The sequence below is a fragment of the Opisthocomus hoazin genome, chromosome 12 (genome assembly GCF_030867145.1).
Source record: "Opisthocomus hoazin isolate bOpiHoa1 chromosome 12, bOpiHoa1.hap1, whole genome shotgun sequence".
Lineage (NCBI taxonomy): Eukaryota > Metazoa > Chordata > Aves > Opisthocomiformes > Opisthocomidae > Opisthocomus > Opisthocomus hoazin.
Window position 1 is genome coordinate 4,669,311 of NC_134425.1, and position 250,103 is coordinate 4,919,413.

Sequence of the window (250,103 nt, forward strand, 5' to 3'; positions counted from 1 at the left end):
TGCCGCCACCCCGCGCCTCGCCCCTATTTATGGCGCCGCCAGCCCGGCCCTCCCCGCCGTGACGCGCTGCGAGCGCGGCGGGGGCAGCGCCGGCCGCCCACGGCCCCGCTCCTCGGCTCGGCTCGGCTGGGCGAGGGCGGGGGGGCGCGGCGCGGAGAGCCCCGCCGGGGGCGGACGCGGGGCGGTGCGGTGGGACTCGCCTGGCGGGGCCTGCCCCTGCCTCCGGCGCGGCCCCGGCGCTGCGCTCGGCCGGCGCTCCCCGAGTGGAAGGGGCAGGCAGGCCCCGTTGCCCCGGTGCGGGGTAGCGCGGGTAGATTTCCCGGCTCGCTGGGCTCTGTGTGGCTCAGGGCTCCGGGGGCAGTGCGGCTGGCTGCGGCGGTGTTGGGAGGAAACATTTGCGAGTCGCCAGTGTTTGCCATCTTTGCGTTACTGCGGGCTCGCTTTGCTTAGCGTTCAGGAGTTGGGGTGAGGGGATGGAAACCAGCCCTGAGGAGAAGGACTTGGGGGTACTGGTGGGTGAAAGGCTGGACACAACCCAGCAGTGTGCGCTGGCAGCCCTGAAGGCCAACTGTGCCCTGGGCTGCATCCCCAGCAGGGTGGGCACAGGGCGAGGGAGGGGATTCTGCCCCTCTGCCCCGCTCTGCTGAGATCCCCCGGGAGTCCTGCGTCCAGCTCTGGAGCCCTCAGCACAGGACAGAGCTGGAGCTGTGGGAGCGGGGCCAGAGGAGGCCCCAGCAATGATCCGAGGGCTGGAACCCCTCTGCTGTGAGGAGAGGCTGGGAGAGCTGGGGCTGCTCAGCCTGGGGAAGAGAAGGCTGCGGGGAGACCTTAGAGCAGCTGCCAGTGCCTGGAAGGGCCTGTAGGAAAGATGGCAGAAATATTTTCAGCAGGGCTGAAGGGAGAGTAGATTTAGACTGGACATAGGGAAGCAATTTTTTATGGTAAGTGTGGTGAAACCCTGGCCCAGGTTGCCCAGGGAGGTGGTCGATGCTCCATCCCTGGGAACATTCCAGGCCTGGTTGAACAGGGCGCAGAGCAACCCTGTCTGGTCAAAGCTGTCCCTGCTCACTGCACGGGGGTTGGACCAGATGGCCTCAAAAAGTCCCTTCCAACCCCAAGCCAATCTGCAATTCTGTGATTCGTTGAGAAAAGCACCTGTGCTAGGTGTTGCGCTGACATGGTAAGCTTGCCAACCTGTCCACATGCAGTGTTAACAGTTTCAGAGGCTGACATAAAACATAAAGGTCAAATCCTTCTCTCGATTTCACCTGAGCCACGAAGTGAGACAGTGAAAGTCTTATCTCGTGAGCAGCACAGTCATTACTGTGTGATCAGGTGAAGAAACCACTTACCAGATAACTATACTTGTCTTCTGAATGGCTCACCCAAGCATCGTGTATACAGTTTATTGGTTTACCTAGCAACCGAAACACGTTAGACATTTTACAGCCAAAATAACTCTGGCTCCTGCTCCCAAAAGATTACAGCCTGATGAGTGCGGGAAAATCCCTGTGACTGTGTAGGGACAGTCGCCATCAAGTTCGTGAAAGTTTAAGGGCTTAGAGATCAGCTGTAGAAACAAGGCTAAAGAAGGCAAGAGGTAGGAACATGTTAAACTTCTCAGGCTACTTAGCTGCGACAAAGATAATCATGAAAAACACTAAAGGAACTGATGTTTGGATATTTTCTCCCATGAAATTAGGTAAGTGAATATTCGGTGATTTTTGGGAGCTAATTATAATTCTCCAGTCCACGCTCTTGGGGTGGTTTTGACCCCTTTGCCCTGATAACTGCGGTTTGAAGTGTTAACGTGGCAGTTAAAGATCACCAAGTGCTTGCAGCGAGTTCTCTCTGCCTGTCTCACAAAATAGCAACCAAAATAGCCTTGTCAGTTTAAATAGTTGGAGTTTGGTGGTGAAACGAAGTGAATGCTTCGGTTAACTGAACTGAATTGTAAGCCTCTGGTTAGCATTTTAAATTATGTTTAAAAAAATCATGGTTAGCGTTTGAAGTACACCGTGGTTACGTAACTTGGATGAAGTGGAATCTGCCAAACCGTCTTGATTAATCTGTATTTATATGCAGTTAATTATGTAAATACTCTTCCAGAAATGGTTTGTCTTCAGTTAACTTTTTAAAAATTTGAATATTTCTGCTTAAAATTCTCGCCTGAAAATATTCTGAGTGGGTTTCTGAGTTTTTTGGACCAGTGTTTCTTGCATGCCTTTACTGTGTGTCAGGGTCAAACTTGAGAAGCTGACATATATAAAGTGGGGGTATTTTTAATTCTTTTCTGTGTGTATGAAGGGAAATCTGAGAAGCATCAGAATCAAAGATAACAGTGCCACTTTTGTGCCACATGTAGCCCTACTGACTGGAGCCAAACTAAAACCAGGAGTTTCACTGATGGGACCTAAAGAAGCCATACTTTATTCCAGGCCTTTGGCTGATGAGAATTATGAATATTTTAATAATGTAAATGCAAGATATACCCCTTCCTAGCCAGAAAAGAACAGGAAAGGCATATGTGACAGTACTGAATAAAAACTTTGGGAGAAGAGTCTTTCAGCAGGAAAAGTGAACATAAAATAATACCTAATAGAAATCATACAAAAAAATTCAGGACTTTATGGCAAATACTTGTTCTGTGCCAGCACCCAGGAACAACTACTGAATTAATGGTTATAGAATACCACCACGGTTACAGGATACTCCTGGGGATCTGGCACTGGGTTCTGTGAGTTGTCTTTTAACGGAAAGTGAGATGGCCTCAGATTAGGTCCCCAGGGCTCCGCTTGTTCCTGGAAGGGTGAGTAGGAGTTGCAGAGAGGAGCACCGTGCCAAGGCAGATGGGCCTGTTCCCCTCCGCCGCAGGATTTGTGCCTGGAACCAGGGAGAGGGGGAGAGCACAGGGGTCATGTAGCGGGTTTATCTCCTTTGATCTTAATAGGTCCAGCTATTTTGTGAAGTTGGAAGGAATTAGCAGATAGTTCGGGTTAATCACTTGAGACACATAACCTGCTTCTTCACATAGTGTGTAATTCTATTTGCTGTTAATTATTGCTGTATATTCACGTATACATGACCGTGGCACCTGCTAATGTCAGTGGGGTGCGTAGGAGACCACAGGCTTGAAATGGTGGGCTTCTCGTTTCTTTGAAGGCATTTAAGACTGCCTCCTTTCTCACCTGCCTTCCATTTCCACTTCTAGGTGACTGTGCTTCTAGCAGATGTATTAACTGTGATTTGTTCTATTTAAAAGAGATTTTCATGTCTTGCTTCTCTAGTCATATTTTCTATTGTTCTAGCTTCTACTGGTCCAGGGTTTGTTTTAATGAAGTGAGTGCTTCAGACACATACTGTAGACTGGATATTTTTAGTAAGCCTACTATACTATTCTTTACATGTTGAAATGGAAACTGGAAATTTTATAATTTTGTTGGCTTTTACGTAGAGCCAGACCTAGAGTCTGTCATTGTTGAAGGCAGAAGTCCACTCCAGCCCGCACGGCAGACTGTGAGTGCACCGAGGCAGGGTTATCGCGTAGCAGTGGTACCATCTGCGGTTCTTGCCTCCCGGCTGGCTCCTGCGCCGTTCGGGTGCCTGTCCCCTGCACCGGCTGTGGCGTGTAACCAGGGGCTGCTGCCTGTCCCCGATCCTCGCTGCGTGAGGAGGTACAGCTTCACAAAAGCAATGAGCTGATTCTGCTGGGGCCTGGAGCACTGGGTCATTTTTGGTCTCAGGGACCCCAGTCAACTACATCCTGATTATCAGATTATTCTGGGATCTTGGCGGGGCCACTGTAACCTCCCATTAGTGAATCAGTCCCAAAACTTCACTTTTGCTTGGCTGCCCAGCACCTGTGGAGTGTGTGTCCTTTGGGTCTCGTGGAAGAATTTGATCTGAGACTTTGAAGGAAAGGAACACTGATACCCTATATTCTGAGGAACTGAGGACAAAGGTCTCTTAAAAGGGATTTTTTTTTTTTAGTTTCATTTCGTCTTCGTATGATTGTCATTTTCTTTATTTCATATGCTTTTCACTTAAAGGTGCCTTTCTTTGTATTTTGATGTTGTAGTATGTCCAGTTTATTGTTTCCTGTTGTCTCATTCTTTTCTCTCTCTCTCTCTCTCTTTTTTCCTTTTCAGTTTTCCTTTAGCTTTTGGTAAGTGTCACTGTTTGCTTCTAGTGCACTCTCTCAGCCTGTGTACTTTTCGTCATATGGAAAATGCAAAGCATGCAGTCCGATCCTGTTTTTCCAGTTATTTATTCCTGGGGTAATAAAGCTTGTGCCTGGAGTTTCTTTATGCTATATTAGGTGCAGAGTGCATTTCACAGTCTAAATGACAAGCACAGACTTTGCAGGGGGTGCAGCGATAGCTAAGTGCGTATAACCTAGCACCTAACCTGCTCGCCTTTGAATTTTCAGATAAAAAAGCAGGATTTCGGGGGCTGAATTAACTATACGTGTTTCTACCTCATCAGTGTTATAATGCTGTGTTATAAATAGCATTTTTTTTTTACATCAAATTAATATTATTACTGAATTCCAGTTTTTTGTTTTGCTGCTGTCTTACCTTGGAATTGTTTCATGTTTGATTAGGAACAATAGAAATATTTGGAACAGCCCAAAGACTGTATTAGCAGCCGTGAGATCTGGGAGAAAGTATTATTCTCAGCGTGGCCCTGTACTGCAAGTCGTGGGTTTTTCCTCTCCTTACTTTTCAACTCAGCTGCACTGCCTCAGGTCTAATTAATCAGCCATTATGTGGGTGAGGTTATTTCCATACAAACTGCAGAGGTATCCACAAAGGTCTGTTCTTGCCAAGTTACATGAAGCATTACTCCTGCAGAAGCACGAGTCTGGCTACCTCCCAAATACCTGCACTAAAACAGAAATAGCAGCATTTATTATTATTTTAATTACAGAACTGGCAGGCTCAGGCCAGTGGGAGAAGAGACAGAGGCAGCAGTAGGAAATGTGTTGGGTTTTTTTAACGGAAGCGAGAGAGATACAGTGAAATGAAAAAAAAAAAACCCTCACATTTTTTCCTTATCCTACTAAAAGTAGGTCTCAAGGTCTCGTTTTATCCTAAAAGTAGGATAATATTGTGCCATGTGGTGTCACATCTTCCTGACCATCACCCTTAAAATCACAGACTAGTGTGTGCTGAACAGGCACGGGCTAACTGGTTCAGTTTGTGGGTTGCACGCAAATATGTATTAGACGTTTTCTTGGGTAGCATAGAGTATATTGCATTAACTTTCAGTTAATATGTAGGCTACAGTTTGAACAGTACGAGTAACTATAGCGATGGTGGAGCTTGCAGCCTTAGCACCAACTCCTTTGTCGGAACGCCTGATAAATGTATCCACGCTGAACCTGCATTTGGACATTGCCAAGGGAGAGTGGCACATCCCTTTGGCCAAGGAGCCGTGCTTTTTCTCATGGGTACTCTTGCGTTTAATGACAGGTAGTATTTTTGGTTGCCATGAATTGGGGCTGCAACAATAACGTGAGAAATATGAGCTTTGGAGTCGATAGAAATCAGCATAGCTGAGAAAGCTAACATAGAGTGCCAAGGGGGAAATGCAAGCAGAAACCTAACTAAAGCATTATCATATCTACAAGATTAATCACAAGTTGGTTCCTCTCACAGCTACTCTGCTTCCTCTCAGCTCCAGACCAGAAATTCTGAAGGTCACTGATAGGCACTGCAAAAGGATGTAGTCCTGTTTGTGTTTTTCAGGTAGAGAATTATAGAATTGGGAAGTTTTAAGTCCATTGCTTGTAATATAAAGCAAAGGCCTCTGTCTTTCTGAAACTCTTGCAAAAGAGTGCAAAAAATATCTTGAGATAAGAATAACTGGAAATGTAGTTCATCTTCCTGCTGCTCTGAATTTCTCACTGCGTTGAGTAAGCTCAAAAACTTCCACTACTAGATAACCTCATGAGCAACTGAACCAGGTGAATCATTGCTCCGAAAAAAAGAAGTTGCACAAGTGGCATATCTAATTTCATTTTTGCCTGTGCGGTTATTCGCTTCTTTTTCACAGAGTGCACCACACTATTAGTAAGCTATCCTGTTAGAATATATTTGAGAAAAGCATTCTGTCTCAGTCTAACTTCAAATTTGGACTGATTTCTAGTTTTTCAGACTCGAGCTGACTGCTTACCGACATGGTAAACGCTTGTGCTATACCCTGCTGCGAGAGCCAGAGGTTGGATACTGCCGTAGTTTCCTCAGTCACTGCGGAATGGGCTCGCTGGCACATGCTGTATGTGATCAGCTGTTTGCTCCTATTGCATTTCAAGTTTGGAGTAAAATCAGAACATGACCTAAGGTATTTCCATAATTATTTTATTTTATCACCCCTAATTCCTCTTTTTCGGTATTAAACCTGTCGTGACCAATGTGCATGACGTACATCATCCGACCACGAGTGGAATGCTAAATATCCCGTTACAATTCTTGTGGGATGTGTACTCCTTAGTGTGGATTTCAGAGGCCCTTGACAAGAAATGTCTAGAAGTCTGATGTCATGAAAAGGTTTCTGAATTTACTGATTGCAACAGACAGTTGGTTTAAGCAGTGGGCAAAGTAAGCGGCTGTCTGTCTTACTAAGAAGTACGTAGTGGTAAGGAAGCAAATTGCAGATGTAAGATTTATTGTTTACCAGCAATAGTTCTTGGCAGGAGGAATGAATCTATTTACAATAACAAATTAAAGGAGCTGTTCTGGGTCAGACTCAACTTCGAGCCAGTTTCCAGCAGCTATCAGTAGCAGATATCTACAGAAGAATGGACAATAAAAACATGATAAACACAATTAAAACTCCCCTCCCTAGAACCGCCAGGCTAAAAGTATTCCTTTTGTTCAGGCACCCCTGATGTGGTTTTTCTGCATATTTTTCTGGTTGCTGTTTAACCCATTTAGATTTTCGATACCCTGCAACGCACCCATTTACTGTATGGTGAAGCAGAGAATAAGATTTCCCTCATGTCTTCTTCATACATGTAATGATTTTATAACTTTCTGCAGTAATTATCTCTCTTGGCTGAGGAACCTAGAGTATTCAGCCACTCCTTGTATAAACCCATTCCCTACTTGCCCTTCTCTGTATCTTTTCTAATATATCTTTTTAGAAGTTGGGGGACAAGAAACACACAGATTAGAAACACAGATTATTCAAACTGTGTGTGCCCCTGGACTTCCACAGTGGACAGCGATGCTTTCTGCTTTCTTTGTTAATCCGGGGAATTCCTAGCACCTGTTTACGCTGTCAGCTGAGCATTGAGTAACATTTTTGTGGACCTACCATAACTCTCTTTTGAGGAGCTAAGGATTTAATAGGCAGGAAACTGGATAGAAAACAGCCTAAAACTGCCCATGCTAACCTCAGGAGCCCATTTCTTCCGTACACCTTCAGGACAATGTCTTCCAAAGCTGCCTGTTAGCAGGCATCTTCCACATGGTACTGCAGAAAAAAGCACAGAAACTTGCAGAAGGAAAGTACAGTTTTAAGGGAAATCTCTGTAGCAAGAGATTACAGTGAGGGTGCCGGGCGTATGGCAGATTGCGCCAGTGACGAAGCGTTGCTTACATTTCAGCGCATTACAGAGATACCAAAGCAAGAGCTGGGGATGTGGGGTCTGAAAATCTGCAGAAAGTCATCATATTGCAGATGTTTCCATGAATATGATAGGTGCACAAGGAAAAGCCTCCTTGCAGTGAAAACCTGTAAGTAGGAGCAGACCCGTTGTCCTCCGAGGAAACGACCAACACGCTTCCAGCGTGCCGAGTCGTATTGATCCGTCACTGAGGGAAGGACCTAAGGCAGAAACACAATGTGTAGTGTTTGTGGCCATATAAAGTGAAACTTTAACTGTGCTGCCCTCTTCTGTGTACTAGATAAGAAAAAAGTACAAGGATTTATCAATCTATCTGTTTTTACGCAGCATGCTTTAGTTTTGTGTCCAAACGTGCGTTTATAATGCTTCGAATCGCTGCACCTTATATCAGGCTCCTGGTGGGGACAGGTGGTGGCGGGAATTAAAACATAGCTTTAGGTGATAAAGTCTCACCTTGCTTTCCTCTGGGGGAAAACTCCATTTCCCTTTCATTTCAATCACTGAAAGCTTGATGCAGGGACAAAAAACTCACAGTCACAGGAGAGACTTAAGAATTCAAATTAGAAAGGCTTTACACTTCTGTGTAATCCCGTGCAGAATGTGTGGTGTCTTTTCCTGTGGTGAGTGATGTCATGGAATTGTTCGTGTAAAATGTGTAGGAATATGGATGTGAGAGATGTTATCATCTGTTCCAGGAGAAACTCAGAATTGCTGCAGTTGGAATGTGCTGAGTTTGGCAGATTCCACGTTTGCATCACAGCAGTGCTAGGCATCTGTGCTTCTTTCAAATGTCTCATTTCCTGCTTCGCTAAGAAGAAATTCTGATGAAGATCTCCAGAATTCTTATTGTAGAATATACTACAGTCAATGAAAATTTCTTATTTTCACTTTAAATTGTCAAAGTTCTTCCTGATTTTATTCTTGAGAATGAATGTAATAATAATTGTGATGATCCTAATATGCTTCATTACATACTGTTTTAAAATGATCAGGATCTAGGCTCATGATAAAATGTGGAGACCAAGCACAAGCATAGGCTGAGGTAATAGAATGGTACGAAGTGTGTGCCTTGTATAAAGAGGGTTATAGACAGTTGACTTGAAAAATACTGTTTTATGAGAGCAAATCCAGATCTTAGTTTCAAAGCCAGCCCTAACTAGAAACAAGCTGAATCAAAACTCCTGTGCTAAGTCTCTCAGTCCTAAAAGTACAACTGTGAAATCTTGACACATATCAAGGACATGTGACACCCAAACCAGTTACAGTGAAGCAGGCAAGAAATGACTTTATTTCCCTGTTTGTCTTATTCCTCCCGCAAGAAACTTCCCCACACTAAGTGAATACCAGCGCACTGGAATCTGCGGTGAGGCAGCGGTGTGCTGAGCTGCTGATCATGCTGGGGAAGAGCCAGGGAGTTATTGCTCAGCTCTCAGTCTCTCCGTGTCTCATGCTTGAGGGCAGAGTTCCCCGTCAGAGGTTTCTTTGACAGGCACATTACAGTGTGAATCTTTGGGCCTTAGGCATTTAAAGGGGACTTTCTTCATTTTCCAAATCATCAAGGCTACTTGCGTTCAAAGAAGGACTCAGTGATCATCCCGTTCTCTGGTGGTAACGAAATTCAGCAAATCAGTTGCCTTTCATGACATTTTTCCCTCTTTATAGTTTTGGAAATGAGATCAGAATCAGGCCTTCACAGTTTTTTCCCTTCTCTACGCTTACGTACAGCAGTAAGTAACAGGAACCAGGCAAACACTTCCTTGGCATCAGACTCTCACGTCAAAAGCATCAAGTCTGTGATTGCACTGCCTGCTCACGCACCCAGAGCTGGGGGGGTGGGGGGGGAGCGGTCTTTATTCAACAATTAATGTCAAAAGGAATATGACGAATACAGTAAATTGTTTTTCTGCATTGGTCTCCTCTTTTCACACTCACCCCTTTCTTTCATAATCTTTACCAAAGAAAAGGTTGTATATTTGCATTACTCCTCTGCTCCAGCACATCAGCACCACCAGAATCGTTCAGATGAATCTACAGCCTTCTAAGGTAACAGCAGCATGTAGCTAGGCAACAAAAAAGAATATAGTATTTTTCAGGAAGGAGGACTTTTCTAGATGATCTCATAGAGATGGAGTGCTTTGTTTGCCTTATAAGAAGAAAACGGTTCATTGGAGAAAGGAGTCTGTCATCCTGTCGCCATCGTCACATCGATGTATAGGCTTCCCCTGATTAGGTGGAAAGAAAGCAATGTGCATTGTATACTGTTCTTATTTATTTCTCTGTATCTATTACATATTTGTAAGGGGTTTTTACAAAGACTAAAACCCACAAACGATTTTATGGCAGATTTCATTAACCATCATCCTAATTAAAATTGAATGCTTTGATAATTACCGGGTCAGCTGAAATAGATTGTATCTCAGTTCAGCTGAAACCGTGTCGTCTTTAAAAAAGAGATTTTATGAGATGTACAGCCCGTCACTATATATAGGGACAGAGCTGTTGTGGATGGTGAGCATTGATTTTACACCTGTGAAGGGGTTTGGTTAAGTGGGAGCCGAAAACCTGATGTGGACCAGCAGGTACAGCATAGGCATCGCTGACTTGGGGCCCCGGCCAAGCAGACGATGCCGGAGGTGCCAGGCCAGCTCCTGGGCTTTGGGGGGCCCTTCCCAGCCTTGAGAGGCAGCAGGAGCTCCGCGGTGCTGGGTGAAGACACCGTCCCTGGTTTCTCCTCCGGGTTTGTGCTGGCCAGGTCTGGGGACAGCTGCTGCCCCATGTGAAATCCTAGTATCAGCTGCTGGGGTGCCACCACCAGCCCTGAGCCGCATGGGGATTCGCCATCTCCGCTCAATTTCAGCTACCCCCTGTTTCCCATTTCTCCTGTACTCCCTTTTCTACATCTCGCTAATTTGACTGGTTGGTCTGCACATGCAAGAACGTACTTAACTTGCAGAGCTTTCCGATTTTGTTCCCCAGCCCGGGTGCGTCGGGCAGCCTGCGTGGCTGGGGCAGACGTGCGCGGTGCTGGCAGAGACCTGCGGGCAGCGGGCAGAACATTTGCCCTGGAGCAGGGCGGGCCCTCACGTTGTCCACGTTGGTAAGAGCACGTGCTCTCTGCGTTGCGGTTTCTGTGGCAAGTGTTTCTGTGGCAAGTGTTTCTGTGGCAAGTGTTTCTGCTCGTACAGACCTGAATGCAGCTAATCAGAGACCTTACGTCACAGTCTTGGCAGCTTTCATGTGTGTGTTTGCTCTCTGTGGCATGTTCTGTTATTTGTGTACTCCGGAGCCTGTTCTGTGGGATGGCTTCCATTCTCCCCAGCTGGACCAAGGCACGATTCATACCACGTTGTCTTTTCCATCTTGTCATTCTTCATGGCGAAGCAGGGATTGCCCGGTAGGCATGCAAGCCAAAAAAAGACACAATTTATTTGTAGTCAGTTAAAGACTCAAGCAACTTTTAAGGGGATGGAGACGGGATCGCAGTGAAATGTCAGAGGAGGTACACCATCTTCGTAACGTTCATAGCAAAGTTCTTGCAGTGTTAAGGACTAGTAGAATATGTTGCGAGTGCTAAACCAGTATGATACATTAACTGGTGTGTATACAATTTGCATCTAAGCTATAGTGTTTATTTATTCAGCCATGAAATGCAAAAACCTGTTAATTATACGACTTGGTAACTGCGTAGGTACATCCCCTGTGGAGTGAAGTGCTTAGACTGTGGATGAGCTGACACACAAATGGCAGATGCATTTGAAGTAAGGCAGTTATGTTTGAAGTTGAAGCTGATACAATGTTTACTTTTTGTTTGAAAAATTAAATTAACTCTCAGTTGTTTTACTAGGAATGGCCCAAGATTCTTCTTACCAACAAGAAGAAATGTGACAAGACTTCATCACTTCTAGTCTAAAAATATAATCCAGAGTATAACCTCAACCAAGGCTCAGAGTTTGCAGGATCAGACCCAGAATGGTGAGTTTCAAGGGGAAGGGGGAGAGATTGTTTAAATAACAACTCCTGTTTCAAGCTCCTAGTCAATTTTGTCATTAGTAAGAATCATTAATAAAGTGGAATTTGACAGGCTCTTTACATTATTGACCTACCTTTCAAAAAACAATGTCTAAAATGCATTGTTGTGAAAATAAGTCCGTACCAATTTGAAGAGAAACAATTTATGTGACTCATTGCTAATCATTATTTTCTGTCTACCTCCAAAGTAATTGTGTTTTTAGAAAAGTTGGCTGCATTGTTAATGAAACTGTTTTCTGATTTTCATTAATAAACCTAGGTTTTGTCTACTAAAACTGCTAGGAAAATATTTTGGAATTTATTGGTGTTTATTGTTTTTCTCTGCAAGAATTTCAGACTACATGCTTGATTTATTTGTCAGTTTGCAGGGGAAATAAAAAGCATTGCTGCTTAGATCCCTTCAGAATCCTTAGACAGAGCATGTGCCAGCTCTTCCATTAGCAAAAGTATAGAGAAATGAAGCTGCCAGGCATCCTGGGGTTAAGCAAGCTCCTGACCATCTACTGAGGTTGTTTTGGTCCAAGCCATGTGTGACGCATCTGATGGGAACGCATATGAAACAAATTTGGGTAGATTAGGGAAAACAGTGCTATGATAAACCATCATCTCAAAGTAACAGCAAAATAATGGGGAGGATCGCATCCAGAAGGGAGAGTTTGGCAGTGATGACTTGCCAGTCGCTCAGGTCTTCTGCCTGGCCCAGCCTGGACATGGCTGTTCCCCACGCTCTTTGGCCACTGCACTTACGCTCTGGCAAAGTGTGCATCTCCCTTTGTCAACGTGAAGCACTAGTTTCACGTAGATGCTCGTCTTCCTGATCCTCCTCTCTGCTCCTGCTGCTTGTGACTAACCTGCAGTTGGACATCGAGGGCTTTGTTGCCTGCAGCACACGGATGGGATGGGCTGCGTAACAGGCCAGCAAGAGAGGGCAGAGGGGGGCCGCGCCATGGCCGTGCCTTGGCGAGGGGACAAGGAAACCAGAGGGGTGGAGGATATCATGTCTAGCATAAGGCAATGGGAGCTCACTTATTTTCCCCACAATCTGGAGGACAAAGCCTCCAGCACTGTAGAAGCTCCCTGTTCTCTGTGTTGCCACTGACCGAGGCTAGTGGCAGCACAGTGAAGTGTTGTACGCCCCGCCATTTCCTTCGCTTTCTCTTCCTGTGCCTTCCCAAAGCTCCCAGGCAGCAGCTGGTGCCCATTCCCACACTATGTTTGTTCCACGGACTTGCTGGAAATTAACTTCTGCTCTGTTCTTTCCCTCCAGCCCTGCGCTGGGACCTGAGCTAGCGGCAAGAACCAGAGACTGTTCTAACCTCAGTGCTGAAGAGGACAGCCTTGGCATCTGAAGCTTCCCTGTGTTACAAGAAGATGCTGAAAAGCAACAAAACTGATGAGAAAATTGGCAAGTTACTCAGCGACCCTGAAGAGTGTGTGGAGTGAAGCTGGGAGAGCAGGGTTTCCAACCCTCCAACCAAGCAGGGTGTTTTATCACTGCAGACCGGGCTGCTCCTCTGATCCAGAAACGGAAGCTAAGGAGCGGAGATAACCTGCCGCAGGACGCAAAAGCTCTTAACAGGTAGAACATGAGAGAAGAAATGTGTGTGAGAAGGATGCAGAACGTAATAGAATGTCTTCTGCAACTACTGAAGTGTGCTGAACAAAACGAGGGCTCTCTGCTGTTTGTATGTTTTGTAAAAATGTTGTGTATTTTTAGCATTTTGTGGAATGAAAGCAGTTTTATGTGCTTTCTATTAAATGTGGCTGGCAAATGGCTGTGACATAGCAGCAGACTAAACACATAGGTAATAGCCTCAGCGTCCCCTGATTTTATTTGCTTTGCTGACACTTACCTTTCCCCAGTAACATCTGAAAGATTTTGCTATAAACTCTTCTTTTGTCTAGGGAAAAAAAGTTGACTCTGCCACTTGTTCAGTCTGTGATTACGCCAAACAGTGCATTTCCTAAAGGAAGGGAAAGTGCTGTAGTTGTCTGCTTGATAGGCTAAAGGGAAATGCTTTTAACAGTTATGAAAAGAAAAAAACATTGTAAAACATGTAGTTTATAAATCAAAGCTCCGGAGGGAGATCTTTATCAACACTATTTGATGTAAACACATCGGTCTTAAGCAAGGCCAGAAGACTGAAGTAACTTTAACTAACAGTTCCCAGTGCGTAGTACACATCGTTCCACCAACGGAGCGCAAGGAGTACTGCCGTTGGAGCGTGAAGCTCCTCCACGGACCGTTCAGTTGCATCGTTGGCTGCAAAGCTGCCGAGCTGCTTCCCTGCCGCTCGTGAAGTCGTGGGATGAGGAGCCCTCGGGAGCTACAGAGCAGCGGTGGCCATGAGGGAGCAGCTCGAAGGCAGCCGTTGCCTCCGGGAGTGGGGCGGTGGGTGCAGGCCCAGGTACCCACAGTGTGGTGGGCGCCGAGACGCAGGCGTCGCGTTGGTCTGTGGGCCCAGACACCCGGCACGCCACGCAGCCAGCTGCCCTCGGGAGCTCCTGCTGCGGTGTTTGCAGACGGGAAGTAGCAAATGCCACCCAGCCGCCCCTGGAAGGCTCTGCCCGCAGCCTAGGAATGCAAACAGATGTCTGCGGCTGGCATTTTTCCTGGACTTGAATGAGGCCGTTTATATGCAACGCAGCTGCTCAAAAGGGTCATAGTTTCTGATGGAATGTGTCCTACTACAAAGCATTCCAGAGGCTAAATTTAGGGGTAGCTTTTTGGAAAAATGTAAGTCTGAAAAGAAGTATTTGTAACAAATTATTGTGTTGTTCTCCTACTTTATCTCCATACAGCAGGAGCCAGCAAATGATCCCTAAAACCAGGGAACGGCAGATCTTTGCTAGCGCTGGCGGTTCGTTACCATTCAGCAAGCATCCAAGCTGAGGGAGCCCGGACAGGAGGACCTGCGATCTTCAGCGAAGTGACTGTGGTTTGTTCTTGCTGTTGTTTCTATTGTCTCATAAACACAACATCCACATCGCTTAAAGAAACGTGCCAGATCCAAAGTAACAGAATTCCCCATCCCTAAGCAGCAGAAGTCAGACCTTTTCTTTGAAATCCCACCCTCAAGTCGCTTTACTGAAAAGTCATCCCCCAGATTTAAACCATCTAACGACGTGCTGTTGCGTCTCTGAGAAGTGGTGCGAAGCGCACCCCAGGGTTACGGTGTACACTGTGCTTCATGAGGCATGTGCCAACACCCCAATAAATTAGTTAACACTGTTATTATGTAGTGGTGAAAACCAAGCAGGGCATAGTTTACTGACTTCTATCTGGCGCGCAGGTTGCAGCAGTCTGTTGGCAGCTTACTCATCCTTCTGTCTTCCCCCTGGCACATACTCGCACACCTTTCTTCCCCACAACCTGGGAGTGCAAAATTAAATTTTTATTAAAAAAAAAAAACAAACAGAAAACAAAATCAAGCCAACCAAGCGTGCTGCCTGTGAGCTGCCCGCATGCATTGCCACAGCCAAAGTTTCATTTGCGGTGCAAACGCTGGCCCTGTCAGAAGCAGTCAGTTCAGTGACTCAGCAAGAGAAGCAGAGGGGAAAGGCAGCGTTAACAGCTGGGTCATTCTGCTCCTTTCCCAGTGCCGGTACTGCAAAAATGGTGCCTTTATTTACAGTTTCATTCGTACATCCAAGCAAGTGCTGATCACTCGAAGGCTGCTGCAGAGTTGGATTTCCGTCAAAGCCCTGTGCAAACCGGGTGCGTCATTTCGGAAATGAGAAGATTTGGATTTGTTTCTGTTCTAGTTCACTATGTGACTTTAGATGTCGCACTTGGATCACCACTGCCTCAGTTTCCTCAGCTGCTCAACAGACGAGACTGGACTACTAGGGCTGTGGCTTACATAGTGTTTGCAAGCTTCACTGTCTTCAAAAAAAGCATCTGAGACCCTCCAAGAGAAAACACGACTGAAACATAAAGCTCTACCATGACACAGGTGAGCACAACCTGCTTTTTTAGAAGCACGTTAGCTTCTCTCTAGGTAGCTGATGGCAGTGAAGGTAACGTTGCATGTGTGCAGCCACCAAAATACCTGGCAGGATTTAACAGGCTGTTATTTTTCCGTGTGGTCCACTGTTAGAAACATCTTTACCAAAGTTCAAATTCTGGAATTCCCTCTTGATGAATTTTTCTGTTGTCAGTTTCTGCCAAATACAATCATTTAGTAAATGCCACATTTCCCAGACCGGAAACATAGGCTAGATGCTGTTATTAAACCTCAATATCTTTAAAGCAAAGCTTGTCATTTAGCTGTCAAACTGCCAGGAAAGTCGTTCAGCAGAGGGTAGCTGGACTGTTCGTACTGAAAACTATGAATGACTCCCTCCTATATTGTGGCAGGTGCACGAAAAACCCCACAACCTACCTCAAAGATACTGTATTTCCTACCACAAGTAATGAATAATTAAAAATAAATCGCATTTTAAATAGCTCTAAAGAGCCCTCCATCTTTGGCTAGTCCAAGTTAATGTAACAAAAACGAGGCAGATGATTTCAAAGTGTTTACACTTATTGCAAAAATGTGTTACAACTTTGCACACGTGAACTACCACAGTTTTTGATGTCTGAAGCTAAAATTGTATTAGCAGTCCAAAACAGACATAGGAATGTAAAGATTTTAAGTGCCAGTTAGCTTAGTGTACTTGTAAAGTCCAAAATCCACCAAAAATGCAGTTTACAACTGATTTTGGTTAGTGAGAAACCAGCTAAAAACAGGTTGAAACAAATATTTTTAGAGAAAAATCCTACCTATGCAATGACCAATAAAATTTAAGTCAATTTTCATTATATTTTTGTAGCTGCCTATAAGCTAATTTCCCAGATACTATTCTTTGCAGGAGTAATGAAACATTTCTTTAGGAAAATCCAGGTGATTTTATTTCGCTCATAGATACATGTAGAGTGTAACACTAGCATCACCCCTTCTATACAAAACCCGTTTAACATAGCAGAATACCAACGATTTCCTCCTCAGGCAATTATGATCGAGCGGACAGACACTGATTCACCACTTCCAGTAAGTGAGAGTTTTCCAAAGCAGCTGCTACACGTTCTTTATCAGCAAGCTGTTTATTAACTGTGCAGGAAAAAACACCACAAGAAACCGGTCAAAAAATTGGTATACGATGTCTTTTTTAAAGTATTTGACGTTGAGACACATAATCACACTCTCACCACGGTACTCGGGTAGACTAGTAATTCTGCAGATGCTAAGTGCTCTGCAGAGTTGCAGCCTGAAGTCAAAGCTAGCACGTTACCACACGTTAAACCAGCGAGCTGTTTCCAATGTGGCAGGGAGCTACGCCTGCGGAGGTGTAACACAGGAAGAAATTCCCCCCCAGCCTCCCCCCATTTTCCGAGTCCTCCACAGCCCAGGCAAATCAATGACTAGCTCATGGGCTGCCTGAGGGTCTGGAGTACAGTACAGAACACATCGAACTGTCACTGTTACACGCTCCTGTTCTGTACCATCCCCCAAAGGCTGATGCGTGTAAAGTCCCAGATGCTGAACAGCTGCTCTGCAGGTGTGGGAGTCTCTCTCCTCTCTCAGATTTCAAAAAAAATTAAAGACTAAAAAACCTTACCTGCATGCTCAGAGGCATGTGTTCCCGGTGTTATATGAACATCCAGCTTGAAAAGCATCACAAAAGGAAACGGGACAAGTCAACACAACACTGGAAGCTCAAGGTCGAAGTATTTCATGATATGACAATAACAAAAAGAGGGGGAAAAAGGACACTCTTGCCAATAGCAGTTACTGTACACAGCAGAATAAAATACAGTCTAAAATGAGAGAACACTCCATTCCATCTGCTTACACTTCCTCCAGACAGGGGTGAGACCCCAGGCTCTCCTCCTCCTCCTCCCGGGCAGGCAGGCAGCTCCCCATCATCGCCCTGCCTGCCTTGAGCCCTGCTCCGGTGTCGATGCCTGAACCCACTGCCCGCCGGAGCGCTTCCCCACCCGTAACACGAGAAAAGCTCTCGTTATGCTTCACTGTAAGTTAGCTTATTGTGTTACCTTTTTTTAAAATTTATTTCAAACACAACCCCCTTCTTTTGTTTTCCAGCATGGTTTGAGTACTCACCTTAAACCTCTCAGGCAGCGATCTGATCAGTTTTACTTTTATGGAGAGGCCGATGAGGGTCGCCATGCTGCAGTGCGGGATGGTGGGCGTGAACTCCACCGCCACCGTGCTCTCCGCGTCGTTCACCTGTCGGAAGGCACAGACACACCTCCGGCACCGAACCGCGAGCCTCGCCCCGAACCGCCGGCACCCGCCTTCGGTCCCTGACACCGGTAAATGCTGCGGTCACCCTCACACCCTCACCATCGCCCGCCCTTGCTCCCCTCACACCCTCACCATCACCGGCGCTTGCTCCCCTCACACCCTCATCTTCCCCCACACTTGCTCCCCTCACACTCTCCCCTCACCTTCACCCGCACTTGCTCCACCACGTTCAGCTCCTCTAGCGTGAGCGGGTGCTCGGGGTCGTTAATGGAGCGAATGAGATGTGCGGGGTTAAGGAAAGCGGCGCGGAGCCGCCCCGCTCGGCCCCCACCCCCCGGCCCGGCCCTCCCCTCCCTTGCCGCCAGGATATCGAAGATCTCCCGGTCGTCGATGGAGTCGGGCAGCTCGTCGTCCTCCTCCCGCGCCGTCACCGGCCGCTCCCCCGAGCGGCGGTAGATGAGGGGGTTGGCGTTCTCCAGCGGCGCCCCGCCGCCCGGGCCCACCATGGCGCCCGCGCCCGCCCTCACCGCCGCCGGGCCGGAAGGAGCCCGGACGCCGTTCGCCGCCGCACCGGGAGCGGAGGAGGAGGCGGTGCCGGGGCGGGCCGGCCGGCTCTTCCCCATGCAGCAGTGCTCCCGTGTGGCGAGCGGCGCGGCGGGCAGGTCCCCTCAGCGGCTCCCGGGCCCCCGCGGCTCCCGGGCCGGTGCAGCTCCCCTCAGCGGCTCCCGGGCCGGGGCAGCTCCCCTCAGCGGCTCCCGGGGCTTCGCGGCGCCGAGGGCGGGCTGGGAGAGCCTAGGAGCGAAGCAGTGGCTGCGGCGAGGGGTCCGTGAGGGGCCGTTGGAGCCGACCCAGCGTGGGAAAAGGTGATAAATTAGATTGTGTGCTAAATACAGAATCTTCTTTATTAACATTATTTCATCTTTTAATTAGTTTGAAGAGTCAAACTGTATAAAAAGCCCTGCAAACTTCAAGAAGCTGGAGCCGGCAGAGTGTACCGATGCCCTGTTCTGGCTTCATACCCCCTTTTTAGCGGGGTTAAAGCGCGTGCTCCTCTGTAAACACCCTGCGTGTCGCCTGTTGCGGCTGCTTTGCCAAGCGTTTGGTTTCTGTTTGCAGAAGACGGTGCGTGCAGGGCTGGGCTTTCTGCGTGCCTGCCCTGCCAAGCCGTGCTCCCGGGTGGAGGGGGCTGTCAGAAAGGAAAGAGGGTTTGGAAGGAGCTGAGACTCGCTGCGTCAGAGGATGTCGAGAGGACGTACGCAGCAAAGAAATTGGCCAAATGCGGCGATTGGAATCACCAAATGTGGCGAAGAAATCAGTCGGACTTTCTCTCTTCTCAAGGCAAGTTTCCTTTATTGGGAAGCCAAGCGAGCGAGCAAGCTAACGAACGAGCAAGCGAGTGACCTTGCAAAACAGTCAAGAAAGTAATTTATATCCACAGATAGGAGTCTGAGCTATGAGGCCAAACAGGACGATTCCCTCCTTTCTCACGCTCCCTAATCAGAGAGAGTTTGATTTCTCACACAGTCATCCCTCGTGACTGCCTTCAGTCACAGACAACTGCCCAGGTGCTCCAGGCGCTTTTCCAGCCTGACCCTTTCATCTGCTCGTGCACAGCGTAACTATGTCCTGTGTGGCCTCCTCAGATCTCTGTGTTCCCGTGCTTATTCTTCATCAATTTTGCATACGATGTGTACAGCTCCTTCAGACGTACAGTGTGGTTCTGTTGTCCAGCGCTGCCTTGCAGAAGTGGTGGTTACCTTGGCAGTGGTGTTGGACCGCAGCAAGACGAGCCAGCTGGGGTTTGCCACTGGCAGGACCTGTTCTCACCGTTGCTGGACATTGCTGATACGTGTACGCAGCTGCTGGTTTAAATAAGGCAAGGAAGCTGCCTGTGAGCAAAGTTTCTATTTATCTCTGCTTTCGTCTTTGTTTTGAACTATATTCTGTTAATATATAGAATCACAGTGGCATGAAATTTCACTTCTTAACCTACTGCTTTGTTATCTTAAGTTGGTCTTTCAGTGAGTGTGTGTTGTTCCGGATAATAAATTTTGTTGGTAAGCATCATTTTTCTGGCTGTTTAGGAAATACAAAGGTGGCGGACTGAGCTGACTTGCCATAGTGGCGAAGTTATTGGCTGACTTTAAAAGTGGTGTTTGGGGATTTCTTAAATTGGATAAAGAGAATTCCGTTTGGCAGCAGCAGAAGTCCATAGTCACTGGATTTCACTGGTGGAAAGTGTTCAACTTAAGTAGCGTCATGGAATCCTGCTTTTTGCAGCCCCTTGCTCCTGCCTCACATACATGTGCATGTATAGATGGATGGATGTGTGAACAAACACAAACAGGCCCACGCACCTATTCCCATATGTTGAGATCTGTCTCCTCGTCTTGGTCTGTCTTCCTAGTCCACAAGAAAAATCGGCAACAATCCCAGGGCTATTCATGCTGGACTGGAACAAAAATAAGCGAAACAGAAAGGATTTTCCAGAAAGATTTGAAGGAAATATAAAAAATAAGAGACAAGCTATGGCCTGCAATGCCTCCAGGTGAAACTGGTGAGAAATGGGCACACCTCTCCAAAGCTATCCCAGCCCAGAGACTCAGGAACGGTGTAAGAAACAGCAGGTATCTCCTGCACTGAAAATCTTCTTTTACCTGTCTCCTTGGCAAACGTTTTTGTTAAAGAAGAACTGACTGACTCTGACAAACCTCTGTGTCCCAAGCGGGATGAACCTACATGATGTACGGTCTGTGGGGGAGAAGTTGGCTTCGCAGCTGAGTGCTGGTGATGCCGCTCATCCAGGAGATGTGGAATGAATCAAAGGTGGCAAGGCACAGACCCGCTCGGTGGAGAGTCTCCTGCCAGTTGAAAACCGGGAGGTGGTGGAGCAGGCTGGGCTTGTATGCCCAACAGCTGTGAAGAAGCCTTGGGGCTGATCTGCGTAGGGCCAGCCGTCCACGCTGAGATGTGGTACACTTCTGCAAACTATAGAACTTTGTAGGAGTTTTTCAGCCAGGAGGCAAAAGTTGTCCGTTGGATCACCAGGCTGTTGCCACTGCAGGATGCTACGTTGTGGAGAAGGAGAGGCCGTGGCCCTTTCCCACATTTTTTGAGGAACACCCATAAGGTGTTGGTATGTAAACTTTGCTTTCTGACCTCCGCTGAGGCTGCTCCCAGAGAAGGAGCTACAGTCTGAGCCTCAGCTTTAACCCCCCCTTTAGCAGTGAAAGTGCAGGAGGCCTAATTTTATTCAAGAAGGGTTAAAGAACTGGTTTGGAGGCTGGAGGCCAGTCCACGCTGGAAAGCTCATTGATTATGGTACAGGTCTGCTAGCTCTCCTTAAAACTTCTGCAAGAATTAACTTGATTTATGTATTTATTGTTACTGCCTAGTTATTTAATCTGCAGTCCCATTTTTTGGTGAGGTTTTTGTTGTTGTTATTGGGATTTTTTTACAAGAGTTTAAGCGCTGACAGCTCTGTAACCTCTTCAGAGCATCGCTGTTTTCTCTGCTTGCAAGATTAAGAGCAGATTAACTATGATTCGACTTTTTGTTGTTGTTCACAGATGGTGGTGGGTTATTTTCAAGTCATCCAATCTCAGGATCAGGTAATGATGAGGAGTGTTACGCTAAGGGGTGGTATTTACACTTACACTCACTGTCAAGGACAGTTCTGACAGTGCTTAATGCAGTGCATGTTGAGAGGGGAATTTAGCTGCACTCCCTACTCAGAGTGCCCTCAGCAGGGACCTTTGTACCATTCTCTTCCTCGTAAAACCAGAACATAAGCTCTAGAGTCCAAGCGGGCATGAAAAATGGCTCCTCAAAGCCAGATTGCTGTGCTTTGTGCCTTGTTTTGTAGTCTAGCATTCATCACTTGCGGAGCAGAAGGTGAGATGCAAAATCTCTTTTTATTGCTGTTGGGGAAGCAGCTGCACTGACGGGTTGCAGGGCAGTGATTTTCAAAGGCAGTACATCTCTTATACCTGTGTTGGCAATCTGTAAAAGTATCCTCATAAGCCTGATGCAAAAATCACTGGTTTTGTGAGATGAAACCGTTTCTGAGATGATTTTATGAAAACAAAATTTCTGTCTCGCTTAAAAGGTAGAAAGCAAAAACATTTCTGAATTACCTAAACAAAATATTTTTAAGATCTTGTTGGATGATAAATTTAGAAAATGTTAATGATTTTGATAGTTGCTGTTTGCTCTGAAATTTGTTTTTAAGCTGTATGCTCTTGCGCAGTGACTAAACTACGAGTCACCTAGCTCCAGTTGTCGCTGGCAGAGCCAGCTGTGGGAGTGCTTGGCAAGGAGTGTCTGTCATTGCACAAAAGCGAAATGAAAGCTAAACAAAATTGAAAGGAACAAGCTGAAATCTTCTAAATTAAACAGTCAGTTAAAAAATGCTTCATTGAAAAGTCTGTCTGGTAATTATGAAGATGCAATTGAATTTATTTTTTTTTTTACCTTATGTGTTACTTAGGACAGAATGGTACTCAGCCAGAAGTGGCTATTGCACTGGGACGGCTCAGAGGGAGACAAGCAAACGTGAAGGGGACAGACAGACTTGTAAATGTTTTCCTTGGGATTCCTTTCGCAAAACCACCTGTTGGGTCTTTGAGGTTTTCCCCACCTGAGCCACCAGAACCATGGAATGATCTGAGAGATGCAACGTCTTACCCACCAGTGTGAGAGCTGTTCAGTTCGGTTGTGTGTAGGACCTGCTCATGGTTGTCGTGTTTATTAGGGTACAGAGGTCTGACTGTTGGTAAGGAGCTGCTATTGACTGGTAGTGAATACACTGCCAGTACTGAAATATTTGATAAGAACTGTAGGACTAGGAACCACAAACAATTCCTGGGAAATTCCTGTCTTTGGAAATTGTGTTTTTTCATAATACTGAAATAATTCAGCTTTTTAAGTACAAGGGTAGTGATGTGCTTCTAGAGTTGGCACCTCTGCCTGTGTGTAAGTCACACGAAGTTTGAGCACCCTGTGGGAATTCAGTCTGTGGGACAAAAGAAAGTGTGTTTTCTCTGTTGTTGTTACATGGTTGCTATTGCAGTTTTATTACTAATAGTCACACTTCCTTTCTTTTGTGAAGATGTCCTCAAAATCTGTCCCTGTTGAAAACAGCTGAGAGAAGCTTTAAAGAACGCCACCCTCCGTTCCGAACTTCTGAGGACTGTTTGTATCTAAATGTTTACAGCCCTGCTGGTTCAGCCAAGAAGGACAAGTTACCTGTACGTACACCCGTGGTACAAACCTGTGCTGTACACAGTCTGCACCTAATGAAAGCTCCTAAGTCACTTAATTGCTCTTGAAAATGGGATGCTGCATTAGCAAAAATAATACTGTTATGTAAAATTCAAAGTCCGCCAACCTAAAATTCAGCTCCCATTGAGCTTCGGTGGTTTGGAGTTCCTAATTCTCTGATGTTGTCTTCCCTTTTCAAATGAAATCTACCAAGCAATGTGTAAAAGCGTCTCCCCCTTTTTCCTCAAAGGTAATGGTGTGGATCCACGGAGGCAGTTATATATTTGGTGCTGCTTCTAGGTATGACGGTTCTGCGCTGTCAGCCTACGAGAATGTCGTGGTAGTAATAATTCAGTACAGACTTGGACTCCTTGGATTCTTCAAGTAAGAGGACCTATTTCACTTTCTACAAAATACTTCCTATTGTGTTTAAAACAAGGATAGTTTTGTTTTCTAAATCAGCTGAACTCCTGTGCCAGCTTCCCACTGTTATGGTGGTTTAAATGTACAGAGGTCACTGACGTCAGGACTTAAGAACATGAAGAAATGTCCGTAAATTCCATTTGCAGTGTCATTTGATTGTAGCTGGCTATCAAATCATAGTTTGGCTTATTTGTTTCTGGGTAGGATGTTTCCTTGCCTTTACTTCCATCTATTGGTGTGTAAAGCAGAAAATCGTGTAGTGTAAAGGCCAGGAATCCATGGGTATGGGTATGGGTATGGGTGAACAAATGGTAGAGGCAGGTAGAGGTGGGTGCGGCTTGGGTGTGGCTGTGAAAGGGCTTTAGGACAGTAGGCTATGCAGATCTTTCCTTGGCCAAATATGACACTTTGCACATAATGTAAGACAGTGAGGTTTATTTTATTCTCATATTAGAAGAACTATTAATCTTCCTGAGAAGTTGGCTTATACTGCTTTTCTTTCAGTACTGGTGATGAACATGCTCGTGGGAACTGGGCTTTTTTGGATCAAGTAGCAGCTCTGCGGTGGATCCAAGAACATATCGAACACTTTGGTGGAGATCCAGGATCTGTCACACTCTTCGGTGTATCTGCAGGATCCTGCTCTGTTTTTGCACATGTAGGCATGCAGCAGATACACTAAAAAGTAAAGTCTCAAAAAAAATTCTTCAGAAACTCAATTAGTGTAACATTTCATGCTTAATCTGATTTTTGAAAGTAAGATTAATGGCACTTCTCCCGTGGGCACATAAAAATGTGTAATTCCCCGCTGAATCCAGCAGCCTAGCCAGCATAAAGTTATGAGGTAAGGACCATAATGTAGAATCAATACTTTCTGTTCTTCCCTTCTTGGCAGGTTTTATCTCCTTTGTCTAAAGGTCTCTTTCATAAAGCGATATCAGAGAGTGGAATTCTAATCCCTCGTGATAAAGATCTACTTTTTTCAACAGATCTTAAGGTAGGCTCTTTTTTTTTTTTGTTTTCCATTTTGAAGCCTTTATAACCTTAAATAGGGTATTTCTTCTATCTTATAATTTGGTTAAAAGGGAAAAGGCGAAAAAGCTGATTGCATAGTATGCAACAAAGTTGAGCAAATTTATTCTCATGCATACCTATAAATATATAGATTAGCACTAAATAAATTTTCATTCAAATAGTTTATTTATTTTTAGTCATTTTTTGTTGTTCGAAATAGATTGTGCAGTTATGTGATTATAATATCTGTGAGTAGGTATTTTCAGTTACACACATCAGGCTAGGCATATATCTATTTTCATGCACATTGTAACTTATACAGTAACTATGAAATTTATTATGGAAAGTCTAATTAGAATCCAGAAGAGGCATTCAGTTTTTATTCTGCTGTGGTCTTTTATGGAGGACCTTTATTTGAAGTAAATTAATTAAATGCAAAACCCAAAAAATTTTCAAATAAAATTCCTCTCTGTAAGTACCTTTTCATTTTTCCTCCTGAAATGGCAGGCAGTAATAGTGTAAATCTCTCATAAGCTGATTTTCTGAATTTTCTTTCCTTACTTGATTTATGTTACAACCTCACATTATCGCTGCAGCAAGGTTTGTTGTAGAACGGTGAATGGAAATATAGCAAGAAAGAGAAGTATGCCAGAATGATTTCACTTTGTGATCGAACTGTAGTATTTCTAGTAAAATAAAATACTGGAAGACCTACCAAGCTCACCTAAATCGGCCCTTAAATAACACTATCAACAGTACTGTGTGTAACAATTTTCTGTTTATAAATTCTCCAAAGACCACCTTACAGCTAACAGTTCTTGTCTTTGTTAATAATTTTCAGAAAGTTGCAAGTATATTTAAGTGTGAGACAAGCAGTTCACTCTCACTGATTGACTGCTTAAGGAACCAGGAAGCAAAGGATATAGTCTTTAACAGTACGGTAGGTGAAACTTTACTTACTAATGGATTTTTTTAATGGCACACTTGCAAAACTTTAGCTCAGCCTCTCACCAGAGTTCACTGTTGGCCTGTTCCAAAGTTGTTTTTTCTTAACTTTTGTCAAAATACTCCCTAAATATTGGAATAATGCCACATAATTTCTCTTTAGAATTTTCAGTGAAGTGTCACAGCACCTGTAAAGTTGTGAGTGAGATTCGAGCATACGGACATATGTGTAACGTCAATTAGAAGCAGCACAGGATCAGGAAGCAGCTGCATTACTCCGTACCATGACCCAGCCAGGCTAGCGTTTTATACTCTTGGGCAAAGCTGTAAATTAGTATTATGGTGGCTGTAGACGCTCAGATTTCTTAAAGCCCTTTTTTGCACTTGAAACATTAAATGTGGAATTTCGTTATGTGATTTGAAGGAAAAAAGGAAAATACTATTAACAAGTAATTTGATTTTTTTTTTTTTCTCCGCTTTCAGGACATCCCATTGGTACCCTTAGTTTTGGATGGAGTATTTCTTCATAAGTCACCTGAAGAGATACTGGCTGGAAATGAATTTAATGCAGTCCCGTTTATGATAGGAGTCACCAACAATGAGTTTGGCTGGACTATCAGATCTGTAATTTAACAACTGTTCTTCGGGGGTTTTCTTGAGTGTTTGTGTTAACTGATGCAGGCAGTTCTGAGAAGGTGTTTGCTGGTAGGACAGCTTTTAAGTACGGCCAAAAGTCTTTGCATTGCTGGAGATTATATACAAGGTAAACTTTGCTTGCATTATGATTCTCCAGTGACCCTGGACCAGTTGGTCACAAAACAGTGAGACAGGCTTCATCCTGCAAGTTAAACTACATGGACGTCCTTGGAACATCAATTTTATACATTATTGTCTTATCCTAAAATTTTAATCCCTCATCCAGGCAGAGAGAGGAAAAAGAACGCAACAGTCAAGGGCTTATTACTGAAACAAAAATAAAACCAGTCCTTTCCCTCACACCGCACAGATGTTCCACACACGGTATTCAGGACTGATACATAGAAGGTTTAAAAATGTGACACCAATCACCTGAAACAGCCTGTGCTGTTGTCGCTGTGAGCTCTGACTGCTGGGTGTGCCATTGCCCCAGTGTTCCTTGTAGCCATGCAGAAGGATCCGTCCTGTGAAGATCTCAGCTGGTGACAGAGCACAGAGATAATGCAGGTGTCCAACCCATCCCCAGTGCATAAATTCTTTCTTATATGAATTCCATGGGTAATTCCAAAAAATGAGCAGTTGCTGCAGGAGGTGGATTTGTGTCCTCTCTTCCTTGTCCTCTTTTCTTCATTTCCTAAGTATTCAGGTTCATCTCTGTAGTACAAAGCATTTGTTCGGAATCTGCGTAGTAACTGTGCGTCTCTGGGAGTGTGCTGGTACCGAGTCAAAGAACAAAAATGTAAAGTGAAATCTGTTCTAATTCATTTTCCAGACGAAAGAGTCATTTTATGTAATGCTTGAAAAGAGGAGGAGCATCGCCTTCTCTTTTCTTCCGTGGGCTCAGCCAACGGGACTAGAGACAGAGAGGCTGCCAGTGACTTTCAAGACCTCCCTGACCAGAGGGAAAATAAGCCTTTGAGACAGAAGAAGCTTTTTGCTTCAATTCTGCCCCAATGCTTTCTAGTCCTATAAGTTTCTTAACCATGTCTGTTGATTTAAGGATAAACTACTTAGTATGAGTGGTTTGTGTCAAAACCCTCACCGAGGAAGCACGTACTGCAGTAAACACAAGCTTTTCAAGACAGCTGCTGCATTGTACTACATTTTTGTGTATTATATGATGCTTCAAAAATAAACACCAGTAGTAAGGACAAATTGGAATAATGTAGTTTCAATCTTAAAAATACTGGAGAAATTAAATGGCGCTAATAACATTCTTTTTCTTTTGTGCAGACATCAACAATACCAGGTTTGAGGGAAATAGGAGATAAGAAATCAATCATTTCAACTTTAAAGTTTTTACTACCAATGGCGGTAAGTACTGTTGCACTAATTTAATTTAAGAAGTGAAGTTTCTTTTCAATGCATAGAACAGGTTTCTGAAGTGTAGTGTTATCTTAATTTTCTACTTGAGCCATAGCGTTGCTGAGCCTCAAGATCACGTTATGCTTTGGGGAGAATCCCAGCAAAGCTGACAGGACTTCCATGTGTGGAGTTACATGGAAATAGGATTGAGTCAGGTCTGGGATTTGGGGAAATACCTTTTTGCTTCTAGAAGCCAAAGTTTTTATTTTATGTAGTTGTATGTAGGATTACTGTAATAGTGTCCCTAATCTTGTGATATCTGGTGGCTAATCTCCTGGTTGAAGCGTTTCAGGGCAAGATTTTTCAATATGTTTACATTAAATTAAATGTAACTTTCAAAGTAGTTTCTTTGCACTCCCAGTTTTGAAGTGTATCTTTCAAGCAGCAAATTCTAACACTGGAAAGGTAAGCTGTGTTTGGAGATCCCATTGGTCTTGCCCTGTAGACTAACAGTCCATAAATCTTTCAAGGACTCGGAGAATCCCGTCTCTTTTCTCCTGAAGAAAACAGAAGCTGAAGGTGTTATCAGGAGAAGCTGCTGGATCTTCATTGATTCCCGTAGAATTTTAGCCCGTATAAATCTGTTGCAAATTTGACCTGAGATGGTTTATTTTTTGGTGTTGGGGGTTTTTTTCCACCATAAAAATTCTGAATAGGTTTTATTTGCCACCATGGTTTCCCATCAACATGGGGGCTACCCTGGACCCTTGTGCCTTTGTGGACCTCTGCAGTTTAAAAGATGACATTTTTAGCAGCTAATTGAGTGTGATAATTTTTCTGTTTACTTTTGTTTGTTTTTTTGTTTCCCCTTTTTCTGTGAGGATGTACCATCAGAATTTCTGCCTGCGATAGTGGATGAATATCTAGGGAACACAGATGATCCTGCTGAGCTACGGGACCGATTTCTGGACTTGCTGGGGGATGTAGGAATTGTCATGCCATCCATTAGAGCATTGAATTATCACCGGGGTGAGCTAATGAACACCAGACCCGTAGGACATTCACACCTCTTACTGCGCGCTGGATCAAATGACACAAATCCTGGCGTGTGCAGGCAGCCCTTCTTGAGATTCCTGCTGGGAACTCAGCGGGGGTGCAGAGTGACATAGCTCTGCAGGGTTGTGTGAAGCCAGCGTACGTACTCCCTTATCTTCTGTACGAGTGGCTTGCGCTTGTGCTCATAGTGACAACATATTGAGAGCAGAGCATGATAATACACGTAAATTTTTGCGAAGTCAAGTCTACGGGCTTAAAAATGAAAACATGCTAAAGCAGCCTAGAATTTGTCCTTTGGCCCACTGCTACTTGGCAAGTCAGCAGCTCTTTAGTCCAGTGATTGGCTGGTGTGTAACTGTAGACAGGCCATGCCAAAATACCCAGAACTAGAAAATAATTTTATGTTATTTTGTTTTCTGTAAGTTTTCCTGGGGTGGATCTCACTTTTTTGTGTAAGTGCTGTGAGTTCTTAATTTTAAATTAAAATTAAAAATACGTATTTGAATGTAACATTACATTAAAAATGTGCACAGTATAAAGCTTTGGGCATCCTTAAAGTAATGTTTTAATCAGCTGATGTCAGGCCTAATTTATGCATCTCTTCTTCAACTCTCTAAACGTTACATCTTCTAGAGTCTGGAGCTCCTGCCTACTTCTTTGAGTATCAGCATCGGCCCACTTCTCAGCGGGACAGTAAACCAGAGTATGTGAAAGCTGATCACGGAGATGAAGTCGGCTTTGTCTTTGGAGGACCGTATCTGGCCGGTGATATTCAGCTGTGTGGTGAGGAACAGAACATTCAGTGTTCACTTACAAATTATGCTCGTAACATTGGCATTGTTCTATTCGGTGGTGCTACTTCCATTTTAATCAGACTAAAGTACATATATGAAGTGAGACAAAAGTATAACCCTTTCTCCTGTTAGAATTTGTTTAACACGAATTTACTGTCTTCTCCATACTTTGCCGTGTACAGTTTGCCGTTTCGGAAGCACGGTAAGTTACAGATATTGTCAACAATTTGGCAAATAGGACGTCTGCTAGAAAACATCCCTGTCGTTCTGTCAGCGCTGTTCATGAATTTGCCAAATAGCTTTGGCTGAAGAATGAATTGAAGGAAAGGTCAAATTACACTTGCAGGGGATTAGCAGAGTGCTTGGGAAGCAGGAGATCTGGGCCCTCTTCTTTTTGTGAGGGATTTAAGCGAGTGTCTCCTCCTTTCCAGGAAACCCCCCCAGGCTGTCAGGCTCCGCAAAACAGGGGACTCTCTCTTTTGCAGGCAGCGTTCCAGCTAAGTTGCTTAGAGCAGGGCTTGGAACTCCAGTGTTTCATTTTGTGCGTGCAGATCTAATGGTTCCGTTAAAGACTGTTTTCCCCCATGACTCAATTAATATTTAAACATTTTATTCAAAACTGAACCGGTCCATTGAGGAAGGATTAAAGGTGTGCTCCCAAAATTGCTTTTGCCGTGTCAGTTCGGGCATTCTGGTAGGATTCTGGAAGTTTTTGTTCCTTCAGGCAGAATCCCACAGTCCAAATGAATGTGACAATCACTGAACGGGCAAGATGCCACCTCCTCAGGCATATTATCAACCCAGGAATTTGCTTCAGTTGCATATGCTTAAAACAGTAATACTCAGTATGGAGTATTTTCTTTCCCGTGAAACAAATTAGGAGCAGTTCTTAATTTGACAAACACACACAGAAATTCTACTTATTTTAAGTGAATTCACTGGTTTTTCTGCTTTTGTTTGTCACTTGCACAGTAGTTCATAGTCTGTTTCAAAGCCTACATAAATGAAAGTATTTCCTTTTACTCCATTGAACTTTGGAGCAGTCCAGCTATGTTGTAAAACTCGTTAATCTGTTACTAGAGCCTTTTGATTTTGCTTGTATATTTTTTTTTACTTACATTATCCTACACTAGAAAACACTCTACAGTTCTTTTTCCATTTGCCTGAATTTACTGAGAGCATTAAAATAGCAAATATTTTTCTTGAGGTATTGAGATACATTTATCATTAATTACGCACTGTAACTAAAATTATTTTCACCTAGCTGATACAGTGGGCATACTTGCAGCTATATTTAAATGAATATTCCTGAAGTGTTGACACATGGAATGGCATCATCTTGTATCAGAATAAAGAAATCTCTGCTTAGTTGTGCTCTGAATAATAGGGAGAGTTTCAGTCCCACAACGCTGGAATGACATCTGTGACACTAAACCGTGTGGCCTATGCTTTGAGTTGACTCAGGGGTTCTTTGTTCTGCTCCTGCTTTCCTGAAAAGCTACAGGCAAATCACCTTATTTCCTTGTACCCCAATTCCCCACTTTGTAGAATAAGGACAATTGCGCTTATCTCATTCATAAAGAATGCTGAAATCTTCTCCTGATGGTTGCTGGATTACAGAATCACAGAATCACAGAATAGTAGGGGTTGGAAGGGACCTCTGTGGGTCATCTAGTCCAACCCCCCTGCCCAAGCAGGGTCACCTACAGCAGGCTGCATAGGACCTTGTCCAGGCGGATCTTGAATATCTCTAGAGAAGGAGACTCCACAACCTCCCTGGGCAGCCTGTTCCAGTGCTCCGTCACCCTCAGAGGGAAGAAGTTCTTCCTCATGTTCAGACGGAACTTCCTGTGCCTCAGTTTGTGCCCATTGCCCCTTGTCCTGTCACTGGGCACCACTGAAAAGAGCTTGGCCCCATCCTCCTGACACCCACCCTTCAGATATTTATAAGCATTTATTAGGTCCCCTCGCAGCCTTCTCTTCTTCAGGCTGAACAAGCCCAGTTCCCTCAACCTCTCCTTGTAGGGGAGATGCTCCAGTCCCCTCACCATCCTTGTAGCCCTCTGCTGGACTCTCTCCAGTAGCTCTTCATCTTTCTTGAACTGGGGAGCCCAGAACTGGACACAGTACTCCAGATGAGGCCTCACCAGGGCAGTGTAGAGGGGAAGGAGAACCTCCCTCGTCCTGCTGGCCACACTTTTCTTGATGCACCCCAGGATCGCATTGGCCTTCTTGGCAGCCAGGGCACACTGCTGGCTCATGGTTAACCTGTCGTCCACCAGGACACCCAGGTCCCTCTCCGCACAGCTGCTCTCCAGCAGGTCCACCCCAAGCCTGTACTGGTGCATGAGGTTGTTCCTCCCCAGGTGCAGGACCCTGCACTTGCCCTTGTTGAACCTCATCAGGTTCCTCTCTGCCCAGTTTTCCAGCCTATCCAGGTCACGCTGAATGGCAGCACAGCCTTCTGGTGTATCTGCCACACCTCCCAGTTTGGTGTCGTCAGCAAACTTGCTGAGGGTACTTTCTAAATTACTCGCATGTGGCAGGTACGGAGCCTCTGTTGTAATCAGTAAGTTGTTACAACATACTCGCAGGCTGAGATGCTGCTTCTGTAGTAGCAGTGTTCTGATTTCTGCCACACTTAATAACTGTTTTGTCCTTTGTCTCTCAGGTGAGGTTACAGAGGAAGAAAAGCAGCTCAGCAGAACTCTGATGAAGTACTGGGCTAACTTTGCTCGCAATGGGTAAGAATCGTGAGATTCCTGACGCGCGTTACTGGTTTGTACTGCCTCTGTGGTGAGGGAGCCGGTTTGTTGGCTCAGGCCTAACGGCTGTGGCTGAATTCTCCCCAGCTGAAGAGGGCGCTCACTCTTTCTTTCTTGTTGTTTACAGAGACCCTAATGGGGAAGGTTTGGTTGACTGGCCGTCCTATAACCTAAATGAAGAATACTTACAGATAAATCTAAAACAAGAGAAAGCCAGAAAGTTGAAAGAAAAGAAGGTAGAATTCTGGAGAAAAGTGATGTTAGAAAAGACAAATAACAGAAAAATGGAAAACAAGAAAGTTAATTCAGAGTTATAACTCACAGTCTAAACATGCACATAAAAGGCAAATTAATAGGGTAGTAAAAGAAATTCCTTAAAATAATTTTGAGGGTAAAAACATGTTTCCCTTCTTTTCACCTTTTCTTCACAGTTGTCATACTTGCAGTTATTCACTGTAATAAGTCCAGCTGATGGATTTCCCCTTTGTGATCCTTTACTTCTCGCTGGATTTGTGTCTACAACAGAAGCCTCACTTATTAAATATAGGTTACCAGATTTCCCCACTGCTCAGGTTTTGCTGTTGCTTCCCCATGATCAAAGACAGAATGTAGTGGCAACCTTGTTTTAATTAAGTGAAATCAATAAAGACTTGATCCGCAAGTATAACTGTCTTTTGATGTTGAGTGGATCGGTGATGGTACAGGAGTTTCATTCTTATTTAGATACAGAAATGTCCGGGGGGGGGGGGCGGGGGGGGGAAGGAAACTAAAAAATGTTGTGCCTTTTAAGTCAGTTTTACAATGGAGGTAGTAGATTTCTGACTGTGTGACAAAGGATCAGCAACAGTAGTGCTGGAATGAAGACTTCTATGAAGTGTTAGAAAAGGGAGAAACAGTCTCCCCTACCCACACTTTTTTTCCTTTACATTTGTCAATAACTCCCTTAGAAGGATCAGCATTGGTAACATTAGTTTCATGCTTTCTGTCCATTCCATGGTGCTTTATGCTGGACTCCAGGCAGTTCTCTGTGACACCAGCCAGTTCCACATTCCCTGCTCCTGTGGGGCCTTCGTTACTAGCGCTGGACGGGGATTCCTTTATGGGAATTATTCCAGTGCCCTTGCTGGCTGATACGCACTTGGACTGTCAAGAACAAGTCTTGAATGCTTCCTTTCAGTGTTGTCAAGAACTGCTTTCTCTGGTATGTCTTGTTTGTTCCCTGGATCAGGCTCCTAGGCTGCTCCAGCTCCCCCAACCACATTCCTGGCCATGCTGCTCTCTCCCCGCAGCATTACACAGCTCTGTAGGTCCTCAGGGCATCTCTTCCCCTCTGTATCTCTGGAAGAATTTAAGATTGTTCATAGCTGATAATGTCCTACAGCAACTACCTGGCCATCCCTTCTTTCTGGATGGCTTTATTGGAAGAAATAGGGTGGGATTTCCTAAGTCTTTCTGCCCAAATTCTGTAGCCAGTCAGAACTCGGGAGGCAGGGTTAGGCTGTTAGCACACCCGCTGTTCCGGTCAGTGGGAATTCTTGCTAAGCAGCTGTTTCAGCTAACATGTTTAGTGAGGGGAATATAATTTCAAAATAGCATTGACAGATTTTCATGGCACGTGCAATACCCCTGAGATCCTGTGCCCCTCCCTTTGAGAGGAGCAGGCAGCACTGCATGTCTGTGCACAGAACGCATGCTGATGTTGTAAGTGCATGCAGAGAACTGACTTCTCAGGCACGGGCACAGTGCTGAAAATGAATCACGGGGGAAAATGTCAAAAGCTTTTAGTCCTATCTACCTAAGGGTGAGTGCTCTGATACTCTGTCCCATCCCAGAGACCTCCTGATGTGAGATTGCCACATGCTGAAGAGACAGTGTGTTAAAGCTGTCCAAGCACTGGCTTCATAGACTCCTGCGCTCTAAGCTTCATATTCTCAGCTTCATTGAATGCTCCCCAGGGGCTGAGAAAAAAACCAAACTGACCCAGTTTTAAATGCAGGCTTCTAAGCACTTCTAACATACATACCGGAGGCAAAATGTAATTGTGAGCTCCTGTGCAATTATAGGCCTATAAATGTGACATTTGTCTCTATTTTTCAGCTACTGAAATCAAGAAAGGTAGCAGTGCAGTACGGCATAAAGAGGCAAATGTCATCATCAGGCAGGACTGGTTTTTGATTGCTCCCTGACTTATGCGTTATTCACTGAGCGAGGGCAAGCTGCAAAATGTTCTCTCTTAAAAGTAAATACCAAACAGGATTCAAGACTTCCACTTGCCAGGTAGGTACCACTGTCTCCAGATTCCGCAAGTTTAGTCGATGTCACTAGCTTAAGAGTTTCCACATTTGCAGAGCATACAGGTCATGCTTGTAGAGCCATGCAAAGTATCTACAGGCAAGGCTGCAGGGATCTGAAATCCTGTTTGGTTATTACCTCATTGTAAGTAAGATTGGCAGAATTTGCAGAAACCGGTAATATCTGCAGAATGGCTGCTGCCTTTGGCCGTCTCTGGGACTGTGTACGGGATATGGGCTGAGACATTTTGCAGAATGGGTACTTGAAAGAGAAGTCGTGAGTAGAACAAAGAAAGACTGAAGAGTAAGGCTTGGAAAATAGCATGGAAAACGAAGGGGAAAAATAAAGGGAGAGCAAGGGGGAAAGGACAGAGTTTAGCAAAATCAGCAAAGATCAGGAGATAGAAAATAAATTGTTTATGGAGATAAATAAAGTTTGTTTCAGCGAAAGGCAAGAGCAGCGAGCGGAGCACAACGCATTTGGCCTTGGAGCAGAGGAGGACTCCTGTGGTTCGCAGGTCAGAAGTGAGCTGACGCATGCATGTCCGTCAGGATGGAAGCCGAGCCACGAGCCGGGATTCCTGTGGTTCCACCTCGCATGGAAACAGTTTTCCCAAGCCGAAAACCAAAGCAGCCCAGGGTAAGTGGAGGGGGTGAGAGAATTTGCAACAGTATTCAAGCAGGCAAACTGGAGTGCGGAGTTTACTCCTACAAAGTACTTCTGCCCTTGGCTTCCCAGCAACCTTTGTCACACGGATACAGGTGGAAGATAACTTTTGCTCAACGCCATCGCTTGTACCCAGGCACCTGTTCCCATTCGCTGCCTCTGGCAGTGCGTACAGCTCACACTGCCATAGGGACTGTACATCCACAGCAGTGCAGACTGATCCCAGACCAGTTTTATTGACGTTTAATGTCACAAACTTCACTCGTGCGAAACAAGAAAAAGGTCATAAGAGCCATAAAAATTCTGCAGTGAGGTTATTGTCCACATTATTTTCTTAGAAGCACAAATTTACGGTGTTCTCCCATTTGCCAACGCGCACTGTGCACTTAGCGAGCGTGGGGAGGCAGCTCCCATGCACGCCAGCACTGCCGTTGTTCACGGTGCTGCTGCGGCACAGGGCAGGAGTCCCCTGACTAACGGGGCAAGTGCTCAGGCTACGCTGTGGGTGCTGGACGTGTCCAGGTGAAGCTCTCTGGCAAGCGTTCGCTCCCTGAGCCGCCCACTGTAAGGGGGACCAGGATTTACCTACAAGGGCTGTAGATCACACCCATGCAGGTGCCCTTGGGCAGGGTTGGAGTAAAGTACGCAAGCTGAGCCATAGCACACGGGACTGTTAGGCACATAATGTATGTGCTGAATTCCTTTGATGATCATGGATCTTTAGGTCCCGCTTAGCTGAAAACGATGGTGCAAGCAGTAAATTAATCTATACGAATACTGTCTCTGGCAGCTGAGAATTCTCATGATATAAAATTGAGAAACAGCCTTCCCGGGGTAAGACCTGCTGAGCCTCACAAATAAAAAAGAAAAGAAAACCAAACAAAAACAAAGGCAGAGTCCGAAGCTTACACAACACTAACAGAACTCCTTAGTCATGTGGGCAGAAAATCTCTTTCATTTCTATTCAGCTCTCTGCCCTCTTTTTTCACATCGTGCGCCAAGGATAGCTGTGAGTACACACAGCAGTCCATAAACCCTCCCGATCTGTCAGAGGCATTAGATGTGTTGTTACCACCCAAATCCTTTAGTGCTGTTCCTGTATTACAAAAGCTGAGAAAGCGTCTCTTTCGCATTGCAAAACTCATGTGTCGTGTTAGACACCAAACACACACCCCCTGAACACGCAGCGCTGAGGGGCAGGTGGAGAAGCCACCCTCCAGGAAAAGCGAAGATTTTACTAGCACTGTTTTTGTCAAAAAATATCCTTTCATGAGAATAAAAATCCCTCAACTTTCACTTCAGCAAAAGCACATTTTTCAGTATATTGTTTTGGATTTTGCTCTTTGTGGCTATGTTGTTTCTTCCTTACATCGAGATGTAGTAAAGTGAAAGTGTAGTTCGCTCCCTGGTCTCTTCGCCGCATAGTGCAAGAAAATCCTGTGAAACTGGGAACTGTGAAAGACGGTGGTGTTACAGCAGCAGGACACATCTCCTGGTGCAAAGGAAGGCTGCTTTCAAAGCACTTTACAGCACACAGCCGATGCCTGAGGTGCTGTGAACCAGATTCACATGGCGTGACAGGCAGCCCGTACGGAGCCCGCGGACCCACCGTGCGAGGCGGGAGGGCTCCCGGTCCCTGCACGCAGCCGAGCTGCGGGCGAGCAGTGGCTTGCGCAGGGCCGTTGCTCTGGCAGCCGGCCGCTCGGCCAGCTCCCGGCTTCAGCATCGCTCTCCCCAATCAGGCTCTGCCTTGCGCAAGAGCTGCGCTCAACAGCCTTTATATAACGCAGCACACCGAGCAGGGTAATCTGTGACTCGCCTGCGGAACGGCGACCTGCAGAATGACGTGGCTGCTGTCTTTGATTCTCACCGTCGGGGCTGCGGAGCTTGTCGCTACTGGTAAGTGTTGGAAGGGTTTTTCTCTGTTGCTTTCCGTAAGGAGACCGAGCGCGTGCAGCTTGCTCACCCGGGGGAACCCCATCTTTACCGTCAGACCTGGGCACCCAGCCTCGCTGCGTAGAAATTACCTCTGAAGAGCAATTAGTTCTTCATTTCTTTTTGCGATCTGTTTTCAGTCATTTGTCTTACTTGCCTTTCTTCCAAATAGCGAAATCAAATTCCTGTCCCAGAAGTTTGGGGGCTGCTGGGGCAGAGCACACCGCTGCACCACATTTGTGATTCGGTGCTGAGAACTTTCACACCAATCTTAAAATGGATCTTACCTAAATGCTGACAGTCTTTGTGTACGCCAGGCTGTTTTCAGGTGTGTGAGAAGCTTTTTCGTACTATAGTACGTACTATCAAGGATCCGGAACGTATTTTGTATGCTCACAGATCCTTTTTGTGAAAAGGAAATGACTTTTCTGAATGAGAGCAATCTGTTGGACTTTGAACTAACAGCTTGGGTCGAAAAGGATTAAGATCTATACGCTGTTACTAATGTGTGTGGAAAGGAAGACAATACGTATGATACACCTTGGGGAGACCGCACGCACAAACCAATCAGAACGAAGGCTGAAATAATGCCAGCTGTACTGAGAAGAGTTTGTTGAGGCCTTACTTATGAAAATGAATTGTTAAAGCGAACAAAAGGTGTATCTTTAAATAGCTAAAGCTCTTAGAATCCTGGCAACTCCTTACAGATAGACCAGTTGTGTAATTTTGTGCTCCCATCCCCCAGGACAACAAGCAGAGCAACCAGAAGTGGGGACCAAGTACGGGAGAGTCCGAGGGTACCAATTCCGAGTGGACGCAGCTGAGAGGAGTGTAAATGTCTTTTTGGGACTCCCGTTCGCGAAGCCTCCGGTTGGACCGCTGAGGTTTTCCGAACCCCAGCCACCCGAGCCGTGGGACGGTGTCAGAGATGCCACTTCCTACCCACCAATGTAAGACAGCGACAAAACCACCCAGCTTTTTAATAATTTTATACTATATGCAATTCCAGGATAGTGATGTACAGGGCAACCAAAAGCCACAATGGTAAATCCCTCGGTGCCATCTCGTTACCGCCTGCAACTGTTGCAATGAATGCGTTTCTAAAGACACCTTTAAAGGTGCGCTTTTTATTAAAAGCTGCTGTCTAATGGGGGTCGGTGATGAACTAATACGGACCAGCACTTTGCCAGTAATGTTCTGTTTCGGGAGCATTTGGCCATTACTTAGCAATGTTTATAAACTGTGTAGCTTTGGAGCAGGAACAGAAAGAAGCTGAGGAAATGCTGGAATAAAGTACTAGAAGGCAAAAACACTGAGTGAGCCACATGCTGAGTAGGACACATAAGAAACGCAGACTAATTCTGGCCTGTGTTGTAAATGACTTACTCCATGTGCACTACTGCCCTTGTTTAGTGAATACAATATAAATACATACAATATATTTTACAATACAGAAAGCTATTGAAGATGTAAAACAACTCATTTGCATTTTCATTGGAGTCATTTATAGCCATATATATTTGCAGGTACATTTCTGTATACGTTATACATTTTGAAACATGCAAAATTATGTTGTTACGCGTGTTATGCGTGGCTCCTGTTTACGGATCTCCTCAATGTCAGGTCAAAGGGAGAAAATATATTAAAAGAGAAAGAAATTGTTTTCTGTTTTCTGTTGCCAGCAATCTGGAAAAGTACTAGAGATTGGTTCTGGTTTGCACTTTACCGTGGAAGTATAAAAAAAGGTACATTTGATAGCTTTGCGGTTTTAGTTATTTCTGTTGCTTGTCATTTTTTCTTTTGTTCAGGTGTCTACAGGATAAAGCACAAGGACAGGGTTTTTCGGACGCTATTACTAATAGAAAAGAAAAAGTTCTTCTTGAAATGTCTGAAGATTGCTTATACCTAAACGTGTATGCACCCAGTTCTACAGAAAAACAGGAGAAGCTGCCTGTAAGTAAAACCATTATAACACCTCTAGCAAAATTGGTTTGCAGCAAACCTGCACCCTGCACTGTATGCAGACTCACGGGTGCTGTTTTGTAACGATGATTGTTACACGCTTTGCCCCAGTAAATATTTGCTGAGGTTTGAAAGAGACACAAAATCTTATTCTACAAATAAAATGTTATTGACATTTTAGCTAGGTAATGTTTGATTTCCTCTATGCAATCTGTGAAAAGTCACGGGGCACTGGTGTAATGTAAGTAGTGCATCACATCAATGCCGTGTGGTAAGACTGCAGGCCTCGTATTTGCAAGGCTTCTACCATTCGTGAAACGTAGTCTGAAAGAGTCAGGAATGAAACAGCACAAAATATTAGATTTTGGTTTACACTTATTTTTTATCACTGGGAGCTCTTATGCGTGCTGGACTGTTTCTGGTTTTGTCTTTCCAGGTCTTTGTGTGGATCCATGGAGGTGGGTTAGTTTTTGGAGCAGGATCATCGTACGACGGTTCAGCGTTAGCAGCCTTTGACAACGTGGTGGTTGTAACAATTCAGTACCGGCTAGGTATTGCTGGATATTTTAGGTGAGATATTTTATCTCAGCTTTTGCTAAGTCATTCCCAGAATTATGTGTGCAAAGCCTTTGCGAAGAGACGGGCAGAATACTTGCTTATGCAAAGAAACTATACCTGTTGTAATTGCACATGCACCAGTTGGGAACAATTTACGAGCCCCAGGTCTGTTTCTGAGTCTGTGCTTGTTTGATTGCTGCTCAAATCTCAACGCTTCCTGAGCCGTTTATTTTTCCGTTGTGTTGAGAAGCTCTGTGCAGAGAATGGCATCTGGTTTCTTATACTAGACATTGTGTTTTTGTCTGCCTTTTTTCTTGCATTGAGCATTTAACCAAATCCATTCTTTCTCTGCAGCACTGGTGACGAGCATGCCCGAGGTAACTGGGGGTATCTGGATCAAGTGGCAGCTCTTCAGTGGGTTCAGGACAATATCATACATTTTGGAGGAGATCCAGGATCTGTCACTATCGCTGGAGAATCCGCAGGAGGAATCAGCGTTTCTGCTCTTGTAAGTTCACAGTAATACCGATCTTAATTACTTTGGGGAAAAACCTACCATCCCACATTCATTTTCAGTACCTGCATGCGAAGTCAGTGAGAGAAAAGGGGTAGTTTATAGTAAATGACACATCACCTTGCCCTATAATACAATGGGATATCAATACAGCTTCTGATTGATGAATATGTTCTTTTCATACCCAAATCTTGTAGTTCAGACCCAATGTTATTCCTCATCTACTGAACTGAGTTCTGGGGGCTTTTTTTGCAGCACCAAAACCCCCAAAATTTATCCTTGTGAGAAAAGTCCTTTACGAGGATGTCTTGCCCTTCTCCTGTTGGCTTCGACAGCCACTCGAGCAAAGTGGCCCAGGCGAATAGTCAGGATAGCTGAACCAGACATGCGTTTTGTGACCTGTGATGAGGTAAAAGCTTTAAATCAACACGGAGCACGTTGGCTAAGAGGTCCAGATCGTGCAATGAAATCAGGGTTCAGCAATACATGTGATAAAAATCGCTGTTTCCTAAGCTCCTGCCCTCCAGCCAGCAGCTCTTTACTCCCCTTCTGCAGCACAGCCCGATCTTGGCCGCGGTTGCATGCGGTCCCTGTCTGGCTTCCAGCGTGGTTGCATGCAGCCTTGGAAGCCAGGTGCTCCAGCAGGGGAAAGGCAGGCACGAACTCCTCCTCCCTGTCCCCGACAGCACTGCCAAAGCCCTCTGCACAGCTGAACCGGGATCAGAGGCTGCAGAATAACAGCCTGGTGATGTCTGCTTTCAAAATGTTTTAAATGGTGATTTCTGATACTGAAATTCAAAGTCAGTGGTCAGAACACGATGCTTGTCGTGCTTGTAATGCTTGTCCTCATCTTTTTACAGGTCTTATCTCCCCTGGCGAAGGGCTTGTTCCATAAGGCCATTTCAGAGAGTGGTACTGCATCCAGGATTTTGTTCACTGACCAGCCTGAGGAGGAAGCACAAGTGGGTATCTGGTGGTATTTTTATTTTTCCAGATAGTTTTGCATATCTCAAATTCTTTATTCCAAAATGCAAAACCAGATTTTTTTCCTTGTGAAACGACAACCACAGCCATCAAAGACAGTATTTCTGTGTGCAAATAATACATGTTTAGTGATGCTTTGCTTTTCAAACACCCAAATATCCATGTATCTCTGAGTGAAAGCAAAAGACTAAGGAAGCGAAGAGAGAAGGCAGGGAAGAATTGTGAAATGTAAAGGAACACTATAACATGTACTACTGTCTTCAAGAAAAGTTGAGCTATAATTTTTGGCTGGAAAATGGCACCAGATTCTGAATACTCTTCTCTTCCCCTCCTGTTTGTTGCCTGTTGTGTGAAGATAAACAAGACTGTATTCAATTTGTTTATATTTAAAAAGAAGAGATGACTTCAACCCCCCCCCTTATTTTTTTCAACTGCAAGACACAACTTCCAGGCACCTAGATTTGACAATCTGGGATATAAAAGAGGCAAGATTATAATGAGCTCTGTCTCTCCAATGACAGCTGTTAGTTCCCCCAAAGAGACATTGCCAAGAAAGATGTCACGCGCTCTGCGTTGCTGCTTACGTGGCTGTCTTCTGACTGTGCACCACTCCAACTCCTTCGCCTCAACCTGCCTTCCCAGGCTGGCATGTTCTTTACCAGAATGACTCTCTTGCTCTATTTCTGTATCCAAATACCTGGCAGGCGTAGGTTTTGTCCTTCCGCGCGGGTTGCAGTGCAAAGGGTTACGAGGGCTTCCCATTCTCTGCCTCTGCGGTGGAACACGTCTGGCTGCAGTGATCCTTGTGCAGAAGCGCAGACCCCCCCTCCGCTGGGCTCGGGCTCGGTGGCCACAGGGTAGGAAAACATGAGTGCCTGTTTGTTTTTATTGGTTGCAGAGAATTGCTGCTGCCGCTGGCTGTGAAAAATCCAGTTCGGCTGCAATAGTCAAATGCTTAAGAGAAAAAACAGGAGAAGAGATGGTACAGATACTACAAAAAATGGTAGGTGAAATTATACTTCTTGCATTTAAATGACATGCCAAATGTTATCCTAACAGACTATGCTATTTCTGTGTTGTAATATTAGGAGAACTTGAAGGGAATGTAACATCTGACCCTCGTGACCTTTCAGGATTTGACAACACTGCAGCTATGTTATACCTCACCTGAAAAATGTGCACAGGTTACTCCCCTTTCATTCCACACGGCCTTTGAGCTGCTTGTGTTTTGCTGTCATGCTCTGACAGGGGAAGAAAAAGAATGTATGAAATGTCACAGTTTCTCCCGGAGAACCTGAAAATTAATTAATATAATGTACTACATCCTACTTAAAATTTCTCAGCGCAGTGCTGGCTTCCATGTTCCTTGCAGTTTCAACACAGAAGTTTGGTTTTCCACCACGGCTCCACAAATCCATAATAGGATTGAATTAACTAAGAATAGATGTAAAGTGGACGTCATCACCTATGTTTCTGAAGCGTTAAAAATGTAATGCTAATCTTCACAGAATCTTCTGCCTAGTGCAGAAAATCTGTCAGGCAAAACTTAGAAATGGCTTGAATACTATTACTTCTTGTATTTTCACTTGGCACTTTCTTTTGCTTTGCTTTGGAACTACAGTAAAAATCTCAAAATTTTCTCTAGATGCAAAATTTGCATATTAGTGAAGCTTGCTTTTTTTTCCCCCCCTCCAGCCTTCCCCGTACCTCAGTGCATCTGCAGATGGTGTATTTCTTCCAAAGAGTTCCCAGCAATTACTAGCTGAAAAAATGATCAATGCAGTCCCATATATAATAGGTGTAAATAACTGTGAATTTGGATGGACTATTCCTATGGTAAGAAACTTATAACGTCATTATTAATATATCATTTTGTTAACACAAAATTTTCTAATAAATACAATTCTCTGTATCACACAGATAATGAAATTTCCTGCTTACGCAGATGGTCTGGATAAAGATGTCGCACGTCAAGTTTTACGCAGCACATTAGCGTTTCCAATTATGGTAAGAGACCATTTTCAGAATAACCCAGTGCTGCTCCTTCACTGGCCTGGTTCCACATTCATGCTCCCGGAGGGGTATATTTTAGAGGCAAACTTTGTTCTGTTCAACAGCGTCCTACCATGGGGCAGTAACGGGCAGCAGACATGGTGTATTCCTGTTGCCACTAGCGACTGAAAACACACGTCACTTTTTTATCCTAAACGCCCCTCTTTTTTAAAAGGAGTGCTGTGGAAATCCAGGAGTGATTCAGGTACCTAAACATCAATCTTTTATGACATTTTACATACCCTAGGTTGTCCGAGACACAGCTAGTACCAGCAGGTAAGACATGAGACCTGTAGAACACACCATTCTGACGGAGTAGCTGGAGACAAGAAAGGACAACCTGAGATGTTTAGAATGGCACTGAGGGACCTGTGTTTAGGTGTCTTCAGTTGCTTCCTGGTAGTGAACAACCCTCTCACCCTTCTGGTTCCTTTGTGCTCTCCTGAAACTACTAAACATAGAAAAATGCAGATTAATAGGTAAGAATTACGGACTTCATAAACATGGCCAGTACTTGTGATGGATCATTCGGTGTCACAGACATCCATTGTGAACTTGCAAAGGCAAAGCCCGGGCTTGTTCTGAAAGGGGCAAATTATGGCCATCTACAACAATAAGTGAATTTTATGAAATCCAACAGGATTTCTTTGTCACGAGGGTTATTTCCACAGAAGGGAGAGCAGACTGCCACATCCGTTTATCAGCACCACTGACTGATGTCTACCTAAAGATGTTTGACCTTTCGAGCTTGCAGACCTCTTGTCCCTCAGAACATCTATATCCAGTAGCTGTCTAACTCCCAGCTGTGAGCTCTGAGCCACTCTCTGACACAGCTGAGCATTTTCTCTGAAAGAAGAGGCAACGTTTGGGGTTTAGCCAGGGGCAAGCAGATGGCATGCTCAGTTCATGCTGTTAGTCTTTATAATGTTCATCATCATTTTAAGAAGTATTTTTATTGTTCATTTCAGGGTATTACTTCTGAAGTTACTGATCGAGTATACAATGAATACATAGGGAATGCAGAAAACCGTGCTCAGGTGCGAGATGGCCTTCTGGATGCATTAGGAGACTCTTTCTTTGTTTTTTCAGCCATTGAAGTGGCCAGATACCACCGAGGTGAGTCTCTAATTCAGCTCCTGTTAGAAGAAACATAGAATTCCATACTGGCTTGTGTTTGTGGACAGTATGCATCACACTACATTACCCAAAGAACTGAGAGTGTTTTCATTTTACCAAACCAGGTTGTGATGAAAGTTTATTGTCTGTGGCAGCAGGTACTTTCAGGTCTCCAGCTAACACTCTTCTGTACGTTTTCTGCTAGATGCTGGCAACCCAGTCTACTTTTATGAATTTCAGCATCGACCGAGTTCCACGGCGGGTATTGTACCAGAGTTTGTAAAAGCGGATCATTCAGATGAGATTGCCTTTGTCTTTGGGAAACCATTCTTAGCTGGTGATGTATCCACGCTTACTAAAGCATTCCTTTTAAAACATGGTTATTATTCGTTTTGCTTACTGGAGGGCTTTCTCTCTTAGAAACATCAGAATCAACATAAACATTTTCTGTCTTTAGTGGTAGTTACTTTTCATTAAGTCATTCATCCACAGTTCTCCCCTGGAGCTCTGCTCCAGCAAAGCTCCCATAGCTCAGAGGAACACGTAGAACCGATTGCAGTCTGTTGGAATTGATGTAGCTGCTACTTTTTTGATTGTTTAGTTTTTAATGGTGCCATTTCATCTCTCACTTCGCAGGTCATGCTACAAAAGAAGAAGAAAAACTTAGCAGAACTGTCATGAGATACTGGACTAACTTTGCTAGAAATGGGTGAGAAACATAACGCTAACAACAGCTCAAATTTTGTCCGTGCTGCCTGAAACATAATAGCAATACTTATATGGTGGTTCCTACAAATTTGGCAGAATTTAAGATAAATATTGAAGCAAATTGTTTCTATTCTTAATGATTGCAAGGAAAACCTTTTAAATGAACCTGCAGACCAAAAAAAGAAAAAAAAAAATCCAAGAGCTATTACTCCATCTGCAATGGCGTTTTAGATCCAGAAATAATGGCAATTGTTAAATGCTTGCTATTCCACTGATTAGCATTTTGATAAAAACCATCCAACTGCTCAGGAACTAGAATCACATAATCTGAGCCTGCATTAGTTTTCTGAAATGCTCTCAGCCTGAGCAGTCAGAGCACCAGTGACAGGCACATGGAAAGCTAACTTCTCATTGTATTGTTTCCAGCAACCCCAACGGAGAAGGCTTGGTCCACTGGCCTCAGTATGAGCTGGATGAAGCATACCTGGAAATAGGACTGGTGCAAAAGGCAGCAAAGAGATTGAAAGAACACAGAATGGAGTTCTGGGCAAAGCTCACAGAACAAATGGTGGATGAAAGGAGAGAACACACCGATTTGTAGAGTTGTGGAGGGTACAGTTTGCTTTTAAAACCCAAAGTAAAGTCAAACAAAATTAGTTTGTCAGGATGCAGAGTCTAATAATCACCTTCTAACTCACTGTTGCGTAAGCTGTTGTCATGATCACAGGGAAAGGAGAGAATCAAGGGAAATCTGGAATGTTTGTGGGACTAAAAATCTCTATATAATGAAGCAAGAAGAAAAAACCCACAATCTTTCAGGCTCAAGCAGACAATGGTGTCTATTCAGTGGGTATCAAAACTGAGTAGTGGTCCTGTGAGAAGGGGCAATGAGGGGGAAATTGGCAAGTACGTTGAAATCCGTAAGAAATACCTACACAGAACATATTGTGTCAGAATATGTTATGTGCTTATTCTCCTCTTCTTTCAGAAGAGAATGATCAGTTGTCATTCTTAAAGCCTCTTTCCCCTTGTTTTTAATTGGACATCGCTTGTAGTGAGCAGAGCACCCATCAGAAAACATCTGTGAGATGGGCTTGGCTTCTCACAAATGAGGACAAACTCTCTACTTGTTTTCTTGTTGTGTAAACCGTTCTAAATAAATGTTGGTTTTGATTTCTTGAAACTTCCTTTTCTTTCACTTTGCTGATATAGGCTAATTCCAAGAGGTTAAATCACACCCAAGAAGCCAGAAACATGCCCAGTTTCTTTCTCCAACCTAAAGGGTATCAGATATGAATTTTCCAGCTTTCTTTGCAGGATCCAGGCCTCAAGGCTCTGGGGTTTTCACAACTGCTCTGTGGTGTTATTATCTGTTCTTCAGCCCCTCCTGGCAAGGAATTCACAGTCCACGCGCTGGAGGGAGGGAGCACTGCTGGCAGGACAGACCCCCGCTGAGACAAAAGCGGAGAGCAACGCGTGATGCTGTTCGCTGCTCGTTGTTAGCTCAGCCCTGTCCGCGGGCCCACAAAGGGAAGACCTGCTGACGTGGAAGGCATGCAGCCCCAGTCTTCCTCCTTTCACGGGCACTAGCAGCTAAGACCACGTTTTTGGCATGCCTGGAATGCGTCAGGGCACACAAGTAGTTTGCAAAGTTACACGACAAGCAAGAGACGCTCGCCAGGCACAGAGGAACACGCAACGTAAGCATCCAAGGATCTGTAAGAGCTCTACTCATGACAATAAACAAACTGCAATGAATTGGCTCTAACTACCCTGTTAACTGGCATTGAGCCCCAACTCCTCTCTAGCATCGTCCCACAGCCTGTGGTTCTCTTCCCAAGGGTGGCTGCCTGAGCTCCTGCCTGCAGGTGTTGGTTTCTTGCAGATGTCGTCTTCTTCCTCCTCATTGCTGGGTTCACCTGGGCCTCAAGCAGGGTGATCCATATGGAGCCTCTGCCTGGCCATCCCCTTTTCTGCATTTTTTTTCCATAACTTGCAAAAAACACTAGCTGGTACCATTACCTGCAAAATGCCACCGTTAAGCAGCCGCTAATTGCAGCAACGGTGTTCAACCGTACTGCTCGTTCTGTCCCATATTTCTTAACGCAGCATACAGGGCACATGGCATCTTGCTCTGGGGCTGGTTTGATCTGAAGTAGCCTTTAAGTCTGTTAGCAGCTGGTTTGTTGAATTAGTGTTTCTGTCCTTGCACGTTCACAAAAATCACTATCTTAAACAAGACAGAAAAAATCCCACGTGTTTGTGAATGCAAAATCATAGGTAGAACTTCTGTGGAAAAGTGAGGCCTGTGATTTTACTAGGCACGTATGACAACAAAGTAGTGTCTGACTGTGTGAGAAGCAGCGTTCTGTCCATTTGCTACTTTAAAACCCCAAATAAAAAGAATGGTATGCCTTCACACAGCTGAGAAAGGAGTAATACTAGGGCCACAACGTATAGGTTACTTTCAAGTAGCAGATTCCTACATTATGCTCCAAACCACATTTTATTTTATATCTCTAATATTAATGGTCACTTGGTATAGATAGCCAGTCTGGCTCAAGGTAATGCTACAGCTACATTAAACACAAAGGTGTGCACTGTGCCCAGCAGCATATTTAGTTGATAATATACAGCAAGAACTGCTGGTGGTGTTCTGTTTTTCACATTCTGTCAATAGAACACTTAATCTTTTTAAAAAATGTATTAATTATACATAATTTCCTTAATTGCCTTTCTAAGTCGGTGACCAAGCGTGCTTGTTACGTGCCTTTGCTGCTCGTCAGGCCACCTCTCCTCTGGCCAAGGGTCTGTTCCACGGGGCTATCGCAGAGAGCGGAGTTGTAGCCAGAACTCTGATAGCTGACCCTCCTGAAAAGCAAGCTAAAGTAAGTAATTTTAACATCTACATTGTTCCATATTTTAGTAGTTTAATGGTATTCAATATTATTACCAACCTTTTAATATTGTAGCTTTCCACACGTTGATACTTCCTGTGGAAAACATCCATCTGCACACCGATTTATGACACTGCTTTGTTCAAACTTCCAAATACTCAGTACTGTGTGTGCTGTTGTAACTTCTTTAGGTCACAGCTTTTCCACGAAACATGGCTCCGGTCTGCAGTTGTGACGGCAGGAATCAGAGTTGTGCAAAATCAGGTCACATTCCCAGCACAGTGTGGCTGACCACTGCTCACTGTGACCCGGTCGCTGAAGAAAGAGCTGCTCACAGGGGAGTAAGCAGCACAGTTCATGTAAGAAAATTGTCAGACTTTTGTTACGCTGATTGCAGAGCATTGACCATGCTGGACGTGAAAAATCTGATTCAGCGGCAGTGGGTCAGCGCTTAAGACAAAGAACAGCCAAAGAGATGGCAGACGTAACTCTAAAACGGGAGCCAGTGCAGTACTTTGTAAGACAGAGTAAATCCTTCTCTAAAGGCAAAACTTGAAGCAAAACCGTTGTGTGACATTGGCTTGCCTTTTGTGGGACTTGACAACAGTGCACTTGAGCCATGAGACCACACCTGAAGAATCTGGCTGGAACACCCTCTGCCCTCCTCGAACCAGTGCATTCATCACAGGAATGTGAGCAATTAATGGAGTTTTTCCCTGGGAAGAGCTATGCACCAGGCAGGCAAGACGGCAGCACTGCGTGTTGGGGGAAATAACGCAGCAGCCTTTCCAGGAAGCGCAGTTGTTGAGAAAGCTCTTCTCCTTGCAAAACTGACCTTTTGTTAGCAGCTGGTTTATCTGTCGCCATAACCAGTTTTTTCCCTGTCAGTGGGCTGCCTTGTCAGTCCTGTTGCAACCTCACCACGCAAGCCCGTTTCGACCCTGTTCCTCACCCAGCCCCAAGCAGCTGGACTTAGAAACTGGCTAACAAGTCACTCTCTGCTTTGAGCATTCAGTGTTAAATTCTCGGGCGGTAATTAAATGGGGTCAGAGAAACTCAGAACAAGGCTTGAAACTTAGTTACCTTTGCTGCAGAGTGACGTGGATCGGCAGGGTTGTGTGAAGCCAGCGTACGTGCTCCCTTGTCTTCTGTACCAGTGGCTTGCACTTGTGCTCATAGTGACAACATATTGAGAGCAGAGCATGATAATACACGTAAATTTTTGCGAAGTCAAGTCTACGGGCTTAAAAATGAAAACATGCTAAAGCAGCCAGAATTTGTCCTTTGGCCCACTGCTACTTGGCAAGTCAGCAGCTCTTTAGTCCAGTGATTGGCTGGTGTGTAAGTGTAGACAGGCCATGCCAAAATACCCAGAATTAGAAAATAATTTTATGTTATTTTGTTTTCTGTAAGTTTTCCTGGGGTGGATCTCACTTTTTTGTGTAAGTGCTGTGAGTTCTTAATTTTAAATTAAAATTAAAAATACGTATTTGAATGTAACATTACATTAAAAATGTGCACAGTATAAAGCTTTGGGCATCCTTAAAGTAATGTTTTAATCAGCTGATGTCAGGCCTAATTTATGCATCTCTTCTTCAACTCTCTAAACGTTACATCTTCTAGAGTCTGGAGCTCCTGCCTACTTCTTTGAGTATCAGCATCGGCCCACTTCTCAGCGGGACAGTAAACCAGAGTATGTGAAAGCTGATCACGGAGATGAAGTCGGCTTTGTCTTTGGAGGACCGTATCTGGCCGGTGATATTCAGCTGTGTGGTGAGGAACAGAACATTCAGTGTTCACTTACAAATTATGCTCGTAACATTGGCATTGTTCTATTCGGTGGTGCTACTTCCATTTTAATCAGACTAAAGTACATATATGAAGTGAGACAAAAGTATAACCCTTTCTCCTGTTAGAATTTGTTTAACACGAATTTACTGTCTTCTCCATACTTTGCCGTGTACAGTTTGCCGTTTCGGAAGCACGGTAAGTTACAGATATTGTCAACAATTTGGCAAATAGGACGTCTGCTAGAAAACATCCCTGTCGTTCTGTCAGCGCTGTTCATGAATTTGCCAAATAGCTTTGGCTGAAGAATGAATTGAAGGAAAGGTCAAATTACACTTGCAGGGGATTAGCAGAGTGCTTGGGAAGCAGGAGATCAGGGCCCTCTTCTTTTTGTGAGGGATTTAAGCGAGTGTCTCCTCCTTTCCAGGAAACCCCCCCAGGCTGTCAGGCTCCGCAAAACAGGGGACTCTCTCTTTTGCAGGCAGCGTTCCAGCTAAGTTGCTTAGAGCAGGGCTTGGAACTCCAGTGTTTCATTTTGTTCGTGCAGATCTAATGGTTCCGTTAAAGACTGTTTTCCCCCATGACTCAATTAATATTTAAACATTTTATTCAAAACTGAACCGGTCCATTGAGGAAGGATTAAAGGTGTGCTCCCAAAATTGCTTTTGCCGTGTCAGTTCGGGCATTCTGGTAGGATTCTGGAAGTTTTCGTTCCTTCAGGCAAAGCTACAGGCAAATCACCTTATTTCCTTGTACTCCAGTTTCCCACTTTGTAGAATAAGGACAATTACGCTTATCTCATTCATAAAGAGTGCTGAAATCTTCTCCTGATGGTTGCTGGATTACTCGCATGTGGCAGGTACGGAGCCTCTGTTGTAATCAGTAAGTTGTTACAACATACTCGCAGGCTGAGATGCTGCTTCTGTAGTAGCAGTGTTCTGATTTCTGCCACACTTAATAACTGTTTCGTCCTTTGTCTCTCAGGTGAGGTTACCGAGGAAGAAAAGCAGCTCAGCAGAACTCTGATGAAGTACTGGGCTAACTTTGCTCGCAATGGGTAAGAATCGTGAGATTCCTGACGCGCGTTACTGGTTTGTACTGCCTCTGTGGTGAGGGAGCCGGTTTGTTGGCTCAGGCCTAACGGCTGTGGCTGAATTCTCCCCAGCTGAAGAGGGCGCTCACTCTTTCTTTCTTGTTGTTTACAGAGACCCTAATGGGGAAGGTTTGGTTGACTGGCCGTCCTATAACCTAAATGAAGAATACTTACAGATAAATCTAAAACAAGAGAAAGCCAGAAAGTTGAAAGAAAAGAAGGTAGAATTCTGGAGAAAAGTGATGTTAGAAAAGACAAATAACAGAAAAACGGAAAACAAGAAAGTTAATTCAGAGTTATAACTTACAGTCTAAACATGCACATAAAAGGCAAAGTATTAGGGTAGTAAAAGAAATTCCTTAAAATAATTTTGAGGGTAAAAACATGTTTCCCTTCTTTTCACCCTTTCTTCACAGTTGTCATACTTGCAGTTATTCACTGTAATAAGTCCAGCTGATGGACTTCCCCTTTGTGATCCTTTACTTCTCGCTGGATTTGTGTCTACAACAGAAGCCTCACTTATTAAATATAGGTTACCAGATTTCCCCACTGCTCAGGTTTTGCTGTTGCTTCCCCATGATCAAAGACAGAATGTAGTGGCAACCTTGTTTTAATTAAGTGAAATCAATAAAGACTTGATCCGCAAGTATAACTGTCTTTTGATGTCAAGTGGATCGGTGATGGTACAGGAGTTTCATTCTTATTTAGATACAGAAATGTCCTGGGGGGGGGGGGGGGGGGGGGGAAGGAAACTAAAAAATGTTGTGCCTTTTAAGTCAGTTTTACAATGGAGGTAGTAGATTTCTGACTGTTGTGACATAGGATCAGCAACAGTAGTGCTGGAATGAAGACTTCTATGAAGTGTTAGAAAAGGGAGAAACAGTCTCCCCTACCCACACTTTTTTTCCTTTACATTTGTCAATAACTCCCTTAGAAGGATCAACATTGGTAACATTAGTTTCATGCTTTCTGTCCATTCCATGGTGCTTTATGTTGGACTCCAGGCAGTTCTCTGTGACACCAGCCAGTTCCACATTCCCTGCTCCTGTGGGGCCTTCGTTACTAGCGCTGGACGGGGATTCCTTTATGGGAATTATTCCAGTGCCCCTGCTGGCTGATACGCACTTGGACTGTCAAGAACAAGTCTTGAATGCTTCCTTTCAGTGTTGTCAAGAACTGCTTTCTCTGGTATGTCTTGTTTGTTCCCTGGATCAGGCTCCTAGGCTGCTCCAGCTCCCCCAACCACATTCCCGGCCATGCTGCTCTCTCCCCACAGCATTACACAGCTCTGTAGGTCCTCAGGGCATCTCTTCCCCTCTGTATCTCTGGAAGAATTTAAGATTGTTCATAGCTGATAATGTCCTACAGCAACTACCTGGCCATCCCTTCTTTCTGGATGGCTTTATTGGAAGAAATAGGGTGGGATTTCCTAAGTCTTTCTGCCCAAATTCTGTAGCCAGTCAGAACTCGGGAGGCAGGGTTAGGCTGTTAGCACACCCGCTGTTCCGGTCAGTGGGAATTCTTGCTAAGCAGCTGTTTCAGCTAACATGTTTAGTGAGGGGAATATAATTTCAAAATAGCATTGACATATTTTCATGGCACATGCAATACCCCTGAGATCCTGTGCCCCTCCCTTTGAGAGGAGCAGGCAGCACTGCATGTCTGTGCACAGAACGCATGCTGATGTTGTAAGTGCATGCAGAGAACTGACTTCTCAGGCACGGGCACAGTGCTGAAAATGAATCACGGGGGAAAATGTCAAAAGCTTTTAGTCCTATCTACCTAAGGGTGAGTGCTCTGATACTCTGTCCCATCCCAGAGACCTCCTGATGTGAGATTGCCACATGCTGAAGAGACAGTGTGTTAAAGCTGTCCAAGCACTGGCTTCATAGACTCCTGTGCTCTAAGCTTCATATTCTCAGCTTCATTGAATGCTCCCCAGGGGCTGAGTAAAAAACCAAACTGACCCAGTTTTAAATGCAGGCTTCTAAGCACTTCTAACATACATACTGGAGGCAAAATGTAATTGTGAGCTCCTGTGCAATTATAGGCCTATAAATGTGACATTTGTCTCTATTTTTCAGCTACTGAAATCAAGAAAGGTAGCAGTGCAGTACGGCATAAAGAGGCAAATGTCATCATCAGGCAGGACTGGTTTTTGATTGCTCCCTGACTTATGCGTTATTCACTGAGCGAGGGTAAGCTGCAAAATGTTCTCTCTTAAAAGTAAATACCAAACAGGATTCAAGACTTCCACTTGCCAGGTAGGTACCACTGTCTCCAGATTCCGCACGTTTAGTCGATGTCACTAGCTTAAGAGTTTCCACATTTGCAGAGCATACAGGTCATGCTTGTAGAGCCATGCAAAGTATCTACAGGCAAGGCTGCAGGGATCTGAAATCCTGTTTGGTTATTACCTCATTGTAAGTAAGATTGGCAGAATTTGCAGAAACCGGTAATATCTGCAGAATGGCTGCTGCCTTTGGCCGTCTCTGGGACTGTGTACGGGATATGGGCTGAGACATTTTGCAGAATGGGTACTTGAAAGAGAAGTCGTGAGTAGAACAAAGAAAGACTGAAGAGTAAGGCTTGGAAAATAGCATGGAAAACGAAGGGGAAAAATAAAGGGAGAGCAAGGGGGAAAGGACAGAGTTTAGCAAAATCAGCAAAGATCAGGAGATAGAAAATAAATAGTTTATGGAGATAAATAAAGTTTGTTTCAGCGAAAGGCAAGAGCAGCGAGCGGAGCACAACGCGTTTGGCCTTGGAGCAGAGGAGGACTCCTGTGGTTCGCAGGTCAGAAGTGAGCTGACGCATGCATGCTCGTCAGGATGGAAGCCGAGCCACGAGCCGGGATTCCTGTGGTTCCACCTCGCATGGAAACAGTTTTCCGAAGCCGGGAACCAAAGCAGCCCAGGGTAAGTGGAGGGGGTGAGAGAATTTGCAACAGTATTCAAGCAGGCAAACTGGAGTGCGGAGGTTATTCCTACAAAGTACTTCTGCCCTTGGCTTCCCAGCAACCTTTGTCACACGGATAAAGGTGGAAGATAACTTTTGCTCAACGCCATCGCTTGTACCCAGGCACCTGTTCCCATTCGCTGCCTCTGGCAGTGCGTACAGCTCACACTGCCATAGGGACTGTACATCCACAGCAGTGCAGACTGATCCCAGACCAGTTTTATTGACGTTTAATGTCACAAACTTCACTCGTGCGAAACAAGAAAAAGGTCATAAGAGCCATAAAAATTCTGCAGTGAGGTTATTGTCCACATTATTTTCTTAGAAGCACAAATTTACGGTGTTCTCCCATTTGCCAACGCACGCTGTGCACTTAGCGAGCGTGGGGAGGCAGCTCCCATGCACGCCAGCACTGCCGTTGTTCACGGTGCTGCTGCGGCACAGGGCAGGAGTCCCCTGACTAACGGGGCAAGTGCTCAGGCTACGCTGTGGGTGCTGGACGTGTCCAGGTGAAGCTCTCTGGCAAGCGTTCGCTCCCTGAGCCGCCCACTGTAAGGGGGACCAGGATTTACCTACAAGGGCTGTAGATCACACCCGTGCAGGTGCCCTTGGGCAGGGTTGGAGTAAAGTACGCAAGCTGAGCCATAGCACATGGGACTGTCAGGCACATTACGTATGTGCTGAATTCCTTTGGTGATCATGGATCTTTAGGTCCCGCTTAGCTGAAAACGATGGTGCAAGCAGTAAATTAATCTATACGAATGCTGTCTCTGGCAGCTGAGAATTCTCATGATATAAAATTGAGAAACAGCCTTCCCGGGGTAAGATCTGCTGAGCCTCACAAATAAAAAAGAAAAGAAAACCAAACAAAAACAAAGGCAGAGTCCGAAGCTTATACAACACTAACAGAACTCCTTAGTCATGTGGGCAGAAAATCTCTTTCATTTCTGTTCAGCTCTCTCCCCTCTTTTTTCACATCGTGCGCCAAGGATAGCTGTGAGTACACACAGCAGTCCATAAACCCTCCCGATCTGTCAGAGGCATTAGATGTGTTGTTACCACCCAAATCCTTTAGTGCTGTTCCTGTATTACAAAAGCTGAGAAAGCGTCTCTTTCGCATTGCAAAACTCATGTGTCGTGTTAGACACCAAACACACACCCCTGAACACGCAGCGCTGAGGGGCAGGTGGAGAAGCCACCCTCCAGGAAAAGCAAAGATTTTACTAGCACTGTTTTTGTCAAAAAATATCCTTTCATGAGAATAAAAATCCCTCAACTTTCACTTCAGCAAAAGCACATTTTTCAGTATATTGTTTTGGATTTTGCTCTTTGTGGCTATGTTGTTTCTTCCTTACATCGAGATGTAGTAAAGTGAAAGTGTAGTTCGCTCCCTGGTCTCTTCGCCGCATAGTGCAAGAAAATCCTGTGAAACTGGGAACTGTGAAAGACGGTGGTGTTACAGCAGCAGGACACATCTCCTGGTGCAAAGGAAGGCTGCTTTCAAAGCACTTTACAGCACACAGCCGATGCCTGAGGTGCTGTGAACCAGATTCACATGGCGTGACAGGCGGCCCGTACGGAGCCCGCGGACCCACCGTGCGAGGCGGGAGGGCTCCCGGTCCCTGCACGCAGCCGAGCTGCGGGCGAGCAGTGGCTTGCGCAGGGCCGTTGCTCTGGCGGCCGGCCGCTCGGCCAGCTCCCGGCTTCAGCATCGCTCTCCCCAATCAGGCTCTGCCTTGCGCAAGAGCTGCGCTCAACAGCCTTTATATAACGCAGCACACCGAGCAGGGTAATCTGTGACTCGCCTGCGGAACGGCGACCTGCAGAATGACGTGGCTGCTGTCTTTGATTCTCACCGTCGGGGCTGCGGAGCTTGTCGCTACTGGTAAGTGTTGGAAGGGTTTTTCTCTGTTGCTTTCCGTAAGGAGACCGAGCGCGTGCAGCTTGCTCACCCGGGGGAACCCCATCTTTACCGTCAGCCCTGGGCACCCAGCCTCGCTGCGTAGAAATTACCTCTGAAGAGCAATTAGTTCTTCATTTCTTTTTGCGATCTGTTTTCAGTCATTTGTCTTACTTGCCTTTCTTCCAAATAACGAAATCAAATTCCTGTCCCAGAATTTTAGGGGCTGCTGGGGCAGAGCACACCGCTGCACCACATTTGTGATTCGGTGCTGAGAACTTTCACACCGATCTTAAAATGGATCTTACCTAAACGCTGACAGTCTTTGTGTACGCCAGGCTGTTTTCAGGTGTGTGAGAAGCTTTTTCGTACTATAGTACGTACTATCAAGGATCCGGAACGTATTTTGTATGCTCACAGATCCTTTTCGTGAAAAGGAAATGACTTTTCTGAATGAGAGCAATCTGTTGGACTTTGAACTAACAGCTTGGGTCGAAAAGGATTAAGATCTATACGCTGTTACTAATGTGTGTGGAAAGGAAGACAATACGTATGATACACCTTGGGGAGACCGCACGCACAAACCAATCAGAACGAAGGCTGAAATAATGCCAGCTGTACTGAGAAGAGTTTGTTGAGGCCTTACTTATGAAAATGAATTGTTAAAGCGAACAAAAGGTGTATCTTTAAATAGCTAAAGCTCTTAGAATCCTGGCAACTCCTTACAGATAGACCAGTTGTGTAATTTTGTGCTCCCATCCCCCAGGACAACAAGCAGAGCAACCAGAAGTGGGGACCAAGTACGGGAGAGTCCGAGGGTACCAATTCCGAGTGGACGCAGCTGAGAGGAGTGTAAATGTCTTTTTGGGACTCCCGTTCGCGAAGCCTCCGGTTGGACCGCTGAGGTTTTCCGAACCCCAGCCACCCGAGCCGTGGGACGGTGTCAGAGATGCCACTTCCTACCCACCAATGTAAGACAGCGACAAAACCACCCAGCTTTTTAATAATTTTATACTATATGCAATTCCAGGATAGTGATGTACAGAGCAACCAAAAGCCACAATGGTAAATCCCTCGGTGCCATCTCGTTACCGCCTGCAACTGTTGCAATGAATGCGTTTCTAAAGACACCTTTAAAGGTGCGCTTTTTATTAAAAGCTGCTGTCTAATGGGGGTCGGTGATGAACTAATACGGACCAGCACTTTGCCAGTAATGTTCTGTTTCGGGAGCATTTGGCCATTACTTAGCAATGTTTATAAACTGTGTAGCTTTGGAGCAGGAACAGAAAGAAGCTGAGGAAATGCTGGAATAAAGTACTAGAAGGCAAAAACACTGAGTGAGCCACATGCTGAGTAGGACACATAAGAAACGCAGACTAATTCTGGCCTGTGTTGTAAATGACTTACTCCATGTGCACTACTGCCCTTGTTTAGTGAATACAATATAAATACATACAATATATTTTACAATACAGAAAGCTATTGAAGATGTAAAACAACTCATTTGCATTTTCATTGGAGTCATTTATAGCCATATATATTTGCAGGTACATTTCTGTATACGTTATACATTTTGAAACATGCAAAATTATGTTGTTACGCGTGTTATGCGTGGCTCCTGTTTACGGATCTCCTCAATGTCAGGTCAAAGGGAGAAAATATATTAAAAGAGAAAGAAATTGTTTTCTGTTTTCTGTTGCCAGCAATCTGGAAAAGTACTAGAGATTGGTTCTGGTTTGCACTTTACCGTGGAAGTATAAAAAAAGGTACATTTGATAGCTTTGCGGTTTTAGTTATTTCTGTTGCTTGTCATTTTTTCTTTTGTTCAGGTGTCTACAGGATAAAGCACAAGGACAGGGTTTTTCAGACGCTATTACTAATAGAAAAGAAAAAGTTCTTCTCGAAATGTCTGAAGATTGCTTATACCTAAACGTGTACACACCCAGTTCTACAGAAAAACAGGAGAAGCTGCCTGTAAGCAAAACCGTTATAACACCTCTAGCAAAATTGGTTTGCAGCAAACCTGCACCCTGCACTGTATGCAGACTCACGGGTGCCGTTTTGTAACGATGATCGTTACACGCTTTGCCCCAGTAAATATTTGCTGAGGTTTGAAAGAGACACAAAATCTTATTCTACAAATAAAATGTTATTGACATTTTAGCTAGGTAATGTTTGATTTCCTCTATGCAATCTGTGAAAAGTCACGGGGCACTGGTGTAATGTAAGTAGTGCATCACATCAATGCCGTGTGGTAAGACTGCAGGCCTCGTATTTGCAAGGCTTCTACCATTCGTGAAACGTAGTCTGAAAGAGTCAGGAATGAAACAGCACAAAATATTAGATTTTGGTTTACACTTAGTTTTTATCACTGGGAGCTCTTATGCGTGCTGGACTGTTTCTGGTTTTGTCTTTCCAGGTCTTTGTGTGGATCCATGGAGGTGGGTTAGTTTTTGGAGCAGGATCATCGTACGACGGTTCAGCGTTAGCAGCCTTTGACAACGTGGTGGTTGTAACAATTCAGTACCGGCTAGGTATTGCTGGATATTTTAGGTGAGATATTTTATCTCAGCTTTTGCTAAGTCATTCCCAGAATTATGTGTGCAAAGCCTTTGCGAAGAGACGGGCAGAATACTTGCTTATGCAAAGAAACTATACCTGTTGTAATTGCACATGCACCAGTTGGGAACAATTTACGAGCCCCAGGTCTGTTTCCGAGTCTGTGCTTGTTTGATTGCTGCTCAAATCTTAACGCTTCCTGAGCCGTTTATTTTTCCGTTGTGTTGAGAAGCTCTGTGCAGAGAATGGCATCTGGTTTCTTATACTAGACATTGTGTTTTTGTCTGCCTTTTTTCTTGCATTGAGCATTTAACCAAATCCATTCTTTCTCTGCAGCACTGGTGACGAGCATGCCCGAGGTAACTGGGGGTATCTGGATCAAGTGGCAGCTCTTCAGTGGGTTCAGGACAATATCATACATTTTGGAGGAGATCCAGGATCTGTCACTATCGCTGGAGAATCTGCAGGAGGAGTCAGCGTTTCTGCTCTTGTAAGTTCACAGTAATACCGATTTTAATTACTTTGGGGAAAAACCTACCATCCCACATTCATTTTCAGTACCTGCATGTGAAGTCAGTGAGAGAAAAGGGGTAGTTTATAGTAAATGACACATCACCTTGCCCTATAATACAATGGGATATCAATACAGCTTCTGATTGATGAATATGTTCTTTTCATACCCAAATCCTGTAGTTCAGACCCAATGTTATTCCTCATCTACTGAACTGAGTTCTGGGGGCTTTTTTTGCAGCACCAAAACCCCCAAAATTTACCCTTATGAGAAAAGTCCTTTACGAGGATGTCTTGCCCTTCTCCTGTTGGCTTCGACAGCCACTCGAGCAAAGCGGCCCAGGCGAATAGTCAGGATAGCTGAACCAGACATGCGTTTTGTGACCTGTGATGAGGTAAAAGCTTTAAATCAACACGGAGCACGTTGGCTAAGAGGTCCAGATCGTGCAATGAAATCAGGGTTCAGCAATACATGTGATAAAAATCGCTGTTTCCTAAGCTCCTGCCCTCCAGCCAGCAGCTCTTTACTCCCCTTCTGCAGCACAGCCCGATCTTGGCCGCGGTTGCATGCGGTCCCTGTCTGGCTTCCAGCGTGGTTGCATGCAGCCTTGGAAGCCAGGTGCTCCAGCAGGGGAAAGGCAGGCACGAACTCCTCCTCCCTGTCCCCGACAGCACTGCCAAAGCCCTCTGCACAGCTGAACCGGGATCAGAGGCTGCAGAATAACAGCTTGGTGACGTCTGCTTTCAAAATGTTTTAAATGGTGATTTCTGATATTGAAATTCAAAGTCAGTGGTCAGAACACGATGCTTGTCGTGCTTGTAACTCTTGTCCTCGTCTTTTTACAGGTCTTATCTCCCCTGGCGAAGGGCTTGTTCCATAAGGCCATTTCAGAGAGTGGTACTGCATCCAGGATTTCATTCACTGACCAGCCTGAGGAGGAAGCACAAGTGGGTATCTGGTGGTATTTTTATTTTTCCAGATAGTTTTGCATGTCTCAAATTCTTTATTCCAAAATGCAAAACCAGATTTTTTTCCTTGTGAAACTACAACCACAGCCATCAAAGACAGTATTTCTGTGTGCAAATAATACATGTTTAGTGATGCTTTGCTTTTCAAACACCCAAATATCCATGTATCTCTGAGTGAAAGCAAAAGACTAAGGAAGCGAAGAGAGAAGGCAGGGAAGAATTGTGAAATGTAAAGGAACACTATAACATGTACTACTGTCTTCAAGAAAAGTTGAGCTATAATTTTTGGCTGGAAAATGGCACCAGATTCTGAATACTCTTCTCTTCCCCTCCTGTTTGTTGCCTGTTGTGTGAAGATAAACAAGACTGTATTCAATTTGTTTATATTTAAAAAGAAGAGATGACTTCAACCCCCCCCCCTTTTTTTTTCAACTGCAAGACACAACTTCCAGGCACCTAGATTTGACAATCTGGGATATAAAAGAGGCAAGATTATAATGAGCTCTGTCTCTCCAATGGCAGCTGTTAGTTCCCCCAAAGAGACGTTGCCAAGAAAGATGTCACGCGCTCTGCGTTGCTGCTTACGTGGCTGTCTTCTGACTGTGCACCACTCCAACTCCTTCGCCTCAACCTGCCTTCCCAGGCTGGCATGTTCTTTACCAGAATGACTCTCTTGCTCTATTTCTGTATCCAAATACCTGGCAGGCGTAGGTTTTGTCCTTCTGCGCGGGTTGCAGTGCAAAGGGTTACGAGGGCTTCCCATTCTCTGCCTCTGCGGTGGAACACGTCTGGCTGCAGTGATCCTTGTGCAGAAGCGCAGACCCCCCCTCCGCTGGGCTCGGGCTCGGTGGCCACAGGGTAGGAAAACATGAGTGCCTGTTTGTTTTTATTGGTTGCAGAGAATTGCTGCTGCCGCTGGCTGTGAAAAATCCAGTTCGGCTGCAATAGTCGAATGCTTAAGAGAAAAAACAGGAGAAGAGATGGTACAGATACTACAAAAAATGGTAGGTGAAATTATACTTCTTGCATTTAAATGACATGCCAAATGTTATCCTAACAGACTATGCTATTTCTGTGTTGTAATATTAGGAGAACTTGAAGGGAATGTAACATCTGACCCTCGTGACCTTTCAGGATTTGACAACACTGCAGCTATGTTATACCTCACCTGAAAAATGTGCACAGGTTACTCCCCTTTCATTCCGCACGGCCTTTGAGCTACTTGTGTTTTGCTGTCATGCTCTGACAGGGGAAGAAAAAGAATGTATGAAATGTCACAGTTTCTCCCAGAGAACCTGAAAATTAATTAATATAATGTATTACATCCTACTTAAAATTTCCCAGCGCAGTGCTGGCTTCCATGTTCCTTGCAGTTTCAACACAGAAGTTTGGTTTTCCACCACGGCTCCACACATCCATAATAGGATTGAATTAACTAAGAATAGATGTAAAGTGGACGTCATCACCTATGTTTCTGAAGCGTTAAAAATGTAATGCTAATCTTCACAGAATCTTCTGCCTAGTGCAGAAAATCTGTCAGGCAAAACTTAGAAATGGCTTGAATACTATTACTTCTTGTATTTTCACTTGGCACTTTCTTTTGCTTTGCTTTGGAACTACAGTAAAAATCTCAAAATTTTCTCTAGATGCAAAATTTGCATATTAGTGAAGCTTGCTTTTTTTTTCCCCCTCCAGCCTTCCCCATACCGCAGTGCATATGCAGATGGTGTATTTCTTCCAAAGAGTTTCAGGCAATTACTATCTGAAAATATGATCAATGCAGTCCCATATATAATAGGTATAAATAACTGTGAATTTGGATGGACTCTTCCTATGGTAAGAAACTTATAATGTCATTATTAATATATCATTTTGTTAACACAAAATTTTCTAATAAATACGATTCTCTGTATCACACAGATAATGAAATTTCCTGCTTACGCAGATGGTCTGGATGAAGATGTCGCACGTCAAGTTTTACGCAGCATCTTAGCATTCACAATTATGGTAAGAGAGCATTTTCAGAATAACCCAGTGCTGCTCCTTCACTGGCCTGGTTCCACATTCATGCTCCCGGAGGGGTATATTTTAGAGGCAAACTTTGTTCTGTTCAACAGCGTCCTACCATGGGGCAGTAACGGGCAGCAGACATGGTGTATTCCTGTTGCCACTAGCGACTGAAAACACACGTCACTTTTTTATCCTAAACGCCCCTCTTTTTTAAAAGGAGTGCTGTGGAAATCCAGGAGTGATTCAGGTACCTAAACATCAATCTTTTATGACATTTTACATACCCTAGGTTGTCCGAGACACAGCTAGTACCAGCAGGTAAGACATGAGACCTGTAGAACACACCATTCTGACGGAGTAGCTGGAGATGAGAAAGGACAACCTGAGATGTTTAGAATGGCACTGAGGGACCTGTGTTTAGGTGTCTTCAGTTGCTTCCTGGTAGTGAACAACCCTCTCACCCTTCTGGTTCCTTTGTGCTCTCCTGAATCTACTAAACATAGAAAAATGCAGATTAAAGGTAAGAATTACGGACTTCATAAACATGGCCAGTACTTGTGATGGATCATTCGGTGTCACAGACATCCATTGTGAACTTGCAAAGGCAAAGCCCAGGCTTGTTCTGAAAGGGGCAAATTATGGCCATCTACAACAATAAGTGAATTTTATGAAATCCAACAGGATTTCTTTGTCACGAGGGTTATTTCCACAGAAGGGAGAGCAGACTGCCACATCCGTTTATCAGCACCACTGACTGATGTCTACCTAAAGATGTTTGACCTTTCGAGCTTGCAGACCTCTTGTCCCTCAGAACATCTATGTCCAGTAGCTGTCTAACTCCCAGCTGTGAGCTCTGAGCCACTCTCTGACACAGCTGAGCATTTTCTCTGAAAGAAGAGGCAGAGCGTTTGGGGTTTAGCCAGGGACGTGCAGATGGCACGCTCAGTTCGTGCTGTTAGTCTTTATAATATTCATCATCATTTTAAGAAGTATTTTTATTGTTCATTTCAGGGTACTACTTCTGAAGTTACTGATCGAGTATACAATGAATACATAGGGAATGCAGAAAACCGTGCTCAGGTGCGAGATGGCCTTCTGGATGCATTAGGAGACTCTTTCTTTGTTTTTTCAGCCATTGAAGTGGCCAGATACCACCGAGGTGAGTGTCTAATTCGGCTCCTGTTAGAAGAAACATAGAATTCCATCCTGGCTTGTGTTTGTGGACAGTATGCATCACACTACATTACCCAAAGAACTGAGAGTGTTTTCATTTTACCAAACTAGGTTGTGATGAAAGTTTATTGTCTGTGGCAGCAGGTACTTTCAGGTCTCCAGCTAACACTCTTCTGTACGTTTTCTGCTAGATGCTGGCAACCCAGTCTACTTTTATGAATTTCAGCATCGACCGAGTTCCACGGCGGGTATTGTACCAGAGTTTGTAAAAGCGGATCATTCAGATGAGATTGCCTTTGTCTTTGGGAAACCATTCTTAGCTGGTGATGTATCCACGCTTACTAAAGCATTCCTTTTAAAACATGGTTGTTATTCGTTTTGCTTACTGGAGGGCTTTCTCTCTTAGAAACATCAGAATCAACATAAACATTTTCTGTCTTTAGTGGTAGTTACTTTTCATTAAGTCATTCGTCCACAGTTCTCCCCTGGAGCTCTGCTCCAGCAAAGCTCCCATAGCTCAGAGGAACACGTAGAACCGATTGCAGTCTGTTGGAATTGATGTAGCTGCTACTTTTTTGATTGTTTAGTTTTTAATGGTGCCATTTCATCTCTCACTTCGCAGGTCATGCTACAAAAGAAGAAGAAAAACTTAGCAGAACTGTCATGAGATACTGGACTAACTTTGCTAGAAATGGGTGAGAAACATAACGCTAACAACAGCTCAAATTTTGTCCGTGCTGCCTGAAACATAATAGCAATACTTATATGGTGGTTCCTACAAATTTGGCAGAATTTAAGATAAATATTGAAGCAAATTGTTTCTATTCTTAATGATTGCAAGGAAAACCTTTTAAATGAACCTGCAGACCAAAAAAAGAAAAAAAAAAATCCAAGAGCTATTACTCCATCTGCAATGGCGTTTTAGATCCAGAAATAATGGCAATTGTTAAATGCTTGCTATTCCACTGATTAGCATTTTGATAAAAACCATCCAACTGCTCAGGAACTAGAATCACATAATCTGAGCCTGCATTAGTTTTCTGAAATGCTCTCAGCCTGAGCAGTCAGAGCACCAGTGACAGGCACATGGAAAGCTAACTTCTCATTGTATTGTTTCCAGCAACCCCAACGGAGAAGGCTTGGTCCACTGGCCTCAGTATGAGCTGGATGAAGCATACCTGGAAATAGGACTGGTGCAAAAGGCAGCAAAGAGATTGAAAGAACACAGAATGGAGTTCTGGGCAAAGCTCACAGAACAAATGGTGGATGAAAGGAGAGAACACACCGATTTGTAGAGTTGTGGAGGGTACAGCTTTTAAAACCCAAAGTCAAACAAAATTAGTTTGTCAGGATGCAGAGTCTAATAATCACCTTCTAACTCACTGTTGCATAAGCTGTTGTCATGATCACAGGGAAAGGAGAGAATCAAGGGAAATCTGGAATGTTTGTGGGACTAAAAATCTCTATATAGTGAAGCAAGAAGAAAAAACCCACAATCTTTCAGGCTCAAGCAGACAATGGTGTCTATTCAGTGGGTATCAAAACCGAGTAGTGGTCCTGTGAGAAGGGGCAATGAGGGGGAAATTGGCAAGTACGTTGAAATCCGTAAGAAATACCTACACAGAACATATTGTGTCAGAATATGTTACGTGCTTATTCTCCTCTTCTTTCAGAAGAGAATGATCAGTTGTCATTCTTAAAGCCTCTTTCCCCTTGTTTTTAATTGGACATCGCTTGTAGTGAGCAGAGCACCCATCAGAAAACATCTGTGAGATGGGCTTGGCTTCTCACAGATGAGGACAAAATCTCTACTTGTTTTCTTGTTGTGTAAACCGTTCTAAATAAATGTTGGTTTTGATTTCTTGAAACTTCCTTTTCTTTCACTTTGCTGATATAGGCTAATTCCAAGAGGTTAAATCACACCCAAGAAGCCAGAAACATGCCCAGTTTCTTTCTCCAACCTAAAGGGTATCAGATATGAATTTTCCAGCTTTCTTTGCAGGATCCAGGCCTCAAGGCTCTGGGGTTTTCACAACTGCTCTGTGGTGTTATTATCTGTTCTTCAGCCCCTCCTGGCAAGGAATTGACAATCCACGCGCTGGAGGGAGGGAGCACTGCTGGCAGGACAGACCCCCGCTGAGACAAAAGCGGAGAGCAACGCGTGATGCTGTTCGCTGCTCGTTGTTAGCTCAGCCCTGTCCGCGGGCCCACAAAGGGAAGACCTGCTGACGTGGAAGGCATGCAGCCCCAGTCTTCCTCCTTTCACGGGCACTAGCAGCTAAGACCACGTTTTTGGCGTGCCTGGAATGCGTCAGGGCACACAAGTAGTTTGCAAAGTTACACGACAAGCAAGAGACGCTCGCCAGGCACGGAGGAACACGCAACGTAAGCATCCAAGGATCTGTAAGAGCTCTACTCATGACAATAAACAAACTGCAATGAATTGGCTCTAACTACCCTGTTAACTGGCATTGAGCCCCAACTCCTCTCTAGCATCGTCCCACAGCCTGTGGTTCTCTTCCCAAGGGTGGCTGCCTGAGCTCCTGCCTGCAGGTGTTGGTTTCTTGCAGATGTCGTCTTCTTCCTCCTCATTGCTGGGTTCACCTGGGCCTCAAGCAGGGTGATCCATATGGAGCCTCTGCCTGGCCATCCCCTTTTCTGCATTTTTTTTCCATAACTTGCAAAAAACACTAGCTGGTACCATTACCTGCAAAATGCCACCGTTAAGCAGCCGCTAATTGCAGCAACGGTGTTCAACCGTACTGCTCGTTCTGTCCCATATTTCTTAACGCAGCATACAGGGCACATGGCATCTTGCTCTGGGGCTGGTTTGATCTGAAGTAGCCTTTAAGTCTGTTAGCAGCTGGTTTGTTGAATTAGTGTTTCTGTCCTTGCACGTTCACAAAAATCACTATCTTAAACAAGACAGAAAAAATCCCACGTGTTTGTGAATGCAAAATCATAGGTAGAACTTCTGTGGAAAAGTGAGGCCTGTGATTTTACTAGGCACGTATGACAACAAAGTAGTGTCTGACTGTGTGAGAAGCAGCGTTCTGTCCATTTGCTACTTTAAAACCCCAAATAAAAAGAATGGTATGCCTTCACACAGCTGAGAAAGGAGTAATACTAGGGCCACAACGTATAGGTTACTTTCAAGTAGCAGATTCCTACATTATGCTCCAAACCACATTTTATTTTATATCTCTAATATTAATGGTCACTTGGTATAGATAGCCAGTCTGGCTCAAGGTAATGCTACAGCTACATTAAACACAAAGGTGTGCACTGTGCCCATATATTTGAAGAAATTCTTAGCAGCATATTTAGTTGATAATATACAGCAAGAACTGCTGGTGGTGTTCTGTTTTTCACATTCTGTCAATAGAACACTTAATCTTTTTAAAAAATGTATTAATTATACATAATTTCCTTAATTGCCTTTCTAAGTCGGTGACCAAGCGTGCTTGTTACGTGCCTTTGCTGCTCGTCAGGCCATCTCTCCTCTGGCCAAGGGTCTGTTCCACGGGGCTATCGCAGAGAGCGGAGTTGTAGCCAGAATTCTGATAGCTGACCCTCCTGAAAAGCAAGCTAAAGTAAGTAATTTTAACATTTACATTGATCCATATTTTAGTAGTTTAATGGTATTCAATATTATTACCAACCTTTTAATATTGTAGCTTTCCACACGTTGATGCTTCCTGTGGAAAACATCCATCTGCATACCCATTTATGACACTGCTTTGTTCAAACTTCCAAATACTCAGTACTGTGTGTGCTGTTGTAACTTCTTTAGGTCACAGCTTTTCCACGAAACATGGCTCCGGTCTGCAGCTGTGACGGCAGGAATCAGAGCTGTGCAAAATCATGTCGCATTCCCAGCACAGTGTGGCTGACCACTGCTCATTGTGACCCGGTCGCTGAAGAAAGTGCTGCTCACAGGGGAGTAAGCAGCACAGTTCATGTAAGAAAATTGTCAGACTTTTGTTACGCTGATTGCAGAGCATTGACCACGCTGGCAGTGAAAAACCTGATTCAGCGGCAGTGGGTCAGCGCTTAAGACAAAGAACAGCCAAAGAGATGGCAGACGTAACTCTAAAACGGGAGCCAGTGCAGTACTTTGTAACACAGAGTAAATCCTTCTCTAAAGGCAAAACTTGAAGCAAAACCGTTGTGTGACATTGGCTTGCCTTTTGTGGGACTTGACAACAGCGTACTTGAGCCATGAGACCACACCTGAAGAATCTGGCTGGAACACCCTCTGCCCTCCTTGAACCAGTGCGTTCATCACAGGAATGTGAGCAATTAATGGGGTTTTTCCCTGGGAAGAGCTATGCACCAGGCAGGCTCACGAATACCAGGCAGGAGAGTTACAATTGCAGAAATGGAACTGGCCAGCTCTGCGCAGGTCTCGGTGCCACCAGCAAGGCCGGTCCCAGCAGCCGGCGGGTTTCCTAACGCAGCGTGCAAGACGGCAGGACTGCGTGTTGGGGGAAATAACGCAGCAGCCTTTCCAGGAAGCGCAGTTGTTGAGAAAGCTCTTCTCCTTGCAAAACTGACCTTTTGTTAGCAGCTGGTTTATCTGTTGCCATAACCAGTTTTCCCCTGTCAGTGGGCTGCCTTGTCAGTCCTGTTGCAACCTCACCACGCAAGCCTGTTTCGACCCTGTTCCTCACCCAGCCCCAAGCAGCTGGACTTAGAAACTGGCTAACAAGTCACTCTGCTTTGAGCATTCAGTGTTAAATTCTCGTGCGGTACTTAAAATCAGGTTGGAGAAACTCAGAACAAGGCTTGAAACTTAATTACCTTTGCCATTATATATTAGAACTAGAAACGGGTCACTTGGGTGATTTCTTTAGGTCAGTACTAAGAAAGCTAAATCATCTTTCCAAAAAAAACCAGTATGTAAATAACAAGGGAGTGCTTTTATCTCCAGCATCCTCTCTTCAACAATGCAGTTGCGGACAGTGTATTTTTCCTGAAAAACCCATCACTGCTACTAGCTGCAAAAAGGATCAGTGCAGCCCCATACATAATAGCATTAAAAACTGTGAATTTGGATATGTGCTTCCAACTGTACGATGCATGTAATGCCTTTCATTTATACGTTGATTTATTAACTACTCAGGAGCATAGCAGCTCACAGAAAACATTCTTTTTACCCTGCAGGTGCTGAAATATCCTCCTTTTGGAAAAGGACTGGACAAAAATGTAGCATCCAAGCATTGAGAGCACAGAGTCTTTCACAGCAAGAGGCAGTGTGCTAGCTGTTACCTAGCGAGGGCTGGCACCTCAGACCTACACTGAAGCCGCTTTGTCCCCCCGTTACCTGCTCGGACACAGACACGCAGCAGAACTGCCCCACGCCCCGAGATGCTCCCCGCGGAGTGCCTGGGGGGGGGGGGGGTGGGAGAGCAGCAGGTCACGGCTCAGGCCCCAGAGCGGGTCCATCCATGCAGGGTCCCGGGGCCAGTTCCCAAGCTCCAGAAGATGGTTACGGTTGTCTGAGGAGAACACAGTGTCCCAGAGGCCACCAGCTTGAGAGAACACTGTGAAAACTCACACTAAAGTAACTCCAAATTTTTTTTGCTTGGTGCTAGGGATTCCCACCCAGAAGGCAGCAGGCACTGCTGGCTGGTAGGACCTGAGCAGGTACCAACGCTGTTACCAGCATGCAGCAAAATAATTGACTCTCTAAAACTGAAGTTTGGAGTTTTAGAAAGCGGGCATTCTTCACTGCAGCGCTGGATGCACAGGGGATAGCTCTGCCCAAATGTGTGTACCGAAAAACCACAATTACTAGGTATTTATGCTGTGTTAACATACATATTCATCACATTTCTGAGAAATGCTTATCATATTCATGGTTTTTCCAATAACTCATTAGCATGTGTTAATGCCCTTCACGCACTTCTGTTGGCACCTGCGGGTGCTCGTCGGGGGTCTTCAGATGAAGGCTCGTACTCTTCGTCACGGTGTCCACAGGCTGACCTTTGCTTCTGCGCAGACTCAGTTCTAAGATCACGTACACCGCGTCCTTCCAGGTTGCTTCGTTACGGTGTGACGGTCGTCTTGCAGCCTCCTTATCCCCACGGCTCCGTGCATCTGCTCTCCCGAGGCCGAGCTGCCCAAGTGCGGTTATTCCGGAGTCTCTCACCTTACAACCGTCCCCATTATTCACAAAGAACCAAGACTTGCTTTGGTTTTGATCCATCTGTTGTGCAATGATTCTGGCGGCCTAAAGCAGTCACTTTTATCCACACCCGCGGCAGCTGCCGCCTCCGCTGCCCTCGCAGGCATCTCGGCCAGCGCCGGGCTCCCACGGGGAGCTTCATCAGGCCACGCCGCGGCGCCGGCTCCCAGCTTGGTTCTGTCCGTTAGACGACCCAGCGTACATTTATGAATTTCAGCATCAACCCCGCTCAGCTAAACGTTCAAACCCAGGCTCCGGAACCGAAGCCAACCCTGCCGCCGGGCTTGGCGGGCCGCTCTGGGCAGGCGCCTGGCCTGGCCGAGGGAGCAGCTCACGCAGCCCCTCCGCACCCTGCCACGCCTGAGGGAAACGCGTTTCTCCCAAAGCCGGAGGGTTTCGGGTCCTCGGCGAGCGCGGGGCCGACGCAGGCCTGGCCGCCGGCGGCTGCCGTAGCGGGGCGGGGCGGCGGTGTCATGGCGGCCGGGCCGCCGGTGCTGCTGGGGCTGCGGGACGCCGCCATGGCGGGGCCGCGGGGGGACGGGCAGGGCCCCGCCTGGGCCACCAACAAGCTGGGCGGCTCCGCGGTAGGGTGCGGGGGGCCTTGGGGGGGGGGGGTGGGTGGTTCCCCGCGGGCCGTGGGCTCCAGCCGTGCCGTTCCTCCGCAGGACCGGGTGCCCCGGGTGCGGGCGGGCCGGCCGCGCTGCGGGCGGTGCGGGCGGGCGCTGGCGCACCTGGTGCAGGTGTACTGCCCGCTGGAGCGCTCCCCCGGCCACCGCCTCGCCAACGTCTTCGCCTGCGCCGGGCCGCGCTGCGCCGGAGCCGCCCCCGGGTGAGACGAGGCGAGGTGCGGGGGGACGGGCGGGTCGCTGCGGGGGGCGCGGGAGCGGCCCTCAGGTGCGGTGGGGGGGGGGAGCGGGCTCGCTGCGGGAGCGGCTCTGAAATGCGGTGAGGTGAGGTGAGGCGGGCTCGCTGCGGGAGCGGCTCTGAGGTGCGGTGAGGTGAGGTGAGGCGGGCGGGCTCGCTGCGGGAGCGGCTCTGAGGTGCGGCGAGGCGAGGCGGGCGGGCTGGCTGCGGGAGCGGCTCTGAGGTGCGGTGAGGTGAGGCGATTCGAGGCGGGCGGGCTCGCTGCGGGGCCGGCGCGGGCGGGAGGTGCCGGCTGGGTCCCGCGTCCCACTCCTTACGCCCGTCTCCGCGGCCACTTCCCTTGGCATGGCCGCTGAAGCTGGAAGGTGCTGCGCTCCCAGTGCCTGCAGACGGACGGAGGGCAGAGCCGGGACGGCAGCGTGAAGCAGGTAGGGCTGGCAGACTGCCCGCTGGAGTCCCCTGTTCCCGCGTGCCGCACCGAGTGAGGGACCGGGGAGGCCTTAGGTCAAAAATGCTGCGGAGTTGGGCGAGTGTCGCACCTTGCACCTACCTGTTTAACCGTAACCCTCCTCAAGAAGCAGTGCCAGGCGCGTGTCTCAAGTCCTGTGTGCGGTCGTGTGGAGGAGTCACGGTCGAGGAGTTTTTTGGCACTGTACTACACGTGGTTTGCTGGCAGATTAACTTGTGTTTGTGATCCGTGTTCAGCTTGCGTCAAAGTGGAGACTGCAGTCCGACTCTGTGGCCAAAGCTGACGTTTAATACTTTAATTGCTTGAGCTACCTAAATGTTATTTTTCAACTTTAAATGATTGGGCTATGCTGTCTAGGTTTGGATCTTTAAGATGTCATCGTTACTTTCTAATTTAAATAGATTTTTAAAAATTTATCATCGGTTTTAATTGATCTGACTCAATTATTGTTAATATACTTATGGTATTTTTGCTTGTGAAGAAAAACTGCCTAAGAAGATGGAAACAGGAGGATGGCTGCCGCACAAGTGGTGACAGGCAGAAAGTGTTTATTCAGCTGGTGCAGATGCAAGATGAAATTTTGCTCTGTGTTAAAAGAGCTTAAACGCTGATAAAATGATGGTATTATCATTATTTTCCTCCATATTCTGTCCTGGGAGCTTCTGTGTGGTGCAGTGATGGTGCTTCAGGTAAACGTACCCAAACTGGCTGTTAGTGGTCGTGCCGGCAGCCGAGGTAGGGCAGCACGATGTGCAGAGGCTGTTCAAAAAGCCAATGAATTCTTGTCCCTTCTGTCCAGTGTGAGATGGTTTTTGCCGTAACTGCACTGCCATGAAAAGTAGGTGTGGGTATGCTGGTGAGTACCGCTGTGAGGAGAGTAGGTGAAATAACACTGAGCTTTAGGTGAAGGTTTCAGTTTTCTTATCTGCTAGGAAACTCCGTTTGAAGCGCATTAGGGTGGCTGATATTGGCAATGTTCCTTTTTGTCTTTTTTTTTGTTCTTCTCAGAAACAAGAATCAAACTTTGCTGCGAAGGACTGGTGTGATGAAGCAGATGACTGGGGAGCGTGTGATGGAGCAGAATCTCCCGCGTGTGCCTCCCTTCAGCTGCTTGGCTTAACGGAAGCAGCGAGCAGCTCCTTGACCGGAGAGGTGGAGTGTGCATCCCAGCTCCAACAGCTTCGCTTGTCTGAAGCTGCGGATGGGTCGGGTTCCCTGAATACATGTCCTCCAGTTGGCGAGGGAATGGTAATGGCAACGTCTGGTTCAGCTCCTGTGTTCCAGCCCTTTTACATTAGTGTTGTGGATGAGGAAGACTACGCTGGTTTCCTCGATACGAATCACGCAGAAGAGCTGTTGAAGGAGTATCAGCAGAGAGAAGGTGTTGATTTGGAGCAGCTGATGTCAGAAGGGTGAGAACAGGTCTGGGTTTCGTGCTGAAACTGAAGGGATTACACAGTCTCCTGTATGCTGACTGGTAATCTAAATCTGACTTGCGCTAAATGTGAATGGTTTTTGTTCGTGACCGGGTCCTTTGGGAATCATTGCTGTGCAGTACTTTGCTGGAAGAACACAACAATGCACCCAATTCTGGCAAATTTTGAGTCACTCAGAGATGCATCTGTGAGTGACTGAGCAGCTGGAATGTCCTTGAGCTCCAGATAGAGCAGTGGACCATCAGTCTCTGAAACCAAACCAGCGGGGTTTCAACAGCATCTTATGCGAAATGGCATGAGTTTGTATTGCAATGCTTGTCTCTGATTTTCTTTACAAGACGAAAGCTTTTCTTACATTGCAATTGCATTTTTAAGAGTTTAATTACTTGGGGATTTTGACTAGAGGCTGGGATGATGGTAAGGTTGAAGATGTTGGTAAGGTTGTCTGAAGAACAGTTTTTGAACATAGTTACTGAGAATATTTTCAGTATTGACTTAGGTGATCACAGCGAGCACTTATATCCAGACCGCTTCTCTTTTGATTGTATTAACATGTGCGGTGACTCTTCCTGAATTGTGGGCAGCGCTGAGTTTTCTGATCACTAAAGCTGCTGTCAGTTGCAGAGTCTGCATAGAACGCTTCTTGGTAGTGGTGTTCCTGTTGAGTTTTGTTGACCATTACAGAACCGTAGAACTTTGATTACACTTTTTTCAAAAACTAAGAAGACAACATCGTAATTTAAAAACTGGAAAAACTTCTGAGAAGTTAGTAAAGGAATGATTTGTTTGTTTGTTTGTTTGTTTTTTAAAAGGAATAAGCAGGTATCTGGTAGATTTGGATCTCCCATGCTAGTTTGAAACACTGTTAGTAATTGTAAGCCTCCAGAAACCAAAGAACTAGAAGCAAAATGTTCACTTGCAATCTCTAACAAGAATTGCCTCTTAATTTAACGTGTGTGGTTTTTTTCAGTCCACTTAGTATAGTTTAATGTGAATGTGTAGTAACCATTGCTTATTTAAAGCATGCGTATCATACTGAAAACCTTATTGGAAATTTTCTTTCTTGTTTTCTTATAGTTTTGTGGGTGAAGGTGATAATGAAAAATATGAGAAGAGTGAGGTGAAAAGCGGGGACCGCACATTCCGTAAATTTATGAAAAGAATATCTGTGTGTCCTGAACAGATTCTGAGGTATGTTGATCATCCGGTTGTAACAGGGAGATACAGAGCATAGACATGGATTGTCGGTACATCAAAATAAACCATTTCATGGGAAATAGATGTATATTTTTGTTTCTTAATTAAAAAAAAAAAAAAATTGCTAAGAGGGCTGTTAACCATGCCTGCGTGGTCAGACTTTGGTCCCTGGTTGGGTTTTTTTGTATGAAGTGTAAGTAGCTGAGAAGCAAAGCAGGATCAGAGACCCCAGATCTGGCTACGGGAGACGTTCTGCAGTGTAAGACCTGGTGAGAACAGACCCAGACTGTCTCCAAAGACTCACCGAGATCCAGGCATAGAGGTTTTCTAGGGACAGTTTTGAGGTGGAAGTATAATACACAGCGATATGCTGTGCTGATAGATTGCCAAGGTGATCTGCTCCTCTGAGATTTTGTAACCTTATTGTAATTGCTTGTGTCTCAGTCCCTGAGATTTTACTTCAGTAAGAAACTACCCGTTTTAAAGCCTGAGTTTTTCTGTAGCTTATTGGGATTACCCCTTGGGACCCTGCAGTCTTCAGTTCTAGTGAATCCATTGCTTTTCCCAGAACCGAAGCAGATTTCACCTCGGAGCAACTGCTTTCCCAAGAGAGGAGTTACTTCTGAATGAAAGTGTAACAAAGAGTTCAAATCAGAAGTCGTTCGTAGTCCCAGATGATACATGTGGTGTTCATGGACCATACCCAGTGTTAGGTTTTGACTTCTTTGCTCCGGAGAGCCCAGTGCAGCCTGTCTGGCTGAGCTGTCTCAGTGTAGTGACAGGACCTCTGTCTGTTGAGTTTCCAGCCTGAGGTGGAACTAAGGGGTACCTTTTCGATGAGGAGGTAAGGTCTGAGGGGCTGGTTACACAGATCAGAAACACTGGAAACTTTGATTAATTATCCATGAAAGATGATACAGAAAATGCACTAATGCAGTGTGCAAGTAACTTTTGCAGACAGCTTTTTTTTGCTGGATCTATCACTTTGCAGTATTACGCTCTTTGAATTTTCTGTTCGTCCAAAACATCACCTCTGGTGATCCCTGTGGCCACCGCTCGTTACAATCCTCACATCGCCCTCCCTTCCCCCTGCACGGTGCTGCGCGTGTGCCTGTTAGAGCCCCGTTCGCCCGGGCTGCCGGCTCTCTGTTGTGCTTGCAGCGCAGCGCAGAATCCCCTGCTTGGCAGTCAGCGGAAGCCATCTTTGATCTTGGTTTCCTGTTAGCTGTGGAGCTGTGATAGCTCTTACAAATAAAACATTGGTTCTGTGGTGTAACTGCGCTGGTTTTGAGACCTGTTCTGGGTTGAGTATCTTTACCTGGCACTGGGTAGGATTCCTTTTTTTAGGAAAGTGTAGTTTGCTTAATTGAGTCGGGTACGGCAAATTTTGGAGGTGTCAGTTCAAAGCATTTGTCTCCTTTAAATCCAGCTCTTTTTCCTTAAGTCTTTCCAGGTGTTAACCTTCCAAATATTTCCCCCTCCCCATCTTTATTCTTTGTTTAATGACTCATCTTAAGCTTAGGCAATGATTCTGGCTCATACCAATGTTTTTTACTTCAAGCAGATCCGTAGGTTTCAGAGAATCCTGAACGCTGTTGCCAACATGTGTGTTTTCCTGTGAAATGTAGATACAAAAAATGAATACTTTTTTCCTTTCTTCTCTTAGATACTCTTGGGGTGGCCAGCCTTTATTCATAACGTCTCCTCCAGCCGACATGGACAGAGGTATTCCAGCCTGCAGTAACTGCGGAAGCAACCGAGTGTTCGAATTCCAGCTGATGCCGGCGCTGGTCAGCATGCTCCAGAGTGACTCAGGTGTTGCCCTTTGGCGTAGCTGAATGAATCCTAGAAACGGGCGCCTTCTGGGTGAAGTGTAGGGAACCGCAGTTCGGACTGTTTCTTGCTAACCACGCGCACTGGTGCGGTTCGCCACAGGGATCATCTGCCGTAGAATCCGCTCTGTTTCCTTAGAGATTTCACTAAGCAGGAGATGTTTATGGAGACTGTGCAGCTTGGCTTGCTCATGAGTGAACTTCAGTAACAGCAATATAGATAGTTCCATGAGCTGGGGAGTCGTTTGGGTTTATTGCCTCTTAGCTGAAGCCTTGGAAAGTAACAGATACTGCCAGGTAAGAGTGCAGATGCTGAAGAAGCTCTGTGAAAATTCTGAGTCAGCTTGCTTTAAAATAGTTGAAATTAAAAAATGCTATGTACGTAGGAGACTGAATATGAAAAATATTTTCTGAATCGGCAAAGATTGAAGTATAGCAGTAAGCAATAGCCCCGATTTTTGTCATTTTCATAACTTTACCTGACATACCTTTATTGCTTTGTTTTTAGATCTGTCAGTGGAATTTGGAACTGTTATTGTGTACACTTGTGAGAGGAGCTGTTGGCCAACAAATCAGCAAACCCCTCTTGAAGAATTTGTCTTTGTACAAGAAGACCCAGATCAGAGATTATTTAAATAAATTGTATTTCTCCGCGTAGATGGAAAGTCTGTTGGTTTTTTTTTTACTACAGGTGAAAGCATGTAATTATGCAACAGAATTTTCCTCAGATGTGGTGAAAAATGAAATTGATTTGATGATGTTGGGCTTATTTCCAAGAAGAACTGATTGAAGTCTGTATTAGCGTGCCTCTAAAATGTGGTGACGGAAAACTCGCGTACTTTGGTTACACGTGGAAGTGTAAGCGTAGAGTTTCGTGATTCCAGTTGCGCCTAGCGTTTGGGGAGGGAAGTAGAGGAGGAAGGTTGTCTTACTGCGGTTAGCTGCATTGGTAGCGTGCATCAGCCAGACAGGCTTCAGTTTTTAGGAACTGTCAGCAGTGAAGAGCTTCATGCGGGCTTGATTTAAAAAAAACAAACGTGCTTTGTTTTGGCTGCAGATTGGAAGTTTGGTGAGCGGTGGCCAAACGGGCCTCACAGCTGCTACAGTCTTCCTCTGGTGAAGCTCTCCTTTGTGTCTTTCCAATGAAGGACAAGTTACATTTTCATGGCCGGATGAGCTCTGGCCATCACGTTGCTTTGGGTGGGGAAAGGGTGCAGGTCATTAGCGCTGGTGTTGTCACGGGTGCGGGGCGGTGGGGGAGGTACAGCGCCCAGTGCGCGCAGGCTCCTCGTCCTGCTGCAGTTAGAACAGCTCAGATTCTTCTGCAGAGCTCCCTGTTGGTTTAGGCTAAATTGCAGTATTTTAATTGACTTAATGGAGGAGTAATTTAAGTAAGTGTCCTTGAAGCTGTTTGTACAGGTTTAATGCCACAGCATAAATTAACGCACTGAAAGAGTGCATTTAAAAATAAGGGGGGGGGAGCTAAACTGATGGAACGTGTTTGCAAAACTGCTTTATTCAAGGAAGAATTGTGGCTCACCGTGTCGGCTTCGAGGAGTGAGTCGGTTCACTTGGGCTAACGTAGACAGGAACCTTGCGTTGCGCCTTGAACAGCGCCGGTGCTCCCCAGGGGTGCCCGGCCTGTGCTTCCCCCCGGCTCAGGCAGGTAGCCCAGAGCGCAGAGCTTGTGGGCCGAGCCCCGGCCGCCCCGGGAGCTGCCGCAGGAGGCGAGGGCCGCCTCGGCCGGGGCCGGGCCTCAGGCAGACCCTCGCCGAGGCGGCCCCGGGCGTCGAACCGGTGGCCTCATTCGCCCCGTCCCGCCCCGCCGCAGCCTTCCCGGGCGGTGCGCGGGAGAGGGCCGAGGCCCTCCCCGCCGGCAGGGGGCGCTGCGGCGGAGGCGGGCGGCCGCCGCTCTGGTATCTCCCGGGCTCGCTGTCCGGAGCGCGGCCCGGCTGAGGAGAGCCGCGCCGAGTCGCGCCCGCCGCCGCCGTTGTCCGCCCGCCGCCATGTCGGCGCCGGTGTCGGGCCCCTTGCGCGCCGAGCTGGCCGAGGCCGTGGCCCAGGCGCGGCTCTTGGTGGTGGGAGCCGGCGGCATCGGCTGCGAGCTCCTCAAGGACCTGGTGCTCACCGGCTTCAGCAACATCGACGTGGTGCGGGCCGGGGCCGTGGCCGGGGCGGGCGAGGGGTCGGCGGGGCCGGGGCGGGCGGCGCGGGGGCCTGAGGGGGGCCGGGGCGGCGGCGGGCGCGGGGGCGCTGTGGCGGCGCGGCCCCTCCCGCCGCCGCATTGTCTGCGCGGTTTCAAACGGCTCCCGGCCCGCCAAACCCGCCGGGCGAGGCCGCGGGAGGCCGGGCTCCGCCGCCCAGGGGCTGCGGCCGCCCTCCGCGGGGCCGGGGACCGCCGTGCCCGGGCTCCCCGCCGGGCGGAGCAGAGGGCGGGCCTTCCTCGCAGGTCGGGCCGCCTGCCCGGGGCGGCGGGGGCTGCCCGCGGGCCCGCCGAGGAGCCCTCCCGGGAGCGGCCGCGGGTGCCGCCCAGCGCGGCGCGTTACAGCCCTCGTTCCGCCTGCTGCCGCCTTTGCCGGCTCTGTGGGTGATGGTCCGGTGACGGGTCGCAGCGGAAAGCGAAGTGCGTGGGAGGGGAGCCGTATTTTTAGACGCCGAGCTGTAAAACTGTCAGTTTTGGGAGTCCGGTCGCGCCAGCTTCCCGCGGGCTGTTGCTTTCGCTTTTGCTTCCTGATGCTCAGCTCCGAATGCGTGTAGGCAGGGCAGAATTGAGAGGGTGGGGGTGAAAACGGGATAGAAATACTGTTAAGCAGCATTCTCATTACCTAGTTTCCAGACCTCTGTTAATTTCTCGTCGTCGTTACGAAGAGTGTGTGGTCCTTAGAAATCAGTGGAGTGCAAACCCAGCGAGAGCACAGGTCTCTCTCCTCGAATACGCTCTTACCTGTGGCCGGGAGTCGCATCGAGAGGTCTGCGTGACAAGTCGCGAGGAGTTTGTTCTTGCAGTCAGGCTTGTTGAGCAGAGCATGCTGGAAGCAGCTTTTATCTGAAACTGTATCAGCTTGTAGAAGAGTACAGCTGCTGGTTTGCCTTGTTATTCGTACAGCTCAGGCCTTTCTACTGGCATACTTTTTAAAACTTAAGTGTAATTCCAGATTGTCCCTTTGACTTTGGGCTGCCGTTGAGAGCCAATCCAATTCTCACATTGTACCGGTGAAGTAAACATGTGCAGAAGAGGGGAAGCCTGCATTTTCTGCACTGTTTTTTCCCCTCTTTTTTTTTTTCCTACTTTGCAATCTCGCTTGTGTACTCCCGCAGTCCGTTAAAATACAAAGAGTTTAATATCCTGATTTTCCAGTTAGTCACTGGGCATAAATCTCCTTGGTGTATGCTTATTGTTTCACTTGCTATAGTTTGATTTTTTTCTATTGTCTTTCAAGGCTGACTCGGTTGGAATCCATTAACTTACGTGCATGTTGGATCAGGGCCATCTTCATTTAAAAATATCATTGGCAGTGTTTTATGCAAGACAGGAACGTTTTGATAACAGATTGAGTCGGTGGGCAAAAGACAAGGCGAGAGCAAAAGGGAATTGTTACACAAAGAGGAAATTTGCAGTTAGGAGAATAAATCACTGATGTCAACGTTTGTGATATTGTTGAGGGTTTTCCTTGGTTATTAAATAGTAACAAACTGGAACACCTGAAAATGCTTTGTGTTTTTATAAGTTGTGAATTTTTTTAACACAGAATACTAATACTAAAAATAAACCTGGTAGTTTTGAATACCAGACAACTCACAAATATATGGTTTCATTAAGTATACTTTGTTGAAAGGCAGTGATGTTGTCCTCATGACTGAAGAACAAAATCACATTACTCAAAATCTAAGTCTGAATTAAGAACGTGCATATATATTTTTAGAAAGTTCTAAGGCCTTTCCTTCTAACTTACAAAAATGGGAGCAGAGTAAAAGTCATTTTAATAAGAGAGCTGTTGAATTGTGATTGTTCTTAGGTAGATTGAAGCTTCTGTTGAGGTCGGATGGTCTCAAGCATTCTCTTTGGAGAAAAACTTCCTTTGCTTCTTTTGGTCTTGGTAGCACTGTTTTCAGTTGTAGCTCAATGTCACTTGTTACCATCTCCGGGTAAAAGACTAAAAGCTTGCCGGGTTGTGGAGGTTTTGACAGAGTTTTGTGCCTAATCATTTTCACTTGAGGTTCTCGGGCTTTTTGGCTTTGGACTAAGCAAGCTTTCTGAGTAAGTCTTACGAGAACGGAAAGGAGGTAGAAATGTGTTTTCATGCAAATAACATTTTCATGAAGAGATACAAGTCCCCGGGTAGTTACTAGGATGCTAGGGTAGTAAAGATTAACAGTCTCTGCTTAATAATACATTTCTAAAACAGGGTGTTTTTTCTGTTTGCTCTATATCCACAGGTGCTTTTATTTGGTGTTTTAAACTCTTTAGCTGTTACAGTTCTTAGTGTATGAAAACTTAATTCTTAAATTATAAATACTCCCTTCAGAAAACAGGAAATTTAATTTCAGAGCTTGGATCTCGCATGCAAAGGATCTTCAATGAGAATTGTGTGGCATACCTTCTTCGTTATTCAAGTTTGGTTAATAAAATTTAAAGTGTATGAGAACATCCTCGGTAGGTCATGTTTAAACTTCACGCTGCACAGTCGGCCTGATAGTACTCTGCATATAGCTGAAAGCATTGCTGCGTTGAGTATGTCCGCATTATCTATGAGGATTTGGGAGAAATATCTCCGAGGCTCAGAAAAATTGTCTCCCTCCCCTCATAGTTAGAATTGTTAAGGGCAGGACAGGACTTCTGAAGAGAGTTGTTGATCAGAGAATCTGTTTAATTAAAGGAAAAGTAGCGGCAACAAAGGTAGGAATAAATCTTTTCAAAGTTCTAATTAAATCTTCTTCATTCTTGTGGTGGAGGGTAAGGACATTTGAAATTGTGATGTTGATGTGCGCATGTTAATAAACAGAAACATGGCTGTTCGGGGAATTACAGCCGTGGCAGCCTTTGAGGTTGCACATCACAGGTGTTCTGTGGTATATGTTTTTAAACATCTTGATTGCCTGATTGGATTTTTGTTTTTTGTAAGTAGACTTCATAATTTTTTAATATGCACTGGAGAAGTTAGTCCTGCTGGCAGACAGTGAAAGCTTTTGCCCTGCAGCATGTGAATTAGACGACACTGCAGCCCTTAGTTTACTGATCCAGTTGCTCAAAGTTGTGTTCAGATACAGAGCAGAAGTGCGAATTAGTCAGCTGAGTAGCCTTTCTTGGACCTTGGGGAGCGTGGCGCCAAGCTGATGTTCAGAGTGGTGAGTCCTGTGTAGAGGCTGGCTGGCCCCATCCAGACCAATTTCTGCAGTGTCTCCTCCGAGTCTGGACACTGTGCTGCTGATGAATTCTCACTGAAAGAGAGAATTTGGTAAATAGGATGATCAGATATTGACTTTCTACTATCTACCGTGCATACATATCTCAAAATTCATGTGCATTTTTAGTAGGGACTCTTTCTTCAGAAAATGTGTTGTCATGTAGCCCATAATTTTTGACATAGTGTTCCATTGTTAGTAGTTATTCAAAATGTATGGATTCCTGAAGATAATTAGATGATCGCTTGTGCCTCCACGGTTACTGTAGTGCAGGTGTAACACCTGTGTGCAGGTCTGAAAAGGGGTCTGTGGAGTTTATGCATTTTGTGTCAATCGCGTTTGCTTCAAACTGTGTTAATGATTTTGATCCTTTTATTTCTGTAGCAGTGAAATGGCTGTCTCTTGTGTATTTGTAGATTGATTTGGATACTATTGATGTCAGCAATCTCAACAGGCAGTTTTTGTTTCAAAAGAAACATGTTGGAAGATCAAAATCCCAGGTGAGGAAAAAGCCAAAGCTCAAGTCTTACTTCCTCAGTATGATTTTATGGACAGTGTTAGAAACATGTCACAGTTTTGTATCTCCTGCAAGGAGACAAGCATTGGTTGCGTGATCATGGCTATCCGCAACACTTCATTATAAAAGTATTTTAATCTCTTAAGGTAGTCAACTTACTCGATACTCAACTGGTATCGAGTCTATTATCTTTAGAAGGAAGAAAGAAATAATAAGTGTTTTTGTTTTTTGTTTTTTTTTTTTTTATTTCTAGGTTGCCAAGGAAAGCGTGTTACAGTTTTATCCAGAAGCTAATATTATAGCTTACCATGACAGCATCATGAAGTATGTTTGTTTTTAAGATCTAATTACATGTTTTGATTTGCAAGTACTGTGTTGTTTAAATGCTACAATGGTGTGCTTTAAGATACCTTACAAAGCTACTGCAGTAAGAAGAAATAGCTGTAAATATGAGACTGCCACACACCTGAGCAGGAGTGTGCGTTTTGCATGAGTTTGCTTAAGCTCTGGCAGTAAGCTGTAGTCATTTCCTTGTGTCCATTTTTCATTTTATTAGCAACATTTCCTATATAAGTTTGTACACTGTAGGGATGCCCAGATGTCTTGAGCTTAGATTAAAAGAAATGTGAATGTTGATTGAGAAATGTGGATAAAATAATGAAGTTGTTTGTGTCTGTGTAGGTGACTGGGTATCATTTATATGTTCCCCAAACTGTTAAAATTTAGTCTTTATGATCCATAACCAATGAGTAGAGTACAAGATTATGGAGGTTTTCATCAGCTGTTTCCCGTGTTTTAATTTGTATTTGTCCAGTTTCTTAAAAACGGATATTCTGTAGCATTAAGGTTTGAACCCTGACATTGCTATTAGCCACTGAAACACTGACTCATTGTATCCTTCTCCTGAAACTGTAAAACCCTTAATCCTATTTCCTCTTCACTCTCTCTTCTTTGCCACCTCTTCTTTAAATCAGAAAAGTGCCATGTAAAGATATGGAAGTGTCAAGATTTAAAAATCCCATGTCTTGGCTCCTAAGGGTATGGAGGCACAATCAAAACCAATTGAGCTATCACAGTGTAATGAATTATCAGCGGTCTGATGAGCTGGGGTAATTACAGTGTGCCCATTTTAGCCTCAGCTGATGGTTTTTAAGGTCAGTTACTACAGCTCAGCCAATTTACTCATTAGGTCAGAGCAATATAATCACTTTTTCGTTGTCTACTTGTTTTGTTGGTCAAATTAGTACGGATTGCAATAGCTTCCTTCCAGCAGCATAAAATTCATGCTTTCACCCAGCTTTGAAATGGGCAAAAGACAAATGGAACAGTGAAAGGCTAGCAGTAGATTTATAAAATGTGTAATTTATCACACAAACACCCATCCACCCTTTGCATGTGTATAGTTTCTGTTGTGGCATAACCACCAACAACTTTGATGTGCCATACTGAGTATTGTTTTTTCTTTCCTGTAGCCCTGACTATAATGTAGAGTTCTTCCGCCAGTTTACGTTGGTTATGAATGCTCTGGATAACAGAGGTGAAGTTTTCACTATGATTTTATATTGGAGATGAAAATGCTGTTGCCTGTTCATAGAAATGGAACTTTAATGTGTTCTGCTCTTAGTACTCGTGCAATGTCAGTTAAATCACAAGTATCCTCTTAACCCGGCTGTAGTTTGACTGGTGCCCATGTGCTTCGCGAGAAGCCTGAGAGGGCAGGCGGTGCCTCTACAGATCTTTCGAAAGTAAACAGTAGCTGCTGTGTTGCTGCTTTATGGGAACTGATGAGTGTTGTGTGTACATGCGTAACTTTGTTGAGTTTGCTGTGTTTGATAGTGTTGATACATTGTGTGTTAATTGGAAGGCTGACTTCATGAAAGAGGCGTAGTGCTCTGTGGCGAAATAAGGCACATTAAGGATAAAAGTTTGCATAGGAGGCTGGTTTGAATTTGGAGAAGTAAAACTTTTTTTTTTTTTCCCTAATTATTCAATTTTTTCTTTAAAAACTCTTGATTTGCAGCTGCCCGTAACCATGTGAACAGGATGTGTCTGGCTGCTGATGTTCCTCTTATAGAGAGCGGAACTGCAGGCTACCTTGGACAAGTAACAGTTATTAAAAAGGTTAGGCTGTGTATTCCTCTTGTCACTTTAAGCTTAAATCATTGGCTATTTTAGACAAGAGGGAGTTGGGTGTTTTGAGATACAGTTACAGTTCATCTGGTAATAGCAGGTACTATCAGTTGCCTTCACAGTGTGACAAGTAAATATTTCACTTTTCACCAGGGAGTGACAGAGTGTTATGAATGTCATCCTAAACCAACTCAGAAGACTTTTCCAGGCTGCACAATCCGAAATACGCCATCAGAACCTATCCATTGCATTGTGTGGGCTAAGTATTTGTTCAAGTAAGTGATTTTTTAAAAAAGAAAATAAGGACTGTTGTTCACTCTTCTGGTTTAAAACCTACAGACAGAGAAATAAAGTGGATACATGCTGGGGGGCGGATTTTTTGTGGTTGTTTTTTTTTCTTTTTAAATCAGCGTGGATAATAACAAAACACTCCAGTTCTTTGACCTGGGCTTTTGGGTGGGGTGTTTTATTTTTTCTTTTAATCTAGAGATGGAAGGTTGTTTAGTTCTTAGGCCTTGCTCTGATATCACAGAATATCTGACAGAGTAGTTTGGCACAGCAGTGTGGGTTGACGTTACTTTATTCTTCACCTTTCTGTGAAGTTAAACACGTTTTTCAGTTTAATGCAAGTATTAACAGATGTACAGTTTGCTGGGATCCTGGAGGGTTATAAGCAATGCATTCAGTACTGCAATACAAATATAAGGCTGGGTGAACTATTGAGTGAGTTATACGGAACGGTTTCGCTAAATTCATTTTTGTGTTGGACATTTCGTGTTGTCAGAGTTAAGTCCGTATGTGGTGAATCCCAACACATTAAAAAGCAGTGTATGAAGTAGCACTCTGATAGCAAGAATTCTAAAGTGGATATGTATCCGTTAGCAAATATTTCAGTCTTTAACCACATAGGATGAAATTCTAGTGTTGTGTTGTTGCTCTTGATTATTATATAGCCAGTTGTTTGGAGAAGAAGATGCTGATCAAGAAGTCTCTCCTGACCGAGCTGATCCTGAAGCTGCCTGTGAGTGTGACATAAGCTGGTAGCTTACCCTGTTACTGAAACATTCTATTTCAGAGATTGTGGCTTGTTTCTTGTAGGTTTCGTGAGGTTAGAGAGTTCAGTTCTGTTTTCTTTTAAGAGGATTCAATTTACTGGACCCTTCAACAACGACAGTTTGGGGTGTTAGCAGTAGTTCCCCATACAGGCCTTCCTGTACACTGTGCATCATTTGGTTCCTTCATACTGCTGCTGATTAGATATTTGAAACAATTTCAGTGTTTTTTAGTGGACTTGATGCATAGTGCGTACCAGAGGTTCTTGCATGGAGAATGTGCAAAAAATACTCTTCAGAATGACCAACAGTTTAATAGTTTCACATGTCAGAACTGTGGCCCTTGTGGGCAGCCTAAAACATTATTAAAATGATTACTTCAGCTGTTGTGAAAACTTTCTAATACAGGGTAAGATGGGTCAGTGGCGTTTGCTGGTTGTTCTCAGCTAGTGTGGGTAGAACAGCTGGGAGGAACACAGTCCATGCACTTGCTAATCATTAAGTTCAGTTAACACATCCAGGTGCAAGACACATGACTTAGATCAACAGGCTTGTGTCTGTTTGGAGACTCCTGTTCCCTCTGCAGCAAATGGTCTCCCCCGTGTGCACAGAAACCTGAACTGAGAAGTGAGCTTGAAGTACAGATTAAATACAACTGGTCTTACAGGGTGGCCTTTTTTTCCCCCATATGTTTGGATTTAATGGAGCGCGTCCTTCCCTGCAGCTGGGAGGCTTGTCTTTCAAACTGAGGGATTGCAAGGAAATACAGGAGTTGTATTTGAACTCTTCTAGCCTGAAACACTTCAGTTTTAATCTACATCGGAAATATGCCGATTTTGAGTGATGTTTTTGTAGCTATTCAGTATTTTTCCATAAGGACAGTAACCATAGTTACTGTGAAGGTGAATAAGCATTTTTTGGATACTTTGACAGAAGAATGGACTTGGGGGAGGGAGCTTAGAGGATCGTCTGGCTCTTTAGATTATCCAAATGTCAGATAATGATCACTTGACAGATTGTTCCTACAGGAAGTGCTGAATGAAATAGCTGAGTCTTAAAAAGAGCGGCGTATAAACTCACATAAAACAACGGCTGCTAGAACACATGGAAGGTAGCAGACACAATGTCGCTTACTTAAAGATGCCAGGGCAATTATAGGAAAGCCTGAGCTGTAACTTCGTGTCTGTAGCGACAGTGCTGTTCAGAATCAGTGGACACAGGTGGTGTATCAGGGAAGAGTCGGTGCAGCCTTTGCCAGGGGAAGTCATGCCTCGTGCGGCTCTGCTGGTCCTGCGAAGGAATGGGCAAACCGGCAGAGAAGCGTATCTGGCTTACGCTGTTCTGAATCTGCACGGGGCCACTCAAAAGCTGCTGGTGAGGAACCTGAAGGAGTGAAGGAGCCATGGGGGGGAAAAAAAGGATGAAGATCCTGATGTGGATAAACTACTTCAATGATAAGAGATAACTGGGGATTTGAGGAGTGTTTGAGGTTGGGGATGGGACCAGTGCTATTCAGTGTACATGACTAAGCAGTCACTCAGAATAATAAAGATGAGGGCTAACTGCAAAAAGTAGTAGAAGGCTTCACAATGCAGGGCAACTGGGCAACGAGACATTGGGTAGGTTTGGTGCAGATAGATATGAAATGATGCAAATAACGCATTGGTGAAAGGGGGGAAACATTCACAATTTGACATGTAAATTGATGGTCTCTGAGTTGATTTTTCTCATTCAGTCAAGATGTTAATAGATAGTTTTATGAAAATATCGATCTGCTGCTTATTAGGAATCATGATAGTGATTGCTGGATGTGACTGGGAAAGAAACACAAAATTAATAGCATCTGTAAGCATGGAATTTTGTGGTATAAGGGTGACCAGAGGTAAGAAGCTGATTTTTTTTGTGTGTTGAAATTCTAACCAAACTAAGACTCTTCAGCTAGGAAAAGAGACTACTAAAAGGGGATGGTTAGAGATTTATGAAATCACAACGCTATGTGAAGAAAGTTAATAGGAAACAATTGTTCACTGTTTCTGCCAGTCGAGGATTTGGGTGGCATGGAGTCGAGTTAGTGAGCCGCAGTTGCAGAAGCAAACAGGAGTGGTCGCACTGTGCCTAGCACAGCTTTTGTTGGGCGCAGTAAAGCCATTTTATGGTCCCTGCATAACTTTGGTTATTGACTCTAGGGGAAGTATTTGGATGTGATTTTCCTTGTTTTGAATTAAAATACTTGCTTGACACTTTATTAATAGGGGAGCCAGCAGAAGCAGAAGCCAGAGCACAAGCATCCAATGAAGATGGTGAGATTAAACGTGTTTCAACTAAGGAGTGGGCTAAATCAACTGGATACGATCCAGTTAAACTTTTTACTAAGGTATCTTCTTCACCCCCAATAAATGTCTTTATTTGAAGTGTATGAGGTGCTTTAAAGTGAAGTCAAACCCTGGGTTGGACACTTACTGCTAGCCATCAATCATGCAGTTATGTCATGAGTTCCATCAGTTCTGCTGTAGAGTTGGTGTTCTACAACACTTGCTTGTTTTACGGCATTCCGTCTGCATCTGTACAGACAGCTTTAGCAGCTTCTCCATACTGTGCAAAAAAGAAAAAAATGTATTTTAATATGAAAAGATAAACTTGAATTCTGTAGGAGTTCCACTGGGCATAATCAGAACCATTCTGAGGACCTAAAAGTTATCAGTTGTCTTCTGTGTATAATCAGACTCTGGGATACAAAAATACAAACTGGTTTAGGGGTTTTCTTTCTGAATAGTTGCTGAGAGTGGATAAATAGAAGAAATTATTATAGAGTGTGATGTTGATAGGTAATAGTAACTTTACTTTGGAAATTCATAATTCATTGGCACATAATTAAGAATATCTCAGGGAGAGTATACAAATCACTGTAGTGATGGCTTCAGTAGGCACGTGAACCCACTGTTTGGACTGTTGTTTCTTGATTTTTACTTTACTCACTCTCAAATTTAGCAGACCTGTGTCTACTTTATGCAATAAGTGTTAGAGAATGGGGAATAAGAAGTCTTTAGAATATTTTTTTTTTTTCTCCTGCGGAGTTTGATTTTTTTATTTATGTGGTGAAAATATTTTCAAGGAGAAAAGCAAAACCTCATAATCTAATGCTGATTTTTCAATTTCACAGCAGATATAAAGTATGTCTCTTTTTTCCTTTTCATTTTAATGTTTGTTCTTTTGTTTTTTGTTTTTTTTTATGTTTTTTTTTTTTAAATGGTTCCTAGCTTTTCAAAGATGACATTAGATACCTGCTGACAATGGATAAGCTATGGAGAAAAAGAAAGCCGCCAGTGCCACTGGACTGGACTGAGGTACAAAATCAAGGTAAGTGTCCCTCCTCCCACTGTATATGTGCAAGCCATACCTGCTGTTGAGTAATGCAGCTCTGGGATACGTACATTTTTGTACTGTCACTGTTGAGTACTGATAATGAACATATTCTGAAGGTTTTAAATTTTTCTTCATGTAGAAAATGTTTTTTCTAAAACTGTGTTGCAGTTGTTATTTTAGGTACTTGGTATTGGCTGTGGAAAATTCATATTTCACAAAATTGGATGTCAGCTTATTCTAGGAGACCTTACCATACACCGATACATTTATCTCTGAAAGCTGAGTTTTGCTGAAAATTTACTGTAATTGTGCATGTCTGGGCAATTGATGCAAGTATAGCTATAGCTGCAGTTTTAAATGCAGATTTGTTGCAAAATGTTGGGGCTACTGTAGTTTAAAGATGCTGTTCTTCCATTTAGAAAATATTTAATTTTGCTGAAATTGGAAAATTCTTAGCTCTTTGGGAGAACTTCTGCGGGATTTATTAAGTATTCTTGATCTTATTTTTTTTTTTTTTTTTTTTACCAAAGGGAAAAACACATCTGATCAACAAAATGAATCCTCCGCAGTCTTGAAGGATCAGCAGGTTCTCGATGTCAGGAGCTACGCACACTTATTTTCAAAGAGTGTTGAAACCCTGAGACTTCACCTGGCTGAGAAGGGTGATGGAGCAGAGCTCATATGGGATAAGGTTAGTTTACCAAACTTACAAGAGCCATTTCTACTCTACATGTGTAGTACAAATATTAATTGGACTCATTCAGGTTCATTTCAACGTAGTACTACTTGGAACGAAAATGTCTGGCACCTCACTAAAAGCACTTTCCGTATGTAAACACATGCGTATGTTAAACATTCTGTCTTTTTTAACTCACTGAGTGTAAAGATTAACTATTGTGATGTAAAATAACTTAATTCACCAACTTTAAAAAGCACAAATTAGGAAGTATTTGTCATATTTTGATTTTTGAAAATATTTTAATAATGCAACTTCATTTTTTCCTTTGCTCTAGCTTTCTCTAAAGCGTGCTCTTATACAGTGGTTTGTAGCTAGAGCTCTGCTGAGTTGTACGTAGTAATTAGCTCTGACAGTAGGTGTGTGATACAGTGCGAGTTTTGCTCGAGAAAAACAAGAAGGGAATTTTCTCTTTTGGCACCAGAGACGTTGTAATCTTCCTGCAGTCACTTGTTTGGCATAAGAAAAAAAAGTAGTTTGTAAAGATGGGGGGGGGGTGGTAGGGAATGGTAAAATAGTATTACAACAGATGGTAAAAATAATTCTTGTTTCTGAAACAACAGTTTTTGAAACTGAGCATAAAGCTTTGTAAGATTTAGGATTTAGACATTATTTTGAAAATATGAGGCATTTTGTTAATACTAATACACTAAATCACTGCTAAAATACTAAGCACAATTTCTAAACACGTCTTGAAAGTATTACTGCTCTGTCTAAACATACCATCTGGAAGATGAAGTAGATTGACTTTGAAATGGAATACTGTACAGAGGGTTTTTTTAAACTTTCTGTTTTTACAATTCTAGGAACCATGAGTTATAAGCTTTTTCCAATGACTAATCTGATTTTTTTAAAATACTTTTTGCATTAACTTCTTGTCAGGATGACCCTTCTGCAATGGATTTTGTCACTTCGGCTGCGAACCTCAGGATGCATGTTTTCAGTATGAATATGAAGAGCAGATTTGATATCAAGTGTAAGGATAAATATATAACGTTTAAATAATAATCTAAACTTGATTTTCATTTGCTGTTAAAAATCTGCGTACTCTTGCTTATTTTGCAGCAATGGCAGGAAATATTATCCCAGCTATAGCTACTACTAATGCAGTGATAGCTGGTCTGATAGTGCTGGAGGGTTTGAAGATTTTGTCAGGAAAAATAGATCAGTGTAGAACGGTAAGTGGGAATAAGATCCTTCTGCTGTCTTGTTATTTGTTTAAAAGTCACATTGAACCTGCTTTGACTGTTGTGTAGTTTTACTGTCTCTCACTTGTCGCTTCAGTAGATTATGAATGTGCTGGGAACTTTCAGCATGAAAGGAGCTGTGAAAGTCTTGAGGATCATTAAATTCCTCTGGTTTAATGATAACTGGCTGCTGGATAGGAGAGAGAACAGGCTGACATCCCTCGAAACGCGGTTGTTTCACGCTGCGGATCGGTCTGGCGGTAGCTGGTCGGTCAGCTCAGGTGTCGCGGCGGGCTGGCCGTAATACGCCCTTCCTCCTGTTCAGCATGCACGCCAGAGGGGATTAGGGAGCACAGCCTGTGAGACTAAGGGAATAAATCTGGAGGAAAACAGGTTCTGTCAGCGCTGTTACTCACAGAATAACTGGTTTTATTCTTGTCTGTCCTCAAGATTTTTCTGAACAAGCAACCAAATCCCAGAAAGAAGCTATTGGTTCCTTGTGCTTTGGATCCACCAAATCCTAGCTGTTATGTATGTGCAAGTAAGCCAGAAGTGACCGTGAAACTTAATGTACACAAAGTTACGGTGTTAACACTCCAGGACAAGGTAAATCGTGACTATTAGCTACAGCTTTCATTTTGCTTCTAATACTGTAAATTATTAAAATTAGGGTTTCGTTCAGTATCTTTTAACTGAACATTGGCTGTTTATATTTGCTCTACATTTTGTGTTTCTCTCAGCTACAAGAAGAGCTCAATTAGCCAGTGTGCTTCTTGCTAACGTGAGCTTGTGTATCTTGTGAAAGAGTGTTTGAATTTTGTAACTGTTTGGTGCTTTTAAAGCCTATTCGTATCTAACGGCAAAAGACTAAATTTGTATTTCAGTTGAATAGTTCTGTAGGTGGCCACATTACAGTTGCGTAGTCACAGCTGGTTTGAATTCTGTCACTTTATGAAGTATTCTAAAAAAATTTTCAGCATATCTGAACCTGTAGGCTTCAGACAGCAAAAATACAATTATTTTGTTCATGGAAGGAAAAAAAAAAGTCTAGGCTTTCAGCAGATGCCTGAAAGTGAGCCAGGGTGAGAAAATCAATGTAATTCAGGGTTCTTTCTTTTGTAAGTATTTTTAAGTCGGATATTGATTAAATAATCATATTTGTCTTTTCAGATAGTGAAAGAAAAATTTGCTATGGTAGCACCAGATGTACAAATAGATGATGGAAAAGGAACTATTCTTATCTCTTCAGAAGAAGGAGAAACAGAAGGTGTGCACACTGAAGCTTTTTAGATAAAAGTAGATAAAAACTAGGAAGAAACCAAGATCTACAGAATGGAAGTGTAGCAAATGTTTTGGCGTTTGTCCTGTAGGCTAATATTTGAAGAGAACTAGACTTGCAGGTATTTAAGTGGCTCGAGCGTAGCTAGTGGCATTGTCTCCAAGCCTGCATGTCCAGTTCAGCTTTCCCATGTAAAGCACTTTTCACCTGGCGTGTCAGGATTCCTTTCTGCAGTAGGTATTCAGCTCGAAAAGTAACACCAGGGTTTTTTCCTCTGTTTGCAAGTCCCGTTCATTTTCTTGTTCTTAGATTATGGCCTTTTTATGATGCTTGTAGGCATTATTGGAATGGAGATATTATCTCCAAAATGTTCCTAAATGTAGTAACAGTGAAGCAGTTGAACGTGATGCATGAGGGGTAAATAAGTGAAACGTAGTAGTTTTAACTCCTGATAGGCTTAAATGTCAGCCTTAACTTTAAATATGGCTAATAAATGTTAATCTTGTGTTTCTGCATAAAACTTCTGGGGTACGTGTTTCATCGTACCTATTCTGGTGTAAAGGATCTTTATATAAATAGCTGTATACATTGCAGTTTTTCATTGTTTTTCTAGCAAATAACCACAGGAAATTATCAGACTTTGGAATTCGAAACGGCACGCGACTACAAGCAGATGATTTCCTCCAGGACTATACACTGTTAATCAATGTGCTTCATAGGTAAGGATTCGGAGATCATTCTTCTTGTGCATATATGTAGAACAGTTCCACAGGGAATTTTCAAGTCATAATTGTAAATTTATGAGTAAAGCTCAAAGATTAAGCTGCAGAAAGATTAAGCTGCAGAAAGCAAATATGGAGGTAAAAGAAGAATTGTAACTTTTTTATAAATTTATAGTGTTTAGGGTTTCTTGGTTGGTTTGGGTTTTTTTTTGTTTTTCTTGTTATTTTTACAACAGTAATTGGAAAAGGGTTTGGTTTTTTTAATAATTTGTCTTTACACAACATAAAAATACAGTGCAAAACCAAATTTACTTTTGGGGCAGTGAACAAGTGAGAAACTGCTGTTTGAAAAACAAAACGAAATGAAAAACGGCAACCGCCCCACCGGCTGCTGGGGTAGAGGATGCTCTGCTCTGCGTGCCTGCCCGTGTTCGGATGCAGCGCCGCCAGCAGAAGTCCCTTCGAAATGGCTGGGGGGGGCGTTTGCCCCTGGGTAGGCAGCGTGCGTGTTGTACGCAGCAGGCTGGCACGCTGCACAGTCGGTGAGAGTAGGAGGGTGACGTCGGGGAGGAAGGGTAAGCTCAGGTGATGATTCTTCTCGTTCCTAAGCATTTTAAGTCATGGCACTGGGTGGAACACTGTTTATGAATAAAGCATACATTATAAAGGAGGACTGAACAAATTTTCCTCTTTTTTAATGTTTTTCTCATTTTGTTGTAGTTGCAGGGTGCTCTAATACTCGAATGACATACTTTCTCAAAAAGACAGGTTTTTTATTTTCACCTAGTTGTTTAAAAGCATATGTGTTTTTCTGCAGTGAAGACCTAGAAAAAGATGTAGAATTTGAAGTTGTTGGTGATGCCCCTGAGAAAGTCGGCCCTAAACCATCAGAGCCAACAGCCAAGAACATTACCAATGGTAGTGATGATGGAGCGCAACCCTCAACATCAACAGGTAAGCAACAGTAAGCAATAATAAATGGAACAAAATAGTCTTTCAGTAGTGCAGTCCAGCTGAAATAGTTGTGTTCAGTTTATGACTTAGCTTTGCCAGCATGAAATAAAAGGCATCTAAGTTGCCTCTCTGTATAAATACAATATTAAATAGAAAAATGCATGTTTAAGATTGTTACAAAGGTTTCCAGTAAAAACACCTTGAAATTACATTACTTAACTTGCAGGCGCTTGGTGAGGTGTCACCTCAAGTGCCTCATTTGCATAGCGATTTAAATAAAGTTAGACGCCTTCTATCTGGTTGGTCACGCTATTGCTTGACAAAAAAACAATCAACCTTCAGATGAAAAATTACTTTGCAGATGTCTTTGATCGTGTTTCATTTTGTTAATTTAAGGGGACATCTTTATTATCTGCTTACAAAATAATTATTTTCACCTGTCCAGCAAAACATGGCAAGAAAATAGTATTTGCTGTGCAGGAAGAAGTACCGTCACCTTCCTAACGCAGAGTGTTTCTTGGAACATACTCAAAGGAGTTTAACTTAAATGCATGTGGGATGTTTAAGCACTGAAAGCTGAGGTACTGGAAACATCATGCCACGTTATAGGGATAACGTGTGAATCTGCATACTCCTTGGGACAGCTGCAAGTCGGATTGCTGTCTTGCGCTTTTGGATGATGTTCCTTTGCCTGTCAGGTGGTCCAGTTTGAGATATGTGCCCAAGCATGGAGTCACTCCCACTTGCCTCTTGTTTCAGGGGAGATCAAATGTTCAGAGTATTGCTACAACTGATTTCAAATTCTGTAAAAAAAAAACTAGCATAACATTAGTATTTACAGTGAATTTGTACTTCAAAGCAAACAACCTCCACTAGATGTCTTGAAAGTTCACGTTTGGTTCCATTTGCCCTTCTTTATCCTACGCGTTGTTATCCTGTAGCTGAGTAAGTCTGCTTGCCCTCCCACTCCCCCCCTCTCGGCGTGTCTCGCTCGTGGAGCGTGGCTTCTCGTGGGAGCACTGCTGGGTGCCGTGGAGAAAGGAGAGGCTGGGCTACTGCGGATAGCATGCAAGTCTTCTGTTTTGTGCACGCAAAAAAACATGGTGATCAATGCATTTCCCATATTTTGGGGTTACTGCAGTATTTTCCATACCTCTAGTGAAGAGGTAATAACCATGTGAAAAGCCTGTATTTTTACTGATTTCAGAGATATTCAAAATACTCTTGCAGCTGAATGACAAAGACTATGGATAAAGAATGCTTCCAGATGTATCGGTTGTATTGGAGACATTCTTATTTTTATGTATGAAACTCGGTTTGAGAGTAGACTACCTTTACAGTATCCATCTGAATTAAAAACATCTATTCTGCAGCTCCCGATCAAGACGATCTATTGATTGTTGATTCTGACGATGAAGGTACTTCAAGCAACGTTGATGACGATATGGAAAACAAAAGCCGCAAGAGAAAACTAGAAGATAAAGAGCGCGTCAGTACAAAGAGAGTGCGTACGGAGCTGACGGAAGAGCAAGATGAAATTATAGCGTTAGACTGAACATGTGAATGCCCCATGACAAAACAATTCAGATAATGTAATACGGTAACAGCATCTTGTCTTGGGATGTGAAAAATGTCCAGAACTAGACTAATTCGAAGGCCTTTGCTCCGAGTGAATACCAGACCACTGGCTTAAATAATTTGTGTCTGTTTCTCTTGATGATAAAGCTCTCATCTCAATAGACTGTTTCAGAAGTTTTTCCATATTAATTCCATATATTAAATGTAGTGGAAACATAGTTTATAAATACGTACAGATAAGTATTTGCTTAAACAGTCATGACAAAAGCATGTTATTTTTGTGTAAATACCTTTTAGGTACAATTCAATAGGACAGAAAAAACCCTACTCTTGTTTAGTAAAGGGTCATCATCTGATGCCTGGGTTTTAAGTAACTACATTTTTATTTTTTGCTTGAAGAAAACTATTTTTAGCCTAGTCCTAAACATTTTTCACACCCTGAACAAGTAAAGAAGAAAATTCAACAAAGCAAATTAGTGCCATGTTTTAACAGTGTTCTTAAACATCAGCTGGCACTATGTACATTACTGTAAAACTGTTAATTTACTCAAGTTTTTCAGCTCGTACTGCCTGGTATGTCATGTAAGAAGCAAATTTTTGTGTATTGTTACAGTTTCAGGTTATTTATATTTGATGTTTTGTAAACTCAGATACTACTACTATACTGTACATCTGATGGACCAAATAAATGACATCTGAAATACTTGCTATATTTGCTTGCACAGTCCAAGTTTATGCTGACTTATGGGATTTTACAATGTATAGCCTTCAAAAATTACTGTATTATTTTCGTTTTTCTAAACATAACCTAGTAGTACGGAACTTAAGCTTCACTTGTTTGAGGTGAAAGGGGAATTTTTTTAATAAAACTTTTGTGAATGTTTTTTCTCTTGGACAATCAGTTATTGGCCTCTTCAGCTGGAGCATCTGCACCCCCACCCGCGTGCTTTCACCACCTCACGCCTTCAAAAGACGAGAGCTCTGCTTTTTTCGACATTACGCTTCGCGCATAGGATGGAAGTGCAGTGTTTAGAATCATATCTTCAAACCTGCTGTGTTTGTTTGACTATTTGGGTAGCTCTCAAAACTGCCAGTGTTGATTCTTAGAGCGCGTTAATCGGCCATTTCTGTCACTGTACTGAAATTACTTTGCAGCTCTGTGTTAGTGACCCAAACCCGCGTCTCTTCGTGGACAAGTGTGCAGAGTTGGCCCTGCAGAGCAGAGGAACTGAGCAGACGAGATTTTATTCTGTTACAATTGCAAACTGAATGAATTTTAAACAAGATGTTAACTGTCTAGGAGGAGAATGGTAAAAAACCAAGACCAGCATCTTGTTAGATTTTGGTTCCTGCAGCTGGTTCTGTCTAATACGAAGGCCAGCTCGCCATCAGTGTTAAATCGCTAACGCAGTGCAAAACACGATTCTGTGATGCTATTAAAGTGTTATCTCTTCTTTCAGGTAGTAATAGTCATATGCAATGGCTGGTTTGGAGGCGGAGCACTCCAGTGAGTTCTTGGCTGGCATGAGAGAAGACTGAGAGGTAAAGATGTAGGTAAGAGGCGTTACAGAAAGGGTTCTCCGTGCTACAATGGGAAGCATTTGTAGTTCTTGCCATAAACAGCTGAAGCACTAGAATGGAATATGTCTGATTACATCTTCCAAAAGTAGGGCGGCGTTTTCTTTTTTTAAGCTTTACTAAAACTATAATTATTTGTTTATTAAATTAGTTGTCAAAGAGCTTGTGACCTGTGTAGTAAGATGTGCTTCTCATGGTGACGTGCCAAAGCTTTAGCAAAGCCTATGGCGTGTGTTGCGTCTCCAATAGCGCGATCCTATTTCACTACCCGAGAAACTGCCCTGTGTGCACTGGTCATTACACAGGAATTCAGCTTCCTAAGTGTGTTTTGGTGATTTCAACAGTAGAGCCTGTGATCCTGGTAACTTTATTGCATTAGTTTTACTGAAGTTGAGAGGGTTGCTGACTTGGAAGTTGAGAGGAGTATGAGCTGAATCAAAGTAACACATAACACCGACAGATGTGGGGGTGAAAAAGGGGCGAGGGAGCTATTCAGTCTCACTGGCTTCTACTCCTGAAGTTGTTTGTGTTAACGGCGTAAGATGACAGCACTCAAAGGATTTCTGAAAGCATCGGGGATGGTGCTGTCCAAGAAGATCCTCACAATAGCTTTGCAGGGCAGCACGTGGCTCGGTCAACACAGCCAGATCACAAAAATGTGCAGCATGAAGCAGGCATTGTATCTCGGGTGGGGGTACCGCTGCAGGACGCTGCTCGGGTTGAGTTTCAGAGAAGCGTTAGGTAATTTTAACAGTGCATCCTCATGTGGTTTGCAGCCTCAAAGGGAGTCTGGAAGTCAACTACATGAGCAATTACATCTCGATGTATTGAGGAGATGTCATTGCGCTGCTCCCCTGGGGAGTAGGTAGGTGGCCAAAAAATGCTCCTAGAGATCCTTCCTGTAAGACTTTAAAGTGAATGATTTTTGATGCGTTTTCTTTACACAGGCTGCTTCTGTAGAACTTAGGGCAGGCAGTTCATGTAGTGTCAGCTGTTCTGTTTGGGTCTTGTTAAGTTTGGCAATACTGAATGAACCAGTAAAAATGCAAACTGCCTCTGTGCTAAATGAACAACTGCTCTTCCGAACTGATGGAGCATGCGTGTCCTCATTGGCTGCTAGTCCCCAACACGGTATTCACACGGAGTTTTCCAACTTAAGCTTTCTCTTGCCCTTGAGAGCAAATTATTAATCGAAGCATTTATTAAACTTTGAAGTAATTAAAAAAAAAAAATAAAACCAAGCCACTTTTCAGCTGACCATTTGTTCAACTCCTAAAGCAGTAACGCTGATGTGGACAGCAGTGTCGTTGGAAGGCACAGGATTTAAATGTTAAAATGGAGGAGAAATTCTTCCAAGTGCCTTAGCGTGGCAGCCCTGCTGCAGGCTCTGTCTTCACTAAACATTTTTGAGCAGGCTCGTGAAATCAATCTACAGATTGCTATTTGCAGTGATACAAATTGAGTCTGCTCTCCCACAGCGTTCTCTAGCTGCTTGTTTATACTGATGCAAATCTCTGTAACGCAGATAAGGTTTTCTGGCTGGTTTTTGCAGTAACAACTCATTCTCCTCACTTGTATTTTTTATTTACTTAGCGAATCCGAGTGCCATCTATGAAAAGGATGAGAGTAATAGTGGAATATTTTCACGTGGTTGAATGCAGCTGAGGGCGTACCTTGTCTATCTCTGCATGCTGTGAGTTCAATCTCCCTTTTCTGCAGCACAGCACGGAAAGGAACATCGACCCCCATTGATGTACAGCGGTTAACTAGAGATTCATTAAGCTCCTCTGACTTACAGTGAAGAAATTTGTAACAACTTTCCCACAATCTTATTGGGGAAAAGAAAAAGAAAAAAAGCAGACATGCAACCTGTCTGCTTCTTGGAGCAGCTGGAGAGCTGCTCTTAAGGGGCCAGTGACAGCCGTTCAGGAGAAAGGACTCAGGCTGCCCAGGGAGGCTGTGGAGTCTCCTTCTCTGGAGATATTCAAGACCCGCCTGGACGCGGTGCTGTGCAGCCTGCTCTGGGTGACCCTGCTTCGGCAGGGGGTTGGACTGGGTGACCCACAGAGGTCCCTGCCAACCCCGAACATTCTGTGATTCTGTGACTCTGGGGCCGTGATGGCAGCAAAGAGCAGCTTTAAGCTGCAGATAACCACTTCGTGCTTGTTGTAGTTCTGTGTGACATTTTAACTGTACTTTCTGAAACCGTTGCATTGTTGAACCACAGAGAGGTGCAGGCGTCGCTGGCCTGTGGGCTCCGACAGCTGGCAAGCAGATCGATGTGCCATTTCACGTTCTGACCTTTACAACAAAGACCTCTTGCTAACCATTTATTAGATCCCAGAAGATAAAACAGCCTCGTGTTCAGTTCGTATATACCATTGATACCTGCCTCAAGCCTTATCTCTCTCTACTGCCCCAAAATTTTAAATTTGGATTAGAAAACTGAATAAATTAGGGAAAATAAGTTTGTTTCTTCCCCATGTTCTGTTTCGGTGCCTATAGGCAGAGATATTTTCTTTCTTCTCTTTGCAGCTATAAGGACAAGAAGCCTTCAATGTTGTGCATTTAAATACTGAACATGCAAGAAAGCAGAAACTAGGATCACAGCAGTGCAACAAATCTGACACAAGTCACTCATCTGTTTTTTGCTCGCCCAAGATTATTTCTGGGCTAGTGTTGAAGCAGAGCGATTGCAGAGGACGTACACCTACAGACAAAGGAACAGGAGGGGAGGCCATCTAAAGCTTTGCTTTGGAGACCTCGATTCTTCTTTAAGGGAGGAACAGGATGAAGTAAATAAACGTACTCCTGGATGTAGCTTGGTATCTGTATTAAGAGAAGACAGTTGCTGGTTAGATACATGTCGTGCTCTTCGGCTTTCTCATCAGCGTACTTCTTCGCTCACAGGAGAAAAAGCGTGGGATGTTCAGTGTGATTTCCCAAAGAACAGGTATGTACGGAATTGCTCCGCCAGTCCTCTCCAGCAACTTCTGAAGCTACCTGCAAACACTGAGCAGCTACATCAGCGATCTCAAAGCGACTGCGCTTCTACAGGTCAGGGGCTGTGGGTAAGGAGGGACAGACCCGGCGGTAGCACTTTTTAGGCGTGCTGCTCACCGCTACCCGCTGGTGGGTCTGCATGCGAGCCCGCACCGCGCTCTGCTGCGTTCTGCGCAGCTAACCAGGGGAACTGGAGGCACTGGGAGGGTGCTGGGGAAAAGAGGGTGGCTGAGATGCCGAACTCGGGGCACAGGAAGCTGCTAGGAGATGCGGCTGTTAGAAAGGGGACAGAGAGAAGGTGGTGTGTAGGTGGACCTGGGAGAGAATCAGAGATGTTGTGGAGGAGCAGTGCCAGATGAGCACCCACAAGTCTATCGAGGGACGCAGGCGAATCTGGCGGGGGGAACCTGGAGGTGCTGGCTGCAGGGCTGAGGACTGGGGAGAGTCCCAGGGCGGCGGGAGAGCTCGATAGGATGAAGGGGTGACAGGGCTGCTGGGCACCTGGAGGGGAGGTTACCAGCTGGAGAGCACAGAGGATGCAGAGCACAGACCTGCAGGCATCTGGCCTTCGTTAGTTCTGCTGCTTATGGCACAGCTCTGTCCTTCTTGCAAATGTGTTGGCTATTTTCTGTTAACAAGCGCTATCTCTGTAATACCACTTTACATGGAAAATACCATGAACCCTAAATGGAATCGGTGTTCTCAGCAAACCTGTGTCCTCTTCCTCCTGAAATGATCTTTCTGGTCACAGCTGAAGCGCGTTGTGCTGTCAGTGCTCGCAGCCTGCCTCGTTTCTTGAGCGGGTATGAAGAGGTGTGGAGGGTTAGCCTGGCGCGTTTCACCGGCAGAGACCGGGGTGGCATGCGTGCGGCAGCCTGGCCCTTGCGTGCTGTCTCTGGGTTCTGTGAAATGCACCAGCGCTCTCCTGTTTCTTTGCTGGGTTGACAGTCTGCAGTGCTGTGATCGGCACTTTGTCACATCAAGATAAATTTTAGCTCTGTAGAGTCCCAAGTTTGTTTTTATATTTCCAAGTCTCCGAAGTAAGAAACTCTATAACCTAAGATCCCCTTAAAAGCACTAAGCAGGTGCATTGCTAACTGAGCTGGCCAGCTGAATTATGTATTTATGCAAATGTGGTGGCTGCTATTACGCTAACTGATTGTGCTTGAATATACAGCGATTGTGTCCTGTGACTGCAAGGAAGTGTGACGAAGGCCACGTGCAATCGCCTAAGTATGAGCCAATGCACTGCTTCAGCCAGAAGTGTTACTATGTAAAATACGTAAGAGAAGTGGAAGATGAAACTATAAAAGAAATAGGATACATAAATGGTGTATTAACCCTAAGTGCTCAGACACGTTGTCTGTCTAACACAGCCCGTGCCCCCAGCGCCTGCTGGGACTGGCGATTTACGGGGTCTGCCCCAAGTTGTGTTTGTGCAGCACAGTGAATAGCCGCGTTTGCAATGAATAAGAAGAATGTAAAAAATGTTAAATAGTGGTTTATTGCAGATTTAGAATGAGAAATGACCTGTAAGCCTGCAAAGCAGTGCTAGTCAAAAATATTTCAAATAGTTGTGCCTAGCGAAGGCAGCCACTCGGCCGCAATGCGTTCTGCCTACCAGGAGATGGGGCCCCAAAACACAGGCAAGCCTTTCCATTTTTAAAAGCTCTGATCAACTGCAAAGCAGTGTTTTTCAAAACATGTCAGAGCAAGGTGATTTGCAAACAAATCGCCCAAGTCCAAAGACATATTACTTTCCAAACTTCATATTGCAAAAGGCTTGCTTGTACTTACAGTTATCACAATACAAACTAACATACGGGCCCCAAACGCGCAGAACAAAGCAATATAAACCACAATACAGCTGCCACTTCAAAGGAAAGGAAACCTTCAGCCCCCCTCCCAACATAAAAACAATCCTCTGCATAATTTGTGTATGATTTTCACAAGTTGGGGGGGGGGGGGGGGTGTTGCTTGTTTTTTTTAAAATCGGACTTAAAACAGACCAGAGGAAGGAGAAAGAATAATCATTACATTCCTCACCAAGAAACTGATCAATTTTAAAACTAGAAATCAGAACAACAAAGCCCTGAGTAATAATAAGTCTTCTTTACCCTGTGGACTTCAAGGCATAATGGCATTGCTTTCTTCATGCTGGAGATGAGGGAAATTGCAAAAAATCCAGGAGCATTCAATTCATTAAGCAAATCTGTGGAGCAGCTTCAAACTGTCGTATCGACGAAGTGAGGCAAAGAACTCCTCCTGCGCTGTGCCGGTGAAACCACGTCTGCTAGAACACACCATGCAACACAGGGCGGCAGGAATTTTGCCGTCGTCTTCAACGGGGCTAAAGTTCCACCAGTGAATTCTTACGTTTGCAGATCCTCTGCTTTGTGGGTAACGAACTGCTTGCAGCTCTAGCGGTGAAACCCCCGGCAGTCGGCCAGGGCTCCGGGCCCGCTGGCTCAGGCAGCGTTTCCTTGAAGGTGACTCAGGGCAAGGGGGGTGCAGCGCCCGTGGGGCCCAGCCAGCTGATGGCCACCGATCAATAACTCCTGCTGCCTCTAAGTCTTAGACAAAGGAGTTTATTTAGCAGGAGCAGCTGGCTTTCCTTACTATCTGATTTACTGATGTAACTTAAAATCAGGCGTAAGGATTACCACGCCAAATTAAGAAATGAAGTTCAGCTTTTATAATACTCTATGACAGGTCTTGTGCTCTTAGTTGAGCAAGCGTGAGTCTTTTTGCAGTATATACATTTTACTGCTGGTTGTTAAATTTAAGAAAATCTATTTAAAATAACGTGGGGAGAAAAACATGTCAGGATTGCCAAGCTGTAATTGCCCAGAACTTTCTTCTACATGACAGTAAAGAGAACGACGGGGCTACCTATTGCAGCTACAGCAGCTTTAACTCTACGCTTTTTCTCCACGCAACCTGGCACATACGGTCCTCCGAGAAACGCAGCAGTGCCTGAGCGCGCTACGTACCGCTGCAAACGTATTTATTTCACCGGTGTGGGCTACCTCTGTGGCTACAGCGCGGACAAGCGCTGCGTTCACGAGGTGTATGACAGAAGCGCAACTTGCTGGTGACGAGCGGGTCTGTGGCATTGCCCCACTGCGGGGCTGAGATGGGGACGCAGCGCAGGGATGCTCTGGCCCAGGGCTGCAGCAGGCTCGGCTGGGCCTGGCTGCAAGGATTTACTTATCGAGCGCAAGCTTTCAACAGTAAAAGTAAGTGATTCTCATCATCTGATGCACTAAAAAAGGCTAAAAAAAAGGGCTGTTTCCTTAGATTCACCAGATTCTCTCGGTCCCTAGTGTGCTTCTCCCAGGAGTTCATACTCGGCAAAGCACGTGCTTTAGTGACCGGCGTACCAAGAAGCTGACGGTAGAAACTCGCTGCCTGCTGGCAGCAGCAGCAGCCTCGAACTGCGCTGCCCCGACCGGCGGACCGCGGGCAGATGCGCAGCTCTGAAGGACAGAGCTGCAGAAGGACGACGCGCTCCCGCCGCAGCTCTCGCGCTGGGCGTCACACAGCGTCAGCTCCACGGTGCCTGCTGTAGAGACGGCCGCTCACAGTGCTTCCCGGCATGAGCACACCCGCACGGCCCCAGGGATGTCCTACCCACTCTGCTAGATCGCTAGGGAAGTGATCTCATATTGTACAATTTAAAAAAAAACACAAAACAAAAACTTAAAGTGGAGTAAGTACATTTTTCTTCACATGTGCTCTGATGGAGCCAGCTCCCAGGCTGTCCACAAGCTGCTCCGAGCTCCACGGGAAGGAAGCCTTCTGCAGACCAGCAGTAAGCAGCTCAAAGCCGGGAGCAGGACAGATCGTCCTCGCAGGGGCCCCGGTGTGGTGGAGCGAGGAGCTCTGCACCGGTACGCTCCCACCGTGCGCGACCGTTCGACGAGGAGCAAACTGCAGAAGCACATGGTAATGGCGTTGGGAGGGAAAAAAAAAAAGGGCAAAAAATAAGGTGGCAAAAAGCATCGCGAGAGATGCGAACACAGAGTGGAAAGGAGCACTTGGCTCCCACGGCCGGCTGTGTTCGCAGGTGTACGTTCACCCGCACAGCTGACCACCTGTCCCGTGTCTGCGAGGCTGGCTTTCCGCGCCTTGCCCTGCACCTTTACATGGCACCTTGGATTTTTTTTAATTTTTCTTTTTCTTGCCACCCTGCACACACAAACAAGCAGATTGCCAGCCAACTGCCCTCCGCAGCTGGGGACGTTTTTGAGTACACAGTTGCTCTTAATGTTTAATTAGGTATGATAACAGGCTAAAACGTTCTTGGCACGGCACAGCACCCTACAGCGCGTTTCTCCCCTCAGAGGGTGCTCAGTGCCTTGCAGTGTGCGGCCACTGCTCCGGTACCCGTTGTTAGGGTTTCGTCAGCATTTCCGCCACTGACACAAACCATCCTCAGGGATTTGCGGTTTAGTCGCAAAAAAACTAACTGCAGGCCAGGATCTCCGTTCCGTCGCCGTTCCGGAGGTGGTGTTTCCACCAGCAGCTTCCGCACAGACACGAGCGGTGCTGCGCCTCGTGTGCCACCGATCTGCAGATGAAGCCCTTGCGAAGTGACGCCGGCAGCAGCATGCTTCCCTCAGCCCCTGTCAACTCATCACAGAATCACAGGGGTTGGCCGGGACCTCTGTGGGTCACCCAGCCCAACCCCCTGCCGAAGCAGGGTCACCCAGAGCAGGCTGCACAGCACCGCGGCCAGGAGGGTCTTGAACATCTCCAGAGAAGGAGACTCCATAACCTCCCTGGGCAGCCTGGGCCAGGGCTCCATCACCCTCAGAGGGAGGAAGTTCTTCCTCGTGTTCAAATGGAACTTCCTCTGCTTCAGTTTGTGCCCATTGCCCCTTGTCCTGTCACTGGGCTCCACTGGAAAGAGTCTGGCCCCGTCCTCCTGACACCCACCCTGCAGATATTTATAGGCATTTATAAGGTCCCCTCTCAGCCTTCTCTTCTCCAGGCTGAACAAGCCCAGCTCCCTCAGCCTTTCCTCGTAAAAACTCATAGGTTGCTTCAGCCCACAGTATGTCCACCGTATGTCTTACTACTGCCCTTATTTTATTTTTTTTTCTAAGGGTAAATCAGTAGCTGCAGATCACGACCCGCTGCCGTGCAGAAGCGTGGGCGCTGCCAGCGGAGGCTGCCGCCGGCTGTGGGGGTCCCGCACAGGTGCGAGCCCCTCGCAGCCCGGCTCGGCGCTGCCCCTTCCCGCCGCGGGGCCAGGCCGCGGGTCCCGCCGGAAAGTTCCAGCCAGGGGCGAGCGCGGCGGAGCCCCCCGGAAGGCGGGAACGGGGCGGCCCGGCGCCTCCCCCCTCCCGCCCTGACAGACCCCGCCGCGCGCCGATCCCCTCAGCGCTCCCCCCTCAGCCTCCGGCTTCCCGCCCGGGCCGCGGTGACAGCCCCGCCGCCTCCCGGTCCCGTGGCCGCAGCCAGCGGCACCGGCAGCCCCGGGCAGGGCTCGGCGAGCCGGCGGCCGAGGAGGGGAGCGGGCGGCCCCGCCGCCACGCAGCGCCGCGGCCGCCTTCTCCCTGACTGCCTCGGTGAAAATCATTGTTTGGCTCCGGCATTAACTACATTCCAGCGGGACGCAGCGCCCAGTCTCCTTCCTCGCATTCCTGCCCCACACAAAGGAGTCCCTGCCTCGCCGCGCCCCGCGCTCCGCTCGCCGCCCCGCCGAGCCCCTCCGGGCCGGCCGCCGCCTTCGCCCCCCGCCCGGGGGTGCGGGTCGGGCCGCGGCCCCTCCGCGGGGCGGCCGGCCGGGGGCGGCGGGGGCAGGGAGCCGCCGAGCGCAAATTCCTCCGCGCAGCGCGCCATTGACTGGACCCAGCAACTTATTTAAGGCTGGAAAGTGACACAGGGGCTCCTCGCCTCCGCGCTGCGCCGGGCCGCCCCGAGCCGAGCGCTGCACGGCGGCGCGGGGATGCCGCCGGGGTGACCGCCGCTCGGGGAGCCGCGCCCCGCCGCCACCGCGCCAACGGGATCACGTCTAGCTTTTTTTTTTTCCTTACAGTTTTTTTTTTTTAATTTCCTTTTTTTTTTTTTTCCCCTCCCCTGCTCCGGGCTGCGCTTTCGCAGAGAGTTCGCCGTCCCACCCCCCCCCCCCCCCGCCCCGCGCTGCCGGGCTCCGGCCGAGCATGGAGAAGTACGAGGAGGACACGGCACTGAAGGCCACCAAGCTGATGGAGGATCTGTCCCTCTACGAGCCCTGCCCGGAGGCTCCGTACGGCCGGGCCGGCCGCCGGGACCTGCCGCTGCACCCCGACCTGGAGGAGACCAAGCGGGTCCTCGCCGCCCACATGACGGCGGAGCAGCGGGGCCGGAAGATGAACGGCACCGCCGCGCCGCCGCCCGCCGAAGCCTTCCCCGCCGCCCCCTGCGGCAGAGCCTACGCGCCCGCCGCCCCGCTCCGCGCCTCCGCCGAGCCGCCGCCGGGCGCCGGGCCGCCGTGCTGCGAGGAGGGGCTGTGCACCCGCTCCGAGGTGGCGCTGCCCTGCTACAGCGGCTTCGCCGACAAGGGCAAGCGCTACTCGGCCGAGGGCTACCGCTACGCCGCGGGCAGCGCCTACGAGGGCGGCTACGTGGCCAAGGGCGGCGGGCGGCCGGCCGGCGGGCCCGACGGCAAGTACGGCGCCGCCAGCCCGCGGGCCAGCCTGGCCGCCTCCTCGCCGGGCCCCGCCGCCGCCGAGCACGGCAAGTTCTCCAGCCCGCGCTCCAGCCTGGGCGGCGCGGCCGCGCTGCCCTACGAGAAGTTCTCCAGCCCCCGCTCCAGCCTGGTGGTGCCCGGCCAGGAGAAGTACGGCAGCCCCCGCGCCAGCCTGGTGCAGTACGACGGCGCGGCCCTCAGCCCCCGCTCCAGCTACGCCAGCACGGCCAGCGACACCAGCAAGCACTCCAGCCCCCGCGCCAGCCTCACCAGCTACGACGGCGCCGGCGGCAGCAAGCCCAGCAGCAACCGCACCAGCGGCATCAGTATGGGCTACGACCAGCGCCACGCCAGCCCCCGCTCCAGCACCGCCAGCCAGTACTCCTGCACCACCAGCCCCCGCTCCAGCTACTCGGACTGCAGGCACGGCCCGCCGGGCAGCGCCGAGGCGGAGGGGGCGGGCGGCGCCGGGCTGGCCCTGGCCAGCCCCCGCTCCAGCCTCTGCGGCCCGGCGGGCCCGGCCGTGGTCAGCCCCCGCTCCAGCATCTCCAGCCAGAGCTCGCGGAGCTCCCGCGGCTCCATGAGCGCCTACCCCGAGCTGCAGCTGCCCTCGCCCCGTTCCTCCCTGCTGGGGCCCGGCCCGCAGGAGGACGGCGCCGGGCCCGAGCCGGGGGACGTCTACCACAGGGTCCATGCCCAGTCCCCGCCGCGGCACGACCCGCAGCCCCCGGCCGCCGGCCCCGAGGCGGCGGGGCCCTACGCCTACAGCCCGACCAGAGGCTCCGCGTCGGCCCCCAAGTTCAAGCTGCCCTACCAGGTGACGCCGTGCCGGGAGAGCGGCCCCAGCCAGGCGGAGAGGCGGCTGGAGGCCCTGACGCTGGAGCTGGAGAAGGAGCTGGAGATGCACATGAAGAAGGAGTACTTCGGTGAGTGAGCCGGGGTGCGGGGTCTGCCTGGAGCCGGGTGGGCTTGGCTGGCGGGGAGGGCGAGCGTGGATGCCCGGGGCTGCTCCGGACCAGGTACCTGCCGAATTCCCACGTCACCGCAAACGCCGTCACAAGCGCTCGTGCCATGGCCAGTTCCCGGTGTTCTGTCTCTCTCCCGTCTGTTCCTGGCACGGTTTGCCAGGGTGTGTGGCGCTTCCCCTTCCACGCACAGGTGGGAGACTCGTCCGAGGCGTTACAGAAGCTGTTGGTGCCGTCGGGGCTCGTGGTGACGCTCATTTGCCTCCCCTCCTCGTGGGCTACCGCAGCTTCGCCGATAACCTCCAGCATCCCCGAGGCTGCGGAGTTTGTGGTCGTGCTCTCTGGCCGTCTGTGGTAGCTTCTGTAGATGGCGAGCGTGGCTGGTCAGGCAGTTCTTAGTGCCTCGTTGGGTAAAATCTCTGTGCTAGTTCAGCGTGCTGGTGAGAGCCCAGTGTTGTTTCTGCCCCACGAGGCCTCGCTGGGTCTCAGCGTGCGAGGCTGGCAGGGGTTGGTGTTGTCCCAGGGGCCGGAGGGGAGAGCCCTCTGTCCTTGCTGAGGCTAGACCAGCCTGATGGTCATCTCCTGAGTTTTTGCTGCTTCTACATAGAGAAAAAAAAAGTAACCTCTCAAAATGAGGGAATGCGTTTTGTAGTCACACTAATTAGGATTAAGCTCCTCTGTTTTTCTTTTGTGCTGCGTGGAAGAGGCCAAAATGCCTTTGAAAGGTGACCCTGGAGCGTGCAAATGCTGCCCTGCTTCTCCTGTGCGGGGGACTGCAGATGAGCCAGGTACCTGCCGGACCTGGGCAGCCTGGGAGCAGTTTGTCCCTGGCTTGAACAAGGGGTGCGGGCTCTGGCATGGGGGTGTAGGAGCTCTCGGCAGTGGAGGGAGGAGGAGGCCTGGGAAGGTGAGCGGCTGTGGATGAGACCGCCCCATCCCTAGCCTTGGAGGGGACAGTTGTGTGTGCGCCTTTGTGTGCTGCCGGGGCGCGGGGAGAGGCTCTCTGGCAGCGTGCAATTTCTGACCGAGGTGAGCGTTGCTGAGGATGGGGACGTGCATTACCTCGGTCGCTGATTTAAACACGAGGGTTCAGATTGCTTTTGGCACAGCGTTAGTGAGCTCTGCGTGGAAGGGAGGAGTTGCAGGGCTCCTGGCAAGTTTCTGTGAGATGCTTGTAGTGAGGCAGACCTGGGCCGATCAGCAGAGGTAGCTGAGCAAGCAGGGCCCTCTGCTACGAGGAAAACCTTCCCATGAACTGCAGCGGCACATTGTCGACGAGGTCCTGTGCCCAGACGAAGGAAGCTGAACACAGTGCTCTGTGGGCGTGGTACGATGCTCCTCGTCAGCGGAGTGACTCCAGCTGAGGACAGCAACCGTTTGCTTCTGAATACATGCAGAAGCTGGATGGGGGGCTTCTTAACACATTGTGAGAAACGTTGCCCTCAAAATTTCTGTGGTATACAGCAAGAGATTGAGAAATAAGATGTATTTGGAGTAAGAAACAAGTTACAGCCATCCTGAGCCTCTGAGAGGGGTTTCCAGTGGCTGGGGAAGCTGGGTGTGTGATCAGAGACTCCGGTAGCAGCCGCGGGGGATCTGTGTCCTGCGTGGGTTTTTCTTATTTCTAAGAATTTGCCTGTTGCGAGTGTCACTACTTGCATGTCTGTTCTGTAGCAACGTGTTGCAGCATGCCCCAGACCTCGGCGGATCCGTCCTGTGTGGGATCAGCAGTAAGCGTGCGCCTTGATGCCTGTGGAGCCTACGTACCGGCTGCTCTGCCCGTATTTGTCGTAGCAGCACAAAGAAGCGCTGCTGTGACGTGCACCCTGGAAGCAGATGAAACCTGGAAAACTGGGGTGCTTTAAAAGATGAAGTTTATCTCTGAGTTGTTGAGGTTTTGGTAAATTCTGGTGGGCTTGACTCTGCGTTTCTGGTTCCGATCACCCATGGAGGTGAACACTTGAGCTTCGGCTGAGCAAGCGTGTGAGGGCTTGACAGGGATGACCACAGGCTGATGGGTCAGAGACGAGGGGAGTGAGGACAGGATGGGGAGAAGTCTGCCATTTAGTTTGACTTAGATGATGAGTCTTGAACAACATTAATAAAGGGAAGCAAGGAAAAATGCGTTGGGTTGTGTAGAAGCTTGCACATACCGCAGCTCAAGTCTTTGCTCACGCGTTTGCTTGCTGAGGTCTGGTGCCTGGCATGCTCCGATGGCAGTTGCAGGGTTCCGTGGTCCTGTGGAGGGTGGAGGTGTGGAGCCAGTAGCCTAGCAAGGTAGAGGGAACAGAGGAGATGATTTGATGTGCCTTGTTTAGATGACTGCAGTTGTCTAATGAAGGACACTGGTAATTTTACTGTGTTCTGTGCCCCTCCCAAAACAAGAAAAAAAATTTGGAAAATTGAGCAGTATGTCATTTTGGAACTGAGGTCAAGCGACTAACGAGTCCTGGTTTTGGAGGAGGAACAGCCGTGCCCTCCCTGCGTTCTGTTCGTGGGTCAGTCCGTGTGAACCTGTAACGGTGCTCGTGCTGGCGGTCCCTGGGTGCTCTCCCGCACCTCGCTGCTCCGCTTCAGGGGGAGCCTGGGGCTGGGGGCAGATAAATACGTGGTGGAGGGAGGACATGTGCAGGGTCTGTGGCCCGGGGAGGCTCCGGGGAAGCCGAGCAGCATGCAGCCTGGCAGGTCTGGGAGACTGACAGCCCTCTGCCTGTGCTGCCGCGGACGGCTCTGAGCAGCGCTGTGCTGGGAGCTTTGATTTGCTGCCTCACCTGCACCATCCTCCCCTTCCTTCTGGCAGGATTCAGTGCATCTGCAGAGAGGAGGAAAAAACCCTGCAGCAGTTGGTTTCATCTGGCTGAAGATGACAGTGTGGCAGAATGAGCGCTCTGTGTCTGCCCTGCCCTGGCTGCACAGCTGAGGGGTAGCACGCAGCAGCTCCGAGGGCTCCCACCAGCACGCCACAGCCATGTGTGCTCGCTGATGTTGCCAAAAATGGAGCCTGCAGAGAAGGAAGGAGAGGGGGACGGTTGTTTCGGTCTGGACTGCTGAGCTGCTCCAGTTCATCACAGTCCGTGAGGTGGCTGGAGCTGACCCAAGGGCGAGGGTGCAGGCAGAGGGCTCCGAGAGGCTGGGACGATGCCTGTGGCAGCAGCCTGCAGCTGGGTTGGGTGAAGCTGTGAGGCTTCGTTTCCTTGCAGCTGCTTCTGATGCAACCCCTGCCTAAACTGCTTCGTCCTCAGCCCTCTGAGACCCTCTGTCTGTCCCCTGCCAAGGTACTGACAGTCTAGAAAAGAAAGCATGCTCGGTTTAGGGGTAGATGCTGAGAAGAGAGGTAATAAAAAAGTGCTTTTGCTCACTTTCATAACTGTTCTCAGCTGAGCATCTGTATGTGATGAGGTGAATTGTCAAAGTTGTGTTTGAGGGACGTTTTAAGTTGAATGTGCATCCTGAGGCGCCAACAGGACATTCGTGGGTATTGGAAAGTCATCAGCTCGGGTGCTGTCTTAAGTTTTATTTACTTTGTAGAATTCTTCAGTCTGAGGCCTAGGTGTTGAAAAAGACAGTTTAAGGCAAAAATGGGATTTTGGCGTGCCCACCCGAGTCAAAGCAGTCCTTGCAGGACTGACTGCAGACCTCCAGCTTGTCATCTGCCGGGCGGGGAAGTGTCACCGTGTTGGACAGGCGTGCTGATGTGGCGGCTGGTTCTGCACCGGCTCTCTCTGTCTGCCCTGCGGCTCTGCTGGTGTGCTGGCAGCAGGGGAAGGAGAGCTGACGGAGGGGTGCAGGCAACAGCAGCACACTCGCCGCAGCCCCTGCTGTGTTGCAGCCGTCGCCCAGCCGGGGCTGTCTGCTCACCTTGGTCAGGGTGGTAGGATCCAGCACAAGAAGTGACTCGACTGTCTTGCCATCTCGAACTGAAGAGCAGATGGAAGAGGCCCTGTGAGACTGGGGGGGGGAGTGCGGATTGCTTCCTCCCCATGCAAAGTCTAGGCGGGGAGAAGCAGGTCTGCAGTCTCGCTGGCGTCCTGCGACGCCGCTGTGCCGTGCCCTCTGTGAAGCTGCTTCTCCCTGTCTCGGCACATCGAGTGTCTTCCCCTCCCCTTGCTGCCACCTCACCCCCTTGTCTCCCACATCCCATACGCAGAATACAGCGAGTTCGTACCACGCGCGGTGCTCCCCAGAGAGAAACAGCCGGCCCCGTCAAGGTGAGCTGTCGCCTTTCTCATCTCCCGCAGGCACCTTTGCCTGCCCCTTCTCCACCCCGAGGGAAACGGCCCCTGTCTCCGTGCCCTGGAGCAGGCTTACCAAGCGAAGCAGGGCTTGGTTGAAGTCCCAGAATGAGACATAAGTCTCGATTCGGTTAATAACTGTAGTCATCTGTCTAGAAAAAGCCTGTTCTTACCCTAGAAGGTAGGCTTGACGTTTGAGAGCTCCTGGATCTTTCCAGAAAGGCACGTGGTAGTACCGGCACACATTTTTTGGACCACCACCAAGAAACGCTGCTGATGGCATCCTTTTGAAAACCCTTTGGCCCCATAGGTAGGTAAAGGGAAGAAGTAGATCCCTAGATCCATCCGGGCCCTTTCTGCCCTTCATGTGCATAGTCACAGAATCACAGAATAGTAGGGGTTGGAAGGGACCTCTGTGGGTCATCTAGTCCAACCCCCCTGCCGAAGCAGGGTCACCTACAGCAGGCTGCACAGGATCTTGTCCAGGCGGGTCTTGAATATCTCCAGAGAAGGAGACTCTACAACCTCCCTGGGTAGCCTGTTCCAGTGCTCCGTCACCCTCAGAGAGAAGAAGTTCTTCCTCATGTTCAGACGGAACTTCCTGTGCCTCAGTTTGTGCCCATTGCCCCTTGTCCTGTCACTGGGCACCACTGAAAAGAGCTTGGCCCCATCCTCCTGACACCCACCCTTCAGATATTTGTAGGCATTTATAAGGTCCCCTCGCAGCCTTCTCCAGGCTGAACAAGCCCAGTTCCCTCAACCTCTCCTCGTAGTGGAGATGCTCCAGTCCCCTCACCATCCTTGTAGCCCTCCGCTGGACTCTCTCCAGTAGCTCTTCATCCTTCTTGAACTGGGGAGCCCAGAACTGGACAGACTACTCCAGATGAGGCCTCACCAGGGCAGTGTAGAGGGGAAGGAGAACCTCCCTTGTCCTGCTGGCCACACTCTTCTTGATGCACCCCAGGATCCCATTGGCTTTCTTGGCAGCCAGGGCACACTGCTGGCTCATGGTTAACCTGTCGTCCACCAGGACACCCAGGTCCCTCTCCACAGAGCTGCTCTCCAGCAGGTCCACCCCAAGCCTGTACTGGTGCATGAGGTTGTTCCTCCCCAGGTGCAGGACCCTGCACTTGCCCTTGTTGAACCTCATCAGGTTCCTCTCTGCCCAACTTTCCAGCCTATCCAGGTCACGCTGAATGGCAGCACAGCCTTCCGGTGTATCTACCACACCTCCCAGTTTGGTGTCATCAGCAAACTTGCTGAGGGTACATTCTAACTCTTCATCCAGGTCGTTGATGAAGAAGTTAAACAAGACTGGGCCCAGTACTGACCCCTGAGGGACACCACTAGTCATCCGTGCAAATCCGTTTCTTTGCATTGAGAAATCCTGCTGGCATTGCAGGATTGGCTTCTGGGCCTTGCAGTGTGCCCACGAGTTCAGAGCTGGGTGTTCGTGTTTCTTCTGTGTGTGCAGGTTGATGTGACAGAAGGCTGTGTGTACAAGTGAGATCAAAATGAAGGCGCAGAACAGTGGTAAGTCCATAGAAGCCGCATTTCTTAGAGAAGAAATTTGAAAATCTGAGTTAAATTTAGGTCCGCTTGCCGTTGGTGACCAGAACACCTGAGATATTTGATAAAGTGTTGTTTTCTGTCTTAGGATTTCCTGAAGCTTTCTTGGAGAATTATTAGAACTTTCTTATTTCCGTCAAAATAGAGGTAATTGTTGATACATCATACTGCATTTGGAAATAAGCAAAGATTTCTTGTCTGGCAATTACTTTATATTTCTCTTTGCCTGGGCCTAGAAATCCACCCAGCTTTGATAAGCAGCTGAGATCCGTCAGCTTTTGCGGTCGGGGCTGTCCTGTGAAAGGGCATTTCTTTACCAGCAGGTTTGAGCTTTTAACAGGCAAATATCTAAATAGAAATAAACTTCTGTGGCGTGGTCTCCTGAAGTGTTCAAACAGGTCGTGTACTTCAGAGTTTGACTTTGCCATTCTCCCAATTACAGCTGGAAAACCAGTTGCTGAAACCGATTTGAGAGCAGTCAGGCTTTTTTAGCTGAAATGCAAGAAAGCCTCCGAGCTGGGGTCAGGCCAGGGAGGCGTGTGGTGGGTGGGGAAGGTGCAAGAAGAGCAGCGGTGGGAGATGCTGGGGTGGGTGAGAGTGAGGAGCCTGCCCTCCCGTCACGGGTCCTGCACGGCGACAGCAGGCAGTGCAGGGGAGAGCGAGCAGCGGTGCTGCCTGCGCCCGCATGCGGGAGGGGAGAGGAGAGGGGACGAGAGTCAGTGATGGGCTGGATGAGTCCAGAAAATCACAGTAAATAGTGACAGGGAAAGCTTGCAGCTGGAGGATTGTCGTAAAGGAGGAAGGAGTAGGAAGGTGGGGGAGAGAATGTAGAAAGAATTCAAGACAACAAAGAGGATGTGAAAAATAACCGTGATAATACAAGTCACCAGTGCTGGAAAAAAGTCCTTTTTTTTTTTTTTCTGTGGTATGAAATGTCCTATTAAGGATGTGGGAGTGGTGCTAGATGACTTCTTGCAGTCCCTGCTAGCTATGCACAGGCTCGTGAGTCTCCCTGAAGCTGGGCAGCAATAAACCGTGTCGTGTGCATGAGCAGGAGGGGAGAGATGTGGAGTAGAAGTGTGTTTGTCAGGTACCAGATGCACGTAACGTACAGTTAACGTAAATGGAGATTTGGGCGAATACAGCTTGCACAGAAGCATGTGTTAGGGTGGGGACAACTGCTTTCTTCCCTGCACTTGTGGGAAACTCGACTGTGAGCAGGGGTGTGATTTGATGGTGAATGTTTTTTGCTTGTTTTCATTGTTTGTGCTTTTACTCTTGGGTTCTCTCTGCGTTGTTTTAAAAGTGCTGTGTGCAGAGGGGGATGGTAACTTCCAAAGAACCGCCACGAGTTTTATGAGGGCTGCCACAGGTGAGGCTTCCGATACAGAGGGTTGGATGTATAAGACAGAGTTGGCATGGGCACATGCACTGCTGTGGCATAGTAACTCCTGGTTTAATTGTTAACCCTTTCCTGCTGCCTTATGGTTTGGGAAATGCACCCATGTGCGTGCCCCTGCAAACGTCGTACCTGGTCGCTTCTGAGCAGCGAGGTGATGCAGCAGCATGCCGAGGGGAGGGAAGGGACAGGACGAGCCACCCAGCTCGGTGGGTCTGAGGTAAACGGGATCGCTTGCATGCAAAATGCCTGCGGAGAAGGAAGTTTCTTTTCACCTGTTTCAAAGCATCTGTGTCCTTGTGGAAAGGATACTGGTTTGCAAGGGTTGAGTGGAGCCCGTGTTGCCGTTTGTTGTGGTTTGGAGTGTGCTCTGCCCCTGGTGATCACAGAGCCACGGGGCCGCTGCATGAGACGCTGAGCGGTTCATTAGGTCTGCACAGTTTTAGGGCTCTGTCACAAGCTCTATGCCAGGTCTGTGTTGCGTTCCTCAGGTGAGAGGCTCTCAAATTGCCAGAAGTAACATCAGACTCTTAAACACACCCTGTCCCCAAAAAAGCCCCAATTGGGTATCCCCTCTTCGGGGGTCAGGGAGACATCCTAAGCAAGATTCAAAGTGAAAAATTGTTCCTCTGGCAGAGTTGAACTTGTATTGGCAGCTGCTCACCTAGCCTCTGCGCCTGATCCTCCGCAAAGATTGATGTGTGCAAACATCCCGGTTTGATGTTACATCGTGCCCTAGAAGTTCACGCATGGTGGCGTGTGAATTGGGAGTAAACAGTTGGATGGATTCTGTGGCCGCTGTGTTTTGCAGAGTAGAAACCTGACCCTGATGCGAAGGAACAGGTAACTGCAGTTACGTGGTTGAAGTTGGTGCTTCTTAGTGGAAAATTGCCCTGAAGTTGTGTAATTTTTACATGTGAAGTGTGTAAACGGTACAACTTCATGTGTTCCCGTTGATGGCTTGGTGGCAGCAGAGAAGATACCAGTCTAGGCTGAAATCCTTAACATCCGTGGTTAATAAATTAGGATGTAACTATCTCTGTTACAGCCGTGTGGTTATTGGATGTTTAGAAAGCCTTCTCAAAGCAAGAGAATTTGTGAAATACTAAAATGATTATAAAAAAAGAAGGGAAAACAAAAATCTGGCAAAGTAACTTTCAGATGTTTAAAGGGGTTGTTCGTCAGTGGAAAGAAAGTAAACCAGGTGGAGGAGGTACAGCTGCTCCCAGGGTGTCTCAAAGTCCGTACGTCATCTCGCAGCCTGCCAAAGCAGAGCGATTCTGCTGTCGGCAGGAGTTGTATCCAAAATAATTCCTTATTCTGTGGATGGAGAAACTAGGTGTCTTGTAGAGAATAATGTGGTGTTTGATTTTTATGCCCATCCTGGACAGAGTGCTTCCTCTCTGACAGGGCCGGAGGTGTGTGATACAAAGGAAAACCGAAGCAGCAACAAGGAAGAAAAGCAGGAATGTGCACGTTGTCTGCGAGGTTTTATGAGCTTGAAAAGGCTTGTTTTGGAGGGCTGTGCTGAGCTGCCCGAGAGGTTCAAGTCCTGGCAGGACGGAGGTACCCGGGGCTGTGATGTGGCGTCCCTTGGCGATGCTCCAGGGGCGTGACGGCTCCCGAGGCTGGCAGCAGGATTCCTGCCGGCGTGCTTGGCAGCAGGACCGGCCTTCAGCTCTTAACAAAATCAGCAGATGTGCTAGTGGTTGACCAATCAATGTTGGTGTTTGACCGGGTTTTTATGTGATTTTTCACCGTGCCTGTGTGGGTGCTGTCTCTGGAAGTGGATTTTGTCCCTTTTTTCTACATTAGAGCAAACATTTCTGTTGTGTGTTATCTCTTTCTATTAACCTGATTGAGTTCTTTTAACTTGCTGTCAGCATAGCCTTGTTTGTTACTGTGCTGTGAGACAGAGGAGCGCAAGAAAATGGCCAAGGAAGTCGTATATCTCTTCCAGCTGGAGTATTTCACATTGTCTGAAACTTCGTTCCTTGTTTTTGGAGCAGTTTTATTAAATCTCGAATGTCACATTTATGTGTTCCAGCTAACTTTTAAGAAAAGGCCTATGACTCATTAAGGAAAAAACCCCAGCACCCCAGAGCACAAACGCTCGTTTAATGCTCAGCAGAGAACTACCGTGCATATAAAACGTGGAAGACCTTACGCAGGGGGATTCAGTGAGGGGCAAGGATTTATTGCTAGTGGCACCTGTTTCCGAACTGGAGGTGCTGGAGGAGTTCTTCTTGGCTGGTTTTGCACAAAAACCCGTAGGCATTTGGGTTTAAACCGCTGTGTTCCCATATTGCTGGGGCTGCAGTGGTCCATGTGTGCTGACAAGCACGTCTCGGCCATCGTCTCGCCCAGTGTGGCTGCCAGCACCGACCCTCCCCGCTGCCGAGAGGAGGGGGAGCAGCAGGGGCTGCTGCGTGGCGTGGAAGAAGGGGTGTGCTGGGCGGATGCGGTTGGTGCTGGCCGTTGGTGCTGGGCTATGTGGGCTCTGCTGAGGGGCGCGATGCTGGCACACGTGGGGTTCCCCCTGTGGTGAGCCTTTGGGAGCTGAGGTACCTAACAGAGATCTGGGTTCCTCCAAGTGCCGAGGGTGAGAAGTCAGATGACTGTGAAGAGGGGTGTGATGGGGTTGCAGTAACAACACGGGCACTGAAGGCTAGATTTGGGGGAGATGGTGAGTTCTAAAGCCTTCAGTTGCAGGCAGCAGCACGGAAATGCACATAGCTTGCTCGGAGGGCCGGTGCGTGCGTGTGTGTGTGAACACTGGGAGAAGTGGAGGGAAGGCAGTGTGCAAACACGAAGAATGTTAATACCACACATAGTCATGAAATAGCCAGGGAGGGGATCAAATGGACAAGGAAGAGGCATTTAGTAGGTTACGAAAGGTCGTGTCTGGCCATATACCATTGGGTTTTTTGAGAATTTGGCTGAACACGGCTCGTTTCAGTTCAGAATATGTTTATAGTTTTTTGTGGAAAAGCAAATAGCTATTGTGGAGGAACTGCTAGGGGCTCTCAGATGTTTTCCTGGCCATCCAAACATTTATTTAATTAGTGAACTGTTTCATTTGCGACACCACAGAACTTCTGGAAAGTGAAAACAAGATGTTTTCTCCCTTTTAATGTGGCCAATTGAAAAAATTAGAAAATTTTAAAGTTAAGAGAAACAAAAAGCCATTCCTAAATGCAGTTTGACAGTTGTGCATATTCGGATGCTCCAGCTCACTTGGATCATGTTTCCTGTGGTCCGTGGAGACCCCGTGGCCTCTCCCAGGCATGGGAAATACCCTTTTGTTGTGGCGGTCGTTGCATAAACCTTCCTCGTGTGCCACAGGCTGGTCCCCAAGCGTTTGCAGTGGAGGGAGCTGGGGTCCCACCAGCGAAGCTCCCGGGCTGGAAGCTGGGTGGTTCTGCTGCGCTTTCTCCATCTGCCTCGCTGCTGCCTCTGTGCCGGCAGTCCCACTGTGGGGTTTTGGGGAGCCTGAACGTGGGCCTCTGGCAGGGTCAGCGGGGTCTGTCGTTGGACTTCAAACACGAGGCCAGGCAACGGTTTGGGGATGTCCCAGATTTAAATGTGAGCAATTTGAGGTTCATTTTTGTGTGGGGGCTTTGCAGGTGCAAAACTGCAGCGTGCATGCAGGGCGTGGTTGGTTGGAAACCTTTGTTAGAAAGGGGTTTCTAACAAGGTGGGGAGAAGTATGATTGGACTTTACTGCCATAAATGAAGTGCTGACCTGACTGAATTGAGACAGCTGAGGTCTCTGCTGCTGTGACTTGATTCTGTTTTCTTGGCCTTGCAGATAGGACATTGCCTTCAGTAGCATTAGAATAGGATCTTGGGTTTGTGTTATGTCTTTGTTCCTGATGTGAAATTCCTACTAAATCCATTTGTTTGGGCCACCTGTTGAATGTTTGGAAAATAATCACTGGGGGAATGGTTCCCAGCAAGGGACTTGCCACTTCCCCGTAGTTTTCTCTGCTCGGAGCACAAACCTGGCCACGTGCTGCTGTCTGCTGCCCTGTGTGTTCTTGTCATTGGCATGAAGCGCAGAGGATTAGACCCGTGGTCTCCACGGACTGTCTCACCTGTCACCCTGCCTTCCACCTCTCCATAACTAAGTTAGTTCAAAGAGAATGTTGATTTTTGGTTGGGTTTTTTTTTTTAATAAAAACGATAAAGGTAGAAGAAGCAAAAGGTATGGGAGCCCATCGTCGGCTGAGACAAACCAAGTGTTTATACCAGGCAGTGGAAAGAGCTGTAACTGGTCAAATGTTGGATCTCTTGATGCTGCTTTCCGTGTTGTGGCAGTTGCTATGCTGTTAACCTTCAGCATCCCAACTCTCAGGTGTAGATGGGGGAAACGGGTAATTCCTCAGGGGACAGGGCAGAAGTTTTGACGAATGGCTCATGACTGTGGCAACTCTTTTTTTGCCAAGCAGTTATGTGAAATTTCTCTGCAGTTGGTGGGTTGCCCATTTTTAATCAAAGCCATGTTTCCCAGATCTAAACACTCAATAGACAGCAGAGCTGCACAACAACCAAGTGTGTTAGAGCCCGGATTTTGAGCTGGTTTAAGAAATAAGCATGTCATTTTGTGAAGTGTGGCTCAGTAGCTGGTCGTCTTGGCGTGTTTTATGTGTCCCTGGCCAGAGCAGGGCCGAGCCTCTGCGGCACAGCCCTGGGAAGGAGCAGTGGTTCACAGCCAGCCGTGCGCTTGCTCCGGTGGAAAACCCCTGCGGCTCAGGTGCAGACCTTAGTGACTTAAGCCAGGGGGAAAAACCTCAGGACATCTTAAAACAAAACCCATACAAGGTATTAACTAATTAAATTTTTATTTAGCAAATGAAACACTTGTCTGGTAGTTCCAGCCCTCCCTTATTTGTGACAGTCCTGTTTAGGTCATGGGGGCATGTTTGACTTGTTTCTGACAGCTTGAAGTCATCTCTAGTTGTTTTTATTACACCACAGAGATCAGGGAATAAGTGAATTCACATCTGTGTTCTAGCCTTGCCGCGTTTGTCTGCCTGGCCTGCCCAGCCGCCTTGGTGCCTCGCAGGATGTGTCCCCCATGGAGCTGTGGGGTGCACGGCTGCTTTGTGCTCCGGCTGTGACAACCATGGGCGGTTTGCCTGGGAGCTTGGTGTCTTGGCAGATAGACACCAATCTCCTGCAAATTATGATGTGAATAACAAAGAGCAGGTGGAGTTAATTACTGTGTGAAAGAGGGCTATAATGCTCTGTTAAGAGAGAGGTCAGCAGGACTTAGCTTGTACAAAGCCAGCTACTAGCATTGAGTTCCCAGGTCACTCTGCTCGCTCGCAGGAGATGGGTTCATGGAAGATGTGTGTGAATCCTAGGAAAGCTCCTCATTACAGAAGATGTGATCCCACCATCTCGGGGCACTGAAGTGTCGGTGTGAAGAGACTGGATCCAGAAACTGAACCCAGCTTTTCCATGCGTGTGGTTTCAGCAGAGTAGGTAGAGGCTGTGTCCAGCACTGGAGTTCTGCACCCTCTGCTTGTCCTCTCCTCATCTTCTGCCCCAGACAGAAGTCACTTAAAGGTATCAAGACCTAAACGTGGAAAGGATGTAGAGAGCGGAGGAACAGGTACGGACACGGGGGATGTGTGTGACACCCATTGTCTCTGATCTGCAGGGGGTTGTAGAGAGCACCCCGACGCTGTGTGTGCTGTGAATGAAGTGCTGGGGCTCTGCGTACTGTTGCCACTTTTTTCCTTTTATTGTCTTTTTTGCAGCAAAATAATACATCCTACTTATTGATACTTAGTGTTTTTTCCTAAAACTTTGGCATCCATCAGGTGTTGTATCAGATGCTGTTTTACAAATGATAAGAGAAAAGCTTGCTGTTTTGCTTGGCCTGGAAGGAAAATCTGCCAGTCTTATTTCTGTGTGTTAGTTTTGAGGGAGACGTTCCTGTGGGAGGCTGGCAAGAGCGGCTGTGCTGGGAGGTGTTGCCCAGTCTTGGAGTGTGGTGCAGGGCTTCCTGACAGCTGCACAAGCAACACCTGCAAAGCAGGTCACTGCCCAGTTCATAGAGAGGAAAAAAATCAAATCCACGGCAGGTTTGGGCTTGGAGCTTCGAAGGCAGCAGAAGGGCAGGCGTGAGGCAAGGTTTACCCTTGCTGTAGCTCCTGGCAGAGCAGAGATGTGCCCATTCACTGGCCAAATCCCACGCTGCCCTAGAACTTCCAAGAGCACTTGTGCCATGGGATGAAAGGACTCAGGAGTGTAAAAAATAAACCCCCAAAACCTTCCTGACCTATTAGGAAAAGGGGAGAAGAGAAGGGGTAGCTTGGGTTAGGCTGAAACAGCCTTGCCTGCTGTGTAAGAGCAAACTGATGCTACTCCTTTGGGAAGCGCCTTTCTCAGCCCCTGTTCCACACCTGGGAGGAATCCAAGTCGGTGAAGAACCAGCCCAGAAAGAGGTGATCCCCAGAGGCTGATTTGCATGTATTCACAAAGAAAATACTTTGAAGATGCTCCAAGTGCAGGCTTGCAGATCATCTCCCTGGCGCGCCAGGCACGTGAAGCTCTGCCTTTCCCTCCTCCTCGCAGGGGCTTTGCCTGCATCCCCGTGGGGTGGGAGTGATGGCGGGCAGGAGCAAGGAGCAGCCTGACCCGGCTGGCCTGGCTCTGGCCGGGCACCTCAGCTCGCATGTGCCAGTCTAATTCGTTTCTGTAGCTCATGAAAGAGGAAAAAACAAAACAAAACAAAAAAACCCGACCCCAACAGAAAACCAAACACGCTAGCTCCCAAGGTCGAGGCCACATCTTGGACCCCTTTGTGGGCGGTTGTCCCTGCCTCAACTCCTGTCCCCTCTCAGCCCACAAATACAAGGTCCCTCCGGGCTTGTACAAGACCATGGCTTCTGCAAGGAGGTAGCTGCTCGGGTCCCTTAGGGTTGCTGGGAATTTTGCTGTGCTGTTTAACAGCAGAGAGGAAGGGGCATGCAGCAGTGGTGGGGGGAATGGCTTGTCAGGGGGTGAGTCGCTCTAGGGGTGCCCGCTGCGGCCGGGTGGCTCACCAGCACATGCGCTTGGGGAGCTTTCACGTTCGTCTTCCTAACCAGCGTATAAAATGCAAGAGAACACTGTGGTTCAAGGAGGAGAAGGGGCGCTGCTGAGAGCTCTGGCAAATACGTGGCAATATTTGCTTAAATTTTTGAGAAGTATGTTATTTCACCTTTATCATGAAGCTTACTCCTGTGCATTTGCCTCCTGCCTGTTCTCCAGACTTTTGCCATATCAAGGCATTGTTCATTGGTCCAGAACTGCCAGCATGAGGGTTGAGCTGAAAGTGGCTGTAAAACCACTTTGTTTTTGTTTTGAGCTGTTTTCATTTTGAGCAGAGAAACAAATTATAGGGGCGCTGTGGGGGAATATTAGGTTGTAAGTTTTATTTTGTTTATATATGTTTTAAATTGGATTAGGACTGCAACTGAACTGCAGTGAGATTGATGGGACTCTTCCCTTCTCAAAGGACAAGATCTACACACCTAGGTGGCCATCCTATGTAAAAACGTCTCCCGGAACAGTCGACACCCCTTTTTCAAAGAAAGATCCGCCGCCAAGACCTGGGTACGCTGCTGGTGCAGGCTCAGTGCTGCACCCGTCATTGCCACCTGTGACGCTACTGTTCCAGAAAAGTTAGTTACCAGCCAGAAAAAGTACTCAATAAGCCTGCAAACAAATTGTTGTTTGAATTTTTTGGACTATGCAGCTGGCAGTTTCTCACCAAGCAGTTGACTTGAGAACAGAGTAAGTGTTGTCTTGGAGGCTGAAGTAGTGTAAGACTGACTCCAAGGTCAAGCCTGGCCATTTCCTAACAAATAAATGCATGTTTGGTCTTACCCTGCAGCTCAGGGCCAGGGCAGTAGCTTTTAAGCCTGCGGGGAGGGGAAAAAAGGTGGGATAAGGTTGTTTTATGCAGTCTGGAGTATAGATTTGAACAGGGAACAGTCTATGTGCTTGATCCTAAATAGGAATAAAATATTTCAAGTTTTCTTCTCTCAAAAAGCCCCATGATCAGGTCATTGAGAAATAGTAGCAAGTAGTGCACTGGGCAATATTATATGGGGAAAGAAAAGGTTGGAGGCTGGGGGACATCCAGTATTTCAGGTCTGAGTTGAAGGTTCTTCTGCTGTCAGCAGATGCTTGGATATTGCCTACTTCAGCAGATAAAGGACAGAGATAGCTGCCAGGATTTAAATCTAGTACTGTAGGTAGAACATAGCTTTTTCTCTAGGTACCATTAAGTTGCTCGGCTAACTGCTATGTGGTATCACAGATCTTTACAGCATGTCTGTTGGTTCAATGAAAGGGTGTTGGGTTGACCCTGGCTGGAGGCCACGTGCCTACCAAAGGTGCTCTGTCCCTCCCCTCCTCAGCCGGGCAGAGGAGAGAAAGTATAACAGAAGGCTCGTGGGTCAAGTTTGAATTGAGGATAAACAATGATTCCTTCTCTAAGTTGGACAAATAGCTCCTCTCCAGAAATGACAAATTCCCTCGTCTCTCAAAGGCACCAGTGGCAGAAGCAGGGGATGTGTAGGCACCAGCTTGGTACCAGCTCTGTGCTTCACTCTGAACCTTACAGAGACAGCACAGTAGAGAGATTCTTCATAGACTGAATAAAAGCTACCCATTTTTCCATGGATACAATTGCAGAAGAGGCTAGATTCATCTGGAAACAAAGGCTCTAGTACTAAAAAAAATAAAGAGGGCAAAAATAATAATAATAAAAAAGCCCCAACACACTAATTCTTTTAGCTAGTTTTCAAAAGAGAAGTTTTTTGAATTGTGGTTTGTTTTTGGGTTTGTTTTTATTTTTTAAGAGGGAACATTTACAAACGTATTTCTTAGTGGATGCAGTGAAAGGAGAGATTCCAAAAGGGCTTTGCCGCAGCTGGGGGAATAGTTGCATTAGGTTGTACTGCAGTGATTTAGTGCTTCAGAGGGAAAATCCCAACTGAGTCATTTACACACTGGTCCTGAATGTTTTGATTAAAGGTGGGGCTCAGAAATGCATTTATGCTCATTTGGAAGTCTGAAGAGCATCCACTGGGGAGTTAAATCTCTAAGTAGGAGTTGAATGCGCAAATACTCGCAGGTAGCTCTTTACTTACCTGTCTCATTTTGTTGTGAATTTAATTAGGGAAAGCTTTACTTGAAAACTGAAGTTCAGTCTCTACTAGTTCCTACGATGGGGGAGAGCGTTCCTGTAGACTGTCCGGACTTAGGATATCGCATATATAAATTCTGTGCCTTGCTGATTCAAAGGAGTTAAAGCGTAGCTAGGAAGGAGAGAAAAGGGCTCCAGGAGAGTGGATGGAATTCTCAGGTACTGCTGTCTCCAAGCTCAGGAATGGTCCACCCTGATGTGCGGAAAGTCAAGCGGGAGTGACAGGAGGCTTGCATGGATGAGCAAGGAGCTCCCAAGAAAAACATGAAAAGGAAATGAGTAATGTGTAAGAGGTGGAAGCAGGGACAGGTGACCTGGGAGGAATATAAAACCACTCTCTGAGCGCACACCAGGGGTCAGGAGAGCCGGGGCTTGCCTGGAGCTGACTGGTGAAAGACGTGAAGGTCAAGAAGTGCTTCTCCAGATGCATGAGCAAAAGGAAGGCTCGAGAAAGTGTGGAGCAGTGGTACTGGGGTGGCCTTCTATGATGAAAAGCTTGGTGAATAAGGAGAGAGCAGTGGATGATGCTGATCCTCGGCTTTAGCAAAGCTTTTGGTACTGTTGCCCGTAACATCCGTCTAGACAAACTGGTGAAGTACAGACTTGATAAGTGGACTGAGATAGACTGAAAACTGGTTGAGGTGCTGGATTCAGTTGTGACCAGCAGGACGAGGTCAGATTGGAGGCCAGTCATTAGTGATGCATCTTAGAAGTCAGTGCTGCTTGGCATCTTCATTAATGACTGGGATGATGGGACAGAGTACACCCCTAGCAAGCCTGCAGGTTGTACTGCACTGGGAGGAGTGGTTGAGATACCAGGTAGTATGCATTGTCATTCAGCAGGACCTTGACAGGCTGGAGAAACAGGCTACCAGGAACCTCCTGAAATACTGAAGCTGAATGCGTGCCCTGGACGTCTGCCTGGGAGCCCCGTGCACTCTCCGTGTACTGCGTTGCCCAGCGCCTGGGCAGTTTGCCACAAGAGCTGTGTCTAAATGGGGGGGTCACAGGGCTTGGAGGCTTTGGAGTGGCTTGTGTCAGCCTCTGGCATAAGTCTCCGGTGGGAGAGGCACCAGCTCCCACCTGGTGCCCAGGCGGAAGGTCCCACTGCCATGGCGTGAGCCCACCGGGCAGATCAGGTCTCATCTGGTCTCATCTGGGTGCCCGCTTCTCGGGTGGACCTTCTGAAACTTAAAGGCCACAAAACACCTACCACATAGATCATAAAACATGTGGATTATCTTTTATCGCCTTTGTCGTGATGCTAATCTGAACCGCTGCTTTAGTGTAGAGAAATACTTACCACTGGTGTTGCACGTGGTGTTTCCACTGGGCTTGGTAACGATGAACAGACAGCGCAGTTGAGGTGGAAAGGGTTACCTCTCTTTATCGCTCCTCTGTGTTTGGCTGAGTTTTAATTAAAACCAGATAGAGGAAAATTTTTCACACTGTTTCCAATTTTTAGTGATTTCACCTGCTGTTGAAAATTGCATCAAGACAGAACACTGACGGGATGATGTAAAGGGGAATGAATGCTCCTTTTAGCTGCCATGAATGGAGGCTTCTCATATCAGTTAAGTGTTGACTTTATAATTATGAGAAGATTACATGTTTCTGTTATTTTTTTGGCTGGTCCTGTAAGACGTAAGTTAACTAACGTTTCACCACTTTGTGTAACCTTTCAAAATGGAGAAGGGAGGTTTGGCTGATAAATTGCATAAGATCATGCTATTTGGAGGTATTTACTGTAACTAACAAAGTGGAAAATTACCTTCCTCACCCTTCAGTCTTTTCTATCTGCTTGCTCTTTCCTGGGTTTTGCAGTTCGTGAGTTTTCTGCTTGCTGCCTCTAGAAAGATTTTTAATGAATAATCATCCCGGAGGTGTTTGCTCCACAACTGTGCTCTAGTTGTATTTTTGTAAGTATGGCTAAAAATTTAGCCACAACTCCTTTGCTGTCTGATGACTGTGGGTGGTGGAGCTGGCGAGTTACTCACTAGATGAGTGGTGTCTGGGCGGTGGGATGCTCGAGGGGGCGGTGGGATGTCAGGACTGGGAGCGACGAGCATCTCGCCTCGTGTTCACCACTTTGACTCGAGTCTGGCATCCAGCTCCGCAAGGAACAGAGTCCATCTTCCAAAATTCAGCTTAAGTAGGGATGCCTTGCCATCTTGGCATGGCGATGGCCAGCGGGGTGGGTGTGGAGAAGGCACCCGGTGCTCCTTCTGGGAGCAGGCCTGCTGCAGTGTGTGGTTGGGTCCCACAGCACTGAAGGCTGCTTGGCAGGTGCCCGTGTCTGCAGTGTGAAGACCAGGCTCGTTAGGCCCTGGGATGCCGGTGCCAGCACTGTGCATGGGGGCCGTTTCCAAAGATAAATCCTTGCTCCCCTCCAGCAAACAGCCTTTGACACCAGCCGCTGGGGCCAAAGTATATTGCACTGTTTGCATCTGGGTGCCAAGCGCTATTGCAGGACACCTGTTGTTTAATAGGAGCAGCTTAGCACTTTGGCTAAGTGGTTGCAGGTGTCTCCGTAGAGGTTTTGGGCCCAGGGTTTGGCTGCAGGTGCAGTGGGCAGGTTGTGAAAAGAGCAGGTGATGCCAAAACCCCGTTACAGTTGGGGTTTGCCTTGTTTGCCAGATCCTTTCTGAGAACTCACTGATCAGCGTCTTGCATGTTTTTTTCTTTGCACCCACCTTTTGCAGAGGAGCCAAGCACTTCTACCGTTGGTCTGTCCGTGGGAATATAGAAGGTGGGTGGTAAAAACCCAAGTGTGTTTCCAGGCATGCGGTCTGCTAGCTCTGGATGACGGCTTGTCACTAGCTGGGGAACAGTGTATAGCTGCGTGCGTAAGCAGGGTCTGCTGCGCATACTTCTTAGTTGAGTGCTATGACCATGCCCGTTTCCCACTGTTTTCATCTGAGAAAACTAGCTCTACTCTTCCCCCCCCCCCAATTTTCTGGCCTTTTTATACCCACTTTGTTCCCATTTTGTGTCAAGATGAGTGCAACAGTCAGGGACAAAGCAGGGGAGAGGGATGGTCCCGAGTGTGATATTTGTGCCTTTCTGAACCATTCATCGATACTAACTGGATGTGGACGAAGCGCGTGTTCACATTTCTGTCGGATTAGCCAGACAGACCACGTACCCTGGCGTCCATGCCAGCTGCTGGCGAGCAGGCTGTTACCTGATCCGGAGCTGACAATACCTGATCCAGCAAAAAGTCAAAGCCGTCCAGACAGGCGATAACCTGACCTAGCAGAAATCCTGCCAATGTGAAGTTAACCACCAGTCCTTTATACTGCATGGCATCTTTTTATGTGGTACTGAGAGCTGTAAAGCTGGGTTTATTCAGTCGTTGGAACATGGCCTCATCTATGCCAGTGCTGCTGCCTGTCTTGGTGGCAGGGTCACTGTGGAGCGAAGCGAGACCTGCCTGCTGCTGCGGGCCTGAGCGGTGCTGGCTGGCCACAGCTGCCCGGAAAGCAGGTCGCTGGAGGTGGGAATGGAGCTCGGATCCTTTGGCAGTTACATGAAGCTCAGTTACCCACTTGCTGCAGGCAGGAGCCTGACTGAAGCCTGGAACAACCACCGCTTGTCTGCAGTGGGGAGCAGACGAATGTCTGGGACTGCCCAGGTCTGTAGAAGCCCTGTTTTGCTGTGGAAGTTGGCAGCATGTTGATTTTCTGATTTTTAGGATTTTTTTTCTGCCCCAGTTGGATCCATAGGAAGGAAATGAGCCTACATATATAGCATGTTTCCTGGCAGTGGAGGGGGCAAAATTAGAATATCCTGTTTACATGTTGTTAGCACTGTATTTGGCCAGCTGTCCCGAGGGTTTTCAGCTTGCCAGATCGGGACAGGCTTTCCTTCAGGTCTGAGAGCCTTCTGTGCTGCTGGAGCAGAGGCGTGTGGCAGCTGGCACTGAGCACCACCCCGGGCTGGGCCCTGCCGCTGCAGAGCGGGCTGCAGCCATGGCAGGGAACACGAGGCTTGCCAGGGTAGGTACTTCAGAACGAAAATCTTTCATAGGCTGAAGGTGGGAGAAACCTAAGGCAGATGACGGTCTGAAATTGTTGTTCCTGCAGGATGACCTGGCAGGAAGGTATATCACTCCTCTCTGTGTTCTCAGAGCATTCTTGAGTCACTTGAGTTGCACTGACTGAAGAAAAACAGGTTCAGAGGGTTGAGGTGGTAGGGTTTTAAGTCATTTCCAGCTTTACTTGAAGTGAATAGCTCAGTCTTTCTAAATAGCTTGGTATAATACTTACCTATATGCATGCTTTTTTTTAAGCAAACCTATTTACACTTCTGGAGGTGCTGAAGAACCGTCGTGCGGCAGGCGAGAACTAGCGAGCCAGTGTCGGTGGCACCGTTAGGGGTGGGTGGTGGAAATGCAGGGCTGCTATGGATGTGTGTACTGCTTGGGGAAGGAGCTGCTGGCTTTGTAACCAAAGGTGGTTACACAACGCCATGCCTTTTCCAGGCTGTCATGCTCATTCTGGAAATAGACCGTTATCTAAGAAAGCAGAAAAGTGCACCTGGAAACTTTTAGACTAGTCTCCTTGTTTAATCATGAACCCGTTTTAAATATGTCAAGGAAGGCAGCTGTAATATATGACCTTTTTCTGCCATATATTAGTGATGACTCATACCTGCAATGTCGGGAGAATGTAATGAAAAGTCTCCCCAGCTTGACGTCTGTGCAGCTGATGTTCTCAGGTCTGACGTGCTGTGGAGTTCAGGGTGCTTGGGCTGCATTGGTGGTGCTTTCAGTGTCGCTGTTGCTACCTGGTTGCACAGATTTTTCGAAGCTGAAGCATTTAAATGGATTCTGTCTTTTCCGTGGCATCTCAGAAGGTTTAACTGTCTTTTCTCTGTAGGCCACACAGGTGTCGGCAGCTCCTGTTTCATACAGATAAGAGCCACGACAAAGCAACTAAATGGTTTGCTAAAGACAACTGAGTCAAAACTGGAAAAGGGGGCTGGTAGAGTGGCTGGCTGGTTCTGTACTGTGATCGCTGTCATTTATATAGGAAAATCTGCAATGTGTAGATAGATATACTGTTATTAATGTGTGGTATCAGTAAGCACAAAGGAAAAGTGATGAAAATACGAGCTTTAAATATGTCGTTTATTGTTTATTTACTGTAATAAAACTGTCTTTATGTCTGTAATACTGCCACTGGAAACAGCTTAAATAAAACTTAGCAGGTCCACATTCTGACCTGCATTATGCCAGAGTGAGTCTAAAGTAATGGAGTGGCATGCACCTCATCCCAGAGCTCAGAGGATCTCCAGCTGGTGCAACCAGCTGAATGAACTCGTAGCAATTAAAGCACTGGCAGAAACTGCAGTATCCATGTTAATTAAAAACCAAATGTTTAAGTGTGAGTGCATTTGCAACCTGAATATTCCTTTTGAGGAATCTCCTCAATCACCATCTGTGAACTGCCACTTCTTCTGTCGCGCATTGTATTGGGGTACGCAGTGTGAAGGTCTGCCCTTTTCTGAAATTGGTGTGAATCTACAGCCGGGCTGAATGCCCCCGGTGCTCCACACCAGCTTCCCGACAGGAAACTTGCCCCGGAGCACTGGGGAGCTTTGGATGTTGGTACTGGATTTTTCTGGACTGAAGCCAGGACCTGCGGGAGCATCGCTCGCTCCTGCCTGCGTGACCTGCATGCATGTGTCTGTTGGGCTTGCCGGGCGGCTCGGGATGGGCTGGCGTGTCCTCCTCTGCCAGCACTTGCACAGGCTCAGGGTTCTGCTGGCCCCAGCCTGTCTTCACCTGATTGCTGCTACCACTGTGCTAGATTTACACTCCTCAAATAGGCTGAATTGTGTGTGGGATCAGTATGTTCTGGGCAAAATGAAGGTGGTTTGAGCTGGAAGGCCTTGTTGGCCTGTCCCTTTGGGCTGTGAGAGGATGCATGTCTGCAGCGAGACAGTCAGGTGCTCAGCCATGACGGGCGATGGGATGGGACAGGGCTCTACAGATGTGCTCTCCTTTATCCCCCCACCTCTACATGTCTGCTTGCTCCTCTGATCCCAGTAATCACAAAGTATGTTTAGAAGCAGGGTTTTCTTCTCTGTTGTTTTTTTTTTTTTTGGTCAAGAATTCAGTTGCTAAAGTTATTTGCCAGTCCCCTTGTGCTGTGGTTGTCAACTTGAGCATGAAGCTTGAGCAGTCGGCTGAGCTCTGAATCATGGACAAAACAACCCAAAGCAACACAGACGACAGAGCAGCCACGAGAACTACGTGGTCTTCCAGTTCATTGCCTCAGTAGCAAAAGATCTTTCTATAAATGCCAAGTGTGAAGTATAAATCATCCTGGAACTGCCATGCACTAAATCAAGAAGCAGGGAAACGAATGAATATCTGTAAACTGAGCATCAGCCTAAGTGCAGCGCTGGGCAGAACAATGGGGCTGTGATTTGCCTTGTGCCGTCGGGAGGCTCGGCAGCAGTCGCGGACCCGCACAAAGGGGAGCTGTGCAGAGGCACGCCGGCTGCGGCCGAGGCGAGGTGAACTCTGTGCAGATAGTGTCGGTAATTTCATGGTTCAGAGCAGTAATTTCGCATACTGTATGAAGCAATAAGCATTTGCAGCGCTAGCTTCAGGCTTTCACTGTGCCACTGGGTGGATCGACTTTAACAGTGACAAAAGCCTTCCAGTTTCCAGCAGCTGCTGAGCTGCTAATCGGAGCTGATACCGGCTCCTGTGGCATCTCCCACTCCGCAGCGCTGACCTGGAGCTGCCGTGGTTTAGTTCACCAGCACAGGCATGCCCTGGGCATATTGCTGCTAGAGTACGAATTCGGGGAGGGTGGTGCTTGAGAGGTGTTTCTACAGCCTTCTCTGCTCCCAAACTCTTGCCCATCAGCTCACCCTACACTTGAAACTCTGCAAAGTTTCCGACGGAACAGCCCATGTATCTGCTGAAGCAAGTGGGAATAGGCTGCAGCCAAGCCCTGCTGACCTGCTGGCAGTGGCGGTCCCTTGGGCAGGTAGAGCTCAACTCCTGTGTCCTGGTCAGCGCTGTCGTTCCTGGAACTGGTCCCAGTGCCTCCCTTTGGCCATGACCTCTCCCAGCAGCGTGGTCCTACGCAAGCCACGGCCTTGTTAAGCAATAGGCAGAGTGGAGGTAGTGAAAGTTGTTCCAGGAGCTTGAGTTAGAACCTAGAGCTTGCTTCTACAAAACTCCCAGTGAACATGAACTTCACTGCGTTTGTAACCAAACATAAATTAATTTCAAACTTTGATTTTTCCGAGTAAGTTCTACACGGGTATCCTCCTGCTCCAAGCCTGCGTATTAATTGAGTAAAGCCTCTTGTAGGAGGCAGGCACTGAAGTGACAGAGATCTTTTTAAGTCAGCAGGTCTGTATCTCAAGGGCCTAAGTAGTTTATTGGTGGGGTTTTTACCTTCTTTTACTTTCTGCTGTTAAGGCCGACAACCTGCTGGGGGTCTGTTATAGATCACCCAACCAGGATGAAGAGGTAGATGAAGTTTTCTACAAGAGGCTGGCAGAAGTCTCACAATTGCTAGCCCTTGTTCGCATGGAGGACTTTAACTTACTGGACTTCTGCTGGAAATACCACACAGCAGAGAGGAAACAGTCTAGGAGGTTCCTGGAGTGTGTGGAAGGTAACTGCCTGACACAGCTGGTGAGTGAGCCTACCAGAGGTGGTGCCTCGCTAGACCTGCTGTTTACTAACGGAGAAGGACTGGTGGGAGATGTGCTGGTCGGAGGCTGTCCTGGGCTTAGCGACCATGAAATGATAGAGTTCTTGGTGCATGGTGAAGTGAAGAAGGTGGCCAGCAAAACCACCACCATGGATTTTCGGAGGGTAGACTTTGGCCTGTTCAGGATGCTGGTTGAGAGGGTTGCCTGGGAGAGAGTCCTGAAGGGCAAAGGGATCCAGGCAGGCTGGACATTCTTCAAGGAGGAAGTCTTCAAGGCACAGGAACAGGCTGTCCCCATGTGCCGCAAGATGAACCGGCAGGGAAGACGACCGGCCTGGCTGAACAGGTAGCTCTTGAAAAAAAAGGAGGGTCTAGCACCTATGGAAGAAAGGGCAGGTGACTCAAGAGGAGTACAGGGGTCTTGTTAGGTTGTACAGAGAGGAAATTAGAAAGGCAAAAGCCCAGCTAGAACTCAGGCTGGCCACTGTTGTAAGGGACAACAAAAAATGTTTCTACAAATACATCAACAACAAAAAGAGGGCCAATGAGAGTCTCCATCCCTTACTGGATGCGAGGGGGAATGTTGTCAACAAGGATGAGGAAAAGGCTGAGGTACTTAATGCCTTCTTTGCCTCAGTCTTTAGTAGTCAGACTAGTTATGCCCAGGATAGTCATCCCCCAGTGCTCGAAGATAGGGAAGGAGTGCGGAACAAACCTCCCATAATCCAGGAGGAAGCAGTTAACGACCTGCTATGCCACCTGGACACTTACAGGTCTATGGGGCTGCATGGGATCTACCCAAGAGTGCTGAGGTAATTGGCGGAGGAGCTGGCCAAGCCACTCTCCATCATCTATCAGTAGTTCTGGCTAATGGGGGAGGTCCCAGATGACTGGAGGATAACCAGTGTAACACCCATCTACAAGAAGGGCCGGAAGGAGGATCCCGGGAACTACAGGCCTGTCAGCCTGACCTCTGTGCCGGGGAAGATTATGGAGCAATTCATCCTGAGTGCCCTCACTGGGCATGTGAAGGACAACCAGGGGATCAGGCCCAACCAGCCTGGGTTCCTGAAAGGCAGGTCCTGCTTGACCAACCTGATCTCCTTCTATGAGCAGGTGACCTGCCTAGTGGACAGTGGAAGGGCTGTGCATGTTGTCTACCTTGACTTTAGTAAGGCCTTTGACACTATTTCCTACAGCATCCTCCTGGAGAAACTAGCTGCCCATGGATGGGTGTGCTCTTCGCTGGATAAAGAACTGGCTGAATGGCCGAGCGCAGAGAGTGGTGGTGAATGGAGTTAAATCCAGCTGGCGGCCGGTCACGAGTGGTGTTCCCAGGGCTCAGTTTTGGGTGCGGTCTTGTTTAATGTCTTGATCAATGATCTGGATGAGGGGATTCAGTGCTCTCTCAGTAAGTTTGCAGATGGCACCAAGCTGGGCGGGAGAGTCGATCTGCTCGAGGGTAGGAAGGCTCTGCAGAGGGACCTGGACAGACTGGATCGATGGGCCGAGGCCAACTGTATGAGGTTCAGCAAGGCCAGATGCCGGGTCCTGCACTTCAGTCACAACAACCCCATGCAACACTACAGGCTTGGGGAGGAGTGGGTGGAGAGCTGCCTGGCGGAAAAGGACCTTGGGGTGTTGGTTGACAGCCAGCTGAACATGAGCCAGCAGTGTGCCCAGGTGGCCAAGAAGGCCAACGCCATCCTGGCTTGTATCAGCAATGGTGTGGCCAGCAGGAGTAGGGAGGTGATGGTGAGACCACACCTCCAGTGCTGTGCTCAGCTTTGGGCCCCTCACTACAAGACGGACATTGAGGGGCTGGAGTGTGTCCAGAGAAGGGCAACGAGGCTGGTGCGGGGTCTAGAGAACAAGTCTTACGAGGAGCGGCTGAGGGAACTGGGATTGTGTAGTCTGGAGAAGAGGAGACTGAGGGGAGACATAATCGCTCTCTACAACTACCTGAAAGGAGGTTGTAGTGAGGCGGGGGTTAGTCTCTTCTCCCAGACAACTAGTGATAGGACAAGACACAATGTCCTCAAGTTGCATCAGGGGAGGTTTAGATTGGATATTAGGAAAAATTTCTTTACTGAAAGAATGGTCAGGCATTGGACCAGGCTGCCCAGGGCAGTGGTGGAGTCACCATCCCTGGAGGGGTTCAAAAAACATGTAGATGTGGCACTTCGGGACCTGGTTTAGTAGACATGGTGTTGTTGGGCGGATGGTTGGACTTGATGGTGGAGACCAGTGACGAGTGGTGTGCCTCAGGGGTTGGTACTGGGGCCGGTGCTGTTCAATACCTTTGTTGGCGACATGGACAGTGGGACTGAGTGTACCCTCAGCAAGTTTGCTGACGACACCAAGCTGTGTGGTGTGGTTGGCACGCTGAAGGGAAGGGATGCCATTCAGAGGGACCTTGACAGGCTGGAGAGGTGGGCCTGCGTGAACTGCATGAAGTTCAACAAGGCCAGGTGCAAGATCCTGCACATGGGTCAGGGCAATCCCAAACACAAGTACAGGCTGGGCGGAGAGTGGCTTGAGAGCAGCCCTGAGGAGAAGGACTTGGTGGTACTAGTGAATGAGAAGCTCAGCATGAGCTGGCAATGTGCACTTGCAGTCCAGAAAGCCAACCGTATCCTGGGCTGCATCAAGGGAAGCGTGGCCAGCAGGGCGAGGGAGGGGATTCTGCCCTTTTACTCCTCTCTCATGAGACCCCACCTGGAGTCCTGCGTCCAGCTCTGGAGCCCCCAGTATAAGAAGGACATGAATGTGTTGGAGCGGGTCCAGAGGAGGGCCACGAAGATGATCAGAGGCCTGGAGCACCTCTCCTACAAGGACAGGCTGAGGGAGTTGGGGCTGTTCAGCCTGGAGAAGAGAAGGCTCCGGCGTGACCTTAGAGCAGCTGCCGGTACCTGAAGGGACCTACAGGAAGGATGGAGAGGGGCTTTTCACAAGGGTGTGTGGGGACAGGACAAGGGGGAATGGCTGTAAACTAAAAGAGGGCAGATTTAGATTAGATATTAGGAAGAAATTCTTCCCCATGAGGGTGGTGAGACACTGGCCCAGGTTGCCCAGAGAAGCTGTGGCTGCCCCCTCCCTGGCAGTGTTCAAGGTCAGGCTGGATGGAGCTCTGAGCAACCTGGGCTGGTGGAAGATGTCCCTGCTCATGGCAGGGGGGTTGGAACCAGATGATCTTTAAGGTCTCTTCCAACCCTTACCATTCTATGATCTTATAGGTCTTTTCCAACCTATGATTCTATGATTTCTTCCATGGGGAGAAAGCAAGGTTGGGGGCAATCTCAGTGAGGTTCAACAAAAACTTTCCTGGTCCATAGACTGCTTCTTGCCTTGCTTTGCTTAAGCTGTGATTTGTGTTAGGTGTTGTGGGCCACCTTACTCCAGCTTAACGTACTCCAGCCTCCAGCATGGTTGTTGCGGGGAGTGCTCGAGTGCTTGCGAGCCAGAGTGGCGTTCCTCGTTCCTGGATGGGGCCAGATCCCTCCTGGCTGGGGGGTGTTGCGGTCTCAGGTATGGATGGGCTGCAGCTCGGGAGGGGAGCTTAAGATGTTTCCCTGAGCAGTTCACACATCCCTTAGTCTGTGATTTTCAACCTTAACACAAGTTGTGGTGTCTCCTGGTCTTCCCTGGGGGAAGAGGGCGGTGCTGGTAGCTCACCCAGACAGTCCCTCCATCGCTCCTGTTGCAAGACAACCTAGGCCAGGCCTGCATGCGGTTAGTGTGTTGCTGCTGAGCGTGTCCAGGGTGTATTTATTTATAACTTGTACATACCAGGTTTTATTTTACATTGGGTACTCAAGCCCTGGTACCTTTGCCAGGTGACAAATTGAAGCCCTCCAGGGAGAGCTACACATGGTGGTGAGGGCCGGGGGGTTTCCCCGGCCGGCTGCACCCCGTGAGGTGCCTTGTTTCTGCTGGCTGCCGCTGGCTGGGAGGTGACGTGTCTGTCGGAAGATCCCTCCTCCTGTGGCTGCTGGAGGAAGGCAGCATTCTTCCAGCCTGAAGTCACCTCTTGGCGTCGGAGCTGCTGCAGTCCAGGACATCTGCACAGTAGCTGCTGTCAGCTCGGGCAGGTCCTGCCGCAGCAGTGGCACGGCTGCCCAGGCTCGGGGCAGCGCTGATGCTTTGCTATTTACCCAGCTTCTTAACAGATGATTTTTTTTTTTTTAAGGTAGTAGCAACGCCCCATGTAAAACCTGCTGGGGCGTGAGATGCCAGGCCACAGGCACCGCAGCCTGTGTGGAAAACGTCCCGTGGGCAGGGGCACCTGCATGCTCCCGCTGCAGCCCCTCCATGCTCCTCCCGCCCTGCCAGCTGGCCCCTGCTGCCACAGTGCCATTGCTTGAGCCGCGTTAAGGCTTCCCTCCTCCTATGTTCTTCCCGCTTCATGGCTGTGGGTTTTCGTTTCCCTGCCCCTTGGCTAGGCCACAGGTGTGGCAAAGCTTGTGAGGGACTTGAGTAGTGATGGTCTTTTCCTGTCCGAGAGAAGAAAAGGGAGTTTTGCAGTAGCCAGGCGTGGTGTTCACCCGCCCTTCTCCCAGCACTGCAGAGGCAGGCAGGGAGTCATCTGTGCCATGTGTTAGTTGTTAATTTTAGCTTTACCATAACTCTTGACGACAAGGCTTGGTTGTTTCCTGCTGTAGGCAGCATGTAGCAGTTATCCTGGAGGTACGGTGTGGCTGGAAGGCAGTGAAGCTGCAGCTCATCCCTGCGCCGTGGCGCGCTGTCAAGGAGAGCGGCAGCCAGATTCTCCCTCTGACTCGCACAGCAGCTGCGTGCTGGAGTTTGTGTTGCGTTTGTGCTAAACCCTTGACTTCAGGTGAAGTGAGGATGGTGTTAGGCGCAGGCTGAGTCCTGCGTGTGTCTGAGGACAAACCTTGGCCGAAAGGTGGTTGTACATCTGCCGTTACATGTACTCCGTTTAACCTTTGCCCACTGCTTCTGTCCCAGTGCTGGGTACCTGGTGAAGTCTGAAGTACCAGCCTGTGCTGGCATGCTCAAAAGAGCATCCCACGGTCTGATTGACAGGTTCCGTACTGGACTTCTAATGCGTGGGCTACTACAGAGAACTCTTGTAAGTACGTTGCAGGAGGCTGAACAAATATTATATAGCATTAATATCTTCTCTAGGTTGTTGCTGATACCTTTGCTTGTTATAATGGATTGCGTTTGGTCTCTTGAGTCCGGAGCAAAACAATTGAGTACATCACAAAATACCTGTCTTTCTCCTGGTGCTGGTATTAGCATTTTGCTAGTGTGTGTGACCCAGAGAGCATCGTGCCTCTGACAGCCGTGTTGCCGTACGGCGCTGGAGGCTTGCCTGTTTGCGTCCAGAGGTGCTCTTCCAACTGACACGGTCAAGCTCGGTGAAGGGGACTGGTTAAAGGCGTGGGGAGCGCTGGCAATATGCTGTAGCTAAGTGCAGCAGGGAGTCTCTGGGAGCTCCTTCTCTTTCTAGTGTCATTTTTGTTGGAGGTCTTTTGCCATGGTCCACAGCATGCGTTTGCTCAGTCTCTGCTCTCAGGTTTGGTCAAACACTAAGCGTGGATGCAAACGTCTCTTCACCCCAGCGCAGGAACGCTGTGCTCCTGCTCAGCCAACCGTTATGCAAACTTTGGGTGTATGCAACATCGTATAACATCTTTTCCTAGCTGAGGAGAGATGTGGGATCTGTAGGAGAGCTGATGACCTGGGTGGAAGTGCAGAAGTTCGTGTGCTGAAGAACTGGAGGCACGGCTGGCTGCTTAGAACAGAGGTGTTGGGAGGGGCAAGGAATCGTGTAAAGGCTGAAGCAGTCGATCTGAAGTCATGTCAAGTGAAGTGTCAGAAGTGAGACTTGGTTGCTCTGTAACAGAACATTCTTCATAGACTGTTTAACAAGCTTTGGAATTAAATCTGGAAAAAAAAAGTGGTGTAATTGTTATGTCAAGGCTTTCACAAGCTTACAGTGTGCAGTCTGGGCTATGACTGGTGGAAAACCAGACCTGAACAGCCGTGTAATCAGTGCTTTTCCTAGGCAGTTATGAGCTCACACTATGCTCACACCACAGCTGCATACATATTTTCCAAAATACACTTTTGGAATTATACATGCACTTTTTTTAGTATGCTAATCGTCTCTGTGGTCATTGATTCCTGGAGTTAATGACCAGTCTCTTAGAGAAAACGAGTTAACAAACTGACAGCTGCTCATAACAAATCGCTTGCTGGAGAGGCCAGTGTAAGCTTAGCATCCATATTAAATCCTTCTTTCGCTTCTGATGGCTCAGTGGAGCAATGGCGAAGAAATGCGGCAATAACTTCATTTATCAAAGCAGTTCGTGGCTGCAGTGGATTTGTGCATGGGAGCTCATAGACAGAAATGCCAGAGAATTACAGACTGTGGATTTCTGCTCCTCGGAGTAATACTGAGTGGGGAAAGGTGGATCTCTCTGTAACCTCACAGTCGGACTATCCATAGCTGCCGTCCCTGGCACATGGTTGGTGTGAAAAGGCGGCCGAGAAGGGTGCGGAGAGCTGGGGAGCTCTGGCAGGGCTCTCTTCTGGCCCCGCTGCCAGGGGCGCTGGGGCCTCGTACCGCGACCCAGCGCTGAAGATGCTGACTGCTCGCGTCGGGCGTGAGCCCATGCTGGCTGGGGGTGGGTGGTGAGACGGAGTGGGTCTGGGGAGCCATGCTCTGCTGGGAGCAATGCCTGCAGCTGCTGGCCGGGGACTGCCCGTCCCCAGCACCCTGTCTGCAGTGGGCAACAACCATCTTTCGTCAGCGGGTAACCATTAACTCATGGCAAACAGCAGACCTTCTTCATAACCTTTGGTTACAAATAAATAAATAGACCTAGCAGCCTCGGATAAAGCAACAAATAGTCTGAAATTCCCCTTTGCTGTACCAGAGCTGAGCTAGTGTAATGACCAGGATTTTCTGAACACTTTGTTTGCAGTGAACTGACGGACCCAGCTGGCAGCTAGTTTGTGTCACAGGTTTAGCTTGGGACACTGGTATTTGATAATATTAAAGTTACAGTTCCTGTTTCACAGGAACACTGAAATCATGTTTACGTTTTTTTAAAAAAATCTATTATTAATAGATTTACTGTTTTTTAAAAGTTGTTCCATTTGGCAAATGTGCTCATGGTCCAACATGGCAACAGTGTGCCAGGGTGTCGAGCTAGTGGAATGAAAGCCTGATCTCTATTCATGATTTGGAATGAGGGAGTTTAAGGTATGAACACCAAGAAACCCATGATTTATGAAAGGTCTTTCCATTTCAATATTTGAATATTAGCAGCATGGGAAGATTTTTTCCTTCAAATACATTTTTGGGTTTTTTTAACTGGACAGAATCCCGTTTAAAGTGATCACACTGCACAGCCCATACAGGTGGCTGTGTTAGTGCTGCACTGAGCGGAAGCAGTTTGGTTTCAGAAACGGGGTTTAAATGTGTCTTGCATAGCTGGGGGCCAGGCAGCAATGTTCGTGGGCATTGTGTTGTCTGCAGGGGTTTCCTCGCAGGAAGCCCGGCGTGGTCCTGGCTGTGTTGCTGGGCACTGCTCCCCTCCACACAGCTACCTGCCGGGGACAGCTCACACCGGGAGGGAGTAAAAGCGAAACCCGTGGGAACTGAACTGATGCACCAAGTGCTTCGTTAGCTTAACTTTGTTCTTTCTGCTATTAAAGTTTCCACCAGTTCATAATATGCTAATTTCCCCCCTCCAAGCAGCTTGCATTTGTATTTTCTGTGTGTTTGTGTATATAAAATGTTCATAGCACAGCAGGGGAGAATTCTGGATGATTAAAGCCCAATTTTGTAGTTCTCAAGTTCCTAGACTCTTCAGTATGCTAGCAGTTTTGTGGATGCTAATGATTAATGCTAAGCTTGTGCGTGTGTATGTAGAAACAGGGCCTCAAACAGCACGTGGACCACAGCAGCTTCATTACAGAGTTGTATCAGGCAAAAATCTCAATTTTTATTTTCTGTGGTAGTGTTTTAAAAATCACACAGCTTTTTTTTGAGATGCACTGTCCTGCTACAATCCAGTAGAGACCAACAGACATCTTGCAAAAACTCAAAATCAGTGGTTCTGAGAGTGTGACAGAAGACCATGGATTCTCCAGCATTTCATTTCCTCTTCATGGCCATACAGGGGCAAAGAGATTCTTGAATTATCTCCCTGCCCTGCTTTGGATATAGGGAGGTTATGTGCACATAGATATAAATGCATAGGCAAAGACTCTTAAAGCTGTAACTATGAGGAAAAAGCTTTTTAAAAACAAACAAAAAACCACTCCCAAAACCCCTCTTTGTAGAGCCTACTGAAATCCTGACCTTTCCTGTGAGTCTGCCGTGCGCGGAGCTAAGCGCTGGTTTTGCCAGTGCTACACTGGCTCTTCGTACTTTGGTCTCGCACGGGCTTCGTGGGAGTTGTTCCCGGCATCACCAAAAGCCGGCTTGGGCAGCGAAGGTGAATTTCTGACCCCGCTGAAGCAGAACTGCCAGCCAGAAGTGTTGCCCTTATACCATAAGGAAGGTAGAAGTCTTGCTCTTCTGTTTTGTAAGGTGCCAGGTTACATTTACGAGGTTACGTGCTACTATTCACGGAAAGTTACACAGTTACCAGATGTGACCGACAGACCCATTTTCCTGGTGCTGCATGGCTTCTGCCACGGGTCAGCGCTGTTGGTGTTGCATTGCTGGGCAAAGAGGGGCAAAGAGAAGTCTTCTGGTTTTGGACTGAATTGTTGTTTTTGGTGATTATTGAATGCAGTGTGGTGGAGCACCTAGTTGTGAAGGTCTCACTGTATTATTTCTTGGGCAAACAGAGTAGTTTCCAGGGAGCGTGCGGATTTTCTGTCCCCTCGCACTTGCCTCCTTCGGATTTCTGTCTTTAGCCAGCCTTGGTCTCCATGCACTGAAACACCAGCAGAGGCTTCCCCGCCCTTTTATTTTGGGGTAATTTCCATGCATTTGTTTCACTTGAGCTGCCTGCTGCTGTCTTGGGTACTTGAATCTGTTTGGGGTGACGAGCTCATTGATTTAGGGCCTGATGGGGGTACCACGAATGTTACGAATCAGCGGCTGGAGCTGGTTTTAGGAGCTGCAGAGGATTCTAACTTTCGTTCTCTTTCTGCTTTGTAGGTATTTGTATAAAATGTGGAAAAGGTGTGTATGGAGCGAGCCAAGCTTGCCAAGCAATGGGTAACCTCTATCATACCAACTGCTTCACGTGCTGCTCTTGTGGTAAGTCAGATCTCCTGTGGCCTTGTTAAGGGGCTTCCTCCTGTCGAACATACTCCTGTAGCAACCAGTGTGCAAAGCGAGACCTCATCTCGCCTGCCTTGCTGAGGCAAAATTCCCATGCAGGACTCCAGCTTCAGAAGTTGTTTTTTATTTGCCATCTGTAAGTCTTCAATGGCGTTTTCTTAAGCAACAGCTCAGAAAAGCAGTATTTGGTTGTTTTAAGGGCTGCATTTACAAAATGGCTTCACCCTGGCCGTTATAAGCACTACATACTTTAAATGACTTGTGTTTATGGAACTGTAATGTGCATTTGTCATTTTTACAGAAAAACAGTAAAATTCTTGCAGCCAAAACCATATTTTGCCTCACTTTCTATTTGCAAATGCACCTCTAGTCAAGCGTGTATTTGTCATTTCTGTATATACATAAAGCTCAAAAATTGTTCTCTTATGTTTGAATGTGGTAAGAACACATAGAAACTGCATGTTAAAACACCCTAAGCTATTACAGTATTTTGTTTTTGTGGAGGAAAACTTGCAGGTAAATCGCTGTCTCCTCCTTGCTGTTCTCAGGACCTTTTTAGGTTTCTCTTGCAACCTGGACGCATCTGAAGGCGATGTGTTCTGTGTGTGATTTGGGGAAGCCCTGGCTTTGCCAGGGGAAGGTTCAGGGCAGCGCTTTCAGAAGTGCTTGCCTTAAGTCAGGCATCGTGAACTTAAGTTGGAAACTTCCTCAGGGTCTTGTCTGTAACTGCTGAGAGCTCACTAATTCCCACCGAGTTCAAGGGAAGTACGAAAGCTCAGTTTTCAGGAGTTGGGTCATTTTTCTTGACATACCCGCGTATTTGTTTAGGTTCCTACTATATGAAAATATTTGCCTGGATGTTGAAGGTCTTGTTGCTATACATATACACAGCAAAAGATTTACTCTGAGTGAAATATGCTGAGCGTAAATTGTGTATAAAAAGGATTAATTAAGGATTAGAACAAGAGTAAAAGATCGTTGGCATAGAACCAAATAAGTTGGTAATGAAAAGACCATTGTAAAGTTCACTTGTGAAAGGACAAGTGTTGTCTTTTCTCCTGAGATTTGTACAGATAAATATTGGTTTAAAGAAACCTGTGACCTTGAACGTAGAATTTAGTGACCTTTATAAATGACTCGGGGCCACTACCAGGTTCTAGAATAAACGCAGCTCAGACCTTCAGGGATCTTTGCTGAAGCCTGACAGTGAATGAGTAGCTGTTTTGTTGGCTCCCAAAGTGAACAGCACCCTGCTTAGCAGAGGATTACAAAATACAGTATCAGATAGTGTCTGTGCACTCTTCGCCAGCGTTAACCTAACCTAATTGCATGGGTGAATTCCAGCTTCCTCCCTGGGGCAGGCGTGGCTTCGTTAAGGAGTCGGGATGTGTGTTTGCTACCACAGGGGTCTGTGCGCAGGTTGCTCTGTCCCTCAGAAGAATGTATCAGGGCCGAGGAATGTGTTTTAACAGCAAAATACAAACCCAGCTGAATTGCTCACAAGCACCATGAGCTTTGACCGTCGTGGCGAGGTGTGTGTGGCCAGCGTACGTCTCCGTAGGGCGACTCGAGACATGTCTGTTCGGAGCGTGGCTCTGCCTCACCCCGCAGCGCCGGTGGAATTTTGTGATTCACACGGCGTTCCGTGAGCAACGCACGAGGAAGTGTCTGTCTTCCGAGCTGCTGGCGGGCCCCGCTGTCACCCCCCAGCACGGGCCGCAGGCGAGAGGGGCTTGGCCTGCCTTCTGTCTGCAGCCACTGCTGCAGTCCCCTGGCACGGGGCGTGCGTGAGGCACTGCCAACGTAGATGTGCTGCGAACGTGGCAGGAGGGCCTGAGTGCAGGTGAAAACACACGGTCAAAGCTTAGGCTCAGCTACGTGCAACTGTCAGGTAAAAGCATAGCTTTTCCTCTCAGCTCCAAAATAGTAATGAAATGAGCGTAGCTGGAGAGGGAGTGTTGTGTTAACTCCTTGATTTCCCACTTTATCTGGGGCTGTGCAGTCCTTGGGAGAACCAGAGTGATTCAGGACAGTGCCAGTAGATTCAGACCTTGGGAATGTGGGAGGCAGGTCCCGTGTATGGGAATTGTGTCCTGGAGCTGCTGCTGGAAAGACTTTGCAGGACCCCTTGTACAAGCAATCAAGCGCAAGCTTCTCATGGCACTGCAGTTATGAACTGGGAGCTCGTTCTGCCATCAGGGTGACAGTGGTGAGACCCAGGTGAGAGTTCTGCATGCTAGTTTTGGTGCCCACCTTTAAAGAGATGAGGAAAAATTGGGGAGGGTCCGAAAGGAGTTACGTAGATGATTAAAGGCTGGAGAAAAGCTAATGGTGAGAGCCCAGTGTATTTTAGGTATGAGAAACAGTGGGAGGGACATGTGGCTGGAGCTCGTAAATACTCTTAGCATAAAACAGCATTAGAATGTGGTCTCATATGTACAAGAGACAAACACAAGAGAGATCTTTTCTGGACACTGATATTACACAATTCGGATAGGAAATCAAAGACGGTTATATATTGAGGGGGATTAACTGCTGGAACAAAATCGCAAGAGAAGTGGACGATTCTCTGTTCTTTTTCATTATCAAATTAAGACCAAATGTCCCTTGGAAAGTGTTTGAAGTTGAGCCAAGCTTTTAGATTCAATAGGTAGATAACTGAATGATCATTAATGACCAGTGTTAGGTAACAGCACACAGACTAATGCTCCTTCGAAGCCCTTGACATGAGGGTGGAGAAGTACGTTGGTACTCTCTGCCTAAAACAGTTCCCAGGCCCTAGTTCCTGTGTGTGCCTAGAAATCTGAGATGGAGTAAGAGCACAAGCTTGCCTTGCTTTTTTTCCCAGATAACAGGAATGATCTGAACTCTCCTCCAGCAATTGTCAGTCTTACTTTTAATCTAATGGATCTAGAAAGTAAAAGGCAGTAACAGAAAAAGAAGAGTTCTGTACCTGAAGACACTGGATTTAGATAAGAGCCTGATGTTTAACCAGCTACAATAAAAAAAAAAAAAAATTTAAAACCCTTGGGAATCATTGTGATTTGGAGACCACTCCAGCTGAGATGTGATAACGAGTGACGGAGCCTCTGAGGGCCTTGTTTCAGTGCTCGGCAGCGAGTGTTTGCAGCTCAGCGAAGGCGAGTGCCGTTCTGCGGAGAGGTGGGAGGAGGCCCTTGGTAGGAAATTCTGCCCGAGTCGGAGTTCATTCTCAGGCATTTCTTTGAGTATGGCTCTGGTTTCGGTGCCGAGTGCTGTCTATCAGGGCACTGTGTTTGAAAGGGCAGCGTGCGGCAGAGCGGGCCATCCTGCGCCTTGCAGGGAGCACGCAGCGCTTGCCCCAGCGCGGTCCATTTCGACTCCCACCATTGCATATCACACCCTTGCCAGAGGGTTTGTGTTGCTTGTAATTAAGAGGAAAACCTAAAATATGCTCACAGATACAGGCACCTCTGTGAGGACCCAGCCTTGCTAGTGTAGAAGTGTGAGGATGCACGGATGGCTGCTCAGGGGTCTCCTGCAGTGATGGTGGTTAGCTCTTCAGAACATGAATGCAGAAAGATGAGGAGGTGTTGCAGGGATACAGTAAATAGATGGGAGACTTCTGTCCCCTTTAGATGTTTTGGTAAAATGCCCGGATGGCAAATCTCTTCATTGTCTTCCTAGGTTCTGGCCACTTTGAGATAAAACTCAGTAATCTATTGATTCAGAGTTGTACAAGATCTCCCCAAAAAAGGGAATCTCGGTAGTGAGCTGAGGTCATAGGAAGAATGGAAAGGGAAAGTGAATGACCTGGCAGGCAGTTTATGTGCTGCATTTCTGCCTCTTTAATGTGTTCAGTGGCCTTAGGGTAGTTGAGCCTTGCTCCCATAACCGAGCAAGTTCAGCAGTTCGGAACTTTGCTCTGTCAGTTAATTTTCGTTACGTCTCTGTGTAAACCCCTATTGCCTTCTGCAAAAATCTGTACTCTTCAGAGCTTTTTTTTTTTCCAGAGGTCAGAGAATTCTCTTCAGGTAGTGGAAAAGCCAAAGGGATCTGGTTTCCCTGAGATCAAGTAGTTCAACGCAGATCTTTATCCGCAATATCTTAGAGAAAACAACTGAAGCTTGTTAGGATGGTTTTTAAATGTAGATTCAAATCCTCCCTCAGCCCTAGCAGCAGTGGAAACTCTTTTAGGCCTTGATTCAGCAAAACACTTAGACATGTGCTTAAATCTGTTACATTACTCATACATAGGCATGCTTTGCTCAATCTTAAATAACAAAGATTAATTCAGGCAACAGCATACACTGTCCCTTCTGTTAAGTGTAAAATTTTCCTTTTGGCAGGAGTTCATGTGCAGATTTTGCTTATGGAAGACAAGAGCTGAAAAATGTCTGCCTGAAAAGCTCATCATCTAATTCCTTTTGGTAGTATTTCAGAGCACGACAGGATTTCTTGAAGAATAATTGTAGTAATGCCAGATTGCTTGTGTGCAGGTGATCAGCTGCAGGAATTAACGGGCTGTAGCTGATACCCGTTACAGAAGATACCTTATCAGGTGCCTCCAGTTTGCAGATCATAATGCCATCCACAGCAGCTTATCAGGCTAAAAATTTTAATCTAGTGGCAATGACTGTAGAAACTACAGTAAGATAAATCTTTACAATGAGGAATATCAGTTTGTTACTCTGAGGGTGTAGGAGATGGGCAGGGAATGAGCTTTGCAGAGCTAGGAGTTTGAAGTCTCTGTACTCTTCAAAGCTGAGACATATTTCACTGTAAAAACCAGGAACACATTCTGCTCTCTTACACGAAGGGAAGTGTTTAAGCATGGCATTCGTCTTTAATTTGCACTTTTGCCACTGGTTTGAAGGCACAGGAAATCACCGCAGTTCAGTCAGAAGCCTAAAGCAAACTGTATAATCCCAGAGGTATGCAGCTCACTTCTTACCTGGTAGCTGTTGGTCAGACAGAGCACTCACGGGGGTTTCATACGGTGGTTTAATCTCGAGGGACAGCTCGTAAAGGTGTCGCAGTTCAGCTGATGGCTGGCACTGCTGCTGCCTCGGCACCAGCCTCTGTCTAGACTTTGCAAGCACATTGCTACAAGCCTCTAAGAGAAGGATCGCGGCAAGGGCCGACAGCACTGTGCTATAAAGAGCCCAAGCGGGACAGCTGCCGCGGCAGGTGTTGTCACCCTGAAGGTAGGAAGAGCAGCGCTGGGTTAGCCGTGCCCTCCGACTGGTGTGACAGGGTTCACGGCTGCGGACGCACCCCGCCTGTTCGCTCGTGCGGGGTCTTGGGGACAGCAGCTCCCTGCTGACTGGGGCCGCTCGGCGCTGCGGTATGTGCGTGTCTGCTAGTGGGAGGGTGCTCGTGTCCCGGCTTGCAGGGAGAAGTTCCTTGTGACACTGGAAATGGTCTTTTGTGTATTTGCTGCCCTGCGTTGAATGTTTGTTTGCTCTTGGTGGTAGTAAGGCACAGAAAATCTTAAGGGAGCTCTGTCCCTTCTGTGTATTTTTATCAGCAGCTGGTGAGTTTTTAAAATACCCAAATTCCCAGTGGAAGGTTCATTTTCAATTCATATTTGTTCTGTCCCCACAGCATATTTATAAGTTTGGCATGAGTGACTGCATCCAAATTGCACACTGGCAGTACTTGCTTTGTAGCCTTAAATTAAATTCTATGTGAATGTGATTTTCACATAGAATAAAACAAAATTCAGCATCAAATCTATGAGCTCTACACTGTGTGTCCACCACTGTTAGAGTTGGTAATGGCAGTGATACAAGTGTGTGTGTGTGTGTGTGTGTGTGTCAGTGGCTTCTAACTCTTCGGTGCCTCGTGGCCAACTTTTGGGTGACTCGGTTGCCGGCTCAGTCTCTGTTCACCTGTCTGCTTCCACTTTGTGCAGCTGTCTGAGCACCAAGGAAGCGCAGCAAGAACGCTTCGGGAGAGGGGCTGACGAGCATTGCTGCAAGGGGTGCGCTGCTGTGCAGCGAAAGTCTGCTGGGTAGCTGATGTCCTTGCACACTTTTCCCTGCCGTTTTCTAACCACGTGCTATCAGACTGGAGCAGACTGGAATTTTGGGACTTTTGGTCTGTATTCCTGCCAGAGCCATTGGCTAATACCTGGTGCTTGGGGGAAGACAAGCCGGCGGGTGATTCAGTGCTGTGCATGTGGGAACATTCCTCCCCGACCCCCGTGGCCTGGAGCGTGAGAGCTGGGTGCCCTCAACTTGCATAACTGTGATCGTTACTCATCCCCGACTCAGAGCCCGTGCTCGGATTGACTTCACGGCCACCTGAGTGCTCGGTGGTTTCCACGCCATAGCTGGAACTGGCAGAAGGTGCTGATGCGCTGCATGCGGGGCGGTGACTCTGAGGTGTGATTCACAGGAAAAGCCAAGCGCTCTGGAGAGGTGGAGGAGGGAGGACGGAAGGATTTGCTGTGTGTGCTGTTGAGGCTGCGGTTTGTGTAGACGAGTAGTTGAGATAACTCTCAGGGCTGCTGCAGGAGGGCAGAACTTCGCCTGAGTCATTCTGCGTCTTCGGGATAAGTTACAGCCTGTGCTTAGCCCCGCGCTTTCCGTTTTAACACCTATCAAGACAGATAGTTCAAAGCTATTTCAGGTATGTCTGCAGCTGCAGTCCCAGACGAACCCATTAATGCTGCACGCACGGAAAGGGAGGTGCTCGTTTTAAAAAGGGGCCGTCGGATGGTAGGGATGACAGCTGGCTTCAGACGGTTCGGGTTCACCTTGCGCAAGACGCTGAACCGTGAATGAGTCTCAGCAAAGGAATGTAATCTTGTCTTCTGGTAATTAAATGTCAGACTTGGATACCAGCCCGTGTAAGAGCCCGAGTACCTTCAGGTACCGATTGGGAGAAAAATGTTTCCTTTATCTTGATCCATGGTTAGTCTGATAATTTTGCAGGCTTTAGAAAAGCAAGAAAATGGTATGGGAAAAGGGTGATCAGAAATGCTTGGGATGGGACCGACGCAGGAAACTCTCCTTTATTTAGAACGTATTTAGTTGGTTTTTCTATTCTGGGAGGTATTCAGTAATTTCTCTGCATTGCCGTCGGTTGTCCCAGCTAGCTCTAGTCCAGCAGAACACCGATCCGTGTGCTTGACTTCAGATAAACCGACCAGTCCATTGGCTGTGTCCCTTCTGCAGACGATGCTGCTAGGTGTTAAGTCACAAAAGGTTTTCAGTTCTGAGACTGCTCTGGATTAAGTTAGCTCAGCTCCAGGAGAGAACCTGTGTTTTGAGGGTGACTCATCTGATCGGCCCAGTCCCGGGCCTCACTTCCATGGGGACATCTGGGATGTCTGAAGGTGCATGTGCTTAGAGCGCTTTGTGATGGGGGGGGCGGGTTTAATACAGCGTATCGCTCTTCACTGAGGGCTGCTTTGGCAGCTAGCATTGGTGGATCTGGAGGCTGACCCCCAGGGAAAGGTGGTGTTGATAGGTAGCTAGCGACAGAGAAACACTTCCATTCCTTGCTTCGGGGGCATGTGACAAATAGTTGGCTGGTGGTTTGTCTCTGTCTTCTTGTTTCCTTGAAAGGTAGTAATTGCGTTCTGTTATTAATTATTCCAGCATGAAATGCATGGCTTTTGATGGTTATTTTAATTGGTGGGGGTTGCCTGGCAACTAATGATGGAAACTTTCCTCTGTGTTGATTGACTGACCATAGATGTATTCCTCCCACAATATTTTTGTATTCGTAATGTGGAACCAATCACTGGCAGCACCTGTGATCCTTTCAGGGGTTGGAAAACACATGAAGTACAGAAAATACACTCTAATTAACAAGGTTTCTGCCTCTGTTTTTTATTTCTCTGTACAAACCACAGAGAACCTAATCACTTCCTTGCGTAGTGTTGTGTGTTTGGAATGCCACCTATTGTTTAGTGTAACAAGATTTGCTAAAATTTCCTTGTTTTCTTATCAGCATCTATTATCTGCAGGTCTTGTTTGTCTTAGTCTGAAACCCACGTCTTGTGCGTCTTTTTCATCTTTCCTTTCTACCCTTTTTTTGTCCTCTTTCTTGCCTTCCCCTCCGCCCATTTAACATGTTTCTTGGAACACATCTCGCGCTCTCCAAAAGAAGATTCCCTTGGGCTGCTGTTGAGTTCATCTCTCAAAGGGGGGAAGAAATCCAGATAATCCAGAACAGAGTGCAGGCAAGTCGCTGACATTATCAACAGATGTTTCTGTTTCCTATTTCCAGTTTCTGTCATTTGTAAGTATTACCTAAAAACAAAGGGAAAAACAGGTGGAAGGAAAAAAATGAGGAAGAATGAAAGGAGATACAGATGGTTGGCTTCCTGTAATTTTAGTGATCTAAGTTTCTGCTGTATGTTGTCACTGTATATTTTGCCGAGTGCCTAGTCGATGCTTTAGTGATGTCCTTGATCCTTCACTCGTCTGAAAACTAGACCCCAGAATGCCATAGCTCTCTGAACGAATTTCTGATTTAATGTAGATTGTTACCACTTCTTCAACAACAAATCAACTCTTACTTCCACACGCGTCAGTTAATCAGCTTTGTCCTTCATCACTTCAGCACTCAGGAAATCAGTTCTTCCTCCCACAACCAACGCATCGTTTCTTTTCGGGTGCCTGTCTCCATACACTTGGTCCTCACACACAAGCCTGTCCGTGTGCACAAACACGTCCATGCTCACGTGTTGAGCGTTCCCTCTAGACACGTCTCACCCGGGTACTCTCTGATCATTTGACTGAACCTCCATCTTTCCTTTGTCCTGCCCTTCGGATGTGTGGATCTCACCTTTACTGCTCTGGACTGACCCAGAGTGTGGTCTGTAAACCACTATTACCTGAGTGGTTTCATGGTGTGTTGGAAGGATTGGACCTCAGTTTTTGTCTCTGGTGCATCTTCTGTGAAGAAGGGAAGGCCAGCTTTCCATCTCCTGAGATTTTTTCCTCTTCCTTCTTTCCGCCTGTGTTTGCTCTGGCATGTGCCTGCTTTACTACTGAAGAATTCAGACTTTATTGTTATTTCTGTGTGGGCATCTTTTGTTCTTCATTTCAAACGGGCCAAATGGTTTTCTTCAGTAAAGATCTTAAGTGCATGTTGGTACCTTTTTCTCCAGAAAATAGTGAGCTTGCCCCCTTGCCCTTGGCACTGTTTGAAATCTTACTGTACCCTGGTCATTTCCCATTTTGACTGGTTATGCCTATCTGAGGCTTTTCCTGGATCCCTGAGTTCCCAGGCTCTAAAGGCCCCCGGCTGCTGGCAGCTCACCATCCCCTTACCGAGGAGGCGAGATCACACCGCTTTGCAGCCATGGAAACCTCAGCCCGTCCTTCCTCACCAGCAAAGCTCCTCTTCCAACCTTCCCTTGCACTCTCCAGCTGAAGAGTTTCCTTTTTGTATTCCTGCTACCTGTCTTGCTGCTGTCCCCAGCCTTGGCAGCCGCGGGACATCTCCCCTCTCTCCCGCGTGCCCACGCTTATCTGCCCAGCAAGTCCTGCCGAATGAGGACAGACTCCTGGCAAGGGACACTGTCTGAAGTGGAATCTGCTCTTGTTGCTCCTGTTGTCCTCATCCTCACGTGCTGTTTAACAAAAGGACTCTCTTGCTTTGCACCTCATCCGTGCCTCCTCTCCAGGCTAGGTTACTCACTCATCCTTAATAATAATTCTTGCTCGCTGCTTATTTTGAGGGAGAGGTGTCTGTATGGCCTGAAAACTCACTGATGTTCCACCCCAGAAAGCAGCCTTGGTTTTATCTTGCAAATTAATTTTACAGATCAAAGGTTTCCACTGCCACTCTTGACCTGAAGGATGCTTTTACTTCTTGTGGGTCTAGAAAAGCTGTTTCCCGTAAGAATCTTGCCATGGACAAAACAAAATAAAAGTGGGGTTTTTTTGTAAAGTTTGTCTTCACATTTATAAAATAAACAGTGGCAGCAAGCGTTAGCATTCTGTCCTTCAGGCTTTCTTCTGACAGAGGGTATTGGCAAACGACAGAGAGGACTGGTGGGCTGGTGGTGACGGAGGGGGGAGTCGGCCGGGGGTGGGAAGGCAGGGTTTGCCTCCACCTGCTCCGGGCTTCCTTGGCGTCTTGGGCAGGTCCCTTAGCATGTCTGGCTTCACCCATGTGGTGATAATTCTGCTCACCTACCTCACATGGGTGATACTGTGCTGGTTTAATTAATATTTTTAAATGATTTGGAGATCCCGAGGTCGAAGTACCGGAGAAGTGAGTAGTTTTGTAAATCCATTAAATAATTATTTTCTATCACAAATGGATGCCTTCACTGGAGGAAACACTTGCAGTGTCTGGCAGCCAAGCCGTACAGCTGCTGCAGCATGCTACTGAAAATAATTACTTCCTCAAATAATGCATATTTACAGTTTATGGAGGACCATTCTGAGGATTATATATCATTAAATACATGAACTAACGTAAGATTTTAAAAAGACTACTTTCCCAGCACCACTCCCCAGAGCCCTTAGTGCCTGGGCCACGTGAATAACGTTCCCATTCCTCTGTCCAAGCCCAAAGTTGTGTTTTTAATTTATTTTAAGTATCCAAAGAATGCTTTCTCCAGTATTCAGAGGACTCTAAATCGGATGTGAGACATAAATGCACCAGAGAAGCTTATCAGAGAAACAGGCCTGGCATGAAGCCTACATAAACAACCATAAATTTTTCTCATTTAAGTGGCGGGACTCGGGAGGATTGGCCAATTATAGCTGCCGTGGGCTGTCCTTGGGCACCAAGGAAAGTGCTTTCCTGACCCCTGGGATTTGACATGAGCTGACCGGTTTGCTTGCTTATAAACTTGCTGATAGAGAATGGCCAGCTTGCTTCTGGTAAACTGCCTTCCACAGGGCGCTTCCCAGAGCGGCTTACCAGCAGGGGAGGTTTTCTCCTCTCGTTGGACTTGTCAGGAAATTTTAGCTTGGTTTTAACCCCGGCAGGGAAGAGGTCTTGTTCCCAACTGCTCTTCTCTGCCTCTCTCCCTCAAAACACAGCGCAGGAAGAAACTCAGTAAATTTGATCGTGGCCAGAAAGCATTATTTCCCCCCTTCCAATAAATACCTCATTTCCTGAAAATCCTGCCTTTGACCAGAACTTCTACTGGGACTTTTTAGATTTATCATAACTCCTGGCCAGATCCAGTCTCGGTCGGTGTCAAAGTATCCCTGCCTTTGTGGAGAGCGGCAGAGCTCTCAGCGGGGCAGCCGGATCCGGCTCCCATCCCACTGACATCAGTGGTGTGGTTTGCCCTAGGTGAGCTGTTCCCCATGCTTGTATAAAAAGCAGGTGATTTTGCAATATAGCTTTGATTATGAACACCATGCCAGAAAGAGTAAGGAATTGCTTTATGACTTTACTGAAAAACTCCTAGTATTTTACCAGCGTGAAACCTGTGTGTGGGTGCCCTGCGTTGAACTGACACAAATAAAAACAGGAAATCTTCATGCTCGCAAACTTGATCCCACAGTCTTGAATTAGGTACAGTAAATACTTTCCAAAAACAAACCTGAAGCAAAACCCCGCCATGGCCTCCCTGATGGCCAGCCTCCAGTCCCTAATCAGTACTCATCCACTTGTAGGATTATTGACCCCACTTGGCAGTTCATGGGACCAGTATCTGATTGAGCGCAGGCAGCGCGCTTTGGCAGCCAGCAGAGATTGTGCGATACACCGCAGTGTCGGTGTAGAGGGTGGAAGCAGTCTGCCTGGGGCTGGTACCTGGTACGTAGGCAGCTCTCCTGGCTCAACATTCAAATAAAAAAGAGAATTATTTTCTTATAGTGGTGGAAAAAGCGGGAGTGTAGTAACTGTTGGGTGTAGTCCTGTGTTCCTTGCCTGCCCCACACGTCCCAGCAGGCTCAGGGCATGCAAGGAGTGAGGAGGGGTGCCTCGAGGAACGGCGTTGAATGTTTGCTGACACTTGGTCTTCTCACTCCTCTTCTCATGGATGTTTAGTACTTGAGGAACAGGTCTGTGTCCTGTGGTCCTGGGCCAGAATAACCTTCTACCATCGTTTTGGAGTACGTCATTTCACCCACTACGTTGCGGTTCCTGGGTGATGGAACGACCACCCTGCAAGCTGAAATGGCAAAGAGCAGTCCACTCTCTCCGTGCCATGTCCCACAAAGCTGAGTGGCAGGTGAAGATGTAGCTCAGTAGGTTTGCATTTAAGGTCTAGTTTGTGCATGATGTGGCTAGAGAGATGTGGAAGCCCTCTGCAGGCAGTAAGTGTTGTCTGTGCTCTCAAACAATCTTCTCCCGAGGGGTTCTGCAAGCACTCCTGTTACCTCTGAGATGGCCTTCAAACCCCATGGTAAGCTCGGTTGTTCAGGAGGTTGCTGGGGCCTTGTGAAGTCATTCCCAAAGTCCCCTGTCAGTGCTTGCTGCCTTGTGGTCTTAGAGGCAGGCTCCCAAAACTAGGCTTCAAGCCCCACAGGTACGCCCCCTTCCCTCCACCCGTTCATCCCATGGAGTGCTGGTGACACAGAGACATCGGGTGCTTGGCGAGGGCTTCACTCGCTGCTTTGTGCATCCTTTCTGTCTGCACCAGCTCCCTTTATACGTGCAAAAAACCCTGTACTCCTTCCCTTTCCCGTTCAGGGTCCCATGTGTCACAGAACGGCAGGGGTTGGCAGGGACCTCTGTGGATCATCTGGTCCAATGCCCCTGCCAAAGCAGGGTCACCCAGAGCAGGCTGCACAGGACCTTGTCCAGGTGGATCTTGAATATCTCCAGAGGAGACTCCACAGCCCCTCTGGGCAGCCTGTTCCAGTGCTCCGTCACCCTCAGAGTGAAGAAGTTCCTCGTCTTCCCTTCTCGATCTGCTGGGAGTGCTGCTCCTGCTGTAACTCTGCTGCTTAGGCCCTGGCACGGCCATGCCCTGCCTGCTCCTCGGTGCTGCTCCAGCACCGGCCTGCACCCAGGGCCGAGCTCCCACCTCCTCTGCCCAGCTGCCCTGCCTTCCCGGGGCAGTGATGCTGCTGCTCTCCATGCCTCCTTGGGCTTGCTGCTTTGCTCTCCTCTCCCCCGCTCCCAAGTGACTCTTCTTGCCTGAAACTATCAAGCCTGGACTCTTTGTTGGCCATGCTCCTGGGAACTTGCACTGGGTTTGGAATAGTCCTAATAAAAGTGAATGATGAACTAGGCGAGAAATAGGCAAAGAAGTGGGGGAGAGAAACTTTTAAAGTAGCTTCTGTAAGACGAAATAAAACCAGCAGTGGCTGCTGGCTTCTGACAGCACAGCTGCCTCGAGGGGTGTAGGTGACTCTCGGTGCCAGCACGCATGCAGAATGCGGCCGCTAATACCTGCCAGCTCTTTTAACTGTACCTCTGCAGAGTGAAAGGCCTCTGATTTAATGTGTATTTGAAAGCAGGAATGGATTTAGCAATCATTTTTGATTACTGACTGCTGTGTCTCAATGGTTGTCTATCAATGTGTTTTAAAACACAAGCGTGGTGTGTCCTACCATTAAATTCGATATAGCCATCGAGCCTCAGTCACTCAACACAGCTGCCTGCCTGGGGACTCTACGCTGTCGCTCTTCCAACTGCGTCCCCTGCAAAATTTTTTCCTGGAAATAATGCAAATAGCTTAGTTGAGTGAGTCAGTGGTTTACCAACCGTAGGAACCACAGCAGTGTAAATTCAGACCTGTGGAAACCGTTTGCTGAATCAGTAGTAACAGTCCAGTGGTCTCCAGAGCAGCAGTCTCCAAAGGAGGGGTGCATGCACCCCAGAGACTGCTCCAGCTGATACTTTAGCCTGCGGGAAGAAAATATTGCAGTAGTAGATGTATGTAACTTATAAATACACTTGTACTGGGATGCCTGCTCAAACATTTTTTTACTATCACAAAGTTTGAAAACCACTGTTCTAGAGGAAGAAAGCCTATAGAGCCACCAGGACTTGATTTGCTGTTTCAAGAAGTTGTTTAACAACGGAGAATGTATCCACTTGGGAAAATGAGGGTGTAAATAATCTACTTAAACTCTTAAGGAGGCATGTAGGTGAGAGCCAGAGATCATGTTTTCTAAGCCTTGTTTTTGAACAGATGCTATTTTTTATTACCCTGGTTATATTCTAGTAGCAAAGCATCCCAGTTGTGACAATTGCTCTTTTCCAGGCCATGCTGCAGGAGGTTGGTTCAAGTAAAGTGGCCAGTGGTTACTGTCTCAGAAGTACTGTTGGTGTTTAGATGACGATGGTGTCACACACAGAGATGGCCCCGCATGGGTGCTGGCAGATGCAGACTTATGGTACCTGCACATTGGAACCTCGGGGAGGTTCCAGTTAAATACATGCAAAGGGGAAAGTCCTTCTTTATCAGTGAAATTCTGCAGCTGACTGTGCGGTTTTGAATGATGAACTCTGGGGTTTACAGCAGCCAGTGCGTTCAGTGTTTGTGTTTGCTGTATAGCTGCTTCTCCACCTGGCCCTGAACGCTGGGCTAGTGAGCAGGATGTGTAAAAACAGAAAACCAGGGGAAATCAGAAGAAGGAATAACGAAGTCTGATACAAGTATGGCTGAAGGCAAAGGTTTGCATTGTCTTAGTCACCACTGCTGTAGTGGCGAGCTGATGTCTCATGCTGGGTACGGGAGAGAGGAAGGAAGTGGATTTAGTGGAAAATTGATTGCATCTACTTGGGCTCTTTCCAGCTGAATCCTGAGTTAAGTACATTCATCCTGAACTAATCGTTGGGGAGAATTGGCTGAAATCTCACATACTTCTTGAAAGGAAAGCTAAGCATTAAAGGAACAATATCCTTATTGTACCTGAGTGCCAAAGAAGCGAGTGCACTGTCAGGAGTCCTACCTGTTCAGCGCTCTGTCTTGGAAGCTGCTTGTGGTTTTAGTTCTAATGTGACCTGGTGCAAGAAGCTGTGCTGAGTCCACCACAAAACATCAAGGACAGGCCATTTTGGAGGGCTGGTTTCTGGTGGTGTTTCAAATCGGCTGAGCAAGCCCCAGTTCAACCCAGTAATTCAGTAGTAATTTTCATTTTTATTTTATTTACAGCAAAATATACTGGAATATGATCTAAAACACATATCTGAAGTCCTGGCAAGGTTTTGTTCAAAGTTATGCAGAATAAATCTGAAGTAATGCTATTAACATCAGTATAATTGTTCACCAGTGTGAGCAACAGAGAAGACGTCTCTCTGTGCAGTTCTTTCAAACTTACTGCTAAATAATCTAAACCCAAAGTATGTGCTTCAGAACTGGCAGGATGTTTTAGTACTTTTTTCCACTGTGTACTAACCTTTCTAAGCTTTCTTAGCACTTCTGATCCCAAGGACCATTCCCTGATACATTCTTCCATTATCACATGAAGAAAAAAGTGACAGCTGTTGCTCAAGATGCCATCTCTAGGCACCGTGGATCTCAACAGTCTCACTTTATTGTGAAGGTTTATCTCAAGGGAATGAGAACTGAGCGCTGTGAGTGTGATGTCACACACGTGCTGGTGCCACTGGTCTTGGCTGCTGAGCGCTTGCTGGGTGTGACCCAAGTCAAGCACCGCTGGTGTGTTCGGGCCCATCAGCAGCACCTTTGATGCTGCTCACACTGAGGTGCTGACGCGGACGGTGCTGCTGGGAGGAAGAAAGTAAACTGTTCCTGTGCAGATCTGTTCTTGTTTTTCTGAGGCAACGCAGAAGATGGTTTAGGGAAATTGCTCATCTCCCTTGAGGCTCTCTTGCGTGTTGCCACAGGACTGGGCTATGTCCATTCCTTTTGTTCAACATACTTTTACGTATAAAGTATTAGGAGAGACGGTGATGCTGCAGCTCGCTCCGTGCAGAGGTGCCAGGCAGCAATCTGACTTGCCGTTCCAGCTTTTGATCAGATTTCTGATCATCTGCTTCAGGGCCAGGCTAAACCATGATTTTTAGTTAAGGCTGAACTTGAATGAAGCAGAGAATGATGACTTGCAAGAAAGAGCCTGGTAGCAGTGGTGAGGGGTTGGCAGAGCCCTTAGTTCAGCAAAGTTGCCTGACCTTTGCCAGTTGAGTTTGGCAGGTGGAGTCTCTGGTGGGTTCTTGCCCTGCTCTAAATGTCTGGATGACAGTAGGGACCAAAATTTTTTCTTCTTTTTTTTCTTTTCTTTCTTTAGTCTTACTGGAATACAGCTTCTTCTTTTGGATGTGTTCCCATATAAATTACCTCCTGAACGTATTACAGCAGTTCGCTCGTCATGAAGGCTGCTCACTAACTTCAGGCGGTGCAGAACTCGGTGGCTTGGTCATGTCTCCTGCAGGGAGCTCGCACAGAGAGCGTGAACTTTCCGAGTCAGGGACCATCAGTTCCACTTACACATGTCCACTTCTGTGTTGTACAAGGAGGACCTGAGCAGAGTCTGGAAAAGCTGCTAGATAAAAATACCAGTTGTGCCTGTGATCTGCGTCCTGTTCGTTTCCAGGTGTACCTGAAGACTGAAGTTTGAGGCTTTGACTTAGAAGGCTCTGCTCTAGGCTGGTGGTGATGACTGCAGAGGCTGCTTTGTTCTTTAGGATGCAACAGAAGCTTGAGATCAGCAGAGGTTTAAAACAAACACAAGAGAAGGCTTCATACAATGCATAATGCAATTGTGGGACTCGCTGCCATAGAGACAGCATGGAGGCCAGCAGTATAAGTGATCTCATAGAGGAATTAGACAAATTAAAGAAGGATTGGTCCAGTGAGGCTATTAAACATAATAGTTATGATGCAACCTGTGGTGCAGGAAGGCCTGAAGTGTTGGCTGCTGGAAGCTGAGCGGTTATTCTTGGGAACACATCAGCCTGTGCGAGCCCTGTTTCTAATGCTCTTTCCCATGGAGCTTCCGCTCCTGGCCAGGGCTGTAGACAGGATACCGTGCTAGACGGATCCTTGCTGCTGCCCTTACGGTGGTTCTTACTGGAGCGTGAATGGAAACCACCCAGCACGTCGCATGGGTAGCGGCCAGCAAGGCTGCTCGGGAAGGTTGTGTCCTGCAGAGGCGGGAAGACTTGGGCTGGAATCGGCTGCAGTTTAGTGCTGGATTTGTTTTGCCGTAGAGTGGGCTGCACTGTGACCCCGGGATAGTGTCATAAGACAAGGACTCTTAAGTCCCGGCTTACAGGCAGCAGCTGGGAAAGTGGAATTCGTTGCTGCTAACAAGCAGGGTCTGTGAAGGAACCATGAAAGCCTCCTGCCGTGGAAGCTATGCTGGGGAAGGGCTGTAGCCGCTTCCCTCCCAGGCTGCTGAGTGGTGCAGAGGCCTCTCGTGGGTTTTACCCAGCGGTCTCTGTTGCTTTACCCTGCTTCTGCACTTTATTTTTGCATTTGTGAACCCAGCCTGAAAAAAAAATCTTAATTGAAGTACATTTGGAGCTCTATTTTATATTTGCCTGTTAGCGTGTCTGCTTGCTAGCTTATTATATAGGCCCAAAATAGCTATTAGATCAATGCAGGCTGTTGCATTTCTGTTTTTACATTATGCTTGGCTTATATTTTTACAAACTCCTTTGCAACATAAGTTCTTCTGTGGAGCTCCATGGAAATAATTTATGCCTTAACTCTGAAATTGATGGGTGGTATGGGATAGAGTAAATACAGGAGTGGGAAAGAAAGGAAACATCTGCCAATTTTAACTTTTGCAAATTACATGGAAGCTTGAAAGTATTTGCTAAGTTTATAATACGGTCTGCACAGGAACGCTGTGCCCAAGTACCGGAGGTCAGAGATCTTCTTGTCCCTGCAGCACTAAGTAACCTTTTGGTTAAATAACCTGACCAAAGAGTGGGAGGAGGGAGAAAGGAAGAGAGAATTCCACACTAGAGTAAACATGGCATGGAGATTATGGATACCCTGCCAAGAAAGGTGGGGTTTTCCAGCAAGGTAACAAAAGATATTAGCTATGTATCTACATAATCCTGCTGGAGACTGACAGTTAAAGTGGAACGGCTAGGTTGGGGCAGAAATGCACCCTCTGCGTCCCTCCACCCAGTCTTGGGCTTGCTGGCTTTGGTGGTGGCAAATGCTGCTGAGTGGTCAGAGCAAGCCATGTCGCGTGCCTCAGTGCAGAAGTGCGAGGGGCTTTGGCAGCAAAGGTGCACTTCCTGGGTAGAACTGTGTTTCCTTCGGCACGATGGCTGGCAGGAGGCAAAATCCTAGGGAAGATGGTGAAGTTTTTCATTTTGACATCATGGTAGGTTAAGGTAAACTGCACAGGAGAGTCTAGAGTTTACCTTGGGCTACAAACATGTCACAATGATTAACTGCCTTGTTTTCATCTGGATTTTACCACACGTTAGTGAGTGCATAGCAAAGGCGGACTTTTTTCTGGTAAAGTTAGTACCTTGGGGCAGGTCTACAGCTTGTGTAAACTTTGATGAGTTGGGTGATGCTGTCACGACATGCACCAGCTGCAAATGCAGCTCAGCAGAGGGGCCTGCGGCAGCGGAGGGCTGCAGAGCAGCGTGTTCCAGGGTGGGAGCTGGCATGCTGCTGCTCCGTGATGGAGAGGTGGCACATGGAGAGGTGGGACGGAGCAGGGCTGGCATGCTGCTCCGTGATGGAGAGGTGGCACATGGAGAGGTGGGACGGAGCAGGGCTGGCATGCTGCTCTGTGATGGAGAGGTGGGACGGAGCAGAGCTGGCACGCTGTTCCATGATGGAGAGGTGGGACAGAGCAGGGCTGGCACGCTGCTCTGTGATGGAGAGGTGGGACAGAGCAGGGCTGGCACGCTGTTCCATGATGGAGAGGTGGGACAGAGCAGGGCTGGCACGCTGTTCCATGATGGAGAGGTGGGACAGAGCAGGGCTGGCACGCTGCTCTGTGATGGAGAGGTGGGACGGAGCAGAGCTGGCACGCTGTTCTGTGATGGAGAGGTGGGACAGAGCAGGGCTGGCATGCTGCTGCTCCGTGATGGAGAGGTGGCACATGGAGAGGTGGGACGGAGCAGGGCTGGCATGCTGCTCCGTGATGGAGAGGTGGCACATGGAGAGGTGGGACGGAGCAGGGCTGGCACGCTGCTCTGTGATGGAGAGGTGGGACGGAGCAGAGCTGGCACGCTGTTCCATGATGGAGAGGTGGAACGGAGCAGGGCTGGCACGCTGTTCCATGATGGAGAGGTGGGACGGAGCAGAGCTGGCACGCTGCTCTGTGATGGAGAGGTGGGACAGAGCAGGGCTGGCACGCTGTTCCATGATGGAGAGGTGGGATGGAGCAGGGGTGGCACACTGTTCCATGATGGAGAGGTGGGATGGAGCAGGGGTGGCACGCTGTTCCATGATGGAGAGGTGGGACGGAGCAGAGCTGGCACGCTGCTCTGTGATGGAGAGGTGGGACGGAGCAGGGGTGGCCCGCTGTTCCATGATGGAGAGGTGGGATGGAGCAGGGGTGGCACACTGTTCCATGATGGAGAGGTGGGACGGAGCAGGGGTGGCACGCTGTTCCATGATGGAGAGGTGGGACGGAGCAGAGCTGGCACGCTACTCTGTGATGGAGAGGTGGGACGGAGCAGGGGTGGCACACTGTACCGTGATGGAGGAGTGGGACGGAGCGGGGCTTGGCCTGGGCGCCAGCCCAGGGACCGACAGGGTCGCCGTGTTACGCAGCGGTGTGCTCCTCTGAGACTCCCAGTTGGAGCTGCGCAGCGGTGAGCAGGAGGGAAAGTAGCTAACTGCCGTCTGCCTCGCCGGGACGGATCGACTGAGACAGAGAATGTGAATGAATGCTGACTTTAGAGCCACAGTTAATTTGCACTGAAAAGCTCTTTTTTAGTGTACGAATATGAATTAGTATTGGAACTTAAACTGTGGAGGAATTTTCCATGAAGATTTTAAAAATAATTTATTTAAAATGATAATTTAAATTATAATTTTAAAAAATTTTTATGCTTTCCCTGCGTCGATATTTTTAAAAAGTGAATCTCCTGATCTGTTAAAAGTGTTCGTTCGTATTGGTATGTCTGCCTACCTGATGACAATATTTAATTAAGAATTTGTTTGCAGACTCTGAATACTCTTTCCTGAAAGAATCTATGTAAAGGGAGAAAACAATACACATCCTGTACTCCACCTTCATAGGCCTCTAGCATACGATGCCACCTTTTGTTTGCAAGAGTTTAAATTTCAAATAAAATCCCAGCATTCTTTTGAAAAAAAGGAAAGGGCCTCTCCCCTGCTTAGATTGTCAAATCCCAGACTAGCCCGGAATTGAATAGGCCAAGTCAGTGACCTCAGGCAGAAAGAATGTTGGTTATTTACGTAGGGCTTCTGCTATTTTAGCAGCAAACCTTTTCTTTTGAAAGGACAATGTATACTGTTTTGTGTTTATGGCCAAGTAAAAAGCTTGTACATCTGAGATTTGCATCGTAATAGCCTCGTAACTCAATATACAGCATCCTCACGACTAGCAGGGCAAGCCTCTGTTCTCTCTTAGCTGGTGCAGGTCCTTTAGAAGCTTTTATAAAAGTTCTCTGAAAAACCGTCGTAAAGACTCAGCTGCTTCTGTGTTTGCTTTGGTGGCTTTTTTCTTTCCCCTCGGAGTTTTGCTTTTTTCGAAAAAACTAAAATTAAATGTGGTTTCTTTACGAGCTATCAGGCAGCGCTCAAAATATTTTGATGCCTCTCAAGCTAAGCTGTGCCTGCAGCTTGAAACGAGGAAAATACGTGTGTGTGTGTGTGTGTGTGTGTGTGTGTGTGTGAATTCACACACCCAGCAGTTTTCCTGAAATAATGGAAGATCTTTGCAGGCATTCTGGCCTGGTGGATGAGCCTGCAATTCCAAATGGTTTTTAAAGTGTGCCTTTCTCAATAGATCGTAACCATGAGGAGCTATTGTGTGAGTAAAGCACACATTTAGGATCCAATCCTGCATTCCTTGAAGTCAATGGGAGTCTGAGCGTGAAAGGAATGCAGGATTGGGTCCTGAAGCAGGGGACCGAACTGGTCTGCCAGATTGCTTTGAAAAGAAGAATACAGCACATCCACAGTAGCCACTTTTTAGTGTTTCAGATTTCAAACGGCTGGAGTCTGTGAGAAGTGGCTTCTGCCAACATGCAGTATCTTCTATTCAAAGGAATTTGGCATTGGTGGTGGGTGGTTTTTTTTTTTCCTCCTCTCTATCTTAAAAACCCTGAAAGCCCTAGAAATTCACCCCTGCTTTCACAAAGCCTGAGCAGTTGAGCGTTGTGAGGAGGGGACTGGGCGGTGGCGGATGGCAGCGTCTCCCAGCCCAGGGCTGGGGCTGGAGCTCAGTCCTCCTCCTCCTCCTCCTCCTCTGCCCCCTCCTGCCCCCGCAGCCCCCCCAGTGCCGCCACCGAGGCCTTGGGGGGCACACGGGACCCCGGGTGAGGAGGTTCTACCGGGTGGCTTCGTGCGAGGCCCCGGGAGGAGGCCGAGGAGAAGAGCTCGGCGAGCAGTTACCAGGGGCCGAAGCAGCCGCGGTGCTCCCCATGCTCACGTGGATGGCGTCGAGCCGCAGGGCGAGGGGGGATGCTTCTGCTGAGACCCCCCGGGATTCCTGCACCCAGCTCTGGAGCCCTCAGCACAGGACAGAGCTGGAGCTGTGGGAGCGGGGCCAGAGGAGGCCCCAGCAATGATCCGAGGGCTGGAACCCCTCTGCTGGGAGGAGAGGCTGGGAGAGCTGGGGCTGCTCAGCCTGGGGAAGAGAAGGCTGTGGGGAGACCTTAGAGCAGCTGCCAGTGCCTGCAGAGAGCTGAAGAGGGGCTCTTTACCAGGGCCTGGAGTGATAGGGCAGGGGTGATGGCTTCCAGCTGAAAGAGAGGAGATTTAGATGAGATATAAGGAAGGAATTCTTCACTGTGAGGACGGTGAGGCCCTGTCCCAGGTTGCCCAGAGAAGCTGTGGCTGCCCCCTCCCTAGCAGTGCTTAAGGCCAGGCTGGACAGGGCTCTGGGCATCCTGGGCTGGTGGAAGGGGTCCCTGCCCACGGCAGGGGTCCCTGCCCGCAGAAGGGGGGATGGAACTGGACGGTCTGTAACTTCCCTTCCAACCCAGACCATCCTATGAGTGACAGAAACCCCGCATAAAGAAAATCTCTGTGCAAGAAAGCAGTCAGAAGGCAAAGGGAAGGATGGAGAACTGTGGGCCCAAACTCACACGTGAGTAAAGGAGAAATGGTGACAAAGAAAAAGCATTGGAAGCTTTTGTTTTCTTCTGGCACATCTTTAATTCCTGGGCAGGCAAACCCTCTCTACCAAATGAAAGAAAACTACTCCTGGGTGAAATTCTGTGTCAGTTTATCTTGAGATGACTGGGTAGAGTTGGTAGCAGAGGTGGGTTGTTATTACTTAATATTTTCGATTATATATTCCATGTCTGTAAAATTTGGTATTTCTCTTGAGGTTTCAGCTCCTGGAGTCATCTGGCAACTTAAAGTTTAGCTTCCACTTCTCAACAGCAGTTTGCGGTGAACAGACTGGACTCTGGATATTTAATTTGCCCTTCAGCTTTTGAGTTACTACAGTCCCGGTTTCTCAGTCATTAAAACGCGTACTCAGAGCACACACGGGCACTCTTCACAGGACGGCTCACACCTTGCATGGCAAGAAAAGCTGCAGCACCTGTGCCAGGGTTTTGCTCAAGGCTGTGGATGGCGGTTCCCGTTGCAGTGCCCTGTGCTGCCGTCACGGTGTCCGCAGGCCACAGGGCAGATCGCTGGGGCTCCAGCTGCCCGACACGGGCTCGGCGACGGGCCCTGCCACGGCACGTGGGATGCGAAAGCGCGTTGGGGTGCTGCCTGCGTTTGGGAGCGTGGGCAGCCACCGCAGACCGGCTCTGGATCGGAGCAGCTCCAGACCTGTGCCAGGGGCTTCTGCGAAACCAAATGATGAGGCTTAGCCTGCTGAAGTCTACGTTTCCATTGAGCAGTGATGGAGACAGTGGCCGCCGAGCCAGCTTGTGTCTGGTTTCACTCATAATGGGCTTTGGGGCAATGCATGGCCGTTTTCCTTCCCTGTTGTGGTAGCTGGAAAATATTTGAGCAAGTGTTGTTGCCTATTAACCCTGCGTGTATTTATGTGTTGCTTTAGTTTGAATGCTTTGAGAAACCGTCACTTACGGTGCCAACATGAGACCGGTAGCGATGCTGGTGTCACATCAGTCACTGCAGAGATGGCGTCTGAAGCAGTTAACAAGCAATTGGGTCCATGTTTAGCATCACTAGCTAAAACAGATACACGCAGTTCTTCGGTCAGTCAGGCATGAAGAGCCAGGAGCTGCCATGCTCAGAGTGGTGCGAGTCACGGCCCAGAGCTTCCTGGGTGCAGGGATTCTCACTGCGTGTCCCGTTCAGCCTCAGAACTGACAGTTCGTAAAATAAGAATTGAAGGGAAGAAATCCCAGTGAGGGAAGCAATGTGATATGCTTTTTTTCCTCCAGAAAGAGCTGTTAAAGAAGGGTGCTGAGTATTTGTGCTGCTGCTGTGAGACAAGCCTGGAGCTCGAGGTGGTACCAGAGCAGTGCATGGCCATGCTGGGGGCTCGAGCAAGCCCCTGACGCGGCGGCAGGGCAGCCATCCCGCCTGCTCCCGCCCCTGCCTGCACCGTGCTCGCTGGCTGCTTCCGTCGCTGCCCGTGCCGTGCTGGCTGCCTGCTCCCACTGCTGCCCGTGCCGTGCTGGCTGGCCACGTCGGGGCTCCCGGGGGGCTGTGCCCTCATGGCAGAAGCAGCAGCAGAGCCAAGTTCTGTGCTCGTGTGTGGTCAGACCTCGCCAGGGCTGTCCCCAGCTAACAGAAACGGCAGGTACTTGGATAATATTCCGTGGCGATAGATGGGGCTGCTCAGGCTTCTAATTAGCTCTGCTTGAACAGTGATACCTACAACTGAACTCTTCGATTACTCTCCACATATGGAGGTTTTAATTACATTTTCTGACTAAAATACAATCCTCTTGTTGCACGCAGCTGTAACGTTAGAAATAACAAGGGCATTATTAGTCATCTTGCATTTTGATCCCTCTAACGCCGAAACTTTCCCGTATGGAGTTACGAGAAGAGGCACATACACCAGGAGAGAGACCAGGATGGTGAGGAGGTACGCTGTGCGTTTTTTTCGGCGCGCTGGTAGTCTGAGGGACGCGCCAGGCGTTATCTGGGAGGCGAGGCCTGGGCTGCAGCATTCCCATTATGTCAGAGAGGAGCTGTTTGTTTTTAAGTAGCGTCAGGCACTGAGACAATGCAGGCTTCTCACATGAACTTGCTTACACTACAATGCTAGTAAATCATGGTTATTACCCAACGGTTGCGTGTTTTTAATCATCAAAGTACTTAAAATATTATAATAATGCTTGGCACTTTTCAACTTCAAAGCACGCTGCGAACAGTAATTAGGTCTAATAACCATGCTGTGACAGTGAGACGCTGCTATCTCTTGTCTGACAAGGGCGAGGGGGGTGTTAGCCCCCGACACGGTTGCATCATCCCGTGTGAGGCTGGAGATGGACCGCTGAAGGCTGCGGCTTGATAACTCACCTCCCTGTAGGCAAATACCCCGCGGCAGGGAGGGCTTTGAAGATGCTTTCCGGGCTGGTGGGGAGGGGACGGGAAGTTGTCAGCGCTCTTTCGGAGCACCTCCTCGAGACTGTAAAGCCCCGTCTGATGCACATTTTGTTCCGCGAGGGCCTGGAGCAGCTTTTGAAACAGCACTGGAATAAGTTTTTCCCCGCCTTGGCTTCCCGGCTGGTGTGTTTTCACCACCCTGCAAAGTGTTGTGGAGACTGGGGAGAATAGTTGTGGACAGCCTGTGTCAGCTGTGGGTCATTTTTCCTTTTGCAAGCCAAATCTTTGAGCTGAGTCGTTTGCTAAAGCAACAGCTCTCCCGTTCCTTCCTTTTAGTTTGCAACACATAAGGGAGAAAAACTGTGCAGGAAGTAATCACTAGACACATTTAAATGCCAGAGACTCGTAAACTGTTTAAATGTGAAAGCTGATGTTAAAAACCTAGAGCTGATTCTGATTGTATATATCTTTTTCAAGTTCCAAAAGCCTGCTTTCATTTGGGTGTGTGTCATGTTGGTTACAAACACCAGTTGTGATCGTTGCTTGGGACAGAGTAGTTTCTAGCTTGCACTTTGCTAACCGCTGGACTGTCTGTGTGAAACTGGGCGCTCTTTGCTGGAGCATTGGGGAGGTCTCTGCCTCCCAGCTGGGGTGGTGGAACCCCCTTGTCTGGGCACTCACAACCCCTCAAACGTGGGTGTCAGTCGAGAAATGTGAAGGTTATTTGCGACAAGCGATTGTTGTCACCGTGAGCGCGCCAGCTTCGTTTTCCGCAGTAGAACAAGGCTCTAAAAAGCACTCGAGAGAGAAAAGGCTTCCCTGTAAATGCTAACATTGGGTGCCTGCATGCGGGCTGGGCGGCTTCTGCCCCATCCCATGGTCCCCAGCACGTTCCCGGCCGACCTGCCGCTGCGCTGGTCGAGTGCGGAACAGAGCCTCTGCCTCCCCACTGCTGCTACAGTCTGGTCTGACCGGGCGGATGTGCCAAGGTGGGTATCCAGCAGAGGAGGCAGGCAGCGCTGTGCTTGTGAACTCTGCACGAGGCTGCTCGTTAGAACTCCTCATTATTATAAAGAGCTATCGGCAAGTTGCATCAAGTTTTGTCAGAAACTCTCGACTTTTTTGTTTCAATATCATGAAAGCAAATAGCAAGCAGGGCTCAGCTGTGCTCAGCCGTTCAGAGGACAGCCAAGCAGCAGGTTCTGTGTGCCAGCGGGCAGGACGATGCCACCGTGTCTAGCTGGCCAGGCGTTCGGCTCCGCTGCCGAAGCAACATTGCCTTTTCCTGACGTGTGATCTCTGCCTGACTGACAGTACGAGGCTGCGGCTGCCCAGAGCAGGCTGGTGCTGCGCAGGCCCCCGAGTCGCTCCAGGACCTCGAGAGGTGGAACCGCCTTGTCCACCCAGCACGCCCAGCCTGGGGCAGGTGGCCTGGCCTCAAGGCGCCGTGGCCGCAGGGCTGCTGGGTCAGGAGGTGCCAGCGCAGCGTCTCCTCGGGCCGGGCGTCTGCCTGACCGCCACTGCCTGCACGTCCCTCGTGGCTGTGGCCCTCACCCGATGCCCAGGCGCTCGTGGGGTCTGCTGCTGGACCGTGTTCGATGCCGTCGTTTAGCAAGCTCTTCTGGAGGGCAAATGGAGCCTGTGTTTCTGTCTTTGCTTCTAAAATGCAGGTTGTAGAAGCCGATAGAGTGCAGCCATGGCTATTTGTGTGATAGCTTGCTGTTTCTTGTTTATGAGACAGTTACTGTACAATCCCTGAATGAAGTTCCTGTAAGGCAAAAGGCCCGTCTATCTTATTAATTAGTGCTAATAATAGTAATTATCATGTGAGCAAGCTGCATGCCTGCTCTGTGACGTTAGGTGAGTTGGTTTCCTGATAGGTGGCTTCTTTTTTTAAGCTGTAAAATGGGTGAAGCGGTATTTGTCCTCAGTTTTGAAAGGTGTTGCTCTGCAAGCGCCATGCGGAGCGGAGGCGTTTTGACCCCGTCGGCTGTGTGGCAGGGGAGGGCAGCCCACTGGGGCTGGCAGGCAGGGGGCTGGCAGAGCGGCTGCGCGGGGGCCGAGGGGGAGGCCGGCAGCTTTGCCGCGCTGGGAGAGGTGGGGTTGCTGCATGTCGCAGGGTGGTCGGCTCCCAGGCGTCTCTGATCACTTGAGTGTCTTCGAGAGCCAGGCCAAAGCATTGGGTTTGCCTTGTTTCTGCTGGCTTGTGGGCTTCCCACTCCTTCCTGATCCATGCTAAGGAAACAACAGGAGCAGAATTCGGGGCGTTCGTATCAACCTGAGCTCTGCCAGGCTCTGCGCACTGGGATACCAAGCGGGATATATGGTTGGGAGATGCTGATGCCTCCCAGCATTCGGGTGTTCCTTTCCTGCAGAGATCCTTCCAGCAGCGGAGTTCGGGATTTGTCCTGATACCCGTAAATGTAAAATTTCCACTTACCAGAGTGATTGTAATTAAACTAAAGTAGATCCTTGCTGTTTTGAGAAGACGGGAAAGCTTTAAGATGAAGAGGCTCCTCAATAACGCTACTTAGACAAACTTGACTTGCTGTTTTGAGAAGACAGGAAAGCTCTAAGATAGAGAGGCTCCTAAATAATTCTACCCCAGACAGCTCAGCCTTGGGAGGGCAGATGCACCAAGCTACAGAGATAAAGAGGCACCAGGAGGGCAACAAGACCGGAGCAAAACAACCTGGAAGGACAGGGTAAACTGATCTTAGAACTGAGTTTGCGCAGAAACAAAGGTCAACCAGCGGACACTGTGATGAGGAGTATAAGCCTTCATCTTAGGACCCCCAAAGACCACCCGAGGACGCTAACAGACATGCGTGAAAGACATTAACATAGGCTAATTAGTTCTTGGAAAAATCATTAATATGCTAAGCATTTCTCGGAAATATAATGAATATATATACTGTGATTGTATTTAAGCTGAAGTGACAGGGTGTTTGGCGTGCACATTTGGAGGAGAGATCCCCCGTGTGCCCGGTGCCATAATAAACAATACCTGCTTAATAGCCTGCCAGCTATCGAGTCTTCAATTCCGGCTTTTCACGGCTTCAGTCCCTAATTACCTCTGCTGGTCCTAACCATAATGGGGAGCGGTGAGGGTGACAAACACCCCGGCTCTGCACCGGTGGCGTGTGAGCGAAGTGGAAGTGCTGCATCAGCATGTCCGAGGCAAGTCCCAGCTCTGGGTGCAGCTGCTTCATTTGCACCGTCTAAAGACAAATTGTGTCAGTTTCCAACTCCTGTTCTTCATTCCATTTACCTTTCCTTTACCTTTCACTGGGGAAGTTCAAAAGCAGCTTGGATAAGCAGGAGGGAAGATCTAGAGGTGGTTGCTCCAGTATCCATTGAGAGAGGCCCATCACCCGCTGATGGCTGTCCCAGGCCTATGTCTTGTTTCGGCGGTGTGTGGGGTGGACCAGTTTTGCTGAAGAGTCCCAGAGGAGCTGAGACGGTCGCGGGGCATTGCCCACACCACCAGGCTCTGGGTCCCCACCAGTGCTACCAGGCAGCTGGGAAGACAAACAAGAGCTGACTCCACCTACCAGCAGTACAGAGACAGCCGCCCATGAGATCGACAGCCCAAGAATGTGCACACAAAGGAAGCATTTCCCTCGGCCACGACAGTAAAACCGCCAGACGACCACATGCAGCATGTGATTTCCCAAAAGCATCAGCCCAGATCCCGACTTCTTTGTGCCACGCACTGTTTCCCAGGATCGGGTCGCAGTGGCAACGTGTAAAAGGCACTCTCATGCGCTGAAAATTAATCATATTTTCCTCAACGTTGTTTGTGGAAACTGTGGGGAGCGCTCCTGCCCCTCTGTGCTCGGCCAGCTGGCTCGGCTCGCTGGTCCTCAGAGTCAAACCCTCCGCAGAGATCGGCGATGTTTGTGGTGGAGCTGCCGCTCTGCCTCGGTAGGAGATGTCCAGGCTGATTCTGTGGAGTGAAAGCTCTGGCGGTGACCTGGGAGAGGTCGGCTGTTGACCTACAAATACAGAGCCTCTTGCCCTCTTCCCCGCTCCATGTTGCTGCGAGCAGCAGCCGGAACGCAGCCCGTAGCAGGCACCATGCCGTCGGCTTGCCAAGGCTGCAGGAGCTCAGGAGGGCACCCAGTGTCTGGGAGCTCTGGCCAGCAGGACTCTGGCGCGGAGGGGAGAGCGGGCGAGTCGGGGTGAGTGCTGTTCCTCCTTCCCCTCTCTGGTTTTGCACTGGGGAGACAGCGTTGCTTTCATTGGAGCAATGCTGGGGTAAGAGGGATCTGATCCGCTGCGTCTAAGAACTGCTTTGGCGCAGTGATTCCTGCTTTTAATCCTTTTGGTGGGGACTCTCTGGAGTCTGTTGTGCATTTCTTAGCTGTAAAGGGAGCCGTCAGTTAGCAATGGTCACAGGCTTTGTCAGTAGCGTTCCACAAGCACTAACGAAATGGCAGATGTTCAGACCTGAAAATGAGATCTGTTGTTTTCAGTGGGATTTTTCTGCCTTTCCCTCTGTCGTGTGTGCCTTGTACTGCTGTAGCATCACAGGGGGCTGCGGGTGTAGGTGCTGTGGCGTTGCTTAATGTATTAATGTTTTTAAAGGTGCGTATGCAGTGTCCCTGGTTTGGTCCTTCCGAGACAAACGCATTGCTCAGATGTATGCCTGCCGTGATTTTACCTGCTAAGAAAATTGTCTTGATTTATGAATGAGCCTTTCCCCCGGGACAATCCCTTCAGATTTCCAGTTTTCCAGGACCTGGTGTCGGCTGGGTTCCATAAACCACACGTCGAGGCAGTGTTTAGTTGATAAGGAGTCAGTGCGGGCGGGATGGAGCTGGGAGCGTGCCGCAGGATGCGTGCCGCGGGCCGGGCCCTGCGGGGAGTGGGGAGCGGCGCGGTGCTGCGCGGCCGAACAGCGGGGCTGGGGACCGAGCGCGGGGTGCTGACGGTGCCGTGTTTTGACAGGGAGAAGACTACGAGGAAAAGCGTTCTACAACGTCAATGGCAAGGTGTACTGTGAAGAAGACTTCCTAGTAAGTAAGATTTCAGGCATGTTTTAATTGTTTTTAAACCAAATTGTTCTTTTATATTGGCTTGTTTGCTCTGGGAGATGGTTGAGTCATCTGAGGCCTCCTGCCAGCGCTGGAATTGGGAAGCATTTACCACTCACTCCGTAAGGGCAGGATCAGGCCCTTGGTTTGAAGTGGTGGCTCCGAAACCGAGCACATAGCTGTCCATAAGCCACCACAAAGTGTAAATTATGAGAATAAACACTGGAGCTGCTCAAGCCTGGGACTTGAATCGCAGCCACGAGGCCTCGCCTGCCAAGCGAGAGCTCGAAGTCAAACATCTGGGGAATACCAATCATAACAAGAGGGGAGACGTTTTTGACTGGAGCACGTCATCGCTGTGGACAATGTTGCTTTGTTGCAGGCGCAGTTTTAGTCGCTGCTCTGCTCGGGGTGATGTGGGGCTGCATTGTGATTAGCTAAGAACTGTTAGCCACGGAGGAGCAACTAATTTTCTCTCCATGCTCCCAGAGCTTTTATAAATGCTTTACTTTAATAGAGACTGAGTCATGAAAAGAAAAATGAAGCTTGTTGCTGAGCTGTGTTGTTCCAAAAATAAAATATTTGTGCAATTAAGAGTGAGGATTGTGCAGTCCACAGAGAATGATTTGATAAGTGGCAGACCATTTATAATTAAGATTAAGAGGACAGCATGGCTGGGAATTGAAATTAGAGAGGAATGATATATTTTAGCATAGAGGATGATGAATTGGAGAATCAGTATATTGAATTTATACCACCTTTATTTATTGAAATACCATTCGTTTAGACGCTTGGGTCTTCCAGAATGACTTTCCATTTCTAATGAATATACGGCCATGCTTTTTGCAAAGGAATTATTCAAAGCATATCCCACAACAAAAATGTTACTGGCAGTTCAGAGTGTGCAGATGCATTTCTCATCAATGCAATCCATAAAAATAATGGAAATTCCTAAAATGCAAGCCATATTTGCCTGCTTGTGTTACACCTTTACTCTCAGCCTACCACAGCTGGAGCCTGCTGAAAAGAGCAAATTGTATGTTGTGCAGAAAATAAGTTTCTTGTTAGAATTGAAGTGTGCTGCTGTTTTGCTTGCATTTGGGAGAGAAACTTATGTTTTCTCCCTTGCTTTATTCAGCTCTTCCCTTCCTGTGTTTCTGCAGAAGCACAGGGAAAGGGAGAAAAGGTGGAGTGTGAGACGGAGGGGCTCGACCTTTGATTTTTATTTTGAATTGTATTGGAATGTACTTTCCCCATCAAAGCCTGTTATCCAGACTTAATGATGATTGCTGTTATTAGTTTGTAATTTCAGCTTAAACACGAGAATTTTGGATCTCAAGATCTCAATCTCTTGGAGAACATGCAGTTTTCAAGGGGTGGGGGGGAATCCACTTTAGTTCTTAGACATTTTCTGTCGTAGGTTTCTGAGGGGAGATACTTGCAGTGATTTTCCCAAGAAAACTGAGATTAAGGACCTGATAGGAATAAACTTTCTGCAGGTTAGGGAACTGTGGGGGCATTTAAGGCACGGATTTAAAAGCCCAGAGCTCCTGCAGGTGTGTCTGAACAGCGGCCAGGAGCACAGGGGGTGGGAGAGAAGCAGTCCAAGGGACTCACTGCTGCGTAAGTCAGCAAAAGAAATCAAATTCCGACATTGTCCCTGCCCATATTAAGCCAGCTGCTTCTCAGAAAGTGATTTCATCTTCTCTTGGCTTCCCCTGAGCATATGCCATAGCAAGAGTACTAGGAATTGTTTTGTTTCCCTAATAAAATAAACCACCTTTGCCTATTTTAGAGTTCTGCGGACAGAGAAAGCTCACAGCCTTTCTCAAAGTTGGAGGAAAAGGCCGCAAAGTAGCAATTAAAAAGGAAATTATTTTCACTACTTCACATGCCCAGGTCTTGCTTCTAACCACTTGGAAACGCCAGTCCTCTCTATAAAGAGGTGCTTTCAGTCCAGAGCAGATAGCCAGCTTCTTGTCCTGTGTAACTGAGAATTTCACTCTGCACCGTAACTCCAGATCTTAGTGCAGCTTTATTTTATCTGTGGATTCCCTGCTGACAGCATGGTAGCGAGACGGTAGGGGAGCGAATAACTGGGGTGGAGGGAGGTGGGGAGGGTTAAAAAAAAAATTTTTTTTTAAATTTGTGTTGCTCTTGCGTTCTGTCCTGTGAGCACTACCAGGCAAGCTTTGCAGGCCGGGGAGAGCGCGCCAGCAGAGCTATAGGGGCAGCTGCGTGTGATGGCGGTCTGTGGAGTCGTCCCGTAGCCCTGAGCCCGCAGGCCTCCCGCAGAGACGTGCCTCCCCGCTCTCTGCAACCTCTGCCCTGTCCCGCAGCAGCCGCGTGAGCACCCGCTCCTCCTTCGGCCGCTCTTGTACGGGGAGACTCGTCTCTCGGCTCGTGGCAGCCGCTTCCTGGCCAGTAAATGCAGGCGGAAGCAGAGTGGGTCACATTCTGGTTTCACGCTTAGGTAAAAGCAGAAGAAAAAGATTATTTTAATTTGGGGAGGTAAATAGAGGCAGTCTACCTATGTTATAATTGTATTCCTGCTAAGACAATACTGTCTCCCGTTGGTGGCCTCGCTCTTCCTCTGCTTTTGTTTGCCCGGGAACTGATCGGGAGAATTAGGTGCTCCTGTAGCTATGGGATGGGGAGGATTAGGTGCTCCTGTAGGTATGGGAGCTCTGCGGAGATGCAGCCCCACAGCTCGTGACCGGGTTATTTCAAGTATGATGGCGACGTAACAGGAACCAGACAGCAGAGCAGCTCCAGGCAGTTTGGGCAGGAGGCACTGTGCTGTTGCGCCGGCGTCACTGGTGAAACCCACGTCAGAAGAGCTGGTTTGGAGGGGGCTGTGTGTGCGGGGTTAGGCTTGCAGCAGCTGGACGGGCTTTCCGTGTATTCCCAGGGACGGAAGTGCGGAGTCGGCCTGTCTCTGCCTGTGGTCCCGCCAAAGCAGCGGTGGTCCGAGCGAGCCCCTCACTTGCCCTCCCAGCAAGAAGCGGCTGGTGCATGGATGCAGTGCGGACGGGCACAGCCACCCTGCCAGAGCCTGTCCCCATCCCACCCTCAGCAGGCAGCGCAGGGCAGAGCCAAGGGCTGCCGTTCCTGCAGAGCTCTGCCCGTCCCCGCTGCTGCCTCTGTGCATCCCATGAGTTGCCGCGGGTGCTTTTCCCCGTCATGGTGCCTGGCAAGGCACTGGGGATGTCCGGCAGGCCAGCGCAGGCAAGGCACTGGGACTGCAGTGAAGTCCTGCCTTGGGACTGCAGTAAACAGCACGTGAGCAACGGTGGACAGAAGAGCTGAACTGGTTCTTGCTGTGAACCAGTCAATGTAGGAAATTTTAGGGGAGAATGGATATTATTTACAGGTTTCTTTTAACTGTTAGAAACGTTGAATGCCCTGTAGCTGTCAGGATTTTGCTTCTCTTGCAATACTGCCATTTTCTGCGTGGGAACGGCTCCTGCCGGAGCAGTCTCCAGAGCTGCAGCTGGTGGCTCATATGCGATGCCTGGTTCTCTAACTCCCACCCACTCAAGGCAGATCAGGTCTCGCTCTCTATCAAAGGTGATGGGTGGAATTCACTGCAATAGTATGTATGGTCCTTAAAGCCAAGGCCTTGAGAAAAGCCATTCTCTGGTCCTTATAAATGTTTGGCACTTGTTGTAAGAGCAGGGCTCGCCCTCCTCGGCCAAGCTGCCATCCGCTCCGAGGTGCAGCGCTGGTGCCAGCTGCACCGGGGTATGACTCTCCCAGCCCGGAGGCAGTTGCATGCCAGCTGTGTGGGCCACATTTTTTAGGAGAGCTCGGTTGTCACTTCAGGCATAGCGAGTGCCAGAGAGCTTTGGCTACCGAGGTGTTTCAAAAGAACTGGTCCGTAAAGGTGTGACATGAGGAGCTGCTGGCGTCAAGCGTTCAAAATCTGGCCCTTTCTTTGAAAAGCGCTTTTGATTTCTGGACGGAAGGTGTTAGAGAAATGTAGATGTTATCATTCGTTATGAGCAATTTCCACTGTGCAGCCGTAAAGCTATCCAAGCACAGATACACCCATCAAAGCCTTTGGCAACAGCCGCAAGGTACATTCTTCTAGCAAATAGCTTTCCCACATGTTTGCTCTTACTGAGGGCACAGATTATCTTTCTCTGAATCGGGTGGCTTATTTTGCTCATTCTTTCCAGGGAAGAAATGCTAGAAGTTCTCAGGCCCGCTTGTGGCATTGTAGGTGGGGAGGGGATGCCACCGGCCACAGCCGTCCAGGTGAGAGTGGTGCCAGCCCTGGTGTGTGGGGCTGGGGCACCCCACGCTGGGGCGCATGGCATAGTGCTGCCTTTGGTGGTCTCGTCAGCCTCCTGCTTCCCGCCCACAGCAGCTGCAGGCCCACTCGGTGCTCAGGCCCAAGCCATGTTGGCTAAATTTAGCGAATGAATCGGATTTAAAAAACCAAAACCAAAATCTGCAGATACTCGCACCTCTGCCTGAGGATGGCGTAGCGATCGCCTGGTCTGTGCCGTTTCCCGGGGGAGCGCTTCGGCAGCGGTGCTGCGTGTTGCTGAGTGTGCGGAGCGAGAAGAACAAACCCAAACCCCCAGACTTGTCATTGCTTTGCTTTAGCTCCAGGGAAGCTCTGGTTACTCTTCTTCATGCCACCTTAAGGTAGCAAGTCCAGCAATATCCAAGTTTTGCCTCAGCCCTGTTAAGACGGTTCTTTCATGAAAGGAAATAAAACAAATGACAGTTTAATCTTTCCCTGAAAGCTCTTAGGACACAGATGGCTAACTGGCCAGAAAAGGGACACTGTTCCTGGTGAAGCGAACAAAAAATAAATGCCTTACTGTGTAATAAATAATCCCAGTCAGATGTTCTTGTTCCATTTTGTTGATAAATTGCTGCATAATCATGGGTGAGGGAAAAATAGCTCAATAATTTTAATTTGTCTTTCCTTTTCAATGCTTAAATACCATGTAAAGAAATTGAAAAGAAATTACTGTTTTTCTTGGCAAAAAAGACTTTTAAAATGTCACCAAAGCAGCCTGAATCTTCGATCTGTTATCTCTCTTTGTTTTCTTTTTTTGTTTTGCTTTTTGATAGGCTTTCCCCTTTTCTCTTGAGGTAATGAACATTATTGAGTGGGGGTCCAGCAGAGGTTAAGAAATGAAAGAATTTCCCTCTAGGGAGGAGATGAGAGGGAAAATGAACCTCGTGACAGATGTTAGTTACATTGCTTAATGCACTACTGGAAGACGCTCAGATGCTCTGGAAATAACCTATTACAGACACCACAAGCTGCAGCGCATAGCATGAAGGTCATCCAAAACTTCCCCTTTTAGCGTTATCTCTTTCACTGTCTTACAACTTTGCCAAATTTAATCATTTAGGCTGAACTTCTTCACGCCAGGTTTTTGCCTCCGGCTAACTTCGCTGTCATTAATTGCTGAAAGTTTTGACTAAAGCTGTTCATCCATTTCAGTAAGACTGGCGGGAGATCTGTTGCTTTGCCCTGAAATCCTTGAAGAGCAAGGCTCTAAACCCTCATTTGGCCCATGCCCAGGGTGAAGAGAGGCGCAGCACGTTGCAGGGAGCCTTTGGGTCTCCCCTCAGCAGCCCAGAGGGTGGCCAGCCCCTCGCCGTGCCATGCCTCTGCGGCTCCTTGCCCCGGCCGGACAGGGGCTGAGCTGCGGCCCAAGGAGGGCAAGCAGCCCGCAGCCACACCGGCGCTGAGCCTTGCACCTGCAGCAGCCTCTCCAGCCTCCCTTCTCCTCTCCATCCAGTCTGCTGGGGCTGCAAATCGCTCTCTCCCCGGCGCGGGCAACGGGTGCTGCTCAGGACGCTGCGCTCCTCGCTGAGCCATAGCCTCTTGGCTCCACAGCTGTAAAACTCTCCATGGTTGTAGAAATGCGAAAGGATCGGGGTGTGCCGGACTGGTGGGGAGGTGACAAACGGAAATGGTCGGCCTTCTGAGGCCGCAGGGGACGGGATATCAGCAGAGGACTAGCTGGTGGTCAGCAGTTCGTGAGAACAGGGCTTGCACCTTCAGCTCCTGTAGCACCAAACACAGCGAGACCCTTACTCTCGTTTGGGTAGTGATGGCTGCAGTGTAAATATGAATACCCCCGAGGCTGTTCCTCTCGGTTCGTGCACATGCTGTTTGCAAGCCTGGCAGTGTGGGAAGTGGCCCGTCCCCTTGCTGGGGCCCTAGGAAGATAGCTCTTGCTTAGCTGGTGTCAGCTGGAGTCAGAGGTCTGATTTTCCGTCGCAGCGAGGACAGATGTTCAGAGATGCCCCCTGGGAGGTGAGCACTGGGACTGGTGCATTAGCCAGAGAGCCCACTGCTGCTAAGCGAGAGTCTGTCGGGAAAAACAGACTCCCTTGAAAAGGTAGATGAATAAAGTCGCAGCTTGCATCCATCTCGTATCTGATGGGAATCGCAGAGCAAATGGAGTTCTGGGTGGCTGTGAGGGTGTGTTTAGGAGACCGGCTGTTCGGGTGCATACTGCAGTCAGAGGACAGGCAGACACGGGTGTTTGTTGAGATGTTTAACAGAATGACATCAGTGAAGCTCTGGAGGGGATTTGCTGCAGTATTCCTGGTATACGGAAGTGTAAGGAAGTCTGCGAGGGTGCCCGAGGCGCTGATGGCTCTAGGTTGGGTCAGGAGGTGCTTTCAGGTTCCAGAGGCATCATGAATGCCGAGCGTTGCCGAGCGTTGCTGTGCTCCCTAGCGCTGTCGCTGAAAACAAAGCCAAACAGAGCATAGCGTGTTACTGCGATCGGTGCGTGAGGGCGTGAAGTTCGTGTTGTTACTTGTGTCTCGCTCCAGCCCTTCCCTGCCAAGGCTATTTGAATACTTCCCTTCCTTAGTTTTTCCAAAGTTTGCAGTACGCCAGTGGTCCTAGTTTTACTTTAAAAACTAATTTGACAGTAATGATGATTAATTGGGGTACTCTGAATTGAAGTGTTGCATCAAACCTACAGATGGGCTTAAAATTCAAGTTTCAGAATATTTAGGGATCGTCAAATATCAACTGGCCTCTGCACTTTGGACTTGAATGTGACTCAGATGAAGAGCGTGTGGAGCTGGCGGTTTGGGCTCGCCTCTCGTTGCAGCACACCGGTGTAGTGCTGTACCCCGTATCAAGGAGTTGCAAGTCCATTGAAGCTGGTGGCAGAAGTCCTGTTGACTTCAGGGGGGTCTGGATTTTCTCCCAGGAGTTCACCCCAGAGGACAAGCTTTTAAAGCTAGGGCCCATATGAAAATGTTGGCACCAAGGCTGAGAAACTAAGGGCAAACGCTGCAAACACTGCATGGTGTGGAAACCGCAGGTCTGCTAGCTGAAGGAAACTGCTGTTCTGAAGTAGGAGATGGACTGGAGCCTGGAAAAATCTCTCCAGTTTATAAAAGAGCAGTGCACAGGCGGTACCTAGACCCAGGTGATAATGTAGATAAACATGATGTGATGAAATATCAGTGTGTGAGTGAGGTCTGCATTCACTGGAAGGATGCTCAGCATGTCCCGAACGGGGTTGTGGGTTGTTAAATGGGCCGCAGGAATCCCTCTCAGGGCCGTGACAAAACGGACAAGGAAGGACAGAGAGGTTTTTTTTCTGAGATGTGTCACTGTAGACTAGCTTTTGCAACTATCCCGTACTTCACGTTTGCTAGTGGAATGTTTTGAAGAGCGTGTTACAAAGCCCAGTGGGTTTCATGCCAAATAGTTACTCCCCTCTTTCCTCTTGAGATCGTGATCCAAAAAGTCAGATGATCCCGTTTTTCTTAATATGAGATTGAAAAGTAAATTACAATAACTGAAGAACACTTAAAAGAACTAGAGCTCTTTGTAATTATGTGTAACTCCTGCCAAACACTTGTAAGCAGACAGCATTAATTTTTTTCGGTGGGAGAGTCAGGAAAAAGACATGTGAGAAAGTGGTGTGTTTCCACTTCTGTAGTGAACGCTGGTGTTAGTTGCTGTTATGTTTCGAATTGAAATCTTTCAACAACTGTTGTGAATAAAATCCATGTTGTTTTTTTTTTCCAGGAAGATGTGTTCTAATGTAGCCGGTTTCTTTCGCAGTGTGCATAAGAGATGGTAGCAGCAGCAATAAACACCCCACAGCAAGAGTATAACGCTGTGCAGGGTGAAGTGCTGTACAGTGTGGATCAAGCTGATGGATTTGGGGCTGTATGATATGATGCAGAGTTGAAGTTGTTGTTTCAGGCTTTTTTCTTGATCACTGTCACTGCAGAGCTTCCACAGGAGTTTGTTTAAGGAAGATCTAGGTAAGAAAACGGTTGTTGGCTCTTAATGAATCAGACAGAAAGTAGCTGTGGTGAGTGCTCCCCTGTGGGTCTCTGTAGGCTCTCGAGGAGGTAAAAGGCTGTTCCCTTCTCAGAGGCTGTAAAACGCCTGACTGCCAGGGCAAAGTTAGCGAGCAGCGGAGTTCCTGATTTCTGGCAGGTTTGTGCATCGCCAGACCAACTGTTACCTCTGTGCAGAACGCGCAGTGCCTCCTTCCCCCCCAAGTCCTTCACACGTAACAAAGTGGAAACGCAGAGGCGGGAAGAGAAGCTGCTGCGGTCGCTTTTCCTCGCTGGCAGCAAGGCAGGGGGAAGCAACAGGGTGTATGAAAGGGCTTCAGCGAGCTGAAGAGTAAAGTGCTGGACTATTTTCCTTTCGTTTAATCTCTGCCACCTGCCATGAGGCTCTCGTATCTTTGAGCCTGTGAAGGCCCCATTTTGTTCAGTTCAGTTTAATCGCTGCATTTAAATACGTGTGTAAAACAACAACAACAAAACCTCATCTGCATGAAACCAAATTTTATATTCTCTCCCTCTCTTAACGTGATCCCATGAATTTCTTGCATTGTTGCGTCCCATGTACTGAGGGTCCCATGCAGAGAGCAAACAATAAAGCAGCGAGAAGACAGATGCTCTGCTAATGGGAAACCAAGGAGAAGAGAGTCTGTGAGGGATTACAGGCAGCCTGGGGTTGGAGTACATTATTAGCATAGCACCCAATTCAGAAATTAGTTTTCAGAATTAAATGCTTGAAGCATTTTGGCAAAAACTCCTGATCGTCCCTCTCAAAAGCCCTTAAAGCGTAAAAGAATAGGAATCTCGAGGCTGGGCTGGGCAGTCGCACTTGGTGACTTCGCAGTGCTGTAACCCTGAGTTGTAGCTGTTACGGCTGCATACCATGGCCGGGCAGCAGCTGCCACACCTACTGAAATGCAGCCCGCTCGATCTGCTTGCACAAACCTTTCGCAGGTTTTGAACATCCTCATCAAAGACGAAAATGGGCCTGAATGAGATTCCAGGGCCTGTTTCCAGGAGGAAGGTTTTGTTTTGCCGAGCGCGTAACAGCAGGGAGTGCATCAGCCTCTCCTTGGGCACGGCTAGGCATGCAGAGGAGAAGCAGCGACACGTCTTTTCAAAGATCTGCCGTTGCCTAAGGTAGAAACTTTGGGCCCTGAAGCCTTTTTCAGGCGTGCGATTTTCTGAATGTTTTTGCTTTTGAAAATCACGATGAGAACATCAGACTTTAAAGGACCCTGGGCCGACACAGAACAGTGCGGACAGGAGAAATTGTTTCTCATAGTACTCAGTGGGATTATCCTCCATGCATAATTGTTCATTATATGCTCAAAATTCATTGTTAATTTCTTTTGGATGTATGGCACATTAGACAGAAGAGTTGGAAACCCCAAGATTATCACAGGAGGACACTAACAGGGCTAAATATTCAGGACAGAAGGGGACTTGTTTTCCTCTTACATAGAAACAAAGATCCTTGGATAGAATCTTTAAGAGATTTTTTTGCCCATTTGATAATCAAAGTATAGTGGACAGCAAACAAAAGAAAAGTTCAGCCAGCCAAGTCTTCAACTTTATTTTTACTCTTCTATTCTAACATAATTAAAATATTTCTCAAGGTGTATTTAGTTTCCCAGAGTCTTATTTTATATAAGTATCATTGGAGAGCTTGATTACGAAGTCTGGATTCATGCACATAAAGTGATATTTTATTATCCTGGGAGAGAAGCCAAGGACAAGGTAAATATAGGAGAAAACAGTTGGGAACAAACTAAGAAATCAGGAAAAATAATATACCGGCTCTTCAACATGCGCTTGTTTTCTTTGTGTCCTAGTGACTAGCATCTTATTTCCAAGTCACAGAAGTGAGAGTAGGGAGTAACACTTCGTTTTCAGCTTTGAATTTCAGAGCTGTTCTTTTTATAACAACTTCTTTCAATGTTTTTACATATGTTTAGTGAGCATCTATAATGAGTATTTGGGAAAGTTCAAAATTCTCCTTCTTATTTGTCCTGGGTACAGTCTGTCTGTAGACTTCTGGACGTTTCCATCTAGTTTGAGATTGGTCGGTATTTACATCATCTTACTGGTCTGCCAACAACATATTTTTTTTAGAAAAAAAGCTGGCCCATAAGAACCCCTTCCAGAGTAGGGCTAGAACGGAGCCAGCGCTGCCTGCATCCCGACAGAAGCGGTGTGTGTGGAGTACAGTGTGTGCAGGAAGCCTGGCAGGGACGTGGCCTCGCCTCCGGGGTCTTGCCTGTCAGCCCATGGCCCTTCAGCCCGTGGCCCTTCACTCTTCCACTGCGATCTGCTGCTTTTCCCCCCTCCAACTATGTCGGTAATAAAAGAGGCTGCAGACCACAACCTCCTCTGCTCTTGCATTCCCTAGCTGGCAAGCTCTGGGGGACCAGTGCTTCCACCACCCTGTCGCGCTGGGAGCCCACCGTCAGGGCGGCTCTCGGCCGTGCTGAGGGACAGGGAAGAGGCCGTTCTGCCTTGGCTGCAGTCTGGAGCAAGTCACAGCTGCTCTCTCGTTGCACACACAAGATTTGTGAAGGTTAATAATAATCAAGTGCTTTGAAGGCAGAGGTTGCCAATTTTGATTAGTATTTTAAGACTTTGTTTGTAAGCTCTGCTTCTAAAACCGAAAACTTAGCACAACAGCCCTGTTTGAACTCTCCAAGTTAAGAACAAACGCTGCAAAGCAGAAGTTGACAGGTGAGCTACAAAAACGTAGAGGAAATCATTTATTGTTTACCCTTAAACAGCAGTGTCTGCAGTACTACCGTCAGTGGGAAGCGGTGCTGCTGGGGTCCGAGGCTGTTGGTCTGTTCCAGCACAAAGAGATTTCAGGCACAAGCAGAGCTGGTCTCACTGAATTGGGTCTCCAGCTTGTCTGGGGTCGACACTGTGATCAGAAAAGGGAAGAGTGCGGCGGTGAAGGACAGCTCCCCGAGCCTCTGAGATGTTTTGTTGCTGGCATTGGACTTACTGCCATTTTGCAAAGTTGTCTAAATTGGGTAATCCAGTTCTGGATGTGTTTGAGAAATAACAATTCTCTTGTTAAAAACAAATCATGGTTTTAATTTAATAAGGCTAGTTGTATAAAGAGTGGTTTTGTGTCAGCAAAACCTTCCTCTCTGACAAACAGTGTAATTTATGACAATCTAGTTAGCAGTAAATGGCATTCATCTGACCACGATGCCATTCTCTTCCTGGGGAATAATGTTCCCTCTTCATCAATAGCTGGGTAAGTGCTCCTTTGCATTCCTTATCAAATGACAGCCAGATGGTCCGGGTAAATTCATTCCAGCAGGATTTTAGAATTAGCTGGGTTTGTACTATTGTTAATCCGCTGCTGTCTGCGCGGCTCGGACCTACCCACCTGTTTCCAGTAACGCTCGCGTTCGCAGCCGTAGGAAACAGTCTAGCTGATGGTTACCCAGATACAGCGCAGCCAAGCAGCGTCCCAAGCAGCCAGGCCTGTCTTCCGCATCAGGAAGAAGCAGGAAAAAGCAGAAAAATAGCATCTTGCAGAAATAGCCAGCTAGAACTGTGTGCCTTGCCATTTGTTCCTCAACACCTTGGTCTCTTGCGATGAAGTTTCAAAGTTTAAGACTGCATGAGCTGTGTTCTGGGCGTGCAGTAGGTGTGGAGCTGTGAGGGCTGCGCTGCCAGGTTCGGCCGCTGCAGATGCCAGTTTCAGAATTACGCGGCTGGAGTCCGGAGGCAAACGCCTCTTGCCTGTCGGGTAGCTGTTTGGTAGGGCAGTCGCCTGGCCGTGGTGTCTTTTGTATCCCCCTAACCACAGGGCTAAAGACAGGCGTTGGCATCTGAAACACGATCTGCTTTGGGGATGCAACTACAAAGTTAAGGTCAAAACTGCTGGGGTAGGGAGCACAGAGATTTGCTCCCAGGGGGCACAGTGTCTCCCCGCTGCCGTGCTGCCGGCGCTGAACGCGAGTGGCTCTGCCGCCAGGCCTGCCCGGCTGTCCCTGCTCCCGCTCCAGGCTGGAGCGCGGGCTCACGGCTGGTCTGTGTCCAAGGCACCTTGCTGTTGCCCGCGTTGTGCAGGGAGCCCGAGCTCCTACAGCGGGACTCTTGGGTTCTTCCCTAGACAGAAAGCTTGGCATCCACAAGGCAGCTAAAGCCTCCTCGGGCCCATCTTTGGTTTTGTAGCCTGCACATAGCATGGAGTGAAACGTAGGTCCAAACTCTGAGGCCAGCAAGCATCTGGTTGCTACTCTGAGCAGGAGTCGGGAGGTAAGTCCTATGCTATTTAATTCCCCAACAACAACAACTGAAGGAGTGAATTGAAGCCAATTCCAGCCCATCAAACGCAAACTCGCCAACTAGGTTTCAAAAGCAAAAATCAAACTTAGCATAATACTGTGACATTGGAAATCTCAGTGGAGCTCTTGCAGTGGGTCAGAAGGCCGAGCTGGTAGCTGAGCGTGCTGCAAGAGCAGAGCGAAGGCTTCCGAGTCCATGTCTCCCAAACCTACTGTATGGTTTGTTATAATACGCAGCACAGGCTGGAAACCAGCGCAGCGTTCACTGAAAAGGTACTTCTGCAGCTAGAGGAGTGGCCACTAATAGTCCTTTCTTTTCTGTCATTTGAACAGTATTCAGGTTTTCAGCAAACAGCGGACAAGTGCTTCGTTTGTGGACACCTCATAATGGAAATGGTAAGAGACCGAAGCTCCTGACCGTGGGGCAGCTCGCGTTGCTCGTACTTTGGGTGGTGCGCTGTGAGACGTTGTGCTTTCTCCCTGGTCAGAATATCATCGTGTCTTCACTGCTGTCAAGGTGATTTTTGAAACTGAGGCAGTAAATAAACAAAGATGCTGCTCTAGGACTGTGAAGTACAGTGAGTTGGGCTGCTTTTCCACCTGAGCTCATGGGAGGCTGTTGTTCTGCCACATGCCAGTTTTAAAAAAAAGGATAAATAAAATTTTAATACTAAAGGGGGAAAATACAGCACAGCTTTTTATGCGAATGTGGCAAAGGAAAGCAGAGGCTGTGCTCTGTAAGACAGCAGAATAGCAGGAGCTCTGTCGAGGGGGCCGAATCTGGGCTAGAGAGGAGAGGGACGTTATCAGTGGTCCTGAGGTTTGTTGTCCGCTCGGTGGCTTACTTGATGTACCTTCTGCCACTTCCTCCACGTCAGTTAAAATGCGTTCTTGCCACTGGGATTTGTAGAGAGACAGTACTCAGAGTTACTTTTATAACAAAAAAAATCAAAGGGCTGTGGGTTGGGCCAGATACTGCTGGCATCGGTTCAGTGGGTAAGGTAGGAAGAATTTAGTCTGTTCTTCCTAAGCAGAAATTCCCAAACAAAATGAAGTGGCTTGCACACTGAAGAAGTGCAGATTGGGTAGCATATCTGTTTTCCTCTTGCCTTAAAGCGTATATGAACCTCAGTGTGCCTAACAGAAGTAGCTGCTGCATTGCAAACACGGAGGTTCAGCAGGAGCTGGAACGGAGCCTTCGCTAATGAGGATTCTGGCTTATATCCTGGCACCACTGGTTGGACAAGGATATTGTTCGGTTTAGCCCACGAGCAAATTTCTAGAGTTGTGTCATGCTGGGAGGGGGAGGGGTATCCTCACTTGTGTGCTCGGAGCTGGCCCTTAATTGCAGAATCCCAGGCAAGAGTCCGTAGCATCTTGTCGGTGGAGCTCAGTAGCTGGGAGCTGGCAGGTGCTGGTCTGTCCCTCTCCCATCAGCAGGCGTGCTCCGACAGCAGGAGCCGGCTCTGGGAGCTCCAGGAATTAAGCATTCTTATCTGGCTAATTCCTTCGCGTTCCTCCCTGGGAGCACGCCAGCGACAGCCGTGCCTGTGTCCAGCCGGGAGCCGCGGCCCCGCATCGTGCTGCGCAGCTGCCCAGGCAGCAACACGCACGCAGGCGCGTTGGGTCTGGCTGGGAACGGGCTCGGATGCCACTCGCTCGGCGGAGAGCTATAGGGCTTCATTAGAGGGGAAAAAAGGTTAAATTAAATGGACTTTGTGCATTTTTCTTATGTACCACTTCTTATTTCTTGTCGATTGGATCTTTATTCATAAAATCATCTACAGGGCCATGAGAGCGTGGCCTGGGGAGATTTTTCATCTCCAGCTTGTTAGCAGCTCCAAGCTGAGCACTGCTGCTGGCAAATGCTTTTTGAAATTACCTTCCAAAGGTATTTCTTATCCCTGACGTGTATGCAGTTGGTGCCGTAACCCGCTGGGACCTGTGTGAAGATGGTGCCATGTCCCACTCTTCCCAGAGGCTTGTTCATGGGCTTGGCGTGTCCTGTTTGCCGTCCTGGTGCTGCAGGGAGTGTTGCGTGCAGGGACACCGGGAGGGAGGGGGGATCTGTTCGGTGGTGGCGTAGCTGGGGCTCTGTTGGGCCTTTCCTGGAAGCCTTGGAAGCGCAGCAGGGAAGGTCAGGTGGGAAAAGCCTGGGTGGAGGGATGGCCCTGTGTCCAAACACGTGGGTACAGACGGAATTCTAACAGAAACTGAGGGGCCCTGATGGCTGAGTGGTAACCAGTTGGTAACTGCGGTGGATTAGGACCCTTCATTAATAAAGGAGACCTATTTATTTGCTTGGTTTGTTGCTTTAAGTTTGAGTAATGACTGGTTTGGATTCTGTCTGTCACAGCTTGTTAAGTTTTGCAAATTAACTCTGTATCCCAGTGACTTGCATTTGGCTGCAGCAGATGTCCCAAGAAGTGGTCTCCGAAGCCGGTTTTAATTTCTATTGGCAGTATTGGCCCTGCAGAGCAGAGACTGATGGGCGTTAGCCTGATTTTCACAGTTGTCTCTCGTTATTGGGAGCCCCCTGAAACAAGCCAGTTGATTGTTTTGAAAGGCCGCTTGCTGACAGATCTGCAGAGTGGTAATTTCATCCTGAAGTGCTTTTCTCGCTGTCGTTATTAAGAATCAGACACAGCAGCATACAGGGGGGAATCTCGTAGTCGTGCATCCGCTTATTCTGCTGTTTGGCTTTTAAGATCTTACAGGCCCTTGGAAAGTCCTACCATCCTGGCTGCTTCCGCTGCGTGGTGTGTAACGAGTGTTTGGATGGCGTTCCCTTCACTGTCGATGTGGAGAACAACATTTACTGTGTCAAAGACTACCACACGTAAGTACACAAATCAGTTGCGTCCTTGGAAGAATTTTAGTAGCTAAATTATTGGTACAGTTATAAGCCTTGTAGGAGACAGAGAGTCATATCTATTTGCTCAGATGTCCCTGAAGTGCCGCTCTCACACATTGCCTTTGTAAAGTATTTTAAAGTTAAATTAAAGGTCACTTCATGGGCCCAGTGTGGCATACAGTGGGCAGGTGAGGTTGAACATCAAGTCGTGGCAGAGGGTGTACTTCTCTGGTGGCTGTTTCTCTACTTCTTTCAGGACGTTCAGTACTAATTAGAGCAGGCTAATTCTGCAAGTGATGGTAGGTTCTGCCGACTGTTTCTAATTGAGTCGAGGTTCTGTTAGTGGATGGGACTGGTGAATTAAGTTCCATTCACCTAGACTGGACAGCAGACACGTAATTAGCAGCTGGTGCTAGAATGATTCTAGCCTGACCCGACAGAAAGCTTTGTGGTTTGATTGCCTTTGGACTCCTTCCTGCTCCCACTCAAAGGCACGGTGAATGCTCTTAGCTCCACTCAACAAGTAACTCAGCTTGTGCAGCACGAGTAGGGCCCTGAGCTCAGCCGGGTCGGTACCAAGCTGGCCCTGTGGCAAGAGCAGAGTGCACGTTGGCCCGGCGGTAGTTGTAAAACGCAGCTGTGGGGAGTAAGACCAGTTGATGTACTTCGGATCAAGTAGATCCTAGTTGCGATCAGCCGCTCTCCTGTTTAGCGTAGTTATGTCTTCTGGACATCGGATGGTGGCAGTCCCCAAGCGAGGAGCTGCTTTGCAGCCAGAGCAGCGAGTCTCTGGAAGCATTTCAGTGGCTGTAGGAGTGAGGGGAGGTAAGAGAAAGGGCGTACGTGGGAAGAGGGCTGGAGTCATTACGTCGAGAGGTCAGGAAGACCTAAGCAATAAGGCTGGGCTAGATCAGCCTCTTCCAAATCTCCGTTGCCCTGAATATCATCAAACACTTAGAGGTGTTTCAAATCCTGTGGATCTACACTGTGCTGAAAGCAAGGCATGGTCAGAATAGCTCTCTTGGGTGTACTTTTTGAAGAAGCTTTAAATATGATTTTAACACTTCTTCTTTCACCCTAGGGTTTTTGCACCAAAATGCGCTTCCTGTAACCAGCCGATCCTGCCAGCACAGGTACGTGTTAACACGCACTGACTCTGCAGAGAAAACAGCTGTTGGCTTACAAACACTTCCTAAAGACACAAGATGCTTTTCCTACCTCTTCCAGAATCCATACTGCGTCAGATAGATAGTAAATTAAACACAGCTCAGCAGTCATGTCACTCCCAAACATTCCCAGAGGTTGTAATAGTCATACTAGTTATGCAGCATAGAACATTGTATCTTTAGGATGCTTTCCAGGTCTTAATTGTGCTGTTATAAATCTCATTTAATTGAAAGCCTTGACTGGGGCTCCAAGAACAACCCGAGAAGTAAAGCCCTGTTTATTTTTAGAATCTCCCATTAGCTCAAGTAGCAATTTCCCCTGTCTGCTACGTTTGCATTTCTGATGTGGGTCTAAGATGCCCAAACTTGGAAAGACATCTGCGGGTTACCCGACCCTGTGAAAAGGCCACACAGTCGGTTGTCCTGGGGTGGCAATGCAGTGAAAGTCCTTAAAGGGGTGGAAAAGGCAGCAGGAAAGTGGGCTGAAAAGGAAGCCGAGTGAATGACCTGCTTGCAGCCGCAGCCCATCCTGACAGTACAGTGCGCACGATGAGCCCTCTGCACGGAGCAGCCCTTTTCTGCCTGCCGCAGTGGTGCTCCCTCGGGCTCCAGTGGGTGCGGGACTCGGCGCCGTACCTCTGGCGTTATTATTGCTGTTAAATGGCCAGATCTCCCACAATTAGAAACCTTACAAAGGCAAAGGCAGAACTGCTTGTCCTGGTGATGGGCTGTGAGGAGAAAACCCCTATGTAAATGTCACTGGATTTGTGTCTTACAAAAAGACATTTAAAAAAAAAGGGGGGGAGCAGTCCTACTGCTGACTCCTCTGATGGCCAGCAGGGTAGGCTCCGTGTTCTTTCCCATGGAGGTTTCTTAGGTTAGTTCAAGTCTAGCAGTGCAGGTACTAACTTGCCCTCGGCTTCTCACAGACGTAGCCTACATCAGATCTGATGCTCTAACCACGCCTGGCACTGGAAACAATGCAAGGCAACAAATGGAATGAGCTCTGTCTTCAGCGTGGATCAGGGGAAGAGTCTGTGGGGTTACGAGAAGGGTATGGGCGGCTCTGCAGGGCCTGGGGCTCCGCCAGGAATTACACAACCCCACTGCATCCACCCTCACGCTGAGGTTCTGGCCTGCACACACCGTTACCTGCCAGCCTGGTGTGTCAGTCCCTGCAGGGTGCATACAGTGACGTGTGCATGTGCAAAGTAGCTGTGCCGCTGGTGGTCTGAGGGGGATACAAGTCCTGGAAAACTCAGGCCAGGATCTCTACAAGGAACAGTTACCCAGTCAGCAGGTCATAGTTTTTGGCTGGTAATTCATTCAGATCCTGGGTGCCCTTGGAAAATTACTGGAAGACTAATTTGTCCCTTGACGACGAAGTTTTGGCTACGCTTCCCAGATGACCTCTGCAGCTTAGAGATGTCAGGCACCCACGCTGCTGCCAAGCAGCAATGCCTCCTCTGCGAAGGAAGAGGGGCTTCCCCAGGGAAGCGGCTCTCCAGAGCGATAGGTTGGGTACTGAAAGCACTGCTCGCAATCCCACCCTTATCTTCACTCTGCTTCCCCAACAGGGCTCCGAGGAGACCATTCGGGTGGTGTCGATGGACAAAGACTACCATGTGGAGTGCTACCACTGCGAGGTGAGCGTCGGGCGGCCTGCCCCCACGGCAGGGCTTGCTGCGAAGTGGCAGCCTTGTGGCGCGTGCCGGGCTCGCACCCCGGGTGCACGTGCTGGCTGTCGCACGCCGGGGCAGGCAGGGCTCGCCCCACGGCTCTGGGAGGGAGGCAGCAGGATCGGGGCTGGCAGGGCTGTGAGCGGTGCTGCCGTCTCCAGTACCAGACTAGTTTCTTTTTTTTTTTCCCCAGTATATTAACTTCAAAAGCTGGGTTTGGTTGTTTGGGTTGAATTTTCTCAGTACTTCCAGATGGAGAGAGAGCAAAGAGTAGGTGCCAGTTCTCTTTTTCCTGATCTCTGGATACAGCTCGTGTGGCTCTGATCTGAGTAGACATGAACGCCCATTGCCTGCACGGGGAAGGGCCCTCTCTCCTACGCCGGAAAGCTTTGCTAGAGGACCTGTGGTTTTTCCATGCTGAACCCATATTGGTTCTTTACTAGGGAAGAGTCCGAGCTCTGCATCTGGGAGCATGAGGAGGGAAGCAGGCTCTTTAATTTGGGATCATCCCAAACCTTCCCTTCTGGTGTCGGTTTGGCGCTCTGGTACAACACGCACATATCCACACAGATCCTAACTGTGCTCCCTGGCTTAGCACAGGAGGCAAAACGCAGCAATGCTATCTTCAATGGACTTTTGCACTGAAAGGCTTCCAATGGAGGGAGAAAATAACAAAATTCAGGGCGTCGTGAAAGGTACATGAACCAAAACACAAGGAAGACCTCATCCACTCAGCTGTCTCCTTCCAGCAGAGACACTGATACTCCATCCTTTTCTATTAATTTTTAAAGAGGAATTGGCACTGGGAAGGGCAGCATTTTGAAGAGCTCTACGTCCCTCCTCCTCCTTCCCCCATCTATGGCTTTGTGCAGGCTTCACGTGAGATGACAGCTCCCTCCCCTTCTCTCTCAGGCTGTTGACTTTATATTAGAATGTCCCAATGGGGGTTTGTTTTCAGTTCTGTTTCACTATTCATTTCCCCATTCTCCTTCCAGTTCGAGGCAAATCAAGCTGCCTCCACGTCTGCCCAGAGTGGCAGAGTGCATTTCTGTACAGAAATCAGGGGCCTGGCCGTGTGTTAACAGGGGTGGGTTGCGGCCCTGCGGTCTCAGAGCCGGCGCTCAGACTGTACCCGCGGGGTCACTGCCGTCTCCAGGCACTGCCAGGAAAGTTCGCGCTGGTATTTCAAGGTGTTCACATGGAGACTTTTGCAAAGGCTGTGACGACTTCCACAGCCGCTTCTGCTGTGCCGTTAATGTCATCCTTACCTGGTGGCCGTGCAAAGTCAGCAGGCAGTTGGGAAACTCGGCTGCTTTTCTGTATCCTCTCTTCCCTGTGCAACCTCTTAACTGCTGCTGGGAAGTCCGGGGCGGCTTACCGAGCAGTGGAGCCCCCGTCTAAAGCCGAAATGCACTCAGGAGGCAGGCTTTCACACTGCAGAAGGGGAATAAAGTCTTGGAGAGGGAGAAAGGTACAAACACTTGGCACATCTCTAGGGTATCTGAAATTGTTAAATTCTGATGAGGAACTGAATTTAAATCTTACATAAAGGACTATAAAGTTATTAGATAATGCACAGTAACACACAGAAAATTACCTTGGCAGAAACTTTGATTAAAGCCTCCCTAAACTAACACTCCAGTTTTAAAGCTTTAAAAACCATTTTTCATTCTTATTTCAGCACTGTAAAATTTGAGGATTTTAACTTGAGTTATGAAAGCTGAAAAATTGTACTTTGTGTCCAATTAAAAACTTTGCATCAGTTTTCAGTACTAAAATTACCTATATGCCCAACTTGTTCCATTTCTTTTTCCTTTCTATTAAGTGCGCAGACACATGCTCAGAATCTCTGGTTTGTCAGGACTGGTCACAGTAACAATTCTTAAGTAACATACTTAAAATATCAAATCCAAGCACACAACTGCTGTGACTTTCAAATGTCCTCAAAACTGTGGTGATGGCAGCTGGACACCAGGACTGTCCCTCTTGCAGTGTACCTAACAGTCAGCAGGCAGGACCGTTGTTGTCTTTCTTTTTATCTCTGTTCCTCCACTGTTGTTCACCCGTGTCCCGGTAGTTATGTGCCGGCCCCAGAAGTACTGACAGATTTCCTCTAAAGATGGACCATTGGCCTTGAGGTCTTTAATTTTTTTTAATTCCAAATTAGAGAAAGCGTAGCCCTGCTTTAGAAGTAAAACGTGTCTCTCATCTCCCGCTTTTTGCCACTCCTCTCGTTCTCTACTTATGCTCCCCCGGTTCTTGCTCGCTGCCTTGCTGCAGAGTTCACTCCTCCTCTGTTCTCACCTCTTCCAGGTTATAAGCGTCAGGGTCAGCCCCTGGCCTGTTTCTGTCTGATTTGCATCAATATTTATTAGATGAAGGAGACCCCAGAATGGGCAACAGCGGGGAAAAAATGCTGGGTGCTACTATGGACTGTCCTGTTTGGTGTCAGTGATGTCATTTTGCTTAATCCGAGACAGCCGGGGTCGGCCTGCCGAAAACGCTGGAGGCTGCTGGCTTTGAGGCGTGGAGGGCGCGCTCCGGGCCGCGCAGGTGGGCCAGCGGTGCTGTGAGACGCCCCGCTCGCATCACGCGCTCACCGGGGCTCTCTGTGTTTCCTCCAGGACTGTGGCTTGCAGCTCAACGACGAGGAGGGGCACCGCTGTTACCCTCTGGAGGGCCACTTGCTCTGCCACGGCTGCCACATCAGGCGCCTGAACTTGAAACTGCCGTCACATCCGCCTCCGAGCTACCCCATGCATGTCACAGAACTCTGAAAGACGTTGCCCTTGCCAGTAAGCTGTTTGAAAGAGAAGACAAAAATGTAAAAATTACTTTCCTGCTCCTTTAAAGATGAGATTCCAGTAATAACCATCTAAGCCAGCTATTTATTTTTTAAATCGGAGGTGAGGGGTCCTTTTCTGATCTTGTACATACGCATTCTTTTATCTAGGCATTTTCACTGAGACACCGTCTACTTGAACAAATCACTCACCACTCAGCTGTAACTGCAAATGGCAGCGTTTCTGAAACCAGTGCTACAAAGGGCTGTTCTGCACGCCCCGCTCGCTTCCCTGCAGTGGAGGTTTTGCCGAAGGAGGGAATGTAGAATTACTTTCCAATAGTTAGCACCTTATCATATTGCAGCGAGCATGATAAGATAATGCTAGCATTTTAGCTAGTTTTGCTGATTTCTGGTCTTAGAGAATACAGTCTCACATTTTTTAGAACTTAGCTTCCCAGAAGCAGTGACCAGGAAGCAAACAAGTGTTCTTGGCAAGGACGGTTTTCAGCATGGGTTAGGTAACGGCATTTGGGGAAGAAGCGTCAGGCCCGCCTTCCATCCTCCAAGGTTCCACAGTCGTCAACAGACTGTTTAGCTTGTTAAAGAAATGCAGCAAGCAGCTCATGTAAAAAAAACACAGAGGAATTTACCCGAAAGATGGGCACGTGCAGGGTCGTAACAGTTGAAGAAAGTTAGGGACCTCTGTAATCGCTTGCTGCATGCAGACATAGCCATGGTTTCGAAAAGCATTCATATCAGCTTGATGATTTGGCACTTACTAAAGAATTCATCTTTTAAACCTGTTTTTTGTGTAATAGGGTTAGCAGCCCGTTTCTACGCGAAGGTCCACTACTTGTTTTATACAAGACTTCATCTGCTACCAACTGCTTTACGACTGTATGGTGATACATCATTAAAACGAGGGGGGCAGTGGGTTTTGTATTATCTTTCCAGCTTTGTGTTCTTTTCTAGATGTACTTTTGAACTGATTACGGTGATTGTCTTCATTGGAAAACAAATACAGTTTAGCAGAAATAATAATTTAGAGAATCAGACCACTGAAGCATTGGTATTTTATAACAAGTATTAGATGTACATAGAATGTACACACTTTCATATTTTGCATAAGCTTTTACAGTAACCTCAGAGCTCTGGGGAAATATATGTCTTCCATATAGGAAGTTAGATGAATCTTTTTTATGGTTTGTTTTCTACCATGTGTTGATGATTTACATGCAAATCACACATCTGTATGTTCAAAAAATTCCTTGCATTCTCATGAGAATTGATCCAGCCTTCCTGAATTTATATTTTAAATAAATCCATCATTGCTGTCTTTAACTGTATCCAAAATTACAATAAAATAAAATTCTTCTGTGCCAGAGGAAGTGGAAGTACCAGACCAGATTCTCCACATGTGCAAATTGGGACCTTTCCGTGCCAGTTCTCACCACGTTGAGAACCTGACGGATCCATTCGCAAAGGATCCCGTGTTAAATTCAGCACGCAGACTGGTGAAATGACTCGCTTATTTGGCAACACCGTTGCAGTTTAGTTCCTTATGCTCCACGGATGTTTTGAAAGCCGTTTGTGGTGCTCTTGAAAAGTACAAAGAGCATCCAGTGGACACTAATTCCTAAGTGGGATAATTAACTCCCTCAACAGAACGTTTTGATAGTCTGGAATTTCCTCGTGCGGAAGGGGGGGGCGGGCAGGGAAAATTCCTGTGAACTGTGTTTTTTCTGTTAGTAAGGAACAAAAGGTGTGTTTGCTGAACTTCTGCCAAACTTCCGCTGGCTGAGATTAACCTGTCCTGCTGAATGCTCCTTGGCAAGTCAGGTGCTCCTGTAAAAAGTCATTTTCTAATTAATGTATACCAGTTTATAGTTAACATACTTAATGTGATAGCCATGTTTTGAAGGAATCACAGTGCAGCCAGTACCCCGTTTCTGCAGTGGGACAGAAGGGGCCCGGCCTGCAGACGCGAGGGCGCGGGGTGCACGCAGACGTCTTGCTGCGCTGGCGAACACCAGCTCTATGTCCGCAGCCACCAGCCCAGCCTCACAAGGAGCAGACGTACATGCGCCTCTGGCCCCAACAGCAAAGGCCAGAGAAGGGGAAAAAAGCTATCTTAAATTGGAGTCTATGACCAGGGCAATTACAAACGTGGAAGATACCAGAGCTTCAGGATAAAGTTGTAGTTGAGCTGCACTGTAATACTTTTACCATTTAAGGATGCTGCTTTGGGCCACATTTAGCTTTGAGGCATTTTTACTTGCCTGTCTTTACAATATGTATTAAGGAACCCAAATGAAGAAAAGAATCATTAGAATGCACAGCGAAGGTTTGGGTCTGTTCCTGCGAGCAAGTCATCCCGTAACAGTGCTCGCTGTACTGGAAAAGCGCTTTGCTCTACCAGTATGGAAGCAAAACCCTCCAAATGGCAGTGGCCAGAGGCGGAGGGGACTTACCCCGGCGTTCCGCCCGGTCTCCTGCCGGCACCCTCCTCAGCGCTTGGCCTCCTCCAGGGCCAAGGTCCAGGGTCGGCTCCGACACGCTCCCCCCGGGACAGCGCGCTGGCTAGCCCGTGCGTACCGAACTGTGCCTCTGCTGCTTTCTGTTTGTGAAACGCTCATACTGTAGAGCAGAATAATACTTCATTTCATGTCACATGTTAATTTGTCAGGCTCTTGTAGGTCTACTCACTTCTCATGTGTTAAGCATCGTGGTGGTAAAAGCATTGCAAAGTACTACTTCACCATGGACGAAGCACTGTGTTTCAAACCAGAAAGCAGCAGTGGCTGTTCCAGTATTTTCTCTGGACAGGTGCGTTCCGTTGCTGTATAATGAAGTACAGCTTTGCTTTTCCAGTGTTTAGTGTAAAAACTGGATCTGGAGTGAAATTTGCCAGGGTTTTTTTCCAATCTAAGAGAAAAATAAAAGCAAATCTAAAATAGTAATGTGCTGTACTCTTCAGTGCTAGTGACAGTTTCTGCACATTTTACCTCCTGTCTGGGGAATTAGGTAAATGAGAAAGCTTCTTTTAATGGTTTTCTTATATTTGCATGAAGTATTCTTACGTTAAATCAGTTCAACACAGACGTAAACTTTTCTAGAGTCCATTTTATGATGTGATTGTTCTTCAGAAGACTTTGCTGCACTTTCAGAGTGTTTCCATAAAGCCAAAACAATAACAACTTCTTCCTATTTGCATCAGGACTACACCTTTCCCTTTCGGGAAGGAATCTCGCAAAGTCCCTGCAGCACAGAGCTGTGGCAGGCGGTTCAGAGTCCCTCGTGCACTGGCGGATGCATTCCAAAGAAAGGACAAAAATAATAATTTGAAAACAAAACAAAAGAATGCACTCGGATAATTGAGCTTTCCAAGAGGGTTTGTTTGGGTTGCTTTCCTTTCCCTTTCACTTGTGCACGTGTGTGTGTGTATATATTTTGTAAGGTGGAGCTTCAAAAGGAAAACATGGTTAGAGGAGCTCTTTAAGACCAGAAATTCCAGAGTAGTTAAGTAAACCAAAGCTCTAAAGGAGACAAAAGCTGCTTTCTTGTGTTTCAAGAAAAGTTTAAAAGTTTGTGATTCATCCTGTAACTAATGCCGTAACTAGAGTATATAATTTGACTTAAATTAAGTTTTCATTTGAGAAATATTTTCATTTTCTTTAAAAGAATATAGTTTTCTTCCAAGAACTTGGACCAACGTTGATTTTTATTTTGTAGGAAATATATAAATTCCCAGTTTGTATATCATGTAACTCGTTTACATGCTGAAAATATACATTAGTTTAACTATTTTTGTATATATATCCTTGTAAAATCTTTCAATGTGCTTCTGTCTTTTAGTCTTTAGAATTACTTGTGGTTTTGTGTTTCAGTGTTTGATTCCCTTGATTGTTGAAGAAAAGAATTGGGAAATGTAGATTTATTTATCTAAAGAAGAAGCTACTTGCTATCATCCTAAGTTATTTAATATTAAAAAGTCAGAAGTTTCATTTAACCTTAGATGCTATAATCTGCTTTTTTCAATAAAGACATTTTGTAGTTATCTTTGATTTTGTAGTTTGTTGCATATAAGTGATTTTTTTAATGTAGGTGGGCACTAAAGCAATGTTCAGGAGACCCTTGTATTGCCTACAGAAATGTCTGATATTAATTGATTGCAGCTGCATTCAGGAAAGATTTTGGTCCTCCAGTGCAAGTGTTACTAATTAAGGGCTGAAATATGCCCACAGCTAATGTTTTGCAGCTGCACTTAGAGAAGAATTTAGCCACTCTGGCAATCTGTAATGAAGCTTTACCAGTCTGGCTAGTTCACAGGTAGGACAGGCAGTATTGAGGAGCACCTCCTTTTCAAGACTCCCACTAATTTTTGGAATGTTCCAGGAAAGAAGTCCTTGCCTGGGCTATGAACTTGCATAGCTTTAAGCACTCGGATCTTGGTTTGGGGCATTTTCTAAATTTTCATGTTAAGTCACGGTAGTTCAGAAGCCGCGGCCAGAGCTCTGACAGCATCAAGAAGATGCTTTTTTATATATCTCACCTTCCTGAAGCTCTTTGCCACCTTCTTGTTTCCAGCTTCACAGAACAGATGCGAGCTTGGTCCCCTTGACCTTCCGCACACAGCGCTCCTGCAAGAGCAGCGATGGCTTGTTTTGTCGGGCAGGAGGTTCGTCAGCACTGGCCTCTTCTCTCCAGCTATGGCCAGAAGTGGATGCCTGGGGAAAGAGGACAAGAACCAGTTGCTTCCTGGCTTCCTCCTGTTCAGGGGCTTTCCTTTCCACTGAGCTGGTCAGGCTGCCATCCTCGCGGTGCTCTTCCCTCCAGCGACTTGCAGAAGCCAGATGCTCACCAGCTGCCCCTTCCGTGGGATGCCCCCTTCCCCCCCCACCCCGAGCAGCCCGCGCTGCGGCTCGGCCACCCTGGCCTGGCAGAGTACCAAGGACGTCGCCCTTGGAAAGCAAGCGGACTGGTGGCTTGCACACGAGGGCTATTCTGGCAGATTTCTCTTTTGCAGGGAATGGGAAGAGTTACAAATGCCCCAGTTCTAGGGACACAGTCTGCCCTGCTGTGCTGTGAAACAGATGCACCACACTTTTACAGGGCCTTCACATGTGTGCTATTTTTCTCATAATTTTTTAAAATTCATTGACAATGAGTAAGTTATACCCTCCTTGAAGACAAAAAAGCACAAAGACTGGCCAACTCAAAGTTTTAACAGTGCCTCACCACGTGGGTGACACAAATGGAGTCAATAAAATCTAGAACATACTCTTAATGCAGCAAGAATTTATACCAACCCATAACCAGCCTGGCTGAAAAGAACAGAGTCCTTAAAAACATGAACTGCCTCTCGTGGGCCTCCTTGCAGGAAGCGCGTAGGGGAAAAGGCCCGTAGCACGTAGATTGGCCGCAGGGAGGGCGTGAATCGGGCCGCGGCTCCGGGGCAGCCCCGCGGACGGCTGCGGTGTGGTAGGGCTCCCTGGCACAGCACCGGCGCCGCGGGGCACTGTGTGACGGAACGCGTGCGTGCTGCACGCCCGCTAAATCTGGCAAACGGATTATTCCGGAGGGCCGTGCTGGCCCTGCCCGTCACCTTACCAACCGGCCCCAGGTCTGCGCCCTTCACCTTGCAGCCATTGGCAGAACGAGGGGTTTTCCGAGTCATCCCAGGGCCGAAGCAGAGACGTTTGGCTAGCGCTGGGAGCCGTTCAGCTGGTGAGGCTGCCTTCAGCTCGCACCCCTCGCACGCGGAGTTCAGCCCCTCGAATTCATAGCCTGAGTGAGGTTGGACAAGGCTTCAGGAGGTCATCTGGTGCAACACCCCACCACCAACACGTACTCAAAGCAAAATATATACATGTGCGTGTATAGAGAGCTATGTATAGCACCTTATATATTTATGTATATAAAATACCTTAAGTATTCCCTTGGGTGTGTCGCTGGGGAAGCTGGAATGGCCGTCTCATTCCTGCTGCTGCAGCGTTTGTTAATCAGCCCCGCCTGACAGGCAGCAACAAAGCTGCTCAGTGTTCACACTTGGCCTTGCAGGTTTCTTTCCAGGAGAGCAGCTGGCTGGAGCCCTGGTGCCCACGCCATTAACGTCACGCCAGCGAAGAGGAGGAAAAGGTGGCAGAGGCTAGCAAATGTAGAAAGGCCAAGAACCAGGACCCTGCTGAAGACAACTTCAGATCCAGTGCGAGCACTGCAGTTTGCAAGGTTTTTGGATTGGCATGGCTTTGGCAAAGGCATCATCTGGGATTTTTTCTTTTTTTGTGCTAAATCATCCTTAATTCAGGCACTGATTTATTTACATTAAACACTGGGACACAACCTCTACTTGTGAAATCTATTTAAAAGCGGAGGAGAGTGGTCTGTAATCACAGCCAGTCTCCCATTCAAGAACTCAGACCTCGTTACTCAACGCAGTTTAGGGCAGCAAAATCCTGCAAGCTGCTTCCTGCCTGCTGCCCTGCTTGCCGCTCTGTGGTTTCATGCAGCCTCAAAAAGCACTGAATTAGCTGAATTTGCCAGACTGATCCCAGCTGGTGCCACAGCCTCATGCTTGGGGTTCACTTACAGACGATAAACTTGGAAGGTGGAACTATCAAAGTAAGGGCTGGAAAGAGGGACCAAGCTGGACATGACAGCGTCACCCATTAAGTGGAGGGCATTGCTTTCCAGAATAAATTGCAGGTCATCCCTCAGTCACCACCGCTGGGCTCATCAGCGGCTGAATTACATATTTTAAAAGCTATGGAGTTAACCACGATTTTTGGTAAAACTCCAGACGACTAAAAGGAATTACTTCCTGTTCCAAATTCATTTAGGGTCCCATCCTAGTGTTCAGTGCAGTTCTCGACATCTCTTCACTTAACACTGAGGCAGCCAAACCAAGCTGCCATACTGTTTATTAGAAGCACATAATAAGAACTAGTGCACTTCTGCTGTACCTGCGCTTTCCCCGTGCGCTCAGTTTCTGTCCCCTCAGAAGAAAACAGACTGCATTGGCCAGCGTAAATCACTGCGCTCCCACACACAGCGCAGGAGGAGCACAGACTGAAAATTGTATGAACCATAAGAAACTATGCGGAGAGCTGCTTTGCCAGAAGTGGTTAAATAAATATCTATCTAGCAACACATTTAAGAACAAATTCTTAAAGGTTTGTGTCACAGCTGAAAAAAAATCCACAAAAGCCCACATTTGTGTGTACACATCTGAGAAGTCATCACCTCGAAGAACAAGTACTGCATTGGTTAGCTGCAGCAATTCAAATGGTTAAACGGACTAGCAAAAAAACCCCGTTTGTTAGAAATCTGACACGTGAACTATTGCAGGAATGTTAAAGCCACCCGATCGGTTAATTACTGGCTGCTCTGGCGAGGCAAACGAAGGCCAGCGGCACCCCTCGGTGCTGCCAGGCACAGTAAGGAAGCAGCGACATGCGCGGTTCCAACTGGTGCAAATGGGTCTTGGCCGCTAAAACCAAGGAAGCCGTGCTGGTTCCCGCTCAGTGCGAGTGTCTCATGCCCTCCGTGAGACAGGGCACTGGGACAGGAAAGAAAATTACTGTGTTGAGCTGTGTCTTTTACCGCCTGAATCCTGCAGCCAAAAGCTTCAGCAGTCAGACGCGACAAGCTTGCCAGCGGGGAAATAAAAACAGCAATAGACTCTGCTCTGTGCAGGCCCGCTAGCGCATGGCTCTGGTCTCGCCAAAGCACCTTCACCTGAAGCTGGCAAAGGCTGCACACTGCGTAAGGGTGGATGCAGAGACGGAGCAGGGAAGAAAATGAAAACGGCAGACGTGGCAGGGCACAGCGCTGGGGAGAAAGCAACAAGCCTTACCTGCGATGCCTGCAAGCCGTGCGCTGAACTGCGCCTACCTCTACCAGTGGACGTGGCGCCCAGACATTCTTTTTCCACGGAGCTCCTTTAAAGTGGCGAGGCACAGCGGGCAGTGGTGTCCTGCAGCAGGAGCTGTGGCTGTCTCCCAGCAGGATGGTGGTGGCCCTCCTCCGCACCTGGGCTCACCGGGCAGTGACACCTTCTTCTCACTCCTCTGTCCTGTACCCGAAACAGAATAGAAAAGAACAGCAAGCGTCACAGATTTCCACACTGTTCCATTTGCCGTTCCTCAGCAGGGCATCTCCCAGCAAGGGAGCAGAGGGCACAGGACTGGGCACCTGGGCACAGGCTGCTCGCCAGGGCTCACTGCCATACCTGAATCCCTTCTGCCGACACGGTGACTCGTGGTCCAGCGACGGCTACGGCCGCTTTAAGCGCATCCCGCTGCTCCCAGCAATGCCTCATGGCTTGGGGCAGATCATCTGCTGCCTGCACGCCCAGCCCGTAACAGCTACACCTACCATTTGGCTCGTTGTTCTTTCATCACCCCAATATACCACACCTCACGGTAAAAGTGACAGGCATCCAGCTGTAGCAAGATCTGACTTTCATTGGCTATAGACATTATTTCATTCGCTATTTTAAAAAGATGTTTGTAACCTTTATTTTTAATAAATTACTTTCCTTGCAATCAGCTGCTAGCTACTCTCTCACTTACAGCACTTTTTCCAAGCTCTGGATCAAAACCATATTATTTTAAAAGCCAGAAGAAACTATTTTAAAAAACAATGAATTTACTGCCAGTTAATATGCAATTAGCCAATTCTTTTCCAGGAGCCCCATCAGAATGGGGAAAAAAAATAATAAAATGTCTATGTGGAAGAGCTCATGGATGCTTCTGAAATGGAGCAGAAGTCCTTGAAGACTGTGTCATTGCATCTTCCAAACGGAATCAAAAAAAGAAGGAAAGTGAAGCAAAACAAAGTTTTCTTTAAATATTTCTTACTTTACTCTGCAACACACAGCAGAAAATCTGCTAAATCAATGGCTCTGGCAGCCGCCAGACAATGCTTTGACAAAGCATACTGGATTTCATGATATAATTCAACTTCAGCTTTTTTTTTTTTGTATTAATCACAATACCTTCAAAGCTGAAATCTTCTCCTTTGCTGATGAGCCAAAAGTTAATATGAAGCTAGGCACCTACTGCACTGCAGTCAGTAACTTCTGTATCACCTTTCACAAAAATGGTGTGGCTTTGTTACCTGCACCCCAGGTCGAAGGATCTCCTGCAGCAGGAATTAGCTTGCAGGCTCAGCAGGCACCGTCAGGGCGTGGGAAGCAGGAGGGACCAAAGGCTGCCGTCTTCTTCGAGCTGGGTCTTCGATTGCAGCCACGTGTACAAACACGCAGCCCGAAAGCAAGCAGCGCTGTAGAGGGATGCTGCGGAGGCTCGGCAGCGATTCCCTGTGAAAGGGGAGCGCAGAGGTGAGCAGGGCTGTACGTACCCCGGCAGCTGCCGTCCCTGCGCGCAGAGGAACTGCAAAGCGAGCCGCTCGCGCTCGTAGTGGTGCCAGGGCAGTCTCCTGACGCTCTGTCCAGAACCTCTGCAGCGCTGCTGTCACGGCACGTCACCCCTGCTATCTGCTCGTGGAAGCGACAAAGGTTTGGTTTGTCCTGAGCACCTCCCACCTCAAAAAAAGCACCTCCCAAATCCACAGATAGGAACTTGCTGTCCATACTACGCACAATACATACAAATAATAAAGCCACATGTAGAGGTGCAACTGGGCTGAAGGGCTGTTTTGTGCGAAGACCCCGTCTTAGAGGGAACCAGGCCCCTTGAGATTCACTGGCAAGGGGTTACGGAATATTTTAAATGTCTCCCAACATTCTTCTTCAGAGACAGGCGATAACAAAACTTGCACGTACACCAGCACGTTTCCTCGCGCTACCTGGCAGTGCATGTTATTGCTTACTCCCTCTCCAGCTCAAGTTTACTAAACATCCTATTTGACCAGTGAGGCAGTTCTCCCTCTGGGAGCTGCAGACACGCGCCCAAGGACAGGCGGCGGCGGGGCGGGACCCCCAGGCCAGGGCCAGGCTCTGGCTGAAGATGGGGGTCAGACTCCTGTGCCCATCGGAAGGCTGCTTCCAGGGGCCGCCCCACAGCGAAGCACGGGCTCGCAAGCTTCGAACCCAGGTTTTGTTGTGTCTGGGATAAAAAAAAAGCTGAAATATGTTGAACCAGAACAAAGGTGGCTGAAAGGTGGGAGAGCCAGAGGCGACCCGGCCAGTGGCTTGATTTGAGGAGCAGATGGCCACCGCTCAGCCTCCCGCACGGTGCCAAGCATGCTGGCTTTGGAGGACACGGGCATGTCACCAGAGGACCTTTCCCAGTGGAAATGTCAAAGTTATTTCAAAACAGATAGCCCTGGGGAGCACACTCCGTCCTGCCCTGTGCCCCCCGGCGCGCACCGGCAGCAGAGCCAGCTACCCAGCCAGCACCAGCAAGGCAAGAGCAGCACCACCGGTCCCTCGCCCTCTTCCAGCGGGCTGCTCGGAGCCGGGGCTGGCACAGAGCCTCAGCAAGCCCCCCAAGAGGCCTGCCAACACCGCTGCCGCGTGACTTGCCTGGAGGAGATCCGTAATCATCATCCGGGAGGCGATGGAGGAGACCCTCCTCTCGTGCCTGATGCTGCGAATTGCAGTGAACTCCACGAAGTTCCACCACAGCACGTCCAAGTTTAGCTGTGCAGCGCTCACAATTTTTTTTTTTTTTTGTAGTAGTAGAAGCTTCTGGAAGTGACTAAAAATAAGTTTGTTTGGGTTTTTAGACCTCAGCCAACGATTTGTGTCGTCTTTCAAGATGGCACTTCCCCCTTGTCCCTAGCTGACAACAGATTTTTCAGTCATTAAGAATGCTGTGCATGCACAGAAATATCTCGGGTGATTTTTCCCATAATCAAAAGAAAACAAATCCCAGAGCAGCCCTGGCAGGCTCTTCCGGCCAGCGCCGCTGCCCCCCCAGAGACCCACCACGCTCGGCTGCTGCCTTCAGAGGGCAAACAAGAACGTTTGCTTTCAATATAAAAATAGACACTGAAACAAACTGAAGGTTTGTTTTTTTTTTTCCCCAAAAAACAACCCTCCAAACTCTTGCCTTGCCCAGCTACTTTGCCGTTAAACATATTCAAGCCAGTAACTCAGATGTATAGGAGCAGCTCGGCTTGCCGAAGCCAGCACTTCTGTTCTCTCCCCACTCCCCTCCTGCCGTCGGCACCGCTTGCCGTGTTCCCAGCCGGGGCTGGAAGCTCGCACCACGCTGCAGTCACCTGTCAGCACCTGCGATGGAGCTCAGACCACGCGACCGGCAGGACGCCCCGGCTGTCGCCTGCCTGTTCCCGTGCGCTGTCTCCTACAAGACTCTTCCTGATTATAAAGGGCTGGCACTCAGGAGGACCTGCAGTTATTTACCCCATTATCCTCCTTTAAATCCCTCCCTAATACCCTTATCTGCTGTGATACCTAAGTGGATTTTGCCAGTTAGAACTGGTAACACGCTATGGCTGCCACCTGTACCCATCTGTCCTGTCTTAAATTCAGACAGTGACTTTCTGAGAGCAAAAAGCTATTTTTTAATTACAAGGAAGACACTCTTGCAACTGTACAACTACAAGTTTACAAGTAAACACCAACGAATCTTTCAGTATTGCCAAAGCCTTCCTGGCCTAATGTAATGGCAGTTCTACTATGCAAAGTATTTCTATGTCTAGCACTGAAAACTGTCCTTATAAAAAATAAACAAACAAACAAAACCTATCACAGCCATCCTTAGCAGTACTGTTCCTGCAGTGGGTCTACATTGCTAGATGTAAAAAGATCTCATAAGCAGTTCACCATAATTTACCCAATTAGTTTTTGCTTTCCCTGTTCATTACAGGTGACATCGGTGGGAAAATTGCTGGCCATTACCTAGAATTGTTGACAAAAGCTTCTGAAATGCTTTGCAATCTTGTGACGGGGACCTCAGCAAGAGACCACTGTTGGCACTCTTTGCCTCGGGTCTAACAGGTCAGATGAGTCACTGCAGCGTCTCCTCCTCGCGGCCGATCAAGTGTGCAAAATACTGGGGACAAATGCTCCGGCACATTACTCTTATGTCTTGGGGATCTTCATTCAAGAGCATTCAGAGCAAGCAAGCCTGAAACAAGGCTGCAAAGCAAAATCATTTAAAAATTTAAGCAGAGTTACAAAAAACATCTGGGGGCCTGAACTAACCTTTTGCTATTCATGTACAGTACCCAGCACAGCGGAGACCTAATGTATTACTGAGCCCCTAGACTTCATGGTTTAATAAACATATTCATTTTAGCAGATCTGCTAATTCCTTAGGTGTCCCACCTTTTGCGTTCGCAGGAGCTTTGAGCACCCTGGGATCTTTAATCCTCAGCTAGGCCTCCTCCCTTAAAAATACATACCATCATACTGGATGTGCCACCACGAGAAAGCAACATAAATGATTCCCGTCACTGTGGTTTTCAGTGTGGAGTTGCATGAGCTACACTCCAGAGAGCTCTGGAAAAGAGGAAGATTACAATAGCTCCTACCACTATAAACTCCTCAGAAGGTGAAGCTCAAACACATAAAGGATCCCAGTTGCGAAAGGTTCTTTCACTGCTACTAACCCGAGGATCACCAGATGCCAGGGCCCTGCCAACGGCCCGGTGTCCCCTCGTGGCGTGGACACCCTCTGCCTAACCTTCCTCACGTCCCATGGGGAGCACTGCCTGGCCTCCAACTACAATCAGCGTTTGGAAAGGTCAGGACCAGATACTACACACATAGATTCTCCCCTTAATGCTCAAATCCAAGCCTCTAAGCAAAAAGCAGCAGCACCAGCCAACTGCAGCCATCACAGTCCAGTCACCAGAGTCACTTCTATGGTGGGCTCCACACCCACCTGGGCTCCACAGAGATGAAGGTGTCTGCAGCCAGTGACAAGCTTCTAAAAATAAAATGCCTTTATTCTTTGATTTTCTACCTTTTTTTTTTAAAAAAAAAAAATCATGCTGAAGAAGAGGTGTGAAAAGGCAGAGGCTTTTCCATTTGAGAATGGTGCATTCCCCGGCTTTTTAAATATTTGTGCGCAGGAGGCTGCAGCACTCCATACAGCCACCTAGTGCTGGAAAAAAAATCCCTTCCCCACTTCTGTGATTGTCCTTCGCAGTCCCAAAAGCGCATGAGACTACGTGTCCGGCAAGGAGGAACAAAAGCCAAGTCTCTGCAAAAGTCAAGACCGCGCACTTCCAGTTATGGGCAGCAGCAAGTCTGGGAACAAACCGGCCGATGAACTGTGCACACAGGAAACGCCCTTTTGTCCCGATAAAGAAGACAGACAGACATCCCACCAAAGACATGGCTACTGACAGTGGGTTCTACAGTGGTGGTTTTCTGTGGCATCTCTCCTCTGTGCTGCTGGACTACGCTGAGGAGCAAGTAGATCTGCTTATTTTTAAGGGTACCCAAGCTGCTCACCCCACTGCTGGCCCTCCCAACTCTGGCTCTCCAAACATATTTCTTTCTCTTCCTAACAAGAAGCTACCAAGATCTGTGTCAATCAAATCCTTCTCAATTCTCAGCAATTCCTTGCCATCACAGGACTGAGACTGCCTGTCTTCATATCTAGTCACGGCTATAAAATGAAAGTGTAGCATGCTCCTTCCAAGTCACTTGCTCCTACGTTCACGCCACCTCCTCCCATGGGTGGCACAGGCAATCGTGCAGCTGGGCGGTGGAGCAGATCAGGGGACCAAACTGGGCTAAAACTAATCCAGCAAAGACAGACAGAGGAAGAAAGGGAGGTAGGCTTGGGTTCAGCCAGAGCAGTTCCCTGGTTCCTGCTCACAGCGTAGGTGCCAGCAGGAGACAGGCAGCAGCACCCACACAACGTGGTGGCCTGGTGTCTTCAGCAGACTATAGCCCAAGTCATCATCTCTGTCCCCACCACGGCCAGAAGCAGCCAACAGGAGCCTGGAATATGCCCTGCAAGGCCTCCATTAGGGCACAACGCTGATTAAAAACAGGTTAGTTGCTTAATACCTTTCTTTAAAGTCATTATTTTCCCATAGCTTTTAGACTGGTTGCCTGGAAGACAGCAGAGCTAACCCCATTCAGGAAGCACGCCGTTTGGACGTCAGTTTGAAACATCCAACTTTATGGGGTTTTCCCCCTTAGAATTCAAAAATATTTTGCCATGCAGCTAACTAACCAGGTCTTAGAGGGATATGGTTTCTTGTTCTTTTGCTTATAAGGGAAACTTGAAACAAATTAAAATGATTCTGGCCTCGTACTAAAGGTCAGTGTTGTGGGGAAGGATGACTTGTTCGGAATTCAGTCAGGAAGTTTAACACAAATAATCCAGCTTGAAGTTCTGTGAGAACAAGTCCCAGCCGAAAAAAAACATATGTGCTGATAGAACTAATTTAAGTACTGAATCTCTCCTTTCCAAGCATTTTTTCCACCAATAAACCCAGAGGCTTTTAAAGCTGCCATGTGAACAACTATTTGGCTGAGGTGTGAAAGAGATGCTATTGGTACCTTCCCAGATAAAACCAGGCTTTATCAGGAGACTTCAACAGGAAAAAACAGGAGGAGGAACAAAAGGTATTGTCGTGAATCGCTGTGAAGATGGACCGCACTGTGCAGTGTCACCATTACTTGCTGTAAAGCACTAGGCTGCCTCAAACTTCTTTTAGCAAAATGTTCATGCCATAAAAAATGGAGAACAGCTGACAAAATCCAACAGCTTATTTGCAAATAAATAACTAGTTCTTTGTTAGTAAAGAAATGCCTTGCAGGTGTACGGATGCCTTCTGTATCTGTAAAGCGACATTTGCCTCTCTGAGGCTACATCATGCATTACTTCTGGAAGTGTTCATGACTTAGAGAAAGCCCAGAAAAACTTTAAGATATTCTATTCCCCCTAGAAACAGGTAGTAAAAAACAGATATTATCATTAGTAAAAAACCAGTAGATGGTCTACCTTCATGTCACTGACAGCCTTGAAAGGATGCCTTCAAAAAGAATTAGAGAGAAAGCATTTATGCTTTAGAGCATATGTATGTGCTTGTGTGTATGTGAATACCTACATACATGTATTTTTTTAATGAAGTCCACAGGGACACGATGGGTCAGGAGATCCTTCCCAACACTCTGGAAATGAGAACAATGCGAGTTCCCAGTTCCTCACAGGTTCCAACCTCCGTGGTTGGTCTGACTGAAGGCAGCAGGGCTATAAAAGCACCTGCATCCAAAGATGTAGATCCAGACTCGGCCAGTCTGGTTTTGTTTTTCTAGCTGACCAAAAGCTGTTACCAAGAGATGAGCCTTTCAATCCCCTCCCGTCGCTACAGAGCCTTCGGTTCCACTAGTAAGTAGCTGCTCACATCAAACCAGCTATACCTGGGACTAGAGAAACATCAAAACCATCTGAACATGAGGAAGAACTTCTTCCCTCTGAGGGTGACGGAGCCCTAGAACAGGCTGCCCAGGAAGGTGGTGGAGTCTCCTTCTCTGGAGATATTCAAGACCCGCCTGGACAAGGTCCTGTGAAGCCTGCTGTAGGTGACCCTGCTTCGGCAGGGGGTTGGACTAGATGACCCACAGAGGTTCCTTCCAACCCCGAACATTCTGTGATTCTGTGAAACCAACCAGCCTGCACTCCTCCTGTACAGTCAAATACGACCGCAGGTGCGGAGCGCCGCAGCCAGAGGCAAACCTGTCCCGCAGACAGAAAAAGCCACGAGTCAACTAAGAAGCCTATGTAGTGCTTAAAAGAACAGCAGTGCATTTCCAGAGCTGCTGAGCTGGAATAATTATCAATTCACTTTGAAAATCCACTAGTAAGCTTTAAATTCATTTTCCATACCTGAATCTAACAGGACAACATGCCAAATACTAGTAATAAAAAAGTATTTATGTTTTTTGGACAAACATTTTGATAATTTTGCAGGAAGAGATGCTGTGGCCTACATCTCACCAGCAAACATGCACTTTGTGAACACTGGTGCAGTGATTTTAGCACAATTTAACACTCCAGTCTTTCCAAAGAGGTTTCTGCCGTGTTACCTGCACACCCAGTTTTATCCCACCCGATCCTGCGCGATCGTGACTCACTGCTGCCCTCTTTATTCCAATATCGGCTCCAGTGCCGGATAAATACAGCAGTGCCAGGAATCTTCCTCCTACTCGGTGACTCAGACTCCATTAGTTGAGTATTTGCCTTCTTTTCTTACCAAAAGTAACCTGGAGAAAGTTACGCTTCATTCAGAAAAAAAAATATCCCTGTATTCCAGGGGGGGGAAACCACAACAAAAAGCACAACTGACTCACCGAGTGCTCTCTTCCAACAAGCAACGTGCTGTTCTGCCACCCAAGGTGTTGTAATCAGACCATTAAAACGTGGCTGGTTCCTTTCAGCTTTAATGAAGCATCACCAAGCAGATAACCCATCTATAGCCTCACTCTTTCCATCTGTCTCTGGGAGGCAGGTGCAGACTCCAGTAAGGGTCACAAAATGGGTTCAGATGCGCCTGATTTGTAAATTCCCAGGCAGCTATCTGAAGAAAGCTTACTGTTGCCAAAAATGTGGACTTTGGAACATCACTGAATGTCTTCTGTGTTTACAGTAATGGTTTCGCTTCATTCAGTTCCTCAAGAGAAGCAATCAGAAGGACATCAGAGAAATGTTAAGTGTCATGATGTTTAAATGAAAGTGCTGGCACCAATGTGCTCTCGCTTCGGCTGGTCAGCGGGGAGACACCTGCAAGGGCTCTCCCAGGGCAGCTGCGGCATTTTCCTAATGTATGCTAACAGTGATTTCCGTGGGAAACCCCCCAAATCTCAATTTCCTAGATAACGTTACATAATAAAGTACAACCACCAGCGATCCAGCTCTGCCTTGACGGGGAGAGACATGTTAAAAATGGCTTTAGGGAGTTTAGTTCTCCTGTACCATGTAAAGCACCAGCTTTGTATTAGTGATATGGGAATATGAATTTAATTCACGGTCAACTTATTTTTTACCAGCTGACTTGCTTGGGATGGTTTTTTTCAGTTTGTTTTGTTTCTCAAAGCAGCAAAAATGAAAGGATTCACTGAAGTGTCATTGTTAATGCTGAACATGAAAGACAAATGTTCCTTTTGGCCAAACCCAAAGAAGTTCCTACAACTCTGCACTTCACTTCTAATAAGGAGTCAGACAGTTTATTATTTATTCTGTTTCCTTATTTAGTCTACACAACGTACTGAAAAATAAGAAACAGCAATGCTAACCCAAAGAGTAAAATTCATCCCAAATCTTTGTTTATATGTGTAATGCCAGCAAAGCCCTTTGGCATGACTGCAGCACAGCAGCAACCCCACTTTTAAGCTCTGAAGGAAGAAAAGCTTTTCCAACAAACCTGTTAAACTTCAGCCAAATTTACTAATAAGAATACCTGCATGTTTTCTTGTTCTTTGCTTGTGTATAATACCCATGAAACTGAGAAATGTGTTATCAGAGATGTCTTAAATGGCACCTCATCCCTGAAAGACAGTGACTGTAAACCAGATGCAGCACAGTATTTTGGGTTTCCCCCAAAACCCTCTTTCTCCAAAAAAGGATATCAAGTAGAGCCCTAAAGTATCAGCTTTACTTTAAGCCTATGAATCATGCCATAAGCAACCAAAACAACCACCATTTCCGAGCACAAAAGCCTGACAGTCACCCTCCGAGCAGCAGAGATTGGAAAGGCGACAGTGTTCAGGAACAGCAGTCAGGAGGCCGAGAGTTTCCCGTTTATAACTCATTACATCTAAAAGACAGTCCCACAGCAGAGTACAGAAATGGGAAACAAGCAGAGTCCCGAACTAATGCATGAACACTGCTCACGGTTCCCTTTGTGTCAAACTCTTCTTCTCCACCGCACAAGCGTGAAGCTCCCCGTGTGACTGGCAGCGAGCAGCGCCGTGCAGCACCGTGTCCCTCCCACTGCTGCTGCCTCCAGCCCAACAGCAACGTGACAGCAGTGACACACAACAGCTGCCCCCAGAAAGTTTACTCTGGTGGGCCTGTGAGAGCCTACCATCCGCCACTCCCTGCACAATGTCACATTTACCTCTCGTGTTGCTCAGAGCTTTTAGAAGTCTCCAGAGCAGCAGTGGCGGCACGCAAGGGGGAAGATAGTAAACCTCCTACCTCCAGACTACTTTTGCAGTTGTGAGGGTATTTTTTGCCATCTTGGAGGACTAAAACAGATCAGAAGAGCTGTTTTCCCATGCCCTCCCTCCCCTACCCCCCAAATTATTGACTAAGTTTCTTCATGGTTGTGAATGCTTCACAGGGCTCATGAGGAGCAATAAGTAAATAAATAAACAAACCAAGTGTAAGAAACAATCCCCTCTCCACATTCATTTTTGCCGAAGCCTCAAGCTCTGAAATGACACAAGGAGGGGAAAAGGAATTTGAGTGTATACATAGAGGTCTATATAGCTACAGCACAAATACTTGAAAACGTAACCTGGGAGAATACTGACTGCGTGCTCAAGAAGTGAGTTGCTTGTGAAAAGATTTCAGCTGCTAAGTTAGACTCCAAACGAGGTATTAAGAGCTTCAAGAATTCATGCCTGCCTACTTTATTTTCTAGACCTTTTGCTCGTTACCACTTTGCCACGCACCCTTGAGCCAAATCAGACAGCCTTGTGCCAGCCACAGATACACTTCTTCTGCAAGAGAGACGGAACCAGATGACCTGTGACAGAGGCCTGATGCGACGGAAGCTTGCCTGCACCTCTCCTAGCATGTTTGACCATCCTCCAGAGGAGCTCAGCCCTGTAACCATGCCTGTGGCAGTAACACGTCGCTTTGGTGCCAAACACCGAGAGCCAGACCAGCTGGCTCCACTGCCGCTCGCACACCTGACTTTTCCTGAAGTTCCCATCATCTGCTCCTTCACAGAGATCCCCCAACGCCAGTCCTTCTCTTCCCTGCGGATATCTGTGTGCCGTCCCTCCTGCAGATAACCAGCGAGCACCACAGCTGGCCTCACCAGCGAGGTCAGCGATGGCAAACCTTGTTTCCATGCAGGAGAGCCTCTCCACCCACACACAAGCCTTTGCTGACCTGAACTATGTACTTACTGTTTTCTTCTTTTGCTTGTAGGACAGCAGTATGGTAATATTGCCAAAACAGCAGAAACTTCTGTTCTTTACTCTTGGTATTGGACAACACTGTGACTTTTTGGAACTGGGACATTTCTGATGATCCAGTTACATCCTGGAAAAATATCTCCCACGCGGTTTCCTCTAAGGGTACAGGTACAGAGTGTACGCGCACATCGTGATCTACTGTGCTGTAACCCCTGTCACCAGCTGACTCAACACCCCATGACCGAGTGGAAAAGCCTGGAGACAAAATGGAAAGGTACAATCAGTAATTTCCAAATACACACCCCTCCTATTGTTTTTTATTTGTTTTTGCATGCTTGAGCTTCTGAAGTCTCACTCTAGAAATTGAAACTAGTGCACATGTTTCTATGAAGTAAAAAAAAAAAAAGACTGTAAAAGAGAAGAGCCTAGGAGAAGTCACAAAGATATCCTGTTCACACATCAAAGCCTGCCTTGACAAGTATTTGAAAGCGGGTAAATAATTTTTGAGCAAAAGCATAGCCGCCAACTTCAACTACATGAATAGGTTCTTGCAGAATCTGAGCCTTTATATTTCCCAGTGTAAAAACAAAGACGTGCTGGAATCCAAGAGGCAATAAAGCTGTTGTGTCTATAGACTCATCCAGGTAACATTAAAGACACACCTCTCACAAACAAAGCAGAACACAGGTAACTTAGTGCTATCATCAGCAGAGAACTGACTCTCTCAGGTACAGCTCCTTTTGTAATTACGCTACCGTTCATCATAAGAAGCTGAACAGGCAAACAGCCATGATCACGTATCTACAGTGGGAAAGAATGTCTGGAAAGTATTTACACACAGAACCCAAAAAACACTGCAGCACTACAAGTAAGTACGTAAAACTGGTATTCTGAAAGAAATTAAATAGGCAAAGTAACAGCAATTCTTAGGAATGAAGCTAAGTATTGCATGAAGAGCAGTAACAGCTCTTTCTCTCAGGGAAAAACCTCACATAATGTTGCAGGACATCTTGCCAAGGCCTACACACATACCAAAAAGACTTCTCTGCAGCCTTATTATGGCTACATACAAGCTGACACCAAACCTCAAAGCTGAAGAGTCAACAAAATGACAAAAAAAGACGAGAACCGCATTTTGAAACTTGAGCCTCTCTCTAATTCTGTGCAGGACACGTTCCCAAAATTGAGATTTCCAAAATGAGTAAGGCTCAAAGCGCAAAGAGACATTTGTTTCCAAGTCTTTTTGTGGATACCGCGGATGTCTGGCCTGGTGACATAGTTCAGAGCGTTGAAGGGAGACAGTGTCACACACAAGAGCGGGTCAGCTAACAGCTCCTTCGTGCAGCGCTGCCTGAAGAGCGGGTGCAAGGACAACGCTTCACACTTCTGCTCCTGCCGTCACTCACTGCCCTTCTGTGAGCAGTTTGCTTAATCCTCAGTAACCCATCCACAGAGCTGAAACAGCAGTATCTATCCCCCAGTGGCATCACAAGAAACAATTTGTTGATGTCTGTAAGCTGTTTTGACTCTGTGGTGATGGACAGCAGAGAAAGATTTAGAAACAGATGTCTGTGGAGAGGGAGAAAAAAAACTGTGAATGTGTAAACATATAATATTTAGTACTTAAATAAATCCAGCTCTGTCTAACAGGGAACTTCTACTTAGTAAATGTAACTAAAGGATGGTTTCTGAATGAACTGAACTACAACACAAGGTCTATGTGATTTTTCCTCACAGAATTCAAACACAAGGACTATACTTTCCATGATCCTCAGCAATGCTTGTGAGATAACTGAGATGTTTTGCACTGGACATTTCTTCTCTTCTAAGATCATAGTTGAGGTTAAAAGAAGAGAGCCAGTTAAGTTGACAGAAGCACTGTACTTCAGCGAGCAAACTTTGTGTGAAGATTAACCAAGGTCAAGATCTTCTCTGCTAGCAAAGACCCTCACATACCATAAGTGAGAATCACACAGCTGATACTTAAGGAGTAAGGATTTCTGGCATGAATCAATAAAGTTAGAATATTATCAGCAAATGTTGGAAGTGAGACTCACAAGAAGTTTCTGTACGCGACAAAGCCGTGATCTGGGTTTCCACAGGACCACTGGCCTTAGACACCAGCATATTCCTGCTAAATATCAGGATTCAGAGAGTGGTGCCTCGCTGCAATTAAGTGACACCACACTAACCTGCAAGCTGGCTCTTCAACACCAGCAAACAATAACTTTGCCCCACTTAAAATCCCAATCAGGACTTGAGAACTGGCTGGGTAACATGTGCATTTACTCTGACATCCAAGGGAGGTACAATTTAAAAGCATTACAAGTCATCCATCTCAGTGAACCAAAAAAAGAGCAAACAGTAAAAGAGTGCCTGGGGCAAGCACTTCTGAGCTGCTTATCTGGGACAGTTTGTAGTTACAGTTAGTCACTGGTACATCCTTGTTATCATCCCACACCACTTTTTACCTCAATTAAGCACAGCTGACAAACTCTTGCAAGGCACAGTTGAGACAAATCATGAGGTCTTCTAGAGTACAAGATTTGTTGCTATTATTCCACATCTATTTTCCTTACTGTTCTTCTTGCATCAATTCTTGCCCCTTTCATAGCTCCAGGTTCACTCTTTTGGAAACCAGTCTGCTCAGTAAACCCTGTCTCACTCATTTCCCCAAAAATGACACCAAAGCAGAACAAAATCTCCTCCTTGACATCTCCAGGGGTGGAGACTGGAAGGAGCACAAGGCTTGCAGGAGAGAAATGCACTAATACAGAGAGAAGGATGACCAAGATGACTCCAACCAGAAGCTCCCGAAGGGCAGCTGCACACTGTTCGCTCTCACAGAGATCATACCCAAAGAACATAGCCAGCTCCAGATCCAATGAGTTGTTTGACTCAATCCTACCCAGAACAGATCAAGGACAACCAGTCTCTTTGGTGACAACTATAAAGATCTGCATCTTGTACTCCTTTTTTTCTTTGTCCCTAATGCTACACAGCTTAAGGAACAGAAGTCCTACCAAGCATGGATATTTTGGCACATCTCCTCTCAACAAACAGGAATGGCCATCAAAACACACGAAAGAGTAGATGCTGGGGACTTCACTGGGATGTGGGATCCCCACATTCAAGACTCATCTTGCCAGACGCCAGTGACCTGGAGAGAAAAACTCTGCTTTGTCTCAGACATAGCAGGTACTTGTTTTCTCAGGTCCTAACTGCACGCAATGTCTCTTCTCCCAGTGCTTCCTCCCCCGTCTCACTTGTCCCAGAGACGTTCCCGTAAAGTGATATATTTCAACTACGTTTCGTTCAGCCCAAAATAGTCTGACAATCTCTAATCATAGCATTTATCTTCTCTCCTTATTCCTGTGGTTACATCACTGTGAATTGTCCTGTGTGAAAAGTTATTGTCTTGGATACAAAAGCACAGACCAGAATATTTATAATACTTAGGAGACTAGCAAATCTGTGTGCTGCTGAACATGGAGAATCACTAGATAAAATCCACATGCACAAGCAAAACTGGGGCAAAAATCTTAGTTTTAAGGTTAGGAAAAGCCTTTTACCACGGATCTTGAAATGAACTAGCGGTAACCTTCAGACCAGTGCACTGGGTGCATTCCTTGCACAAGGGACACTGCCTAACACAGACCCACCATGCATTTAGTACAAGTAATACTTTCTTTCATGGAAAAAAAAAGTATATTGTGTTTACAAAACTGGTAAACACAGTCCCTCCATATTCTCCTAAAATATACTTATTAAGATTATATTATTATCTTGCATATTATCTTGCATCAAAGCTAGGTGACACTTTAAAAGTCTTTTATGCATATTTCACATTTATGTGGCCATTTCGCAGATATTGATATGACTGAGCCAAAACACTGAAATCACCAACATACAAATACTAGTAATGAAATAATATTACACTTGGCAAACAGAGAAACATAACAAATGGTTACATTTACTGTAGGAGTATTTGAATACAAGTTTTCCAAACAGCAAAACATGAAATCACCTGGCATTGAAAATGCAGCTGTTCTGCTATTAAGTAGGAAATCGACTTTTTAAACTAAAATCTTGTTAACCATGTAGAGAAAGTTTTGGCAAGACAGATTATTTTCCACCATTATATGAAATTTTAAAAGCTGTTTCCTAGCAGAACATTTCATTGCAAATATTTTGGACACTTTCATCTGACTTTAAAGTCAACAGAGATCAGTGCTTGCATCTCTTACGGTTACAACATAAACAGCAGATTTCTGAAGACAAAAATAGCTCTCCTTTCCATGGCAAAATCAGGTTTTCAGAGAGAAAAGTGCTACAATAGTTCACAGGAGTAGATGCATCTTTTTGTTTTAAAGAAATAAGTCCTTCGAATAGTTACAGTTGCACAGTGGTTTAACTTAATGTCCAAGATCTCATTTAAATCAAAACTTCACTTCTAGAACAGCGCTGCTGAGAAGGACTTGGGGGTGTTGGTTGACGAGAAGCTCAACATGACCCGGCAGTGTGAGCTGGCATCCTAGCAGGCCAACCGTGCCCTGGGCTGCATCCCCAGCAGCGCGGGCAGCAGGATGAGGGGGGGGGATTGTGCCTCTGTGCCCCACTCTGCTGAGACCCCCCGGGAGTCCTGCGTCCAGCTCTGGAGCCCTCAGCACAGGACAGACCTGGAGCTGTGGGAGCGGGGCCAGAGGAGGCCCCAGCAATGATCCGAGGGCTGGAACCCCTCTGCTGGGAGGAGAGGCTGGGAGAGATGGGGCTGTTCAGCCCAGGGAAGAGAAGGCTGTGGGGAAGCCTTACTGTGGCCTTTCAGTACCAGAAGAGAGCTGGACAGGGACTTTTGGCAAGGGCATGGAGTGACAGGGCAAGGAGTAATGGCTTCAAGCTGAAAGAGAGGAGATTTAGATGAGATATATGGAAGGAACTCTTCACCGTGAGGGTGGTGGCGCTCTGTCCCAGGTTGCCCAGAGAAGCTGTGGCTTCCCCCTCCCTGGCAGTGCTCAAGGCCAGGTTGGACGGGACTGGGAGCACCCTGGGCTGGTGGAAGCGGTCCCTGCCCACGGATGGAACTGGATGACCTTGAACATCCCTTCCATCCCAAATCATTCTATGCTTTACAGTTCTCTCTAAAGATCAGACCAAGAAGTGCATCACATCCCAAACCATCCATCTTTGGAGCAGGACCATAAGTTTATTCCAATTTTTATAGACATTATGAGGGCCACATGCTGCCAAATCAATGGAGTGGAGGAGCCCTGTTCCCAGGCTACATGACTCAGGCTGCTGAGAATGGCACACCACACCCCACGCTCTTCTGACTGTGAAATGCATCTGTTCAGATATGAAGAGATGTTTCTGCGACACCTCATTCTCCCGGCATGCTGCACATGGAATTAACAACAACAACAAAAGGAGTGGGACATTTCTCCGTGGCTTACAAAACAAACAGAAAAAAACCCCAAAAGAAATCTATGACTAATATGATATAGTGAGGAAAAAAAAACACACCACAGAAATCCCACAAACATCTCTGTTTCCATGGCAAGGTTTATATATAGCAAGACGGTAAACAAGAAGAGCTGCTGCGTTCAAAGTAGATCACACTGACTGTGGAAAGACAACTTTAGTTTACAGTATCCCGATATAAATGAAACCTGTATCTAGCCATATAGAAGCATTATAGACAATCTGCAGCTAACATTTATCTCTAGCTATATCTCCAAGACGTTAGTTCAAACCAAAAAGTGTATATCTGACATTCACCTTTATAACCACTGAAGGTGATGAAGGGGTTTGAATTCTGAGAGTTCTTGGGTTCAAACTCACTTGAAGGAGCTGGGACTGAAACATCAGAGCACTCCCTGCCTCCACCTGTGCTTTTCTAGACACCAGAGCTAAGAATCACTGGAAAGCAGATTTTAAGGCAAGTGCTCATATGCTAGGGATCACATCACCAGGTGTGGACATGGAGGACCTACTGGAGCCTAACAGGAATTCAGATTAATCTGATATTTTTGCTAATATTTGTGTTTATGCTAAATATCAAAGAACAGAATTGTAGTCACAAGATTGGAAGCTGCTTGGGAAGACAATGACGGCACCATTCCCATTTGGTACTAGATGCAGCTTCAGCATTCAGAATTGAAAATGTGTCCAATCAAACAAACAAAGCACTCACTCAAAACCCACCACAAACGTACAGACGTTAGTCACTACATCCTAACACACTGAAAAAAACCCAAACATCAACCGTAACCATCTAAAAAAAGCCGACAGAACAACCCACAAAAAGAGAAAGCACATTGCTTAAAGTGTTTGCTGTTAATTATCCAGGGTGGGAAGTGATATAAAAAGATTCATCTCAACCTACCAGGTAACATTACTCGTGTCTGAGTGACTATAAAATATGAAAGATAACCTTATCTGCAACTATCTGCAGATATCAAAGATTCACCAGGAAAGCAACATGACAGTATCCGTAATTCATAGTTATCTTGCTGGATTTGGGAGAGCTTGGAGGGTGAGAAGGAAAAGACACAAGAGATCACGTTACTTTGCAGCTACAGCTGGATGGTAGCAGACTACTTCAAACAGTAAAGAAGAAACGGAGACTTACATGCACCTTGCAGTATTTATGAACAGCTGGGCCCAGCTATGCTTCCTTATGCAAATGGGTACTTGAGTATGTAAATCAGCACTTAAACAAACAGATCTCAATGTGTACAAATGTTTACCCATGAAAGCTGCTCATTTCTTAAGCCAAATCTGCTCCCATTCAAACCCATGGCACAATTTCTTTTGACTTGAGAGAAAGCAAGAATTGAAACCCAACCTCTGCAGAAACATTCCCAAGGTTGTTTGGCATTTGTGTTTTTATTTTTTTTTAAACTGACTTACATATGGGACTGTCGATCAACTTGAAGATCATTCAGCAATTGGAATGGATTTATGGGAAGTTATTTCTATCTTTTCTCAACACAAGGTCAGTCAAGCTTTCGCAAGCGATTATTTCCTGTAGACCTCACTCAGACATTGCTGATGTACTCAGTGGCCCCAGAAGCTTTGGCTACAGACTGAGAAAACTGATAGTCCTTTGCATTGGAGATGCAATCACATTTTCATTCTAGAGAACAGATTATTATCTTTTTACCATAAGAAACATCAGATATTCTACTTCTATAAGGAGTTTGACAGAAATCTGATGTGTCAAACATACTGAAGCCCAAGAAGATAAAACCTGTTTATTGGTCACAGCTAGCTTTGGTTAAGCTCTGCACACTGATACCAACTTGTTTCTCCGTTTCTTTGCATATGATTTTTCTTTACTTTTTCAATCAACCAACGTGGTTTTACTGGTGACTAAAAAGCATCCAGGAAAAGTGATCCATAAAACACAACAATGCAGTACGTTTCCCATGGCTACTCAAGCTATTAAAAGGTTAGTTCAAGTCTGTAGGCAGTGAAATCATACCACCATTATCGCTGCCTCGTGGGAGCATTAGTGCTGGGTGGTCTGTAACACGACAGCTCCTGGCCTCCTAGATAGTATGACCATGTTGTCAAGAAGAGCCTAGCTAGGGGTGTAACTAGGCTGAGGCTTTTTGACCTCATAGATAAATAGGTTTTGTTGAAAGCTGTTCTATTATTTTTCAGATTAGCTTGGACTTGCATCTGGTTCATTCTCTGCCATGGGGATGGGGAGACAGAGAGGCCTTGAGATATCCAATAAATGTTTATCCAGCTGCGGTAGCTTGATTCTTAAAGTGTAACTGTCAACATCTCTGCTCCCTCATGCAAATCTAAATTTGTAAACAATCCTAATAGTTCCTCCTCGCTGTTGTTCATTTTAGTTTTACATTCCTGACTGAACAGCTACAGTACTTGAAGCAAGGAGAGCAACGCTAGTCAATCCAGTGCCGACTGCAGCGGAAAAAATGTTGTACTAAAACCATGGACTCCCAGAACAGACTGTTCAATGCTAATTTTAAATCTTAAAAACCAGTGCCAGTCTGACATCAGAGTGGGGTATTTTTTCATATTTTTTAAATAATCAAGAGCAACTGTGTTGCTTTTTTAAAAAAAAACAAACACATTTGCTTCGGCTCCCTCGTGTAAATAGCCTTAGAACATTTATCTTTTTTTTTTTTAACTCTGTAAACAGAATTGCACTTCGCAGACATTTTCCGACAACCATAATTCATAAAATAAAATTTCTTTATCTAATTTGTCCAGAGTTTGTTTTTCCCAGCTATACTATGCTGGAGCAGAGGGCCAGTAAATTTACTTAGAAAGGTTATCCACTTAGATCCCTGTATCATGAGCAAGCTGAACATTGCACTTTTTCCTTTTTCACTAAAAAAAAAAAAAATCCTGGAGGACATGATACATCATCACTGAAGACATTTCATTCCAGCCACAGTAAATGGCTCTTTTCAGCATTTACGTAGTTTCAGCAAAGGCCTAATATTGCAAGTATTTATGCATAGGCTTAATGGGGAATAGGTCTGAAGAAATTCATGAGCCTAATGATCTGCCAAGACTAGTCTTGCATATAAACATTTGTAGCACAAGGGACTAATAGCTTCAAAATCATAGAGGCATTCTCTTCAAAAGTAACTTTTTAAAGACCTTGTGAAGATGTTAAGCCAAATAGTTATTTGAGCAGCAAAATAAAGTATTATTTCTCATAGATTTTATGTCTCAAGATTGACGTCCTCAGAGGATTCTCTAATGAATACAGCTTTTCCCTCAGAGAAAGTCAAAGTTCCTTTCCGCTTTCTCCCCAACTATTTTCACATCACTTTAAGAACAGCCAGATTTGGTCAGCAGTTGGCCCCAAATTCAGAAGTTATATGGGGAACTGATAAAGCAATGGCATAAACCCAGTTTCTAGCATGATTTCTTTAGGAAAAGACTTAATAATGCCATAGAAGTCTAAAAAAAAGGCAACACCTGTGCTAGCCCTTATCAAATCCACAGCTGTAAAAGATGTCTCCAGTTTGTATCTATCGAACTAGATCATCATATGCTAAAAAGAATGTGTAAGCACACAGAGTCGGTCCAGACTTCATTCTGTGTTTCCTATCTATGGTTGTAGCTCTCAGCTTTGACACAGCCTTTATATCACTTCCTAAGTGCAAAGGTTGGACTGCGCGTTGCCTGACCCTTGTTCAGCTTACCAACAACAGAGGTCAATGCCATACACAACCCCATAGCTTTGGCATTATGTCATATTTCATATGGAGCCTGCATTCCAACAGGCATTTGAATGGCAAGCTCTGCTGCGCGTCACGCTACTTTCAGTTCCTGGTGGAAAGGGAAACCTGAAATATAGATCCCTGTCCTCATTTTCCCCACCAGTTCTTGCTCTCATCTAAAATGTACTGATGAGGCAGTTTTATTAATTTAACTCTTCCCTCCCTCCCCACCCCTTATCATCACAGCCTAGAGTCTTCCACATTTTCTTTGGAGAAAACACATGTTTTGGTCAGTCCAGCTGCCAAGCAGTCCCCATTGCTACCTCTAGAGCCCTGGAGGTCCTACACCCTCAGATGGCTTCTCGCACATCATCCCATCACCAGCACAACAACATCTTAAGGCCACGAATTCTTTTACATGCTTGTATTCCCCAGATTTGCCATCTGACTAAAACTGCACAACTTTAATAGTAAAGACCATATTCACAAAGGTGCCAGAATTAGCACACATCACTACTGAGGGTCACATCTCCTCTTTCCCTTGTAAATGACCATGGACCTACTGTGCACCAGGCACTGAAACTCACTGTGGATTCTTTAGACACGTGAAGCTGAGGTATGAGAAATAAATCTTCCAGGAAGCAGATGAGGGGTAGTACATCCTCCTCCTGGACTCTATGGGCTGTCCTTCAGCATTCAACGATACGAACGGTGGAACATGATATGAAAAAGAATCACTTCAACATACCAGGTTACATTACTCATGACTGCATGGCTCTAACAAGGACAGCATACACGTCTGAGGGTCAGTTTTGGCACACAGATGTTGCCCTTGTGATCTGACCCCCCTCTCCACTTGCAGAACGTGAAGCCCCTTGAAGCAGCTGCCGAAAGACTCCACAGGAGAGGAAGGGATGTTATTACAGAGGTTACAGCTTCTCCAATTCCATGGCTTTCAGAAAAGAACCTGAAGCCAATCTGTTTACTCAGACAAAGAAATCTGGACCAACCATTCTGCCAAGTAGTATTTTAATCTGTCATTCTTGTCCCTGAATTTCCTTATCGTCGATACAACTATGAAAAGGAATTGAAATGAGTTCTACTGTGTGAAGCTTTCAAATGATTATGTCCTGTTGCATCTTCATATTCTGTTGATCAGGCCTAATTTTCTGGCAGTATTTGTGACTATCGATTTGGCAAAAGTCACTCATGGCATACCATTTAAATCATTTTTATAAGACCTCATCAACGACGCTTACAACACTAGCTTTGGCTGTACTTTGTAAATGCAGAGTCACACATACAGCTTTATAAAGAGGCATTAAAAAAAAAGCAGAGTCTTGAAACACAGATTAAGCACATCATCATTTTCAGACCCACTCTGGCAAGCACGAGGCGCAGTCTTTATAGCTTGTCTCTCATATCTCCTGAGCAGCAATATCTTCAAAGAATTCCATCAAGGCAGCGAGCCATGACCTCCACTTCCTGACGCCGTGTCAGCCCACTGTAATCAAGCTGGGCTTTTCTGAGTAGTCTCCCATTTGATCTCTGAAAAAATGATTTCCAGGACTTTGCTGCAATCAGATGTCAGTCTCGGTGGGCTGGCATGCACGGGACCTTCCCTGGACAGTGGGGGCAAGGGCAGTGTGTAGGCACCTGCAGGGCTGCACGCAGCTGCTCCAAACCAAATCACCTTGGCAAAACACTTCCTAAAGATGCCTCGTTCCCCTCCTTGCTCTTGAGCAGGGGTGGATATTGCCCAAATACCGAGAGGGAGGAAGGGCTCAGCCTCTGCCTCGTGACTTAGAGCATGTGGCCAGCGCCTGGCAAGGTTAATGAAATGAGCGGGGAACAGCAGTAGCCTAATAAATCTTCATAAGCTTGAATGTGTGTCCTGGTCTGCATCCCATTAGTGACTACTTATTTAAAAAGAAATAAATAAATATAACATGTCTCAGTGACACCTGGACGCCAGCCAGCCCTCATTTTCTATCCCAAAAGGCTGAATCCTTAGTCAACCAAATATTCTTAGATGAAAGACAAATCAAAAATAAGCATTGTAGATCTTTTGGAAAACCCATCCCAGTTTCTGAAAATAATTCCCAGAATCACAGAATGGTTTGGGTTGGAAGGGACCTTTCAGGGCCATCTGGTCCAGCCCCCTGCCATGAGCAGGGACATCTACCACCAGACCAGGTTGCTCAGAGCCCCATCCAACCTGACCTTGAATGTTTCCAGGGACGGGGCATCGACCACCTCCCTGGGCAACTGTACCAGGGTTTCACCACCGTCATTGTAAAAAATTACTTTTTATATCCAGTCTAAATTTCCCCTCTTTTAGTTTATCCTTGTTCTGTCACAACAGGCCCTGCTAAAAAGTCTGTCCCCATCTTTCCTATGAGCGCCCTTTAAGCACTGGAAGGCCACAACGAGGTGTCCCCGGAGCCTTCTCTAAGCCTTCTTACAAGGCAGGTGTTTCTTTTAAAAACATCTCTATTGTGCTTATAAATGCAGCTATATAAAATTTGAGTTTCTATTTTTTAAAGACAATCTTGATGATGGTTTTCAGTAGGAAACAAAAAAAAATATTTTCAAGCTTTCTACAAAGTTCTGGGTGAAAATTTGGGATTTCAGTGTTGCATTAGGTTCTTCTTATAACAGAGTGTCACTGGTACAGCATAACATGTATTACATTACAGCAGTTTAAATGATTTTTTTTCTTTTTTTAGGTACTGAGGTTAGGCATATTGTTATTTTGTGAAATACTCCTGAGGTTTTAGAAGATTAATAATTCCTATGCAAAAAAATGTAAACATTAACTCTTGTTCAGATATACTTGGGAGTCATTTTGATTCATTTACATTTGTACTAATTTTTATTTAAAATAGTTGTGAAGTCTTTTGCATTGGGACCAAATCTGATTTGGTATATCGCTATGTATTCTTCCTAAGAAGTGGTGTAAAATCACATTCAATAACAAGAAAAAGACCTTTAAAATTGAAATATTTTGAACAATAATTAAAGTTTCTAAAGTTATATTCTTGTGGAGTAAAAGATGATTTATTTTCCCAGAAAGTTTTGCTAATGTATAAGCTCATTTGTGGAGGGAAAATTCTATTAAGATATTATTACAGAATTCAAGATTTCTGAAAAAAAAATTGCTAAGTCAGCTAAATCTTATCTTCAAAGTAAATTTGTAGTGCCAGAGATTGACAAATGTCCCTTAATATCAGTGAAAATACTTGATCTGCACACAGGTCAGTTCCCCACCTTCAATTATTTTTCAAGCTCTGATTGTTTCTGAAAGCTTTCAAGGCACCGAGTTGGCCTTCCCCACTCTGCATCATTAGGAGACCCTGTTAGCACCACGCTTTGCTCTCATCCTTCCTAACAGCCATTTAACATGGGACAGATCGTGCTGTGCTACTTCAGAGACAAAGCTCCAGCCTTCGCCTACGTGGCTGCATGCAATGATGCAACTGAACCCACACCATTTTCCGCAGCAGATGAAGAACCAGTGGGGCTAGTATCAGCTCCAGTTGCTGCAGAGTCCTTCGGCAACCAGGCACCCTTCCACCACACAAATCAAGCTGGATTCAAGCTACTCCAGAGCAAGGCTCGAACTGCTCCGATCCACGGCAAGGGCACTGGCCTGCTCCTGCCTCCTGCTTCTGTCCCGGGAGGGTGTAATGCATGAGCTGCAGCTAGCCTGAGAACCTGCCGGGCAGTGGTTGTTCTGCCTGATCAAGGAACGCAGTACAGCACAGGGCAACAGGCAAACTGGAACATCTATTTATTGAAGTCGGCTGCAAAACAGAGGAGATTTTGTTCGCTTGCTTAATGTGAAGTTTCAAACTGGCCTCAAGTCTGAGCTATTTGAAAGAGAGTTCTCTGGATTTCAAATAATAATTCAAACAAGGAGGTGCATACAGAGAGATGAAAACCATTCAGGTGCCATTAGCTCTTTTCCCTCCATCCCTCTGCCTGCAAAGAATTAAACAAGGGGAAGAGAGGGATGAAGAGGACCAGAAGAATCAGGGTACAGTACCACTCTAGATCTAAGGTCTTACCAAACAACTCCACCTCAATGCTGCTGTTATACTAAAAGTGCGTACTTGCCAAGAAACAAAGAAAAGCTGTACAGCTGTGTTTGTCCCTGGAAAAAGAAGCAATGTTTCTCTTGCCCTACAAAGTTTTGCCGTTATACCTTCCCTTGCCTTTATTTTCATTCTAACTTTTGTCTCCTTCCAATGTCTGAGATTTCTTTTTAATCTTTCAATTACTCCCCGATATCCATTGTCCCAACTCCCTACACTTCTGTTTTGCATGCAACCCATGTCCTGCAAGCATGCGAGGAGGCCAAATACCAGGCATCTTGGCACAAGCTAGTACTTTACACCTATTCACAAAGAGAAAACATTCCTCTTTTCTTAAAGAAAAAATAAAAAGATGGGGGAGCAGAGCTCCACGCAGTACTCATAGCAAAGATATGAAGTAATGTTTACACTCGCCCTTTCTAAAACGTGTCTAGTCCTTTAGTAATGACCGGTCAAAGCCGAAAATTAAGAGCAGGCCCCAACAGAGTGAATTTGTTATTATTATTAAACATACTATAGTTATTTCCTTAGGTCCTATAACTGTCTCCACATCTGCACAGCAAGAGGGTTTCCACAGGCAAGGTCCAGCCCGCTGCAGGGTGAGGGTAGCGCCCAGGCTGGCCCAATGTCCACAGCCATGAGTGCCGCACAGTGGCACCCAAGAGGCTCTCAAAGCCCTCCAGAAGCTTCTTCCCAGGCCCAAACCCCCGAGCCGCCAGGGAAGGAGCAGAGAAGTCAGCAGAGAGCAGCCCTGGAGAAAGGGTCTCCAGCCGGGAGGGTCAGACAGGCAGGAGCAGCTTGCGGCCAGCAGTGTCTGCTTCGAGCAAGGCTCAACTCATGAACACGGCTGGGACCCCCCACCCTGGACTGCGGCTGTCGGGTCCGGACAGCCTCCCTCAGACACCAGCCCGAGGGCCATGCCCTGGGGTGAGCAGAACCCCACGGGTCCCCACTGCCGCCCTCGGAGAGGGCTCAGCCCCAGGAGCAGCACAGAGCACCTCTGCCAGCCTTCAGCTGGGCACGCAGCCGGGAATGGTTTTTTCCTCTATCCTACTCTGCCAAAGAAGCGGAGTAAGCAGCAACAAGCCAGAGTCCCGGCAGAGGAACATCTTCGACCCAGTGCATGATGGTTTTTACTGTCAAAGTGCCCTTTGATTTCAGAATTGCTTCTTATGAAAGCATTGGTTACCTGCTATCAAATCATGAGCCATATTTAGGGGACAGTAAGTGCTATGTGTCTTTGCTTTTCCTCAAGATTTAACAGATTATTTTTTAATTTACACCAAATTCTCATACTGTCTTAATATCTTACAATGCTCTTCAAAATCAGATACTTTGCACACCTGAATCTGGTTAAGGCCTCCCTTGGGCACGGGCAGCATTAGTTCATTGACTTTCACAGCTGAGGATGATGTCCCCTAAGCATGATGGAAAGCAATCTAGTAAGTACAAAATTTCAGAGTTAAGAAACCTGCAGTAGAAATATCTACCAGTGCCTATTTCTCCTTTTTCAGCTCTGAATTTTCAAGCCTTTAAGTCAACAAAATTTGTAAGATATGATGCTGTCTCCTTCTCTTAGCTCACCAGACAGACCCAGCCTTTTGTCCACTGAATTTACAGTGCACTCACCAATTACCTTGTTTTTATTTTTTCACATCACCAAAACACACGTTTTGACACAAAGCATCATCCATGAACACAGACCAGCACATTTTTTTTTTTTACAACCTAATCAATACTCCATCAGAATAATTCCTTTTCACATATTTCCACAAGTCCATCTTCCCAAGCAAACTTGGCCGTTCTCATGGACACTCAGACCAGCAGGACAGCAATTTGTCGTCAGCGGGGACACACACACACACCACACAACATACCTGGGAGCAGCAAGACCTCTGCCCAGGGAGATGAGCTGGGAGCCAGGGGCAAAGCAAGGCAGGCAGGGACCTCACGAGCAAGCGACACAGTCCCACAGTCTCTGAACAAGCAGAGCAAGTCCAGTGGCATTAACAGGGGTCAGCCACAGTCCTGCACTCACCAGACAAGTTTTCAGTGATGAGGCAGGTCCAAGGTCAAGCCAGGAAGCCAAGACAAGGCAAGGTCAGTGTCATCAAGGCACACAGCCAGGTACAGGCACAGCGCAGCTCAGGCAGGGAATGGGGCTGAAATGCAACTCCTGAGCAAATGGGGCAAAGCCCCAACAAGCCTTCTCACAGCTTTTTTTCACACCAACCTGACCCAAGGTTGCACAGCTGGCCCATATCAGAGCTGGCCTTGACCACAGCCGGGGGAAGGGGAAGAGGCTGCTGACCCTGCGGCCATGCTCAGCACCTGACACGCACACATGGCAAGCCCGTGGCTGCACAGCCCTCTCACCTTCCCTCCTGCTCCCACATCATCACTACAGCTGTGCTTCTCAAACAACCTGTTTTCTGTACTGCACCGACTTTCAGTATGAAAATTTATTAAGCAGGATAGCTTTTCCATTTGTGTTGCATACCCATCAGCTGATGTTTTGAAAGCAGTGTGACTGGTGCAACAAATCAGAATGTGAGTTTATCAGTTACACTGAAGGGATTGCATTGAAGGATTCTTATCTATACATTTGAAGTTAGCTATATGCTTCTGTTAATGGCAAATTTGTGAAAGCAACAATTAGGGCAACTGATGTTCATGGGTATTATGGGCAAATATAAGTAGTATTAGCTATTCACATTTAAAAAATAAAGATGGCATTAATATTTAAATATGAAAGGCATATTCTTAATATCAGCCTAATTTGGAAAAAAAAAATCTAACATCCTAGTTCACGTACACAAAATTCAATTGAATTCTCCTGTATAAAGGCTATTTGCAAAGGCCTGTGCTCCACAAGTACATTGCAGCATCTGAGAACACCTGTGGTTACACGTTTGGCTTTTATGAAAAGCACAACCATATTCTGAAACATCTACTAGAAGGAAAGCAAGATGGAGAACAAGCCAGGTTTTATTCTTGGATCAGGCTAACCCAGCAGAGGAAAGTGTCTCCTGTGGCACAGCCCCGGTGACGCTCAGGTGAGGCGAGCCAGCCGCAGCGAGGGCACAGGCACCGGCCCTTGGCAGCAAACTGAAATTTAAAACACACTACTTGGAAGAGATTTCTGCCTACTCTTACTTTCTAGTATTGAAGGAGGGTTTCTGTTCAAAGAACGTGGACTTTGTTCAAACCTGACATTTCTGCAAAGCTGTACATTGTTGTGGTCTTGAAAAGAAAGAGTTTAAAAGGTTAAAAGAAGAGATTCCTTGCCAACTGGGATTTATTACTATGTGTTTTTAAAAATATTATCTGAAGGACTGCTGATAGGCTTGTGGCTGTGAGAACTGAACAGTCACTACAAACGATACAATTGACTGCATACAGAGCACACCGCTCCAGGACAGGTATCAGCTTTGCATACAGACAGGCGCCTATAGACCTGTTTTAAATCATCCTCTCATTAAAGTTTTGGTAGCACTGCTCCCTCCTTAACCGGTCTGTGTTATTAAACTGAAAGTCAGTTGAGCACAACAAAGCAGTGGATTTAAAATATGTAGTAGATGTCATGTGTCACAGTCACAACAGCTTATTAGTTTGACAGTCAAAACCCTCTCCCAGCTAAGCCTTCCCTCAGGACAAACTGGGGAGTCCTAAATTCCCCCACCACTACCTCTGGCAGTTAGAGCTTTCCCGCAAGCGGTGCAGAGGACGAGGGATGGGCACAAGAGGCTGTGCCAGCCCTTATCCCCCAAACCCACCCCTCGGATCCACGTCTCCTCCACCTCCTGCCTGCACAAGCGTACCTGCGCCAGGGCTTGCTCTTCTCCGGAGCGTTCCCGTTGGCCCCGGTCCCTGCCCCGCTTGCAATTCTGCCTGTTTTATGCTGCTGAACTACAGCTTCTCTTTCAGTAAAAGTCCTGGGGTTTTTGATTGTGCATGCAAACTAAGGAGCCCACCAAGATTTTAAGGACAAAATGTACCGAAATACCCAAGACAACTTCCGCTGAGCTGAAGTTTTCTCTCAAACTAAGCTTTTAGAATGATACCAAGCCAGAAAAGGATCACAGAGAAAGCCTTCCTGCTGTTTGAGCCCTGCGAGGCATCCAGTTCAACGCAGCTCCGGAGCCATCACTGTGCAAGCGCAGCACACTCCTGAGACTTTGAAGCAAGCACTCTCAAATATCTTTTCCCAAGACAAGAGCCAGTCCTGGAGTTTGCCCATACAGGTGCAATGGACAAAATATCTAAGAATACATGCAGTTTATCCCGATTAAAAAAATATTGTTTATTTGTTTTTAAATCAACCTGCCTTGTGTCGGTTGCAAACAAAACAATCTCTCCTAGCAAGCTGTTAAAGAGTTATGTCTCCAGTCTGACCTTTCCTTGCACAGAGCCGGACTTTGAAAGAGAAGTAAAAGCCTTCTACAATCACCATTGTGGGGGGAGAACTCAGATTCAGTTGAATAGTATATTAGTCTGCATTCTTTAATCATATGATTCAATATATGAAGCAGGCCATGTTTTAAAATGAGACAGAATTGTACAGGCCAAAACCAGAAAGCTAAAGTGGTCACATCTGAAATTCTTTATATTGATGTATGGTCACCTTCCAGCTGACAAACATTTTCCATCAATGTCTGCTGCATTAAGAGCTGGCAAACAAAAAAAACCCCAGAAAAAAGGCATCACACTAGCCCAAACAAGAACAAAAATTTAGTATATAGTCTTTGTTTGCCATTCTACTCCTGAGGAAGATTTCTAGTATGAACAAGTCAGCAGGATGTACAGATCGCTGCACCATGTTATACTTGAAAGAGTACCTGTCAACTGGGGAAGGAGCAGGCAGTTTTTAATTCATTATTTTTTAGAAAAAGAGTCATTTCACTTTAGTACAACAGTCTCTGAAAGATAATGAATATGCGATTCCTAACAAAAAGGCCTGGCTCAAGGAATACAGCAACGATGATCTCATGAAAACAAAGGTACACCGAAGCCAGAGACAATACCCCGCTGCTTCTAAAAGCTGTAGCAAGGCTGGATGGCGTATGTCATTTTTCTCATATCTATTTCCCTGTGTGTCTGGGGAAAGAAACCCATTGGAAAAGGCATTAATAACACAGCCAAACGCATATGTACATTGTAACAGTAAAACAATTATTTTAAGAAATGTTATGCTTTTTTCGTCCCAAAAGTGTAAATCAAAATGATTTTTGGAAGAACTTGGTCTTGTGCTTCCAGGTACTGCATATACAAGTACAGTTGAAAAAAAAGAAATCCATAGGTCCTTGCCAGATATTAAGTATATATTGTCAACAGATGGTTTTGATAAAACCAGACCCAGTCTCTACACAGAGCACTTACACGCTCAGTACCAGCCTGGCTCCTAATACGTTTTTATGAAAGCCCTTTGATACACATTTTGTACCCAAGGAAGAGGATGGCTAAATAAGACATTCCAAGCCACAGGGGCAGCGATCCCACACTCCAGCCAGCACCATAACCACCTCGCTGCTCTGCTTTTCCACATAAGAACAACTCAGCACCGTTGTCACTACAGTTTATCACAACTAGTCCTCTTGTCAGTACCAGCCTCACAGGGCATGATTTCTAACCAGCCAGTGTGAACTAACTTTTCCATTAAAGCTGCAGGTCCATCACTCACTCATATAAAAACACCCATCCTGATATATTTGCTCTGCTGTAAATCTCCTTTAATGAAAGCCACCCAGCTCCCTGGCACAGCAATACCAGGAGCAGAGCCCCCAGGCATGCTCAGAGGAGAAGCACTGTCAAATGAGTTTTCCAGAAAGCCTTCTGTCAAGCAGGACGAAGCCACTGGTCAGCCTCTACGCAGCAATCGATGACAACTCGCTTGTGGCAGGGAACTCCAGGCTGGCCTGACTTCCCTTCGAAACACCAATGTGCGCACACATACCGATCACAAGGAGCATGCATGTTGATGTAGCTGTTTTCTCCAGCACTTTTGAAGACGCAGTCTGCTTACCCTTTCTACAGAAAGATAAGTTTCTTTAGAGCTCCCTCTATTGTAAAACAGAAGAAAAAAATTAAATTTTAATTCTCAGAGCAATTTACCCAAGGACTGATCATTTTTATATAGCAGAGGAAAAAAAGTTATAAGAAATGTAAAAGTAAGAGTTAAATTATTTCAGGAGTTAGTAACCACAAGGGAATACGTAATTTTTCTGTTTAAAAACAGAAGAGAGACTTGAAGCTCTGGGCATTGGCTTGTTTGTTTTTTAATTTTAGGTTTAGAAAATTGCAGTAGGGAAGTCAGAGGCACTTCAGCAGCTGTTCGAACTATCCTCTTTCCACAATTTTCAGAAAAAAACTCTTTTCTCAATGGCAGACTCAAACTATACTGGAATAAGCTCAGCTTTGCTACTCCATTCATTTTTTGTGGCTCACAGTAGGGATGAACATGACCCCATGTTTGACATAGATGGCTAATTCAGACCAGCAATTTGGGTGAAATGCTAGTGAAGTCCTGAGAATGCTACAAGTACAAGCAATGAGCATATTGGAGTGGACTGAGTAAGCCAAACCAGAACATGACAAAGCCTGCATTGTAACAATAACTGATGTGACCACAAGATACCTAATTCTGTACTAAAGGCAACAGAACAGAGATAGCACCTTGAATGCGAAAGTAGCTAGAGCCTGCCTAGCAGTTGAGCACAAAAAGTCAACTGGTTTGGAAGAGATTTCTATGTAAGGTACATTGATACGTAACATTGTTAACCTTGGAATTTACAAAAAAAAACCAAAACAAACCAAAAAAACAACAAAAGTAATTTTATGCAGATTTATGCTGTACACGGGGATTGACCGACCAGTTTGCTCGCCCAAGCCCACCTTCTGTGTCCATGTGTTAAAGTTTTGCAAGCATGTGAGGAAACCTAGCTCAGCTATGCTCGGCTCTTGTTTCTCCCTCTGTTTGTCAGGTAGGCTTCCCTGGCAAGCAGAGAGTTGCACCTACTCCACCCGAAATACTGCCTTGCACCCATTTTCTCCCCAGAAAAAAAGGAAGACCAAGAATATCACCACCTGTCCTGTGAGTGGGACAAGGGACTGGCACACTTTCAATTTACAGATTTTAGAAGCATCTAGCTCGTATTTTTTACCAGCAGAAAAAAGAAATGCTTTTTCCTCACCCAAAAGCCTTCTGGGACAGCCAAGGCCTGGCAACAGCTCCTCCCGCTTTCCCCAAGCAGGCACACAGGCAGATGGAACACCACCACGCACCCCTTCAAAACTCCACGTTACCTATTCCAGCTGAATTTAATGCCTGGCGAATTGTCATAACAGCTACCACCCAGATTCATGAAAATAAGAGGGGGAGCTGAGCGATAGTGTCCCTCACTACTACCTCATGGCCACAACAACAACAAAGCGAGGGCATGGCAAAAAACCCGTGTGATGCCACGGAGCGGCACCATACCACCCGTTTCCATGACACGCGGGGATATTGTGCTTCAGAGGCGGGTCCTGCAAGCACGCTGCGAGGGGCTGTCTGGTAGGGGCGTTCTCAAGCACGCTTCACTATGTGGCAGATTCACCCTTCACGGATCACTTTTTCTTTTACCTTCCACTACAAGCTCCAGGTTCAAATGCTCCTTAGCTGTTCACTCCTGCTCCATATCGTTCATCGTCTGGTTAGAGACCATTAGCCCAGACCCGCTCCGGGAAACACCGGGGCCAGAGCCCCAAGAACTGGGGAAATGGGATGCCGGCACCACACATACACTGTCCAAAGAGAAAGCAAAGGTGAAAGCAGTCTCGGTTTTTCCAAAAAGGATGACTCGGGAGGGTATGGTGGCTCTGGCAGCTCCTGAGCTCCCTGCGGTGGCCCGAGTGGCTGCGGGTGCCCTCTTGGCAGAAGCGCCCCGTCACTGCTGCCCTGCAGCCAGGGAGAGCAAACAGAAACCCTCGCTGGCTCCACCGTGCCAAATTTGACTGGAAAAGCAGCATTAACATTTCTGGTACCCCCAGGGTAACACAAGCATGTTTTTAACAGGGAAATAATTAGCACATCAGAGCACATAGTGCAAATCAGAATTCAGGCGCAGCTTGGTTTTAAACAGGAATCCAATAACATTCTATAGCAGGAATCACATCTCTGAAACCCACCCCACTTGATTAAGTTACAGCGACATTTGCGAGGGTGTAAACAAGCCAGCCAAATCTTTACTCTGAAAGTAAAGCCAGCTGATGCCTCAGGTTCCACCAGCGCTGTGAAATTTTGGTGCTGCTGCATCGCTGCGGCTGATGTGTTTCAGTGCACCTCCGTAAACTTAGGTGGAAGATGCAGGAAATGAGGTGAATGCAAACATTGCGGAGAGGGTTGAGATTCTTTCTCTTTGCCTTGGAAGAGACACAAATAGCTGAAGGCTGGAGGTCACTGGAGCCCCCCTAGCAAGTCTTCGTAATAATAGACAGCAATCTCCAGGTCTGCAGGTGATAAGCTATCTTTTTTCAGAAATATTTTGTGTACCTCCTGCTAAGCTTTTCTGGCATTCAAGGGACAGATCAATATTTGGTATTTTCACCGTGCTTGAGGTGCTATTGTTCTTTGTATTTGAAAACAGAGTAACAGTTCAGATGTTTATAATGGTAGCCAGGGTAGCGTCAGAAGGAATGTGGAACCAGAAAGAAACTGAAGTATATTAAAACAAGTAAAAAAATCTTCAAACTCCGGTTAGTCCATAGGGTTTTAGCAAATCAAAGGAGCAATATAATGTTTCTTGGGCAACACATAGAGCAACTGTCAAGTGGCCGCAACTAGATACCACTGTTTCCCTTAGTGAAATTACATCTAAAAATTAGAATAGACAAGTGAAGCCAAAGCAAAGACCATAAATAAGGGGTTTTTATGCCTTCAGACAGCATTATTAGAATGGTATTTTTATAAATTAAAGAACAAGTACATTAGGAAGGCTTAAATATTTCCCATGTCATAGCTAATGGACTTTGGGAACGTCTCTCCCTTTTGAATGAATGAAGGCTACGTCAGGTTACATATCTGCGTGCATGAGGTGTGTTTAGGTGGAGCAGAGAGAAGGACCAACAATGCTTATCTGTGAGATCAGAAAATCAAAATAATTGCCAGTTCTAGAGGGTTTTTTTTCCTCTAAAAAATCCAAACCCAGTCAATTGCTTAATTGTTTACTTTCTAAAATATCTGTGTTACCTGAAGAAATTTTGATCGACTAAAGTTAATTTTGCCTATATGTGTTTCCGTCTGTCTTTAACCCCACGGCACTGGGCTGCACCGCTCCAGCATGAGAAGCTGAAAGTGGCGATCAGGTATTCCTGCGGTGCAGCTTTACTTACTGAAGGGGAACACACCCAAACCCTGCTCCTCCGATACATGGACCCGGTGCTAACAACAACAGCCACTTACCTTACAAATCCCAGGTCTCGCTTTTTGGTCAGGCCTGTGTCTGAGGAAATCCTAATTCTCTGCTTCTGCCCAGAACCTCTTCTCTTCCCTTCCCTCCTGCCTCCCACTCCCCTGCTATGCACACCCACCCACCCACTCAGCTTGGCAGCTCCCAGCCCCTGGACACTTTCCACCACTCCCAGAGAAGTTCTCCAGCAACCCCTCAGCTCATCCCATTGCCTCCAGCTCCCTATTGCCTTCTACTGTGACTCTAGAAAAAGCTTTTCATTTCTTTTTCTGCTTGCTATGAAAGAAAGCATTTACCCTACTCACTAGCATTAACAAGGCCTATGACTGCCCACATATCAAACAGCTGTGGCTGCTATAGTCCTAAGGATACAAGGACAGAATTAAACTAAACAGAAAAAAAAATAGGATTAGCAAAGTGTCTGTAGGCTGACTGTTCCATCATCATTCCCTACGTGTCCTCTGCAAGCACTTGAAATAAGACTCTGGCTGAAGACACACATGGTTTTGTTTGCTGCTGTACTAGGGAAGGAAAATACCTACCTGCCAGCCTGCTCCAGGCTCTTTGTTATCATACTCCATACCACATTTTGTTCACTTGCTGTTGGCAAAGAACACCCATGTTTTCATTAATGTAAAGTCAAAAGCTACATCGTTAGAAAAAAATTCCACCAAAAACCAAAACACACAAGGGGTTCTGCACATCCCAGGCCAGTCATTGAACTATGCTGTGCTGTGTCTGGGCTTTCTGCAGACGAAAATGACACAAAAATGTTTCTGTTTCTTTATTACTGTGTAGTCACTACAGCAACAATGCTATCACCTTGTCAGTCAGCAGCCACCACTCAGCCTTGCAGTTCCACATGGCATCGATAACAATCCGGATTTGGCTTCAGGCAGCAGTAGCTTGTTTTAAAGATGCAGCAGGACTACATCTAAAATATAACCATATATAAAAATGGTTACAGGCCTCAAGTCTGAGGACTATAATGAGTACGTAACAGTACAGGTCAGCCTTCAGTCTCAGGATCCACTCTAGCTCAGTCTCCTAAGCATCCTGTCCTTTGTGGTACAGCAGGAATGTGGCCAAAACCTCAGTTCTGAAGAGTACAGACTTCAATAGATGGTTAACAGAGAAGGTAATACGTCCATTTTTAGATACTTCCCTCGTTGCGACAGTATTGCATCATCTCATCCTTCTTTGTCTACTTTCAGCTCTTGAAACTTACAGCTGTGTTGCATCATCCCACCCTTTTTATGTCTACTTTCAGCTCTATAACATATGGAAACACAAAGATAAAAAGAGGCATGAAGGGATTAAATGGGTTATCAGAAGCTGCAGCAGAGCAGAAACCCAATCTGGTCACACCACAGTCCCCTAAAGCCTAGGGTCTCTGGGGCTTCCCGGGCTTAACCCTGTGCCTGACAGAAGAGCTGGCCTTCCCTGCAGCGAGCCAGTGGATGGTCCAGAGTAAGGCCCCTCAGTTACGCAGCCTAGACCTGCATTAGGTGGCACGGGCCTCTCTGGAGGAAACCAGTATTTATACTCCTGAGGTCTCCTGTGCATTGAAGGCGATCAGCAAACAGACATACAGCATGAACTCGTCAGTCCACAACTCTTCCCTGGGCATTGAGGAGAGGAGATTTGTATCTTCAGCAATGTGCTAATTACAAACTGATGAGACAGGCTGAGAGACCAGGCTCAAGAAAAACACTTCACTTGCCCGTTAAGGACTCTGCAAACAGCACCGTAGTCCCTTACCAGTGGTCGGGCATCGCAGTGAAACAGCCAATTCAAGCCATCCTTAGCACCCACCGGGAGAGGTCGTGTCTCACCCAGCCAAGGCAGGCACAGCACCAGGCTGGTTCTCTTGGCCTTATCTCATCTGAGCGGCCATGGGGACATGTCCACCTCGCAGAGAGTAGGTCTTCGCTCTCATCCTGCTCTTTGGATGGGGGATAGAGCGTAAGCCCTTACCGCGAGAAGCAACAGATTTGGTAACACAGCTGGTAACAAGCAGAAAGATCTTCACAAAGGTGAGAAGCAAACAGCTAAACTGACTTCCAGCAATGGTGCAGCCGCAGCAGTGACAGCCACGGCCACTAACCTGACTGGAGATCTGTCCCTTTAGCTGCTTCACTGACAGGTCTGCAAATGCAGTTGGAAATGGATACTCATCGTTAACTGACTGTGTTTCTAATGATACCACATAGGGTTGGTTCTTGACACTGAGGTATTTAGTATCTTTACCTATAAACTGGAAAAAAAATAAACTGTTTGGATATGAAATCCACAGATGACATGTCTGTCTGAGAATGGTAAATGGCAACAACAGCAGGGCTCTGAGACAAAGCAATTGCTTGGTAACCTGGCTGTGTCCGCTGCAAGTAGTCAGATGTAAGACTACGCATTTGGCCTGAAAACTGCAGTTTGTAACTCCCTCCTTGATGGGGTGACCTGCAGTGGAGGCAGGAATCAGCCTTAGCACCACATGAAACCTCGAGGCCAGAAGGACCTACCCAACCCCCAGGTCGCTAAGTGGGAGCACTGGATCAAAGCAGAGATGATACATTCCTGCTGCATATTCTGTTGGTGTAAACCCTGAAAAAAACACCACCGTTCTGATATCCTTAATTCAAGAAGGAAATAAAAAAAAAAGAGAGAAGATCCAGAAAAGACTTATGAGACAGTCTCTTGTACTGGTACTTGACACTAAGTGAGAGGCTGAGGGAAGCTGATCTGCCTGGTTTGTTCTTGTCCAGTTTCAATGTGCTGGTTTACTCTTAAGGAGGTTGTACTTATTGCACTGTATTTGTGCTGTATTCCTGTTGTCCAAAACAGCCTAGGAAACTGTATATATTTCTCACTTTTACATATACTTTGGCTTCTTAGGACTCATATTAGCAGATGGAAAATTGATGCCTTTTCCCCGAAGTATCAAACATTAGGTATAGCCAGGGCATTCATGCTCTTTATGGTACTGAATATCTTTAATACACAGGGTTAGGCAAAATCAAGAAAGCCTCTAATTCAGACCAGATTGTTAAGGAACATCACAATTGTTTTATCTGTGTGGATACTGTAGGGCAGAGCTTGCCTTCCAGATAATCTGGGAATGTCACTTAACAAGTTCCATGTTAATGCGAGGATCTAAGAGCAGAATGAAGCTCTTACTTGCTCCGGATCTCTTCTGGTGGGACATGACAAATTGTGGCTTTTGATCTTTTACATAAGGCTAATAGTTTTAAGTTTGTTATAGGGTGCATTTTGCAACCTGCTGTTTGTAGAAGCATGTGGAGTGGGTGTTGCGAAGGCCATTCTGGACTTTACAGGCAGAACTACGACACAGTGGCAGCAGGCAAGGCTGGATGAAAAGGTGATGTCTTCTAACAATGTATCACGTAGGTCCTACCTACACGAGCAGAACAGAATTGTGATAGCAAGTCCTCCAGAGGTTTTGAGCAAGCTGTCCAGTTTCACCCCTATTGTTTCTGCAATAGTCAGGTCAGGAGCAAACAGAGCTCCTTTACTGCACCACAGAGAGCGGGATCAGCTAGTGCTAGTAAAGCTCTTGAAGGTGGTATACGTTGGGTAATGAAGATACAGGCAAAGAATTTGATTCTCAAAAAGGGAGTTCCCTCTGCAGCACTGTGAGAAACACAAAGAAATCCTGTTTTGACTAGTTAATTAAGCAAACATTCCATCCTGCCCTAAAATATGCTTGCTATGCTTTTTCAGATTTTTTTTTTTTTTTTGGCAGTGTATCACTCCCTTGCATGTTCATGTCTCCACCAGTCTGAAGAGCAACTGTCTGTTCCAGCCCCTGGGGCTCACCTGCTGCTCCCCACTCCTGTCGGGTCAGATTTCTTTAGAGAGCATGTCGGTTGCAGCAAATCACTTCATGCACTGGGAAAGGGAAGACTTCTATTTACCACCATATTGGTTGTGCTGTCCACTCCCCCACCAAGCTGCTGCCTCACTCGCCTGTTCTCTGTAGTGCTGTTCACAGCACACTGTCAGCCCTGCCTTTGCTTGCCCGCCTCTCCCAGAACCGCTGGCTGAGGGCTTTTCCACAGCATGCTGCTTCAGCTTCGCCAGACTGCCCTTCTGCCCTCCTCCATACGAAACGCAAGGCTCTCCCACCACTGGCAAGACTCCTCAGAAGCCTTCCCTCATCTCTCCAATGCTCTGATTTCTCCCCCTCTCCTCGCTGTGCTTTTCCATTGTACGCAAGCCCCCTTCATGGGCCTGGCCCCTCAGCCGGCTGTCCCCACGCCATGCCACCCCGTGCCTGCGTTCCTGGCCCCTTCCCTGCATTACTGCATCCCAACAGACATGCCAGGCCTGGACCGTGGTGCCGGGTGCTGTTTGCTGTACTGTACTCTTGACATGTTTTCAGCTTGGTGCAAAGCTCATTCAACCAACCAAAAGAGCTGCTTTGACTTGAATGGATTTCAAATGGAGACGCTAGACTGTCTCCACAGCAGCACAGAAATAAGTGTTGTGTAGAGCTACCCAAGCCAGCTTTGAACTAATTAGGTTGGATCCCAATAACCATCTAATCACAGAAGCAGCGAGCTCAGTACTGGGTAATTTCCCTAATGAGACTGTCAGCTTGTGAAAGGAGAAAGCCTGTGTTTGCTTTAGTCCAGTTCCAATTCAACATCATATGCCCATTGCCTTTTAAGAAACACCTACTACTATTTAAAATCAAACCCGCACATGTCAAGATAATCTCTCCTTTCCTAGTAACACAGCTATACAGAGCAACTGTCTAAAACAGTTGATGTCTCATAGCCAGCTATCTCCTCTCTCATCCGACTTCTGCACCCTAAACAAACATCATGTGTGCCTACAAAAGCAATGTTTTACAAAAAGACAGGAAACACAGACTACAAAAGAATGTGAGCGTTCTATCAATTTATTGGGGGGAAACAACAAATCTTTGCTGCACAGTACACACAGACAGCTATACTTTTCCTTGTAAATATTGTTAAGTATTATTTTATCTTTTCAAAATGCGCAAACAAGATACAGGGCTCTCCAGCCAGAAGCAGAGGTTTTCCCTTGGAAAACAGAAGTAATCACACCTGCAGTCTTCAGACACAGGGAAACCTGCTAAATTCCATGTAAGAAAAGCATGTCAAATGGACAAATACAGGATGCTTTCTATATTTCAGCACTTACTCCAAATTTCAGTTATGCAAAACCTATGGCTTAGGCTTCACTTCAAAATGTTTTCTATTTTACATTTCCATATACTTTTCTGATTTTTTCCCCATTCTGATCTATGGAAAACTTTGATTATGTTTGAAGTCCATACACAAGCAGCATCATCACATTCATTCTGCCAAAACTGTCTGAAACAAGCTCCCATATTTCTGAGAAGGAGACGCCTAACTTTTGTAGTGCTTTGGATTCAGCTGCCACCGCTGAAGCCAAAGGTATCTCCATACTCTTGAAAACCAGCCAACATAAGCAGCAGCCTAAACATGGATTTAGGAGTCTAACTTTGGGTTTCCAGCTTTGAAAGGTGCGATTTGACCTTGCTAATTACTCCTTAAACCAAATACCACGTGTTCACCACAAATGCCTTAATTCCTGAAAGCAAAACAGAAGAGGAAGGTGTAACATTAGAGGAATGTGCTTGAGCATCTTCCATATGATACTGTTAGGCCTGAGAAGCTTAGCAGCTATCCCTGTAAAAAAAACAGAGTTCCTCTGAAATAGCAGGCTGTGGACAAAGGCAGACACAAGTGCCAGTGTGCTGGCAGAAGCTGGAGAGCTCTGGGCTTGTGTTGCCTTGTTTGATTTTATTACCCCAAATCCTTTGGTCCCTTTCCAAAATTGTTTCCTTTCCTTCAAATATACAGTAAATAGAAAGCTCTAAACTGAGAATATTTGAGTTTTCCATGAGCTTTAGAAGAGAAAGTTAAGTTTCTAGTTAGGCTGTGAACAAGTTCCCTCTCATCACCCCTTAAAAAAAGCAGAGCTTGTAAGCAACTGCTAGTCAAGACACCATCCTTTGGAACTGCTCCCTTTCCTCAAGGGGAGGCCCATCACAGATTGCTGGTGGTTTTGGAGTTCCTGCTCCTCGTTGATTACAGCCTCTCTGATCAGTGAGAGACAAAACTTAGAAGCAAAAAATGGATTATTCTGAAGAAATGCCTGATAAACATCAAATATTTCTCCAAGCTTGTGCTTCTCCAGTCTCACCATCCCACAGCAAATGATTCCTATGCAGGACCACAGCCAGCCTGGGACAGTGGCTGTGGGACATGAAGCCAGCAGGACCCTATGGACACTGCCACGTCCTCAGCGTGCCCTGCTGGCTCTGCACGCACTGTCACAGGTCCCAGAGCAGAGGTCAAGCTCAGAGCTGCTCAGCTTTGTCCCCCTCGCACCTCCTCAGAGGGCTTGCAGCAGTCTTGTCCATCCAAATGCATTTAATGCTAATACCAGGTGTACAATAAAGAGAAGTATCCTACTTGTTTGTAGGATATGCACTATTTACTCCAATATTTCTAGTCTCCCTGAGCAAATACCTCCACTATAACTTTGGGGGTTTACTGTGTTTCAAGTATTCTTCTGTGTCTTTTCCTGGTACAAGCAACAGACAGTAGATCCAAAGTCTTAAAAATATAGGTTAGGTAAGAATTGTCCCACTGTTCCTTTTTTAACTATAAGAACTCCAGGGGGTTGGATTTTTTTTTTTTTCCTTTTTTTATTTGAAAATAGTAAGGTCTTATTTAAAATTTTCTGGTGAAAGCTGTTCAAATATTTCAGCAAGCTTATCCTAAAGAGTGAAATCCTGTATTTTTCAAAGCTGTACACATCTTTACGAAATTGAGATTGCTGCATCTATTTTTCAAATCTTATCCACAAGGCACCTGTGTATTTTTAAAACACAGACTTATATGCCAAAAAGATAAACTCATTTGTTTTGTATAATCCTGGATAATTCTCAAGAGCTTTAATAAAGTTAATGATTGTCTGTCCCCATAATTAACATATTAGGCAACATGCCTCCTTTCACCTACCAGTGTTTTACTTTTAAGGGAGAAGTGCAAGAATGCCAAAATGTAACTCTGATTTCCTAAGGGAATTTTTTTTTTTTACCCTAGTCACACAAACATAAGGTATTAGACATCAGTTTAATTTAGCAAATGACAATTACATGAGATCAGCTAATAGGAGACTTAAGTAAATATAGATAATGAAAAAAGTACGTAGCAGTGATTTTTTTTTTGTTAAGGAAAAAAAAAAAGATTTCCCATGGAGAGATGAACTGTGTTTTTCTTAGAGTTAAAAAGCAGTCGCTTGGCTAGTGGACAAGGCTAGGTACATTATAAGTCTGTTAGAATCTGTCAGATCTATTTCCTACTCCAGGTGAATCCCAGCAAATACAATCCTTGACCATGGCACTAATTTGCCCAATCAAACCATTATGCACACAAAGAAATGCATGTAGACTAGTGGGCTGTACACCAACCCAAAATCCCATCTTTATGGGTGAGATTGCAGGATCAAAAACACGAAAACCAAGTTTTAGTGTTGTTAATGTTGGTGTTCTTGCTACAGTGACAATCTTGGTAAAACTAGAATAAATTACATAGCACAGCTTGACAAGAAATATAATTGGGAAGGACAGAAATCGCAGGTGTTACAAAATCTGCTTCAGAACAGGGAATGCGAGTCAAGTCCATTGCCAACATTAAAACAGTAATATCTATGACCCTCGTAAAGCTTTCATTTCTACCAGTGACATTACTATGCTGTTTTGAGTCTAGAGTTCATACTGGGGCTTAAATGTACTTTGAACTATATCTGCACTTGAAGGGAGATAAACACCTGAATGAGACAGAAAAGCCAAGATGATGAAAGCAGCAATCACACAGCATGCTTCCAAATCAAATTCAAACTGTGGGGAAAAAATAAAATACAACCAACCCCCCTGAAGTATACTGACACAGTGGGTCTCCCCCACCTCTGGCTTGCAATTTTGCTCATTACCTGGAATTGTGTCAGCCTCTACAGACGTATCACAACCTTCATTTTGGTATGACGTAAGGCTATTTGGCTGCTGTATGGCTGAGGGATCGGCATGGCTGCAATACAAGAGCACAGCCTCCCTGCTGTGCCCATCCACCCTGCGCCTGCTGTGCCCATCCACCCCTTCCCAATGTTGGGGTAAGAATCTGTCTCCCCCCTTCCCCAGTAAATGTGGCCAATTTTGGGGAATAAGACACTCATGTCTCCTCTTTTTTATCCTCTGCCCATCTCAAATGAATACCAGATTAACACGAAGAACAATCCTGAACTCCCCAAACAAAATATTGACCAGATAACCCAGAATACAACACTGAAATTTAATATACACAAGTTGAAAGCAAAATTCTTTTGCATTTTAAAATGTTCATATCAACTTCCAAATTAGAATTCTTCTTTAAGTTGATATTCCCAAGCACGTTTTTCAGAATTTTTTGAAATTCTATAAAAACTATTTCAGAATTTTTCCTTTCTACCCCAATGTGAGTTGAGGTTGCACCCTCTTCAGGGACAGACCTTCATAGTTCTGCCCTTCTGTATCTATTATCCTACTACCACCTGGCTTGTTTCATCGACTCACCAGTGAAAAGTGGGATGAAATCACCCTGTCTTTGAGCAGGAGTTTTCTAGTGGGCACCCCCAGATTTTGCAGGAAGGACTAATGGTACTCAGTTAATCTATGAGGCCCAAAAGACCCAATGTTTGATCTTGGTGCTATGAAACATTTTGCTTCTGGAAATACTATCCTCTTGAAAAGATACAGAAATGTAGCCGATTCCTAGCATCAGGAGATTCAACGGAATTTTTCTTAAATCTTCTCTACAAATTCTAGATCAAGTAATCATGTCCTTTCTTCCCTAAACTCCCTTTTGAGTTGGAGTTAATTTATAGCCTGACACTTCCAGTCCTAGATGCCTCAATATACTGTTAAGAAAAAAAGGCTTCATCATACAGCTTCCTGTCAGCTTTTTTCTCAAACCACCTTGGGTGACAAATTCACCTTCAAATTGAAGCCAGTTACAACACTTCGTCATTGAGTCATTCCTTCAGTTTTGGACATCATTTTGGCCAAAGAGTATAATTTACTATAATAAAGATTTTTTTAAATAACAGGAGATAGCAGGTGCTGAATGTGGTTATTGTATACTGAATGCTCAACATTTCAGAAGTCATCCCAAAACTTACGTAGAGACATTATAGACATGTACCATGCATTCATACAAGGCTTTGGCATGCTGCCACAAGCTACACGTTAAACTCTAAGCTTTACTAAGTCCTGTTTTCCTTGAAAACCATGTAGATTCTGAGATCCACAGTTGCTCATTAATTAGTGCAGAAAGTGTCCTTCCAGCAGAAGGGAGCGAGGAAGGCCCCGGCGGGAGCAGCATTTCAGTACCAGCATTACCAGCTGGTGGCACTCAGGCTGCTCCTGCTGCAGCTCTGCTCCAGTCCTCTCACCTCCACCCACACAGCAGAACCAAATAGTGCCCTTGGTCAATGTATTAGTCAAATAGTAAACTGCTCTGTGCTTGGATCATAATTATTTGTTCTTAGTATGCTATCACTGCAGCCCCACATATAATTAACCACAAAAAGACCCATTAAAGATTCAAGTATGGGATAAGTCAACCTCCCAAAGTTATTCAGTCTCAGCTTGATGCTCCCTGTCATTTTTCAGCCTTTGCTTAATGCTTTCTACTTTATATTAAAACACTTAGCATCACAGAACTCTGAAAAATCCCAAGTTATCCTTCAATACTCTTTGTTTTATAAATATATTAAGGACACTACTAACATGCTTTGGTTCAAAAGGAAGTGAGCTCCCTGTTAAATTTAAAATTTTAAAACCACATGAAACCTAAAGGGAGAAGTCTAAAGTAAAGCATCTGGGACTAGAGTGCAAAACTATTTAGGTACCAGACTCCTGCTGATTTAGGAACCAACATACCTTGTAGACTAAAGCTGATTTATGATTCCCTCAGGGAATTCTGCGTTTCATCACTGAATTTTCTGTTACCATAACACTTTGTCAACATCCTCATTCCCGCCTTTGCACCTCTCCCTGAATTGTTAATCTTCATTCTACTAAGTCCATTAAAGGACTCTCTTCTCCCATCTCCTTTCATACTGTTCAAGTACTTTCAATTTCTGCTACATTCCAGTCCTATCCGACTCCTGCAATGCCTGCAGGTTTATGGTGTTGTATACATTAAAAGATTACACAAATATAACTAAATCAATTTACAACTCCAGATTTTCCTGTCTTGGATGTGGCCTATTTTTTCCTATACTTCTATAATCCAGGAACCTCTGTCCAGCTGGACTCATTAGTATCCCTCAACTTCAGCAGGATTTAGACATTTCTGTCTACTATTGAGATCCTCAAGATCCCTCTTTCTGCTACCTAACCACTACCCAATTTTCCAATTAACACTATTTTATCACAGAAGAACAGCTCCATGCAATGTCTAAAATATAGGCCAAAATCCAGTGTTTTAACTGGACAGATAAATCTCAAAGAATAATCTGCCACTTCTAAACCTGAAGGCTTAGAGAAGTCTGTCCAGGTTATTTCTCTACTAAAGCCAAGTCTAGCAAGGGAGTCAACGGGGACTAAGTGGTTACTTATAGGTAGATGTCTGGGAGATGTGCTGTTACAATGGCCACACAGAAGCACGTTGAGTATTTGAGAAGCCTTCAGTCTTTTTTCTGTTTAAATAAGTGAGAGTATGTTGAAAATCAAACCAGGTTTACCTCTTCCCATGTGACATTCTCAGCTGTTGGCTTAACAGCATTGCAGCCCCAGGGTCATCCCTCCTGAAGCTGAATCCTAACAGCATCATGAAGCCATCCTGGCTGCATCCAGAGCAGCAGCCCTGCACCCAGTCTGCCATGCAGCCTCTAATCAGGAACTCCAGATCAGGCCTTCACCAGCGCAGCGTGTGAAGGTTTGGCTTCGACTCACATGCCCCAGGAGGGAGCAGCTCTGCTCAGTCACAGCACCGAACAGGAACGCTTTTGCCCAATGGTACACAGTACTGAAACCCAGTGCTGCTTTTAACATCCCACTGAGGCTCACAAACTTCCCTCAGTTTCCTAAATGCAAACTAACCTTCAGTTCCCATGTGTTCTACTTTGCCCCAGTAAGTTCAGGTAACTTCATTTTACTGAATACTTTCCTTTGATTTTGTAGTGTGATTGCTCATTTACACAACTGACTGCAAGACAAAAATAACAAACACAATAAAAATACATTTCTCTAACGAAGTGTGATTATTACCTGCACTGTAGTAATAAGCAAGGGGCTGAGCACAGCTCTTTCTGTTAAGGCCTGCTATTTTGATTTAATGTGACTGGATGAAAAAGAACAATTATTGCTTGCACCATGACCAATAACATATATAACCATCTGAGCATTCTGCATTAGGGCAGCAGAAACCCTCAGTGCTGAAGGGGGAACTCCGTGTGCTTGTGCAGAGCACAAAGCTCATGCTCCTCGCCCTTTCGTCTGTGCAACAAAAGAAGTGTCATTTCTTTGGGCCCAATCCTGTACCTTTGCCTGAAAGCATCCCTTCAGGCAGAGGAGGCTTCCTGCTAACAAAGCCACACAAACTTCTCAAGCATTTGGTTGTTTTCTTCACCTCTGAAGATACACGGGGAGATCAAGCTCTACGCAGCTACAAAATCACTTCTCATATAGGAAAGAAATTGGTTTGTTTTCCTGTGGCTGCCCTCAAATTAGCTTCCAGCTACCTCACACAGAAGGGTGATTTCTTATTAGAAGAAATGGGTATTTTGTGAAGCACCTTACCTCTACTATACATATGCCAGGGTGCTAAAGACTACCATGCATCCACCACAACCCACATGTTGAAGATCGCAAGGAGGCCAGTGAGCCCGTTCCAGATAGTGCCATCACCCTAATTTCTCAGGGAAATAAACTCTATCCAATCAGCAGCTCTATAGCAATAAAACTGCACCCAAACTGAAGGGGATATATTAATTTCATTGTACCGGTTTAATTACAGCAGTGCAACCTGTGAGCACACAAGGCTTCAGTATACATAAAGAAAACACATTTCCTCTTAAGACAGTGGGGTAAGATTTAATTCCCTTCAAGTCAGGGAAATGACAGTGGGGGTGATCGAGGCCCATTGCCTCTGATAACGAATAGTCCTGTAGCTGAATTCCCTTGCAGGCCAATTAATTACCTCCATATCCTGCTGGTGCATTCCAAATTTTATTTTTATTTCAAAATCAAAGCTAAATAACTAGCAAAATCACGTGGCTGAGCCAAACTGTGACTTTATGGGTTTTAATTTTTGAGATTAAAGCAGAGTACAAAGACACACCCAGTCAGCAAAGTCTGGAGACAATAAGATGTAAAGCAATCCTCCTTCTGACCTCACATTAACACAGAAATCACCCTACAGCATGCAAGTGTCAGCCAACAACAGCACCTACTTATTTCCTGTCAGCTTGTCCCTTTGATCTAACCTGATCCTTCTTCACTTTATTAAAAACGTTCTAATCTTTTGTCTTTGATCTCCCTGTAGGATTCTTCAAAGAGCTTCAAATTAGCAAACATGCAAACAACAAAAAAATGTACTCTGTATCTGTATCTGCAAGAAACAATGATGTGGGGAGCCGTTTCCTTCCTCAACACACAAGTTTAACGAGGGGCAGCATTTTAAAGGCAAGAGATGCCGTAGTTATCTGTTGTTTACTGGCATTCGGGTGGGTGACAGAGCCCAAGCTTTTTTACCGGGGGGTGGTTTGCTCTGAAGGTGTAACAAGGCAGCTCAGCAGGGGTAGCAAAAAAGCCATGTGCATACTTCATTCAGCACGCCAGATGAAAGGATTATGTCACATTCAAGAGCAACAAAGAGCTCTGTTTAAGTTTGTACCAGGCTGGAACTGTGGAGCAGCCGTTAAAGACCACCAAGGTTTTAAATAAAACCGGACACTTTCAAGTTTCCTCCAGCTTTCCTTGCGGTAAATCCACCCAATATGAAGGGAATATCAGTATCTCCCAGGAGGAAGATCTGAGGCTTTAAAGAGGAAAACAAGTTTCATGTATTTTTATATATGCAAAACCCATATGCATATATAGATATATATTTAATATACTTTTTTCTTATTAAAGGTACCATCAAATTTAATGACACGACCATATTAATTCTGTTCCAGCTCAGACTTATTCAACAGCAAAATGCTTTTAGCACAAAAGAGCATTGCTCTAGGACCTTTTCTACCGCATCAAATAGTTAGCATCACCACTCTCCTACAACTTAATTTAGCCCCGAAGGTACACATGCTCCAAACAAAATTGGCGCTTTTTGTTGTTGAATACTGCTTACCTCTGAAAAATTACAAAGCCGGGTTAGAAAGACTCTATAGGCTACACTGCAAGTTCCTTGCATGTGCGTCTGCCTCTTAGCACAGAGACTTGTTTTTAACTCTCACTCCGTGAAGGAGTGTATCTGTAACCGGGTTTAAATAGTCCAAAATATCTTTGCCAAATACAGGTCACCAGAATCCCCTCATGATTGCAGTCAATAATCCAAGGCCCAGCCCAATGTCTACTGAAGCCAACTGGACATTTTCACTGGTCCATCAAATCCTAGTTACGAACTGTGAAACAAGTCTTCTCAGTAAAACCTCCATCCTGTGGAGATATACCCAAGCAGGATTTGCCCCAGGCTGGTACACACGTACCTTGGCCAGTAGTCCTTATACCAAGCTCCATACTTCTAAGGTTAGAATGGATGAGGTCCCCATACCCTTTCTTTTTTCGCTCATCATCCTAAAAATCTACTATCGTTACAGGTAGCAGGTATATAACCTGAAAATTTAACATGACAAGCAATAGATGATTATAATTCTTCCGACTCAAAATGATGTAGTTTATGTTAAAAGGCAATTAAAGATCAACACCGATATCAATATTTATGGTGAACTCCACTGAGGCACGAGAATGTCCTCTTGTAACAGTGGTTTTCTTAAGGGGTTCAGAAAACACTGCTGCTAGAACACAGACAAGCCAGCCAAAGCTATGCCACAGCCCTTTTGTTGTCCGTGTTAATGTCTATAATGGGTTTAGGAAAATAAAGCAAACACTAAAAAGACCCAATAGATAATCTATCAAGAGCAAAAAAGCAAAACTGCAGAGATTCGTCTGTGTAGTTAAAAAAGGGTATGGCTACAAATGCATTTCTTAAAGCCTGGGAACAGTCTGGAAACGAGCAGCTCTGCTGGCACAGCAAAGCACTTTAGTTAAACTAGGAGTCCCCACACAAAATTTAAGAATAAATTAGACCAACTATAAAATGAAATCTTTCTGAAGAGTCATACTGAAGGTTTGAACTTGGCAAATTCATTAACTGCTTAGACATTGGTTACCCGCTTTACTGACTAACAAAGACAAAAGCGGTTATTTTGAATTAGTCCAAAACGGCCCAGGAATATTCAAAGCCTACTGGATTTTTTTTTTTTTTTAACAGTTCACTAGCACTCAAAATCTAACAAGTGATATGCTGTGCTTTTACCCTGTGCAAGTGAGAGGGATCTTTCTACCAGATATTGTCCCTTGTGGCTGCTGTTAACGAAGAAAGGCAGAGCCCAGGCCTTCCTAGGAATTGCCACATACTTGAGAGCGCTCCAGATGCATGGTCCCCAGCCAAATTCGTAGCAGGATTCTTGACATCTAGCTCTTACCCCGGCTCAATCCGCCCTGCAGCCTGTTTCCAGGCTCTGCAAGGGTTATCCATCTCATTTCTCACAGCCTGGGACAGCCCCATTCAGCAGGGACTGAATGGAGAGCCACACCAGGCGTCTTCTCCACATGAGACTCATTGGCCCACAAACGTGGGCTCATAATATTTTCTTAGAGGAAACATTACATAAATCGCAAAATACAGAGTTTAGAGAAATAGTGAGAAATGTGTCTACTTGTGAAACCATCAAGTAAAATCCAGATACCGTGACTCCAACAGCCTGACTACAAATACTTTGAGTATGCTTTTTGAAATTCCAAGCACATTCACCAGGTTTGGGAATCCTTGTTTTGTTTTACGAGAACCTCAGAATTTTCTGCTTTTCTTCTGTCAGAAAACCCCAAACAAGAACAAACACAGAAAAGAAAAATTGTGGAGGCACAATAAAGTCACCTGGACATTACCAGCCCTCCAGAAGTGTTTAGCTCTGGAATTATTTTTTATCTGATCTATTTTGACAATCCCCACATGCCACAAAACTAACAAAAGCTGGAAAGCCTCTTTCAAAAAGGGTAGAGCAATATAGTTGCTAGCATTCAAGTCTGAGACAGCAGCTAAAAAGCACGCTCTTCTCTGCTGAATTCTCATTAATAGTCCGAGTTGCTTGACACTTCACTCTGGAAGCCAAACTGCTTTCTATTTGTCACACTCTGTAGCCCCTAAAATACTGTTATTAACAGCCTGCAAGACAGTTTACTTTTATCTACTAAGAGTTGACAGGATAACAACCAGATTTACGTAAAACCTTGCTGCTCTAGACTTTAGCACTCTATTGTACACTGTACTTACCTACCCAACTCCAAAATCCATTTCCTTTTAACAAAAAGTAACAGCAGGAGCTGCCAAAGCAGAATATTTTTAAGAACATCTAAATCCAAGCACTTTGCTGGGAAGAATGTAAAGATAAAAATGAACAAATGAGATAAAACCGTTTTCTTTTTACTTGACTGATCTACACAAACTCACAGCCTGGCTGCTTCAGCACTGGCGCTACAGATCTGCGAGCGCTTTTCGCTCCTCCAGAATGGCAACAGGTTCAACTGCAGCTCCTGGTCTGGCTTGTGAAGTTTTACTCGCCCTCCCTCAAGCAGGCGAGGCTCAAACCACCACCGCCATGGAGCCTGAAGGAACTCTACCGCAGTGCTGGGTAGCTTGGAAATCAGAACAACCCCAGTAGATCAGATCTGTGAATTGGGCCACAGGGGAGCACTTATTGATTATTCTTGACAAATTCTCTTTAAACAAAAGAGCCAGAAGATGCCTTCACTGCAGTCACAGACTGTCTCTCGGAGACACTTTTTACATCAATTACAATGCAAACATATTTCTCCTTTAATCTCATACCCACACAGTCTACGTTAAATGCATGTCCAGTGGGAATATAATATGAATTTCATAGTTTTACTATAAAGTATTAGAATTTTCCCTTCAATACAGCAACTACCTTCTCAACCACTCTTAAAACACATTCATAGATGAATTATGACTTCAAAAAGTTATTATACAGTCAAACTAGCACTGCAAGTGTAAAGATGGTATTTTATATACATACCTACTTTACTTACACTGAGTGAAGCATCCCCACGCTGTACATATTCAGAGGCTTTCAGCAGGAACACGTGTCTTCTGGCTAACACACTGGGCTGAGGATCAGAGACCTTGTTCCAGCTCACGGGTCTGACAAGTTTCTGCTTACTTTTGGCACTTTACCGCCTTCCGTTCTCTCACGATATACACAATGACAGTAGTTTCACCAGGAAGCTCGGCCATGCCCATTACACATTTGCAATTAGAACCAACTAGGTTGGACCTCCTTATCTCCAGTGCACTACTCATGAGCAAACCTGTGCTGTGGTCTGCAGAAGGGTTTGAGCTGACTCACTGGAGCTCGAGTACCAGAAACCGAGCCAAACCCTTCTTGTGTTATGTTTTCAACCGTGTGTCAGGGCTGAAGGTACGAACAGCAGGACCGGGGCAGCCCTGGGACACGGCCAGGTCACCACCTCCCTCCAAGGCGGCTGGCGAGGACATCCCCGGGGATGAGCCAGACCTGCCGTTGTCTTCTCAGCCTCCAGCTCCCAGAACCAGAGGGGAGCTCTGGGCCACCTCAGCCCCGAAATGGAGCCAGAGCCTCTGCCCTTGCACCTTATTTGTGTCCCCTCCGTCACGCCCCACGCTTTAAAATCTCCTTTTAAAGCCTCTTCACCATTTTTATCTTGCCTTTGACGCCACAGAGGAGTCGCTCGCCCTCCGGGCTGATGAAGCGGCAGGCTGCTGGTCAGCGTGCTCTGCCCGTCCCGGGGCAGCTTCACCGCAAACAACGCCTGGCAGCCCCTGGAGCTGCTCCCCGGCAGGGCCGGAGCCAGGGCCCCGCCCGCGCACCGAGCGCCGCCGCCTCCCCGCCCGCCATGCCCCGAGAGGAGCCCTCGGCCGGGCCGCCAGGGGGCGCCCCGCCCCGCGTCCCTCAGGAAGGCGCGCGGCGGAGAGCAGGGGGCCCGCACACGGGAACACCCTTCCGAAAGGGACGGGGGTTTTATTTTAAAATAAACTGGGCGAGGAAAGATCCCCCGCGGGAGCACCACCTCATCTCACACACAAACACCGCCTCCGTCTCGGCGCTGCGTCCTGCTGCCTGTCTGGAGCCGAGGCAGGCAGCAGAAACACCGAGTGTCTTCTGATCGGCTGCACCTTTCCCATCAGCAAACCCTCCGCAGGGGAAGAACCAGAGGTTGTGGAAGCAACACGAAAGTCGGAGAATAACCACAAAGCCAGGGCATACCCACTGCTGCCTTTCTCCTCCAGGCAGCGTTGCTGGGGTCTCATTCAGAAGAGAGGAACAAACACAAGGTGAAACTGTAGAGACCAAACAACGGGCTTTTCCAAAGTGACCATTCACATCCCAACAGACACCGACAGAGAAAGATCTCACTTCACACCCACCTCTACAGAAAGAGGAGGAAGCTGTGCTTTAGCAGATGCTTCTGTACAGCCAGATGAACGGTTTAAAGCCTGCTATGAAAACAGGATGCCTCCCTCTAGTGGGTTCTCTTTTTGTGACCATGTTTTAAATGGAGAAATTGCTTCATACAGCCGACCAAAAGCACAGCATTAAGCAGCACCACATATACTTAACCTAACAGCCCAAATCCATGCAGCCAGATCGCCAAGCACTAGGGAGCTTGTTAGTGTGCCACATCAAGTGAGATCAAGCCAGGGCAGCTGTGCAGCTAGCACCCATTACAAGATGCAAGCTCCAACCTTGTAGCCACAGTAGCACTCGTCATGAAGAGCTCAGGGTACGAGAACCACAGTTAACATCTCATTTTTCCTTTCAATGCTCGTGTCTTACCTTTATTAGAGGTGTTACAGAACAACAGCCAGAGCATGCTAGTCTGCTAGCAGAGAGGGTTAACAGTGGTAGAGAATGAAAGCAGATAAGCAACTTGTTTACAAACAGTTAAGTTGTTCTCTGTTCTTTTTTTCTCTGTTGGAACAGTGATGTCAACTTAAGAGTGAGAGAAACTGCCTCTGGAGGA

At 46.8% G+C, this 250,103-nt stretch overlaps 9 protein-coding genes and 1 long non-coding RNA gene across 13 annotated transcripts; 9 read left to right on the forward strand and 1 right to left on the reverse strand.

The window, feature by feature from the left end:
* The first annotated feature begins 11,482 nt into the window (after positions 1–11,482).
* Positions 11,483–15,607, forward strand: LOC142362902 (uncharacterized). 2 transcript variants are annotated; one of them, XR_012765371.1, is made up of 4 exons: positions 11,483–11,605; positions 12,930–13,241; positions 14,465–14,601; positions 15,428–15,607. It is a non-coding gene; the product is annotated as an uncharacterized LOC142362902 (long non-coding RNA). The 2 variants fall into 2 exon arrangements; XR_012765370.1 differs by lacking the exon at positions 15,428–15,607 and having other exon boundaries at positions 14,465–14,762.
* Positions 15,588–18,477, reverse strand: CIAO2B (cytosolic iron-sulfur assembly component 2B). The gene is made up of 5 exons (XM_075434027.1): positions 18,282–18,477; positions 18,117–18,194; positions 17,770–17,895; positions 17,267–17,312; positions 15,588–16,758 (listed from the first exon to the last, which is right to left on the reverse strand). The coding sequence occupies exons 1-5, from the start codon at positions 18,417–18,419 to the stop codon at positions 16,661–16,663; spliced, it is 486 nt and encodes a 161-aa protein (XP_075290142.1). The 5' UTR covers positions 18,420–18,477; the 3' UTR covers positions 15,588–16,660.
* Positions 18,478–21,667: 3,190 nt separating this feature from the next.
* Positions 21,668–32,840, forward strand: LOC104339218 (fatty acyl-CoA hydrolase precursor, medium chain). Its single transcript, XM_075434145.1, has 13 exons — positions 21,668–21,807; positions 22,403–22,607; positions 23,024–23,162; positions 23,426–23,559; positions 24,103–24,256; positions 24,494–24,595; positions 25,454–25,552; positions 26,041–26,181; positions 27,487–27,567; positions 28,440–28,587; positions 29,248–29,397; positions 32,080–32,152; positions 32,301–32,840. Exons 1-13 carry the CDS (start codon positions 21,732–21,734, stop codon positions 32,488–32,490), a joined length of 1,692 nt encoding a protein of 563 aa, XP_075290260.1. The 5' UTR covers positions 21,668–21,731; the 3' UTR covers positions 32,491–32,840.
* Positions 32,841–36,922: 4,082 nt separating this feature from the next.
* Positions 36,923–46,143, forward strand: LOC104339219 (fatty acyl-CoA hydrolase precursor, medium chain). The gene is made up of 13 exons (XM_075434146.1): positions 36,923–37,030; positions 37,812–38,016; positions 38,875–39,019; positions 39,465–39,598; positions 39,941–40,094; positions 40,961–41,062; positions 41,983–42,087; positions 42,780–42,920; positions 43,005–43,091; positions 44,105–44,252; positions 44,458–44,589; positions 44,889–44,961; positions 45,387–46,143. Exons 1-13 carry the CDS (start codon positions 36,973–36,975, stop codon positions 45,559–45,561), a joined length of 1,659 nt encoding a protein of 552 aa, XP_075290261.1. The 5' UTR covers positions 36,923–36,972; the 3' UTR covers positions 45,562–46,143.
* A 2,333-nt stretch (positions 46,144–48,476) lies between these two features.
* Positions 48,477–51,390, forward strand: LOC142362803 (fatty acyl-CoA hydrolase precursor, medium chain-like). Its single transcript, XM_075433416.1, has 6 exons — positions 48,477–48,549; positions 48,746–48,847; positions 49,015–49,071; positions 49,466–49,630; positions 50,630–50,702; positions 50,851–51,390. Exons 1-6 carry the CDS (start codon positions 48,477–48,479, stop codon positions 51,038–51,040), a joined length of 660 nt encoding a protein of 219 aa, XP_075289531.1. The 3' UTR covers positions 51,041–51,390.
* Positions 51,391–55,454: 4,064 nt separating this feature from the next.
* LOC142362924 (fatty acyl-CoA hydrolase precursor, medium chain-like) lies at positions 55,455–64,685 on the forward strand. Of its 2 annotated transcripts, XM_075434147.1 has the most exons (13): positions 55,455–55,581; positions 56,363–56,567; positions 57,426–57,570; positions 58,016–58,149; positions 58,492–58,645; positions 59,512–59,613; positions 60,534–60,638; positions 61,330–61,470; positions 61,555–61,641; positions 62,656–62,803; positions 63,009–63,140; positions 63,440–63,512; positions 63,938–64,685. In XM_075434147.1, the coding sequence occupies exons 1-13, from the start codon at positions 55,524–55,526 to the stop codon at positions 64,110–64,112; spliced, it is 1,659 nt and encodes a 552-aa protein (XP_075290262.1). In that variant the 5' UTR covers positions 55,455–55,523; the 3' UTR covers positions 64,113–64,685. The 2 variants fall into 2 exon arrangements, with proteins under 2 accessions (XP_075290262.1, XP_075290263.1); XM_075434148.1 differs by lacking the exon at positions 61,330–61,470 and having other exon boundaries at positions 55,461–55,581.
* An 86-nt stretch (positions 64,686–64,771) lies between these two features.
* On the forward strand, positions 64,772–68,043 carry LOC142362925 (fatty acyl-CoA hydrolase precursor, medium chain-like). The gene is made up of 4 exons (XM_075434150.1): positions 64,772–65,202; positions 66,265–66,410; positions 66,611–66,778; positions 67,984–68,043. Exons 1-4 carry the CDS (start codon positions 65,124–65,126, stop codon positions 68,041–68,043), a joined length of 453 nt encoding a protein of 150 aa, XP_075290265.1. The 5' UTR covers positions 64,772–65,123.
* Positions 68,044–69,466: 1,423 nt separating this feature from the next.
* On the forward strand, positions 69,467–75,462 carry PDCD2L (programmed cell death 2 like). Its single transcript, XM_075434149.1, has 7 exons — positions 69,467–69,591; positions 69,673–69,836; positions 70,230–70,299; positions 71,349–71,752; positions 72,854–72,967; positions 74,640–74,788; positions 75,314–75,462. The coding sequence occupies exons 1-7, from the start codon at positions 69,481–69,483 to the stop codon at positions 75,442–75,444; spliced, it is 1,143 nt and encodes a 380-aa protein (XP_075290264.1). The 5' UTR covers positions 69,467–69,480; the 3' UTR covers positions 75,445–75,462.
* A 1,279-nt stretch (positions 75,463–76,741) lies between these two features.
* On the forward strand, positions 76,742–94,601 carry UBA2 (ubiquitin like modifier activating enzyme 2). Its single transcript, XM_075433593.1, has 17 exons — positions 76,742–76,955; positions 80,625–80,708; positions 80,979–81,049; positions 82,198–82,262; positions 82,746–82,846; positions 83,009–83,130; positions 83,809–83,876; positions 86,160–86,281; positions 87,165–87,264; positions 87,801–87,961; positions 88,889–88,982; positions 89,072–89,184; positions 89,644–89,799; positions 90,364–90,460; positions 91,086–91,191; positions 92,012–92,148; positions 93,522–94,601. Exons 1-17 carry the CDS (start codon positions 76,812–76,814, stop codon positions 93,701–93,703), a joined length of 1,923 nt encoding a protein of 640 aa, XP_075289708.1. The 5' UTR covers positions 76,742–76,811; the 3' UTR covers positions 93,704–94,601.
* A 9,635-nt stretch (positions 94,602–104,236) lies between these two features.
* On the forward strand, positions 104,237–191,333 carry WTIP (WT1 interacting protein). Of its 2 annotated transcripts, none has more exons than XM_075433796.1 (8): positions 104,237–105,912; positions 139,199–139,300; positions 168,768–168,835; positions 181,795–181,857; positions 184,170–184,300; positions 185,397–185,448; positions 187,059–187,127; positions 189,785–191,333. In XM_075433796.1, exons 1-8 carry the CDS (start codon positions 104,478–104,480, stop codon positions 189,935–189,937), a joined length of 2,073 nt encoding a protein of 690 aa, XP_075289911.1. In that variant the 5' UTR covers positions 104,237–104,477; the 3' UTR covers positions 189,938–191,333. The 2 variants fall into 2 exon arrangements, with proteins under 2 accessions (XP_075289911.1, XP_075289912.1); XM_075433797.1 differs by lacking the exon at positions 104,237–105,912 and adding an exon at positions 135,094–135,139.
* Positions 191,334–250,103: the final 58,770 nt, after the last annotated feature.

Bases quoted from the DNA above. Each gene is read 5' to 3' on its own strand.
- CIAO2B (XM_075434027.1), bottom strand. From the start codon at position 18,419: ATGGTGGGCCCGGGCGGCGGGGCGCCGCTGGAGAACGCCAACCCCCTC. The intron at 18,195-18,281 runs ATCCTGGCGGCA...AACCCCGCACAT, and splicing joins ACGACCGGGAGATCTTCGAT to CTCATTCGCTCCATTAACGA. The intron at 17,896-18,116 runs GTGAGGGGAGAG...GCCTTCCGACAG, and splicing joins TGGAGCAAGTGCGGGTGAAG to GTGAACGACGCGGAGAGCAC.
- LOC104339218 (XM_075434145.1), top strand. From the start codon at position 21,732: ATGGCTCCTCAAAGCCAGATTGCTGTGCTTTGTGCCTTGTTTTGTAGT. The intron at 23,163-23,425 runs GTACGTACACCC...TTTTCCTCAAAG, and splicing joins CCAAGAAGGACAAGTTACCT to GTAATGGTGTGGATCCACGG. The intron at 26,182-27,486 runs GTAATTTAACAA...TCTTTTGTGCAG, and splicing joins TTGGCTGGACTATCAGATCT to ACATCAACAATACCAGGTTT.
- LOC104339219 (XM_075434146.1), top strand. From the start codon at position 36,973: ATGACGTGGCTGCTGTCTTTGATTCTCACCGTCGGGGCTGCGGAGCTT. The intron at 39,020-39,464 runs GTAAGTAAAACC...TTGTCTTTCCAG, and splicing joins AAAAACAGGAGAAGCTGCCT to GTCTTTGTGTGGATCCATGG. The intron at 42,088-42,779 runs GTAGGTGAAATT...CCCCCCCTCCAG, and splicing joins TACAGATACTACAAAAAATG to CCTTCCCCGTACCTCAGTGC.
- LOC142362803 (XM_075433416.1), top strand. From the start codon at position 48,477: ATGAGACCACACCTGAAGAATCTGGCTGGAACACCCTCTGCCCTCCTC. The intron at 48,848-49,014 runs GTCACTCTCTGC...CTTCTGTACCAG, and splicing joins ACTTAGAAACTGGCTAACAA to TGGCTTGCACTTGTGCTCAT. The intron at 50,703-50,850 runs GTAAGAATCGTG...TGTTGTTTACAG, and splicing joins GCTAACTTTGCTCGCAATGG to AGACCCTAATGGGGAAGGTT.
- LOC142362924 (XM_075434147.1), top strand. From the start codon at position 55,524: ATGACGTGGCTGCTGTCTTTGATTCTCACCGTCGGGGCTGCGGAGCTT. The intron at 55,582-56,362 runs GTAAGTGTTGGA...CCCATCCCCCAG, and splicing joins TGCGGAGCTTGTCGCTACTG to GACAACAAGCAGAGCAACCA. The intron at 62,804-63,008 runs GTGAGTGTCTAA...GTTTTCTGCTAG, and splicing joins AGTGGCCAGATACCACCGAG to ATGCTGGCAACCCAGTCTAC.
- LOC142362925 (XM_075434150.1), top strand. From the start codon at position 65,124: ATGCGTCAGGGCACACAAGTAGTTTGCAAAGTTACACGACAAGCAAGA. The intron at 65,203-66,264 runs GTAAGCATCCAA...TGCCTTTCTAAG, and splicing joins GGCACGGAGGAACACGCAAC to TCGGTGACCAAGCGTGCTTG. The intron at 66,411-66,610 runs GTAAGTAATTTT...TAACTTCTTTAG, and splicing joins CTCCTGAAAAGCAAGCTAAA to GTCACAGCTTTTCCACGAAA.
- PDCD2L (XM_075434149.1), top strand. From the start codon at position 69,481: ATGGCGGCCGGGCCGCCGGTGCTGCTGGGGCTGCGGGACGCCGCCATG. The intron at 71,753-72,853 runs GTGAGAACAGGT...GTTTTCTTATAG, and splicing joins GAGCAGCTGATGTCAGAAGG to TTTTGTGGGTGAAGGTGATA. The intron at 74,789-75,313 runs GTGTTGCCCTTT...CTTTGTTTTTAG, and splicing joins CATGCTCCAGAGTGACTCAG to ATCTGTCAGTGGAATTTGGA.
- UBA2 (XM_075433593.1), top strand. From the start codon at position 76,812: ATGTCGGCGCCGGTGTCGGGCCCCTTGCGCGCCGAGCTGGCCGAGGCC. The intron at 80,709-80,978 runs GTGAGGAAAAAG...TTTTATTTCTAG, and splicing joins TTGGAAGATCAAAATCCCAG to GTTGCCAAGGAAAGCGTGTT. The intron at 86,282-87,164 runs GTATCTTCTTCA...AATGGTTCCTAG, and splicing joins CAGTTAAACTTTTTACTAAG to CTTTTCAAAGATGACATTAG.
- WTIP (XM_075433796.1), top strand. From the start codon at position 104,478: ATGGAGAAGTACGAGGAGGACACGGCACTGAAGGCCACCAAGCTGATG. The intron at 105,913-139,198 runs GTGAGTGAGCCG...TCTGCTTTGTAG, and splicing joins CATGAAGAAGGAGTACTTCG to GTATTTGTATAAAATGTGGA. The intron at 139,301-168,767 runs GTAAGTCAGATC...GTGTTTTGACAG, and splicing joins CTTCACGTGCTGCTCTTGTG to GGAGAAGACTACGAGGAAAA.